This window comes from Pogoniulus pusillus, chromosome 19 (genome assembly GCF_015220805.1).
Source record: "Pogoniulus pusillus isolate bPogPus1 chromosome 19, bPogPus1.pri, whole genome shotgun sequence".
Classification (NCBI taxonomy): Eukaryota; Metazoa; Chordata; class Aves; order Piciformes; family Lybiidae; genus Pogoniulus; species Pogoniulus pusillus.
Window position 1 is genome coordinate 6,755,271 of NC_087282.1, and position 244,317 is coordinate 6,999,587.

General features: G+C 52.3%; 2 protein-coding genes across 13 annotated transcripts in view; both read right to left on the reverse strand.

Annotated features, from left to right (window-relative positions):
- Positions 1–17,022: 17,022 nt before the first annotated feature.
- MBNL3 (muscleblind like splicing regulator 3) lies at positions 17,023–149,985 on the reverse strand. 12 transcript variants are annotated; one of them, XM_064159098.1, is made up of 11 exons: positions 149,901–149,985; positions 99,214–100,486; positions 57,130–57,294; positions 43,884–44,084; positions 41,793–42,029; positions 38,725–38,778; positions 29,912–30,062; positions 26,281–26,316; positions 23,953–24,047; positions 22,063–22,136; positions 17,023–17,719 (listed from the first exon to the last, which is right to left on the reverse strand). In XM_064159098.1, the coding sequence occupies exons 2-10, from the start codon at positions 99,385–99,387 to the stop codon at positions 22,080–22,082; spliced, it is 1,170 nt and encodes a 389-aa protein (XP_064015168.1). In that variant the 5' UTR covers positions 99,388–100,486; positions 149,901–149,985; the 3' UTR covers positions 17,023–17,719; positions 22,063–22,079. The 12 variants fall into 12 exon arrangements, 9 of the variants coding, with proteins under 9 accessions (XP_064015168.1, XP_064015167.1, XP_064015169.1 ...); XM_064159097.1 differs by lacking the exon at positions 149,901–149,985 and adding an exon at positions 149,693–149,796; XM_064159099.1 differs by lacking the exon at positions 149,901–149,985 and adding an exon at positions 148,614–148,717.
- A 21,737-nt stretch (positions 149,986–171,722) lies between these two features.
- Positions 171,723–244,317, reverse strand: part of HS6ST2 (heparan sulfate 6-O-sulfotransferase 2) — a 148,325-nt gene continuing 75,730 nt past the window's right edge. The window contains exon 2 of the mRNA XM_064159096.1: positions 171,723–178,177. Coding sequence (XP_064015166.1) covers positions 177,475–178,177 — 703 coding nt within the window. The 3' untranslated portion in view covers positions 171,723–177,474. The remainder of the gene's footprint in view (positions 178,178–244,317) is intronic.

Sequence of the window (244,317 nt, forward strand, 5' to 3'; positions counted from 1 at the left end):
ACAGCTCAGGCAGGTGACTGTGCCATGGGAGGAGGCAGGAGCCATTTATAGATAAAAGCTGTCAGTGGCCCTGACACACAAACGGAGTCAATTAACCTGCAAGGAGAAGTCAGGGGAACAGGCTGAGGGAAAAGAAACAGTTACATAACTGGTCCTGGGCTTGCTTTGTCTTTTCTCAAAGTCAAAGGCTTGCCCTACTAAGCGTGACGGGGAGGAGGAGTGCCAGCACAGCCTTCTCCTGCAGCATCTCCTTGCTGCACCACTCCTGCCCCAGACAGCTCTCACAGACCTGCATCCCCTCAAACACCTGCTTTCAAACTCAGGACTTTCCCCCCCAGGCAGAGTTTTTCCCTCCTTTGGAAGAAAGCCCGAGGATTCCTCCCGTGCTGTCTGCTCCCCTGCCTTGCTTTGGCATCAGACTCCTCTTGCTGCACCATCTGGGCTCACCCATCCCCCTGGTGTCACAGTAGCGTGGGTGCTGAGGCTACCAGGATGTTGGTGGAGTTACACCTTCAGGGGCTTCCCGAGGTCATCTGCTGCTGCCCCTGAGAGGAGGGATGCTGCATGGCCACACTCCCCAGCTGGACCCAACACATGCTGAGAGTGGCCAGTGGAAAGCTAAAGCTTGCGAGGAGTGAGTGGCAGTGCACAGGGAAGAGCCCCCTCTCACACAGTGCTGCTGGCACATGGGTGGTGACCAGCGTGGCAACCCTGCTGAGCAGTTTCCTTACTTCTAAATCTATGCATCATTGCAGAAGGAAAAGCCAAATCCCTCAGGAGGAGATTGTCTCTTGCAGAAGCCAGGGCTGACGAGGAACAGCTGAATGAGCTGGAGTTGTGTAGGCTTCCGAAGAGGAGGCTGAGGGAAGACTTCATTACCCTCTGCAACCCCCTGACAGGAGACTGGAGTGTGATGAGTATTGGTGTATCAAGTGATAGAGCAAAAGAAAATAGCCTGAAGTGGTGCCAGGGGAGGTTTGGGTTTGATCCTAGGAAAAATGTCTTCCTCCAAAACCTTCTCAGCACTGGAACAGGCTGCCCCAGGGGGTGGTGGAGTCACCGTCCCTGGGGGTGCTTAAAGACTCAGGGGTGTGGTGCTGAGGGACGTGGCAGTGGCTTACCAGTAGCAAGCTCTAGGAGAGTGGTTGGCTCCACCTTTGAGATCAGATCTCAAAGTTGATCAGATCTCAAAGTTGATCAGATCTCAAATGTCATCAGATCTCGAAGGTCTCTTCCAGCTTCAGCAGTTCTCAGAGCAGCTCCAGCTCAGCTGTGGAGGCTTCATACACACACACAGAATCACAGTAACACTCAGCTTACAAAAGCCCCTCAGGAGCACCAAGTCCAACCATATCCCTACTCTGCATGGTGCACCCTAAACCACGTCCCCAGGCACCACAGCCAAATGATCCTTAAGCACATCCAAGGGTGGTGACTCCACCACCTCCCTGGGCAGCTCATCCCAGTCCCTGACCACTCTTTCCATGAAAAAATGTTTCCTAATGTCCAGTCTAAACCTCCCCAGTGGCAGCTCGGGGCCACTCCCTCTTGTTCTATCACTACCTGTGAGAAGAGACCAGCAGCAGCCTCTCCACAACCTCCTCTCGGGCAGCTGTAGACAGCTTCAGGCAACGTCGAGGCATTCCCAGGCAGCAACGGTGTGATGCTGGCAGCACAGTGTGGGATGAGCTGGGCATTTGGAGGAGAGGAGCTGGGGAACCCAGGCTGCTGCCAAAGGGAGCTTTACTGCTGTGCTACCGCAGGGGGACACTCAAAAGCAATGTGCCCTGCTGGCCAAGAAGGCCAATGGGATCCTGGGGTGCACTAAGCAGAGTGTGTGCAGCAGATCAAGGGAGGTTCTCCTGCCACTCTACTCTGCACTGGTGTGACCTCAGCTTGAGTATTGCCTTCAGTTTTGGGCTCCCCAGTTGAAGAGGGACAGGGATCTGCTGGAGAGGGTCCAGCTGAGGGCTATGAGGATGATGAGGGGGCTGGAGCACTGCCTGATGAGGAGAGGCTGAGGGACCTGGGGCTGCTTAGTCTGGAGATGAGAAGACTGAGAGGGGATTTGATCAATGTTTATAAAGATCTGAGGGCTGGGGGTCAGGAGGGTGGGGACAGGCTCTGCTCACTGCTCCCTGGCACAGGACAAGCAGCAATGGATGGAAGCTGCAGCACAGGAGGTTCCAGCTCAACACAAGGGGGAACTTCTTGACTGGAAGGGTCCCAGAGCCCTGGCACAGGCTGCCCAGAGGGGTTGTGGATGCTCCTTCCCTGGAGCCTTTCCAGGCCTGTCTGGATGTGTTCCTGTGTGCCCTGAGCTAGATTGTGTGGTGCTGCTCTGGCAGGGGGTTGGACTGGATGATCTCTTTGGCTCCCTTCCAACCTCTGACACCCTGTGCAAAGGGAATGTGCCACAAACACTGCAAGAGAAAAACGAATCCACACATCACTGTGCCACAAAAGCTGCAAGAGAAAAACGAATCCACACATCACTGTGCCACAAAAGCTGGAGGCCTCCGAGCTGAGAGCCCATTTATTCTCCACAGTTCTCTTCAAACGCACAGCTCTGATCTCCTCTCTAATCACATCACAGACAGGGTCAGGGAGGAGGCACGGAAAAATACAACCCGAGCAGAGGCAGAGCAGAGCAGAGCAGAGCAGAGCAGACTGTGTGCACCCCAGCAGCTGTAAGGCACGAGAGAAAGCAAAAGGCAGCATCTGGAAAGGTTTTTGCTCTCTTTATTTGGCTAAAATACAAATGTCTTTCTCGTGTCAGTCACTTCACCAGGAGAGGCCAAATGCATCTGATAAAAAGGAGGCACTGGCTACAGGAGTCACAATCCTGAAGCTGTTTGCTGAAGGGAAAATGAGTTCTGTTGCTCTGCACTCGAGAGAGAACATTGAGCCAGAGCGGTGAGCAAGCCAGCTGCTGGCTTGGGGCTCTTGGTTGTGCTCTTGGTTGGTGGTTTGGTTAAACATCAGAACGTCATAAGCTGGGAAAAGTCCTGTGAAAGGAAAAGAAACCAACCCCAAACAAGCCCAAAGCTCCTGCTCCTGTGGAGATATGGAGCCAGGAAAAGTGAAAGCAGGAAGGAAAATGGTAACTGAGATTGGATACATTTTATTAAAGGATAGGATAAAGAAAGTGAAATGATAACATAGAACAAACCAAAATGAAGTGAAAACCAAACCACAACAAAATAAAGCTAAAAATGGAGCAAAAGAAAGCATCAAAATTAAAAAGGAACAAACCAAAATAAAGCAAAAAACAAACCACAACAAAATAAAGCTAAAAACAGAGCAAAAGAAAGCATCAAAATTAAAAATGAACAAACCAAAATAAGGCAAAAAACAAACCACAACAAAATAAAGCTAAAAATAGAGCAAAAGAAAGCATCAAAATTAAAAATGAACAAACCAAAATAAGGCAAAAAACAAACCACAACAAAATTAAGCTAAAAATAGAGCAAAAGAAAGCATCAAAATTAAAAATGAACAAACCAAAATAAAGCAAAAAACAAACCACAACAAAATTAAGCTAAAAATAGAGCAAAAGAAAGCATCAAAATTAAAAATGAACAAACCAAAATAAGGCAAAAAACAAACCACAACAAAATTAAGCTAAAAATAGAGCAAAAGAAAGCATCAAAATTAAAAATGAACAAAGCAAAATAAAGCAAAAAACAAACCACAAAAAATAAGCAAACCACAATGAAATAAAGCTAAAAATAAATAGAGGGAAAAAAAACATCAAAACAAAAATAAAAATGAACAAACCAAAATAAAGCAAAAAAAAAAAAACCCACAAAAAATAAGCAAACCACAATGAAATAAAGCTAAAAATAAATGGAACAAAAGAAAACATCAAGACAAAAATAAAAATGAACAAACCAAAATAAAGCAAAAAAAAAACCCACAAAAAATAAGCAAACCACAATGAAATAAAGCTAAAAATAAATAGAGGGGAAAAAAAATCAGAACAAAAATAAAAATGAACAAACCAAAATAAAGCAAAAAAACCCCACAAAAAATAAGTAATCCACAACAAAATAAAGCTAAAAATAAATAGAGGAAAAAAAATCAGAACAAAAATAAAAATGAACAAACCAAAATAAAGCAAAAAGCAAACCACAAAGAATAAGCAACCCACAATGAAATAAAGCTAAAAATAAATAGAGGAAAAAAAACCATCAAAACAAAAATAAAAATGAACAAACCAAAATAAAGCAAAAAAAACCCACAAAAAATAAGTAATCCACAACAAAATAAAGCTAAAAATAAATAGAGGAAAAAAAATCAGAACAAAAATAAAAATGAACAAAGCAAAATAAAGCAAAAAAAAAACCCCCACAAAAAATAAGCAAACCACAATGAAATAAAGCTAAAAATAAATAGAGCAAAAGAAAACATCAAAACAAAAATAAAAATGAACAAACCAAAATAAAGCAAAAAACAAACCACAAAAAAATAAGCAAACCACAATGAAATAAAGCTAAAAATAAATGGAAAAAATCAAATCAAAATTAAAAATAAACAAAACAGAATAAAATAAGAAATAAATAAAATGAAAAGAAATTAAACTAAAACGAAATAAAAATTAAAAAGCAAAAAGTAAAACAAAACCAAAATAAAATTAGAAATAGAACAAAGCAAAATCAAACTAAAATAAAAGAGAATTGAAATAGAACAAAGGAAAATCAAATTAAAATAAAACAAAATTGAAGTAGAGCAAACCAAAATCAAATTAAAATAAAACAAAACAAAATGAAAATAATAAAAAGGCACAATCAAAATAAAACCAAAAGAAAAAAAAAGCAAAATTAAAACAAAACAAAACAAAGATAAAATAAAACAAAATCAAAACTAAATTAAACCAAAGCAAAATCAAAGCAAAACAAAATCAAAACAAAACAAAATTAAACCAAAGCAAAATCAAAGCAAAACAAAATCAAAACAAAACAAAATTAAACCAAAGCAAAATCAAAGCAAAACAAAATCAAAACAAAACAAAATTAAAACATAACAAAATCAAAACAAAACAAAATTAAAGCAAAACAAAACAAAATTAAAGCAAAACAAAATCAAATAAAAACAAAACAAATTTAAAACAAAACAAAATCAAAGCAAAACTAAATCAAAACAAAACAAAATTAAAATAAAAGAAAACAAAATAAAAACAAAACAAAATAAATTAAAATAAAATGAAAAATAAAATAAAAACTAAACAAAAAATTGAAATAAAAGAAGCAAAATTTAAAATCAAAACAAAATGAAAGTAATAAAAAAAATTAAAATAAAACAAAACAAAACAAAAATAAAATGAAATCAAACAAAAAAAAATAAACCAAGCAAATTAAAATAAAACAAAATGAAAGAAAAATAAAACAAAATTAAATAAAAGGAAAATTAAACCAAAAAAATCCCCAAAATTAAAACAAAATTATATAAAATTAAAATAAAAAATAAACTCAAACCAGAATTAAAACCAAACCAAACCAAAATACAAAGAAAACAAAAGAAATGGAATTTTTCAGCAGCGTTGGAACTCCACACCCCCCGGGCACAAGTCTGAGCAGCTACAATTCACTGTGCACTTCTTTACTATAAGGGTCCCAGAGCCCTGGAGCAGGCTGCTCAGAGAGGTTGTGATCTCCTTTCCAGGTCTGTCTGGATGTGTTCCTATGTGACCTGAGCTGGATTCTGTGGTCCTGCTCTGGTTGGGGCAGGGGTTTGAATGTGATGAGCTCTGGAGGTCCCTTCCAAACCTCTAACATCCTGTGAGCCTGTGCAAAGTATTTTTCTCTTACAGTCCCAGAAAAGAGCAGAGTTTGATGATGAGGCACTTAGTGCCATGGTCCACTTGATTGGCTAGGGCTGGGGGATAGGTTGGACTGGATGATCTTGGAGCTCTCTTCCAACCTGGTTGATTCTATGATTCTATAGCAACTGGCTAGGGCAAAGGGATGCTTTAGGGTGGATGGAATTAGCTGCTTGTTTGATGTTGAAATCCAGGTTATTTTAACACCCAGAAGAAAGGCAACATCTGGTTTTGTTGGGCTGCTGGGACCACATGATGCTATGGCTGCAGTTCAGCAAACCTGAAGACAGCACCTGAGGAGATGGAAACCTCTGAGACACTTCAGTGGTGGGCAAGGAGCAGGCTTTGCTTACGGCAGTGGCACCTCAGCCCCCACGCCTGGACCAGGCAGGAGAGGTAGACAGCAGCATCAGCTGTCACTGCCCCTTCCTGGGTGTTGGGCTCATGGCTGGAGATCAGCCTCCTGGCAAAGCCAGCAAACCTTCTGGAGCCAGACTAGGGCTTGAAAAAACACAACCAAGCCACAGCATCCCCAACTTGGTCCAGGCAAAATAAAACCAGCGCAGCACTGGCACCTGGGTTCTCCAACCCCCCCACCAGGGACTGCATAGCCTTGGCAGCACCAACACGGTGGGAAGGGACTCGAGAGGCTGCTCAGCAGCTGGAGGAGCAGGGCTGTGCTCTCCTCAGTGCAGCTTGGTAACCCCAGCCTGAGCTGCCCACGCTGCCATCAGCCTCCACCTCCCTGCCCAGCCTCTGAGCCCTGGCAGCAGTGCCATGTCACACTCTCAAGTGAACACCATCAGCCTCCATCTCCCTGCCCAGCCTCTCAGCCCTGGCAGCAGTGCCATGTGACACTCTCAAGTGAACACCATCAGCCTCCATCTCCCTGCCCAGCCTCTCAGCCCTGGCAGCAGTGCCATGTGACACTCTCAAGTGAACACCATCAGCCTCCATCTCCCTGCCCAGCCTCTGAGCCCTGGCAGCAGTGCCATGTGACACTCTCAAGTGAACACCATCAGCCTCCACCTCCCTGCCCAGCCTCTGAGCCCTGGCAGCAGTGCCATGTGACACTCTCAAGTGAACACCATCAGCCTCCACCTCCCTGCCCCAACATCTGAGCAGGCTGCAGCGCCAGGTGGCTCTCTCAGGTGTGCACCATGGCTGTCCTACAACAGAGGAAACTGGCAAAAGGAACTGCAAACCCACTCCTGTCCAGTCACTGCTCTTCAGTCACTTCCAGTTTGTTACCGTGCCCCAAGGGGTGCAAAAACATCAGCTCAAAAGCTCAGCAAGTTGTGGTGCTCTGAGTGCTCTGTGAGATGCAGAGCACTGGCTGCAGTGACAGTCACCTCTGGCAGATCAACACTTCCAGCCAGGAATAGGACGAGGTGCTAGGGAAGATGTCTGGGTGCTAGCACGGACCTGTCAGAGCCCACAGCGTGCACCTGCAGCCCCGAAGGCCTGGGCTGCACCAGAAGCAGCATGGGCAGCAGATCTAGAGGAGAAACTCAAGGTCAGGCTGGCCAAAGCTCTGAGCAACCTGATCTACAGGAGGCTGTCCCTGCTGCCCGCTGTGGGGTCGGGCTGGACCACCTTTGGCCTTCCAACCTATTCTATGGTAGGATTCACCAAGAAACACAACCTGGGCTGGGTTGGAAAGCTCAGGCTGATTAAAAAGGACCAAACCCTCCCCCCCTCCCCAAACCCCCATTCACTGCAATCTTTGCTAGTGCCCTTACTGCTGAATGCTGCAGGTTGGAGCTGCCCTGTTCCATCAGTCTGCCACCTAACCCGAGCTGGGGCAACACTACAACAGCAAAGCAACATCGATGTTGGCAGACAAAGAGTTTCACAGCAAAGAAAACAGAAAGAACTCCTCCTTTTCAAAGCCTTTAGTAATACCTAACTCTTTTACAAACTTTTTTTTTTTTTTTTTGGTAATTTTCCTGTATTATTACAGACTTTTTTTTTTTTTTTTTTTTGGTTGTTTTTGTTTTTCATATTCAAAATAAGTTCCAAGGAATTTTCTTCTGTGGATCTATGTACATAAGTGCAAAAAAAAAAGGTGTGTCTCACACATTCGTACACTAACTGGATCAGTTTCACTGCAGCATAGGGTTTGCATCTTCAACACTGCTACGAGGTCATTCCACAATATTTTTCCTTTCTTTTTTGGTCACTTTCTTCCCCCTCCCCTCCCCTCCTCTCTTCTGTACAGTTTGGTGATATAAATGAGTATTCAAACAGTTCTGCACCCAATTGTTGGGGTGTTGTTTTTTTTCCCCCCTCCTTCTTTCAGCCCTGATGGCAACGTTGTGTGAGTTGTTGGGTTCCTGGAGAGAGATCTGCCCCACCCCAAAACCAAACCAAAACCAAACCAAAACCAAACCAAAACCCAAAATGAAACAAAACCCAAACTGAAAGCAAAACCCAAAATGAAATGAAACAAAAAAAACCTAAACAAAACAAAACAGGGCAAAAGGTTAGGGTGGAGCTGCAGGGCTGAAACTGGAGCAACTCTTTTGAGTTGGAAAGGGATTTGGGGTAAAGCTACAGGGCTCAAACTGGAGCAACTCTTGAGCTGGAAAGTGATTTGGGGTAGAGCTACAGGGCTGAAACTGGAGCAACTCTTGAGCTGGAAAGTGATTTAGGGCAGAGCTACAGGGCTGAAACTGGAGCAGCTCTTGAGCTGGAAAGTGATTTAGGGGGGAGAGCTACAGGGCTGAAACTGGAGCAACTCTTGAGCTGGAAAGTGATTTAGGGGGGAGAGCTACAGGGCTGAAACTGGAGCAACTCTTGAGCTGGAAAGTGATTTAGGGGGGAGAGCTACAGGGCTGAAACTGGAGCAACTCTTGAGTTGGAAAGTGATTTAGGGTAGAGCTGCAGGGCTGAAACTGGAGCAACTCTTGAGTTGGAAAGTGATTTAGGGTAGAGCTGCAGGGCTGAAACTGGAGCAGCTCTTGAGCTGGAAAGTGATTTAGGGTAGAGCTGCAGGGCTGAAACTGGAGCAACTCTTGAGTTGGAAAGTGATTTAGGGGAGAGCTACAGGGCTAAAACTGGAGCAACTCTTGAGTTGGAAAGTGATTTAGGGTAGAGCTGCAGGGCTGAAACTGGAGCAACTCTTGAGCTGGAAAGTGATTTAGGGGAGAGCTACAGGGCTGAAACTGGAGCAGCTCTTGAGTTGGAAAGTGATTTAGGGGGGAGAGCTACAGGGCTGAAACTGGAGCAACTCTTGAGTTGGAAAGCAAAAGCAAGAACTGGGGTGCTAGGTTGTTGTTTTTCCCCACCCCTCCCACCCCCCCAAGTGAAAATACTGTGGAATAACCCTCGCCACACAACAATTCCCACAAGCTATAAAACCTGACTCTAAATCCACGTGTTGTAAACTTCAGGACTGAAGAAGTGACCTTTACAAAGCCCCAGCCCCAGTGTTTCACATGGGACTTTGGGATTTTAACAACAGTCGCTCATCTCTGGGTTTGTTTTTTGACCTGACAGCATTGAACTGTACCTTGAACAAGCTCATCCTGTTGCACATCTCTGTTTGTTTGTTCCTCTTTAATTTACATGTGAAGAAATCTCACAAATAAAGGTTATACAAAGGTAGCCATGTTGTAGTTTTTGTTGCCACAGCAACAACAACTTAATAGAATCAGTTAACAATGAATCTATCATTGCAGAAGTTACAGACAAAGTCGATTTTGCTCTTGGACTGTGAACTACACAAACCAGTTATGGACTGTAAGCCTCTACACCTTACCATGCTTCAGCCTTGGTTTGGGATGCAGCTAAACGGGTTTGAAGACATGGAGTTAAAGAAACAAAACCATAACCAACTTGACAGCTTTCTCTTAACTCTCCTTCCAAATCAAATTAGTTTTGCTGCTAAAGAGACTATGAAAAAAATTAAAATAAGCAATAAAAAAAGGAGTGGGGAAAAAGAATGAGAAAAAAAAAAGGGGGGGGGAAGAATAAGGGGGAAAAAAGGGAGGGTAAGTACAGAAAAAAGGAGGGGAAAGAAAGGGGGAAAATAATGGAAAATGGGGAAAAAAGAAAAAAATGAGGGGAAAAGGGGGAAAAGAAAGGGGAATAAAAAGAATTAAAAAAGGGGGGAAAGGAAAGGGGGAAAGAATGAAAAAAGGGGGGAAAAGAATGGGAAAAAAGAAAGGGGGGGAAAGAATGGGATGAAAAAGGAGGGGAAATGGGGGAAAAAGTGGAATAAAAAGAATTTTTAAAAGGGGGAAAATAATGGAAGGGGGAAAATAAAGGGGGAAAAGAAAGGGATGAAAAAGGGGGGGGGGAAATGGGGAAAAAAGTGGAATAAAAAGAATGAAAAAAGGGGGAAAAAGAAAGGGGGGAAATGGAGGGGAATAATGAAAAAAAAGGGGGGAAAAGAAAAAAGAGGATAAAAGAAGGGGAAAAAGGGGGAAAAGTGAGGGGAAAGGGGGAAAAAAAGAAAGAATAAAAGGGGGGGAAAGAGCAGAATAAAGAGAATAAAAAAGGGGAAAAAAGAAGGGGGGAAAGAAGATTGGTTAGGGCTGGGTGCTAGGTTGGACTGGATGATCTTGGAGGTCTCTTCCAACCTGGTTGATTCTATGATTCTAAGGAAAAAAAGTGGAAAAGAAGAAAGAAAAAAAAGGGGAAAGGGGGATAAAGGAAGAAAAAAGGGGGGGAAAGGGGGGAAAAAGAAATAAAAAAGAAAAAAGGGAAAAAATGAATTAAAAAAAGGAAGGGGGAAAAAGTGAAAAAAGGGGGGGGGAAAGAAAAAAAGGGTGAAGAAAGGAAAAAAAAAGAAAGAAAAAAAGGAAAAAAGAAAGAAAAAAAGGAAAAAAGAAAGAAAAAAGTAAAAAACAAATAAAAAATTAAAAAAGAAAGAAAAAAGGAAAAAAGAAAGAAAAAAGGAAAAAAGAAAGAAAAAAAGGAAAAAAAGAAAGAAAAAAGGAAAAAAGAAAAAAAGGAAAAAAGAAAGAAAAAAAGGAAAAAAAGAAAGAAAAAAAGGAAAAAAAGAAAGAAAAAAGGAAAAAAGAAAGAATAAAGGGCAAAAAGAATGAAAGAAAGGAAGAAAAGGAAAGGGAAGAAAAAAAGAAAGAAAAATAAAGAGGGAAAAAACCAGGAAGGAAAAAAGGGGAAACGACCAACAAAAAAAAAAGCTATAATGAAAACCTTAAAATCTAATGGTAGAGGACTGAAAGCCTGTGACAGGGAGTAAGGACATTGCTACGAGTTGTAGCCTGGGTACAACGTGCTGTAGCTCTAGTTACAGTTGGCTACCAACCGGTTGCTGTTTCAGCTCGCTGGACGCTGCGGCAGACTGCATATACTCTAAGGCCTCCGACGGGCACAGGGTAAACCCAGGTCACTCTCAAGCTAAACCCATCCAACAGGAATGGGAAACTAAGATTTATTTCCTCATAAATTTCATCTTCTTTTGGTTCTTTCCGCCCCCCCCCCCCCCCCCCCCCGGGTCGTTCGTTTGTCAGTTCTCAGGGGACTGGTGAAACGCACAAGGGATAACCCAAAGGGCGACTCCGGCTGCTCCACCAGCGTGCACCCAGCGCGTTCTGGAGCTACTCTCCCGTGCCAGCCAGCAGCCCGTCCGGGGGAGGAGACGTCTCGCCGGCTGCACACCCCTCCTCCTCCGGCCAGCTGCACCCACCAGACACATACCCATCTCCATAGCCGCCGCCCTGCCCATCCACCAGCAACCTGCCCGCCGGGAGCATCCCGCCGTGGGGCGCAGCCTGGCGGTGCCACAGCCGAGGAGCAGCGCGGGCGGCGAGGAGGAGGAGGAGGAGCAGCACACCGCAGGCGGGGAGGAGGCAGGGCGAGGAAGGGAACGACGGGCACAAACCCAGCTGCCAGAACGCGGAGGCGACGTGAAAAATCCAGAGTCAACCCAAAAAAAAAACCCCAACAACAACAACAACAACCCCCAGACCACCTCACGGGCTAGAAGCTGCCGCCTAACACCCCGCACCGCGGCTGGCTGCGAGCTCCTGCTGCGGATCGCTCTGCAGCCGCCGCAGCGAACGAAAAATAACCTTCATCGCTTTTTTTAGCAATCCGTTTTATTTTTAAATCCCTCTTTTATTGTCTGCTTATGTTACAGTTTAGTAGCAGTACTTCGCTTTTTTTTGTTTTTATTCTTTTTTTCCTGTTTTTTTCCCCATTTTTTCCTCTTTTCCCCATTTTTTCCTCTTTTCCCCCCTTTTTTTTCTCCTCTTTTTCCCCCCTTTTTTTCTTATTGAAACTACTAACAACCTCTTTTTTTTTTTTTTTGGTAATTTATTCTTTTTTTTCCTTTTTTTCTTTTTTTTTGGTCTTTTTTTCCTGGTGAAAATGCTCCATCTCAGCTTTTTGTTCCCCCCACCCCCACCCCCAACCCCCACCCCCTCCGCGTGACCCGTTTTATCCAAGTTTCAGCATTTCTTTGCATATTGTTTGCATAAGGCTGAGAGAAATGGACAAAAGGAAAAACAAAAAAAAAAAGAACTTTGGATAAATAAACCGAAAAAAAAAAACCAAGAAACAAACCACAACCAACTCAAAAAAAACAGAGGAGCGATGGAAGGGTGGGAAAAGCTTAGAAGAAGAAGAATTAAAACTAAACAAATCAACCCAAAACAAACCAAAATCAGACTTATATTGATTTTGAAACAAACTTACATACATCTCTCGTCAAACAAAGGATGAGATTCATGCGTTTAGGACAGCTCTTTAGAGTCACTTTCAAGCTGGGTGACTTTGTAATAGTCTATATTTAGGAAATTTAGAGTCTGGCGACTGCTTTGTCTTTTTCTTTTCTTTTCTTTCTTTTTTTTTTTGTCTTTTTTTTTTTTCTTTCTTTTGTTTTTTTTTTTCTCTTTCTTGAACAAAGAAAAAATGAGAGCAAAGTCATTGCACAACTCGTTTAAATAGTGCTACCTCAAAAATGGCATCCTTGCCGAGATTGTTTTTCAATTTGGTGAAGTTTTTAGTGCTTCAAGCTTTGTTTTTTTTTTCTTTTTTTTTTGTCTTTTTCTTTCTTCTTTTTAAATTTTTTTTGGCATTTAAATTTTTTTCAATTTCCTTTTTTTTTATTTTCTTTTTTTTCCATTTCCTTTTTTTTCTCCATTTTTTCCATTTTCTTTTTTTTCCATTTTATTTTTCCATTTCTTTTTTTTTTTTTTAAATTTCCTTTTTCAAATTGTTAAAATTTTCTTTTTAAAAAAATTAATTTTTCATTTCTTTAATTTCTTTTTAAATTTATTTTTTCATTTCTTTATTTTTTAATTTCTTTTCATCCATTTATTTTTTAATTTAATTTCTTTTTTCTTTTTTTTTCATTTATTTTTCATTAATTTCTTTTTTCATTTCTTTTTTTCAATTTCTTTTTTTTCATTTAATTTAATTTTTTTTCATTTCTTTTTTCATTTCAGTAATTTATTTTTTCATTTCTTTTTTCTCATTTCCTTTTCCATTTCTTTTTTCCTCATTTTAAAAATTTCTTTAATTTCTTTTTCATTTCATTAATTTATTTTTTCATTTCTTTTTTCTCACTTCTTTTCCCATTTCTTTTTCCCTCATTTTTTTTCATTTCTTTTTTTTTTCATTTCTTTTTCATTTCATTAATTTCTTTTTTTTCTCATTTCTTTTTTAATTTCTTTTTTTCATTTCATTAATTTCTTTTTTAATTTCTTTTTCTCTCATTTCTTTTTCTCTCATTTCTTTTTTTTTCATTTCTTTAAATTTTCTTTTTTAAAATTCTCTCTCTTTTTTTTTTGTCCTTTTTCTTTTCCCTCTCTCTTTTTTTTTTTTTCCTTTAAACACATTTACAAATCAACTCTAAATTTTGCCAGCAATATAAAAACTGTTGTGGCACCTAATATAACTACCCTGAACATCCCTCATTGGACCTCTTTAATAAAAAATAATCCTTAAATGCTTTTTTTTCTCTCTCTCTCTCTTTTCTTTCTCTTTTTTTTTCAGTGCTTTAAAGGTGACATGAAAACAGCTGTATTCTAAGTTTACATTCTATGCACATCTAGGCCAGATGTTTAAGTAGATAAATAAAAGAGGTTAACATCAAAGTGTCAAAGATATACAAAACTCCCATTTTAGCACTGAAAAAACACCCCCCCCACAGCCAACCCCCTCCAAACCCCCTCCAACTCATAAAGCCATACAAGCTTGAACGCATCCTTTCTGGCTTAAAAGAAGATCAGCTCTGTTCTTTTGTTGAGGCACTGGCACAGGTTGTGCAAAACCCATTTTTTTTTGATACACAAATCATTTCAAACAGGAAATACTCAAATCCACTTCTTCTTTTTTTTTTTTTTCCTTCCCTTCTTTTTTTTTTTTCCTTTTTTTTTTTTTTTTCCCACTAACAATGTTATGGTTTTTGGGAAACAGAAACTCAGAGGTGAAAAGAAGAGGGATGAAGTCGTTGGCCTCAGTGGGAGGCAACGCTGCTGCTTGTGAATGCAGGTGATGGGTGGGGGGGGACACGTATCTGTGGCCACCAAGGGCTGGTAAAACATTGCAAGGGGGGATGCAGAGAGGGTCTTGGGGAGTGGCTTTCTCTCAGGGTTTGATTCAAAGCCTGCTGAAATGAACACAGAGATTCCTTCTGTCTTGAGGCCTTTTGGAGCTTGGCTCCCTGCAAGATGGTCAAGAGACTGCTCTGGGCCCTAGATGCCACTTCCATCACTTGTGGTCCATGGAGGTACATGTCTAGCAAACTACCTGTGCTCACACTGGAGGAGAGGGGCGAAGGGAAGTCTCTAACCAAGGCCAAGGAACTTGGAAAAGCAAAGGATATATGGTTGTCAGAATTTGGCACCCTACAGGACCACTGTGGGCTGGCAGGGAGCTGGCACCCAGACTCTGGGAGCTGGCCTCTTGCTTGCTTCTGCTTGTCAGAATTTGGCACCCTACAGGACCACTGTGGGCTGGAGGGAGCTGGCACCCAGACTCTGGGAGCTGGCCTCTTGCTTGCTTCTGCTTGTCAGAATTTGGCACCCTACAGGACCACTGTGGGCTGGAGGGAGCTGGCACCCAGACTTTGGGAGCTGGCTTCTTGCTTGCTTTCAGCAACAGCCCTGAGGTTTCACTTAAACTTGAGGACAAACTTTGCTGTGAGGATGTTGGAGCCCTGGAGCAGGATGTCCAAAGAGGCTGTGGAGCCCCTTCTCTGGAGGCTTTTCCAAACCAACTTGGGACACATTCCTGTGCAATCTGCTCTGGGTGACCCTTTCCTGGCAGGGGAGTTGGACTGGATGATCACCAGAAGTCCTTTCCTGCCTCTAACACTCTGTGATTCTGTGTGATTCTACAGAGCTCGTGGAATTCCAGCAGCAAATCCATCTCTTCCATAACACCAGTGATACTGCAGAGCTATGACAGAGATTAACTTGGCTGTTTCCTTGAGCAAAATGCATCCTGCAGCCAGGTCCTTCAGCAGCACAGCAATAGGACAGGCTGGGCTGTCCAGGGGGCATGGGCTGGAGATCGTTTCCTTCGTGCATATGAAAAGGAGGTATTGAGAACTAGCCCTTGTGGTGTGGAAAACATTGCTCTCGTTCTAGTGGGAGGTGTCCCTGCCTATGGCAAGGGGGTTGGAACTGGATGATCTTTGAAGTCCCTTCCAACCTAAACCATTCTATGAGTCTACAATCAAGTAGAAGGTGCCAGAAGAAACCCACTGACCTACAAGAGCTCCGTGAAGATGGATGCTTGGCTACGGGAGAAAGCTTATGCTGAGCTTGTTCCCTGCCTTGTTACTGCTGGGTTTGCTTTAAAGGGCCAGAGGATCACAGAGCAAAAAGCAACCACCTGCTGATGGAAAATGGTGCTTAAAGAATTGGTGCCTGCTGATGAACATTCATCAAGAGCCACGGGAGAGTTCAGGTTGAAATGTTCCAGCCTGCTTAGTGCAGAAAAGCCCCTGGGCATGGCATTGCCCAGTCTGGGCTGAGCCGTGGCTACGGGCTCCAGCTAACAGTTGGCATTTGCTCCTCTCCAGCTCAACGAGTCTTTGCCCAGCTGGAGCTGCCTCACTTCACCACCTTCCAGTTGCTGCTTGCCTGCACCACGGGAACAGCAAGAGGGATTGTGCGCCGTTTGCAGCCGGCAATGCACTTCAACGGGCAACAGAGCTGCAGAAAGCCCCTGACGCTGGCCACTGCCTGAGCAAATCCTTCCTGGTCCCCTTCCTTCCTCCTGAGCCTGGCATTTTGTGGGTTTTGTTGTTTTGGTTGTTTTTGATTTTTTTTTCCCCATAAAAAGTTTCTAGAATCAACTCATTGCACTGACAGAAGCCTCCTAACCTGAGCTAACAGAAGAGCTGTCCTCTCAGGCTGACTCGTGCTAAAACCTGGGAGGCTCTACCCGGAGGCAAACTGCAACTGATCAAAACCCAAGAGGAGCATTTAACAGGAGCGACTCCAGCTGACATTCGCAGCACAATCCAGCAAAGAAAAAAAACCAAACCCAAGCAATCAAGGGGGCAGAACATTCCTGTAAAGGGGGCAGAACATTCCTGCGTCGTGGGTTTTGTTGGGGTTTTTTTTCCCCCTCGAGCACATAATTAATTCCTGTTTCCCACAATAACATTTTTAGTTTAAAAAAAAAAAAAAAGAAAGAAAAAGAAAAGAAGAAAAAGAAGAAAAAAAAAAAAAACAGAACCAAAAATAAACCAAAGAGAAACCCAAACCCCAACAAAACCAAACCCCTTCCTAAGACCTACAGTATATGAAAAAACTTAAGACATAACAATAATGCAACGACAACAACAACAACAACAACCAGGAAAAAAAAACAACCCCAAACCCAAACAATGAAAACAAAACCAAACAACCCAACCCCCTCCCCCCTCCAGAAAAACCAAACCAACCAAACCAAACCCCCTCCCACCCCCCAAAAAAATTGGTCTGGAGTATACTTGATAATGATGTACACTTGGAAAACAAACCTATGATGTAAACAAAGCAGTTAAAGATAACACTTGGAAACGAAAACAAAACCCAAACCAAGACGAAACATTTCTCCATCGATAGTGTACAGTAAACCAACAGTCCGTGGGTGCAGATGCACTTCTCAGGATGGTAGTTCAGGAAATGATTAAGTGAGTTAAAGTAATGTGTTATAAAAGTCTCAGTTATAACTTTCTACTTGTATATCTCAGAAAACAGCGAGCTGTTTGTTAATTGTTTCTATAGTGCTTTTTTTTTTTCCTCCTCCTTTTCTTTTCTCCTTTTTTTTTTCCTTCCTTTTTTTCTTTCCTTTCTTTCTTTCCTCCTTTTTTGTTCTCCTTTTTTTCTCCTCCTTTTTTTCTTTCCTTTCTTTCTTTCCTCCTTTTTTGTTCTCCTTTTTTTTCTCCTCCTTTTTTTCCTTCTCCTTTTTTTCCTCCTGTTTTTTCTCCTCCTTTTTTCCTCCTTCTTTTTCTCCTTTTTGTCCTCCTCCTTTATTTTCCTCTTTCATTTCCTTCTTTTTTTTCCTCCTCCTTTTTTTTTCTCCTCCTTTTTCCTCCTTTTTTATTTTGTCTCTTTCTTATTTTTTCTCTCTTTTATTTTGTCTCTTTTATTTCATCTCTTTATTTCGTCTCTTTATTTTGTCTCTTTATTTTGTCTCTTTATTTTGTCTCTCTTTTGTCTCTTTTTTATTTTGTCTCTTTTTTTTTTGTCTCTCTTTTTTTTTTTTTGTCTTTTTCTCTTTTGCTTTTGTTTTCTTTTTTGACATTCCCATTGATTCATTTTTTTGGTTAACATGTAGGGCTGCAACAGGCTTACTGTAGAGGTGGTAGAGAAACGAGAAGAGGGATGAGTGGGATTTATATACAGAAAGGCCATGCGCAGCTTCCCACCAAGAAGTCCTGGTGCTCTGGAATTTTACTGCTCAGGATTTCAACATGGTCTGCTGCAAGGGAAACAGACAAACAGGAAAGAAAGAGTAAAAAATTAGAGAGAGTCACATCTGTGCTTTGGAAAAGTCACAGAATCATCACACGGTTGGAAAGGGCCTCAAGGATCATACAGTTCCACCCCCACCCTGACATGGGCAGGGACACCTCACATTAGATCAGGTTGCTCAGAGCCACATCCAGACTGGCTTTAAAATGAAACTAATTTCATAACTTAGTGTTTCTTGTTCTACCTTAATTTTCAGTTTTGTAATTTCACCTCTTTGATTTCCTTTTAGCAAGACAGTGATAACACTAACGTGTCCCCACAGCCTCCTGGGTTGTTTGAGGTACAAGTTTGTGGCTTTGTTTTTCGTTCAAACATCCACAGATGAGGCTTCCACCACCTCCCTGGGCAACCTGTGCCAATGTCTCACCACCCTCATGAGGAAGAACTTCTTCCTAACATCCAGTCTAAATCTCTCCTCCTCTACCTTGGATCCATTCCCCCGAGTCCTGTCACCACTCAACACCCCAAAAAGTCCCTTCCCAGCTTTCTTGTAGCCCCTTTCACATACTGACAGGCCACAATAAGGTCTCCTCAGAGCCTTCTCCTCTCCAGGCTGAACAACCCCAATTCTCTCAGCCTGTCTTCACAGCAGAGCAGCTTCAGCCCTCTGATCATCCTCGTGGTCCTTCTCTTGACCTGCTCCAGCACCTCCAGATCCTTCCTGTAATAGTGGCTCCAGAACTGGACAGAGTCATTGCAAGAAGAGATGTTTGTGGCAGAGAACCACAGAAATACTTCAGCTAGAAAAGACTCTAAGGTCTAAAAGGCCTCTACTTGGCCCTAGTTAGATCACATCTGCACTACTGTGCCCAGCTCTGGGTTCCCCAGTCCATGAGGGACCAGGAGAAAGTCCAACAGATGCTATGAGGATGATGAAGGGTCTGCACCATCTGTCTGGTGAGAGAAGGCTTAGAGACCTGGGGCCATTTACTCTGGAGAAGAGAAGGCTGAGAGGGGCCCTTAGCAACACAAACATCTGCAGAGTGGCAGTGGGGAGGCTGGAGCCAGGCTCATTGCTGTGATACCCAGTGGCAGGACGAGAGGCCACAGGTGTAAACTCAATCACAGCAAATTCCAGCTCAGCACGAGGAAAAAGTTCCCTGTGAGGGTGCTGGAGCCCTGGAGCAGGCTGCTCAGAGAGGCTGTGGCGTCTCCATCTCTGGAGATCTTCACACCTGGATGTGTTCCTGTGACCTGTCCTAAGTGATCCTGCTTTGCAAGGGGATGGGCTCAACAACTCTGGAGGTCCCTTCCAACCCCCACCATTCTGTGATTCTGTGACCATCCAAGTCCAATCATCAACCCAACAGCACCATGGCCACTAAACTCTGTCCTCTAGCACCTGGCACCATGGCCACAGGTTTCCTGAGCACCTCCAGGGATGGGGACACAACCACCTCCCTGGGCAGCCTGTGCCAAATCCTGACCACTCTTGCAGCAGGGGCATTTTTCATCATCTCCAACCTAATCCTCCTCTGGCACAATTTCAGGCCATTCCCTCTCCTCCTATCACCTGATCCTAGGGAGAAAAGACCAACCTGGCTGTGGAGCCCATTGGTAAGGTGCAGAAAGAGAAACATTTGATCCCTTTAATTTTCTGCCACAGGCTGAGCTGGCTACCAGAATACCTGGCATCCTCTTTAATCTGCTCCCAGGGCTTTCCATTTCCAGTGTGCTTCACACACACTGACAAGACAATTAGTGTAAGAGGGAGGTGGCTGAATAATAGCCTCTTTTTTTGGGGACAGGATGGCAGGTAATGAGTGAGTAATGAGGGCCTAAGCAATCCCTGACTCCTGTCAGCTCCTGTTTCCTTCAGAGAGAGCCACAGATAAGTTGCATTAAAGTCTGATCCTAAGCAGCCATGAGCCAGAGGGGAATGAAGCTCAGAGACCAAACACAGCCACAGAAACCCTGTGTTCAGGAGATTCTCTTCTGGGAGTAAACTGCCACTCTTGGGCTGTACTTGTGAAAATGCTCCCCTGAAGGACTCAAGAGCTGGTCTCCTGCAGAGCTAGGTTAGCCAGCCTGCCTACCAGGACCTGACTGATTGACCACTGAGGGAAAGAAAAACATCTGCCAGAGCAGCAAGTGTTCCAGAGACCCAGATCCCACTCAAGGCAGCTTTGGGAACTGCCCCTCAGCGCTGCAGAGTCCCAGCCAAGGTCCTTGTCTTGCAGAACCCCTGAGCACAGGAACAACTCCAGGTGCTGGGGTAGAGCACAAAGCGCTGCGTCCTTGAGATATGCTTGTCTCTAGTTTACCCAGGAGGGCACAGTAGGCAGGAACTGCATCAAAACCGACAAGCTGCTGCTGCATGAAAATGGTCACTGATGGCTCTGTGAGCACTAGGGATGCTTGGATGCTTTCCTACCAGCCTCCCAAGGTGGTTTGTCCCCTGCATCTGCAAGGTGTTAAGGGGACAGCACTGCTGGCAGAGCTGTGACTCACACTGCCCTTGTGAACAGCCCTTGCCTGATCCGGTCTCAAACTTTCTCCAGCAGCCCTGATGGCCAACAAATCCTATCAAGCTCCATATGCTGACCCTGTTCCCTTCAAGCAAAGGTTTTCCCCAGTCTTTAGCACTGTAAACTGTGCCACGCTCCCTGCTTACTAAAGAAATACATCCCAGGGAAGCTCCTCTCCTGCTCTACAATCCCTGGCTCTTGGTAGTCTGAGTTTAAGCACACAGACACATGAAAGTGAAAAAACCTCAGAGGGAAAAGAGAAGTTGTTTGAAGTAAATGCTGAAGCAATCTCAAAGAGTTCAAGAGTGAAGCTTTCCCAAGGAAATGAATCTCCTCATCAGGTGGCCCAGGCTGTTCTGCATGTGTCAGCCTGTCAGGTCTCATGTCTGCCTGTCTGCTGGTTGGCACAGCAGCGCACTGTGCAGTGCAGAACGTTCTGGCCGACAGGCAGAGCCTGAGGTTCACTTCTACACGGAGTGGGGAGGAACCACACACACAGCACTTCACTAGTCATAGAACCACAGAATTATCAGGGCTGCAGGGACCTCAAAGGTCATCCAGCTCCAACCCCCCTGCCACGGGCAGGGGCACCTCACGCTAGATCAGGTTGCTCGGAGCCACATCCAGCCTGGCCTTAAGGACCTCCAGGGATGAGGTTTCCACCACCTCCTTGGGCTCTCTGTGCCAGGGTCTCACCACCTGCATGGTGAAGAACTTCTTCCTAACATCCAATCTGAATCTCCCCACTTCTAGTTTTGCTCCATTTCTCCCAGTCCTATCACTAAGGACAGCAGAGATCAGGGCCACCAGCAAGGTAAGTTGGCTGCTGTCGTTTGCTGGAGATACCATTAGAGAACTGCTTGCCAAGTTCATCTGCAGCATTTAAGCATTTGCCTGTATAATGCGACCTAAGGAAGGAACAGGTTGGAGATCTGACTGTCTAGACTTGTGTGTCTTAAGTAAGTGGCCTGCACTGAGGAAACCTGGTGAGCTCCTGTTGAATTGTCTGAACTGCTCTTCACCCTCTTGAGACTAAAAGAAACCCCATGCAGCGATGAAGTGGACCTCTCAGATGGCTTTGTCTCACGACACTCACAAAAAGAAAAGGCAATGGGAAAGTGACACTGCTGCTGTGGCTGTGTGAAATGAGACTCTGTAAGGCAAAGGAAAGGGAAAACTCCTCCATCATTCCCACTCAAGAGAAATGCAGCAGTCCAGGGAAGCACAGGATCTGCAGGCAGGGTGAAGGATAGGTTGCTTGTGCCATTCATCCTGGTCTTGCAAATACACAAGGACCTTGGAAGAGCCCTACCAGGAGGCAGAACCCCACTGCAGATACCAGCAGAGCTCTGCTCAGCCCAAGCCCACCTTGCAGAGGCTCAGCAGCTGCTTGCCCCTGCAAAGACAACGTGCCCTAACAGCAAAAGGGAAGTGACACCTCTTCAGCTGACTCATTACCAGAGCAGTCTTTGCCATCGGTAGTGCCACTCCCCGAGGCATCTGCAGGCAGCTGGGAGCTGTGCAGAGCAAGAGGAACCTGTCCACAGAGCTGCAGGACTCATGGGATGCAAGAAGGGAGCAGTGAGCACTGTAAGCAGGTACTTTAGCCACAAGGCAACGTCGCTTGTTAGAAACCACAGGGCCAGGCTGTGCCTGTGCTGCAGCTGCTGAGCTTCTGTTGAGTCGGCAGAGCACCAGGGCAGGGCAGGAAGCCACCAGGGGCCCAGGGGCTCTGCCCAAGCCAGCCTCCCTCTTGGGGGGGCGCAGTGCCCCTGTACAAAGCAGTCCCCCAGAAAGAGAAATGAAACAAAAGTGAACTTACTGTTCTATCGGGAACTTCTACATCTGTGAAACAAACATGCTGCTACTCAGTTCATCTACTGATAACTGGGATATCTACAGCAGAGAAAAGAGAGGAGACAACACATTAACGCGCTGGCTCGGCATCCAGCGGCTCGTTCTGTCTTCAGCATCAGGTTAGTAAGCACATCACTGCCTTACAAAAACAGCCTCCGTTCCCAAGAGGTCTCTCTCTATTGCCACACATCAAGCACAAGGTGGCTGCACCACTGCTGATGCCTGCTGGAGTACATGGTGACTGCACTGGGATTCTAACTCCACACACCACCATGACCTCCTCTAACTCCACAACCTCCCTGGCCAACCTGAGACTCTACAACAGGTTGCCCAGGGAGGTTGTGGATGCCCCCCCTCCCTGAAGGTGTTTGAGGCCAGGTTGGATGAGGCTTTTAAGCAACCTGGGCTAGTGGGAGGTGTCCCTGCCCATGGCAGAGGGGCTGAACTGGCTGATCTTTAAGGTCCCTTCCAACCCAACCCGTTCTTTGACTGCATGACTACCAGACCGAAATGCCCTGAACCTGGCTGGCTGAAACGGGACTCATACAGCCCCAAAGCAACACCGCACAGGAACTCCTGCTGCCTTCTCCTGACCGCTATGAGCCTGAGCAAGACCTTGCTCTACCTGCAAATAACACAAAGCACAGCAAACCCCCCCCCCAGGACTAAGAATCCTTCCTGCCAGCAGCAAAACACTGCCTAGGTCCTCTGACAGCCCCTTGACCTTGGACTAGCAAAAGACTAAAGGATGCCCCCTGAGATACTGCTGGCATGCAGCCTCCTAGAGAGCCAAGTGACCCCATTTTCTTTGCAGTGCCTCTAAACCTCAGAGTATGACAACTACAAAAATCAGGATTGGGAGCAAGGTGGGGGAGCAAGGGGGGGGGGGATGTGGGAAAAACCAAACCAAACCAAAAAAAAGCAAGTGTTTGAAATGTCTCTGGTCTAAGTGGGACAAAGTCGTGGCACACCAAAGTCTCAGGAAGCATCACTAGGACAGGTTGTGCATATACAGTTCAGGACTGGTGCGGAAGCAGCCATCACAACTCAGTATCCTCAGAGGGAAGTTTTGGAGAGAGTTATGGCTTGGCAGACATGCATGATGACATCCTGGACACTTATGGCAGTGCTACCACGGCACGTACTGCACATCCAGAGCCGTTTCGGTAGGGATGGGTGACGTCACTGCTGGCAATAAGCTTCAAGCCTTCGGAGCCTTGCCCCCTGAGTTTTGGGGTTTTTGGTTTTGGGGGGGGTGGGGTGTTTTTTGTTTTGTTGGTTGGTTTTGTTTTGGTTTTGCTTTCTTGTTATTTTTTGGCGGTGGGTTTGGTTTTCAAGAGTCCAATCTTGCGGCTGGGGAGGGAGGCCGCTTTGCGTTTTCACCGCTTCCCGCTTTCCAGCCAGGAAAAGGACATGCCAAAACACCATGGAGTGGGGGTGGTGGGGAAATATTTCTGCTGGAGACCCAAAGCAGGAGCGCTGCAGGTCTTGCAGGCGTGGTGGGCAATTTCACAACCCGTTCACCTCACGGCTTGGGAGGGTTGGGGCTGGGGGAGGAGGGGGAACGTGGCGGTTTTGTCGGCAGAGGCACCTGCACCCCTATCAATCGCCCATCCCTATGCTCCAGCCGGGCTTGCTGCCCCATCCCGCACGGGGCAGGGCCAGCTAGCGCCCCCTCACTGATCCCCAGCCGCCACCACACGCACGCACACCGCACGCACCCACGCACGCACTCGCGCTCTGCCTCCGAGCCTGCGCGGAGCGGAGCGGGGTCGGGAACGGCTCTCGGCCCCGACCCTCGCCCGAGTCCTCCAGAACCTGAACACGTCAAAGAAAGCCATTGAAAGGGCCAAACCTGATTGGCGGTAGCTGTTGCAGCGAAGGGGACGCTGGTGGCAGGAGTTGTTGCTGCAGACACAGTGGTGGGCGTAGCACCGTGCATCATGGGCACTTTCGGAAGGGAACCATGGAAGCGACATACGGGAGGGTGGAGCATATATATATATATATATATATATAGAGGTATAGAGAGAGATTTGTGGGTGGTTGGTTGGTTGGTTGGTTGGGTTTTTGTCGTCGTTGTCGTTTGGTGTGGGGGGTTTTTTTGGTGGCGTTTTTGGTTGTTGTTTGGTTGGTTTTAAATTATGACGATTGAATTGAATTTTGTTTTTAAGTAATAAAGTGTAACCATGGCAACATGTGGTGGGTTTGGGGGGGCGGGGGGGGGGGGGGCGTGGCAGGAATCACAGCAACAAGCCATGTGACATCGTCATGAAGGACACATCGGGGCGCGGCATGCAATCACAGTGCAAAGCAAGACAGCGTTGGGAGAAAAAATAAACAAGAGAGAAGGGGAAAAGCCAATTACAATTATAATTAAGGAAAAAACCAAAAACATTCTCAACACTTAGTACATTTATAAAGCAGAACAATGATGTATTAGACTCCGAGGTTTCCAAAGGGGGGGGAGAGGGTGGGTGTGCTAGCAAAAGCCCACGCCGGCTCTCGCACCCGTGGGGAGTTAGAGGCAGCCAAGTGCGCGTTCCTTTTGGGTGGGGACGTTTTGGCAAGCGCACCCTCCCGCCCGCCTGGGAAAGCTTCTCCCCTGCCCTCCCCGCCCAGTCCCCCGCCGGCACCCAGAGGTAGGTGATGCACTTCGCAGCGGCTGCCGCAGCCCTTCCACCAGGTTTTCTCGCCTTTCTCTAGCGAGGGAGGATGTTTCGGCACAGGACAGAGCTGGAGGCATGGCAAACGAGCGGCTGGCAGCTCTCCCCGCACAGACTCAGCATGCTTCCTTCAACCCTACTTCTGCGCTTGGCAAAACAACCCCCTTGCAGGGGTGGGGGTGTGTGTATGGGGGGTGGGGGTTGAAAAGGGGATGGAGAAGGGGCCAAGAAGGAAAAAAAACCCAGAGAGATGCACCTGAAGAGCTTCGAGATGCAGAAGGAGCATCCTAAAGGACGACAGGGAGGGGGAGTTTGGTGGCCTCCCAGCGCTGCACATCCCGTGGAGCACCATATGCTGGAGGGAATGCTCCGGGGTGTACCCAGGGTGGGGTCTGTGGGGCCAGGGAGGCCATGGGCAGGTCCAGCTGTCCCCAGACCTTCCACCCCGGTGGGCAGCATGTGTGCCTGCAGGCTGGGCATGCTCCAGCCACACGGCAGCAGCATGTGTGGGGTGGGGTCTCCTACAGCCACAGGTGTGTTTGGAGGGGTCAGCTCCCCCATCATGCAAGCAGTGTGTCCTCCCTGTGCTACAGGGGTCGGGCAGTCTGAGAGCAGAGTGCTTAGCCATTCCTGCCAAAGCTTTCAGCCCTGCTATCCAGAAGTCCCACAGCCTCCCCAGGGCTCCTGCCTCTCCCTCTGCCTGAAGCAGACACACACCTGGATGCCTACACTCTGCTATAACCTTGGACAGAGGATGAAAGCTCAGCTTTCACCCTCCCTGCTGCGCACAGCAGCTGCAGGCAGAGGGGAGGGCTCCTCGGAGGCCTGTACAGGTCCCCAGTAAGGCCCAGATGCTGAGCCTGACCGTACTGGATCCCTGCAGCAGCAGCATGAGCGTGTGCTCAGCCCCACTGCCTCGCTGCATCCCGTGGCCATCGGCAGTGGTACCAGCAAGTGGTACTTGCACAGCTGACACTTCACTGGAGAAGAATCTTCAGCCAGTCCACAGTCTAAGCCCTGCTTCTCTCTTGTCCTGCTCTGACAGAGGGGCTGATAACCCTCCTTAGCACCTTTACTAAACCAATCCCCTAAAAGACCCTCAGGAGGACAACCAAAAACCCCAGCTTTAATCCACCTGATGCCTGACACAAGAAAACAAACCAGCAGGACCCTCCCACCCACTGCTGATTTCCTTTTGTCAGACCACTCAAACGGGTTGCAAAGACATCCAAGGGTCACCTTTTTGGGTCCCTGCAGCAGAACTAAACAGGGGTAGGAAGACATCACCTCGGACTCCCTTATTAGTCACAAGAAAACACTGCACACTGCACGGAGATTAAAAGGGATACAACCACCGAAGCCTCCAAGAAGACAGCATCTAAGACAGCATCACACCACTCAGCCACCCAGCTCCTCACTGACGCACACTGAGCTCGCTGTCTCTTTCAGCAGCATCAGGCAAAAGGGTTGAGAAGTTTGTGTAGGGGGGGGAAAAAAAAAGACAAATGAAAACCTACCAACGCTTGCAGTGGGTGTCATGCACAGAACTGACCCTGCACACCATGCATTGAAGCGTGGAAAGATGAACAAAAGGGATATTTCATTAGTGAAGCTTCGGTGTTAGAAATCACTGTAACTAAAAAGCAGGGGGGGGGTGGGTTTCTCTCTCTCTCTTTTCCTTTCTCTCTTTCTCTCTCTCTTTGCAGCATTCAGAATTTAAGCACATGCAAAACAGATTCTGCTCCTTGGGAAATAACACCTCGGTAAAGGCAATCGTTTAAAGTCGGTTTTAGATCACAGCCAACCCAAATTAATTCTTGAATTCTTGGCTTGGGAGAGGGTAACTTTCTGCTCCCACCCCTGGTTTGAAATTGCAGGACCTAGGCTAGCAGAGGTGGGAGGGGGGGTTGCTTGGAGGGTTTGCTTGGTATCAGGTGTGTTGATTTCCTTCTGATCGTGTCAGCAGGAAACAAACTGCCCCTAGAGGAATGTCACACTCATGTTAAAATCAGCTTTCCAAAAGCAATTTGCTCCTGCAAGGAGGGATGCTGGGATTCAAAGTCTCTAGTTTCAAAGCTGAAAGAGGCAGGGGCTTGGAACAACTGCAGTGACAATGCCCTTTTCACTCTGATTTTCTCTCTCTACCTCAGCCATGGCAACTCATGGTGCTGATCCCTCAAGAACCAATCATAGAACCATAGAATCAGGCAGGGTTGGAAGGGACCACAAGGAGCAGCCAGTGCCAACCCCCCTGCCATGCCCAGGGACATCCTACCCTAGAGCAGGCTGCACACAGCCTCAGCCAGCCTGGCCTCAAACACCTCCAGCCATGGGGCCTCAACCATCTCCCTGGGCAACCCATTCCAGCCTCTCACCACTCTCATGCTCAGCAACTTCCTCCTCACCTCCAGCCTCACTCTCCCCACCTCCAGCTTTGCTCCATTCCCCCCACTCCTGGCACTCCCTCACAGCCTCAAAAGTCCCTCCCCAGCTTTTTTGTAGGCCCCCTTCAGATAGAAGGATCAGAAGAAGAAGGATCAGGCCAGGCTGGATGAGGCTGTGGCCAACCTACTCTAGGGTAGGGTGTCCCTGCCCATGGCAGGGGGTTTGGAAGTAGATGATCCTTGTGGTGCCTTCCAATCCTGACAGATTCTATGATCCTAAGACCTGAACCTGAACAGGTTGTCCAGGGAGGTTGTGGATGTCTCCTGCCTGGAGGAGTTTGAGGCCAGGTTGGGTGTGGGCTGGAGCAATCTGAGCTGGTGGGAGGCATCCCTGCCCATTGGTAAGGGGGTGGAACTGGCTGATTGGCTAGGGCTGGGTGCTAGGTTGGACTGGATGATCTTGGAGGTCTCTTCCAACCTGGCTGATTCTATGGCCTTTAAGCTCCATTCCAGCCCAAACCATTCCTTGATTCTACGAACAGAAGAAACCAAGAAGGGCAGCAGGTTGCTTCCCTTCCCTGCAGTGTGAGTCGCTACGTGCCACTTCTCTGCTTCCCTTTCCAGAGCACTGCAAAGGCTGAAGCCAGACCTGCAGACTGATTCACGAGGGCAAACGAGGATGTGTAACGTCAATTCATCTGAGAGCTGTCCTCTGACTGGAAATTTGCTGCTATGCCCAGCATTAATGCCCTCAGATGAGAGCAGGTGCCAGCAAGCAGACCTGTTACGCATCAGCCCTGTGTGTAATTTCATTGCCATGAGACAGGGCACGAGAGTGGAGCGAGAGCGCTGGGTGAAAGCTCCTGTGCATGGAGCTTGCAGCAGAATGCACCTCCTTGTGTCAACTTGGGCAGCTGCCACCACGAGGAAGGGCAGAGTGCAGCCAGCTGGGCATTCTCAAAGGTGTCAGTGCTTCCTGGAGCAGCGTCTCACTTGGCACCTCATGGAGCTGCAGTAAGGTCAGCTCAGCCAGTCCCTTCAGAGCACGAGGGGAAAACTTCTACTCCATTCTAGTGGCCTTCCAGCATCTGAAGTGGGCTACAGGAGGGCTGGGGAGGGACTACTGACAAGGTCTTGTAATGGCAGGACAAGGGGGAATGGGAGACACTGGCACAGGTTGAGGGTGGTGAGACACTGGCAGAGGTTGCCCAGGGAAGTCGTGGGGCACAGAAGCACCCAATGTGATCTTTGATCACATTGGGTGCTTCTGTGCTCCACGACCTCCCTGGAGGTGTCCAAGACCAGGCTGGATGAGACCTTGAGTGACCTGTTCTAGTGGGAAGTGTCCCTGCCTACGGTGGGAGGTTGGAGCTGGGTAATCCTTGAGGTCCCTTCCAAACTAAACCATTCTATGATTCTAGGAAGTTGTTCACCATGAGAGTGGTGAGAGGCTGGAATGGGTTGCCCAGGGAGGTGGTTGAGGCCCCATGGCTGGAGGTGTTTGAGGCCAGGCTGGCTGAGGCTGTGTGCAGCCTGCTCTAGGGTAGGGTGTCCCTGGGCATGGCAGGGGGGTTGGCACTGGCTGCTCCTTGTGGTCCCTTCCAACCCTGACTGATTCTATGATTCTCTGTACAAGATGCATCCTGGCAGCTGTTGAGTTCTGAGTGCCTCCAAGTGCTCTCACAGAAGCCACAGGAGCACAGGGTTTAGGTCCCAGCTTTCTGGAGCCTGCTCACACCTGAGACAGTTTGGTCTCAGCACAGGACTATCTCTAAAGCTTTTCCCCTGACCCCAAGGACTGGCAAGTCTAAGACCCAAGCCCAGTGTGTGCTCACCTCAAGGGGCCAGCCCAGAGAAAGGCTTAGTGTATTTTTGGCAGTAGCATCTGGCAGGTGACTGCAGCCTCAAACCCACTGTGCATTCCTTCTCTTCTGATGCTCCACTCTAAAAAAATGAGCTATCAGCTCTGGAATATTCCTAATCCAGCCACTTCCAGTGCCTACCACTCTAAGCAGGTTTTGTTTTACATTTGGCTGCAGTAAAGGGAGGTTAACTGCCAAGTCAGCAGACATCTGCCACGTCAATATTTCCAGTCCTATACCAATCACCCCAAGTGCATCTTTCAGTTTTACTCTGAGACCTTAAAGGTACACTAAAAGCTGGGAGTTAAATTGCTTTTAAAAAGCTTAGGCAATGGCTCTGGTCAAAAGACAAGCAAGAGGGAAACTTATGCCTTTAAAGAGGATTATGTAACTCGTGTTTGCTAAAGAGGAACTGCTCCCTCTCTGAACACCACAGCTGCTGCAATAGGTAGGTCACTGAGAGAGAAGCTCAGACAGCTACCTGCAGCTTCAAGGGAGCGGGCACAGAGGTCCCCAGGACATTTTAACATGAGTTTGGAAGAGTGCTGGGCAAGAGTCAAAGAATTAATTTGGTGTTAACCAGCTGAACCGTAAGGAGAGGAAACAGAAAGTATGAACTCAAGAAGCATGCAGACGTTTCTCTTCCATCAAAACCCCCAAACCAAGCAAAGGAAACAAAACAAAGAGCTAAGAAGGGATCTTTACAAGTGGAAAAAATAAAAGCCCTGGATTGTGGTAGGTGAAGGAGGGGAAATAAAAGTCAATCAACAAACATTAACTGTTCACCCATTTTCAACAGGCTGGTAACTCTTTGCCTAAGGACTCTGACAAGTCTGCTCAGTAGCTCAGTGCCTACTACAATGACAACTACAAAGCTGGGGAAAGCGAGGAGAGATGCTTACCTGTAGGGATGAATGTAGGCTGTTGCAACTGCATGTTGGCTAGAGCCTGTTGGTAGTGGAAAACGCTTGGGTTAAAGACTGTGGTGGCACCATTGTTTTTTTCAAGTGCTGGCCTCTTTGGTAAAGGTTGAAGTGCACCAGGCGGCAGGGCCTGTGGATAAGGGAGTCATTAAAGACAAGTGGAGTGAAGAAAAAAAAATAGGCCCAGATGTAGATCAAGCATGCAATAAATCATAGGGGAGAGGCGGGGGGGAAGGACACTTGGCTGAAAATCACCTGCAACTTTCTCAACTTAGAGAGACAAGAAAGAGGAGAGCAGCTAAGTCACAGTAGAAGTGCAGCTAAGTCACAGTAGAAGTAGTAGGTGAACACACTTCACGAGGTAAGCAGTTAGTAAATGTACCAGGAGAAGGGGCAAGGTCCAGAAGGAGGAGGGAGGCTAAGGGAGATTTTGAGCAGGACCGACTTGGGCACATGGGGGAGAAAAAAAGCGTGAGGAGAGGGAAGCAGAGAGGTGATCCCCTGGATAAGACACTACAAAGGGCAGTTGCAGGCAGCAAGCATTTAAAATAGAAGACACGGTAAGAGAGCTACAGCAGATGGCTGTTTCAAATCAAGATCAGCATAAGCAAGGAGTGCCGTGGAAGAACAAAACCAGGGGGATGCTTGCCTCTGCTTCACTGCCTGCCTGCGCGCAGGGCTGGGGATGCACACATGTGCATGCAGCCATCCCCCTGCCCAGGTGCTGAAGAGCTGGCTGGTGCCATCTACACACTCAAGGCTACACTCACAGCAAAGTCATTTCCACCCCTTAGTGGAGGGGGGGGTCAAGAACTGATCCTCCACTGCTCACCCCAGCAGCATAGCACAGCACCAGCAGCTTTGGGTCTGCTCCCAGCTTCTACAAGGTGGCTTCCAAGAGCCTAATCCTGCTCTCTCATCACTAACAGTGGCAAGGGCCGTCGCCAAGCCTGCAGTTCAAATAAGGTTTGGGTGGGCCTTGCTGTCAGGCAAATCCCCTCTCTTTTTGTCCTACCACAGCACCAAGCTGCTTGCAGCCCATCAAACCTGTTTCCTGCTCAGACTTGGTAAAAAAGCTGTAACCCAACTCAGGAACAACGTTTCTCAGCCAGTTACTCATCGTTCAGCCAAGCATGCCTCAACAGCAAAGCAGCCCGTCAGGTTCTTAGCAGACAGGAATGCTCCTAATGATTTGCAGCTTTTCACTGTACTCAAGCAGAAACTACCCTTTATTTTGTTTTAATTTCTTTGTCTCCCCCCCCCTCTCTCCACACTGTGATAGAAAAGGGTCCTGTTTAATTATGCCCTGCAGTCTCTTTGCACAGAACGCTCCCATTGACGTCAATGAGATTTACGCACGTGGAAGTCATGCAGAATCAGGTCATTTCTGCCTGGTTGTTGGTCTAGATCATGTAGCAAAGCCACGGCTGAAAACCAGGCTTAGCACACCTATTTGATGTGGGTTGGGCTTTTTTTGCTCCCTAGGTGACAGTGAAGGGTGTGCAATGGAGGGAAGTGAAGGGCTAAGGCTACGAACGCACAGAGGGACGGGAAAGAAAGAAGATTTTAAAGCCTGGTGAAGATCCACACACGACAGGAGAGAAGTGAAAGCTTGCAACAGTTTGTCACCATCTAGAAACAGGTTTCACTTGAAACTTCATTTGCTATGTAGGAGACTGCTCATCTGAGAAACGGTTAAGCAAGCTACTTCCAGGCGAAACGTGACTGCAGCCCGGCCCTGTTCACATGGTGGCTTTTGGGAGGGGAGAGGGGGAAATTAAATCAGTGAAAAAGAAGACAATCAGAAGAAGAAATTGCATTTGCAAAACTGCCCTCAGACATGCACACATCCTCTGCTAATGCTAGCAGGCACCCAGTGCCAGCCAACAGGACTTCAACCTCTCCTGACTCCTCCTGGCTGCTTAGCCAAAGGCAGCTGCCGAACCAGGGCCAATGTTCCCAGGCACAGACACCAGAAGCTTGTGTGTATGAGCTGTATTTTGGGATGAGGTCTTTTAGGTAGAGAAGCTCCCCTTGGTTAGCTAAGCCCCTTCTGCTATCTATGTTAAATCTGATTCTATCTACATCTCATCTGTTTAATGAAGGCTGCGTGAATGTTCCAGAGAGAGGGATTTGCATTGGAATGGGCTGCCCAGGGAGGTGGTGGAGTTGCCATCCCTGGAGGTGTTCAAGAAAAGACTGGGTGAGGCACTTGGTGCCATGGTCTGGTTGACTGGATAGGGCTGGGTGCTAGGTTGGACTGGATGAGCTTGGAAGTCTCTTCCAGCCTGGCTGATTCTGTGATTCTATGATTCCAGGCACAAGGTGGAACTGCAGCTTGCAGAGCCTGGAGTAGCTCTGCGTACACCGGAGGTGCTTCACAGCCTTTCGGCGCCAGAGGAACTCGCTGCTTACATCCTCGCTCCCTCCTCTGCCTGGCTGCTAAATGTCCTTTCTCAGACACTTGCAAAATCTGCCTTAGGTAAAAAAAAAACCAACACTAATTATAGCAGAGCAACTCTGCTAGGGACATCATGGACTTCTGACTCCTTGCTTCTTGGCCAAAGGCCATCAGCACCCCAAAACACCCACAGTGGCAGCACCGAAAGCAGAGCATCTGGAGGCTTTGAGAGCTCACCACGATGACCTGGTTCTTTAGAGGACAAGTCCTGGCCTTGGTGTTGCAGTCATTTCTCCAGTGCCACCCTGTCCCCTGCCATGCTACAACCCCTCAGGAACATGGGAGAGAAAAGAGCTCCACCAGCCCCAGCACTGCTCCTGAACAGCAGGTGGTGGAGAAGTCCTGATAAAGGCAACACTTGCAGAGCCTTCCACACAACCAAGCAGACTGGAGCAGCTGCTGGGCATCCCGGAGGCAAGCTCTGCCAAAGGGGCTGTGGGCACAGGAGCCAGAAGCCTGCCTTGATCTACTGCTGGTTTGCCACCGCCTTTTGGGTCACCTCTCCCCTCTCAGCAGCTTAGGGGAGCATCCCTACAGGAGCACACCCTCTTACCTCTATCTTGTTTTAGATACTAAGGTGCAGGAGAGCCCAGAAGGATCTGGCTTCACCCCTGCCCCAGCTCTTGTACTGACATCAGAGCCTCAAGTCAGGAGAATGTCACCGAAAGGTCTGTCTACAAACATCCAAGAGAGGTGCCTAAAGTTACACCTGATGAAGTTTGGGCAGTCCAGCTCCCGCACAGGGATCTGGCAGGGGCACCAGAGCAAGCAAGCGAGACTCATTTGAAATGGGTCAGAGTTTTTGCATCAGCCTCAGCACCTGAAGCAATTAGAACAGCCTGTGGGAATACATGTCCTGGTTTCAAAGAACTCCATCATCTCACAGGTCTTTTCCAACCAAAACAATTCTATGACAAGGGGCAATGGTTTGAAACTGGAGCAGGGGAGAGTTAGGAGGAAGTTCTGCACAATGAGAGCAGTGAAATCCTGGAACAGGTTGCCTAAGGATCATAATCATAGAATCAAGCAGGTTGGAAGAGACCTCCAAGCTCATCCAGTCCAACCTAGCACTCAGCCCTGTCCAATCAACCAGAGCATGGCACCAAGTGCCTCATCCAGTCTTTTCTTGAACACCTCCAGGGGTGGCAACTCCACCACCTCCCTGGGCAGCCCATTCCAATGGCAAATCACTCTCTCTGTGGAGATGTGGTGGAGGACCCATGAAGACATTCAGGGTCAAACTTGATGAGGCCCTGATCAACCTGATCTAGTCAGAGATGCCCTTACTCACTGCAGGGGGGTTAGACAATATGACCTTCAAGAGTCCCTTTCAACCTGATGCAATTTGTGCTCCTACGAAGCCCCCAGACATGTCCTGCAGCACTACAAAAGGCAACAACAGACTCCTCATCAACACTCCTTAGTGAATTCTACAGCAAGTGCCTCCCTGCTGCAGGACAGCAGCTACACTAAACCCCTGCAGCAAAGCACTTGGCGAGATTACTTCATCCTGCTGCTGGTGATTTCACTCTGGACAAGCTCTGTCCATCACAGCTGTCACTGCAGCCTTTGTCAATAACTTCTTCTGGCTTTATTTTTCCCTGTCTGTGCAAACATGGGTATGCAACCTGTGCAACGTGACTGGAGCATCTGCACTCCTGAAAGGGTTCATCCACTTCAGCATCCATGTTCCAGCCTGCTCTGATCCCAATGAACAATTCCCACTACTCATGAAAGAGTTCATCCAGTTCAGTATCCATGTTCCAGCCTGCACTGATCCCACAGAACAATTCCCAAGAGTGGTGGAAAGGCCAATCCAGTTCAGTATCCATGTTCCAGTCTGCACTGATCCCACAGAACAATTCCCAAGAGTGGTGGAAAGGCCAATCCAGTTCAGTATCCATGTTCCAGTCTGCACTGATCCCACAGAACAATTCCCAAGAGTGGTGGAAAGGCCAATCCAGTTCAGTATCCATGTTCCAGTCTGCACTGATCCCACAGAACAATTCCCAAGAGTGGTGGAAAGGCCAATCCAGTTCAGTATCCATGTTCCAGCCTGCACTGATCATAGAACACTTTGGGTTGGAAGGAACCATAAGCTCATGCAGTTCCAACCCCTGCCATGGGCAGGGTCACCTCCCACTAGCCCAGGTTGCTCAAGGCCTCACCCATCCTGGCCTGAAACACCTCCAGGGAGGGAGCAGCCACAGCCTCCCTGGACAACCTATGCCAGTGTCTCACCACCCTCATTGGAAGGAATTTCTTCACTCTCAGTCTCCTCTCCCAGTTCAAAGCCATTCCCCCTCATCCTGGCACTCCCAGACCTTGTCAAAAGTCCCTCCCCAGCTCTCCTGCAGCCCCTTTTAGGCACTGGGATGCTGCTGTAAGGTCTCCCTGGAGCCTCCTCTTCTCCAAGGTTAAGCATCCTCAACTCTCAGCCAATCCCACTGAACAATTCCCACTTTATCCAAGCCAGGCAGGTTGGTCTGGGAAGGCAGCATTCCTGTTGGATCAGGAGTAGCTAAGCCAAGAGGTTTGTACTTTGCTGGGCTGGGAAGAGATCTTGCAGGGTGTCTGAGATAAAAGCTGCCTGCCAAAGGCATGATTCCCCACGTGCTGCTTAGCAGCTCTCTCGTTTGGCTTCTCTTTTGCAGGAACTGGATTCAATCTTTGCAGCCATCAGTGTATTTGCACCCCCAAGTCCCCTCAAATGCCATCTCCTGGCAGCAGATCAGGCTTGATCAGGCTTTCATCCCTTTGCACCTAGCAAAATGGGGCTGGGGCTGCATCTGGCTTTCCTGCTTCAGTCCAAGGCATGACCAACACAAAATGACCTGAGAGAGGGTAGAGGCAGCATCCTGGTAAGCAGCAGAAGCAGTGTGAGCAGCTTGCTCTGCAGATCCTACCAGGGAGTTCTCCCCTGCTGCAGCCTTCCCAAAGGCTCAGAGGTGACACATTCCAACAGTGCAGCTGTGGATCCTTCAGATGGTTCAGAGCAGGAGGACTACTAAAAACAGCTTCTCTGACAGGGTTTTGTTCATTGGAGAAGTCAGGAAGGTAGGAGAATTGAAAGGCTTTCCCATTTTCTTCCAGACAGCATCTCCATGAAGACACAGCTCTCGGAGAGGGCATGGAGGCACCGTGCAGAGGTTGTTACATCATTTACAGTGCAATCACAGAACCACAGAAGGCACCTCTGGGGACCATTGAGTCCAACCTCTCTGCTAGAGCTGGGTCATGCAGAGCAGGCTGCAGAAGACAGCATCCAGGTGGGCTTTGAAAGTCTCCAAAGAGACTCCACCACCTCCCTGGGCAGTCTGGTCTAGTGCTCAGGCACCCTCACACTGAACAAGTTCTTCCTCATGCTCAGCTCGTGTTCTAGTCTGAGCCTGTTGTCCCTTGTCATGTCACTGGGCACCACTGATAGCTGGCCCCATCCCCTTGCTCCTCACACTTCAGATAGTCACAGAATCACAGAATCAAGCAGGTTGGAAGAGACCTCCAAGATCATCCAGTCCAACCTAGCACCCAGCCCCACCCAGTCAACCAGACCATGGCACTAAGTGCCCCATACAGTCTTTTCTTGAACACCTCCAGGGATGGTGACTCCACCACCTCCCTGGGCAGCCCATTCCAATGCCAATCACTCTCTCTGTGAAGAACTTCCCCCTAACATCCAGCCTATACCTACCCTGGCACAACTTGAGACTGTGTCCCCTTGTTCTATTGCTGGTTGCCTGGGAGAAGAGGCCACCCCCCACCTGGCTACAATGCCCCTTCAGGCAGTTGTAGACAGTAATAAGATCACCCCTGAGCCTCCTCTTCTCCAGAAGGATTGAGCAGATCCCCTCTCAGGCTGCTCTTCTCCAACCTAAACAGCCTCAGGTCTCAGTCTCTCCTCCTCGCAGAGATGCTCCAGTCCCCTCAGCACACTCATAGCCTCTGATGGACTCTCTCCAGCAGTTCCCTGTCTCTCTTGAACTGGGGAGCCCAGAAGAGGACACAGTGCTCCAGATGTGGCCTCACCAGAGCAGAGCAGTGGGGGAGAAGAACCTCTCTCAACCTCTTGGCCACACTGTTCTTCATGAACCCCAGAATACCACTGGCCTTCTTCGCTGGCTCATGGGGAACTTGCTGTCCAGCAGCACTCTTGGGTCCTTCTCCACACAGCTGCTTCCCAGCAGGTCACCCCTACCTGTGCTGCTGCAGGGGATTATTCCTCCTCAGGTGCACTTGGCTTTGTTGAACTTCAAAAGGTTCCTCCTGCCCAGCTCTGCAGCCTCTCCAGGTCTCACTGCATGGCAGCAGAACCTGATGAGCTGTCAACCACTCCTCCCAGTTTAGTACCACCACAAACTGGCTGAGAGTACTCTACTCCTTCATCCAGCTCACTGATGAAGATGCTGAGCAAGACTGGTCCCAGTACTGACCCCCAGGGAACACCACTAACTACAGGCCTCCAACTAGAGCGTGCTGCTGACCACAACCCTCCGAGCTTTGTCATTCAGCCACATCCCAATTCACCTCACTGTCCACTCATCTAACCCTCACTTCCTAAGCTCATCTAAGAGGATGCCATGTGTCAAAAGCCTTGCTGATGTTGAGGCAGACAACATCCACTGCTCTCTCCTCATCCACCCAGCTAGCCATGCCATCAGAGAAGCTACCACACATTGGTCCAGTAGGACTGCCACTTCCTCAATCCATGCTGACTGCTCCTGGGAGTCTCTTTTCCTCCACGTGCTCTGAGATGACATCCAGATGACTGCTAGTGGAAGCTGGTTCCTAGAAAGTTTTCCTTTCTGATAAGGAAGCTACTACTTAAAAAAAAAAAGCCAAACCAAGTCTTCAGAGAGGACATGGAACAGGTCAGCCTCTGCCTCAGCTCTGGCAATGAGAAGCAGCAAGAGCTTGGAGGTTTCTGTGCTCCTCTGTGGCCACTCCTTCCTTTCCCTCCTTATAGCTGAGTGGCAGCAGCTGTTTGCTTGACTGGAGCCCTCATTATCTGGGGTGAACAGGGAGGAGCTGCCTCCTGCAGAGCCAGGGCTGAGAGCAGCCTGGGAGGAAGGCTTTAGCAGGTGAAAACCTCAGGAAACAATCAGAGGTGGCTTGTAGAAAGACAACTTGCAGACAGAAGCCTGGGGAGCAATCCTGTGCCTGTGAGTGAAGCAAAAGGCACCCAGAGTGAGGTGTCTTTGCTGACCTTGTCCCATGGGGGCATAGAGGGAGGAACCAGAGACACAGCCAGCTGCAGCCATCTCCCCTGTTTAGCAAACACATGACCAAAGTCCTGCACTGCACCTGCCCTGCCAGCACAGACCTGTGAAGCTGCTGCTCAGCATTCTCCCTCCTAAATCCAAGCACTGCCCATAGCACAGAACACCTCTCTGCAGGGCAGTACCAGCCTGATGCTGCCAGGCAGGGCTCTGCTTTTGGGCACACCATGAAAAGCTGCTGGATCTGTCCTGCACCACCCAGCCCTTTGGCATGCTGTAGCCCCAACCAGTTAAATGCTCACCAAAACATTACAACACACAACACCCAAACCTGCTGCTGCTCAGAAAACCACTTCCAAACCCAGAGCTGTCTCCCCCTAGGATTATTCTCTGCCTCCCAAAACACATCCAAGCTTCAGGACGCAAAGCTCATCGAATCATACAATGGGCTGGGTTGGAAGGGATCCCCAAAGCTCATCCAGTCCAACCCCCTCTGCACTCAGCAGGGACATCCTTCACTAGACCAGGTTGCTCAGGGCCCTGTTGAGCCTCACTTTGAACATCTCCAGGGACGGGGCCTCAACCACCTCCCTAGGCAACCTGTTCCAGTGTTCCACCACTCTCACAGTAAAGACTCTGTCCCTAACATCCAATCTAAATCTGCAGTTCTCTAGTTTGAAGCCACTGCCCTCATCCTGTCCCTGCAGGCCTTTGCAAACAGTTTCTCTCCATCCTTCAGGTACTGGCAGGCTGCTATTAGCTCTCCCCAGAACCTCCTCTTCTCCAGGCTGAACACCCCCAGCTCCCTCAGCCTGTCCTTGTAGCAGAGCTGCTCCAAGCCCCTGCTCATTTTCATGGCCCTCCTCTGGACCTGCTCTATCAGGTCCACATCATTCCTACACCGCAGGCTCCGGAGCAGGACGCAGCAGGAGCCCAGGCGTGAGGTCTCGGACGGTTAATGGCGCAGGACTGGCATGTCTGAAGGCACAGTGCAACGTTTCTGGCTGGGATGGGCAGTCTCCCCCGGGCACTAACACCACAAGACCAAGTGCAGAAGGCTTTCATGCAGACTAAGATGGTTACGTGCAAAGCGAGAAGGTGAAAGGTCCAAGTACCAGGTCAGAGGTTGCCTCGAGCGGTCGCTTCAGTGATCTGACAGCTGGCTGAGTCTTAATTAGCAGGCAGCGAGCACATGATGGCAATGGGCCGGGGAGGGGGGAGTCAAGCACAGAAACAGAACAGCAAGCACAGGTGTGTCAAGACAGCAACGGTTTGGGGAGACCAAGAGAAGAGAAAGAAAAACAAAAGGGGAAAAAAAAAACACAAAAGAAAGGTGAATGCATTATCCAACAGAGTAAAGAGACGAGGCATGCACAACGTGGGGGGGCACAGCAGCTGCCTGCCTGCCTGCCTGCCCAGCTGGCTTGCATGGCTGAGTTTTAGAGCAGAGAGATGCCACCAAGGGACCCCCGCTCCAGAGCATCTCCACTGCGGCTGCAACAGCAGGCCAGGAGTGCTGCAGGACGATTAAGCAGCTGCCAAGTGGACTTGGGCTGGGTTTTGGCCCTCATTCTGCAGCTGTAGGTCATGTAGAAGTCAGCAAGAGCATTTGTGGCATGGGAAGGACCACTGGTGAAGGGCAGAGGTTGGTGCTAAGTGCCACCCTGAACTGGCTACTGAGCCTGAGCCAGTTCACCTGAGTGTGTGGCACTGGCGTCAGCCAGGCAGAGAATCACAGAATCAGGCAGGGTTGGAAGGGACCACAAGGAGCAGCCAGTCCCAACCCCCCTGCCATGCCCAGGGACACCCTACCCTAGAGCAGGCTGCACACAGCCTCAGCCAGCCTGGCCTCAAACACCTCCAGCCATGGGGCCTCAACCACCTCCCTGGGCAACCCATTCCAGCCTCTCACGCTCTCACGGAGCGAGTCGAGCTACTGCCATGCATGTCAAGTCACTGCAGGATTGGGCCTCCTCAGAAGTATCTGCTGAGTTTAGAGCTGAAGTCCTTCCAAATCTCTTTTAGAAGGTACACCCATTTGTCTGGCAGAGGGGAGGCTTTTTAATCCAACAACCCTGGGCACCATTCTCCACTTTATGAGAGTCTTATCCCTCAACAGGTAGAGCAAATGCATCAAAGCTTGCAAAGGCAATGAATAATGGAAGCTGTTTTGGTAGCCAGGGTGATGCAACAAGCCATCAATAAATATTTTAAAGGTTCTAGTTAACAGCATACAAATAAGGTTAATTACAGTTTTAAGAGGAGCCAGCAGCATGAATAAAACATGCACTGGCTTTGGTTAAGTAGCAGTGTCCTAAATAATGAGTGGAAAAGTAAAGGTTCTATGGTGCAAAACACAAAGGTTTCACTTCAGAAGGTTCTTTTTCAACAGACCAGGGAGGGTCTTGCTTCAGAAATAACAAAAAAGGGCAAGAAATATTAATGAGTGAACTCTGCAGGACAAATAAAGACTGCAGGATAAACTGGTTCCCCAGACTGCATTCCAGGTAACACTGATGCTAGAAAGAGGGCAGGGAGTTAAGTTCTAGAACCATCCTGGGTTTGTGCTAAATCATTCTGGGCTTGTGCTAAATCATCCTGGGTTTGTGCTAAATTACCCTGGTTCTGCGTTAAATCATCCTGGTTTTGTGTCAAATCATTTTAGTTTGTGCTAAATCATCCTGGGTTTGTGTTAATCATCCTGGTTTTGTGTCAAATCATTTTAGTTTGGGCTAAATTATCCTGGGTTTGTGCTAATCATCCTGGTTTTGTGTCAAATCATTTTAGTTTGTGCTAAATCATCCTGGTTTTGTGTTAAATCCTGGTTTGTGCTAAATCATTCTGGGTTTGTGCTAAGTTATTCTGGGTTTGTGCTAAATCATCCTGGGTTTGTGTGTCAAAACATCCTGGGTTTGTGTTGAATCATTCTGGTTTGTGCTAAATCATCCTGGGTTTGTGTCAAATCATTTTGGGTTTGCCCAAGATGATTTGCCAAGTTCTTGACAGAGAGAGTGACTGACATTGGAATGGGCTGCCCAGAAAGGAGGTGGAGTCACCGTCCCTGGAGGTGTTGAAGCCAAGCCTGGCTGGGGCACTTAGTGCCATGGCCTGGTTGATTGGGCAGGGCTGGGTGCTAGGTTGGGCTGGCTGAGCTTGGAGCTCTCTTCCAACCTGTCTGATTCTATGATTCTGCTCTAAGTCAGTGGCCAGGAGGACCACAGCCATTCTAGGGTGTACTAAAAAGGCTGTGGTTAGTAGGTCGAGAGGTTCTCCTGCCTCTCAACTCTGCCCCATTGAGACCACATCTGGAGTACTGTGTCCAGTTCTGGGCCTCCCAGTTCAAGAGGACATAGAAGTGCTTGAGAGAGTCCAGCACAGAGCCACAAAAATGATGAAGAGAATGAAACATCTCTGTTATGAGGAGAGTCTGAGGGACCTGGGGCTTGGAGCTTGGAGATGAGGAGGCTGAGAGGTGACCTCATTCATGGTGATAAAGATGTGCAGGTGAGTGCCAGGAGGCTGGAGCCAGGCTCTGCTGGGTGATGCCCAATGCCAGCACAAGGGGCACTGGTGGAAGCTGAGGCATAGGAAGTGGCATGGAAACATGAGGAGGAATTCTGTCACTGTGAGGGTGACAGAAGCCTGGCACAGGCTGCCCAGGGGGTTGTGGAGTCTCCCTCTCTGGAGATACTCAAGAGCTGCCTGGATATGTTCCTGTGTGATCTGCTCTAGGTGCCCCTGCTCTGGCAGGGGGTTTGGTCTGACTGAGCTTTGGAGGTCCCTTCCAGCCCCTGACATTCTCTGATTCTGTGATTCTAAGAAATTTTGCTCCTATCCTTGACAGGTCAATATCTCCCTGCAAAGGAAGAATTATGGGATGGGCAGCCTTCGCTACTGCTCTCTGCTGACACCTGTGACACAGCCAGGGAAGGCGCTGCTGAGCTTGGGTTTGTTTCACCTCCTGAAGCCCTGTCCCAAACCCTACCTGGCCAGATGCATTGTGCCCCTGAGGGCTTCCTGCTGCGGTGGGCACAGGGGAAGTCTGAGGAGATGGGATGCACATGGCACATGCTCTCTAGCCAGCCAGCTACCAAGCACTCTACTTTCCCACAAAGGCCAGATGGGCGGGCACAGGAGAAACCTCTCGGTGACGGAAAGCCAGCTTGAGAAGAGCTCTACTCACCATTGCAGCTGCAGCTGTCTGGTTCACCTGGTGTTGAGCTGCCTTGATTTTGGCTTGCAGGTGTGCAGGGGGATGAAAGTACTTGCATTTCTCCCTAGAGCAGCGACCTTTGATGTAATCCATGCAAACTGTGACAGTGTTTTCGTTTGTGTCTATCATTGCAATATCTATGGGGTGAGCGTAGCGGCAATCGTTCTCGCCACGTGTGCAATTTCCACGCTGAAACTCTCGACAAACCTTAAAAGAAAGTCACAGTGTTGAGCACAACAATCAGCTGACTCTGCACTCAGCATCTGCAACACGCAGCAGCAGTTCAGGCTGGCCACGTGTGTGGGGGAGGGTAGGGAAAGGGTTCTACATCCCTGCTCACCAGTTGCAGAGGCAACCCATGCTACTTGACAGCTGGTTCAGGAGGTAAAACCTCCCCACAGCCTTACCAAGGCTGAGAAATGCAGGCAAAGTGCAGAATTGAAAGTGACCCCAGGAAGTCTAAGGAATAGAATCATAGAATCAACCAAGGTCATCCAGTCCAACCTGGAATGCTGGTGAAAGGCCTGGAACACAAACCCTATGAGGAGAGGCTGAGGGAGCTGGGGTTGTTTAGCCTAGAGGAGGCTCAGGGGTGACCTCATTGCTGTCTACAACTACCTGAAGGGACACTGTAGCCAGGTGGGGTTGGCCTCTTCTGCCAGGCAAGCAGCAATAGAACAAGGGGACACAGTCTCAAGTTGTGCGAGGGCAAGTATAGGCTGGATGTTGGGAGGAAGTTGTTGGCAGAGAGAGTGATTGGCATTGGAATGGGCTGCCCAGGGAGGTGGTGGAGTCACCATCCCTGGAGGTGTTCAAGAAAAGCCTGGATGAGGCACTTAGTGCCATGGTCTGGTTGACTGGATAGGGCTGGGTGCTAGGTTGGACTGGATGATCTTGGAGGTCTCTTCCAACCTGGCTGATTCTGTGATTCTAAGTCTGTGGTGTTTTGGCCAAACCTTTGGAGCTGGAGATTCCTCCCTTGCCTCTAAAGCTTCAGCATTAAGGACTCTGCCATTCACCTGGATTAGGCATTTGTTACAGAGCACACCTCAGGTCGCAGGACTATGAATTCTAAGTGTTGCATGCTGCTGTGATTTACAACGAGAAGCTTTCCTTAAGGAGGAGCTTCCTTCCCATAAGCAATGATGCCACTGGCATCCACAGCAAACCCCCACACCCCAGCATGACACGACAGCGCATTTGATCACCCCTCAACACCTTCGGGAGGTGCTGCCACAACTGCAAGGCCTTGCAGATCCTTGCCAGTTATGAGCATTGAAGCATCAAAGGCAGAGGAAAGGTCTCACAAAGAGGATCTGCAAGGCTTCCCTGTCTGAGGAACTGAGAGAAACCTCTGATGACTCTAGCTGGTGGTGCAGGTCACGTACCGTGGACCGAGCACGGGGAAAGAGATGTCAGCAAGGCAGCAGCAAGCACATCAGACAAACCAGGGTGCTTCAAAATGACACCTTCCCCTCTGCCTTCCTGGCTTATAATTCACATCTGCAGGGGCCTCTGAATTTGGGTCCTCAGCCCTTATCTCCTGCAGAGCCTCTGCTTAAGGTCTGAAAGTCATTTACTACTCCTTCACCACTACGCCCCAGCTAACTGTGGGAGGGAGGAGACCTTGCCCAACGCCCCATACTCACCACTCTCAACAGTGCAACGCTTAGAGCTTCCTGTGGCAGCTCAAAAAGCCCACCTCTAGACAAGGGAAGTGCCTCTCACTTCCAAAGCACCTCCCACTCAGCTCAGTGAGCCACCTACTTGCATTTTTTCTTTACGTGGCAGTCCACACAGCAAACAGCAAACAGCAACCCCAGGCCTGCATTAACACCCACAGAAATCAAGTGAGCGCTCCCCAGTCTCCAGTGACTCGCAAGGATCTGGGATCAGGCCCCTCAGGAGAGCCTACTCAAGCAGAGAGCAGCAGCTCTGTGTTAGGAAAGCTGCAAGTTTAACTCTGCACTGTGCTGCACCAGGTCATTCTAGCAGAGAGCAACAGCTGGGAGGGTGTCTTGTTTATTCTCATCAGCAGTATGGTAGCAGATGTCCAAATACCTCCAGTTTGTCCGTACGCATCAGTTTCTGCCCAGCAGAGCCTCCTGGTACTGTGACAGTGGGGTTCCCAGAGACCAGGACAGGAGTATTTGGTAAAAGCTCTGCAGGAACCAAGCCCATCCCAGGAGAAACATGACTCAGGTAGGGACTAAAAGCCATCGTGGGGCTTGTTGCAAGCGATGGAGTCACAGGAAATGTTGTCTGCGGAGAGAGAAAGGAATAAAACCAAACTATTAGTTAAAAGCCTCTGTCTAGAAAAAGGGAGAAACCAAAATACCAGGTAAAAACTCTGTCTTGGATTACCCATCAAGGCCTTGCATCACTTCAATCCTTCACAGACAACTTGATTAGCAGCATCAAAACGCTGTGCTCTCCAATCCAGTCGTTTATCACCATTTACTTGCGATCCTTTCACTTCTGACTCACAGAGTTGTGACTCACCCCCAACACAAGGCAGCTTTGTTTGTCAGATCAAAGCATATTGATCATCTTTATAGTTTAATGACACAATTAAGGATTTCACGCCAGCAATTAGGGCAGATCCAAATTAAACCTGGCTTCTGGTTTCCAAACGAGTGCCTCAGCTTCTAAAATGTCTGCAGTGAAATGCTGTAGAGAGACCTCAAGGTAAACTGCAGCTTCAGGACCTGGACACAGGTAGCTCCACAGCTGCATGCTTGAATTGCCCCTCAGCTTGTGCTGAGCTCCATGGTTTCATGGCCAGTGTGGCTAAGGTACAGCCCATCAGTTAGATGATGGCTTGAGAGCAGCCCTGGGAGCACCCTTGGGGGTGCTGGTGGACCAGAAGCTTGCCATGAGCCACCAGTGTGCACCTGCAGCCCAACCAGAGGGCCAACCAGATCCTGGGCTGCATCAAGAGATTCCAACCTAGCTCTCCCCTGGCACAGTTTCGGGTCATTTCCTCCCCTTCTATCAGCTGATACAAGGGAGAAGAGCCCAACCTCCCCCTCACTGCAACCTCCTTTCAGGGAGCTGTAGAGAGGAAGTGAAGTGTGCTTACAATGAGGGTGCTGGAGCACTGGAGCAAGGTGTTCAAAGAGGTAGTTAACCCCCCCATCCCTGGAGACATTCAAGGTGAGGCACAACAAGACTGGGGGACCTGATCCAGCTGAGGATGTCCCTGCTGACTGCAGGGGGGTTGGACTAGATGACCTTTAGAGGTCCCTTTCAACCTCTATGATTCTATGACAACGGCCTAGGGCTGTTTTCTGGCCACAGAACTCATCTCTTCCTTGCTTGAACGTTGGTGGTTCTAGTCCTGTGGGCTTCTAGAAGGAGCAGCACATGGGCAGTGTGCTTCTCCAGAATGCCTTCATCTGCCAGCAAACACTTTGCCTGCTGCCAGCTGGAAGAAGCCAGCCCAGAGTGACACCAGCCAGGCTGTCCTAACCTATCTTTAGCTTCATGATGCTCCCTTCCTCGGGTCAGAGTGACAGCAAGCAGCTTCTGAGCTGATGGGAAAGGGGATGACAGGTCAGCGGCAGCACACATCTCACTTTCTCCTCCTCAAGGAGGAGACACAGCCTCCTGAATTAGCAGTGCTGGGTGCTCTAAGAGCAGCAGAACCAACTGATCCTTTCCTTTCCTTTGAGCCTGAGTCAAGTCCTGCTCGGGCTGATGGGAGCCTTTAGCCATTAAACCCAGACACCCCCCAGCCCAGGGCTCTTTATTCAATCACTTTCTTCTCTCTCTCAATCTGACTCCCAGGCATTGCACACACTTTGCTGCTGGGAAAGCTTTTCAAGGCTCTTCAAACGCTGTGGCTGCCTGAACACTTCAGTGAGAAGGCAGCAGCCATTAGACTGCTTGCTTTTGTGTGAGCACCACCAATTACAGTGGCATCTGCTGAACTTCTGCCACCATTCCCACTCTAAATGGGATTTTATGGAGCTTCTCCAGCTTGGCCAATCTGCACAGTCATGCTGGGGGGCCCAGCAGGCTGTCAGCACTTGCTGTGTGCACTCACAGCAGCCCAAACCTTGCAGCCAGTGAGACTTGCAGCAGCTCTGTGCAAACCTACTCTTTGTTTGGCCAGCACCCAATACAGCAGGAGCCCTGGGCACCCTGAGGGAGTAGGTGGGCACCCTGAGAGAGCGGGTGGGCATCCTGAGAGAGCGGGTGGGCATCCTGAGGGAGCGGGTGGGCATCCTGAGGGGACAGGTGTGGCACACACCTCAAAATGTCAGGAGCTCCTTCAAGGCAGGCTTCCCCTGCCTGGCCTTGAACATGACCACAAGCCTGAGGACCTAGCTGGCTTCTGAAACCAAGAGGAGAATGCTGCTGGACAACAGGATGAACATGAGCCAGCAATGTGCCCTTCTGGCCATGAAGGTCAATGGCATCCTGGGGTGCCACAAGAAGTGTGGCAAGCAGGACAAAGGAGGATCTCCTCCCCCGCTACTCTAGCCTGGCTGAGGCCATACCTGGAGTACAGTGTCCAGTTCTAGGCTCCCTGGTTCAAGGAGAACAGGGACTTGCTGAAGAGGGTATAGAAAAGGTCTGCAAAGATGCTGAGGCAGCTGGAACATCTCACTCACTGTGGCCTTGGGCAGCCTGATGTAGTTGGAGATGTCCCTGCTGCCTGCAGAGAGGTTGGACAAGATGACCTTTGAGGGTCCCTTCCAAGCCAGTGCAATCTGTGAGTCTGTGACAGGCTCAGAGAATTGGATCTTTTTAGCCTGGGAAAGAGCAGCTTGAGGAGGATCTCATCAGTGCTGATCAATACTTCAGGGGTGGGCATCAGGAGGACAGGACCAGGCTTTGTTCAGTGCTGCCCAGTGACAGGACAAGGGCACAAACTGGAATGTAAGAGGTTCCATCTAAACATGTGGACGGTGACAGAGCCCTGGAGCAGGCTGCCCAGAGAGGTGGTGGAGTCTCTGTCTCTGGTGACATTGAAAACCCACCTGGAGTGTCCCTGTGTGACCTTCTCTAGGTAAACCTGTCTGGGCAGAAAGCTTGGGTTGCTCTCTGGAGGTCCTTTCCAATCCCTGCCATACTGTGCTTCTGTGCTCCTCCCACTGCTCGAGTACAGGATGCCTGGGGCGCTGTGATGCCTCACACTGACTGAAGTCACCAGAAAGCACTGGGGAGGCATGAGAAATGCTCACAAGAGATGACACAGCAGCCTCTCCACCCAAGCCACCTGAAACTGAGAGGCAGTCTTACTCCCTGACACACAGCCCCCATCTAAGGAGGACAGTGAAGCGTTGGAGCAGGTCCAGAGGAGGCCATGAAGATGATCAGAGGGCTGAAGAACCTCCTCTGTGAGGACAGGCTGAGGGATTTGGGGTCTTCAGCCTGGAGAAGGCTTTGGGGAGACCTTACAGCAGCCTTCCAGTACTGGAAGGGGCTTTGGGAGAGCTGGAGAGGGACTTTTGACAAGGGCTGGGAGTACCAGGATGAGGGACAATGGCTTTGAGCTGGGAGAGGGGAGAGTGAGAGTGGAGATGAGGAAGAAATTGTTGAGAGTGGGGGTGGTGAGACACTGGCACAGGCTGCCCAGGGAGGCCATGGATGTCCCCTGCCTGGAGGTGCTGAAGGCCAGGTTGGATGAAGCCTTTAGCAATCTGGACTAGTGGGTTCCTGCCCATGGCAGTGCCGTTGGAAGTGGATGATCTTTAAGGTCCCTTTCAACTCAAAGCAGTCTATGATCTCCAAGGCCATTCCCCAAAAGCAGCCTCTCCCCTCAGAGGGGGCAACTGGCAAAGGCTAAGAGAGCTGCATCCAAGCTGAAGCAAGGGGAGGCAAGTTGCCTGTGAGGAACACCTGAGGAGTGTGCCCCACTTGTGATGCTGGAGGTGCTCGGAGGGCTGTGCTGGAGCAGGAGGGTCGCTGCTGCTGCCTGCTCACCCACTTCCACGCCTGGCATCTGCCGCCGCCCTCCCACGGTTTCACAACAGCTTCTTCTGCCCGTTTGAACCCTGTGCCCGCTGCTGCTGATTGAAAGTGACAGTTCTGCTCCACACCCTGCCCACGGGTGAGCCTGGCACTCAGCAGCCAGCAGGGGCACAGCCAGAGAACCAGCAGACCTCACTCAACACATTCAACCTCCAGGCGCTGGCGGTTTGAGCCTGAAGTGTGCTAAGCGCCCTGAGAACTGCTCCTTTGTGAGCTGGCATCAGGCAGCTCTGTATTTATTGTGGCTGATGAGGGGAAAAGATGAACTGTGCTCACTGCCAGCCCCGGCTGCCTGTCTTGGATGGGGAAACCCAGTCTGGCTCACGCATCAGTACCAGTAGCAAAGATGCTGCCAGCCAAATCTCTCCTCCCTTTACGTCTGTGCAGGTCCCCAGTGCCAGGCCTGTCCCGAGGGAATTGGAGCAAGTTTCCTTCCTGCAGCCAGAACCCAACTGCAATTTTCCCTCTGCTCAGCACGCCTCCCATTCACTCCCTGTGACTGCAACCAGTCAGGAGACCTGACAGATCAATGTTATGACTGCACACTAAGCAACTCCAGCCTCAACTTAGCTGCTGGGGCTGCTTTAGGGCAAAACAGAGGGACTGAAAGCACCACCACTTACCCCTGCTCTCCTCCTCTTGCAAACAGAGAGGCAGGTTTCCTCCACACAATCACAGACTGCTTCAGGTTAGAAGGGACCCTAAAGATCATCCAGTTCCAACCCCCCCTGCCATGGGCAAGGGACACCTCTCACTAGCACAGGTTGCTCAAGGCTTCATCCAACCTGGCCTTGAACACCTCCAGGGAGGTTGTGGAGCACAGAAGCACCCAATGTGATCTTTGATCACATTGGGTGCTTCTGTGCTCCACAACCTCCCTGGGCAACCTGTGTCTGTGTCTCACCAACCTCAACCTGTGCCAGTCTCCCACCAGCCTCAACCTGTGCTAGTCTCTCACCACCCTCAACCTGTATCAGTCTCTCACCACCCTCAACCTGAAGAATTTCTTCCTCATCTCTGCTCTCAATCTCCCCTCTCCCAGCTGGGGACATTTTACAAGAGCTTGTAGTGATAGAGCTGGAAGAGGGTTTCCCTGGAGCCTTCTCTTCTCCAGGTTGGAAAGACCCAATCTGCTCAGCCTGTCTTCTACAGAAGAGGTGCTCCAGCCCTCTGATCACCTTTGGACCCTGCCCAACAGATCCACAGCCTTCTTGTGTTGGGGGCTCCTGCAGACTCTGCAGGTGACCCCTGGTCAGACAGCTCACAGTGCAGCAGCAGAGAGGTTCAGGCTGGTAGCAGCTCTCAGAACTGATTTCCTGAGTATTAAAACGATTGCAAAGAATGAAAAACACCAACCTGAAGTGGTTGTGCTGAGAACACAAAGCCTGACAGACCCTCAGTATGGGAGACACTGGTTTGAATCATAGAATCAGACAGGTTGGAAGAGACCTCCAAGCTCACCCAGCCCAATCTAGCACTCAGCCCTGTCCAATCAACACAGAATCACAGAATCAAGCAGGCTAGAAGAGAGCTCCAAGCTCAGCCAGTCCAACCTAGCACCCAGCCCTGCCCAACCAACCAGACCATGGCACTAAGTGCCCCAGACAGGCTTGGCTTCAACACCTCCAGGCTCAGAGACTCCACCACCTCCCTGGGCAGCCCATTCCAATGCCAATCACTCTCTCTGACAACAACTTCCTAACAATATCCAGCCTAGACCTGCCCTGCCACAGCTTGAGGCTGTGTCTCCTTCTTCTGTTGCTGCTTGCCTGGCAGCAGAGCCCAACCCCACCTGGCTACAGCCTCCCTTCAGGGAGCTGCAGACAGCAATGAGCTCTGCCCTGAGCCTCCTCTTCTGCAGGCTAAAGAGAAAAGACTGCCCCAGGAAGGGACATTTGTTCCCACCAGCAGTGACAGCTCTGAAGCAGCTGATTTTGAGAACAAACTGGAAGCTGCACTGGTTTGGCAGGAATTGTGCTAGCTCCAGTGACAGGACAGGAGAGGCTGAGGGAGCTGGGGGTGTTCAGCCTGGAGAAGAGGAGGCTTAGAGGAGACCTTATCACTCCCTACAACTACCTGGAGGGAAGCTGTAGTCAGGTGGGGGCCAGGCTCTGCTCCCAGACAACTTGTGACAGGACAAGAGGGCATGGCCTGAAGCTGCACCAGGGGAGGTTTAGGTTGGATGTTAGGAAGCATTTCCTCATGGAAAAGTGTTTAGGCACTGGAATGGACTGCTCAGGCAGGTGGTGGAGTCACCACCTTTGGAGGTCTTTAAGAAAAGAGGTGGCACTTGGTGGCATGGTTCAGCTGATGTGGTGCTGTTAGGGTAGAGGCTGGACTTGATGATCTCAGAGGTCTGCTCCAGCCTCAGTGATCCTGTGGTTCTGTGAAATAGAGAGTGAGTGTGAAGAGGAAGGCAGAGGACAGCCTGGTGTTGTGTGGAAAGCAAGCACTGTCTCAGAGGGAAGTCCTGACCCTGAGTTAACTCAGAGCCTAATAATGAGAGACCTGCTATAAATACAGAGGTGTGGATGGCCTGGAGGAGGGGAGGCAGCTCACAGATAAGCAGCTACACAGAAGGCAGTGGCAGCTTTTGTTAGCCTGGTGACAGCGACACAGAAGATAAAGATCTTGTAGTGACAAGGCTGAAGACCCTGATATTGAAAACACAATTGCTGCTGTTCAGAGAGAGAAAAAAAACACCCTGTGTTCCCCTCCAGTGCATCTGCAAGGGGCTGGCTGGAAAAGCAACCCTGCAACACGAAGGCTGAGCACGCTGGAGTGAATCCCACTGGCCAAAGCAGGCAGCTGCCTACCACCACAGAGTCACAGAGTGGTAAGGCTTGGAAGGGACCTCAAGAGATCATCCAGTCCAACCCCCTCACAGAGCAGGATCACCCAGGACAAGTCAGACAGGAATGCATCCAGGTGGGTTTGGAAGCTCTCCAGAGAAGAAGGCTCTGCAGCCTCTCTGGGCAGCCTGCTCCAGGGCTCCAGCACCTTCACAGTGTAAAGGTTTTTCCTCATGCTGAGATGGAATTTCCTGTGATTGAGTTTACAGATGCCTGTTTCCTCCAGTCAGACCACAAAGACACACTCGTGGCTCAGAAGATATCTCATCTATGGGCTGCTGTAGGGTAGAAGTGAGTTGCTGATATCCCACAGCACTGTCTCTTAGCACACACCAGATCTGGCCAGGTAGGCCAAAGTGTGTTTGTTCACTCCCAGTGTGCCCTTGACCAGAGGCTGAGCTATCTAGGTCAGCTTTTTGCTACATGGAGCACACACATGCCCCAAACCCCTGCTGAAATCTGCTCCAGCACTTGTTCCAACCAGCACTGGCCAAGCAAGTTTGCTCACTATGTGCTTCATCCCCTCCACCAGCACCGAGGGGCAGCAGCAGGGTCTCACTGCCCAGGGTGGCACAGCAGGCTGGGTTAGAAGTCTGGGTTGTCTTCAGGGGCATGGGTGAATCAGAGCTGCACAGGCAGTTCTGGCTGCAAAGACCTTCACAGGAAGGAAAGATGAAGGGCTTGAAAAGAAGAGAGGAAACAAGTTCCCAGGGCAGCAGAAGAGGCAGCTACAGAGCAGGAGCAGAGGTTGCAGTGTCCAAGTTGCTGTGCAACTGCCTGCTCAGACACAGCTACCAGGGCAGCACCACGCAGGTCAGCTGGGAGCCTGTGCTGAGCCAGCTCCATCACCAGCTCCAAAGGTCTGCCCTTGCACTGCAGCAAAAAGATAAAGCAGGATGGAGAAGGTGGGGATCAAGCTCAAAGTGCAGCAGTTTTTGGGTGGGCCTGCTTTGGCACACACAGAGCAAGCTGGAGCAGAGGAGGTTCCACATAAACATATGGAAAAGCTTTTTCACTATGAGGATGACAGAGGCCTGGAGCAGGCTGCTCAGAGAAAATGTGGAGTCTCCTTTCCTGAAGACATTCAAAACCTGCCTGGATGTCTTCCCGTGTGACCTGTCCTGGGTGATTCTGCTCTGGCAGAGGGAAGGACTAGAAGATCTTCAAAGGTCTCTTCTGATGAGGACTGATGCAAATGACTCTCTGTATGGATGCCAAAGCTCAGCTCCATCCACCTTCAACCTGCCTTTTGTGCAGTGTAACGGAGACAGAGGCAAACCCAGCCCAGACAGCTTCCAGCACAGCTCAACCAAAGCCAGCAACCAAGGTCATTTTGGGCTCTCAAGCCACAGCTCCACTAGCACCCTTCTACTTGGCACCTTCCTGCTCACTCCTTAACAAACACCCCAGGCTCCTTGTCCATGCTTGACTTCTGCAGAGCTGGGAGAAGTGGCCTGCTTAAAACTGCAACAGGAGCACCAAACCCTGAGAGGATCCTCAGCTTTGCACCAGTGCTTAGCAGCAACACCAAGAGGCTTGAGAGGAAGAAACTTCTGCTAGCAAGCATTAAATCACAGCTAGCAGGCTCCTGTGAGCAGCCTGCAGCAGGCAGCCCACCTGGGATGGGTTCTTCACTGCACAGCCAGCAGCAGGAGCTTAGCTCAGGGTTTGAGGGGAAGAGCAGCTCTTGCTGGACTGCAGTGGTGGTGCAAGAAGATCTGGCAGTGAAGGCTGAGATGCCAGCTTGCAGACAGACACATTCAAGAGCGTTTTGTGCCAGAGGAAGTAGAGGCTGGATGTTTGGAGGGAGTTCTTCACAGAGGGAGTGATTTGCTATTGGAATGGGCTGCCCAGGGAGGTGGTGGAGTCACCGTCCCTGGAGGTGTTCAAGAAAAGCCTGGATGAGGCACTTAGTGCCATGGTCTAGTTGACTGGACAGGGCTGGGTGCTAGGTTGGACTGGATGAGCTTGGAGGTCTCTTCCAACCTGCTTGATTCTATGATTTTAAGGAGCAGGATGAAAAGCTGCTGTGCTTGGTGCTGTTAGGGGGTTGGGGGTTTTTTGTTGGTGGGTTTAAGTTCTCTGTGCCTTTTTTTTTCCCCCAGAGAATCACAGAGTTATTAAGGCTGGACAAGCTCACTGAGATTGGAGTCCAACCATCAACCCAACACCACCACGGCCATTAAACCAGAGCCCAAAGTGCCATGGCCACATGTGTCTTGAACATCTCCATGGCTGAAGACTCCACCACCTCCCTGGGCAGCCTGTGCCAATCCCTGACCACTCCTGCACCAAAGACATTTTGCCTCATCTCCAACCTAAACCTGCCCCGGCACAGTTCCAGGCCATTTCCTCTCATCCAATCACTTGGTACTTGGGAGAAGAGCCCAACCCCTACCTCACTGCAGCCTCCTGCAGACAGCAATGAGCTCTGCCCTCAGCCTCCTCTTCTCCACACTGCACACCCCCAGCTCCCTCAGCTGCTCCTCCCTAGCCCTGTTCTCCAGACCCTTCCCCAGCTTCCTTGACCTCCTGCTTATCACAGAATCAACCAGGTTGGAAGAGACCTCCAAGCTCATCCAGTCCAACCTAGCACCCAGCCCTGCCCTTCTGTTGTTTGGTGGCTTTTGGGGCTTGTTTGGATTGGTTGGTTTGGGGTTTTTCTGCTCCTTCATTTGCTTTTGCTTGGGTTTTTTGTTTGGTTTTTTTTTTGGGGGGGGTTGGGGTTGTCTTTGGTTTTGTTGGGGTTGGGTTTTTTTTTTGGTCGGTTTGGTTTTGGTTGCTGATTTTGGGTGGTTTTTGGTTGGTTGTTTTGTCGTTGGCTTTCTGATTTCTGGTTTGTTTTCTTTTTCCTGGTAGCTTTGGGGGTGAAAATGCACTGTCAAATGCCTAAGCACTCAGCTATTGTTTGGAGCTATTAAGCACAGCAGCTCCAAATCTCCTCCCTGGCAAGCATCCCAATTAAGCAGGCATCCCGTTGATCAGCTTTCTGATCACATGGGATTTGTTCTGCTGCTGCATCTGATATAATACTTTCTGCTTTGAAGAGTTTCAGCTGCAGCCAGAAGGAGGCCCCACCCTTACCATTTAGAGAGAGAAAAAATACATCTCAGAGCCTGCTTCCACTGGCAGCATCTTGGGGAAATCAAAGGCAGTTAAAAGAGCAATCTCTTGTTTGTCCTGAAATTGGTGTGGAGCAAGTCAGGCAGCAGGAATTAGACCAAGAGCTCATCTGCTCTGAGTGAAGTGTGGGAAAGCAGGAAGGGAGCAGTCATTGCAGAACACATTCTGATTTTCTTCTTCCTTGCCCATGTCTCCTTCCTGGCACAATTTAGAAACCAGGGACTTTTCTCATCAGATAAGGTTACCTCTGAAACCGAGTGCAAGAGCAAGTGCAAGGGCCTGCAGCTGGGTGGAGGCAATGCCAAGCACCAATGCAGGCTGGGCAGTGAGTGGCTGGAGAGCAGCCCTGAGGAGAGGGACTTGGGGGTGCTGCTGGAGGAGAAGCTCAACAGGAGCCAGCAGTGTGCACTTGCAGCCCAGAAAGCCAAGCAGAGCCTGGGCTGCAGCAGCAGCAGTGTGGCCAGCAGGGCCAGGGAGGTGATTCTCCCCCTCTGCTCTGCTGAGACCCCACCTGGAGTACTGCATCCAGCTCTGGAGCCCCTGGGACAAGAGGGCTGTGGAGATGCTGGAGAGTGTCCAGAGCAGGGCCAGGAGGATGCTCAGAGGGCTGCAGCAGCTGTGCTGTGAGCACAGACTGAAAGAGTTGGGGCTGTTGAGTCTGGAGCAGAGGAGGCTCCCAGGTGACCTTCTTGTGGCCTTCCAGGGTCTGAAGGGGGCTCCAAAAAGGTTGGGGAGGGACTTTTTAAGCTATCGAGGAGTGACAGGAGTGGGGGGAATGGAGCAAAGCTGGAGGTGGGGAGAGTCAGGCTGGAGGAGGAAGCTGTTGAGCAGAATAGTGGTGAGAAGCTGGCATGGATTGCCCAGGGAGGTGGTTGAGGCCCCATGGCTGGAGGTGTTTGAGGCCAGGCTGGCTGAGGCTGTGTGCAGCCTGCTCTAGGGTAGGGTGTCCCTGGGCATGGCAGGGGGGTTGGAACTGGCTGCTGCTTGTGGTTCCTTCCAGCCCTGCCTGATTCTGTAGCTCTATGAACCAAGAGCACTAACCAGCCAAACCCACACACTCACTCTCCCAGGTAATTAAAAAGGCAGGAGTGAAACTGCAGGAGTGAACTGGACCTGCAAGATCACAAAATGAGAAGATGAGAACTCTCCAAAGAGGAAATCCCAAAGATGTTTTGAATAGCCAAGCAAAGAAAGTCCACTGTGAACTCCCCACAGAGGAAAATCCCAAACATGAAAAGTTTGCTCTGGGTTCAGGGCTAGGAGAGCTGTGCTACCACCCTGTGGGAACTGAGGATCTCCTTCTGATGTGCACCACAAAAAGAGGTGCAAAGATTCCAGCAGATTCCAGCTAAGGCACACAACAGCTGAAGACTCTGTGGCTCATTTTCTCTTCTGCCTCACTTTCTCACCTCCCAAATGGGAAGAACAATCAGCATTCTCCCAGGTGCCATGGCTGAGTGGAGCTAAAGCTGTTGCACACACAGCAGAGGCTGAGGAGCTGCCCCAGAATGGCTGCAGAGCACCACCAGGAAGGGAGGGTGGCCACCTTTGATCATCCAATTCCAACCCCTCTGCCATGGGCAGGGACACCTCCCTCTAGTCCAGATTGTTCAAGGCCTCATCCAACCTGGCCCTCAACACCTCCAGGAAGGGGGCATCCACAGCCTCCCTGGGCAGCCTGTGCCAGTGTCTCACCACCATCACTCTCAACAATTTCTTCCTCATCTCCACTCTCAATCTCCCAGCTCAAAGCCATTGTCCCTCATCCTGCCACTGCCAGTCCTTGTCAAAAGTCCCTCCCTAGGTCTCTTGGAGCGCCTTCAGATACTGAAAGGCTGCTCTGAGGTCTCCCTGAAGCCTCCTCTTCTCCAGGCTGAGCAATCCCAACTCCCTCAGCCTGCTCCCATAGGGGAGGTTCTGTAGTCCTCTAATTGTTTTTGTGGCCTCCTTTGGCCCCTCTGCAGCAGCTCCAGGTCCTTCTTGTGCTGACTTCCCCAGCACTGGAGGCAGTGCTGCAGGTGAGGGCTGAGCAGGGCAGACTGGAGGGGCAGAATCCCCTCCCTGTGCTGCTGCTCTCCCTGCTCTGCCTGCAGCCAGCACACAGCTGGCTCTGGGCTGCCAGTGACCAGTGCTGGCTGCTGGGCACTTTGGCACCAACTGACACCCCCAAGGCCTTCTCCTCCAGACTGCTCTTGAGCCACTCCTTGCCAAGCCTCGATTTCTGCTTGGGACTGCCCTGGAGCAGGACCTTGCCCTTGTCCACCTTTCAGCTAGAAGAATTCACCCAAGGGACCCATCCAGACCTCCTTTGTGGTACAGCACAAGGACCCTCACTCAAGCACTGCTCACCAAGGGCACACTGCCTTCAGAAAGACACTCAGCTCCAGTTTTAAATGGAGAACTCCTAATTAAGCTCTTGGTTAAAAATGTGTAGCTTATTTCTGTCAGCACTGAAGAGCTGCTTGGAGACCACTGACACTTCTTAAAATACATACAGTGACAGACTCCAGCTCAGCTGACAGCCACCACTGCTTCCAGCCACACCACCCAGCGGATGCAGGCCATGCTCTCCCTGCTGTAACTGCCTGGCAGAAGACACCAACCCCACCTGGCCTGAGCAGAGGGACTTGCAGCCCAGAAAGCCAAGCAGAGCCTGGGCTGCAGCAGCAGCAGTGTGGCCAGCAGGGCCAGGGAGGGGATTCTCCCCCTCTGCTGTGCTCTGCTGAGACCCCCACCTGGAGTCCTGCATCCAGCTCTGGAGCCCCTGGGACAAGAGGGCTGTGGAGATGCTGGAGAGTGTCCAGAGCAGGGCCAGGAGGATGCTCAGAGGGCTGCAGCAGCTCTGCTGTGAGCACAGACTGAAAGAGTTGAGGCTGTGCAGGCTGGAGCAGAGGAGGCTCCCAGGTGACCTTCTTGTGGCCTTCCAGCATCTGAAGGGGGCTACAAAAAAGCTGGGGAGGGACTTTTGAGGCTGTGAGGGAGTGCCAGGAGTGGGGGGAATGGAGCAAAGCTGGAGGTGGGGAGAGTGAGGCTGGAGGTGAGGAGGAAGTTGTTGAGCAGGAGAGTGGTGAGAGGCTGGAATGGGTTGCCCAGGGAGGTGGTGGAGGCCCCATGGCTGGAGGTGTTTGAGGCCAGGCTGGCTGAGGCTGTGTGCAGCCTGCTCTAGGGTAGGGTGTCCCTGGGCATGGCAGGGGGGTTGGAACTGGCTGCTCCTTGTGGTCCCTTCCAACCCTGCCTGATTCTAGGATTCTATCCTTCCCCCACCAGCACCCTCAAGTCCTTTTCTCAGGGCTGCTCTCACCCAACCCTGCCCCAGCCCGGGCCGGTGCCCAGGTGCTGCTGACACTTACGATCGGTTGTAGCTGCGCGCCCGGGAGCATGAACTGCATCTGCTGCGCGAACATGGCTGCGGCTGTCTTCTGCTGGATCAGGTTGTTGCGGCCGTTGATTTCCAGCTGTGTTTTTAAATGTGGGGGAGGGTGGAGATATTTGCAGTTCTCTCGGGTACACCGGCCCTGAAACAAACAAAAGCCATGGTGAAAGGGGCACTGCAGCGAGTGTAAGGCTGAGGGGCAGGCAGGGGCATTGAATTGAGTTGTTGTTTGGGTTACTCTTAACAACACAACCAGCTCCACCCAGGTGCCTCCTGTGACACTGCTGTGCCTTGTCTATAGAGGGGCAATGCTCAGGGAGGTTGTGTGTGGATCCCTGTCTGGATGTGTTCCTTGTGCAACCTGCACTAGAGTCTCTGAAGGGGACCTACAAGAGGGTCTGTTTACAAGGTCTTGTAATGACAGGAGGAGGAGGAGTGGGTTTGAACTGGCAGAGGGGAGATGTATACTGGATGTTAGGAAAGAGTTCTTTACAGTGAGGGTGGTGAGACATTGGCACAGGTTGAGGGTGGCGAGACACTGGCAGAGGTTGCCCAGGGAGGTTGTGGAGCACAGAAGCACCCAATGTGATCTTTGATCACATTGGGTGCTTCTGTGCTCCACAACCTCCCTGGAGGTGTCCAAGACCAGGCTGGATGAGACCTTGAGCCACCTGTTCCAGTGGGAGGTGTCCCTGCCCATGGCAGGGGGCTTGGAACTGGCTGAGCTTTGAGGTCCCTTCCAACCTAAACCATTCTATGATTCTCCTGCACCAGCAGATGGAGAGAGGTGATTCTGCATCCAGATCTGGAGTCCTGAATACAGCAAGGACGTGGAGCTGATAGAACTGGTCCAGAGGAGGCCATGAAGATAATCAGAGGGCTGGAGAACCTCCTGCATGGGAACAGGCTGAGAGAGTTGGGGATGTTCAGCCTGACGAAGGCTCCAGGGAGACCTTAGAGCAGCCTTAAAGTATCTGAAGTGGGCTCCAGGAGAGCTGGGGAGGAACTTTTGACAAGGGCTTGTAGTGACATAGTCTCAAGTTGTGCTAGGGCAGGTCTAGGCTGGATGTTGTTAGGAAGTTGTTGGCAGAGAGAGTGATTGGCATTGGAATGGGCTGCCCAGGGAGGTGGTGGAGTGGCCGTGGCTGGAGGTGTTGAAGCCAAGCCTGGCTGGGGCACTTAGTGCCATGGTCTGGTTGACTGGCCAGGGCTGGGTGCTAGGTTGGGCTGGCTGAGCTTGGAGCTCTCTTCCAAGCTGGTTGATTCTGTGATTCTATGCCTCTAAGGCAGGAATCCTCATCACCAGGGGCTGGGGGAAATGGCAGCAGGCAGCAGCTGGTGCTCAGATGCCCTGGCACTACACAAGCATTCATCTGGAAGGAGGAGCACCAGCAGCACTAGCTAGGTTCAGGTGATCCTCCCTTGGGCTTCTTTTCCAGCTGCATGGCACCAGGTCCCTCTAGAAGCCTTCCCATCACCTGAGACCTACACAAAGCCCAGCATTCAAGCTCAGAGCACATCTGCAGCTCCTCAGCCTCTGTGGGGCTGCTCAGATTCCTGCAAGCCACAGAATCATGGAATGGTTTGGGTGGGAAAGGATCATGCAGATCATCCAGTTCCAACTCCCCTGCCATGGGCAGGGACACCTTCCACTAGAGCACGTTGCTTAAGGCCCCATCCAACCTGGCCTTGAACACCTCCAGGGAGGGGGCAGGGGTCACAGAATCAGAGATGTATTTTGGTTGGAGAAAACCTTTCAGATTCACTGAGTCCAGCCATTAGCTAAGTGCAGCCTCTGCAGAGCAGCTGTTGCTGGCCAGGCAGCTGGCTCAGTTCCCAGCTCCTGCCTTCGAGGGCTTGGACATCAGCGTTAGAAACTCCTCCTGGCTGAAACTTGGCCCAAGTGTTTTGGTTTGGGGAAAGCCTTCCCTGCTACCAAATCTGGAATAAAGCTGTGCAGATGTTTCAACACTGCAGGAAGGGAGAAGCTGAAAAAAAAGAGCTGCTGGGGTTTTGTAAACAACACTCACAAAAGCCTTCTCCAACCTGAAAAGGGCTTTGCTGTCCCAGCTGAAGTGTTCTGTGTCACCCCAGCTTGCTGGCAAGCTTTGTCCTACATTGTCTGAAACCAGAGTCTGTTTCACTCCAACAAAGGGTTGTACAAACAGCATGATTGTATTAGCAGCATGAAACCCACCCCTGCAGCACAAAGCCTCGGCCCCGGGGACAGAGCTGCGAGCAGCAAACGGTGCCCACGTGGAGTGCTCCTGCTTCCAAGCAGGACATGCATTTGCTGCAAAGGCAAGGCTGGGAAGTGCAGCAGGACTGGCAGTCAGAGCTCCTAGGGCTCCAGGAAGGCTGCATGAACCACCACTGCACTCTGACTCAACACCACACCTTCAGGCTGGCTCCTCCTCACCAGCGTTTTGATCCTCAGCATCACCAAGCTCTTTGCTTTGTCAGAACCAGATAGAAACATGGAATTGTTTTGGTTGGAAAAGCCCCCTAAGATCATCACCCAAGAGCTGCCAGAAGGGCAAAGGAGATGCCACTGTTCACTTCTCAGTGCCAGCTGCAACACAGCAGGGAAAACAGCAGGGAACTGGGAGCAAATCTGCTGCGTGGATACTGGGCTGGGGGCCAACAGGCCACCCACACCTGGAAACATCAGCAAACACAGCAGGAGTCAGGCCCCTTCTGCCCAGGGGAGCACTCTGATGCTGCAAGGTGCAGCTCTGCTGCAGTGATGAGCTGTGGCTCCAACACAGCAGCAGGAGTCAGGCCCCTTCTGCCCAGGGGAGCACTCTGATGCTGCAAGGTGCAGTTCTGCTGCAGTGATGAGCTGTGGCTCTAACACAGCAGCAGGAGTCAGGCCCCTTCTGCCCAGGGGAGCACTCTGATGCTGCAAGGTGCAGTTCTGCTGCAGTGATGAGCTGTGGCTCCAACACAGCAGCAGGAGTCAGGCCTCTTCTGCCCAGGGGAGCACTCTGATGCTGCAAGGTGCAGTTCTGCTGCAGTGATGAGCTGTGGCTCCAACACAGCAGCAGGAGTCAGGCCCCTTTTGCCCAGGGGAGCACTCTGATGCTGAAAGGTGCAGCTCTGCTGCAGTGATGAGCTGTGTTGGAGCCACAGCAAGTGCTCAGCAAAGGACAGAAGGCAGCTCCAGTGCCCTGCACAGAGACTTCCTCAGCCATTCTCCAAGCTGAGTGTTGCACCAAAAAGTCCCATCCCAGCAGCTGGAGTGGGTCACTGCATATGTTGGGATGGGGCACAGTGCTCAGAGACCGACCTGTAGAGTCATACAAAGGTCTGGGTGGGAAGGGATCTCCAAAGGTCATCCAGTCTAATCCCCTCTGCAGTCAGCAGCAGCAACCTCAACTAGAGCAGGTTGCCCAAAGCCCTGTCGAGCCTCACTTGAATATCTCCAGGGATATTCAAGTTCTTTACTTTAGGAACAAGTTCTTTACTATGAGGATGGTGGAGCACTGGAACAGGTTGCTCAGGGAGGTGATTGAGGCCCCTTCCCTGGACACATTTAAGGTGAGGCTTACTGGGGCCCTGGGCTGGTGGGGGTGTCCCTGCTGACTGCAGGGGGGCCTGACCAGATGACATTTTTTTTCTTTTTAGAACCAAGCAGGTTGGAAGAGACCTCCAAGCTCATGTAGCCTGAAATGGCTGTGGGAGAACACAAAGCCTCACAGACCCTCAGTATGGGAGACACTGGTTTGAATCATAGAATCACAGGATCAGGTAGGGTGGAAGAGAGCTCCAAGCTCAGCCAGCACAACCTAGCACCCAGCCCTGCCCAACCAACTAGACCATGGCATTAAGTGTCCCAGCCAGGCTTGGCTTCAACACCTCCAAGCTCAGAGAATCCACCACCTCCCTGGGCAGCCCATTCCAATGCCAATCACTCTCTCTGACAACAACTTCCTAACAACATCCAGCCTAGACCTGCCCTGGCACAGTTTGAGACACTGTCCCCTTCTGTTGCTGCTTGCCTGGCAGCAGAGCCCAACCCCACCTGGCTACAGCCTCCCTCCAGAGGTCCCTTCTGGCCTGGACCATTCCATGGGGCCTCAACCACCTTCCTGGGCCACCTGTGTTGGCCATCAGCGTGCTGAGCCCCCTGGCACCAGCACAGCCATCCTACTGTAAGTGCAGGAGTTTGCTGCTGGCAATTTAGCACAAGGAAGGCAGATTCCCACCCTGCCCCAGGTGGCATGCAAGCCTGCAGCCAGGGAATCACCACCCAGCAACAGGCTCTGCTGCTGGCCTTGGTAACGTGCTAAATATAGCTGCATTTGCTGGCTCCTCACAAAATGGAAGGAGTCTGGAGGACCAAATTTGTCACCTCCTTTGCCAACTGCAGCCAGCAGGGAAAAACATATGGACTGCACTTCCCAAAGCTTGAAAAAGAACTATTAAAAACCATTAAGAGATTTTTATAAGAGCAGCTTCTCCTCCTCCCTTCCCACACGCTCCCCCACCCTCACAGTAGGCTGCTGGCATGTGATTGACTGTGTTGCCAACCCAAGTCATGCTGTGATGGCACATACTGTAAGTGGCTGGCATCTGACACTTGCCAACGTGACAGCAGCTCACAGTGCAACAAAGGCAGATGCTTCAAGTGCAGCATGCTCAGATCCAGCAGGAAAACCTGCATGGCACCTGCCTCCTGGGAGTCTGCTGGGCTGCACCTCAGCACCTACCACTTAGGTCAGAGGGATGCAAGTAACAGCACCCTGGGTGTTGCACCAGGCTGGATGAAGCACAGGATGGTAGGGGTTGGAAGGGACCTCTGGAGATCTTTGAGTTCAACAACCCCCTCGCCAGACAGAGCAGGACCAGAGAATCTAGTTCAGGTCACACAGGAACACAGCCAGACAGGCCTTGAAAGGCTCCAGAGAAGGAGACTCCACAACCTCTCTGGGCAGCCTGTGCCAGGGCTCTGGGACCCTTACAGTAAAGAAGTTCTTGCTCATGTTGAGCTGGAACCTCCTGTGCTGCAGCTTCCATCCATTGCTCCTTGTCCTACCCCAGGGCACAACTGAGCAGAGCCTGTTCCTGTCCCTTCCTTCTTGACCCCCAGCCCTCAGACATTTATAGACACTGATCAGATCCCCTCTCAGCCTTCTCCTCTCCAGGCTAACCAGCCCCAGGGCTCTCAGCCTTTCTTTATGAGGCAATGCTGCAGTCCCTTCAGCATCCTTGTAGCCCTCCCTAGGACTCTCTCCAGCAGATACCTGTCCCTCTTAAACCGGGGAGCCCACAACTGGATGCAATATTCCACGTGGGACCTCAGTAGATCAGAGTAGAGGGAAAGGAGAACCTCCCTCCATCTGCTGGGCACACTCTTAACGCAGCCCAGGATGCCATGGGCCTCCTTGGCCACAAGGGCACATTGCTGTCCCACGGATAATCTGTTGTCCCATGGATAACGGTCCCAAGTTCTGCTCCGGCTGGCTGCTGCAGTGAGCTGAGCAGAGCTGTGCCGCAGGAGCCAGGCTGCCAGCACTGGCCTGCACCCTGCCCAGGCTGCCAGCACCGGCCCACACCCTGCCCAGGCTGCCAGCACCAGCACTGGCCCGCACCCTGCCCAGGATGCCAGCACCAGCCCTGCCCAGGCTGCCAGCACCAGCACCAGCCCTGCCCAGGCTGCCAGCACCAGCATTGGCCCGCACCCTGCCCAGGCTGCCAGCACCAGCACCAGCCCTGCCCAGGCTGGCAGCACCAGCACCGGCCCGCACCCTGCCCAGGCTGCCAGCACCAGCCCTGCCCAGGCTGGCAGCACCAGCACCGGCCCGCACCCTGCCCAGGCTGCCAGCACCAGCCCTGCCCAGGCTGCCAGCACCAGCACCGGCCCGCACCCTGCCCAGGCTGCCAGCACCAGCCCTGCCCAGGCTGCCAGCACCAGCACCGGCCCTGCCCAGGATGCCAGCACCAGCACCGGCCCTGCCCAGGCTGCCAGCACCAGCACCAGCCCTGCCCAGGCTGCCAGCACCAGCACCGGCCCTGCCCAGGCTGGCAGCAGCGGCGCAGCTTGCCAGGGTCTCTTCACTGGCGGGTGCCGGCGAGGGGCTCCGCAGCAGCCCCGTGTCTGTGCTTCCACTGAGTGCTCTCCAAGTGCTGCCAATCACCAGCAGCTCTCCAAAGCCTCCAAGCTTTTCACACGCTGCAGGCTCCTGCCCCGACTGTGCTGCCTCCTCCACAGCCGCTGCTGCTACGTGCAGTGACTGACAGCACGGAGCATGGAAAGGGACCACGGCAGCAAAGGATTGCCACGGCTTGTACAAGAGCAGGCACCACAGCACAGCTCAGCCCTGCCCTGCCTCAAGCACCACATCTCCATGCCCCCAGAACTAACTCTGTGGGGAGGCGACCTCAGCATGAGCTGGCAATGGGCACTGCCAGCCCAGAAGGCAACGAGTGCTGGCTGCATCCAGAGCAGGGAGAGAGGCAGCAGAGGGAGGGGATATTCATAGAATCAAGCAGGTTGGAAGACAGCTCCAAGCTCAGCCAGCCCAACCTAGCACCCAGCCCTGCCCAACCAACCAGACCATGGCACTAAGTGCCCCAGCCAGGCTTGGCTTCAACACCTCCAGCCACGGCCACTCCACCACCTCCCTGGGCAGCCCATTCCAATGTCAATCACTCTCTCTGACAACAACTTCCTCCTAACAGCCAGCCTAGACCTGCCCTGGCACAGCTTCAGACTCTGTCCCCTTCTTCTCTTGTTGGCTGCCTGGCAGCAGAGCCCAACCCCACCTGGCTACAGCCTCCCTGCAGGCAGCTGCAGGCAGCAATGAGCTCTGCCCTGAGCCTCCTCTGCTGCAGGCTGCACACTCCCAGCTCCCTCAGCCTCTCCTCACAGGGCTCTGCTCCAGGCCCCTCCCCAGCCTTGCTGCCCTTCTCTCAACACCTTCCAGTACCTCAACATCTCTCTGCAATGCAGGAGCCCAGAACTGGACACAGCACTCCAGGGGTGGCCTGAGCAGTGCTGAGCACAGGGGCACAAGAACCTCCCTTGTCCTGCTGCCCACACTGCTCCTCAGCCAGCCCAGGATGCCACTGGCTCTGCTGCCCACCTGGGCACACTGCTGCATCTTCAGCTCCTCTCTACCAGCACCCCCAGCTCCCTCTCTGCCTGGCTGCTCTCCAGCCACTCTGCCCCCAGCCTGTAGTGCTGCTTGGGCTTGTTGGGGCCAAAGTGTAGAACCCTGCTGTGAAGAGATCAGAGCTGAAAAGCAAAAGCCCCAAGTGCCCTCCAGCTAGCCTTACCAGATGGCAAGTAGCCTGGCAGGGAAGTGCTGGAGGCTTACTGTCATACCCAGCTTTCAGTTCCAGTGCATGTAGATAAAAATGCTGGAGCCAAGGCTGATCTGGTATCTTCCAGGGATGGAGGATACAGCCCCTGAGAAATGCATGGTCAAGCTAGGAACAAGTACAGCTCATGAGTACATAATCTGCTGCAAACAGGATTCAAACAGCCCATCAAAAGCACAACCAACAGCTTGGCAACGTCTCCAGGGACAGCTTTGCCTAACTTCTTTGAACTTCCCACTTCTGGGTTCAAAGAGCCACTTCCCTGAGCCTGTGCAGGCAGATGAGAAACAAACTGGCACAGGCTGCCCAGGGAGGTTGTGGATGCTCCCTCCCTGGAGGTGTTGAAGGCCAGGCTGGATAAGGCCCTGAGCAACCTGGGCTAGTGGGAGGTGTCCTTGCTCATGGCCAGGGGCTTGGACTGGATGATCTTGGAGGTTTCTTCCAACCTGGTTGATTCTATGATTCTATGATTCTATGATCTTCAAGGTCCCCTCCAACCCAAACCATTCTATCAATCTATGAAAACTGCTAAATACACCCCCAGGGTTATTTTAGTTCAGTTCAGCTCCCTTGCTGGAGAAACCTCTTCAGACTTTATGCTGCTCGAAACGGTGTTCTGAGCTGCAGCAGCAGTGTGGCAGCTCCAAACCCAGGGCAGCTCAGCTGGGCCAGGGAGGTGTCTTTTGTTGGGCTACAGAGGACAAGAGCCAGAGCTGCCTTTCCACAAGGCTTCAGGGTAAAACCTGACTATCTGTTGAAGCTCCCAGGGCTGCCAACACTCCCAGCAATCCCAAGGCAGCCCCAGCTTGTCAGACAAACAGAGGCTGAATTTTGTGGCTTCAATGAATGTCAGGTTAAGCCCTTTCTGAGCAAGCCTGGACACGATTTTGACTGAAATGAGTGAACCTTGATGTTCTGCATGATTTCAAATGAAAGCAGGGGACACTTGGCAGCTATGACAAGAGTTCTGGGTCCTTTTGAAGCAAGAGCTCAAAGCAAAGCTCAGTGGTGTCTGCAAGTGCAAAGCAGCTATGAAAAGCCCTCGGAGCAAGTCAGGCAGACCTGCAGTGGTCACCCTGCTGATAGACTCTGCACAGACCCAGTCTTTCCTTACAGCTGTGGGGCAGGGCCTGGGACTCTAACCAGTAGTAAACAAGTGACTGTAGGTATTTGGGCTTAAAAAAACCCAAGGGTTATATTGCTCTGCTTAAAAAAGAGCAGGTCAGAGAACCACAGCCACTTCAGTCCAGGTAGGGTCTAACTTACTTCACGTCCAATGAGTCAGAAAAATGCAGAGGGAATAGGAAGCAGAAATAAACCCCCTGTCTGTAGGAAATCAGTGCTGCTCTACAGCCTCCCTGTCTCATCCATGTGACTGCTCTGCTGGGATATTTTTGCTTTGTAGAGAGATAGAAGGAAGGACAGGAGGAAGAAAAACATCAGCATCAGTTTTGCAAACATACTCGAGGCCAAATGAAGCTGCCAGCAGCCAGCTGAAGGGACTGATGGACAGACACTGCTAGAAACTTCTCAACACCTCCATCTCCTTCTCATTCTGGCCTTTGCCTGTGAAAGCAAATCTCTATCACAGCCACAAAACAGAGGCTGTGCCCCTGTTATCACTGGCTCAGAGGAATATGCTGTGTTGAAGCCTTCTCCTTCACCCCAGGACCAGAAGCAAACTGCCCCTTGCCACCGGACACTCACCTGCAGTCACACACGGCCAGGCTGGTGGAGCTTTGGTCATCTATTGGACAGGATGAGAGAGCTGAGGCTGTTCAGCCTGGAGAAGACTCCAGGGAGAGCTTACAGCAGGATCCCAGTGCCTGAAAGGGGCTGCAGGAGAGCTGGGGATGGACTTTTGACAAGGGCTGGGAGGGACAGGGTGAGGGACAATGGCTTTGAGTTGGGAGAGGGGAGACTGAGAGTGGAGATGAAGAAATTCTCTACAGTGAGGGTGGTGAGACACTGGCACAGGTTGCTTGGGGAAGCTGTGGATGCCCCCTCCCTGGAGGTGTTCAAGGCCAGGTTGGATGAGGTCTTGAACAACCCTCTTCTTGGGTCCCTTCCAAGCCAAAGTACTCTATGACTCTACCTACTGCAGAAGTGGACAGGCCAGCATCAAAAGCCATTCTGTGAGGAATGCCCACCCCAGGCAGGTGAAATGCTTCCCACCACGTGGCAAAGTTTAGCAGCTGAACAAGTGTCACCAATATATTGTTCTGCACTGAGTGCAGAACACTGCTCCACTCACACCAGGGTGAGAGAGAGCCACAAGAAGCACATCCTGGGAACAAACAGCTGCAGAGCACAGCCAAATCCTACTGCAGGTGCAGGTCCTTCCAAACAGTGTGCATGGAGCAGCCAAAGCACTTGGACAGGAGGCTTCTCAAGATCATGGAATCATAGAATCAAAGAACGGTCTGGGTTGGAAGGAACGTCCAAAGCTCATCCAGTCCAACCCCCTCTGCAGTCAGCAGGGACATCCTCCACTACACCAGGTTGCCCAGAGCCCTGTTGAGCCTGACCTTGAATATCTCCAGGGGTGGGACCCCAACCACCTCCCTGGGCAACCTGTTCCAGTGTTCTGCCATCCTCATGGTGCAGAACCTGTTCCTAACATCCAATCTAATCTGCTCTGCTCTAGTTTGAAGCCATTGCCCTCATCCCGTCCCTGCAGGCCTTTGCAAACAGTCTCTCTCCATCCTTCTTGTAGCCACCTTCAGTTACTGGAAGGCTGCTATAAGGTCTCCCTGGAGCCTACTGCCTACCAGGCTGAACACCCTCAGCTTCCTCAGCCTGTGCTTGTAGAAGAGGTGCTCCAATCCCCTGACCATATTCATGGCCCTGCTCCGTTACACTCTGCTGGGATTAAAACACAGAACCATAGAATCATAGAATCAAGCAGGTTGGAAGAGAGCTCCAAGCTCAGCCAGCCCAACCTAGCACCCAGCCCTGCCCAACCAACCAGACCATGGCACTAAGTGCCCCAGCCAGGCTTGGCTTCAACACCTCCAGGCACGGCCACTCCACCACCTCCCTGGGCAGCCCATTCCAATGCCAATCACTCTCTCTGACAACAACTTCCTCCTAACATCCAGCCTGTACTCACCTCCAAAGTCTGCAGCCTGAAAACGTTTGTCAAGCCTGTTTTTGTTACACAGCTCAAAGCAGAGCAGGAGAGAGAAAAGCAAAGCAGAGGCAGCAGCGTTACTACATCATCCTCTCCCTTTTTGGTATCACCTTAAGCACTGACAGCTCCCCAAAGCTATTGCCAAGAACTTCAAACCACTGCACTCAGCAGGTAAATCCAGCTCCACATGGGGAAGGATGGTTTGTCAGCTCGGAGCTCAAGTGTTTAAACAAGTACCAGCACCCTCTGGTTTTTTTAAGCTTCTAATTAGAAGCAGGGTTGAAGAGGGCGGGGGAGAGGGGGGGGAGCAGCAGGCACATGAAGCTACTGCATTGCAACGGACTCTAAGCAGCCACAGGCACCAGCCTGCACTCCCCCAATCCTCATTTACCTGGCAATTAGGGGAGCTGAGAGCTGCTGTGAGTGAAGTTTTACTCATGCACACTGCTGAATGCAGCAATGTTCTGCTGAATTTCCCTAGGACAGCACAAAGAGGTCATGGTTGTCCTGCTCTCACGCAGCACTTTCCTTCCAAGCTGTTTGTTAGACTTGAAGGTTCTTACAAGCTGGGGAGCAGTTATTTTGTTGGGGGAAAGCCCTGTAGCTCCCTTCATTATATTTTTACATCTTGACAACTCTTTCCAGCTCTGTTCTCCTGCCAAGCTCTCTTCTTTCAGGTCAATGGTATGCTCAGTGAAAAACGTGTATTGGTTTTAACATCTTTTTGGGTTGTGAGACCTTTTTCCTTGCTCCAAGCAGTGGCCACTGTTTACTGAGTCCCAAAAAAACAAGATATGAAAAGAGTGTGGCACTGCCCAAGCAGATTTTTTTTCCTCTTTTATGAGCTGCAGAGCAGAAAAAAACCCATGTTGAGCTGAGAGATTACAACTTGCAGTGAACAGCAAAAAGAGAGGAATAAAGGCTTCAGCTGAGCTCTTTTCTTTTGGCATCCACACGTTGTTGAGGCTACTGTTTGGTGAGCCCTAGCAAGCTATTCACCAGCACCTGTCTGAAATGAGGCTAAAGCATAAGTGTCACAAATTCATAGGGTGGTTTGGGTTGGAAGGAACCTGCAAGATCACAGGATGTTAGGAGTTGGAAGGGACCTCCAAAGACCATCAAGTCCAACCTCCCTTCCAAAGCGGGATCATGCAGGGGATGGCACACAAGGACACATCCAGGAAGGTTTTGACAGGCTCCAGAGGTGATTCCACTTCTCTGGGCAGTCTACTCCAGGCCTTCAGCACCCTCACACAGACAAAGTTTCCCCTTCTGTTCCCCTGGCACTTCCTCTGCTCCAGCTTGGCCCCAGTGCCCCTTGTGCTGCCCTTGGCCAGCGCTGAGCAGAGCCTGGCTGTGTCCTCCCCACGCTGCCCTGCATGTCTTTAGTGCAGTGATGAAGGCAGCCCTCAGGCTCCTCTACTCCAAGCTCCCAGCCCCAGCTGCCTCAGCCTGGCCTCACAGGAGATGTTCCACTGCCTGCAGCAGCTCTGTGGCTCTCGGCTGGACTCGTCTCAAGCATTTCCTTGAGGTCCCTCCTGAACTGAAGGGCCCAGAACTGGACACAATATTCCAGCTCATCCAGTTCCAATCCCCCTGCCATGGGCAGGGACACCTCCCACTAGCCCAGGTTGTTCAAGACCTCATCCAACCTGACCCTGAACACCTCCAGGGAGGGGACAGCCACAACCTCCCTGGGCAACCTGTGCCAGTGTCTCACCACCCACACACTAAAGAATTTCTTTCTAATCTGCAGTCTCAATCTCCCCTTCTCAAGTTAAAGCTCTCAGTTGATCATTTTTAATCTCTTCCAAGTATTATTCCATTACTCTCTCAGGCTAGGGAATGCTAAAAGCACAATCAGATGTTTGGGGGTTTTAACACAGCATCAAATCTCTATCAAACACAGCCTCTGCCCAAGTGAAATAAGCCTGCAGAGCCCTCCCTGGGCACAGCCCTGCACAGGCAGCTGATCAACAACGATCAGGAGGGCAGGGACTTAGTGCCCTGGTAAAGAGATCCCCTTCAGGGGGACGTTTAGCCCTGGGATTGCTGCATGTGGGACATGAAGCAGGTGACATCCTGCAACGGTAATATTCTTGTGGGTGAATGTTTCAGGGTGGGACTATTTGTAAGGCAAGAAATCAATTCTGCCTGGAAGACAGGAACACTGACATGCCATTGATTTTCCTTCTGCCATAACTTAGGTACAAGCAGTCTGGGCTCTGGAACAGTACTGCACAAGCCCTGTACCAAGGAACAAAACAGCAGCACCAAACCCTACAGAGAAACAACCCAAATCAAGCCTCTAATACATCTTCCACCTTTCATCTCCTTCAGTGCTGCCCCTCCTCGCTGCTATGACATCAGGCTAGCTTCTGAAAACACCAAGTGTAGCTCTCCCCTTGCCCCTTAAAGCACTTTTTCATTGCAAATCCCATAATCCAATTCCACAACTTTCCCCTGCTGATTGAATCTGTCAAGGTCATATGGAAAGTTGATGCTCCTGACCTTCTACCTGCAGTGTCTGCTGAATACTGGGATTGCAGCAGGCAAAGCACATGTAGGCAGAAGCAAGCAAAGTACATTAAAGCCCAGGAGAACAAATGTTAAAGCAATGTCTTCATGAATACAAATAGTGGATGCGTGACCAGCTCCTGCAGCCTGGCTCCTGCAGTTTACACAGGGGAGAAGGCAAACAGGGAAGCACAGAGACTGATAACCAAATGTCTGACCCAAACTCTCCCCCCTGGCCTGAACAGGGCAAAGCCAGGCTCAGAAGAACCTCATTTCCCACTCAGAGAATGCTTTTTAGAGAGCAGAATCAGACTGCAAATAAAAGGTGATGTTTGGGGAGCTGGGGGATGGGTTTCTTTTTGTCCTGTTCTTAGGTTGATTTTGGAGGTTGGGGACATTTGGTGGCTTTCTTTGGGGGGTTTTATAGTTTGGGGTTTTTTTGTTTATATCTCCTTCTTGTTGTTTATTCTTTTTGGTCTTTTTTTTTTCTCTATCCTGAGTTGATTCACAAATTGCATCAAGCTGGAAGGGACCCTCACAAGTCATCTTGTCCAACACCTCTCGTGCAGTCAGCAGGGACAACTCCAGCTAGAGCAGGCTGCCCAGGCTCAGAAAAACTCACTTCCCACTTAGAGAATGCTTTTTAGAGAGGAAAATCAGACTGCAAATGAAAAGAGATATGTGGGCACTGGGGGATGGGTTTCTTTTTGTCCTGTTTTTAGGTTGATTTTGGAGGTTGGGGACATTTGGTGGCTTTGAGGGTTTTATAGTTTGGGGGTTTTTGTTTGTTTCTTTTTTGTTTATTCTTTTTGTTTGTTTTTTTAATCTATCCTGAGTTGATTCACAAATTGCATCAAGCTGGAAGGGACCCTCACAAGTCATCTTGTCCAACACCTCTCGTGCAGTCAGCAGGGAGTACTCCCACCTGGAGTCCTGCATCCAGCTCTGGAGCCCCTGGGACAAGAGGGCTGTGGAGATGCTGGAGTGTGTCCAGAGCAGGGCCAGGAGGATGCTCAGAGGGCTGCAGCAGCTCTGCTGTGAGCACAGACTGAAAGAGTTGGGGCTGTGCAGGCTGCAGAAGAGAAGGCTCCCAAGTGACCTCCTTGTGGCCTTCCAGCATCTGAAGGGGGCTACAAAAAAGCTGGGGAGGGATTTTGGAGGGTGTCAGGGAGTGCCAGGAGTGGGGGGAATGGAGCAAAGCTGGAGGTGGGGAGAGTGAGGCTGGAGGTGAGGAGGAAGTTGTTGAGCAGGAGAGTGGTGAGAGGCTGGCATGGGTTGCCCAGGGAGGTGGTTGAGGCCCCATGGCTGGAGGTGTTTGAGGCCAGGCTGGCTGAGGCTGTGTGCAGCCTGCTCTAGGGTAGGGTGTCCCTGGGCATGGCAGGAGTTTGGAACTGGCTGCTCCTTGTGGTCCCTTCCAACCCTAACTGATTCTGTGATTCTAAGGACAACTCCAGGCAGAGCAGGCTGCCCAGGCTCAGCAAACCTCATTTCCCACTTAGAGAATGCTTTTTAGAGAACAAAACCAAACTGCAAATGAAAGGAGTTATCTGGGCAGCTGGGGGATGGGTTTCTTTTTGTCCTATTTTCTGGTTGGTTGGGGTCTTGTTTTGGAGGTTGAGGGCATTTTGTGGCTTTGTTTGGTTTTTTTTTCAGTTTGTTTTTTGTTTGTTTGTTTATTTTTGTCTATTTCTGTCTATAGCTGTACACACTGTAAATATCTGCTTGTATATTCTGCTAGCTGTAAATATAAGCTTCATTCAATTCTCAGAGCCAGCTGAGTCTAGTCTGGGTGATTTCCAAAGTGTGGAGGGGCAGGGAACACCCAAACCATCACACCGCCAGATCATCAGATAGGGCTGGCTATGTGCCACCAGCTCCCCATGCTTCAACTAACATCCAAACAAGGACCCCCAACTTTCTGGTCTTGTGCCAGGCCTCAGATTTCCACTCCTGGTACAGTGAGCCCTCTGCTAGCCAGAGGATGAAAAAGACAGTAAAAGCACCTTCAGGAGAGCTCTTGCAGCTTGCTAAGCTCAGTAAGCCAGGCCCACACATCTCACACTGACTCTGGCTTCCAAAGAGGGCAGCTGAGCCAAGCAGCACTGAATCACAATCCTCCTGCATCTAGGAGGCAACAGGGCTTGAAAAGAAAGGAAGAAAAACAAAGGCAAAAAAAAAAGCCCAAACAGAAAGCAAAAAGAAAGCCTTGCCTTGCCCTAGGCAAATATTCCACCTCGGTTAGCTTCTGCTAAGTGATCTGTTTGAATGTGTTATTACAGCCAGGAACATATGCACAGGGAAGGCACAGAGGGGATTTTGCTTTTAAGAAAACACCTTCAGAAGTGCTCTTTAAGTGGTGCCTGGCACTAGAAAGCAGATGTGTGACCGAGCTTTGCTACAATCACAAGCAAAAAGGAGGTGAAAGCAGTGTGAACGTTCCTTCAGAGGAAGGATAACACTGTGGTGATAACACTGCAGGAGCAACAGGACAGGATTTTTCTCCCATGGAGGTGGACACAATGGGATCAAGGATGCCAACAAGTTGCCAGCTCCATGGGCAAAAGAAGAACCTGGCAATAGCAGAGTTCTGGGCTAAAATTGCAGACAGGGAGACACATTTAACTGCAGCTCACATGCACTAGGCACAAGTACCACGCAGGGAGCCAGCCTTAAGGGACAGGATGCTAAATGTTGTGCCAACATCTGATAAGCTGTTCTTTTATGATGGATTTATTAAAGTGGCCTCAGCCACAGCAAAACTTCTCCCCATCCTAACTACAGCACTCCTTACTGACCCCTGCTGTGACCCCTGCTGTAACTACAGCACTCCTTACAGACCTCTGCTGTAACTACAGCACTCCTTACAGACCCCCCTGTCTGTTACTCAGGCTGTACAGACTCACTCCTTAGCTTGCTTAGCCAAAGCAGATCCCTGCTCTTGTCCCAGACTGAGCTTGGACAAGTAAGGAATTCTTTCCAGGACACAAAGAGTCAACATGGTTGACAGCAAGGCAGGTAGCTCAAGGAAGCTTTCTGCTCACCCTCCACTTCACACTGACCTACAGACCCAGTCACTAGGGTGATGCACAACCCAAAAGACCTCAGCAGCAGTGGTTTGTTTCCTCTATGCAATGCCAGGAAGGAGGATTCAAACATTTTTCATGAATTCATAGAATAGTTTGGGTTGGAAGGACCTTAAAGATTATTCAACTCCTCTGCCACAGCCTTAAAGGTGATAAAACTCCTCTGCCATGGGCAGGGACACCTTCCACTTGACACCTCCAGGGTGGGGGCATCCACAACCTCCCTCGGGCAACCTGTGCCAGTGTCTCACTACCCTCACTGTAAAGAATTTCTTCCTCACCTCCAGTCTCAATCTTCTCTCTCCCAGCTCAAAGCCACTGAGAGAAGGAAATGGTCTTCTGGCCCCTTCTTCCAAAGGGGGAGCACCACTTGGGGTCTCTCTGAGTTCCTCTGCAGCCAGTCTGGGAGAATTTCTTTGCACATAGAATCATAGAATGGTTTGGGTTGGAAGGGACCTTAAAGATCATCCAGCTCAAACTCCCTTGCCATGGGCATGGACATCTCCCACTAGACCAGGTTGTTCAAGACCCCATCCACAACCTCCCTGGGCAATCTGTTCTGTTCCCACAGAATCACAGAATCAAGCAGGTTGGAAGAGAGCTCCAAGCTCAGCCAGCACAACCTAGCACCCAGCCCTGCCCAACCAACCAGACCATGGCACTAAGTGCCCCAGCCAGGCTTGGCTTCAACACCTCCAGCCACGGCCACTCCACCACCTCCCTGGGCAGCCCATTCCAATGCCAATCACTCTCTCTCACAACAACTTCCTAACAACATCCAGCCTACACCTCCCCTGGCACAACTGCAGACTGTGTCCCCTTCTTCTGCTCCTGCTTGCCTGGCAGAAGAAACTGACTCCCCCCTCACTCCCAAGAATTTCTACCACATCTCCAGTCTCACTCTCCCCTCTCCTCTCCCAGCTCAAAGCCATCGTCCCTCATCCTAGCACTACAAGCCCTTGCCAAAGATCCCTTCCCATCCTTCTTGTAGGTCCCTTTCAGATACTTTTTGGAGAAGCCATGATTTCAGACACTGAAAGGTTAAGCTCACAGAGCCACTGATTAGATCTGTTCCCTTTGCTGTAAGAAAAGCTGTAGAACAGGACACTGAAGAGGTTGTACAGCTTTACTGCCTGGATGTATCCACTTTCTCCTGCGGGATGCAACTTTTGCCCTGCCAGAAATCATGACCTAAATTCTTCTCAGAGTGCCACTGCTCTAAGTGCCAGAAGAGCTGAGGAAGGAATGTGTTGTGTGTATGCATGCATGTCTGTCTGCCCATCCGTGCAACCCAGCAGGCCACTGGAATGGAACTGGCAGTGCTTTCCTTTTCCTTGCTTGGGGTTTTGGTCTTCTTAATTAACTGCCAGGTTCTCTCGTTTAGCTTTACAAGCAGAGGAGAAAAGCTGGGAGAGGCACAAGCAATGCCCACGGGGATGTGCTTGTTTATTCACAGAATCACAGAACTGTTTGGGTTGGAAAAGCCCTCCAAGGTCATCAAGCCAACACCACTATGCCCACTAAACCCTGTCCAAAGTGCCATGGCCACAGGTTTCTTGAACAGCTTCAGGAACGCTGATTCCATCACTTCCCTGGGCAGGCTGCTCCAATTTAGGCTTCAGTCACAAGAAGTAAGCTGATTAAATCACTGTGGGCTTTTTCTGCCCTCTCTCTATTTACTGCTCTGCATCCCAAACCCCTGCCCTCAACTTCTGCTCTGAGCTGCTTATCCTTGTCCCGGTCACCGGCGCAGCACAGCCTGCCTGATGTTCAGCCTTTTGTGGCTGAGGAGGAATGCAAGGATTAGCTTTGAAAGGCTGTTTTCTATTAGAAAGCCATCTCCACGACAAGACTTCCTTAGGCAGGAGGGCAGACACCTGACCTCATCTATTCTGCTTCTGCCACTGACACGAGATACATTCAGAGACAGCACAATCCCTTCCGAAAAGGGCAGCGAGTAAGAACAGACCTGACGGGGGCCAGTCAGGATGAGTCAGCTGCAGTGCAAACAGTTTAGGTGAGAAAGGTCCCTACCAGACTGGAGCAGGGGACCTTTTTTCATCTCCTGCGAGGAGGAGTGACCTTTCCTGAGGACATCTGCAGCCTCCTGGGCCACGTGAGAGGAGTAACAGTATAGAAGCTCCAGTGTCATCAGCGGGGCCGGAATGCAGCAGGACTGGTGCCGACCTCAGCGCAGACTCCAACACTCAGCTGGAAAAAATGCTCTGCCTCCCTCCAGCAGAGACAGATGGGCTGCTGATAGGGCTCTGCTGGCAATTCCTGAGCACACCTCTGTGCAGCTACCCCCGGTATAAGGAAGAAATGCTAAGGAAGGCGCTCAGCACTTTCCCTCTGGTTGGACTAAGCGCTGAAAAGATGCTTGCAATCACGCCCTGAGATGAGCACAATCAAAACAACCAGGACAACTGGGTGGTGTTTGTGTCCTAGCTGGTGGGAGCTGTCTTCTGAGAGAAGAGTTTCTAAAGATTTTACCTTCCCCTGGACTCTTCACAAACCCAAGCAGAGAAGCACAAAACAACACCAATGAAAATCCTCTTCATTCAATCTGTGCTTTATCACACAGGGCCACAGCTGAGGATTTGGAGCCGTGGGAATACAAAACCTCCTCAATGCTACACCTCAGCGTCCTGCTCCCCTTACTACCCAAACACAGAATCAGACAGCCTGAGGAGTTTTCAGTCTAAACACATGGGCCGGGCTGGAACAGACCCGGGTGGCCAGGGAAAGCCTCAGCACCAGCAAGACCTCACAACAGCCACTCGCTGCCAGACTGCTGCAGCTGCAGAGGTGCGGTGCCCTCGCTGCCTCCTGAGCTGCCGGCAGCTCGCAGCCTGCCCTTCCCTGATCCGCATCACCGCCCAGACCCCGTCCTGCCCCTCTGCCTCTCAGCCCCCAGGGGACCTTTCTTCCTCCTCAGCTCTCCTGCTTGGCAGAAGTGTGACGTGGAGCAGGCTGTGCTGGTGCCACAGGGCAATCCATGCCCCACTGTGCCAGCCGGCAGATGCTGGTAAAGCTGACAGTGATGGGTGGCAGGGGTCACGGCCACATCCTTGAGCTGCCCTGATGCACAGGACAGTTCTCTGGGGAGCCACTCTGCTCCTCCTGTCACCCTCCAGCTCCTTCCCTCGTGGTCCATCTCTCACAGCTCAGTGAAGGTTTCAGACACCCCCATCCTATTTCTATCAACCTTGATGTCTCTCCTGCTCCCAGCCCCTTCGAGGCCTGCTTGCCTTGCTTCAGCTCCCACCTTGCACCACAGAGGCTTTACAGGCAACACGACGGACCCAGCGGGGAGCCAAAGGCTGTGGGGAGGTCACTGTGAGGATGACTCCATCTGCTAGGGCACCGGGTGCACAGAGAAACAAGAACGACTGGTGAAGCAACAGGAGAAGTGGAGGGCAAGAGACTTCCCAGGTTGTCTTGTTCAGTCCCTGCAGACACCACACCTAACGACAGGGACAGAGAGGACAGGTGAGCTGATGGAGGCGTCAGGGACAACAAGCCTGGAGGGGAGGAGGAAACAGAGCAGAAAGGAGAAAAGGGGAATAGGCTGCAAGTCTGGTACCATGGGAGCAAGATGTGCAAGGGCTTCTGCAGAAAGCACCCAGGTGCATCTTCAGTGTCTTCCCCTGTAGCATTTGGGAAGGAGCAACACCCCCAGCTCTGTTTGAGGCCCCATCCCTGGAGGCATTCATTCAAGGGCAGCCTGATCTAGCTGGAGGTGTCCTTGCTGACTGCAGGGGGGTTAGCTAAGATGACCTTTGAGGTCCTCTCCAACCTGAGGTTGGACCAGATGGTCCTTGGGCTCCCTTCCAACCTGGCATTCTGTGATTCTGCTTCGTTCAGTGATTCTGTGTGAACTCTATTTCAGGAAACAAGATTCCTTCACGGACGAAAGCATTTTGCTTCCTACAGCTGACCTCAAACACCATCACCTCTCCTGTACCTGGGTGACCTTTCAAGCCCTCCTTGAAGGCTCATCTACACATCTGCCTTTCAACTCCCCCACTGCCCTGGCTGCTCGAGTAGGAGTAAATGCCCAACTTCGGGAGCCTCTCACTTCCTCCTACCAAACTCATCCAGGGCTTGGTATCTGCAGCAGCATGTGGAAGGGACCCCAGAGGAGCTGAGCCCAAGCACTGCCCATAGCTGCACAAGGCTGCACAAACCAAGCAAGCAGGGCTGGAGCACGGCTGGATGGCAAGGAAGCAAACCTTACTCACAGTCTGATCCTTTGGGAGCTGACAGCAAGAGGAAGCAGCCGCGGTCGGCGGGCTGGGCCGGCGCACTTGGGATTACACGCGCAGCTTTTGTTTCCAAACTTTGCTGGCTTGTGGCAGGGCTCTTTAAGGACCTAATCTCCGTGTGACTGTTCCCAGCACCAGCCGTGCCCCTGCGGATAATAAGGGCTTAGGGAAGCACCGTGGAATGACGGCAGCGCTCTCAGGCAAGCCGGCTGCAGCTCCGCCGCCGCTCTGCTGCCCCATGCCATCTCCTCCACCCCAGCTAGGTCCCTCCACACCTTCCCCACCGCCCCTGTTTGAGAGCTGTTCGCTCTCCACAAGCACCCCGAGCTGCTCAAAGCACCCCAGAGCTGCTCACTTGCAGCAGAAGGCAGGAGATAAATCGAGTGAAAGCAGCACGGTTTGGGTTAATGGCTTAAACCTTGACCAGAAGCTTAAACCCTGCAGAGATAAGGGTATCACAAACACAACTTAGCAGATTCCAACACTCCTCCTGCTGTCTGCAGTGGTTGTTTGGGGGCTATTTTTTTTTAATTTTGTGGAGGAGAGAGCAGCTGAAGCTGAAATAGGTTGACTAGAGAGGTGGGGGAGTCACCACCTCTGGAGTGCTCATGGAACATGAGAACACGGCCCCTTGGATGTGGTTTAAGGGCCTCAGTGGTGTTGGGTTGCCAGCTGATCTCCATGATCTTAAGAGAGTTTTTCCAGCTAAAACAATTCCATGATCTTTATGAGAAGTGCTGTGCTAATGCAGAGTATGTTCAGAGGCATGATAAAAATCAGTGCACTCCACTCAGCAGCCATCTGCCTGGGCAATGCTATGTGACACCACACCTGTTCTGCAGCATCACCTAAACTGCTCCTGGGTCCTGTTCTAGGCACTCTTAATGAAGGCAGATTTTTGTCTCCAATTTCCAGTGGGGCTCTGCACACCTATCTCAGCAAAGAGCTGGGGACCAGCAGTGGCAGCAAGTCCAACTGCAAGGTCCAGCTGGGTGGAGGCAATGCACCAATCCAGGCTGGGCAGTGAGTGGCTGGAGAGGAGCCCTGAGGAGGGACTTGGGGGTGCTGCTGGAGGAGAAGCTCAGCAGGAGCCAGCAGTGTGCACTTGCAGCCCAGAAAGCCAAGCAGAGCCTGGGCTGAAGCAGCAGAAGTGCGGCCAGCAGGGCCAGGGAGGTGATTCTCCCCCTCTGCTGTGCTCTGCTGAGACCCCACCTGGAATACTGCATCCAGTTCTGGAGCCCCTGGGACAAGAGGGCTGTGGAGATGCTGGAGTGTGTCCAGAGCAGGGCCAGGAGGATGCTGAGAGGGCTGCAGCAGCTCTGCTGTGAGCACAGCCTGAAAGAGTTGGGGCTGTGCAGGCTGCAGAAGAGAAGGCTCCCAAGTGACCTCCTTGTGGCCTTCCAGCATCTGAAGGGAGCTACAAAAAAGCTGGGGAGGGATTTTGGAGGGTGTCAGGGAGTGCCAGGACTGGGGGGAATGGAGCAAAGCTGGAGGTGGAGAGAGTGAGGCTGGAGGTGAGGAGGAAGTTGTTGAGCAGGAGAGTGGTGAGAGGCTGGAATGGGTTGCCCAGGGAGGTGGTTGAGGCCCCATGGCTGGAGGTGTTTGAGGCCAGGCTGGCTGAGGCTGTGTGCAGCCTGCTCTAGGGTAGGGTGTCCCTGGGCATGGCAGGGGGGATGGAACTGGCTGCTCCTTGTGGTCCCTTCCAACCCTGCCTGATTCTATGAGTCCCCAGCAGGCAGGCTGGGCTGGCTGGTGAGTCTTTCTCTCTGCTGTGCAGCCAGAGCAACACAAAGAGTAACTTGGTTTAAACCTTCACATTCCACTGCTGCAAGAGAGGAAAAAAAAAGCCTTTTCCCCACAGAGCTTGGGCTGCCACCTTTCAAACAAGGTCAGACAAAAGCCTCCTCCCCCACTGCCAATGACCTTATTAGCACTGATCATGGCTCTAATAATATCCTCATTGTAAGCAGGCCATCTGCTCTAACATTGCACTACAAACTCGATGCCTTGCTGGTCTGAGTATGCTCACAGAGCAGCAAGTCTGCTGTCCTCTCTCAGGAATATGCACCTTCCTCACAGCTTTAAGCTAATTGCTGCAGAAAGACACCTCCAGCTCCCAGCTCAGACACATAAAGAGCACAGAGCCATGCCCAGGTGCTGGCTTCAGGCAGAAAAATGCAAAGTTAGAGGGCAAAAATGCATCACTTCAGCATCAAGTCCCCAGACTCCTCTGGCAGTGGGGACACCGAGTAACTGTGTCACTGAAACCCAACCCCAAGGCTTAAGATTAACCATATGCTCAGGGAGTCAGAAACCACAGAGCCTTGGAATGGTTTTGGTTGGAAGGGACCTTCAAGATCATCCAGTTCCAATCCCCTGCCATGGACAGGGATACATCCCACTAGCACAGCTTGCTCAAGGCCTCATCCAACCTGGCTTGGAACACCTCCAGGGAGGTCGTGGAGCACAGAATCAGATCAAACATCACATTCTGTGATTCTGTGCTCCACAACCTCCCTGGGCAACCTGCGCCAGTGTCTCACTACCCTCACTGCAAACAACTTTGTCCTAACACCCAGTTTAAATCTCCCATCCAACCTGGCCTTGAACACCTCCAGGGAGGGAGCAGCCACAATCTTCCTGGGCAACCTGTGTCAGTGTCTCACCACCAATCCCACTGAACAATTCCCACTTCATAAATGCCAGGCAGCTTCCTGTTTTCTGGAGTGGGAAGGCCACATTCCTGCTGGGACAGGAGCAGCTGAACCAAGAAGTTTGGGCTGTGCTGGGAAGGGATCTTGCAGTGCAACTGACAGATAACACCACACTGCCCCCACAGCCTCCCTGGGCAACCTGTGCCAGGGTCTCACCAGCCTCACTCTAAAGAATTTCTTCCTAATCTGCAGTCTAAACCTCCCCTCTTTTGGCTCCAAACCATTGGCTCTCATCCTACAGCTACAAGCCTTGGTAACAAGTCCCTCCCCAGCTCCTGTTTGCTCCTAAGAGCCAAAGCTCCTGAGCAGAGCACTGCATCTGCACCATGTACTTTCTACTGTGTGGACAGCAGAAAGATTTGGCTATCCTAACACATTAGCCATGTTTAACTGACTGTTTCCACTGCTGTTACAGCAGAGGAGGCTCTTTCAGATCAGACAGGTAAGCTTGCAGAAGACCTAACCACGTTTGATAGGCATTCATTTGGAAGCAGCCAGCGTTTGAAACGCTTATTCAGTGAGGACATCTGTCCAAAACACCCAGTCTTGTTGCTACAGTAGCTCAGCTCCACTCAGTCTTCAAAGGCATTTTCTTTGTGCAAGCTGCTGTCAGGTGAGAAAGTGCAATTAGGCACAGAGACTGACATTGTAAGACTTTAAAGCAGCCTGCATCATCACAAGGCTTTGAAACCAGGGTTTTTTCAACTCTTTGGCCATTCCTCTAATCAAAAGGCCAGCACTGGCCACAGCATGAGAGGCTACACGGGGCAAGGAAGGAGGTCACTGCCTGGGTCTCTGCTGGTCTAGGAACAGCAATGAAAGAAGATTAATGAGCCATAGGTAGAACTACACCCGTATGGGGAAACATGGAATCACAGAATCACAGAATCAAGCAGGCTGGAAGAGAGCTCCAAGCTCAGCCAGCCCAACCTAGCACCCAGCCCTGCCCAACCAACCAGACCATGGCAATAAGTGCCCCAGCCAGGCTTAGCTTCAACACCTCCAGCCACGGCCACTCCACCACCTCCCTGGGCAGCCCATTCCAATGCCAATCACTCTCTCTAGCAGGAACTTCCTAACAACATCCAGCCTAGACCTGCCCTGGCACAGCTTCAGACTCTGTCCCCTTCTGTTGCTGCTTGCTCGGCAGCAGAGCCCAACCCCCACCTGGCTACAGCCTCCCTGCAGGGAGCTGCAGACAGCAATGAGCTCTGCCCTGAGCCTCCTCTGCTGCAGGCTCTGCACACCCCCAGCTCCCTCAGCCTCTCCTCACAGGGCTGTGCTCCAGGCCCCTCCCCAGCCTTGCTGCCCTTCTCCAAACAACTTCCAGCACCTCAACATCTCTCTGCAATGAAGGAGCCCAGAACTGGACACAGCACTCCAGGGGTGGCCTGAGCAGTGCTGAGCACAGGGGCACAAGAACCTCCCTTGTCCTGCTGCCCACACTGCTCCTCAGCCAGCCCAGGATGCCATTGGCTCTGCTGCCCACCTGGGCACACTGCTGCCTCCTCTGCAGCTCCTCTCTCTCAGCACCCCCAGCTCCCTCTCTGCCTGGCTGCTCTCAGCCACTCTGGCCCCAGCCTGTAGCGCTGCTTGGGGTTGCTGTGGCCCAAGTGCAGAACCTGCTGTAGTGTGGTCAGGCACTGGCACAGGCTGCCCTGGGAGGTGGTGGAGTCACCAGACCTGGATAAAAAAATAAAATTTAAAAAAGAGAGAGAGGGAAAGCAAAAAGGCAAAAGTGAGGGGGGAAAGAAAGGGAAGGAAAGGAGGAGGAGGAGGGGGAAATAAAAGGTTGCCAGTGAGAGGAGGTGTCCCTGGAGGTGTCCAAGGAATATGTAGACACAGCAGTTTGGGACATGGTGGTGTTAGGTTGATGGTTGGAGTTGATGGACTGGAGTTGGTCTTTTCCAACCCCAGACCTTCTGTGATTTGAATGAATCCCAGAGATAGCTTACTGCTGCAGATCAGGGCTAGAAAGATGTAAAACTTGAACTTTCTTTCCCAGGTGAACCTGGATGGCAACACAGCACATGCTGAGGCATCCAAACACCTCCCCTCCCCACTCCTGCAGCCAGCTTCTGACTCACAGCCACGCAAGGGAGAACACAAACCCTGCTGCTGCCTGGTGGCTTCAGCACCACATCTCCCTCCTCTCAGGGCTTTGCATTTCAGATGGGTCACAGGAACAGAGCTTTTGCCTGCAGACCCAAGCCCAACTGGTGGAACTGAAGCTTCAGGTGAAGGTTTCAGAGAGCAACCTTCCAGTACTTGAAGGGCTACAGGACAGCTGGGGAGGGACTTCTGACAAGGTCTGGGAGTGCCAGAATGAAGGAGAAGGGCTTTGAGCTGGGAGAGAGGAGATGAAGAAGAAATTCTTTAGGGTGAGGGTGGTGAGACACTGAAAGAGGCTGCCCAGGGAGGCTGTGGACAGGTTTTGAGCAACCTGGTCTGGTGGGAGGTGTCCCACCTAGTTTGAACTAGATTATCTTCAAGGTTTCTTCCCACCCAAGCCACTCTACGATTCTGTGTGCAAAGAAACTCTCCCAAAGTGGCAGCAGAAGAACCCAGGCAGTCCTCCCCCTCTGGAGAAGGGCCCAGAAGACCATTTCCCTCTCTCAAAACCTGCCACTAACAGCTCGCTTCAGCACAAGGAGTTCTTCGCTGCCCACAGGAATTCTGCAGCACTTCAAAGCAGCCTTAAGTATTTTGCAGAACTGGAAGCTCAGTCTGGAGGGCTTTGCCCTTAAAGAAAGGCAAGTAAGCCTCAAGAGCAGGAGGTGGCATGCCAGGGCCCGTGCAGCACTGCAATATGCCCATAAAAGGGCTCCGAACACATCTGCTTAAGCACACACAGCAGCTCGGAAGGCTTTGGAGTCACAGCCCCAAAGAATTTCTCTCCTGCTTTTTTAGGCAAGTGTGAGCAGCAGTCAGCACTTTACCACCATCTTCCCAAGCAGCAAGCCAGGGCTGCTCTTGGCTGATGCTCACAGTGTGCTGCTGCCTGTGCGCTCTGCTTTGCCCGCACCAAGGGAGGAGACCTGGGCATGAGCTACAGACAGCAGCAGAGGCCCTGCAGCTCCAGGGCTGGGGGGAGAGGGAGAGAGGGGGAGAGGGAGAGAGGGGGAGACAGGGGAAGAGGGGGAAAGGGGGAGGAGGAAGGGGAGAGAGGAAGAAGGAGAAGGGGAGAGAAGAAAGACGGGGGAAGGAAGAGGGAGAGAGGAAGAGAGGTGGGGAGAGAGAGAGGGAAGGGGACAGAGGAGGAGAGGGAGAAGGGGACAGAGGAGGAGAGGGAGAAGGGGACAGAGGAGGAGAGGGAGAAGGGGACAGAGGAGGAGAGGGAGAAGGGGACAGAGGAGGAGAGGGAGAAGGGGACAGAGGAGGAGAGGGAGAAGGGGACAGAGGAGGAGAGGGAGAAGGGGACAGAGGAGGAGAGGGAGAAGGGGACAGAGGAGGAGAGGGAGAAGGGGACAGAGGAGGAGAGGGAGAAGGGGACAGAGGAGGAGAGGGAGAAGGGGACAGAGGAGGAGAGGGAGAAGGGGACAGAGGAGGAGAGGGAGAAGGGGACAGAGGAGGAGAGGGAGAAGGGGACAGAGGAGGGGGGAAGGGAGAAGGAGAGAGAGGGAGAGAGGAGGAAGAGGAGGGGAGGAGGGGGGAGGGGAGAAAGAGGGAGAGCGAGGGAGGAAGGGTGGGGGAGGAAGAAGGAGAGAGGAGGCTGGTAGGAACACTTTCCTGTCCTCCCCAGAAAGGCCAGCCTCCAAAATGAGCTGTGGGCACAGCTCTGCTTTCCAGCCAGTCCAAGGGAAAAGAGACCTGAGTCTGAGGCCAAAGCAAGGGCTGCAATGAAGTCACTGTCTGCAGGAAGAAGGGAAAGAAGGGCAGCAGTGCTGTGCTCACCCCTGGCACTGGCAGGGCCTCCCAACGTGCCAACCTGCACCCACGCCTCTGGCGGGCTCTTAAACCTGACCCACAGACAGCACACACGAGACTGGCAGCCCCAGACGTGGGGCAGCAGCAAAGGCCTCTGCCTGGGTGCACTCCGTGGGGTCTGGAGGTGTGGGGCACAGCAGTGCTGCCTGTGCTCAGGACCGAAAGGCTCTGGAGGACAGCTGCACAAAGGCAAGGCCAGGTGACACCCTGTGACTGTGCACCACAGACAGCAGATCCCTTCAGTGTCCCCCTCATGAGCCAAACCCCAGCCCAGCAGGGCTTGCCCATCCCTCAGGCACGCCAAGAGGGCTGCCCAGACAGCTCTGCCTGCAGGTATCTATGGCAGGGTGGAAGAGTCTCAATGACTCCACCCTGCAGCACAAGATGGGTGCCAAAGGCCACCAGGGTTGCTCCTCACACTTTTGTAGAATAGAGCAGGTTGGAAGAGAGCTCCAAGCTCAGCCAGCCCAACCTAGCACCCAGCCCTGCCCAACCAACCAGACCATGGCACTAAGTGCCCCAGCCAGCCTTGGCTTCAACACCTCCAGCCACGGCCACTCCACCACCTCCCTGGGCAGCCCATTCCAATGCCAATCACTCTCTCTAACAACAACTTCCTAACAACATCCAGCCTAGACCTGCCCTGGCACAGCTTCAGGCTGTGTCCCCTTGTTCTATTGCTGGTTTGCATAGGAGAAGAGCCCAACCCCACCTGGCTACAGCCTCCCTTCAGGCAGTTGTAGACAGCAATGAGCTCTGCCCTGAGGCTCCTCTTCTGCAGGCTGCACACCCCCAGCTCCCTCAGCCTCTCCTCATAGGGTCTGTGTTCCAGGCCTTTCACCAGCTTTGTCACCCTTCTCTGGACACCTTCCAGCACCTCAAAGTCTCTCTTGAACTGAAGGGCCCAGAACTGGCCACACAGCCTCTCTACACAGAGCCAGGATGAAGGTGCTGGCCTTAGCATTTATCACCTGGGGTGCTCTGTCCTCCTGCTAACCCTGCTGCAGAGGCACTAAGCTGCAACAGGGAAGCAAGGGGACAACTTGGGGCAGCAACCTGATAGAACAAGAGCAAGATTCACTGGAGCTCATCTGTCAGGGTTCAGCTGTCAGAGTGTCACAGACAAATGAAGTGAGACTGCTGGGACAGCAGAGGAGCTCAGTAAATCAAGTAGGCTCCATGCAGACCCCTGTCCTACAGAAAGAGCTGTCAGGCAGATTAAAGCACCAAGGTCTCTCTTTCCCTGCAAGGCTGAACACGCCTCAGGAGGTCACAGCCCATCAAAACAACCAACTTGACCCCACCAGAGAGCATCTGCAGCCCAGACACCAGGGCAGGCCTGGGAGCTGCTCAGCCCCCCAGGCACTGCCAGGTGATCTCCATCAGTTGTCTCCATCCCACAGCTGTGCCAAAAGCCTCTGGTGACACTGCAGAGTATTCACAGCACACGTGCCAATTAAACTAAGCTGGGGAAACACAGAGCTGGCTGTTACCCAGGGACAGGAAGGGATCAGGCCTACATACAAGTTCTTTTTGTCATGACCTCTCTTATTCTCATTGAAGTAGATCTCTTACTCTCCAGCAGGTAGAGGCAGGTTCTCCTCCCCCTTTACTCTGCCACACCTGGAGTGTTGTGCCCAGTTCTGGGCTTCCCACTTCAAGAGAAACAGAGAACTACTCAGATGCTGAGGGGGCTGGAGCATCTCTGAGGAGGAAAGGCTAAGGGTTGTGAGGCTGGAGAAGAGAAGGCTGAGAGGGGATCTCCTCAATGCTGATCACATCTACAGGGCAAGTGGCAGGAGGATGGAGGCAGAGGCTCCTCAGTGGTGTCAGTGACAGGACAAGGGCAGTGAACAAGGTTCCACACAAACAGAAGGAAGAAAATGATTCCTTTTGAGAGTAGCAGAGTCCTGCAGCAGACTGTCCAGAGAGGTTGCAGAGTCTGCATTTCTGGAGGCATTCCAAACCTGCCTGGACATGTTCCTGTGTGACTGTCCCTTTCCTGGAGATGTTCAAAACCAGGCTGGACAAAGCCTCAGGCTATCTGGTGTAGTAAATGGTGTCCATGCCCATAGCAGGGACACTGGAACAACTTTAAGGTCCCTTCCAACCCTCCTGCTAGTATCGTGTGTCTCTAGGTACCACAGTCTCACAGTATCACCAAGGTTGGAAGAGACCTCACAGGTCATCAAGTCCAACCCTTTACCACAGAGCTCAAGGCCAGACCATGGCACCAAGTGCCACGTCCAGTCCTGCCTTGAACAGCTCCAGGGACGGCGACTCCACCACCTCCCCGGGCAGCCCATTCCAGTGTCCAATGACTCTCTCAGGGAAGAACTTTCTCCTCACCTCCAGCCTAAATCTCCCCTGGCACAGCCTGAGGCTGTGTCCTCTCGTTCTGGTGCTGGCCACCTGAGAGAAGAGAGCAACCTCCTCCTGGCGACAACCACCCCTCAGGTAGTTGTAGACAGCAATAAGGTCACCCCTGAGCCTCCTCTTCTCCAGGCTAAACAATCCCAGCTCCCTCAGCCTCTCCTCGTAGGGCTGTGCTCAAGGCCTCTCCCCAGCCTCGTCGCCCTTCTCTGGACACACTCAAGCATCTCAGTGTCCCTCCTAAACTGGGGGGCCCAGAACTGAACACAGTACTCAAGGTGAGGTCTAACCAGTGCAGAGTACAGGGGCAGAATGACCTCCCTGCTCCTGCTGACCACACCATTCCTGATGCAGGCCAGTGACCCTGCTCTAGCAGGGGGGTTGAACTAGATGACCTCCACAAGCTCCTTCCAACCCCTACCACTTAGGGATACCACAAAGTGCCAGTCTACTTCAAAGGAAATACAACAGCAGCAGTCCTTAGGGACCAAACTGAGTTTAAATCCATTTTCCCCACTCTCAGCTGTTTGATGCAACAGCTACCCAAAGCACTGATGATATGCAGCGAGGCAGACAAGCACCCAGACAAGCCAGAGCGCTGCTCCAAATCTACTTCTCATCACCAAAGGCTGTCTCCACTCAGGTTAAGTGCCTTAATGACCCAGCCAGAAGTGAAGGTTTCTCACGAGGGTGATGTTAGCTCAGCACTGCTTGATTTGCATTTCCATTACATCCAGTTGAGACACGCAGGCAGAGCTGCCCCAAAAATATCTCTATGGCTTTGTTTGCTTTCTTCTTCCTCTGGAAAAGCAGAACCATATGCTAAGTTTAGTAGGTGCTTTTAGCTGTTTCCAAGTTTGGAGGTCATTTAAATTAAAAAGGAAGAGAAGGAGGAGAGAAGGAGGAGAGAAGGAGAAGAGAAGGAGAAGAGAAGGAGAAGAGAAGGAGAAGAGAAGGAGAAGAGAAGGAGAAGAGAAGGAGAAGAGAAGGAGAAGAGAAGGAGAAGAGAAGGAGAAGAGAAGGAGAAGAGAAGGAGAAGAGAAGGAGAAGAGAAGGAGAAGAGAAGGAGAAGAGAAGGAGAAGAGAAGGAGAAGAGAAGGAGAAGAGAAGGAGAAGAGAAGGAGAAGAGAAGGAGAAGAGAAGGAGAAGAGAAGGAGAAGAGAAGGAGAAGAGAAGGAGAAGAGAAGGAGAAGAGAAGGAGAAGAGAAGGAGAAGAGAAGGAGAAGAGAAGGAGAAGAGAAGGAGAAGAGAAGGAGAAGAGAAGGAGAAGAGAAGGAGAAGAGAAGGAGAAGAGAAGGAGAAGAGAAGGAGAAGAGAAGGAGAAGAGAAGGAGAAGAGAAGGAGAAGAGAAGGAGAAGAGAAGGAGAAGAGAAGGAGAAGAGAAGGAGAAGAGAAGGAGAAGAGAAGGAGAAGAGAAGGAGAAGAGAAGGAGAAGAGAAGGAGAAGAGAAGGAGAAGAGAAGGAGAAGAGAAGGAGAAGAGAAGGAGAAGAGAAGGAGAAGAGAAGGAGAAGAGAAGGAGAAGAGAAGGAGAAGAGAAGGAGAAGAGAAGGAGAAGAGAAGGAGAAGAGAAGGAGAAGAGAAGGAGAAGAGAAGGAGAAGAGAAGGAGAAGAGAAGGAGAAGAGAAGGAGAAGAGAAGGAGAAGAGAAGGAGAAGAGAAGGAGAAGAGAAGGAGAAGAGAAGGAGAAGAGAAGGAGAAGAGAAGGAGAAGAGAAGGAGAAGAGAAGGAGAAGAGAAGGAGAAGAGAAGGAGAAGAGAAGGAGAAGAGAAGGAGAAGAGAAGGAGAAGAGAAGGAGAAGAGAAGGAGAAGAGAAGGAGAAGAGAAGGAGAAGAGAAGGAGAAGAGAAGGAGAAGAGAAGGAGAAGAGAAGGAGAAGAGAAGGAGAAGAGAAGGAGAAGAGAAGGAGAAGAGAAGGAGAAGAGAAGGAGAAGAGAAGGAGAAGAGAAGGAGAAGAGAAGGAGAAGAGAAGGAGAAGAGAAGGAGAAGAGAAGGAGAAGAGAAGGAGAAGAGAAGGAGAAGAGAAGGAGAAGAGAAGGAGAAGAGAAGGAGAAGAGAAGGAGAAGAGAAGGAGAAGAGAAGGAGAAGAGAAGGAGAAGAGAAGGAGAAGAGAAGGAGAAGAGAAGGAGAAGAGAAGGAGAAGAGAAGGAGAAGAGAAGGAGAAGAGAAGGAGAAGAGAAGGAGAAGAGAAGGAGAAGAGAAGGAGAAGAGAAGGAGAAGAGAAGGAGAAGAGAAGGAGAAGAGAAGGAGAAGAGAAGGAGAAGAGAAGGAGAAGAGAAGGAGAAGAGAAGGAGAAGAGAAGGAGAAGAGAAGGAGAAGAGAAGGAGAAGAGAAGGAGAAGAGAAGGAGAAGAGAAGGAGAAGAGAAGGAGAAGAGAAGGAGAAGAGAAGGAGAAGAGAAGGAGAAGAGAAGGAGAAGAGAAGGAGAAGAGAAGGAGAAGAGAAGGAGAAGAGAAGGAGAAGAGAAGGAGAAGAGAAGGAGAAGAGAAGGAGAAGAGAAGGAGAAGAGAAGGAGAAGAGAAGGAGAAGAGAAGGAGAAGAGAAGGAGAAGAGAAGGAGAAGAGAAGGAGAAGAGAAGGAGAAGAGAAGGAGAAGAGAAGGAGAAGAGAAGGAGAAGAGAAGGAGAAGAGAAGGAGAAGAGAAGGAGAAGAGAAGGAGAAGAGAAGGAGAAGAGAAGGAGAAGAGAAGGAGAAGAGAAGGAGAAGAGAAGGAGAAGAGAAGGAGAAGAGAAGGAGAAGAGAAGGAGAAGAGAAGGAGAAGAGAAGGAGAAGAGAAGGAGAAGAGAAGGAGAAGAGAAGGAGAAGAGAAGGAGAAGAGAAGGAGAAGAGAAGGAGAAGAGAAGGAGAAGAGAAGGAGAAGAGAAGGAGAAGAGAAGGAGAAGAGAAGGAGAAGAGAAGGAGAAGAGAAGGAGAAGAGAAGGAGAAGAGAAGGAGAAGAGAAGGAGAAGAGAAGGAGAAGAGAAGGAGAAGAGAAGGAGAAGAGAAGGAGAAGAGAAGGAGAAGAGAAGGAGAAGAGAAGGAGAAGAGAAGGAGAAGAGAAGGAGAAGAGAAGGAGAAGAGAAGGAGAAGAGAAGGAGAAGAGAAGGAGAAGAGAAGGAGAAGAGAAGGAGAAGAGAAGGAGAAGAGAAGGAGAAGAGAAGGAGAAGAGAAGGAGAAGAGAAGGAGAAGAGAAGGAGAAGAGAAGGAGAAGAGAAGGAGAAGAGAAGGAGAAGAGAAGGAGAAGAGAAGGAGAAGAGAAGGAGAAGAGAAGGAGAAGAGAAGGAGAAGAGAAGGAGAAGAGAAGGAGAAGAGAAGGAGAAGAGAAGGAGAAGAGAAGGAGAAGAGAAGGAGAAGAGAAGGAGAAGAGAAGGAGAAGAGAAGGAGAAGAGAAGGAGAAGAGAAGGAGAAGAGAAGGAGAAGAGAAGGAGAAGAGAAGGAGAAGAGAAGGAGAAGAGAAGGAGAAGAGAAGGAGAAGAGAAGGAGAAGAGAAGGAGAAGAGAAGGAGAAGAGAAGGAGAAGAGAAGGAGAAGGAGAAGAGAAGAGGGAAAGGGGAAAGGGGAAGGGGATTGCAAACCTGTACCAGTCAGAAATAATAACTGCAGTGAAGTCAGCAAAAAGCAGCTACAAATTAACCTGAAAACAACTAAGAACAGCCTGAGGTGCACCACTTGCAAGCTCCTAAGGAGAGTTTATTGCCCAAGCACAGCAAACTTTGCAGGTGACTGTGGGACCTGAACTACTATTAGGAAGTAATAACACTTCTTTTAGAAAACTATTGGGTCAAAAGTCTACTTTTAACTCTTTGTTTCATGCCTGTCTACAGACAACTTGCCTGGTCATTTTTTTTCCTAAGCTAGAACTGTTTTGAAACATGCAGAGGCTTAATGATGGGATTTAAATTCACACCCCTGGAATTCCCACCATGCCAGTTTCTGGCTCTCAAAATCTCTGCTATGAGAACAAGCTGAGGGACCTAAGGTTGTTCAGCCTGGAGCAGAGAAGGCTCCAGGGAGCAGCCCTCCAGTACCTGAAGGGGGTTACAAGAAGGCTGCAAAGGGACTGTTCCCAAAGGCCTGCAGTGATAGGTTGGGAGGCAATGGTTTGAAGTTTAACAAGAGCAGGTTTAGATTGGATGTTAAGAACAAATTCTGCACCATGAAGGTGATGGAACATGCAACAGGTTGTCCAGGAAAGCCCCATCCCTGGAGATATTCAAGGTCAGGCTCAACAAGGCTCTGAGGGCTGCCAGGAGTGGGGGGACAGGCTCTGCTCACTGCTCCCTGGGATAGGACAAGGAGCAATGGATGGAAGCTGCAGCACAGGAGGTTCCAGCTCAACACAAGGGGGAACTTCTTGCCTGGAAGGGTCCCAGAGCCCTGGCACAGGCTGCCCAGAGAGGCTGTGGAGTCTCCTTCCCTGGAGCCTTTCCAGGCCTGTCTGGATGTGCTTCTGTGTGACCTGTGTCAGATAGGATTGTCCTGCTGTGGCAGGGGGCTTGGACTCAGTGATCTCCTTGGGTCCCTTCCAACCCCTAACATCCTGTGAGCCTGAGGATGATGTCCCTGCTCACTGGAGGGAGGTTAACACTAAATGACCTTTGCAGGTCCTTGCCAACCCAAACCACTGTATGGCTCTATGAAAATGTCCTTCACTTGATTTCCATGGGGACTCATCCATATTTCCATATAGAACCCAGATTTTCATAGAGAAGCAGCCACATTCATAAAGCAAATTTCAAAGCAAACAAAAAAAAACCCAAACCAAGCCAAGCAAATATAAAAAAACCTCCAAACAAAACAAAACCAAACCCAAACACCACAAAACAGCCAAACCCCACCACACCTCCTAAAGCTGGGGCCTGAATTGCTTTTAGAAGCCCTGAATCCACAGTGCAGATACTCAAGGCCTGGAGCACAGCCCTGTGAGGAGAGGCTGAGGGAGCTGGGGGTGTGCAGCCTGCAGCAGAGGAGGCTCAGGGCAGAGCTCATTGCTGGCTACAACCACCTGAAGGGAGGCTGTAGCCAGGTGGGGTTGGGCTCTGCTGCCAGGCAAGCAGCAACAGAAGAAGGGGGCACAGCCTCAAGCTGTGCCAGGGCAGGTCTAGGCTGGATGTTGTTAGGAAACTTTTGTCAGAGAGAGTGATTGGCATTGGAATGGGCTGCCCAGGGAGGTGGTGGAGTTGCCACCACCAGTCATCTGGAGGTGTTGAAGCCAAGCCTGGCTGGGGCACTTAGTGCCATGGTCTGGTTGGTTGGGCAGGGCTGGGTGCTAGGTTGGGCTGGCTGAGCTTGGAGCTCTCTTCCAGCCTGCTTCATTCTATCATTCTACGATTCAAACTGTGAGCAATACAGCACAAAGCCTCTGCAAATCACAAAGCCTCTGGTACATGAAGGGGTCTACAGGAGAGCTGGGGAGAGATTCTGACAAGGGCTTGTAGTGCTAGGATGAGGAGCCACGGCTTTGAGCTGGAAGAAGGGAGATTGAGAGTGGAGATTAGGAAGGAATTCTTTAGAGTGGGGGTGGTGAGACACTGGCATAGGTTGCCCAGGAAGGATGATGCTCCCCTCCTGGAGGCGTGTAAGGCCAGGATGGATGAGGCCTTGAGCAACCTGGGCTGGTGGGAGGTGTCCCTGCCCATGGCATGAGGGGTGGAAGCAGATGACCCTTAGGGTGCCTTTCAACCCAAACCATTCTGCTAATCCATGAATATTTGCTGTGCATCACCTAAGCACTTCCATAATGTACGTCTCTAGCTCCTAGTGCCCATCTCTCAGCCTACTGCTGCAGCAGTGTTCCTAGTGACCTGAGAAGATGCTCTCCTTTCCTGACATCTCCAGAAACTGAAGACCACAGCAGACAATCTGCTGGCCAGGGAATAAAGCAGCAGACAGGCTCATGCCACAACCGCCGGATGCAGACTGAATGGGAAGGTTAATGGCCTGAGTGGCGCTGGCAGGCAGCCCACCACAGTGCCACCAAAAGCATGTGCACACAGTGCCACCAGGCAGCAAACCCTGCCCTGACCCTTGCAAAAAGCACCAGCTGTGGTGGGATGGTGGACACCACAGCTGGGAGAGAAGCTGAGGAAAGGTCATCTGGGTTTACAGTGATAAAGGACACTTCTTGCAATTATCTGAGGGGTGGGTGTCAGGAAAATGGGGCCAGTGGTCCCCAGCAACAGGACAAGGGGAAATGAGCATAAACCTGAATACAGATCATAAGGGAGAACTTCTCTGAGGGTGGGAGAGCACTGGAACAGGCAGCCCAGAGAGGTGGTGGAGTCTCTCTGGAGAACTTGAAGGACCACCTGGATGTGTTCCTGTGTGACCTGCCCTAGGTGAATCATAGAATGAAGCAGGTTGGAAGAGAGCTCCAGGCTCAGGCAGCCCAACCTAGCACCCAGCCCTGCCCAACCAACCAGACCATGGCAATAAGTGCCCCAGCCAGCCTTGGCTTCAACACCTCCAGCCACAGCCACTCCACCACCTCCCTGGGCAGACTATTCCAATGCCAATCACTCTCTCTGACAACAACTTCCTCCTAACATCCAGCCTAGACCTGCCCTGGCACAGCTTCAGACTCTGTCCCCTTCTTCTCTTGCTGGCTGCCTGGCAGCAGAGCCCAACCCCACCTGGCTACAGCCTCCCTGCAGGCAGCAATGAGCTCTGCCCTGAGCCTCCTCTGCTGCAGGCTGCACACCCCCAGTTCCCTCAGCCTCTCCTCACAGGGCTGTGCTCCAGGCCCCTCCCCAGCCTTGCTGCCCTTCTCTCAACACCTTCCAGACCCTCAACATCTCTCTGCAATGAAGGAGCCCACAGCTGGACACAGCACCCAAGGTGATCCTGCTCTGGCAGGGAGGTTGGACTTGACCTTCAGAGGTCAACTCCTACCATCCTGTGATTCTCTCTTTCATTCCAAATGTCTCAGAGGTGCCACTGGGACCTGCCCAGGAGGTACCACAAAGCATCAGCCAACTGCCCAGCAGCCCCAGCAGTCAATTCTGGAAGGGGGAAGCCCCAGCATGGCTGGGCTCTTGTGCCTCTGGGCTGCCCTGCCCCAAGCAGAGCTGCCTGCCCTTTCACTCACACAAATTAATTCAGAAATCTCTGCTCATCCAGAATAACCAAGGGGGAAGGGTGAGGAGAGCCAGAGCTCTCTTGGCACTTGATTCAGATCTGTGAACAGCTTCTCACAAGGCACTATTTTTAAGTTTCTCATCAATGTGCTTGAGAAAGTTTCCTTCTGCTGCCTACAAATGTGCAAACTCCCCCTTTGATGAACCACAGCTCAGGATAGTAAGATTCAGCCCTGTGTGCTTCCAATCGAACCAAGGGCCAGTAGTTCATGATCAAAGCTTTGCACAACCACACAACCTCCTGTAGAGCCCCAGCCAAGCACCAAACAACCCCCACCAACACCTTTAGGAGTCCTGTCTGCTCTTCACGAGTGTACAGGTAGCACAGAGTCACCCATCAAACAGCCCACACTGAGGCAGCCTGCCTGCCGCTGGAGCTGCTCCTGCTTTTCCCACTGGCACAGAAGCAGAGCTGCCATAGCAGAGAGAGGCAAAAGCCAAAAGATACAACAGAAAAGCATCGAGCTGCAGTAAAGCCTTCAGCCAGCAGGACAAGGGAGGTTCTTCTGCCCCTGTGCTCAGCACTGCTCAGGCCACCCCTGGAGTGCTGTGTCCAGTTCTGGGCTCCTGCATTGCAGGGAGATGTTGAGGTGCTGGAAGGTGTTTGGAGAAGGGCAGCAAGGCTGGGGAGGGGCCTGGAGCACAGCCCTGTGAGGAGAGGCTGAGGGAGCTGGGGGTGTGCAGCCTGCAGCAGAGGAGGCTCAGGGCAGAGCTCATTGCTGGCTACAACCACCTGAAGGGAGGCTGTAGCCAGGTGGGGTTGAGCTCTGCTGCCAGGCAACCAGCAACAGAACAAGGGGACACAGCCTCAAGCTGTGCCAGGGAAGGTCCAGGCTGGGTGTGAGGAGGAAGTTGTTGTCAGAGAGAGTGATTGGCATTGGAATGGGCTCCCCAGGGAGGTGGTGGAGTCTCTGTGCCTGGAGGTGTTGAAGCCAAGCCTGGCTGGGGCACTTAGTGCCATAGTCTGGTTGGTTGGGCAGGGCTGGGTGCTAGGTTGGGCTGGCTGAGCTTGGAGCTCTCTTCCAACCTGCTTGATTCTATAGTTCTATGAAACACAGAGATACAATGTGTGACCTGCCCAGCGAGGTGAAGCCTCTGTAGGCTGGGTTATCACAGGTCCCTGTATGAAGGCATTGTTCAGCCTTAAAAAGGTCTGTGAGGAAAGCAAAACAAAAAAACCCCGAGCACCAGCTCTACACAATGGATGCAGATAAGCAACCTCTGAACAAAGCCCTGGGTGACTGCAAGACAAGAGGAAAACTTATTAGCTGCAATCATCCTATATCCTGTCTGCAACAAAGCAACACAGATGTTCTGCCAAGGCAGGGCGTGAAAAGATGAAAAGAGCACTAAGCAGCTATGAGAGAGGGTCAGGTTCAGCAGCTGGCAGAGGCAAACAGCAACTAATCCCACCCAGACAGCCACAGCACGGGCACGAAATACTCTTCTGCACTGGCTGAGAACATCATCATCATCATCATCTCCTCCTTTGCAGCCCAGCAGGCAGCTGTGTGCTGGCTGCATCCAGAGCAGAGAGAGCTGCAACACAGGAAGGGGATTCTGCCCCTCTGCTCTGCTGAGACCCCACCTGCAGCTCTGCAACCTGTTCTGCTGTCTCCATCACAAGAAGGACCTGAACTGTTGGAGAGGGTCCAGAGGAGGCCATGAAGATGACCACAGGGCTGGAGAACCTCCCATGTGGGGACAGGCTGAGGAAGTTTGGGCTGTTCAGCCTGGAGAAGAGAAGGCTCCAGAGAGACCTTAGAGCAGCTTTTCAGTACTTGAAGGGGGCTACAGGAGAGCTGGGGAGGGACTTGTGACAAGGGCTGGGAGTGCCAGGATAAGAGACAATGACTTTGAGCTGGGAGAGGGTAGATTGAGAGTGGAGATGAGGAAGAAATGCTTGAGAATGAGGGTGGTGAGACACTGGCACAGGTTGCTCAGGGAGGTTGTGGATGCTCCCTTCCTGGAGGTGTTCAAGGCCAGGTTGGATGAAGCCTTGAGCAATCTGCTCTAGTGGAACAAGTCCCTGCCCATGTCAGTAGGGTTGGAACTGGATGATCTTTGAGGTCTCTTCCAACCTAAACCATTCTATGAGTCTCTCAGTAAAGGAGGACATTGTTCTACCCAGGAGCCCCTCAACACCACTGCCAGCCCAGCTCCAGCCCAAGGACAGAAGGACCACTGTGTGAAAGTTTAGTCACCGGGGTGGGAAGCACATGGTGTACACACACACAGACACCTCTCCACGACACAGCAGACCTATGGGATCCATGCACCTGGAGGAGTGAAGCACCCCAAGACTTGTGTTCTGAGAAGTGGGGTACAGAAGCAGCTGCACCACCAACCCTTAGCCAACGACTCTGCGCAGTCCGACCTCTCCCGCAGGGTACCTCCCAAAGGCAGAGCTGTCAGCCCCACCACAGGCCTTTGCCAAGGCTGGAAAATCTGGAATGAGCTGTTCCCTGGAAAATTCAGGCCACTTAAGTAGCACACACTGGGAACCTGCTACTGTGTCAAGTGCAAACTGCGACAAGGACATCCTTTAACAAGCAGCCCCATGGGAAAACAGGCTGAGCTCCAGAAGCTCCACACCCCACTGCTTTGCTTACCTCTTCTGCTTTCCCAGCATGGTGTTCCCCATCCCACTGCCCACTGCTGAAGCACAACTGTGGGTGGGATTTGAACCCCAGCTGCACAGAGCCCAGCAGAAGATCATACCCTACTCCTCTGCTGTTTATTTGGTTTTCTCAATGTGCTGCTCCCCAGTCTGCTGCCCACTGCTGAAGCAGGAGAATCATAGAATGGTTTAGGTGGGAATAGACCTCAAAGTTCAGCCAGTTCCAAGCCCCTGCCATAGGCAGGGACTCCTCCCACTAGAACAGGTCACTCAAGGCCTCATCCAAGCTAGCCTTGAACACCTCCAGGGAGGTTGTGGAGCACAGAAGCACAGAATTTGATCTTTGATCACATTGGGTGCTTCTGTGCTCCACAACCTCCCTGGGCAACCTGTGCCAGTGTCTCACCACCCTCACTGCAAAGAACTTCTTCCTAACACCCAGTTTCAATCTCCCCTCTGCCACTTCAAACCCATTCCTCCTCATCCTGTCATTACCAGACCTTGTCAATAGTCCCTCCCCAGCCTTCCTGTAGCCCCCTTCAGATCCTGGAAGGCCACTCTAAGGTCTCCTCCAAGCCTTCTCTTCTCCAGGCTGCAGAGCCCCAACTCTCTCAGCCTGTCCTCAGAGCAGAGCTGCTGCAGCCCTGTCAGCATCTTGGTGGCCTCAAAGATTACATTCTGTGCTTCTGTGCACCACAACCTCCTTGGAGGTGTTCAAAGTCAGGCTGGATGAGGCCTTGAGCGACCTGTTCTAGTTGCAGGTGTCCCTGCCTATGGCAGGAGGGGTTGGAACTGGATGATCCTTGAGATCCCTTCCAACCTAAACCATTCTATGATTCAAAGTATCTGCACTGCCACTGGTTACAACTCAAAAGTTTCAAGGGCATAAAAAATATTACTTCTTTTCTTGGCTTTCTTTTTTCCTTCCCATGGTAAAAACATTTTTGTCTCTCACTGTCAGCAAGGCAGCAATGTAAATGAACATCTGAAAGTCACTGTAGAACTAAGAGTGGCTGCATCTAATCAGATTAAAGAGAACAAACCCAAATGCAAACAGGAAGCTTGAGCTTCTTGGTAAAAAGGGAAGAGAAGTGAAAATGAAGCAGCAGCCCCAAACTGTAATAAATTGGGTAAAGCCACATTAGGCCAGAGCCAGCCCCGCTCTGAACCTCTGCATACATCAATTCCATCAGCTCTGCTACTCATCATGTTCACAAAAATCAGAGCAAACCTTTCCAAGCAACAGTTGGAAGTTCAAGGGAAAATTTCTGAGCTTGTAAAACTTAACAGATTCCTTCTAACTCAAACAGGTTCATTCCTCTGATCAAAACACCAAGGTCAGGAGTTCTCAACAGCAAGCAGTTATCCATGTTGTCTCAGGGTTCACACAATCCTATTTCAAACACCTTGGAGGAGCCACACTTCAGGGAGAGAGAGGAAAAGAAATGGATATTCCTTTCCTGAGAACCATGGTGAGGCAATCTCAGAATCATAGAATCAACCAGGTTGGAAGAGACCTCCAGAGATGCCCACCTCTCCCCATCCTCTGAACCCCCCGTCCCCACTACCGCAACTCGGAGCCCAAGTGTTTGGTAAACTTGGAAAGTCAACCCTGGGGCCCCAAAAATGACTTTGGCCCAGGCAAAGAGCCATTTACTGTCTGCAAAATCAGCTCTGCAGGGAGCTCAGAGCAGAAAGGCTCAGCTCTAACTCAGCCCTAGCACAGCCATGGTGTTTGCAGAGAGCTCAGAGCAGAAAGGCTCAGCTCTAACTCAGCCCTAGCACAGCCATGGTGTTTGCAGAGAGCTCAGAGCAGAAAGGCTCAGCTCTAACTCAGCCCTAGCAGGGCCATGGTGTTTGCAGAGAGCTCAGAGCAGAAAGGCTCAGCTCTAACTCAGCCCTAGCACAGCCATGGTGTTTGCAGAGAGCTCAGAGCAGAAAGGCTCAGCTCTAACTCAGCCCTAGCACAGCCATGGTGTTTGCAGAGAGCTCAGAGCAGAAAGGCTCAGCTCTAACTCAGCCCTAGCAGGGCCATGGTGTTTGCAGAGAGCTCAGAGCAGAAAGGCTCAGCTCTAACTCAGCCCTAGCAGGGCCATGGTGTTTGCAGAGAGCTCAGAGCAGAAAGGCTCAGCTCTAACTCAGCCCTAGCAGGGCCATGGTGTTTGCAGGGAGCTCAGAGCAGAAAGGCTCAGCTCTAACTCAGCCCTAGCACAGTCATGGTGTTTGCAGAGAGCTCAGAGCAGAAAGGCTCAGCTCTAACTCAGTCCTAGCACAGTCATGGTGTTTGCAGAGAGCTCAGAGCAGAAACGCTCAGCTCTGACTCAGCTCTAGCAGGACCATGGTGTTTGCAGGGAGCTCAGAGCAGAAACGCTCAGCTCTAACTCAGCCCTAGCAGGGCCATGGTGTTTGCAGGGAGCTCAGAGCAGAAGGGCTCAGCTCTAACTCAGCCCTAGCAGGGCCATGGTGTTTGCAGGGAGCTCAGAGCAGAAACACTCAGCTCTAACTCAGACAGGGATGCTCCTTGCAGGATGCATGGCCCCGGTGCCCGTCTTCCCGGCAGTGCTGTCCTCGCAGCATCTGGGCTGCTCCTCATCTACAGGCGAGCATTAGAGTGCATCTGCAACTCCGGCTCCAGGAAACACATGTGAAGTTGATTCATTATCTGGAAGCGCTGCTTTCATTTCTGCTCCTTGGAAGCACGTTTCAGCCCCCAGCATCTGCCACGCTCCGGACACAAACGAAAGGTTTCTCTGCTTTTCCCATCTGAGTTTCATCTGCTGCCCACGAGGCGCATCCTCCATTTCAAGTACACCTGAGCCACCGCGGGATAACACCCTGGACCAAACACTCTCTCCCTGCCACGCCTGATGTCAGGCTCAGCCTGGCTCCCAGGCACCCTTCGCAGAACCCAGAGCGCTACTCTCTGCGGGAGGGAAGGGGGGGGGGGGGGGAAAGCAAAGCGAGCCGAGGGGAGGCAGGCATCAGCTCTCACCTTGAGCGAGTCAAAGCAGGCAATCACTCGTCCGTTCTCCACATGGCAGCTGCGCGACGGGTGGGCGAACTTGCACTCGGCGTCGGAGCGAGAACAAGTCCCTCTCTGGAACTCTCGGCACACTTCTAACGTCAGCCATTTTGTATCACGAACCAGGGAAACGTTTACAGCCATATTAAAAACCCCCACGGAGGAACTCCAGCCGCCAGCAAATCGCCACCCTGCTTCGGGGGGGGGCGGGCAACGTTTGCACTGCCGACCTGAAGGGCTGGGTTGGTTTCTTCTATTAAAAAAGGTGGGGAGGGGGGAGGGGAGAAAGAAGGGGGGGTTTTGGGGGGGTTAAAAAAGTGAATTCAAGTGAAAACTCGACGAAAGAACTAACTTGTTGCTTTGGTAGAACTCCTATTCATCAGCACTTAGGTTTTTATTCGCTTGAAGTCAAAAGCCGTGTCGGTTTAAAACGAGAATTAAAACATAAAGCCAATCGTAAAATAGAAATCTTATTATCCCAACAAGCGAGAGGGAAACAAAAAACCCCAAAATCAATCATCAAATTAGAGGCCAGCTCCTAAAAGTGCAATCGTAGAAGTTAAAACATGAAGTGTTTTGTTTTGTTGTTGTGCCGCTGCCCAAAGTTTACCGGCGGAATAACTGGGGGCAGACGTTCAAAAAGCCTTCTCTGTGCTCTCCAGTTAATGGTTTCGATTACTCCCCTGCGGAGGGGGTTTGGGGGGTGGGGGGGGTGGGAAAAAGAAAAGCTTATGCTGCTGGCAGCGCTTCGGTCCTTGGTGAAGGGGAGAAAACTTTAGGGATTGTATTTATTATCTGTTTGGTTTCGTTGGGTTGGGTTTTTTTTTTCCTTGCTTAATAAAAACCTGCGCTTCCCGAGCATCAAAACGAGCCCCAAGGACGTCTGAATTGGTTTGGGTGGTGGTTGTTGTTGAGTTGGTTTTTTTTTTCTCCCCTCTTTCGATATTTGCTACATACTCGAGGAAAGGAGGATAAAACAACAAAAAAAAATCGAATAAAATGGCTGAGCGAACTGAGTGTGAATGGGGAGCAAAGAAAAAAAAAAAGAAAAAAAGGGAAAAAAGGGAAAAAAAAAATCCAAACGACAAAACTAAAGGGCAAGGCTGGAGGAGTTTGCCGTCAGCGCACGAACCGCAAGCAACGCCGGATTAAAACGAGAACGGGGGCGAAGGGGGGCAGGCAGAGGCAGCCCTAGACAGAAATCCAAGCAGCGGTGGCTTCAGGAAAGGCACTTTTCAGCAACCTGCAGGGAAAACAACAGAAAAAGAGAAACGGAATCAGCCCCGAGCCGGCGCTGGCAGCGCTGAAACGGGCGCGGCGCTGCGCCGGCAGCCATTGTGGGTACCGGCGGCATTTCCCGCACCGAGCTGCGCATGGGAGGAGCGGGCGGCCAATGGCGTTTAGCGTTGCAGCAGCGAGAGCGGGCAGGCGACCAATAACGGAGGTCGTTTCATAGCGGCGCAGCCTGGCAGAGCCCGGGGTTCGTGCCCGCCGCAGGGGAAAGCGCCTCACGCCTCGTCCCCACTCACCTCCCCGCTGCCCCGGCCCGCGGAGCGCAGGGACTGCGCGGGAGCCCGGGAGCTGCGCGGAGCCCGGCAGCGCCCAGGCGGGAACGGGTCGAGCGCCGCCTCCGCAGAGCCTCGGCAGGGCGACTTCCCGGCAAGGGCCAGCAGCGTGGCGTGGGCACGATCGAGCGAGCAGCGCTCCCAGGCCAAGCAAGGAGGTTGCACTCGGCAGGCTTTTCCCATTGATTTACTCCTCAAACTTGGTTTTGGTTTGCTTTCGTTTATAATTTTCCATTACTTTTTCTATCATTTTCCCCTCCATTATTTTCTAGTTTGTAATTTTATTCGTTTTTAAAATCCCTTTCTTCAAATTGTTGCAATCTTTTTTGCTTCCAATCCCTTTTTTTTTTTTGCTTCCAATTATTTTTCCTTCCAATTATTTTTGCTTCCAATTCTTTTTTTTTTTCTTCCAATTATTTTTTTTCTTCCAATTAATTTTTTTTCTTCCAATTATTTTTATTTCTTTCTTTTGTGTTTTTTTTTCTTCCAATTCTTTTTTTTGTTTGTTTGGGTTTTTTTGCTTCCAATTTTTTTTTCTTCCAATTTTTTTTTCTTCCAATTCTTTTTTTGCTTCCAGTTCTTTTTCTTTTGCTTCCAATTCTTTTTTTTTGCTTCCAATTCTTTTTTTTTGCTTCCAATTCTTTTTTTTTGCTTCCAATTATTTTTCTTTTTTTTTTTTTGCTTCTAATTATTTTTTTTTCTTCCAAATTTTTTTGCTTCCAATTCTTTTTTTTGTTTTTTTTCCTTCCAATTTTTTTTGCTTCCAATTCTTTTTTTTTCTTCCAAATTTTTTTGCTTCCAATTCTTTTTTTTTTGCTTCCAATTATTTTTGCTTCCAATTAATTTTTTTCTCCCAATTAATTTTTTATCTTCCAATTTTTTTTGTTTTATTTTGCTTCCGATTCTTTGTTTGTTTTGCTTCAAAATTTTTTTCTTCCAATTTTTTTTTGTTTTTTTTCCTTCCAAATTTTTTTGCTTCCAATTCTTTTTTTTTGCTTCCAATTCTTCTTTATTTTTTGCTTCCAACTCTTTTTTTTTTACTTCCACTTCTTTTTTTTTGCTTCAAATTATTTTTTTCTTCCCATGATTTTTTTCCCTTTTCCATTTATTTTTCCCAATTTTTTAATTATTTTTTTCCCCAAAAAAATTTTAAGCTTGCTTTCAATTTCTTTTATTATTTTTTTTTCATTAGCTGCCTCCTCTTCCCTTTTCTGATGAAAACTTTCTGGCAGGAAGAGCAGCCGGCAGCTTTCTTGTATACAAAGCAGAAGGAGCTGCTCCTGCTCAGCAGCCCCCAAACCACTTCACGTTTTTAAGGTATTTAACCCATCACTAACTGCGGATCTGTACCAGCAGCAGCAAACCTGGGATGGCACAAAACAACAAATGACTGCTTTCAAAGTTGCTGCTCTATGGATTCAGAACCTACAAAACTAAAAGCAAACTCCACAGGGAAAAAAAAAACAAAACAAACCCAAAGAAATCTATGCCACACACACGGAAAAAATTAACTCATTGCTCACAGCTGTAGTTTTCCACCAGACTAAAGGCAACTCGAATTACTCCTACTTGTGTTATACAACAAGCTGCTTTCAATGCATTCCTATTCATGCTTGGCATGCACTAAAATGTTAAGCTGTCCCTAGAGTTTCCCATTCTAATATTAGCCGTTCCAGTGCTGCTGGATAGGGTTGGGCTCTTTCCAAGTTCCCAAAATCCAGCCCTTTATCTTCCCGAAGTACACCCGCCTAGCTTTGCAAACACTTGACAGGCGCGGGATGTTGCTCGTGTGACTGCTATTGAGGCTTCAAGCTTGCCCAGGAGAAGAGCCTTCAACTACAAGAAAAGGAAGCTTAAATTCCTCTTTTATTACTGCAATTACACTGATCAGTAACCGAAACCTAAAGGAGCTGGAACAGCCAAACGGCGCTACCAAGGAAGTGTGGGAAGAGGCTGTCAGCAGCAGTGGGGAGGGAGCACAGAGATTCACAGATCAAATTGGTTTGCATGTATAACCCCCCCCCTACGTTTTGTTAAACCCACACTGCGAGTATTTTCTAGGCTGATTGCAGCCAAGTTGGTAACAAAACCTGCCCAGACCCTTTGCAGTCCAGCCTGCAGCATCAGCACTGACCCAGGCTTCTGGAAAGACCTTTGCATTTTTGTACATCGGGTGGGAAACAGAGATGGCAAACATCAGGTTTGCTCAGCGTGTTCTGAACATCAAAGGGGGGGGGGGGGAAGCATGTCTAGCCATGCTCGTGTCTCCTGGGTTTCATAAAAGGACAGAGATGCTCTAAACCCATTCCCAGTTTTGCAAATGAAGCAAAACTCACCCAGGAATTCTGTTCACTGATAGGTGGGCTCCCTGTCCAAATAAGCTCAGCAAGGAGGAAAAAACCTGTGGAAGCCTTCTGCAGAGAGCTAGGGACTGGCTGGGTGCAGCTCTTAAAAAACAAGATAGAACAGGTCAGATATGGGTGGGGATTAGAAAGAATGCTCCATCAGAAGCTGCCTGGAGTAGACTGAAATACAACCATCTTGTGGGCTAAGTGCCTCTTCTACAGCTTCAGGCTCCCAGGGGAGCAAAGCTCTGCTAATGCTGGGGTCTGAATGCAGTAGGTCTGAATTGAACACACAGTTCCACCAAGATGCAGGAACGGTGCAGTAACCTCTGCCACTCCTCAGACCTTCTACTCTGAAAGGTAACAAATAAAGCATTCATCTCCCTCTCCCATGCAGCCTTAAAGCACAGAATCACAAAACCTTCTCTTAGAGGAAGAGACTTCCAGGGATCAGCGAGTTCAACCCCCCTGCCAAGGCAGGATCACCCAGGGTAGTCTGCACAGGAATGCATCCAAGCAGGTTTTGAGTCTTCAGAGAAGGAGACTCCACAACCTCCTCTGGGCAGCCTGCTCCAGGGCTCCAGCACCCTCACTGTAAAGAAGCTTCTCCTCCTGCTGAGGTGAAACCTTCTCGGTTCCAGTTTGTAAGCCAAAGCACCCATGTGCAATGCAGGCACACAGGTATGTGCCTGCATGCTCCTCAAGGCAGAATCACAGCATGGTTTTGGCTGGAAAAGACCTTTAAGGTCATCAAGTCCAATCATTCTATAACTCTACCAAGCCTGGTGTAAGCCATGTCCCTCAGCACCACATCTCTGCCTCTTTGAAACACCTCCAGGGGGTGGGAAAGACAGGTCAAATAAATCCTACAAACCAGTAAAGACTCCGATATATGTAACATAGTTGCTACTTTCGTTTTACAGCTCTTAGGGGACAGTAACCAAACAGGAAAGTCTGAAGAAATACTGCTGATGGGAACAGAGGCTCCCTGCCCCACACTGCAGGGCAACACACACCTCCCCTGTGGGAGAGGCTGAAGGAGTTTGGGTTGTTCATCCTGGAGAAGGCTCTGGAGACCTTAGAGCAGCTTTCCAGCTCCTGAAGGGGGCTGCAGGAGAGCTGGAGAGGGACTTTTGACAAGGACAAGGGTCAACGGCTTTGAGCTGTAACAGGGGAGATTGAGAGTGGAGATGAGGAAGGAATTCTTGAGGGTGAGGGTGCAGAGAAACTGGCATAGGCTGCCCAGGGAGGCTGTGGATGCTCCCTCCCTAGAGGTGTTCAAGACCAGCTCAGATGGGGCCTTGAACAACCTGGGCCAGTGGGAGGTGCCCCTACCATGTCGGGGGGGCTTGATCTAGATGATCTTTAAGCTCCCTTCCAACCCAAACCACACTATACCCTTCAACAAACGTGCAGAGTGAGACACAAGGAATATTCTGTGCTATGGAAGCAACCTGCCTTGCTGAGGAAGGACAAACAATCATCCCAGACCCACAGTCTAGGGCTCCTGTTCCAGGGAAAGCTAAATGAATGACCAAACTTTCCACACCGGGGGGGGGGGGAGGGTCTCAAGCCTGCAGGCTGCCTGCCAGCCCGCAGCACACAGCAGCAGCACACGCTGCCCCCCACCACTTGTTTGCTCTTGCAGTCAGGAGAGCACTGAGGCACATGCTTAAATCTGAGCGTTGCTGACAGTTCTTCCCGGAAAGAAGCAAACCTGAAGCATGTACTTAAGTGCTTTGCTGAATCAGGGCCTAAATAAACCAATCTGATTCACAGGTTTCTCAGGGCTGGGAGGCCAGCAAGCACAGGCAGCAGTCGCCGTGTTTCGGCAGCTTACCTGATCGCAGAAGAGAGGAGCACGAGTTAGGCTTTTCTGCAAGGCAACAGACACACTTCTGCCAGTTTGGGCTGCTGCAAATTCCCTCTCCATGTGGCAAGCCAAAAACGTGTGCATGCAGAGCTGACACCACCCCCAGCACTGTTTCCTGCTGCAGCAGGGCTCCTGTGCTTACCACCTAAGGATGAAACGCATTGGGCAGGAACCCACTGCTGACACTATAAAGCTTTCAGTCTCCTACATTCCAGCTCTGGGCAGCAAGCAACTGCAATCATTCTTGACATCAAGCACAGGCTGCCCAGGGAGGTTGTGGAGGCCTCCTCCCTGGAGGTGTTTAAGTTGAATTTGGATGAGGTCTTGAGCAACCTGGGCCAGTGGGAAGTGTGCTTGCTCACGGCAGAGGAGTCAGAACTAGGTGATCTTTAAGGTCCCTTCCAGCTCAAACTGTTCCATGATTCTTAGCATGATGCATCCTTACAATTCCCCAGTTTTCTTCCATTGCTACTTTCTTTTGGTGGGGTGAGGGAGGGAGGCAGACAGGGAGCTGGCATTTTACTTTGTTCTCCCGCTTATTTCAAATGGGAGGAATGAAAGCAGCAGGCTAGAATCAACACACAACAAGGCTAAAAAGTAGCTCCAGAAACAACAAGCTTCATTAGTGTGCAGGAAATACAACACACAGAGTAGCTGCTGCCTTTTACACCCTTCCCAGCAAGCCAGATCTGTCTAACAGAGCTCATCTCCTCTGCTACCAGATGAGACAATCTCATGTCGGCAGCAGCAAAGCAGGAGAAAGCAGCAGAGCCGAGAGGAAAGCCTGTGGAAGCTGTAACATCCCTGCAGCCCTTGCCTCAGGGCCACTTACTGTCCGAGCTGCAGGAGGACAGGGCTTGCTCCGGCTGCCAGCCTTGCAGCTACTGAAGTCACAGGCAAGCAGGGCAGGCTGAGGAGCAAAGGTCAGGCCAGGGCTCGTCTCTGGCGGGGCCGAGATGCCCTCAGCACTGGAGGTAATGCCAGGACAAGCACATTCACTTGGCACTTGAATTCCTCCTGCTTTCCACAAAACCCATCCCCTTCTTCTGACACCTTCCATGGATGTCAACTGGTGAGGACACATCCTGACAGCCGAGTTCAGAGATGGTAATTTATGTGACAGGGTGGATGCAGGCATCTCCCAAGTGTAAATGATGCTATTTGAGAGAGATGTTTGGTTATTTATTTCTGTATTATCCTCTCTGAAAACATAAGTGACTCAGTGGAAGTGGCAAGGTAGGTCCCTCAGTCATTGTTCCTCAAGGAACAATGTGTCCAGTTCTGGGCCCCTCAACTGAAGAGAGATGTTGAGGTGCTGGAAGGTGTGGAGAGAAGGGCAGCAAGGCTGGGGAGGGGCCTGGAACACAAACCCTATGAGAAGCTGAGGGAGCTGGGGGTGTGCAGCCTGCAGAAGAGGAGGCTCAGAGGTGCCCTCATTGCTGTCTACAACTACCTGCAGGGAGGCTGTAGCCAGGTGGGGTTGGGCTCTGCTGCCAGGCAAGCAGCAACAGAACAAGAGGACAGAGTCTCAAGCTGTGCCAGGGCAGGTCTAGGCTGGATGTTAGTAGGAAGTTCCTGCTAGAGAGAGTGATTGGCATTGGAATGGGCTGCCCAGGGAGGTGGTGGAGTGCCCGTGGCTGGAGGTGTTGAAGCCAAGCCTGGCTGGGGCACTTAGTGCCATGGTCTGGTTGGTTGGGCAGGGCTGGGTGCTAGGTTGGACTGACTGAGCTTGGAGCTCTCTTCCAACCTGCCTGATTCTATGATTCCAAGGATTTCTGGGTCATGACTGCTTGGATGAGAAGTAAAAGGATTGTTGTCCAAACTGGTAGTGCTGGGGGTGTGAATGGCAGCTATTCCCATTCACCTGCAGTGGAACAGAGACAGTGAGGCCTGTAAGGAGACACTTGAGCCTTCCCAAACCTAAGTGCCAGCTTAGCACATGATGCTCTCCATGCACCTCTCCTCAAGACAAGCCACCAGCTTGTGACAGGAACCAAAGGACTTGCTCTCCTGAGTGAGCTCAGCCCTGTACTGCCAGGCTGCAGCATACTCCACCCAGTTTTGCAGGCTATGAAAGTTCAGGCCCAGCCAGTCTGGGTGGATGGACACCCCTGAGGCTCAGCAACAGCAATGCTGTGCTCTCAAGCTTGCAAAATTCAGACCTCAATTCTTTCACCAACTCCACTATGACTTTCCTGCCACTTCTGAACTTTCAATGTTCTCTGAGTGTCTAGATATTGTCAGTACCAAAAAGGACTTTGTTAATAGCCTTTCCTCAAAGCACTAAATTCAGCTGGCAGCACAAATGACACTCTCACTCATCAGCCCTTGTGCCTTTGAGATGATGCTGTGACCTCAGCTCTTTGATTGCACTTTAATGGGTATGGAAGAGCTCGGTGTACCTGCCACTCCCTCCTCAATCAGCCAGAATGGGGAACTCCTCCCTCAAACTGCAGTGAGATACTTCCACCATCGATCACTGCTCCAGATAAATTCTGTGCTCCTGGAAACGCTGCGTGGCAAAGAGAAAGGGGAACAATGACAACGGCACACTGGACTGCTGTGTTCTGAAAGAGAAACAAACCTCTGTAGCAGAGCATCAGCATCCAGCCCACAGCATTTTCACGCTCCCACAGCAAACCAAGTCTGAGCATCTTCCCCAGGCCTTTCTTTCTCCTCCATTTTCACAGCAGTAATAAAGAGAAACACATGCAGCTACAGCCTTGCTCTGCAAAGGGACCAAAAAGGTAAAATTGAGAGCAAGATTTCACTGGGGAGTCCTTACACTGGTATGTCTACTGGCAATGATGCAGGAGATAACCTATATTTGAAGGGAGCTTTCAGAGTCAGTCAGATGAGGGCCAGGAAAATGATCAGGGGGGCTGGAGCACCTCTGCTGTTAGGACAGGCTGAAGGAGCTGGGGGTGTTCAGCCTGGAGAAGAGAAGGCTCTGGGAAGACCTAATAGCAGCCCTCCAGTACCTGAAGTAGGCTGCAAGAAGGCTGCAGAGGGACTGTTCGCAAAGGCCTGGACCGATAGGATGGGAGGCAATGGTTTGAAATTGGAGAAGAGCAGATTTAGATTGTGTGTTAGGAACAAGTTCTGCACCAGTAGGGTGGTGGAACGCTGGAACAGGTTGCCCAGGAAAGTAACTGAGGCCCCATCCCTGGAGATATTCAAGGTGAGGCTCGACAAGGCCCTGAGCAACCTGCTCTAGTGGAGGATGTCCCTGTTCACTGCAGGAGGGGTTGGACTAGATGACCTGTGAAGATCCCTTCCAACCCAAAGCATTCTGTGATTCTATGATTTTGAACTTCAGAAAAGCCCATGGCAAGCTAAATGTTGTCATGACTGAACCACAGGGCAGCTCTGCTTTGCTTGGGACTGGTCCAAAAGTGCTGTACAACAGCAAAAAAGCCCCACAAAACCAATACCCTTACGGTTGAGGTGTGGATTCTTCATTGCTGAAGTCCCCCTCAGCAAGGTTCTTCCCCTCCATCAGATAAAACCCAGCAGTGCTCAGACTCCAATTCCTCTGCTGTTCCAATGCCAGCAGCTTGTACACTGCAGAGCTGCCTCCAGCGTGGGCTGGCTCCGACCCCCTGCGCTCACACGGGCTGTGCACTTGGGACAGCAGCCATCCCTGCAAGAGGCAGCTTCTCATCACCTGTGCTTAATGGGCTGCAGCATCAAGCCTGAAGAAGGTCAATTTATTCTCTGTGACCTGCAAGAGGGTTGGTTTGGTGTTTTTTTTCCCCTCTTTGTTGCTTTCAAATTAGAAAATAATGGTCCATTTTTTTTGACTCTGACCCTCCACAGTTTAAAACAAACACTGGGGACGTGGCAGACACTTTGACTATTTCCTTTCTGAACATTCTGTACCTGGACACTTTCTCCCTCAGGGAACAGTTTACTTAATTTAAGGTAGACTTTCAGAGCTAGAAGAAAATAAACCTCCTTTTGTTCTTCCCACTCTGCAAAGGAGCAGGTTTCCTCCACCGTGGCCACGCGTGAAAGGTTTCTGTTCGAGATCTAATCGCAGATGTTTGGGGCTGGCTCAGCCTTGAGTGCTGCCTGCTCAGAAGAGGAGGACAGAACCCAGATGCCACATGTGCATATGAAAAAGCCTCAATGCTGCTGCAACGGAGAATCAGCGCTGGCAGGGCAGGAGCCCACTGCAGAAGTGGCTGCATGCACAAGGCAGATGTTTGGGCATACAGGTGCCACCCATCGCCATACTGGGGGAGCAGTGAGAGTGGTCAGAGGACTGGAAGCCCTGCCATGGGAGGAAAGGCTGAGTTGGGTCAGCCTGGAGAAGAGAAGGCTCAGGGGAGACCTTATCACCATGGACCAGGTCAGAGTGGCTGCCTCCTGGTAGACTCCCTTCATACAAGGAGTGCCATGAGGCAGACAAGGAGTGCAAGTTACTGCTGGGGACATTCCCATTGGGCTCCAAAAGGAAATGTTTGCCATGAGAACAGTCAGAGCCTGGAATCAGCTCCCAAGGGAAGCAGTGGAGTGCCCTGCACTGGGCAGTTGGAAGCTCAGCTTGCCAGGGTGCTGGGGCAGCTCACTGAATCTCCACTGTCACCCAGAAAGGTTGGAGCAGATGACCCTTGGGGTCCCTTCCGAGCTGGCAGTCTGGGATTCTGTCCTTCTTTTCCCACACTCTTGCTGCTGGCTTAAAGTGGCTTTGTGGAGTGGGGGTTCCTGGGCATGACCTCTGTGGGAAGAGAAGGACAAGGAAAGTCCTCCTGCTTCTCAGGAGCACAAACTGCATCCCACCTTTCAGGCAGCTTGGCAGCCTTGGCTCCTGGCTGTACAGCCTCCAGAAGATGGCTGTGGTGCTCTGCAGGGACAGCAGTGCTGCTGTCCTAGGGAAGATGGATCTTCCCTCACAGAAATCACAGAAACATTCCAGCTGGAAAAGGCCCTCAGGAGGACCAAGTCCAACCCAGATCTCTACTCTACGAGGCTCATTCTAAACCATAGCCCCAAGCACCGCATCCAAACCACTGTTAAACACATTTGGTGACTCCACCACCTCCCTGGGCAGTATATTCCTCTTGCTAGGAATTTTTTTTTCCTAATGTCCAGTCTAAACCTCCCCACTGGCAGCTTGAGGCCACTGCCTCTTGTTCTATCACTAATGACCTGTGAGCAGAGACCAGCACCAACCTCTCCACAACCTCCTTTCAGGTAGCTGAAGGCAGACCCAGGCACCTCTGTTACCTGGAGAAGTGGCAGCTGAGAAACCAAGGAGGGGAAGGACAAAAAGAAGCAATAAAAAGATAAAGCAAAGGAAGCCTTCAGCTGTGTAAAAATACTCAAACAAGTACAAATAAACTTGGAGAACTTTATGCTCCCTTGTGCACATGAAATTCTGCACATTCACACCATGCAGCAAACAATCACAGGAAAAATGAATGCCAAGCTTAAGAAAATATTGGGAAAAAAACCACATTTGTTTCTGAAATCTACCATTCTTTGCTGTGGGACACAGGGATCCTACACATCCTCAGCCACCTGGAACATTCACAGCCTCTTTCCCTTCGTACTCAACCTCCACCACCTCTTGTCCACCACACTTCTAAAATCCTGTCACAGAATCAAGCAGGTTGGAAGAGAACTCCAAGCTCAGCCAGTCCAACCTAGCACCCAGCCCTACCCAATCAACCAGACCATGGCACTAAGTGCCCCAGCCAGCCTTGGCTTCAACACCTCCAGGCATGGCTACTCCACCACCTCCCTGGGCAGCCCATTCCAGTGCCAATCACTCTCTCTCACAACAACTTCCTAACAACATCCAGCCTAGACCTGCCCTGGCACAGCTTCAGACTCTGTCCCCTTCTTCTGTCCCTGGGTGCCTGGCAGCAGAGCCCAACCCCACCTGGCTACAGCCTCCCTTCAGCAATGAGCTGAAGACAGCAATGAGCTCTGCCCTGAGCCTCCTCTGCTGCAGGCTGCACACCCCCAGCTCCCTCAGCCTCTCCTCACAGGGCTGTGCCCCAGGCCCCTCCCAGCCTTGCTGCCCTTCTCCAAACACCTTCCAGCACCTCAACATTTCTCTGCAATGGAGGAGCCCAGAACTGGACACAGCACTCCAGGGGTGGCCTGAGCAGTGCTGAGCACAGGGGCACAAGAACCTCCCTTGTCCTGCTGCCCACAGAGCTCCTTAGCCAGCCCAGGATGCCACTGGCTCTGTTGCCCACCTGGGCACACTGCTGTGCCAGGTATTAATAGAAGGGAACATCTTTTCTCCATGTGCCTGGAGAGCCTGGCTGACGCAGAATTCCCACTTGGTTGCTCGTTGAGCAGAGCATCCCCCGGGAAGGCTCATACCCCACGGGTATGGGATCGCAGTGTGTCACCACTGCTCCCAGAGAGCTGGAGCAGGAAAGGGATCTCATCCTTTAACTGGTTCCAAATCAGCTGACAGTAGAAAATCAAAAGCCCCAAAGAACAAAAACGTGCATGTGTGGCTATCCTAACAACAAACCTATTCAGAGAAAGGGGGGGGGGAGTCCCTTTGAAGCACTGCACTGCTTGCAGCCCTGGAACACCCCGTGGAAAGGTGTTTGTTCTGCTGAGGCACATGTGTGGGTCCAGCACAGCAGCTGCTCTCATTTTGTTCAAGGAGACCAAAAAATAAAGGAAGAAGGAAAAAACAAAGCAAAACTCCAAAACTCCTCAAGTTGCAATGGTTTTAGAGTGCCTTTTTGGCTTAGAAATGTCCAGCAGAAGGTGGCAAATAGCTCCCAGCCACTTGTCTGTGGAGGTGTTTTGGAGAAGAGCTAACCCTCCCAGAGTGAAGGGGGCAGTGTGCCCAGGTGGCATCCTGGCCTGGATCAGGAAGAGTGCGGCCAGTGGGACAAGGGAGGTCTAGGCTGGATGTTGTTAGGAAGTTGTTGGCAGAGAGAGTGATTGGCATTGGAATGGGCTGCCCAGGGAGGTGGTGGAGTGGCTGTGCCTGGAGGTGTTGAAGCCAAGCCTGGCTGGGGCACTTAGTGCCATGGTCTGGTTGCTTGGGCAGGGCTGGGTGCTAGGTTGGGCTGGATGAGCTTGGAGCTTTCTGCCAACCTGCTTGATCCTATGATTCTAAGGCAAATAGTATCTTGGCTTGTATTGGGAATAGCATGGCCAGCAGGACCAGGGGTGTAATCCTGGCAGTGTACTCAGCACTCCTGAGGCCTCACCTCAAGCACTGTGCAGCTCTGGGCCCTTCACTGCAAGAGATATTGAGGTGCTGGAGAGCAATGAGTCTGTGGAAAGGACTGGAGGGGAAAGGTGATGAGGAGAGGCTGAGGGAGCTGGGGGTATTCAGCCTGGAGAAGAGGAGCCTTTGGGGGACCTTATCACACTCTACAACTACCTGAAGGGAAGCTGTCATAAGGTGAGGGTCAGGCTCTGCTCCCAGGCAACTTGCAACAAGAGGAGAGGGCATGGCCTGAAGCTGAGCCAGGAGAGGATTAGTTTGGATATTAGAAGGCACCTCCTCATGGACAGGGTGATTAAGCACTGGAATGGGCTGCCCAGGGAGGTGGCAGAAGCCACCATCCCTGGAGGCGTTTAAGGACAGCTTGGATGTGGCACTTAGTGCCATGGTCTGGTTGATATGCAGGCTGGAATCGATGATCTCAAAGGCCTATTCCAGCCTCAATAACTGTGATTCTGTGGCACATGCCTTCTGGGCTCCTAAAGGAGAGCAGATTCCCAGGGACAAAGGCCAGGGAGCCACATCAGAGCAGGGTGGCTGTCCCACAAGAAGCATGTCCTCTGCCGTGCAGAAGCAGCCACCGCACTGCTGCGAGGCAGTGCTAAAATGCCCTGCAGTGCCAACACCACTTGGGAGGGCTCAGCACCACAATTACTGCAGCTGCAAACACCAAAGGGAGAAGGGGGAAAAAACCCAAAGCCAAAAAATATACACACCCAACCAAAACTGGCAGGGAGCTCTGGAGGTCAGCTAATCCAACCCCCCCTCTCAAAGCACAGCCAGCTTCAGAGGTGGATGCTTCCATCTCCAAGCACAAAGAGAGCTGCATCCCACAGAGAGAGCTCCAGTGAGTCAAACCAATGTACAAGGGAGACAGGAAAGGCCAAGCCTCAGTAAGGCTTGTGCCCCACTATGTAATGGTAAGAAATAGGATCAAGCAGATGCATCCCACAAGCTACCTGATTATCCTACTCGGTGTTCAAGAAACCCCTCGATCCTTGTCAACCAGGGCAGGCTGCTGGGGACTGCTTAGGGGAGGGAAAGCCTTCATACAACTGCCCTGCCTGGCATCCTTGCTGGCAGGAACGACCTACGGGCCTCTGCTGAGCTCCAGGCACAGCCCTAGCCCTCCAGCCAGGCAATGGACTCCAACAGACTAAACATCAGCAAGAAATTCTTTACAGCGAGGGTGGTGAGACACTGGAACAGGCTGCCAAGGGAGGCTGTGGTTGCCCCCTCCCTGGAGATGTTCATGGCCAGGCTGGATGAGGCCTTGAGCAACCTGGGCTAGTGGGATGTGTCCTGGCCCATGGCAGGGGGGTGGAACTGGATGAGCTTCAAGGTCCCTTCCAACTCAAACCATTCTGTGAATCTATGAGGTAGGTGAAGCACTGAAATGGGAGCCAGGCTCAGGCATCCAGCACACCGCAGAGGAGGCCTGGGACTGCAAGGAGGTATCAGCCTTACTGCACAGGCAGTGCAGACCAGCCAGGCTGGATGAGGCTCTGGCCAGCCTGATCTAGTGTGAGGTGTCCCTGTCCACGGCAGGAGGGTTGGAACTGGATGATCCTTGTGGTCCCTTCCAACCCTGATTCCATGATTCAAGTCGAGCCAGGCTCCAACCCTGACTGATTCTATGATTCAAGTCAAGCCAGGCTGGATGAGGCTCTGGCCAGCCTGATCTAGTGTGAGTTGTCCCTATCCATGGCAGGAGGGTTGGAACAGGATGATCCTTGTGGTCCCTTCCAACCCTGACTGATTCCATGATTCAAGTCCTGCGCGTCAGTGGTGCCTCTGCCTGCGCGCACATACTTGTGCCTGGGAAACTCCCACTCAGAATGCTCCATCACACAGCCTCACGCTCAAAGAAGCAGATTTTCTCCCACAAGAAAGGCTTTTCCACGTGAGCCTCACACTGCATCCCCTCAAAGCACATCTGTGATCCTACACAGGTAGTACAGTTGCAGGTGCTCACACAGTAGCTGCCCCACAGAGAGAGGAGACAGCACTGGGAGGGTGGTTTGAATTCTTTCTCAGCCAGAGGAATCCACAGCAAACAAAACCAGGTTGTTGGGTTGGTTTTTTTTTTTCTCTTTTAACATTCTTTGCACCGAGTGCTTGGATAAGCCATAAGCAAGCTGGCAGCAAACCAGTTTGGTGCAAACACAGAAGAGCAGCACACAATGCAGTCAGCACAAAGGCAGCGCTCCGGGCCAGACAGTAATTTTCCCCTTCATACAGGGCAGGCCTCCAAAGTCTTTATGCTACTTAGATTCAAGTCCATCTGAATTACACAACCTGTTAAAAATGAGGACTCGTGCACAGCAACAAAAACACCTAGCAGTGATGGGCCACACAGAATGCCACAGCCTGCACACAGCGACCCAAGGAGCACTAGGGAAATAATCTGGGGCTCAGGAAAAGGGAAGCCCTATCACAGCATCACAGAGGGGCAGGGGTTGGAGGGGACCTCCAAAGTTCAGCCAGTCCACCTCCCCTGCCAGAGCAGGGGCACCTAGAGCAGGTCACACAGGAGCATAGCCAGGCAGGTCTTGAATATCTCCAGAGAGGGAGACTCCACAACCTGCCCCGGGCAGCCTGTTCCAGGCTTCTGCCACTCTCACAGGGAAACAATCCCCCCTCGTGTTTCCATGGCACTTCCTATGCCTCAGCTCCCATCACTGCCTCTTGTCCTGTCATTGGGTATCACCCATCCGACCCTGCCCTCCTAGCAATCAGCCTGCACATCTTTATCAACATTCACAAGGCCACCTCTCAGTCTCCTCTTTCCCAAGCTCCCAGCCCCAGGTCCCTCAGGCTCTCCTCCTAACAGAGCTGTTCCATCTCCTTCACCTCTGTGGCTCTGTGCTGGACTCTCTCAAGCAGTTCTATGTCCCTCTTAACTGGAGGCCCCAGAACTGGGCACAGTACTCCAGATGTGGCTTCACCAGGACACAGTCCTCAGCTGAAACCTCCAGCAGCATCCTCAGGTTGCAGACGAAACATGGGATGACAGAACGAGACCTACAGTGCAGTAACAAAAGCATCCACTGTATATAGGATACCTTCTTTCAGGAAGAGAAAGAAGTTGGAACATGCAGCACATCAGGAAAAGCAAACAGTGACAACTGGGGGCGTATTTTCCACTTCCACATGCCACTGAAAACCCAGAGCAGCCTAGTCCCAAAGCCCAAAGGTGTTACTGTCAGGTAGGTTAATCACTGCACGTTACCACTTAGACAGAAAAGATGCTCTAGTCTAGAAGAAGTGCCAGCCTGAGACCCTGGAACTAGGCTCAAACCCTGCATGGGTGGCACAAGTGAGCAGTCAATTAAATTCCTCTGCAGACAGGAGCCATTAGGCCCCTATCTCTCAGTGCTGCTTGGCACACAAACCCCAGGATGAGCAAATGGCCATTAAGAAACCACTAGGGTAGAGAATGTATGAGCACTAAATGAGATCTGCCTCAGACCCCACAGCACGAAACAGGATACAGGAGAGCAGCAGAAAGCATGCACACACAGAGATCTGTCCCATGAAGTCAGCAGGCTGCAACAAGATGAAAGGCATGTCCAACAACTCCAGTCTTGCTTTCAGCAGCAAGCACCCTCCCAGCATGGAAGGGAGGCTCTGCAGGGGAACAGCCAAGTCAAGAGGCAGCTGGAAGTTGTACTGGCCAGTTTTGGCAGTGTGCTGTGGCACCAAGTGGCACTCACTCAGCTACTGGCCAGAAGCTGCCTGCCTGGTACCCTTGTGGGACAGAGAGGGGTTGGGGATGCACATGGAAAGCAGACCATAGAGCTAAGCCCTGGCTGGAGAGAACCCAGGAAGAAAGGGAGCTGAGGGTACTGGCAGAGAGGAGCTGCAGAGTAGGCAGCAGTGTGCCCAGGTGGGCAGCAGAGCCAATGGCATCCTGGGCTGGCTCAGGAGCAGTGTGGGCAGCAGGACAAGGGAGGGTCTTGTGCCCCTGTGCTCAGCACTGCTCAGGCCACCCCTGGAGTGCTGTGTCCAGTTCTGGGCTCCTCCATTGCAGAGAGATGTTGAGGTACTGGAAGGTGTTGAGAGAAGGGCAGTAAGGCTGGGGAGGGGCCTGGAGCACAGCCCTGTGAGGAGAGGCTGAGGGAGCTGGGGGTGTGCAGCCTGCAGCAGAGGAGGCTCAGGGCAGAGCTCACTGCTGTCTGCAGCTCCTTGCTGCAGGGAGGCTGTAGCCAGGTGGGGTTGGGCTCTGCTGTCAGGCAAGCAGCAACAGAAGAAGGGGACACAGCCTCAAGCTGTGCCAGGGCAGGTCTAGGCTGGATGTTGTTAGGAAGTTGTTGTGAGAGAGAGTGATTGGCATTGGAATGGGCTGCCCAGGGAGGTGGTGGAGTGGCTGTGCCTGGAGGTGTTGAAGCCAAGCCTGGCTGGGGCACTTAGTGCCATGGTCTGGTTGGTTGGGCAGGGCTGGGTGCTAGGCTGGGCTGGCTGAGCTTGGAGCTCTCTTCCTACCTGCCTGATGCCATGATTCTCTGCAGTTGCCCCTGAGTCACCTCCCAAGCTGTTCAGAGTTGATGTGTTGGCCTCTCCTGCCTTACACACACCCAAACATCTGCTATTCATTGATCTGCACCTCACTGCCAGGTGGATGAATCAACTTTTCAGGGATTGAACATCCTCTGTTCTCTGCGAGATACCAGAGTCATGGATGCCAACTGAAGCCCTAAGCTCTTCAATTCTCTCCATCTCCTTCCCACATCTGTAGTGCAGCAGCCTCCAATTTCTCTGCCCTGTGGAAGTCTTAGTGACCTGAATTTTTACCAGTGCCTCACTAAAGCCTCCAGAAAGCATCCAACCCAGCATCAAAGCACCAAACCAAAACTGGGAGCCTCAAAAGATGGATTCCACCTAACCAGGGAAGATGTACAGACAAACAGAGCCTTCCATCTGCCCTTTCTCACAGCCAACCACATGCAAACACACAGGCACCCATCCCTGCCTAGTTGGGTGCCTCTTCAAGCTAACTTTTAAAGCAGGAGACAGAAAAATCATCCCCAACAGGGGAAATCTTCCTGCAGCCCTTGTGCATGCACTCTGAACGCCATCCATCAATGCACTTATTCTCCCCCACCCAAAGGGAGGAGCTTGGGTGACTGCAGAAGGGATAGATGGCAAGTGGAGACTTTGTTTTAATTGCCTGCTGTTGAGAACAGTAGAAGGATGTTTGAAGGAGAACGATTAGAGGCAGAGTGCAGAGGAGGTAATCAGAGGTGTCCGATGAACTCAATTTATGATTTGGCTTCGCACTCCATCACCTGTCTCTTGTTCCTACACACACACAAGCCTCAAAATAGACTTAGCTCAGGGGGTCCAGAAAGAAATCCACAGCTATTCTTGCAAGCCCAGCCAACAGAACTTTGCTCCTTGTAACACTGCAGAAGACAAGGTGCCTTTGTGGCCAAGGAGGCCAATAGGATCCTGGGGTGCATTAAGAAGAGTGTGGCCAGCAGACAGAGGGAGGTTCTCCTCTCCCTCTACTCTGCCCTAGTGAGACCTCACCTGGAATACTGCATCCAGTTCTGGGCTCCCCAGTTCAAAAGGGAGAGAGATCTGCTGGAGAGAGTCCAAGGGAGGGCTACAAGGATGCTGCAGCACTGACTGGTGAGGAAAGGCTGAAAGCCCTGGGCCTGGTTAGCCTGGAGAGGAGAAGGCTGAGAAGGGATCTAATCAGTGTCTATAAATGTCTGAGGGCTGGGGATCAGGAAGGAAGGGATAGGGACAGGCTCTGCTCACTTGTGCCCTGGCATGGCACAAGGGGCAATGAATGGAAACTACAGCACAGGAGGTTCCACCTAACGTGAGGAAGAACTTCTTTACTGTAAGGGTCACAGAGCCCTTGCACAGGCTGCCCAGAGAGGTTGTGGAGTCTCCTTCTCTGGAGCCTTTCCAGCCCTGCCTGGATGTGTTCCTGCGCAACCTGTGCTACATTCTGTGCTCCTGCTCTGGCAGGGGGGTTGGACTGGAAGATCTCCAGAGGTCCCTTCCAACCCCTGACGTCCTGTGAGCTTATTTCAAACCGGTGTGGGACATCAGCTCAGATATACTGGGTACACTGACTGGAATCCTTCTAAGTGTGAAGGGGACTTTGTTTACTAAGTGCACGAGGCAGCAGCCGCACTTAGCACAAGCCCAGCGGTGGAAATTTGGCTCCCTGCAATTCCCTGTGACAGAGATGCATTTTTTCCAGAGGAAGTCCAACAGGCTTGTTTGTTTTCACCACTAACAGAGGAGTTCAATGAAATTTTCTACTGGGGAAGTCTAATGAGGTCAGAAGAATGGAACAGAGTAACTAGGAAAGAATGTCCTTGCGTTTTATTTTTAGAACAAGGATAAAGGTGGGGCCCTGCAAGAGGCAGAGGATGAGCCTGTTCTGGCACACATGGCCAGGCTGCAGTGCCTGGGCCTGGGAGCTTGAGGGGGGGTTTAGCTTTTTGGATCTTTTTGCAACAACAAATCTCCTCCTGAAAGCAGCAACCAGAGAGAGGAAGGGTTTAGCTTGGGAGGAGGGCAAAGCAGTGCCATGGGGTGCATGGGTAAAAAGGGGCAAGCAGCCCTGGGGTCCAACTGCAGGTGGATAGGTTTTATCCACATTCCCCTCTTCAACCTGTTCCCCTTTCCTTCCTGGGAATTTGAGTGTCTTCAGCAGCTCTGCTGCCAACTGGAGATCTCTCTACTTCTGCACATCGAAGGGAATCCAAGATGGATCACAGGCTCACAGGATGTTAGGGGTTGGAAGGGATCCAAGGAGATCAAGTCCAACCCCCCTGCCAGAGCAGGACAACACAGATCACAAAGGAACACATCCAGACAGGCCTGGAAAGGCTCCAGAGAAGGAGACTCCACAACCTCTCTGGGCAGCCTGTGCCAGTGCTCTGGGACCCTTCCAGCCAAGAAGTTCCCCCTTGTGTTGAGCTGGAACCTCCTGTGCTGCAGCTTCCATCCACTGCTGCTTGTCCTATCCCAGGGAGCAGTGAGCAGAGCCTGTCCCCACCCTCTTGGCAGCCCTCAGATCTTTATCAACATTGATCAAATCCCCTCTCAGTCTTCTCTTCTCCAGACTGAACAGTCCCAGGTGCCTCAGCCTCTCCTCATCAGCCATGGCCTCCAGTCCCCTCATCATCCTCATAGCCCTCTGCTGGACCCTCTCCAGCAGATCCCTGTCCCTCTTCAACTGGGGAGCCCATAACTGAACACAGTATTCAAGTAACAACAGAGTAAGCCTTAGGGAGGGGCACCAAGAGCCAGAAGAGCCTGATGCAGCAGCGCAGGGGTGCTCAGGTTGCTGCAAAGGCAGCAGGCAGCAGCAGCAGAGGGAAGGAGATTGGCTCTGCTGTTAAGGCCAAATGTCAAAACCTAGCGAGAATCTGGGGGAGAGAAGAGGTTGGACAGAGCAAGGCTGTGAAAATAAAAAGGAACAAAGCTAAATAAAAGAGCAGAAGGCAGAGCAGGAAGGGGCTTGACTGGGATAAGCAGGTAAGGAGGAAAAAGGCTGCATTCAGGAGCAAGCAGGCCATGGTCTGTTTCCTGGCACCAGCTAATCTGATTGGCACCGAGATACAAGAAACAGAGGCTTAAATAGCTCATAGGAGCAGATCTTCAGCTGGGCAGAGCCATCATTACTCAGCAATCAACTGCCTCACAGGCTCTGGGTTGGGGGTTGGACTTTTAAAGGTCCCTTCCAACCTCAACCATCCTATGATTCTTTGATCCTCTGCCTCTAAACCCAAAGCATGGGGCTGAGGCTGCTGAGCGCTGCCAAGGCAGAACAGAGGAGGGCAAGGCGAGATGGCTCTGTAAGGGTTAACAGGCAGCAGGGCACAAGCTGTTCCCCGCAGTCGGGTCAGGAAAAGCAGGGCTGGGACTTGACCCAGGCACTGCGCACACACTCCTCTGCCACCATCACTACAGCTCAGGCAGGAAAGCAGACAACTCTGCCCGCTATGAACAAGGCTGCGAGGAGCTTCCCCTTCAAATCTGCAAGAACAGAGTTAACCCAGGGGAGTACCTGGGGGAGGTGTAGTTTAGGGAGCATCAAGGCACCCCAGACTAGAGACTGGCATCTCTGCTCACTTAGTGCCATGGTCTAGGTGACTGGATAGGGCTGGGTGCTAGGTTGGACTGGATGAGCCTGGAGGTCTCCTGCTTGATTCTATGATTCTCTGCTCCTTAGTACTGTCTCTAGGGAAGGACTAAGAGAAGGCTAAGCAGCATCAGGTGTACAGCACTCTTTCACACCTCCTGTGCTGCACAGAACTGCTCAAGATGCAGGTGGAAACAACCTATCAGACTGGAAAGAGAATCACAGGAATGGTTCACAGAGGGCAAGAAAATGCCCCTTGACAGTTAGTCATGGGAACCTGGATTTGCCCTCCAGCATGCAAATCCTCAGTGCAACGCTTCATAATGGTGTTCAGCGAGTCCTTTCTCTGCTCCCACCTACAGGCAGGTGCAGGCAGAGGGGCCAAGCCTTCTCCCACCCTGGGCTGGGCGTCAGGAGAGGGGGGACAGGCTCTGCTCACTGCTCCCTGGGATAGGACAAGCAGCAATGGATGGAAGCTGCAGCACAGGAGGTTCCAGCTCAACACAAGGGGAACTTCTTGGCTGGAAGGGTCCCAGAGCACTGGCACAGGCTGCCCAGAGAGGTTGTGGAGTCTCCTTCCCTGGAGCCTTTCAAGGCCTGTCTGGATGTGTTCCTCTGTGATCTGAACTAGATTGTGTGGTCCTGCTCTGACAGGGGGGTTGGACTCAATAATCTATGGAGGTCCCTTCCAACCTCCGACATCCTGTGAGGAGCAGCATCAGAGTAGAGGAATGACTCTTCCAGCTGGAGCTGAGGAGCCAGCAGCACCCACAGATGGCCAAGAGTAACAGCAAAGCAGACATGCACAGGACAAGGGGTAATGAGTTTAAACTGGCAGAGGAGAGAGTCAAAGTAGACGTTTCTTTGCAGTGAGGGGGGTGAGACACTGGCACAGGTTGAGGATGCTGAGACACTGGCACAGGCTGAGGGTGGTGAGACACTGGCACAGGTTGCCCAGGGAGGTTGTGGAGCACAGAAGCACCCAACGTGATCAAAGATCACGTTGGGTGCTTCTGTGCTCCACAACCTCCCTGGAGGTGTTCAAGGCCAGGATGGATGAGGCTTTGAGCAACCTGTTCTAGTGGGAGGTGTCCCTGCCTATGGCAGGGGGTTGGAATTGGATGATCCTTGAGGCCCCTTCCATCCTAAGCCACCCCAATGCTCTCCAGCCTTCTAACTCTGAAGACCTCCTGAGCCTGCACTGGTTTGCCTGCTCACTACTCCCCAAGCAGCTCCTTGCTCAGCACTTGTGCCCACACCTTTGGGCAAGAAGCTCCACCAACACCTCCTTTTGGAGTCCTTGGCCACAACCACAGCCTTATCTCCCTGCCTTCCCTCTGGTTGGTCCTCTGCCCCACTGCAGGCTGAGCATCAGCCTTCCCAAAGCCACCCTCCTTTCAGGGACCTTTTTATCAGCGATGAAGTCAGGCTCTGGGGACAGCAGTTTACAAAACCTATTTTCCTCTTCGATAAAGGGGAGGGTCAGGGTGACACAAGAGAAATCTAAGGATGAAATGCCACCACTTCCAGCCCTTTATGAGAGCTCATCTCGTTTGCAGCCCCAGACTTGGGGGAAGAATTTGCAATTAAGAAAACAAAAACTGAAGAGCGACCTTGAATAAAAGAGACACAACTAACCCAGGGTCAGGCTCTGATAGCAAAGCAGCTCTTCTGCAGGCTACAGCACAAAGGCACTTCTCCAAAGATCAGGTTACCTCTGCCCAGCTACATCACAGTGGAAGTTTGAGAGACCTTGAAATAACAGCTCCGAAGAGAGAGCTCCTTTGTGGACACCTCCCTGCCTGCTCCTTATCATCCTGCGAGGAGCTAGGGGAGCTCCAGCCTGGTTCAATCCATGGGTGAAGCACAGGGCTGGCAATTAAGCGGTAATGATGATGATCACAAGGCATTTGCAAGGCACTGATGACCAGCTGGGTGGGGTTACATTACAATCCATTAACCTAATCAGCTTTTCAACCTCAGCAACTAACTACCCCGAGGAGGCTGCCACCAGGATTACAAACCAAAATGAGCACACAGACTTCAAACGTGCCTCTTTCCGAGGCTCTGCAGAGCCTTACAGCTACATCTTCACAGAGAATCACGTCGCAGGCACAGGGCAAGGTTAGCAACTAAGTGCCCAGAGCTAACGAGCCACTTTAGCAGAGAAGTGGTGTTTTTTACCTTCCATCCCAGGCTAACGTTACCTCCACAGGTGCAGAGCCCGCAGTAAATACTGTGCCTGTCCCATATTCTGAGTTACCCCCTCAAGGATGGGAGCAAGGAAGCACATTTGGGGATTGGATGCTTCCTAGGACCTCCTGCACAGCTCACAGCACTGAGCAGACTGGAAGAGCAGAGCCCGAGGCCATCCCTGCAGCAGAACTTGTTTTGGTATCCTAACTCACGGGCCAGTCAAACTAGGGATTTGCTGCTACTCCAGAGCCTTCCCTGCTTATTTTTCTATGGATTACAGGGCCAGGGGAAAACAGAGACTTCAAAGCAATGGCCTGGAAATGCCACATGTCCTAGGAGCACCCATAAATCCCACTGGCAGTAGCACTCAGCCTAACTTTACCCCTCCTCTTAGCTGCTATTCTGCCTCTTAACACGCCATCAGGCACTTGCTTTTGCTCTTCCTAACTGGGATGTCACTGAACCGCGGCAGCAGTTGGTAATTAGCATTTTAACTCCTGGAAGTCCTCTGGAGGGCAGCAGTTGCTGCTGGGGTCACTTTTCACCTGCTATCCTCACTCCTCTGGAAGGCTGCGACTCGCAGAAAGAGGAGCTCTGGTGCCTGTGCAGGTGGAGGGTCCAAGGTCTTGGAACTGCTGCCAGAATGAAGAGAGCTATCAGGTCCAAATGGTCTTCTCTCCTTCCAAGCAGATCTCAACACTGCAGTGTGGATTTCCCCTCCAGCTTTCCCTTCCTTCTCCTCCTTTTGTGGTTTTAGTGAGTCCCACAAACTCCAACACCATTCCTGCCCAGTCAGGGGCTCTGCCTGCAGCCAGGAGAGCTCTTTTTGTCTGGATCTTTGGTTCTTTCAACATCATCTAATACCACTCCTTTAACACCCAATTTAATATTTCAACCCCTTTAATTACACCCAGTGGAGATTTTATCAGAAATCTGATTATTGTTTGAAAGTCTGAGCAGTTCATCCCAGCCTCCTAATTGATCCATCGACTGCTTTTAAAGCTCTCGTTTAAATTCAACTTTTAACCTTTCCTACTCGCATTGATTACATCTCCCATGATCAATAGCAGCAAACCCTCCAGTCTGTGGCTCTCTCACGACAGAGACCCTGCTCTGGCCAAACCTCTCAAGAGAGCTTTGCTCTTAAACTCAGTTTAAGGGCCGATTTCTCCAGCCAGAGAAGGAAGAGGGAAGAAAAACCCACGAGAAACAGCAATGCCACCAGCAGGGATGCGCAGGTGCAGAGCTGGCCTCAGTGGGGGACCAAGGACTGGCCTGGCCCCAGGACGTGGGGAGCAGAGGCTGCAGCCAGCTCTCCATCCATCTGTCTCTGCTGCAGGGAGCCTCCATCCTAACTCCTGCCCACTTTGAGCAGTGGGTGAGCTGGGCTTGGCCTTTCCAAGAGCTGCAGGCAAGCTCTGGGGCACAGCAAATGCTGCTGGGCTCAGCAGGGGAAGCCAAGCTTTACCACCTCAGCATCCCCCAGCATTTAACCAACCTCGGTCTCTCTGCTTGTCTCGCTGCACCACAACACAGATTAAGACACTTCTCTGACCACTGAGCCTAGCAGATCTCCTAGGAGGAGACACAAACTGCACAGGAAGACACCCAACACACTGCCTTTACATCCAGCCACTGCAAGCTCTCCAAGGTGGCTGCTGGAAGGCACTGGAAGGGGCCAGCTTCACAGAATGGTTTAGGTTGGAAGGGACCTCAAGGCTCATCCAGTCCTCCATCTCCAGAGAATTTCCAAACCCACCTGGATGTGTTCCTGTGTGACCTGTCCTAGGGTGATCCTGCTCTGGCAGGGGAGTTGGACTTATGATCTCCCTTCCAAGTCCTATGATTTTGTGATACTCCCAGATATAGAATCAGAGAATGGTTTAGGTTGGAAGAGACCTCAAAGCTCAGCCAGTTCCAGTCCCCTTCCATAGGCAGGGACACCTCCCACTAAAACAGGTCACTCAGGGCCTCATCTAACCTGGCCTTGAATACCACCAGGGAGGTTGTGGAGCACAGAAGCACCCAACGTGATCTTTGATCACGTTGGGTGCTTCTGTGCTCCACAACCTCCCTGGGCAACCTGTGCCAGTGTCTCACCACCCTCAACCTCTGCCAGTGTCTCATCATCCTCAACCTCTGCCAGTGTCTCATCGCTCTCACTGCAAACAACTTCTTTCTCACATCATTTCAATCTGCCCTCTGCCAGTTCAAACCCATTCCTCCTCGTCCTGTCATCACAAGACCTTGTGAACAGTCCCTCCCCAGCCCTCCTGTAGCCCCCTTCAGATACTGGAAGGCCACTCCAAGGTCTCCTCCAAGCCTTCTCTTCTCCAGGCTGCAGAGCCCCAACTCTCATAGCCTGTCAGCAGGGGGACAACCCCAGATTTCCTTTCCATTTCTGTGACCATATCAAACAGAAGTTCCAGAGCAAGGTCAGGTGCTCCTCTTAACCTTGCCTGCAACGCATTCGCGTTGCTGTGTTGCAAGTGAAGATGGAAGAAGATAATGTCCCCAGCACTGCAGAAAACAGGAATATTTGTCCCTGAATAATTTCTCCAGCATATTAAGCACGAGTCATTCTTATGCAAAGGCTGCCCTGTACAGCTGCCAAGGTCAGTCAGACCTTGCTTTATTTGCTGCATGAGGGCTGGCTGCGCAAGTTTTACCCTGTGCATATTCTTTCCAGGCCTCCTCTTGTCTTAGATTTCCAGTCTGCTGCTAGTGCCTCTGCTTCTTGCTGTCTGCTCAGTAGGTCAGGATACTTTCTCAGGCTTGTTGATAATGACTCTGCAACATTCAACCAGCAGGTTGAGGGAGGGGATTCTCCCCCTCTGCTGTGCTCTGCTGAGACCCCACCTGGAGTACTGCATCCAGTTCTGGAGCCAATATGACAAGAGGGCTGTGGAGATGCTGGAGAGTGTCCAGAGCAGGGCCAGGAGGATGCTCAGAGGGCTGCAGCAGCTCTGCTGTGAGCACAGACTGAAAGAGTTTGGGCTGTGCAGGCTGGAGCAGAGGAGGCTCCCAGGTGACCTTCTTGTGGCCTTCCAGCATCTGAAGGGGCCTATAAAAAAGCTGGGGAGGGACTTCTGAGGCTGTCAGGGAGTGGCAGGAGTGGGGGGAATGGAGCAAAGCTGGAGGTGGGGAGAGTGAGGCTGGAGGTGAGGAGGAAGTTGTTGAGCAGGAGAGTGGTGAGAGGCTGGCATGGGTTGCCCAGGGAGGTGGTCGAGGCCCCATGGCTGGAGGTGTTTGAGGCCAGGCTGGCTGAGGCTGTGCGCAGCCTGCTCTAGGGTAGGGTGTCCCTGGGCATGGCAGGGGGGTTGGAACTGGCTGCTCCTTGTGGTCCCTTCCAGCCCTGATTCTATGATAACCTTCCACAACAGCCCAAAATCCCAGCAAACTGTCTCTTCCCCTGTGCTTAACTCAAAAGGCACCAAGGACAGCACTGAGGAACAACGTTCAGGGAAAACATGCTCCACAGCTTCTGCAAACAGCATCAATATGCTTCCATTTTCAGGGGGTCCTGACCTGCTATCCACTCACACAGCTATCACTGTTCACACCCTGCTATCTCCATACAGATGATGCTTTGTGCAGGGGTTGCATTCAGCTGAGTGGCACTGCCTGCACACACGAGCTCTGGATTACAGGTTTCAGGGAGCAGCCAAGAACTGAGCTGTCTGGATCTAAACAGATGAGAGAGTCTGAAAAGTAAGGCCCCTGTGCTTTTCAAACTGCAGACCCATTCCTGCAGGCTACAGCCAATGGTTGTAGCTAGTCTGAAGATCATTCCCCTTCCCCACTTCACTAAACCCTGTGACACAGCAGGGGAAACACTCACATTTAGGTGAGCTCAAGGGAAAGCAGCGGCTTGGAGACTGTACAGCATCACAACACTGTAAAGGACTCAAATGCAGAGAAACTTGAACCCAAGCAAAAGAACAGACTCCAGTGATCTATCTGAGAGGTCAGTAGCCAGGTAGGAAAAGTTCACAACAGCCTGCCCTGCTAAGGAATCATGCAGCTACTTTGTCCTAGCCTCGAAACTCAAGCCAGTAGGAGTAGAGAAGACAAGCAAAAAGCAAGTCCAATACCTGCTCTGATCTGCCAGGAGCAGTGCAGCAAAGTTCCCCCCTGACAGCAGTTCTTTCTTGCCATAATAATACAAGCTGCACCACACCTGACACCTCCTCCCCCCCCCCACCAGCAGTAATTGGTGCTGAGTTCTTGCTTATCAGGATCTGTGGTGTGCCCCAAGGATCAGTGCTGGGCACAGGCCTGTTCAATAGCTTTGATGATGATCTGGAGCAGGGGATTGAGTCCTGCATCAGGAAGTTTGCAGATGACACCAAGCTAGGAGCAGCTGTGGAGCTCTTGGAGGGTAGGAGAGCCCTGCAGAGGGACCTGGCCAGGCTGGATGGGTGGGCAGAGGCCAAGGGGATGAGTCTCCTTCTCCAGAGACTTTCCATCCCCATCTGGATGTGTTCCTGTGTGACCTGCCCTGGCTGATCCAGCTTTGGCAGGCAGGTTAACTTGATGATCTCTGAGGGTCCCCTCCGCCCCCTACCATTCCATGACCATCCTGAATATCTGCCTTGAGGGCTATAAGCTCCTTAGCATAGAAACCCTCTCACCCTTTATTCTGCAGGAGGCTTTGCCCTCGGTAGGACCCCACAGCCATAACACAAAACCATCATTCAGCCTCACACATAACGGTGCCAGCAGCCTCTCAACTGGCAGAAGGCAGCAGTACAGCAGGGCTGTGCAGAAGGGTTAAGAAGCACTACTGAAAAGGGATGTAAAGGAGGAGGGCAGGCTCTGAGCAGGCACACTCCAGCATACACACAGCTCAGAAGGTCAGAGGCTCTTGTGAGCAACAACTGCCTGGCTGGAGGCACTGCCTTTGTTAACCCAGAGCAGCTACGTGATGGAGTGGGGCTAATTAACTGCATTTTACATTGGGGGACCCAGGCTTAAATCTTGGCTCTTGTCACAGCTGAAAATGAATTTAGGGACTACAATGAGGCCAAGATAATTTGTTTTCTACAAAACCATCAAATTGCCACTCTCCTAACAGAGAGGCCCTAATCTCTGCACAAGGGCAGGAATGCTTCTGCTGTTTCCCTGAGTACAGCAGTTAGCAAGGGACTGATGTGAGCAGCCAGCACAGCCCTCAGGGCTGCTGAGCTGGACCCAGCACACGAGTGTGAAAAGCTTCACCGTGCAACATGAGTGTGGGTTTCATGATGCAGTGCAGCCCAGCCTGCAGCTCCTGCAGGCACTGAAGCCATGCCTGCCCAGCCTGCAGCTCCTGCAGGCACTGAAGCCATGCCTGCCCAGCCTGCAGGCACTGAAGCCATGCCTGCCCAGCCTGCAGCTCCTGCAGGCACTGAAGCCATGCCTGCCCAGCCTGCAGGCACTGAAGCCATGCCTGCCCAGCCTGCAGCTCCTGCAGGCACTGAAGCCTTGCCTGCCCAGCCTGCAGCTCCTGCAGGCACTGAAGCCATGCCTGCCCAGCCTGCAGGCACTGAAGCCATGCCTGCCCAGCCTGCAGCTCCTGCAGGCACTGAAGCCATGCCTGCCCAGCCTGCAGGCACTGAAGCCATGCCTGCCCAGCCTGCAGCTCCTGCAGGCACTGAAGCCATGCCTGCCCAGCCTGCAGGCACTGAAGCCATGCCTGCCCAGCCTGCAGCTCCTGCAGGCACTGAAGCCATGCCTGCCCAGCCTGCAGGCACTGAAGCCATGCCTGCCCAGCCTGCAGCTCCTGCAGGCACTGAAGCCATGCCTGCCCAGCCTGCAGGCACTGAAGCCATGCCTTGCAATATGTAAAGCTAAGTTTTCATACAGATTCTCACCTCCCTTAGAGGGCCAAAGCGCTGCCCTGGTGTAACTCTAGTTGCATCACTGGAAAACCACCAGAGCATGTTGTGGCACAAGGCAGCCGAAGATAACTTCCCTGCTTCCTGAAGGCTGAAGGCCACCCAGAAGAGCAGGCAGGGAACTGAGTACTTCTCTATTTTTATCTTAGCAGGAAAGTTGTTCATTTAGAAACCAAAACCTGCAGCTGCAGGGAGAAGCCAAGTACCCTTTCCCTTTCAGATTTGCACCAGAGAAGGTTTCACAGGATCACAGGATGTTAAGGTTTAGAAGGGACCTCTGGAGATCTTTGAGTCCAACTCCCCTGCCAGAGCAGGAGCACAGAATCTAGCATAGGTCACACAGGAGCACATCCAGGCAGGGCTGGAAAGGCTCCAGAGAAGGAGACTCCACAACATCTCTGGGCAGCCTGAGCCAGGGCCCTGTCACCTTTACAGTAAAGAAGTTCTTCCTCATGTTAGGTGGAACCTCCTGTGCTGCAGTTTCCATTCATTGCTCCTTGTGCTATCCCAGGGCACAAGTGTGCTGAGCCTGTCCCTATCCCTTCCTTCCTGATCCCCAGCCCTCAGACATTTATAGACACTGATTAGATCCCTTCTCAGCCTTCTCCTCTCCAGGCTAACCAGGCCCAGGGCTCTCAGCCTTTCCTCACCAGTCAGTGCTGCAATCCCTTCAGCATCATTTTAGCCCTCCAATGAAGTCCCTCAAGCTGTCTCTCTTGAACCAGGAAGCCCAGAACTGGATGCAATATACCAGGTGGGAACTCACTAGGGCAGAGTAGAGGGGGAGGAGAACCTCCCTCCATCTGCTGGCCACACTCCTCTTAATGCACCCCAGGATCCTATTGGCCTTCTGGGCCACAAGGGCACATTGCTGTCCCAAGCAGAACTTGCTGCCCACCAGGACAACACCTGATCAGACTCCTTCACTGAAAGGAACCATCATGGAGAACTGAGAACAGCAGACCAGCCTCTGAAGTTCCCCAAGCAAAAGCACAGGTAAGTAGCATTGCTCAGGCCACACCTTGAGTGCTGTGTCCAGTTCTGGGCTCCTCCACTGCAGAGAGATGTTGCGGTGCTGGAAGGTGTTGAGAGAAGGGCAGTAAGGCTGGGGAGGGGCCTGGAGCACAGCCCTGTGAGGAGAGGCTGAGGGAGCTGGGGGTGTGCAGCCTGCAGCAGAGGAGGCTCAGGACAGAGCTCATTGCTGTCTGCAGCTCATTGCTGCAGGGAGGCTGTAGCCAGGTGGGGTTGGGCTCTGCTGTCAGGCAAGGAGCAACAGAAGAAGGGGACACAGCCTCAAGTTGTGCCAGGGCAGGTCTAGGCTGGATGTTGTTAGGAAATTGTTGTGAGAGAGAGTGATTGGCATTGGAATGGGCTGCCCAGGGAGGTGGTGGAGTGGCTGCACCTGGGGGTGTTTTAGCCAAGCCTGGCTGGGGCACTTAGTGCCATGGTCTGGTTAGTTGGGCAGGGCTGGGTGCTAGGTTGGACTGGCTGAGCTTGGAGCTCTCTTCCAACCTGCTTGATTCTATGATTCCTGGCTTGGACAGCAGCATGCTCCTCACTATTGTTAGCAGTGTCACCTCACTCCTCTGTGCCTGAGGTCACTCACCCCAAACAGTGGCAAAGCACTCCTGAGTCTCATGCTTAGCTTACATGCTCAACATGGAAGTGACACAGCAGGTGGTGGTCGTGAACCACAGCCCTGGACACGATATGCTGCTCTACTAAAGCACATGGGTCAGTGCTTTTCAGGTGTAATTACTTTCCTCTTTCCTTCCTTCTCAGCAAAAAGAGTCTTCAGCATCCTCAGCTGCCAGCACAACTGAAGGTGGGCAGGAAGATGCAAGAGAGGTCAAAAGGAGTGCAGGAACATTTGCTGAAGCAGCCTCCAGCACATAACACTCAGCAACACAGCACCTCTCATCTGCACCAAGTGAGAGACAGACACTTAACCCTGCCAGGGTCCTGTCCTCATGGTAGGGTTTTACAGCACATCAAAGCTCATGTGGAAAGCTTCCTTTGAACAGCAGAAGAGGAAAGCTTATGTCAGACTTCCACCTAAAAAGTGGGGAAGAAGGGACCAGCAGCCTCAGTGCTCTGGGGGCTGATGCCCTGCTCCCAGGCAGGGTGAGATTCCCCAGGCCAAACCAAACTCTGCAAGTAAGGGCCAGGCATCTCCTTCCACTGCTGTCTTTAAATCCTCTTTTCTCCACCCTCCTTGCCTTTTAATCAGGCCTGACCTACAGATGTCAGCCTCATTTTGGCTAAGTTAACACAAGTGCCATATCTAGGATGCTGCCAGAGGGAGAACCTTGCTTACACTCCTGGCCAGACTCCAGACTCTACTTCTTGGTCTAGACCTGACCTCGTTCCTCTTCTGCAAGCTTAACCCCTCACCTTAAGGGACTCCAGTGTAGGTCTCTGCTCAGTTCTTTCAGCCAGCAGAGCCAGGAGGCTCTTTTGATCACACTGCACAAACACTAGTGTGCAAACACTAATTGCTGAGGCAGGCTCTCTCAGAGCTGCACGTTCCTCAAACACACACCTGCAAGAGACAAAAAGCACACCACGTTTCACAGAATGACAGAATGGTTTGAGTTGGACAGGACCTCCAGGGTCTCTGAAGCTAGCAGGGACACTCTCCAGTAGGTGGGCCACTCCTGCAGAAGAGGGCACAGGTTTCCAGTCTATGCTTCCAGCCAAGGTGAGACTGACACAGCAGTGCACATTTCTTCAGCAAGTGGTTCTGTTCACATTGTGCCAAGCCTACCACTGGGCCTGCTACTGCAGCAGCTCAAGTCCAGAGCTCACAAGTGCCAGATGTACCAAAAGATGCACCTGCTGCCTCACTGGAGTGCTAACAGGATACCAGGTTCAACCAAAAGCCTGACTCCAAGCCTGACTACCTGTCATGTTCTGCAAGGTAAACCCCTAACTGAAAAGCTCAACCAACACAACAAGAACCTTCACCCAACCACAGAATCACAGAATGAAGTAGGTTGGAAGAAAGCTCCAAGCTCAGCCAGCACAACCTAGCACCCAGCCCTGCCCAACCAACCAGACCATGGCACTAAGTGCCCCAGCCAGGCTTGGCTTCAGCACCTCCAGCCACGGCCACTCCACCACCTCCCTGGGCAGCCCATTCCAATGCCAATCACTCTCTCTCACAACAACTTCCTAACAACATCCAGCCTAGACCTGCCCTGGCACAGCTTCAGACTGTCCCCTTCTTCTCTTGCTGGCTGCCTGGCAGCAGAGCCCAACCCCACCTGGCTACAGCCTCCCTGCAGCAATGAGCTGAAGACAGCAATGAGCTCTGCCCTGAGCCTCCTCTTCTGCAGGCTGCACACCCCCAGCTCCCTCAGCCTCTCCTCACAGGGCTCTGCTCCAGGCTCCTCCCCAGCCTTGCTGCCCTTCTCTGTCCATCCATCAAGTCCAGCTTCTGGCTCCCAGTGAACATGTCCTGGAGATGGGGAGCTCAGGTAGCACACATCTGCTTTCACCAAGGTGCCTACTATGTGCCTGCTGCAGGGAATCACTGAATGTTAAGGGTTGGAAGGGACCTCGGAGAGATGATCGAATCCAACCCTCTGCCAGAGCAGGACTGCCCAGGGCAGGTCACACAGGAACACATCCAGGGGGGTCTGGAAAGTCTCCAGAGAAGGAGACTCCACAAAACCTCTCTGGGCAGCCTGCTCCAGGCCTCCAGCACCCTCACAGGGACAAAGTTTTTCCTTCTGTTCCCCTGGCACCTCCTCTGCTCCAGCTGGCACCCAATGTCCTTGGTCATCCCCGAGCAGAGCCTGGCTGCATCCTCCTGACACTGCCCTGCACATCTTTAGCACAGCACTAACGGCAGCCCTCAGGCTCCTCTGCTCCAAGTCCCAGCTCCCTCAGCCTGGCCTCAGCAGGGAGACAGTCCACTCCCCTAAGGCTTTTCTTGCACGGAGATGCCCTCTACTCAACCCAGCCTAAGACCTTCACTTACACGAGGCTGCGATTAGGGGATTCAGGTCATGAGCAAGCACATCTCGCGCTTTAATTCTCTCTCTCTCGTTCCAGTTGCCTGCTTCTCCAGGATGAGCAACAGCACATCCTTGCAAGGACCTGAGCTACCCTGCAGGATCCTTGCAAGCACCTGAGCTACCCTGCAGGATCCTTGCAAGCACCTGAGCTACCTTACAGGCAGCAGCTCTCACTCGGAGCAGGGAGGTGCCTGCAGCCAGCCGTGCTAACCTCTCACCCGGAGCTGTCGGATGCTGCCGCCGCACACACGAGCACCAAAGGCTCAAAGCGCCAAGCCCAAAGCCACTCTCACCTCCGAGTCTCCACAGCCCAGCTCACAGCACTGCAGCAAGTACGTTAATACTGTTGCATTTGCATCTCGCCTCCACTACAGCCCCCAGAAAAGCCTACAACCAAAAATACAGCAGCGTGCACCCTCCCCCCACCTCCTTCTCCCAGGTACCCACTGAAGATTCCCCTGCTGAGAGCCACTCTGGCTAAGCACAGGTTTAAAACCATCCCAAAACCACCCATACCCCTGGCCACGAGATTGCAGACCTAGTTCCATCCCCTCTGTAAAAACAGCACTCTGGATTAGACCCTTGCTAAGTGATCTGGGAGTGCAGTAACATACTCCCAGCACTGCTGTTTATTGGTGGCAGCTTTCAATACCTGCAGATGCTGCCCAAAAATAGAGAGGGAAAATTTGTACTCTTAGGAGCCAATGGTCTAAAGGCAGGGGTCAGGAGAAATACTCACTTCTTACTAATGGAGAGAAGGGGGAGAAAAAATTAAGCCTCTATGCTTCTCAGAAGCAGATTATGGCTAATAACAAGAAGATTACTGAGAGTGAATGAATTTAAACTAATTCTTTTATTATTCAGAGTATTTTTAACCTTCCTCCCCAGTACCATTCCCATTTAGAATCACAGAATCATAGAATCAGGCAGGGTTGGAAGGCACCACAAGGAGCAGCCAGTTCCAAACCCCCTGCCATGCCCAGGGACACCCTACCCTAGAGCAGGCTGCACACAGCCTCAGCCAGCCTGGCCTCAAACACCTCCAGCCATGGGGCCTCAACCACCTCCCTGGGCAACCCATTCCAGCCTCTAACCACTCTCCTGCTCCACAACTTCCTCCTCACCTCCAGCCTGACTCTCCCCACCTCCAGCTTTGCTTCATTCCCCCCACTCCTGCCACTCCTTGATATCCAAAGAAGTCCCAGTTTCACTTTCTGCCTATCACGAAAAGTTGTATTTGGGTTGTAATCCCCTGAATGGACTTCTCCCCACAACAGTTGTGTTGTGCTAGGAGACTTTAAGATTAAATGAATAAATAAAAAGGCCTTTGCAGTGATACTTTAAGCAGCATCCTGCCTTCCTTGGGGTTTGGGGGTTTTGCAGGGTAACTGTGACAAACACGTTCTGCAGATCCAATGGCTTCACTATCAGAGATTCACAGAATTGTTTAGCTTAGAAAAGGCCTTTCAGATCACCCAGTCCAACCATCCTCTAACTCTGCCAAGGTTGGGGCTAAACCATGGCCCTCAGCACCACAGCTCTGCCTCTTTCAAACACCTCCAGGGATGGGCATTCAGCTTTGGCTGAATTCAGGCTATAAGAAGTGAAGAAGCTTCTTCTAATGCTGGAGAGCAGGCAGGAAGAAAGGGAGCTGGGGGTGCTGGGAGAGAGGAGCTGCAGAGGAGGCAGCAGTGTGCCCAGGTGGGCAGCAGAGCCAATGGCATCCTGGGCTGGCTGAGGAGCAGTGTGGGCAGCAGGACAAGGGAGGTTCTTGTGCCCCTGTGCTCAGCACTGCTCAGGCCACCCCTGGAGTGCTCTGTCCAGTTCTGGGCTCCTCCATTGCAGAGAGCTGTTGAGGTGCTGGAAGGTGTTGAGAGAAGGGCAGCAAGGCTGGGGAGGGGCCTGGAGCACAGCCCTGTGAGGAGAGGCTGAGGGAGCTGGGGGTGTGCAGCCTGCAGCAGAGGAGGCTCAGGACAGAGCTCATTGCTGTCTGCAGCTGCCTGCAGGGAGACTGTAGCCAGGTGGGGTTGGGCTCTGCTGCCAGGCAAGGAGCAACAGAAGAAGGGGACACAGCCTCAAGTTGTGCCAGGGCAGGTCTAGGCTGGATGTTGTTAGGAAGTTGTTGTGAGAGAGAGTGATTGGCATTGGAATGGGCTGCCCAGGGAGGTGGTGGAGTGGCCATGGCTGGAGGTGTTGAAGCCAAGCCTGGCTGGGGCACTTAGTGCCATGGTCTGGTTGGTTGGGCAGGGCTGGGTGCTAGGTTGGCATGGATGAGCTTGGAGCTCTCTTCCAACCTGCTTCATTCTACGGTTCTGTGTCCAACCTAAACCTCCCCTGGTGCAACCTGAGATTGTTTCCTAGTGTCCTATGACTTGTTCCTTGGGAAAAGAGCCCAACCCCCATCTGGCTGCAGCCTCCTCTCAGAGAGCTGTAGAGAACAATGAGGTCTTCCCTTAGCCTCCTCTTCTCCACATTAACCCCCCTCCAGCTCCCTTAGCTGCTCCTCTCCAGCCCCTCGATGTCCTCCTTGGGGTGAGGCCACAAGAAAGTCACTGACATTTTTGGCTATGAACAGGCCAGGGGAAAGTCTCCCCAGGCCAGCAGCAGTATTACTCCTGCAGAAGGAGCCAGTGCTGGCCAGCCCAGGGCTCTGCTGGGAAGAGAGCCAACAGTGCTTCACCAGCCTGGCAGTGCCACAGCACCAATGCATATGGCAGGCAAAGGAGACCAGGGAAAATTGTCAGCCACTCAGCAGTGACTAAAACACGATTTCAGATTTAGGTTGCTCCTCAGGAACATTCAGACTCAAACTGCACACACTCCTCTGTGCTACCCCTCTAGGAATTCAATGTGTTCACAGCCAGTATCAGCAACCTGGAGATGGAGCACAGGAACAGGAGCAGAATCACAAGATTTAGCCTCAAGAATTAAAAAGATCTCCTTTAGAAACTTAAAATCCTGAGTTCAGCTGTAGGATCCCTGCTCCCAAACACTCTAGTGAAAAACAAGCAGCCATGGCTGCTCAAAGCAAGCACTCAGCCCAGCAAACCACCAGTCAGCTGTTTGCTGCTGAGCATCACGAATGTTCCCACCAAAGCTTCTCTCACAGGCTGCCATCTGCACTGCACTCAAACAAAAGCAGCTCCACGGCAAACAACCTGTCAGTTCCTGCCTGGCAGCCCCAAAGCTGGAGTGCTTGGCTGGGCTCTGGCTGCAGCCCCAAGCTCCAGCTTGCCCTGTCTACTCTCCTGGTGCCCACATTGGCATGACAAAGACAGCATCCTGGCCTGGATCACCAATGGTGTGAGTGGCTGAACTTGAGCCAGCAGTGTGCCCAGGGGGCCAAGAAGGCCAACAGCATCCTGGCCTGGATCAGCAGTGGTGTGACCAGAAGGAGCAGGGAGGTGCTCATGCTTCTGTACTCAGCACTCCTGAGACCACACCTCGGGTACTGTGTCCAGCTTGGGTTAGCACAGCACAGGAAGGACACTGAGGTGCTGGGGCAGGGGCAGAGAAGGACAATGAGGCTGGGGGGAGGTCTGGAGAACATGACCTGTGAGGAGCAGCTGAGGGAGCTGGGGGTGTTTAGTGTGGAGAAGAGGAGGCTGAGAGGAGATCTTATTGCCCTCTGCAGTTACCTAAAAGGAGGTTGTGGTGAGGCTGGAGCTGGTCTCTTCTCCCCAGTTACTAATGCTAGGACAAGAGGAAATTGCCTCAAGTTGGGTCAGGGGAGGTTTAGGTTGGCTGTTGGGAGGAAGTTCTTCCTGAGCAGGTGCTCAGGCACTGGCACAGGCTGCCCAGGGAGGTGCTGGAGTCACCATCCCTGGAGGTGATTAAAAGGAGAGTGGCTGTGGTGTTTGAGGCTATGGTCTGGTGATGAAGGCTGCTGGGATGAAGGTTGGACTGGATGATGCTGGTGGTCCTTTCCAACCACAGTGATTCACAGTGATGAGATGTGGTGCTGAGGGGTTTGGGTTGGTCAAGGACTTGTCAGTGTGAAACTAATGACTGGAGGATCCTGAAGGTCTTTTCCAGTCTAAGAAAGTCTGTGATTCTGTGACCTTTCAGCTAACACAGGACACAGGATGCATCTGTCTTGCAGCAGCAGCATCCTCATTCCAACACTGGTCGCTGAGATCAGCTACTTGAATGTGTCATATAACAACAGAGTCACCAGAGCTGGAAAGTCCCCAACCCAGCAGGTCTCTCCCTGCAGCAAGGCTGGCATAACCTCGCCCACAATCCACCTGGCATGCCTGCTCATCTCTTCAGCATCAGGAAAATGTGATCACAAGCCAGTCAACCAGATGCTTTGGAGCCCCTGAAAACTGCAGCACAGGAGATCAGCCCCAGGTGAGAGCTCTGGGCAGAAGGGCTCAAAGCAGCACACAGAGAGGGCAGGGCAGGAGTGGGGACAACCTGCCTGCACTTCTGAGCAAGGTGGAGGAGGCTGGATGCATGCAGAAGCAGCAGGGATGGTGCCACCTCACTGCAAATACACAGAAGGGAAGGGGTTTGCCACTCCTGCAAGAGAGGTCACTCTGCTCAGCCTGCAGCACAGCTTCCCCAGGCACCAAGTGAGAGGTGCTTCAGACCACCTGTGGGCATTCAGGGCTCATTACCAAGGTTATGTCCAAGGAAGGGCACCATGGATATCACAGTGAGCATCTCATTGAGGTCACATCCACAGAGGGTGGACTTGGTCTGAGGAAGAAGGTGAGGCCCTGAGATAGTGGTGTCTGGTTGTGGATCCAAGAGCGAAGTGCAGAGGCTTGACTCTGCCAGTACCAAAGCCTGGACAGTCTATTCAAGGCACTCCACAAGATACTTTTGAGCTCTGGCTTCCTTGGTCAGACACAATGTCAGCATCTGGAGGCTCCAGAGGAAGGACAGACCACCTGTGACCCTACCCATGGCTCCAGATACTGTTTCTTTTCTGTTCCTCGGGAAAGAATTTCCTCGAACCTAGGTGAAGATGCCACACAAGCCCCAGGACCAGCACTGCTCACTGCCACTTAACCTAGGTGAAGATGCCACACAAGCCCCAGGACCAGCACTGCTCACTGCCACTTAATCTCAAGCCATTCATGCTGTTCAAAAGGATCCCACTGATACCTGCCACAGAGAGCCCTCCCCATCCTGATCCACTGGCTGTAGGCAGGGTAGGAGATCCTACAGCTGAGCAGCTTGATCAGGAAGAGCAGAACAGCACTGACAGAGAGTTTAGACCAGACTCCGGGGAGAAAACCCAACAGTTCAGTGCTGCCCAGCCCATCCAGGGAAGAGCCCAAAGCTCTCCTTCTGTTCTGCACCTCAAGGCCTGTGCTAACACTGCATGCTCTGGATGCAGGCAGCACTCTGGAGGACAGCTGCCAGCCACAGCTCAGAGCAGGCAATGCTCTTCTGCAGGAGCTGCCTGTCCTTTAGGGGGCAAGCTGCCCCAGTGCCGAGACAGGGATGTTGGATAGCTCACCATTCCAGCCTTTAGGACTGCTGGCATGGTCCATCAACCTACAGACATTCCTCTCAGCATTAAAACTCAGCACAACCAGCCCCATCTCATAGTCCCAGAAGTGTTCATCTTAAGATGATCGAATCAGAGAATCGTTTTGCTTGGGAAAGACTTCCAACTGCCAACCTAACACCACCACAGCCATTAAACCATGGCAACAGGTGCCGTGGCCACAGCTTTCCTGAACACCTCCAGGGATGGCTGGGGGCTTTCCACCACCTTCCTGGGCAGCCTGTTTCAATCCTTGATTGCTCTTGCACCAAACGCATTTTTCCTACCTCCAGCCTAAACCCTGCTGGTGCAACTTGAGGCCATTTACTCTTCTTTCATGCCCTGACACTAGGGAGAAGAGCCCAACCCCCACCTCACTGCAATCTCCTTCCAAGGAGCTCTAGAGAGCAATGAGGTCTCACCTCAGCCTTCTCCACACTGCACACCCTCAGCTCCCTCATCTGCTCCTCCCCAGCCCTATTCTCCAGACCCTTCACCAGCTTGTTCACCCTTCTCTGGACACACTCCAGCACCTCAGGGTCCTTGGATGAGTGCCCCAAAATTGTGCCCAGTACCCAAGCTGTGCCCTCACACCAGTGCTGAGCACAGGGGCACTAAGTGCTTCACAAAAATTAATGAACAAAGTCCCAGCATCCAAATTAACTCTGGCAAGATGATCTCCTTGTGCCCCAGGATGAGAAAAGCAAGGTGAGATGTCTCCACCTCCATGTGAGCCTGCTGAGGAGCCAGACCTGCCAGCTCTTTTAAAGGAGCTTTCCAAAACAAAAAAGACAAACAGGAATCAAAATCCTCAAAGAGCAGATCTATTCACCACCCACAACAACAAAAAAGGCACAGGTAAAGGCTTCCACCATCCAAATTAAAAGCCAAAGGCAGCAAGAGAGCCTCTGAAACACAAGAAATACATTGTGCACAGTGTGAAATTTATTGCTGCCTGGCAGAGGAGGAAGCCAAATAACTTAATATGGAAAAACACAGCTACTTCTGACCCAAACAGCTTGGGAACAGGAAGTACAAACAGATCACCCAGCTGCAGCCTCCCCACCTCAGCCTCAGCAGCCTTTCCTGCTTGCGCTCACCCTGCCCGGGGCTACACGCAGCGTGCCCCAGGGACCGCTCCCCATCAAACCAGACAGGCTTAGTTAGGAAAGCTCAGGAAGGCAGGATCCAGCCCTTACCAAAGAGAAATTAGGTAAGGAAAAGCCAAGGAAATGGAGACTGCAGGAATACTGGATACAGGCCAGGAGAGCCAATGGCATCCTGGGCTGGCTGAGGAGCAGTGTGGGCAGCAGGACAAGGGAGGTTCTTGTGCCCCTATGCTCAGCACTGCTCAGGACACCCCTGGAGTGCTGTGTCCAGTTCTGGGCTCCTCCATTGCAGAGAGCTGTTGAGGTGCTGGAAGGTGTTGAGAGAAGGGCAGCAAGGCTGGGGAGGGGCCTGGAGCACAGCCCTGTGAGGAGAGGCTGAGGGAGCTGGGGGTGTGCAGCCTGCAGCAGAGGAGGCTCAGGGCAGAGCTCATGGCTGTCTGCAGCTCATTGCTGCAGGGAGGCTGTAGCCAGGTGGGGTTGGGCTCTGCTGCCAGGCAAGGAGCAACAGAAGGGGACAGAGTCTCAAGCTGTGCCAGGGCAGGTCTAGGCTGGATGTTGTTAGGAAGTTGTTGTGAGAGAGAGTGATTGACATTGGAATGGGCTGCCCAGGGAGGTGGTGGAGTGGCTGTGGCTGGAGGTGTTGAAGCCAAGCCTGGCTGGGGCACTTAGTGCCATGGTCTGGTTGTTGGCCAGGGCTGGGTGACAGGTTGGACTGGATGAACTTGGAGGTCTCTTCTAACCTGGTTGATTCTATTCTATTCTAATCACCCTCAACACCACACCCATCTGCTAACCAGCAGGCTCCCTCTCTCCCAGGGCATTCTCCCTTCTTTTGGGCGTCTCTCTCTCGATTTTTCACCAACTGAATTCCTGACTCACTCAGGACAGGTAATATTTCACAAGTTAATTCTGGAGTTTACTGCATCAACCCTGAGAAATTAAGCCTCAACTGGCTCAAAACATAATTGCATTTCTTTTAAATAACAGCTTTGTATTACTTTGTTGGTTTGGGTCATTCTTTTGTTGTTGTTTAGGTGTTTGGGGTCGGTTTTGGTTGGTTGTTTTATTGGTTGGGGTTTTTTTTTAGCTTGTGCATATTACCTCCTAATTATGCTCCCAACCTTTTCATTTGCAGCTACAAGAATAACCCAGAAACACACAGAGATGAGCTAATTTTCAAATCATCCCTTGAGCAAGGAGCTGGAGCTTTAAAGAGGTGACAGAGATAGACCAAGGGTAGGGAGGGGGAGGAAAGGAATATGCCAATTTCACAGCCCAGCATTGTTCAAATTGGTAACTCAGCACCAAAGAGAAGAACTTTAAGATCCTAGCAGAGCCAACACTGACTACCATGCATGTAAAAGTGCCCTCTGTGTATGTGTTAGACAATAAACAGCAGCCCAGAACCTGGTAATTGGATTAGAATCATAGAACCAAGCAGGTTGGAAGAGAGCTCCAAGCTCAGCCAGCCCAACCTAGCACCCAGCCCTGCCCAACCAACCAGACCATGGCACTAAGTGCCCCAGCCAGGCTTGGCTTCAACACCTCCAGCCACGACAACTCTGCTTGCCTGGCAGCAGAGCCCAACCCCACCTGGCTACAGCCTCTCTGCAGCAATGAGCTGCAGACAGCAATGAGCTCTGTCCTGAGCCTCCTCTGCTGCAGGCTGCACACCCCCAGCTCCCTCAGCCTCTCCTCACAGGGCTCTGCTCCAGGCCCCTCCCCAGCCTTGCTGCCCTTCTCTCAACACCTTCCAGCACTTCAACATCTCTCTGCAATGGAAGAGCCCAGAACTGAGCACAGGGGCAGAAGAACCACTTTATTTTCAACAAAACTGAAGTATCTGAAGGAGGCCTACAGGAAGGCTGGGGAGGGACTACTGACAAGGTCTTGTAATGACAGCATGAGGAGGAATGAGTCTGAATTGGCAGAGGGGAGATTGAAACTTAGATGTTAGGAAAGGGTTCTTTGCAGTGAGGGTGGTGAGTCACTGGCACAGATTGAGGGTGCTGAGACACTGGCACAGGTTGCCCAGGGAGGTTGTGGAGCACAGAAGCACCCAATGTGATCTCTGATCACATTGAGTGCTGCTGTGCTCCACAACCTCCCTGATGGTGTTCAAGGCCAGGTTGGATGATGCCTTGAGCAACCTGTTCTAGTGAGAGAGGTCCCTGCCTATGGCACAGGGTTGGAACTGGCTGAGCTTTGAGGTCCCTTCCAACCTAAACCATTCTACCATTCTATTTGATAAGACTACTACGTGCCAGGTGTAGAACATTTCCTAAAGCAGAGGTAGATTTTTAACTATGTATGATTTTTTTTTCCCCTCTAGTTATTCCCTTCTTAGAAAACAACAGCAACCAGCAGCACATTACAGCCATTAGTGCAAGGCTGCCTTGGCAGACGATTCATGCTAAGCGATACCCAAAGCAGAATTTCAACCAACACTTGTGGGTAATACAAACATCTGCAGAACTGCAAGTGGGGGGGGAGCAGCACATAAAGGAGACATTGCACAACACAGAACGACATATTTTTGTGTGTTAGCACAGGAGGGTTTTCACCAGGATGGGTATTTTGGTGCGAGAAATGGCCCTGCCTCTGCGCACGCAGCGACCTCTGCTCCTACCTGGTGTTATTTTAAATCCTTTGTGTTCCTAAAGGATGCTTTGGTGGAATCACAGAATCAGGCAGAGTTGGAAGGGACCGCAAGGAGCAGCCAGTTCCAACCCCCCTGCCATAGGCAGGGACATCTCACATTAGATCAGGCTGCCCAGAGCCTCATCCAGCCTGGACTTAAGCACCTCCAGAGATGGGGCTCCATCCACCTCCCTGGGTAACCCATTCCAGGCTCTCAGCACCCTCATGGTAAAGAATTTCTTCCTAATATCCAGTCTGAATCTACCCATTTCTAGCTTTGTTCCATTACCCTTAGGTCTATCACTACCTGACAGCCTAAAAAGTCCCTCTCCAGCTTTCTTGTAGGCCCCCTTAAGATACTGAAAGGCCACAATAAGGTCATATCACAGAATCAGCCAGGTTGGAAGAGACCTCCAAACTCAGCCAGCCCAACCTAGCACCCAGCCCTGCCCAACCAACCAGACCATGGCACTAAGTGCCCCAGCTAGGCTTGGCTTCAACACCTCCAGGCACAGCCACTCCACCACCTCCCTGGGCAGCCCATTCCAATGCCAATCACTCTCTCTGACAACAACTTCCTCCTAACATCCAGCCTAGACCTGCCCTGGCACAGCTTCCAACTGTGTCCCCTTGTTCTGCTTGCTGGCTCATCTTCAGCTACTATCTACCAGTACCTAGCACCCAGCCCTTGCCAACCAACCAGACTATGGCACTAAGTGCTCCCATCCAGTCTTTGCTTCAACGCCTCCAGGGACAGCGACTCCACCACCTCCACCTCCCTAGGCAGCCCATTCCCATGCTAATCACTCTCTCTGGCAAGAGCTTCCTCCTAATACCAAACCTGGCCCTCCTCTGGCACACCTCAGAGCCTTCTCTCCAGCCCCAACAGCCCCAACTCCCTCAGTCTCTCCTCACAGCAGAGCAGCTCTAGCCCTCTGCTCATCCTCCTGGACCTTGTGATTTCCCATTGGAATGGGCTGCCCAGGGAGGTGGTGGAGGCACTGTCCCTGGAGATCTTCAAGAAAAGACTGGATGAGGCACTTGGTGCCATGGTCTGGTTGACTGGATAGGGCTGGGGGATAGGTTGGACTGGATGATCTTGGAGGTCTCTTCCAACCTGCTTGATTCTATGACTCTCTGGACACCTTGCAGCACATCCACAAAGGAGATTTCCCCCACCACAACCCCCCTTGTGCTGCTGCAGCAAATCTTTTCTATGCCCCAGCAACTTCCCAGGGGAAAAAAAAAAAGAATATATATATATATTAAAAAAAAAAACCAAACCAATCTATATTTATCACTCCAAGGAAAAGAAGAGCAAGCCCAACAAAAAGCAAACAAGCAGAAAAGGCAGTCAGAAGTGCCGCCAAAACCCGGGAGCCTCCTCGCAGAGCAGCCCTCCCCGGGGCAGGCTGCCAGTCAAAGCCGATCACGAGGCTGCGCTGCGAGGGTGAATAGAGTTCCTATTGACACAGCTTATGTCTGCAGCGTGCAGCCCTCCGCAAGGCTTTCAAGAGCAGATCGGATTACACAGATACATTCTCTCTGATTTTATGCATTCAGAAGTCCTCAGACATGAAAACACCCAGCTCTGAAGGCCACCGGTTTGCTGGTGTGGGGTTGGGTGGGTTTAGTTTCTTACCCCGGCTCTCTGCCTGCCTTTATTTTTTTTACACGATGACAACGAAATCAACAAAACAAACAACTAAAAATGCAGGGAAAGAGATCCTGGCACCTTTACTTGAGCTCCGGAGAACCTCACCCTTGCTGAGCAGGGCTGTGTAATTTGGAAGCCAAGGCACAGATTTGCTCCGTGTGAGTAATACAAGGAGACTCGTTCCCCTGGTGGGGATTTAGCGTTGGGATGGGAGAAGGGGAAGGAGGAGAAAAAGTATCTGCTGACGCCGTTCAAAATGGGGGAAGATAACATCACTCTGGGTAGACAAATCCTTCCTGGAAGACGGCATGGAAAAAGGGGAGGATACACACCTCTTAAAAGAACACCGCTGCAGCCTCGCAGGCAAGAGGTGCCCGAGAGCAAAAGGGCTCCAACGCAAACGCAGGTAAACCACTCGCCCAGGAGCAGCACCACGCACAGGAACTGGCAGAGAACAAGCTGAAAGGATCCATTTATAACGTTTCTATATTTAAAGAGCACAAGGAGGAACTCCCTTCCAGAAGCAGAGACGTGTACAAAAGCCTGGGGTATGTGCGATGCTGCTTTAAAGGTGAGCAGAGCATTACCATTAAAAAAAGGCATTGCTGCTCTAACTGCTCCAGCTTAGAGACTCAGCTTCGGTAAGAGAAACAAGCCCATGCTTGAACCAGATGGTGAATTAGGGCCTAAATTTGCTCCAGAAAAAGGATGCATACGTTGCCCAGGGGTCTGGAATACACTGATTAAAAACAAACTCATGCAACAGTCTCACAAACCAACCAGTGTGTTAGGCTGGTTCCCCACCTCCTAAAAGGGAGCAAAACTCCTGCACCAACTCATCCACACTGGATTGAAACCTCCCACTGAAATATTAATCACGGCAAGCACTGCAAACCAAGCAAGCTTGAGCTTCAGAGTTCTGAAGGGATTTTAAGAGCAAACACAGGCTGCTCAGCAAAGACATCCTCTGCCCCCTCGCTTTCAGGCTGCCATTGCTCCCCAGCTAAGTGTTTCCATCACCTTGCAAACAATTTTTCCCCACGTTTTCCCTGCTGAGTGCTGAAAGGCTGTACCTGGGTAACCCAAATGCAGGGTGCCCGTGTCTGTCTGCAGTGGCATTTCTTCTTTGGCTGGACATTTACACCCTGTTTTCAGAGCACAGCAAGAGAGCCACGGCTCCTATGACTGCCTATGGAAATCAAGACCTAAGCAAACTCCGCTTTTCAATGCCCAGCTTCCCTCTCAATGGGCAGCCTCACGTTGCTAGCTCTCATTTGAGTTCCCACGTGTGACTTCTAGTACATTCATGGTCAGAAAAGCCCACTCCTATGAAGGCTGCCTACTCTTTCCCAACACCTCTGAGTCACACGATGCTTTGCTCCACTGACAAAGCCAAGCTCTCACCACCGGCACAGCAGGGCTGTCCTGCTGCAGGCATCAGTCACTGCGGATTCATCATCATCACCTGCATTAGCCACAAAGAAATTCTTCACTTGCTTTCAGGCTCCTGACTAAGCTGCAGGCACTGGTGACTAGGAAAGCCATGGTTTGCCTTGTTTGTGGTGAAAAGAGAGCCATTTGGAAGTCACTAGCAACACAGCTTTGCCGTCCATTTCGCTCAGCACTGCTGACAAAAGCAGTGGTCCAGCCTCATCCCGTCCCGCCTCTGCACCTCAGGTTCATGCACCAACCACATGGACAAGTGAGCCAAAGCAGCAGCCACGGCCAAAATGGCATGGGTTTCTTGTCATTCTTAATCCACACGGATGGTGAAGAGATCGGAGGAACAAGCTGGATGCAGCACCACTTTACCTGCTATGTCACCAGCTTCAACACAGGTTTGCATGCTCGTGCTGCAAAAGGTAAGAAAGCCAAACCCAACACTATCACCACCTTTGCAGCCAGCAAGTCCCACCTGGAGATTCTGGTAAACACACAGAACAGCCTCTCAGAACCTCATTTCTGGTGGCAGCACAAGTGCAAAACTCTTAAGGTCCAGATGTTCAAAGGCTTCCAGGATGTCAGGGGTTGGAAGAGACCCTGAGAGATCATCCAATCCAACCCTCCTGCCAGAGCAGCACCACACAATCTAGCTAAGGGCACACAGGAACACATCCAGACAGGCCTTGAAAGGCTCCAGGGAAGGAGACTCCACAACCTCTCTGGGCAGCCTGTGCCAGGGCTCTGGGACCCTTCCAGGAAAGAAGTTCCCCCTTGTGTTGAGCTGGAACCTCCTGTGCTGCAGCTTCCATCCATTGCTCCTTGTCCTACCCCCAGGGAGCAGTGAGCAGAGCCTGTCCCCCCCATCCTGACCCCCAGCCCTCAGATAGTTATAAACATTGATTCAATCCCCTCTCAGTCTTCTCTTCTCCAGACTAAGCAGCCCCAGGTCCCTCAGCCTCTCCTCATCAGGCAGTGCTGCAGTCCCCTCATCATCCTCATAGCCCTCAGCTGGACCCTCTCCAGCAGATCCCTGTCCCTCTTCAACTGGGGAGCCCAGAACTGTTCATCCTGCTATGACAGGGTAAGCCTGAGAGAAGACTTCCACAGGACTTAAGATCATCGAGTCCAACCACCTCTAACTCTACAAACTTCATGCCAGGCATTCCATAACAGAGGATGAGAAGGCAGAGCAAGCCTCCACTGCTCACCAAGTAGAACTCAGCACAAAAATTACTAGAAAGCCCTCTGTGGGGATGCAATACCACACCACCTCAGAGGGACAACTGCCCAGCACTCCCATTTGCTGGTACCCTTCCCATGGCATGTGGGCCAGCCCTGGGAGACAGAAGTGGCAGCCACAGATCCACTCCCTCTTTCTCTATGGGGATCCCTCACTTCCCCCACAGCAGTAGAAGGCTGTGGCATGCTGACTTCCGACGTTGCAGAGGGCTGAGGAGCAGAGATTAAGAGCACTGAGGGAATAACCTCCCTGCTGACCACCAGGTCTGGTTTGCACTCCCACCAGCACATCCCAAATGACCTGGAAGGCAGCACCAGAGCCACTGCAAACATCCTGCTGTACACAGGCTGTACCATGTGCACTCATAAACACTCAGCCATTTCTGGGCAGGCTGACTGCCACCTTCTCCTGCTGTAAGCACATCCCATAATACCTAGAAGCTTCTGCACAGTCCATTGTCTCAAACACTGAAATAGCTCTCAAACTTTTCTGGGCCATCACTACTCAAAAATGACTTCATTTCAATATGTACCATGTCTATATATATACACACAGAGGCACACAGTGAGGGAAATTAGCAGCAGCAAGCAGTGCTGGTGCCCACACATCCTCACTCTGCACAGCCTCCCAGGTCTGCAGCACTGGACCCCCACGCTAATACGACCCTGCAGCAAACCACAGCCACTCCACATCCCCACGAGGAGCCTGCCCCACTGGCAGCAGCACTGGGAAGAGCATAGTCTGTGGGCTTTCCACCAGACGGCTTGCTAATAAGAAAGCCAAGGAGGGACCTTTTAGAAGGGGTCGCAATGCTAGGATGAGGGGCGGTGGCTTTGAGCTGGAAGAGGGGAAACTGAGACTGGAGACCATCCAACAAGGATGGTGAGACACTGGCACGGGTTGCCTGGGGAGGCTGCGGATGGCCCCTCCCTGGAGGTGTTGAAGGTCAGGCTGGAAGAGGCCTTGATCAGCCTGGGCTAGTGGGAGGTGTCCCTGCCCATGGCAGAGGAGTTAGAACTGGATGATCTTTAAGGCCCCTTCCAACCTAAACTAATCTATGAATGATATCTTGCATCCATGGCAGCCTCAAGTACAGGATTGTGGCCTTCATCAACCTGGTCAGTGGGAGGTGCCCCTGCCCATGGCAGGACGATTGGAACTAGATGAGCTTTAAGGTCCCCTCCAACCTAAACCATTCTATGAGGCTTCTTCTTTTTGGTGTATAGGGAATGGTGGCGGACAGGGAAGCAGTAAAGTCAAATCAGTCTTTTAAACCCTTCAATTGTTCACAAACCCGAATGCTTAAGTCCTTCCTTCAGGCGTTTTTAATCCCACCCCAGGGCTGAGGTGCGTTATTTTGGTCCTTCATAGTAAGCAAAGCTCCAAGGAGCAGGACTGTACCTGGAAAGCAGCACCTTTGCAGCCTCCACGTACTACCTTCAAAGCAAAACACCCGCAAGAGGACTCACAGGGGGGAAAAACAGCTCTGCAGTCTCGTGGAAGCTGCTGGATGGAAACTTCAGCTGCATTACTTCTGCCTAATCCCAGAAGAACTAGTTTAATTCAGGCTGCTCCAACTCAGACACTTGATAGTTTCAACATGGCACAGACTATTACCTCGCTCTAATTACAGGATCACGTTACATGTCCAACAACCACCGCAACTCAGCCTTGCCTGATACACCTCAGCTCAGAACTGCTCATCCCACCTCTCACCCCTATACTTTTTAGCAGGGACACCTAGCAACACTTCAGCATCTCACATATGCTCTCCCAGGCATACCCAGAAGGTAAAGTCATTATTTCCTTGTGGTACTGAAGGCAATGACTCTGACCAGCAGAGCACAAACCAGTTTTAGCAAACGTGAACATGAAACACGAACTAATTTTAGCAAACATGGACAAGAAACTGCTGCTCAAACGTCTGACACGACTGTGGGTATCCCATCCCTGGAAGTGTTTCAGTCAAGTTTCAGCCAGGAGGAATTTCTAAGACTAATATGCAGGCTCTCAAAGGCTGGAGCTTAGAACTGAGCAGCTGCCTGGCTGTCGACAACCTGCTGCTCTGCAGTTAGGTAATGGTGGGACTCAACGATCTTAAAGGTCTTCTCCAACAGAAACAGTTCTACGATTCTACGATCCCTGCCCCCTCCCTGGAGGTGCTCAAGGCCGGGCTGGATGGCCTGATCTAAGTGGGAGGTGTCCCTGCCCATGGCATGGGGGTTGGAACTACATAATCTTTCAAGTGCTTTCCAACCCAAACCACTCTATACATCTACGACTACTGCTACCAAGCACCGCTGCACAGCACCACGCATTCACTCACCGCTCCCTGAGCCCGGCGTTGATCCTGCACGCAGCCCACCCGGGCTAGAAGGGAGTTTTCAGACAAGCAAAAGCTGCAGGATCAGGCCCTCAAGAGTTTCACTACTTCAAAGACCTGGGACGTTCCTTTACAGCAACCGAGCTCAAAACCGCACCGGCGGCTCCCGCCGCCGCGAGAGGCGAAGCTCTGCCGCCGCCGCCGCCGCTCGCCCGCGCCTGAGCCGCATGCTAACAGGTCTCTTACTCTGCGTCTCGCCTCGCCACCGCCTCATGCTCGGCAGGGGAATATGGTGTTCCCCGAGCAGCCGAGCCGTCCGGCCATCGCTCCACGATGATTCAGCAAGGGGGTGGCTCCCCGTCGGAAGGCACACCTACTGCGAGCTGTCATAGCACGGGGCTGGCCGCCACGGCGAGAAGTTGCTTCCAGCTATCATGGCTGCACTTTCCAAAACGCCTGAACCTGGGCTGGTCGGGTCGGGGGCGGGGAGGAGCAAAGGTGGTTTGGAGGGGGGGGGGACGATTTCCAGCGGCAGGCGCATGGAAACAGTTCAAGGGAACATCTTCAAGGCTTTTAACTGCGGTACAAGTCAATGAGTGGGGAGGCGGGGGGGAGGAATAAAAGAAAAAGGGCAAAGCAGGCAGAGACTTTGGGACCCAGCACCAACTTCGCCAGGCTGCGTTCTTTGTTTCTAGGCAGACTCCAGTGCGGTGGCAGGAGCGAACAAATGCGCATGTCTTCCGAACGGGCCGGAAAAAAAAACCAGGGGGAAAAAAAAAGGAGAGGAAAAATCCTCTTCCCCCCCACCCCCGGTTCCCCCCAGGCCCCTCTCTGCCGGCTGCAGCGCTGGCGGGGGAGGGGATACTCCGGATAACTTTGCGCTGATTTTCCAGGAGTCCGCTTCCCCCCCGCCCCGCTCCCTGCTCCGAGCCCGCACCTCGCTGCGCCGCGGGCGGCCATGGCTCGGGCAGCGCCTGCCACACTTGGGGCTGATAAACTGACTCCGGATGCGGCTTTTGCAGCTCGGTATTTGCCTAAGAACCGAACGCCATCCCGGCACCGCACCAGCCCCGCTCCGCCAGCCCGCCGTCTCCACACAAAGGAGCGATACGCCGGTACTCCCGAGCCGGCAGCCCTCCGCCGCCGCTCCCGGGACAACCGCTCTCCCGCCCGCAGCCACCGAGCCCCGGCTGCAGAACGAGTCCCTACCGCTACCACCGTCATGCCTCTCTCCCGCCTCCACGCAGCGGCCCGGAGCCATCTGCGGGCTCTCGGCGGACTCGCGGTGGGGCAGCCGGTCCCCCTCGGCCCGAGCGCGGCCTTACCTCAGCGGCGGCGGCGGCGCTAGCAGGCAGCGGGCGGCCGCACCGTGCCGCACGGGGCGAGCCACGGGGGCCGGTTTAGCGCGGGGGCCGGCTGCGCGCCGCCATTTTAACACCTCCCGCCCGCCCTCCGCCTCCCCCCCGCGGCGGGCGGCCACGGAAATGCCTCCCGACGGCGCAGCGCCACCCGCCCCGCCGCCGCTGCCCTTACATTGACACCGCGGCTCCCGGTCGCCGGGCCCGCCGTGGCGGAGCTAATAGCACACCAGCCGCCACCGCCGTCGTCGTCGTGGCCCCTCCGCCGCCTCCCGCCGCCGGGCGCACATGGTACGCTCCGGGGCCGCGCCGCGCCCCGCCGGCCGTGCGCGCCACCGCGCCGCCTGGCTGCTGCCATGGCAACCGCCCGGCCGCGCCGCGCAGCGCAGGCCCGGCCCGACCCGGCCCCCGTTCGCCCCGCCGAGCCCCCCCCACTCCCCGCGTCGCACCCCCGCGCCGGTGCGGAGAAAAGCGGCGGCACGCCCGTGTCAGCGGTGCTACCCCCGGGCCCAGCGGGAGGCTCTCCTGATCGTTATTGCCCCTCCGGGCTCCCGGTGCGTCTGCTCCCGCAGCCGCTGCCCTGACACGGCGACCGGCCGGCGCGTCGGGGGGACCCCGGCACAGACACCCGCACCGCACCGCGTCCCGGCCGCGTGACCCGGCGCCACCGCCGCACGCCCCCCCACACCCAACGAGTCCACTCTGTCGCCAAAGTCACCACCAAATCCACCTGCTGAGGGGCTGCAGCCTCAGCGCCACGGAGCCACCGTCACACCGCCTGGCTGTGTCCCCTCTGTCCCCAGAGTCACCATCACTTCCATCTGTTGAGCTGCATCCCACTGTCCCCCAGGGACACCAGCACACCTCCCTGGGGTGTCCTCTGTCTCTAAAGTCACCATCGCACCCTAACTCCCCTGTCCCTGCTGTCCCTGATACCACCATCACAAACACCTGTTGAGGGACTGCATCCTCACTGCCCCCAAAGCCACCACCACACCTTCCTGCTGTGCCCTCTGCCCCAAATCACCACCACACCTTCTTGCTGTGCCCACTATGCCCCCAAATCACCATCACACCTTCCTGCTGTGCCCACTCTGCCCCAAATCACCATCACACCTTCCTGCTGTGCCCACTCTGCCCCAAATCACCATCACACCTTGCTGCTGTGCCCACTCTGCCCCCAAATCACCACCACACCTTCCTGCTGTGCCCACTCTGCCCCAAATCACCACCACACCTTCCTGCTGTGCCCACTCTGCCCCAAATCACCATCACACCTTCTTGCTGTGCCCACTATGCCCCCAAATCACCATCACACCTTGATGCTGTGTTCACTCTGCCCCAAATCACCATCACACCTTCCTGCTGTGTCCACTCTGCCCCCAAATCACCATCACACCTTCCTGCTGTGCCCACTGCCCCCAAATCACCATCACGCCTTCCTGCTGTGCCCACTCTACCCCCAAAACACCATCACACCTTGCTGCTGTGCCCTCTGCCCCCAAATCACCACCACAATTTCCTGCTGTGCCCTCTGCCCCCAAATCACCATCACACCTTCCTGCTGTGCCCTGCCCCCAAATCACCATCACACCTTCCTGCTGTGCCCACTCTGCCCCCAAATCACCATCACACCTTCCTGCTGTGCCCACTCTGTTTCTAAAGTCACCATCACACCTTAATTTTTCTGTCCCTGCTGTCCCTGATACCACCACTACCACATCCACCTGTTGAGGGGCTGCATCCTCATTGCCCCCAAAGCCACCATCACACCTTCCTGCTGTGCCCTCTCTGCCCCGAAATCACCATCACACCTTCCTGCTGTGCCCTCTCTGCCCCGAAATCACCATCACACCTTCCTGCTGTGCCCTCTGCCCCCAAAGCCACCACCACACCTTCCTGCTGTGCCCACTCTACCCCCAAATCACCATCACACCTTGATGCTGTGCTCACTCTGCCCCAAATCACCATCATGCCTTCTTGCTGTGCCCACTCTGCCCCCAAATCACCATCACACCTTGCTGCTGTGCTCACTCTGCCCCAAATCACCATCACGCCTTCCTGCTGTGCCCACTCTGCCCCAAATCACCATCATGCCTTCCTGCTGTGCCCACTCTGTTTCTAAAGTCACCATCACACCTTAACTTCTGTCCCTGCTGTCCCTGATACCACCACCACATCCACCTGTTGCGGGGCTGTATCCTCACTGTCCCCAAATCACCATCACACCTTCCTGCTGTGCCCTCTCTGCTCCCGGAGTCACCACCACACCTTCAGCTCTGTCCCTGCTGCTCCCAGAGCCACCATCGCATCCTTCCACTGTTTCCACCCTGTCTCCAATGCTACCCTCACATCTCCTGACTGCGCCCACCCTTATTCCCAAATTCTCCCCTTCATCCACGAGTTGTAGCCTCTTTGTCCCCCAGGCAACCATCGCATCCCTCCAGCTGCATCTCATCTGTCCTCAGAGCCACCCTCACATCCCCCTTCCCACAGCTACCGTCCCTCGCCCCCCAGCCCGCAGCGGGGCCGTGTCCCTGCCGGGCTTGGGCAGCCTCACCTGGGCAGCGGCGCAGCTCTCCCCCAGCGCAGTGCTCATTGTCACTCCTGCTCGGCACAGACAATCGCCTCCGCCAGGACAGCGGCGAGGGAGAAGAGGCGCAAGGCGCAGCAGCCGGCAGAGGAAATCATGAAGCCGTCGTACACGTTCTGCATGCTGCAAATGAGGAGCTGACTTCCTGCCAGCCGTCTTCAGGGTGCTTCGAGTCACTCCTCTCCGGCGCGGCCCTTAGAACCCTCACCAGCAGCCCCGCTCATTCCTGACCTTAGCATCCTGCTCCCACAGTAGAGACGTTTTGCTGGGGGGAGGAGGAGTGGGGAGAGCTGAAAACAGCCAGCAACTGCTGGACCGCGGAGGGAAACAGAGTCAATCACATCAGCTTTTTGAGGGAGTTTGCTGTGTTTTGTGGAGGGTGAGCTCGGGCAGAAGCAAAAAGAAGCAGCCAAGGGGTTGTTTATTGCACACAGAGTGGCCCTCCCCGCGAGTGGTGCCGGTGGAAACGGTGGCAGTAACAGGGCTGCGTCCCTGGGCTGAGCGGCAAAGCAGGAACCCTGGGTTCTGCCCCCTGGTTGACAACCGCTTCCCCAGCCACCAGCGGCGGATCGCTTCTCCTCCCTTCCTAGTTACCGCCGCCGATTCGTGGTTGAGAACGATTGGTTAATGTTTGCAAAGTCAGTTGAAGATGAAACAGCATCAGACACTGCTAATAAAACCATAATGATCCCAGTGTTAAACATTAAACACGCAGGGATGCGTGTGGAAAATTCCTCCTGCTGCCAGGACAAAGGATTAGCTCCTCAGAACAAAAAAAGGGAAAGGAAGGATGAGCTCAAGTCGACATGGACAGGACTGTGTCCCAGGAGCCTGGCTTCTGGCCAGCTCTTTGCTACCCGTCACCTGTGGGGCCATGGGCACATCGTTTGGGCCAGCAGCTGCTGAGAGTGGCCTGTGGGCTGACCTGCCTGAAAGGGGCAGGTTAACTCAGGGCTAGCCAAAAATCATGGAATCATTAATCATAGAATCATGGAATGGTTTAGGCTGGAAGGGACCTCAAAGCTCAGCCAGTTCCAACTCCTTGCCATAGGCAGGGACACCTCCCCCTAGAACAGGTTGCTCAAGGCATCATCCAACCTAGCCTTGAACATCTTTGATCACATTCGGTGCTTTTGTGCTCCACAATCTCCCTGGGCAACCTGTGCCAGTCTCTCACCACCCTCACTCCAAAGAACCCTTTCCCTAACATCCAGTTTCAATCTCCCCTCTGCCACTTCAAACCCATTCCTCCTCATCTTCTCATTCCCACACCTTGTCAATAGTCCCTCCCCAGCCCTCCTGTAGCCCCCTTCAGATCCTGGAAGTCCACTCCAAGGTCTCCTCAAAGCCTTCTCTTCTCCAGGCTGCAGAGCCCCAACTCTCTCAGCCTGTGCTCAGAGCAGAGCTGCTGCAGCCCTCTGAGCATCTTGGTGGCCTCCTCTGGACTGGCTCCAACTCTTCCACGCCCTTCTTGTGTTGTTTTTCCCTACCTTGTGTTGTGCTAAGGTTGGGGAAAAAACCTCTAACATCATCAAGTCCAACCATCAAGCCAACACCACTGTGTCCCCTAAGCCATGCCCCAAAGTGACATGTTTACACAGTTGTTGACTTTGATGCCATGGTCCTTGTTTGATGTTTTTCCATATGGAAGTCACTTTTTATCTGAAAGAAGACTTGAGTGAGAGAAGCAAACCCCTGCCACGGCTAAGAGCCACAGCAGCATTGTAAATAAAGTACAATCACAGAATTGCTTTGGTTAGAAAAGACCTCTGAGAGCATTCAGTCCAAACATCAACCCAACACCACCATGGCCACTAAACCATGGCCCCAAGTGCCATGGCTACAGGTTTCCTCAACACCTCCAGGGATGAGGACTCCACCACCTCCCTGGGCAGCCTGTGTCAATCCCTGACCACTCTTGCACCAAACACATTTTCCCTTATATCCAACCTAACCCTTCCCTGGTGCAACTTGAAGCAGCTTCCTCTCATCCTAGAATCATCAGAAATGTTTGGAAGATGCTGGTCCTGCCCATTTTGTGCCTTCCCTTCCCCACCTGCTAAACATGATTTTTGCAGGACAGAGGTAGCACAGCAGAGAGCAGACCTTGGCAACGTGGTCCTTGAAAGCCAGGAGAGCTGTGCCGCCCTCAAGACACTCACACCACACCACAGTGCAAGGAATCATAGAGTCACAGAATGTCAGGGGCTGGAAAGCACCTCCTAAGCTCATCCAGCCCAACCCGCTTGCCAGAGCAGGGTCACCTAGACCAGATCACACAGGAGCACATCCAGGCAGGTCTGGAGTATCTCCAGAGAGGGAGACTTCAGAACTCCCCTGGGCAGCCTGTGCCAGTGCTCTGGAAGAAAAAGGGGCAGGTGGGGCCTTCTAGGAGGTTTTGGAAGCCATTAGGAAGGAAGAAAAGGGAGCACATGAGGCCTGCCAGGAGATACTTGTGAGCAATGAGTCCTGCTTTAGACGTAAAGCCAGTAGCTGTGCCACTGCTAGGGCTTCGGCTCGCTCTATGTAGAGCAATGCATGTCTGATACTCTGACCTGCAGGCAAGGAGGAGGAGATGAACCAGGAAAACCACACTTGCCTGCGCCTTTGGGCTTGCACAGGGCCACATTCATGGTGATGAGGCACCAGTGTTTCTGGCAGAGCAGAAGCCAGGGGCTGGGAATTTGCACAAGAGTTGCCCCAGGCAGCTTAGGGTTTGGCACAGCCACCTCAGAGAGAAAGCCCTCTCCAAAAAGAGCGTCCCTTTGAGAAAGGCGACGCTGCCGTTTGCAAGGAGCATCCCTGTGCTGCAAACAGCCTACTGCATCTTCCTCCTGAAATCTGACACTGCCCTGCCTCGGTGGAGATCAGATGTTGACTGCGGGAAAGCTGAATCATGAAACAGAGGTTACAAACAAGGTTATTTTTAACAAAGGAAGCGACTCCCACATCGTACACAAGCCAGAGCGAGGGACTGCCAGCAAGGGCTCGCAGGGCTCACTCCTGCCCTGGTGTCCTGGAGCAAATCGCCATCCCTCTGACCTTTCCTTTACCTGCTTGTAGCATGCACACAGCAGCAGGCTCCAGTCGTGCCTTCTTTGTAGAGCAAAGCTGCTGGTGCGAGAGCGGAGCGCTGCTGGCAGCTGCACAGTACCAGGGGATGGCTTCTGCTGTCGCCCAGTACCTTTGCAGAGCTGTTTTCAGCCAGGCAAAATGCTCACATGCAGCATCTCAACGATCTTCATTAGATGCTCTGCATGCAGAGGGAGACTTCCCAGTCTGACTCCCCTTGCCCACACGGCACAGTCTTTAACGGTTTGGTTCCCACAGGCTGGGATGCCCACATGCCCAGTAACTTCTGCTTCGTTTTGCTCACTCAGTGCTCAAAACAGACAAGTTTTGTAGCCCAGAGCCTCCTGCCAGCTCCTTCAGGCACTGGTGAGCTGCTGGGTGTGTGTGTTGTATATACTCAGCCCAGGGGGAGGGAAGGTGAGTCTCATACACCTACAGCTAACCCAGAGCTTTCCTGATTGTGCCAGTCCTGTTCAACATCTTTATTGATGATCTGGAGCAGGGGATTGAGTCCTGCATCAGGAAGTTTGCAGATGGCACATAGCTAGGAGCAGCTGTGGAGCTGTTGGAGGGTAGGAGAGCCCTGCAGAGGGACCTGGCCAGGCTGGATGGGTGGGCAGAGGCCAATGGGATGAGATTGGACAAGGCCAAGTGCAGGGTTCTGCACTTTGGCCACAACAAGCCCAAGCAGCACTACAGGTGGTGGAGTCGCTGTCCCTGGAGCCGTTCAAGGCAGGACTGGATGTGGCACTTGGTGCCATGGTCTAGCCTTGAGCTCTGTGGTAAAGGGTTGGACTTGATGATCTATGAGGTCTCTTCCAACCTTGATGATACTGTGATACTGTAATGGTGATTTCCTCATAGAAAAGATCAACTAAAGACCAAGGCATCAGTGGATTGAATCCAGAGCTGGATCTCTTCCTGCTGTCCGTTCACTGGTACATTCCTGCTGGCACAAAGCCCTGTCCCATCTTCACCTGCCTACTGTAGAAGCAGACACCCAGGACACACACACCAGCACCTTGGCACGGGTGCCTGAGCACCTCCAGCAGGGCCATGAGAAGCAGAACAGGACCAACCTTGCAAGCCAGTTCTCTCCTGCCGCTGCCTGCCAGGAGCCATGGCTGTGTGCCAGCAGCTGGAATAACCATTGCCCTGCACAAGCTGTGGGGCAGGGATGCTGCAGGGCTGCCTTCATGAGGGCTTGGGACGCCTCTGTGATCTGCAGATGAAAGCTGTTTTACTGCTGCAAATTACTGCTCTTCTTCAGCTGGAGTCTATTATTTTCTGGTGTCCCTTGGTTTGACTCACACCACGTCCCCACCTCGGCACAGAGCAGGTTAAGAAGCAGGCTTCTCTCTCTGGGTGGACCTGGAGGTGCTTTACGTCTCCAGCCACATGTCAGCTGCTCACAGCACCCTTTGGAGGCAGCCTGGCTTGGGTAACTTGGGCTGGGATTAGCACCAGAACTGCAGCACTTCAGCAAGTTGCTTGGCTGGTGGTTGTGGAGGGTCTGCATCCGAGGCTGGATGTTCAGGAGGGTTGTGCATGCAGTGCTGTGAGCTTTAAATCAGAGAATCACAGAATCAGGCAGGGCTGGAAGGGACCACAAGGAGCAGCCAGTTCCAACCTCCCTGCCATGCCCAGGGACACCCTACCCTAGAGCAGGCTGCACACAGCCTCAGCCAGCCTGGCCTCAAACACCTCCAGCCATGGGGCCTCCACCACCTCCCTGGGCAACCCATGCCAGCCTCTCACCACTCTCCTGCTCAACAACTTCCTCCTCACCTCCAGCCTCACTCTCCCCACCTCCACCTTTGCTCCATTCCCCTCAGTCCTGGCACTCCCTGACAGCCTCAAAAGTCCCTCCCCAGCTTTTCTGTAGCCCCCTTCAGATGCTGGAAGGCCACAAGAAGGTCACCTGGGAGCCTTCTTTTCTGCAGCCTGCACAGCCCCAACTCTTTCAGTCTGTGCTCACAGCAGAGCTGCTGCAGCCCTCTGAGCATCCTCCTGGCCCTGCTCTGGACACTCTCCAGCATCTCCACAGCCCTCTTGTCCCAGGGGCTCCAGAACTGGATGCAGGACTCCAGGTGGGGTCTCAGCAGAGCACAGCAGAGGGGGAGAATCCCCTCCCTGGCCCTGTTGGCCACACTTCTGCTGCTGCAGCCCAGGCTCTGCTTGGCTTTCTGGGCTGCAAGTGCACACTGCTGGCTCCTGTTGAGCTTCTCCTGCAGCAGCACCCCCAAGTCTCTCTCCTCAGGGCTGCTCTCCAGCCACTCACTGCCCAGGGAGGAGCCACAGAGAGGAGGAACTGGAAGATGCTGGACCTCCATTCTCAGGTGGGTTGCCCCAAGGAAAGGGAGGAAGCCAGAGAGGACCAGTTTGGAGCTCTTCAGCTTCTCATCTCTGTTCCAAAATCTCCTGGGTAGGAATTACAGAGGAGAGATTCCTGTCTTCATCAGGAATTTGGAGGGAAGGCATTTGCCCCTTTGCACCCCTACTCTGCTCTGGTGAGACCTCACCTGGAGTACTGTGTCCAGCTCTGGGACCCTCCAAACCAGAAGGACATGAATCTGCTGAAGCAGGTCCAGAGGATGCCACAAAGATGATCAGAGTTCTGGAACACTTCCTCTTTGGGGACAGGCCAAGAGAAGAGAAGGCTCCAGGGAGACCTTAGAGCTGCATTACAATATCTGAAGGGGACCTACAGGAAAGCTGGGGCAGGACTGTTTAGAAGGGCCTGTGGTGACTGGATGAGGGGCACTGGTTTGAAACTGGAGCCAGAGAGATTTAGGTTGGACATCAGGAGGAAGTTCTGCACAGTGAGGACATTCAGTGTTAAGCCTGCTGGGAACCTGAGCAAGAGCAACCTGATCTAGGTGAAGGTGTCCCTGCTGCCCACAGGGTGGGTAGAAAAGATGACCTTCAAGGGTTCCCTCTAACCTGATGCACTCTGTTCTCTCCAGCTGGAGAGCTGTAACCAGTGGAGCCCCCAAGGGATCAGTGCTGGGGCCAGTCCTGTTCTACATCTTCATCAATGACATTGATCAGGGCACAGACAGACTGAGTCTGCTCAGCAAGTTTGCTGCTGACACCAATCTGGGAGGCTTGGCTGAGACAGCTGCAGGAAGCTATCCAGAGAGACCTGGGCAGACAGAGCTGGGCACAGAGGAGAGAGATGAGGTTCAACAAGGACAAGTGCAGAGTCCTGCACCAGGGGAGGGATAATAAACTGCACCAGCACAGGCTGGGAGGTGACTGCTGGAGAGCAGCTCTGTGGGGTGACCCTGGAATCATCTCCCAAGGGAAGCAGTGGAGTGCCCTGCACTGGGCAGCTGAAGGCTCAGCTTGCCAGGGTGCTGGGACAGCTGATTGCAACTGTGCTGTCACCTGGAAAGGTTGGGCCAGATGATCCTTGGGGTCCCTTCCTACCCATCCTTCTGTGATCCCATGGCATGCCACGATCAGTTGAACACCTTCAGCAAGGTAAATCCTGGTAGAGCATTAGAGATCTTCTACTTTCAGCAGCTGGAACTCAGCACATCTCGACTGTCCACAACCACAACCACCAAACTGCCACTCCCTGATGTGTCACCCTCTGCTCCTGGCAGCTGGGGAGGCTTTGCTCAGCTTCCCTTCTCTTTTGGAACAAACTGCTGCAGCAGAGAGATCCTCAGAGGTGGAAAAGGGAATAAAAGAGAAAGACAAGCCCTGGGTGGTGGTGACAGTGACAGATGTGATGGTGCAGGCTGTAGATTGTGATTTTTTATTAATAACTCTGCACTGCAGAGCTCAGTTAGGAGGAGAAGGAGTGCCTGGGTGCGTGAGGAGGACAGCTTTGTTCTTTGGGCTTGCAAGAGATGCAGCCCAACATCCCAGGCAGAAAACACCAAAAGGGAACAAGGACTCACAAAGGCAGTGGGTGGTTGTCAGCATCACCAGGTCCATGCAGGGAAGAAGGCCTCCAAGTCTGGGTAGTCAGGCTTTGAGTTGAGGTGACTCAGAGCAGCAAAGGAAAGGAAGGGGAAAAATGCTCTCAGTTACTTTGTAGGAGCAGATAAGGGAGACTCAGATGTGTTAAACTGAAGGCTTGAGGAGATTTTCTTTGCAGTGGAATACCCATTGCTTGGTTCCTTCCTCCCTTCCCTCCACGCTGGGGGACTCAGAATGCTTGGAGAAGGTCCAGCAGAGGGCTACGAGGATGATGAGGGGACTGGAGCACTGCCTGATGAGGAAAGGCTGAGGGACCTGGGGCTTATTAGCCTGGAGAAGAGAAGACTGAGAGGGGATTTAGCCAATGTTTATAACTATCTGAGAGCTGGGGGTCAGGAGGGGAGACACAGGCTCTGCTCACTGCTCCCTGGGATAGGACAAGGAGCAATGGATGGAAGCTGCAGCACAGGAGGTTCCAGCTCAGCACAAGGGGAACTTCTTGCCTGTAAGTGTCTCAGAGCACTGGCACAGGCTGCCCAGAGAGGTTGTGGAGAAACCTCTCTGGGGTGAAGGAAAGTCTCTTTCTCTGGAGCCTCTCAAGGCCTGTCTGGATGTGCTCCTGTGTGACCTGAACTAGGCTGTGTGGTCCTGCTCTGGCAGGGGGGTTGGACTGGATGATCATTTAGGGTCCCTTCCAACCCCTGACATCCTGTGATGTCTTTGGGTCCCTTCCAACCCCTGTGATCCTGTGGTCCCTTTCTCCAACAAAAGTGTTCCTGTCCCCCACCCTGCCGACATCAACCACTCAGAGATGTGCAGAGCCAGGCAAGGTGCTTTGGGAAGTGGCTCAATGGCCGTGGTGGTGTTAGGTTGCCAGGTGGATCTCTGAGCTCTTTTCCAGCCCAAACGATGCTCTGTCTCCCTGGGGGGAGGGCTCCCTCTCTGCAGCTGCAGACACAGACGCCTCCGCTGGGCAGCCCCGGAGGAGCTGCACTGCAGGGAGGACCCCGGTGGCTGCAGGGGCAGGCAGGCAGGGCCCGGCAGAGAGCCAGAGTGCCAGCGTGGGGTGAACACACTGTCCCCTGCACCTCACTGCCCTGCTGAGGGGAAGGAAGCCAAGCTTCGGAGGGAGGGGAGCAGGAGGGGCTCAGGCTGCCGGGGGCTGCTGCTCCCCAGCCTTGGTCACCGTGCGCAGGCAGAGGAAAGCTTCTGCCCCTGGGGTGGCCACTGAGCCACTTGGGCTCTGCTTCCCCAGGGCCTCTTCTGCTCGGGCTTGGCTCGCAGTGGCTGCGGAGCCCATCCTGGCCGCCCAGCAGGGAGCTGCGGGGCTGCAGCCTGCAGCGAGGCAGTGATGTGTGCTTCTCTGCAAGCCAAGGGGCGCTCGGAGGAACCCCACCCAAGCCCTGCGCCGGCTCACTGCCTGCCGGCGCTGCCCCTGCCCTCCGCGGCCGCAGCCTGCTCCCGGCCCGGGCACATGCGGGGCACCGGTGGTGAATGGAGCCCAGTCAGCCCCGCAGCCAGCCCCCGCACTGCCCGTACCTGGCACCGCACTGCTGCTCCTGGGAGAGGTTCAGCCCCGACACTGCCCTTACTGGGCACCGAACTGCTGCTCCTGGGAGAGGTTCAGCCCCGACACTGCCCTTACTGGGCACCGAACTGCTGCTCCTGGGAGAGGTTCAGCCCCGACACTGACCATACCTGGCACCGAACTGCTGCTCCTGGGAGAGGTTCAGCCCCGACACTGACCATACCTGGCACCGAACTGCTGCTCCTGGGAGAGGTTCAGCCCTGACACTGACCATACCTGGCACTGAACTGCTGCTCCTGGGAGAGGTTCAGCCCCGACACTGCCCTTACCTGGCACTGAACTGCTGCTCCTGGGAGAGGTTCAGCCCCGACACTGACCATACCTGGCACCCAACTGCTGCTCCTGGGAGAGGTTCAGCCCCGACACTGCCCTTACTGGGCACCGAACTGCTGCTCCTGGGAGAGGTTCAGCCCCGACACTGACCATACCTGGCACCCAACTGCTGCTCCTGCGAGAGGTTCAGCCCCGACACTGCCCTTACCTGGCACCGAACTGCTGCACCTGGGAGAGGTTCAGCCCCGACACTGCCCTTACCTGGCACCCAACTGCTGCTCCTGGGAGAGATTCAGCCCCGACACTGCCCTTACCGGGCACTGAACTGCTGCACCTGGGAGAGGTTCAGCCCCGACACTGCCCTTACCTGGCACCCAACTGCTGCTCCTGGGAGAGATTCAGCCCCGACACTGACCATACCTGGCACCGAACTGCTGCTCCTGGGAGAGGTTCAGCCCCGACACTGACCATACCTGGCACCCAACTGCTGCTCCTGGGAGAGGTTCAGCCCCGACACTGACCATACCTGGCACCCAACTGCTGCTCCTGGGAGAGGTTCAGCCCCGACACTGCCCTTACCTGGCACTGAACTGCTGCTCCTGGGAGAGGTTCAGCCCCGACACTGCCCTTACCTGGCACCGAACTGCTGCTCCTGGGAGAGGTTCAGCCCCGACACTGCCCTTACCTGGCACCCAACTGCTGCTCCTGGGAGAGGTTCAGCCCCGACACTGACCATACCTGGCACCGAACTGCTGCTCCTGGGAGAGGTTCAGCCCCGACACTGACCATACCTGGCACCCAACTGCTGCTCCTGGGAGAGGTTCAGCCCCGACACTGACCATACCTGGCACCCAACTGCTGCTCCTGGGAGAGGTTCAGCCCCGACACTGCCCTTACCTGGCACCCAACTGCTGCTCCTGCGAGAGGTTCAGCCCTGACACTGCCCTTACCTGGCACTGAACTGCTGCTCCTGGGAGAGGTTCAGCCCCGACACTGCCCTTACCTGGCACCGAACTGCTGCACCTGGGAGAGGTTCAGCCCCGACACTGCCCTTACCGGGCACTGAACTGCTGCTCCTGGGAGAGGTTCAGCCCCGACACTGACCATACCTGGCACCGAACTGCTGCTCCTGGGAGAGGTTCAGCCCCGACACTGCCCTTACCTGGCACTGAACTGCTGCTCCTGGGAGAGGTTCAGCCCCGACACTGCCCTTACCTGGCACCGAACTGCTGCTCCTGGGAGAGGTTCAGCCCCGACACTGCCCTTACCGGGCACTGAACTGCTGCTCCTGGGAGAGGTTCAGCCCCGACACTGCCCTTACCTGGCACCGAACTGCTGCTCCTGGGAGAGGTTCAGCCCCGACACTGCCCTTACCTGGCACCGAACTGCTGCACCTGGGAGAGGTTCAGCCCTGACACTGCCCTTACCTGGCACCGAACTGCTGCTCATGGGAGAGGTTCAGCCCCGACACTGCCCTTACCGGGCACTGAACTGCTGCTCCTGGGAGAGGTCAGGGTGGGAAAAGCAGCAGCACTGTGAGGCTGAGGCAAGCTGTGATCGCTGGAGTGATGGGCTGAAGGAGCCAGCATGTGGGCATGTGGGCACAGGCTCTGCCTCCAGCAGGGCCTCCCATTCACAAGTGTTTGGCTGACTGGAAGACAGCTCTGGGCGAGTTGAGGAGAGCCCTGCAGAGAAGCCTGCCTGGCAAGCCCTGGCAGAAAGCCACAGCTTTATGGTGGTACAGCATGAGAGCATCCAGGAGGGGAGAGGGGTTTGAGGAAGACACTGGTGCAGGTTGCCCAAGGAGACGGTGGAAGTCTCATTCCTGGAGGTGTTTAAGGCCAGGCTGGATGTAGCTCTGAGCAACCTGATCTAGCGTGAGGTGTCCTCGCCCATGGCAGAGGGGTTGGAAATGGATGATCCTTGAGGTCTCTTCCAGCCCTGACACTTCTATGATTCTATGGTCCCAAACCTCCAGAGCTTTCTGCAGAAGGCTCAGTCATGGAAGCAATCACCCCCTGAGCACCTGAGGCAGAGGAGCCCAAGTTAGAGGAATCTGTTCACTGTCTGCAGTTCAACCCCACCTTTGCTAGAGCAGGGTCACTTAGGGCAGGCCACACAGGGACATGTCCAGGCAGAATGCTGGAAAGTGAACCAGCCAGGCTGCTCTTTCACCACTTTCCCCTCCCCTCCCCTCTTCTCTAGCTGCCCATCCAATATCTGCTGCAATAAAAAAGGCAAATTAGGAAACAATGTGGTCTGTCTGTGTGTTGTAAACTGGGAGAGCAGCTGCTGCTCCTGGGCTAAACAGGAAGCCTTGCTATGAGAGCCATAAAAAGCACTTTCCACTTTCAGTTGCTGCATCATATTGCAAAGGATGGCCTCATGCCAGCCCTGCTGCTTTGCTTTATTACCTCAACTGAGTACAGTAGTGTGGAACAACACAGAGGACACAGCTCTGTCCCTCTTAGAATCATAGAATCAGGCAGGGCTGGAAGGGACCACAAGGAGCAGCCAGTTCCAACCCCCCTGCCATGCCCAGGGACACCCTGCCCTAGAGCAGGCTGCACACAGCCTCAGCCAGCCTGGCCTTAAACACCTCCAGCCATGGGGCCTCAACCACCTCCCTGGGCAACCCATTCCAGCCTCTCACCACTCTCCTGCTCAACAACTTCCTCCTCACAGAGAGTCTGACTCTCCCCACCTCCAGCTTTGCTCCGTTCCCCCCAGTCCTGGCACTCCCTCACAGCCTCAGAAGTCCCTCCCTTGTGCCATGAGGTGACTTGAGATGCATCCTGGAAGGAGAAAAAGATTTTCCCAGCCTTACACAGCACGTAACATATAATCTTCCTGCTGTCTTCCTCCAAATCATGGCATCACAGAATATCAGGGGCTGGAAGGACCTCCAAAGCTCATCCAGTCAACCCCCCTGCCAGAGCTGGGTCACCTATACCAGATCACACTGCAATGCACCCAGGCAGAGTTTGAGTATCTCCAGAGGAGAACACAACCAGTTCCAACCCTCCCACCACACCCAGAGACCTTTCCCCACAGATCACACCAACAACAGACAGTGTCTGGTGTGTATCTCAGACCATGCTGCAGTAATCTCTCCACCTCCAACTTAAATAACCCTCCCTGGGTCATGGATGGCTTCAGGACAGGACTGATGCTCAGTAGGTATCAACCTTTCCCTGATGGGTGCCATTTCTTCCTCCAGTGTCACTGCTCCAGGCAGAAGCACACATCAGGCTTCATTAGAAGCTTAAAGCTGCTCTAAAACTGATCCCAGAATGATAGAATTGTTTGGGTTGGAGAAGACCTCTAAGCTCACCCAGTCCAACCAGTCTCTAACTCTGCCAAGGCTGGGGCTAAACCATGGCCCTCAGCAGCACCACAGCTCTGCCTCTTCCAAACACCTCCAGGGATGGGGATTCAGCCACCTCCCTGGGCAGCTTGTGACAGCCTTTGAGAACCCTTTCAGTTGAGAAGTGTCTTCTAATGTCCAAGCTAAGCCTCTCCTGGTGCAACCTGGGGCCATTTCCTCTCACTTGTCACCAGGGAGAAGAGGCTTGACCCCCACCTGGCTCCAACCTCCTTCCAGAGAGCTGTAGAGAGCCCATCCAAGGGAGATCCAAGACGATCCAAGAGACATGATCCAAGAGAGATCTAGGGTGCCCTGAGAGAGAAATGTGTGCCAAAGATCCTGAGTGCAGCTGGGTCAGAAGCAGCCCAGCCTGCACCTTCCCCACTGCACCAGAGCAGAAGCTTTGTTTCAGCATTACTCAGCTGGTAGTTTTTCCTCCCCACGCCAACCACCGTGGGAGAGGCCAGCAGGGATTGCCACTCCTTACACCACCACAGCTCAGACCTGTGCTCCTCGAAGTGAGAGGGTGATGTGGATCCCCACCTGCCAAGCTGAGCACCTGCTGCTGTGCCATGGCTCAGCTGGAATCTTGGGAAGCCTTGGCAAGGGGATTGCTGGTGCCTGCTCCACGCTCCCAGACTCTTCCTGCAGGTCTCTGTGCCCTGTGGTAGGTCTTTTACACAGAACAACAGAATGGTGGAGTTTGGAATGGACCTCTGGAGGTCATCTACTCCAATCCCCCCACTAAAGCAGGGTCAACCACAGCAGGTTGCCAGGATCACAATGTCCAGGTGGGTTTTAAAAGTCTCCAGAGAAGACTCCACAACCTCTCTGGGCAGCCTGCTCCAGGGCTCTGTCACCCTCACTGTAAAGAAGCTCCTCCTCCTGTGGAGCTGAAACCTTCTCTGTTCCACTTTGTAGCTGTTGCTCCTTGGCTTATTCATAGAATCAAGTAGGCTGGAAGAGAGCTCCAAGCTCAGCCAGCCCAACCTAGCACCCAGCCCTGCCCAACCAACCAGACCATGGCACTAAGTGCCCCAGCCAGGCTTGGCTTCAACACCTCCAGGCACGGCCACTCCACCACCTCCCTGGGCAGCCCATTCCAATGCCAATCACTCTCTCTGACAACAACTTCCTAACAACATCCAGCCTAGACCTGCCCTGGCACAGCTTGAGACTGTGTCCCCTTCTTCTGTTGCTGCTTGCCTGGCAGCAGAGCCCAACCCCACCTGGCTACAGCCTCCCTGCAGGCAGCTGCAGACAGCAATGAGCTCTGCCCTGAGCCTCCTCTTCTGCAGGCTGCACACCCCCAGCTCCCTCAGCCTCTCCTCACAGGGCTGTGCTCCAGGCCCCTCCCCAGCCTTGCTGCCCTTCTCCAAACACCTTCCAGCATCTCAACATCTCTCTGCAATGGAGGAGCCCAGAACTGGACACAGCACTCCAGGGGTGGCCTGAGCAGTGCTGAGCATAGGGGCAGTAGAACCACTTTATTTTCAACAAAACTGCCCCTCCAACATCCCCTCCTCCCACCCCCAAGACAGCTGTTTGCAGGATTTACTCCTCAAAGACACCTATTTTCCCAGGGGAGAGAGCAGGGGCCAGGGCTCGGAGAAGAGCAGGAGCCTGGCAGCATCCTGGGGATTGGCTTTTGCTCAGCTCCCTCTAGTGCACACAACCCAAAAAGCCATTTCAGGCCGGCGCTGGAGCTTCTGCACCAAGAGATTGAACAGCACAGGCACTGAAAATGTCTTTCCAGGGGGAACTCTTTGCTCTGGCAGCAATCTACCGTTTTGCACAGGAAAGAAAAACCAAACCCAACAAACCTCCTCCTATAGATGGTAGGTAGTAGCTGATCATGAGCCAGGCTGCATGGGTGGATCTTCGATCACATTCTGTGCTCCACAACCTCCCTGGAGGTGCTCAAGGCCAGGCTGGATGAGGCTTTGAGTGACCTGCTCTAGTGGGAGGTGTCCCTGCCTATGGCAGGGGGTTGGAACTGGATGACCCTCGAGGTCCTTTCCAGCCTAAACCATGCTGTGATTCTATGATTTGGGTAAGGGCTGCCAGGGACTGCAGACCCCAGGCCCTCTTTATCACAGCTCCTGCTCTGCACCTGACAGACCTATCACAGACAGTGATGCTTCAGCTGCTGCCCTGGTGGCCTGGGATGGAAAATCTCTGCCCTCAGAGTGAATCCAGTGAGCCCCATCCTGCTGAGCACTGATGGGGGAGAAACTGAGAGTCAGGTGTTGCAGTTCTGATCTCAAAAATCATTGAATTGTTTGGGCTGGGAAAGTCCCCTAAGCTCATCCAGCCCAACAGCACCACCATGGCCACCAAACCCTGTCCCCATGTGCAGTGGCCACAGGTTTCCTGAACACCTTCAGGCATGGGGACTCCACCACCTCCCTGGGCAGCCTCTGCCAATCCCTGACCACTCTTGCACCAAAGACATTTTTCTTCATCTCTAACCTAACCCTCCTCTGGCACAATTCCAGACCATTCCCCCTCATCCCATCACCTGATACTGAGGAGAAGAGACCAACCCCACCTCACTCCAACATCCTCTCAGGGAGCTGTAGAGAGCAATGAGGTCTTCCTGCAGCCTTTTCTTCTCCACACTAACTCCCCCCCAGCCCACTTTGGGACATGGCTCAGTGGTCTCAGCTCATCTCAGTGACCTCAGCTCATCTCAGCTCATCTCAGAGCTCATTCCCAGCTGAAACAGTTCTTTGACTCTGTGACGTTCAGAAAGCTGAGACCACTGAGAGGAGGCAGTCTTAGTGCCCTGAAAAGCAAACATTCAGCCCTCACTAGAAACATTTTGCTTAGCTTCACATTTTTCCCCTTCCAACATTGCACAGCCCCCAAAACAAAAGGCAGCACAACCTCACCTGCCTGGCCTGGTGCATCCTCACAGGGCTGAAGTGCATGACAGAGCTGCTGGGCAGAGAGCTGGGCTAATTTGGCTGATAGATTCCTCTGGAAGCTTAGAGGCAAATTCAATTTCAGGTCTAAACTTGTCACTGTGTCTCTAGAGAAGGCAGAGCAGCAATATTAGCATGAGGGCAGTGCAGTTGACTCCCAACTGAAGAAATGGATTAAATGAAATTACACTCCTCCCTGATGAGGCTGCTGCAACAGGGAGATGGCTTCAGGAGAGGCAGAATTGGATTTTCATCCTTGTGATCTTTGGTTCAGGAAGGTTTTGTGCAGGCTGCTCACTGAGTCACAGGCTCACAGGTTCACAGGATGTTAGGGGTTAGAAGGCACCCAAAGAGATCATCCAGTCTAACTCTCAACACAGGTTTGCATGCTCGTGCTGCAAAAGGTAAGAAAGCCAAACCCAACACTATCACCACCTTTGCAGCCAGCAAGTACCACCTGGAGATTCCTGTAAACACACAGAACAGCCTCTCAGAACCTCATTTCTGGTGGCAGCACAAGTGCAAAACTCTTAAAGTCCAGGTGTTCAAAGGCTCACAGGATGTCAGGGGTTTGAAGGCACCAAAGGAGATCATCCAGTCCAAGCCCCTGCCAGAGCAGGACCATCCAATCGAGCTCAGGGCACACAGGAACACATCCAGACAGGCCTGGAAAGGCTCCAGAGAAGGAGACTCCACAACCTCTCTGGGCAGCCTGTGCCAGGGCTCTGGGACCCTTCCAGGAAAGAAGTTCCCCCTTGTGTTGAGCTGGAACCTCCTGTGCTGCAGCTTCCATCCATTGCTCCTTGTCCTATCCCAGGGAGCAGTGAGCAGAGCCTGTCCCCCCACTCCTGGCAGCCCTCAGATACTTACAAACATTGATCAAATCCCCTCTCAGTCTTCTCCAGACTAAGCAGCCCCAGGGCCCTCAGCCTCTCCTCATCAGCCATGCCCTCCAGTCCCCTCATCATCCTCATAGCTCTCCACTATACCCTCTAAGCAGATCCCTGTCCCTATCAAACTGGGAAGCCCAAACCTGAACACAGTATTCAAGATGAGGTCTCAGCAGGGCAGAGGTGGAGGAGAACCTCTCTTGATCTGCTGGACACACTCTGCTTAATGCACCTCAGGACCCCATAGGCTCCCCTGGCCACCAGGGCACACTGCTGCCACCAGCATGGTTGGACTGGACGATCTGCAAGGAATTTTCCAACCCAAATGGTTCAGTAATTCCATGATGAGTTTGCCAGGTTGCCTCAACTGTGTGCTAGTTTGGGCTGAAATTTAAAGAGAGGAGCTGGATCAGTTTTCCTTCTCTCTCCCCCTCAGTGATTTCATGAGCTGAAATTCTACCTGCACTCAGATCTGTCAGCTCTTGTCCCTGGCTCTGATAATGCTGGATAATGTGGAAATTACAACACCCCCCCCCCTAAAAAATACCACCAACTAAACAAAAACCAACCCCAAAAGTCCCCACAAAAATTGCACTAACTGGCAGCAGCCCTGAATTACAGCCCACTAAATCACATCCAGTGAGAGCCAAGGGCATCCTAGGGGGTACCAGGGAAAGTGTGGCCAGCAGGGCTGGGGAGGTTCTTCTCCCCCTCTGCTCTGCCCTGAGACCACACCTGCAATGCTGTGTCCAGTTCTGGGCTAGCCAGCTCAGGAGAGACAGAGACCTGCTGGAGAGAGGCCAGGGGAGAGCCATGAGGATGAGTGGGGGACTTGAGCATCTCCCCTGTGGAGAGAGACTGAGAGCCCTGGGGCTGGTTAGTGTGGAGAGGAGGAGGCTGAGAGCAGATCTGATCCATGTGTACAAACACCTGAGGGGTGGGGGTCAAGTGGAGGGGGCCAAGCTCTTTTTGGTGGTCAGCAGCAGTAAGCCAAGGAGCAACAGCTACAAACTGGACCAGAGAAGGTTTCAGCTCAACAGAAGGAGAAACTTCTTTGGTGTGAGGGTGACAGAGCCCTGGAGCAGGCTGCCAAGAGGGATCGTGGAGTTTCCTTCTCTGGAGACTTTCAAGACCCCCCTGGGTGCATTCCTGTGTGAACTACCCTTAGGTGATCCTGCCTTGGCATGGAGATTGGACTGGATGATGTCCAGAGGTCCCTCCCAACCTCTAAACCTCTGTGATTCTGTGCTAGAGAAAACAGGTTGCAAAATCCCCTGACAAGATTCAGCTGAGCTGATGCCAACAAGCCCTAGGTACCAGCTGCCTTTTAGGAACATTTTACTCCCAAACCATCAGCCCCAGAGGTGGTATCTTTCAAGGCCACATAGGTCTCACAGCTATCAGCCTTTTGGAGGGCAAAATGAACCAACACAGTCCCTTTATCATCTGATCTTTGGAGGTGCCTTCCAGCCCCTACCATTCTATGATTCCATATTGTGGTCTGAACCTTGGCTGGGGAGGTTCAGGCTGGAGATGAGGAAAAACATCTTTGGTGCAAGAGTGGTCAGGGATTGGCACCCAGGGGGGTGATGGAGTCACCATGCCTGGAGGTGTTCATGACACCTGTGGCCATGGCACTTGGGGACATGGATGGATGGCCATGGTGGTGGCTGGGTTGATGTTTGGACTGGATGATAGAATCATAGAATCAACCAGGTTGGAAGAGACCTCCAAGCTCATCCAGTCCAACCTAGCACCCAGCCCTAACCAGTCAACCAGACCATGGCACTAAGTGCCTCATCCAGTCTTCTCTTGAAGACCCCCAGGGACGGTGCCTCCACCACCTCCCTGGGCAGCTTAGAGGTCTTCTCCTACTGAAACCCTTCTATGATATTAGTGCTGCACATCCCCATCTTCAAAGCAGCCCTGGGCTCCACACCAGCTGCTCCAGCACTGCTGCTGCCAACATCTCTACCTGGCAGGCACTTTAGAGACATCTGGGTGCTCAGAAGTGTTTCCTTTACATGTGCCCAAGCCTTCCAACACTCAGTGGAGGCTCTGAGTGCTGTTTGATTCACTGCTGCAGCTCCTCAGCTTCGGCTGTTTGTCTGTCCAAACACAGCCCCCGCCCCTTCCCCCCTGCAGTCGATGTTTTCTCAGCTGTCACAGTGCTCCTCTCTACAGGCAGCTCCAATTGCTTCCACACAAGCCTTCAGAGGAGCATCTTGCCTGACCTCCATGCCATTAGCAGCTTCCTCAGTGAGCTAATAGACTCCTGCATCAAGCCGTGTCAGTCATCTGCAGCTTCTCCAGCAGATCCCTCCACTCCCTGCTCCCCAGGACTCAAGAAGCCTTGCAGAGGTAAGATGCCCTTGCAGGCATTCACAGGAGGAAGGGCACCTTGTCCTCACAGGGGAATTTGATTAGGTCAAGGCAAGGCCTCCTATGGGCACCTTCAGGTCCTACCAGCACAATGTGAGTCCTGCAAGTGTACAGATCTTGTGCAGCCACCAGGAAGAAACCAAACACCCCACAGCCTGACCCCAACCGTGAGAAAGCATCCCTTCTAGTCCAGCTGGGGCAGCATCCTCAATTCGTTCTTACCTGCTATGGCATCCACAGCTGCTGGAGCTCCTTCGTGTTTTGGGGGTGAGCCCAGCAGGGGAGAGTGGAAGGCAGTGGAAGGCAGCAGCGAGGCAACCTCCTCCAGAGCCAGCTGGAGCAAAAGAGGAGGGCAGCCTCTAAAGGAAGAAGAGAAACCATACACATACACACCCAGAGGAACTAGCCCTTCATGATGCTGCAGGCCAGGGACACTCGTGTTTAAACCCAGCAGAAACCAGGCCCCTCCCCAGCCTTGCTGCCCTTCTCTCAACACCTTCCAGCACCTCAACAGCTCTCTGCAATGGAGGAGCCCAGAACTGGACACAGCACTCCAGGGGTGGCCTGAGCAGTGCTGAGCACAGGGGCACAAGAACCTCTCTTGTCCTGCTGCCCACACTGCTCCTGAGCCAGCCCAGGATGCCATTGGCTCTGCTGCTCACCTGGGCACACTGCTGCCTCCTCTTCAGCTCCTCTCTGCCTGGCTGCTCTCAGTCACTCTGGCCCCAGCCTGTAGTGTTGCTTGGGGTTGCTGTGATCAAAGTGCAATACTTTGCACTTGGGACTTGTTAAACACCTGACAGCCTGCCCAGGTCTCTCTGCAGAGCTCTCCTACCCTTTAACAGCTCCACAGCTGCTCCCAACTTGGTGTCATCTGCAAACTCACTGCTGCTGAACTCAATCCCCTCATCCAGACCATCACTAAAGCCCCATGCAATCCCCAAGGTGCCATCAAAGCAAGAAGAGAGCAGGTTGAGAAAACCAGCAGGCTGTAGTTCCATTTTATTGATCAGCTCTATGGGTAAGTTACACAATCAGAGTCAGTGGATCAGCCTGGAGATCTACACAGTTAAGACAGCAGCTACAGTGGGAATCAGTCCAGCCTGACATGGTCATGACAGGAGAAAGAAAAAGGGGTCCCTTCACATTTGTACATCCCCCTATGTACAATAAACAGGATACACAAAGGTAAAAAAAAAAGGGGGAAATGAAAGAAAACCCCAAACCAACTGAAAGCCTCTTGTAAACCATGCACACCACAGCCTGGAAACCAAATGCCCCTCCTGCAACAGGCCCTCCAGCCCCACTCCACCCCCCACCCTCCCCCCACCCAAACCCAAAGTCCTGGTTGCAGCAATGCCTGTGAGTTTGAAGAGCCAAAGGTTTTCCCCTGGAAAAAGAAAGAAACAAACATAAAAAAAACCCCAAGTACAATCAAGACATCATATTGGCAGCTGCAGCCTGCATTGGAGTAACAAAAATAACTCTGCTGTACAGGAAGGGATGCTCTACCCCAGAGCTGCTTAGTGCAGGGGACTGGGCTGCTGCTGCTGCTGTGCTGCTCGTACCCTGCCCCTTGCAGGCTTGATGCCCCCCACCCTGCGGGCTGCAAAGCAACCTCAGCTGTAACCCAACCTTCAGAGAGCTTGGGCACGGTGCAGTGAGATGTCTGTAAAGCTCACAGGATGTCAGGGGTTGGAAGGGACTCAAGGACATCGAGTCCAACCCTCCCCTACACCTGTCAGAGCTGGACCATACAATCTAGCTCAGGTCACACAGGGCTATGCCCAGACAGGACTGGAAAGTCTCCAGAGAAGGAGACTCCACAATCTCTCTGGGCAGCCTGTGCCAGTGCTCTGGGACCCTTCCAGGAAAGGAGCTGATGCTGTGCCTGCCCTGGCCTCGTGGTGTACAGAACGTTACAGGTGGAAGGCGATAGTGCAAGTGAGCCTTGTAAGCATCACGTCCATTGGGGCAGAGAGTGCACCTTTTGGGGTGCCACCAGCACCCACACCAAGATGGCCTGGCTGGTGCCAAGCTCAGGAGCATTGCAGATTGCATGCAGAGTGTCTGAGCTGGCAGAATGCACAGGCCAAGCCTTGCAGAGGTGGCTTCAGTGGACGTTAGTTTTGCATAGAGATTTATAGGAGCCCCTGGCACCTCCTGCCCCATCTCCTCTCCCTGCCGGTCCAGGGGAGGCTGAAGGGCTGGAGGGGTGAGCCCAGCCCAACCACACAGCCTACACCCCAGCAAAGCCTGCTCAGGAGAGGGCTGCTGCAGCCCTGTGCACCCTGTAACCTCCTCATCCTGTACAACTATGGCTATGGTTAAAATTGGTTCCCCTTGTCTGGAGTCATCGTTCAGCTGCCAGCGCTAAGAAGGGCTCAAGAGCATAGAGAGAAAGAGAGAGAAAAAAACCCCACAGCCCTGTTCTTACCTGCTGTGGCAAAGATTCACTGTGAGTAAATCCCACCACTAAGTGAAAAATCAGAATCAGGCAGGTTGGAAGAGAGCTCCAAGCTCAGCCAGCCCAACCTAGCACCCAGCCCTGCCCAACCAACCAGACCATGGCACTAAGTGCCCCAGCCAGGCTTGGCTTCAACACCTCCAGGCACAGCCACTCCACCACCTCCCTGGGCAGCCCATTCCAATGCCAATCACTCTCTCTGCCAACAACTTCCTAACAACATCCAGCCTAGACCTGCCCTGGCACAGCTTGAGGCTGTGTCCCCTTCTGTTGCTGCTTGCCTGGCAGCAGAGCCCAACCCCACCTGGCTACATAAGGCTGCTGCCCTGGCTGACAAACCAGGACTGAACTGGGGACCTCTGAGAGTGGCAACAACAGATTTGCTCTTTGTGTTAGAGCAGGAAATCAGAGCTGATGAGAACTTTTCATCTGATCTGGCTTGCAAGGAACCTCAACAAATGCTCCTTAGGGCAGCTACACGGAATCAGGCTGACTCACCACCTCCTGCAGTACCAGCTCCAGAGCTGAGCTGCAGAGCTCTCCAACAAAACACAGCCTTAGGATAAATGGCTTTGCTGCAAGAGTGCTCAGGGATTGGAATTGGGAAAAGAAACTGACCCCCACCTGGCTACAATCTCCCTTCAGGTAGCTGTAGACAGCAATGAGGTCTGCCCTGAGCCTCCTCTTCTCCAGCCTGCACATCCCCAGCTCCCTCAGCTGTGAGTCCTCCTCACAGGACTTGTGGAGCTCTTCTTCCATCAATCAATTCCCTTAGGAATCTTGCCAGGATTAAAAGAGCTTCATGACTTGTTTTAAGAGACACTACACAAAACATCTCTCTTTATACCACCAATTAGTGAGAAGGAAGGAAGAAGTTGAAGCATCCTGGAGCCCTCATGGGTAAGAATGGCTTAACATTCAGACACTGCCACAGGAGCTCAGTTTGCAAAACCCTTTGTGGGCCATGAGGATGTGCTGTTAAGTCTTCCAAGAAGGGTTAAAAACTCAGTGCCCTGGGAAAAAACAAAGATGCTGGCAGCAGCATCTTTAACCTTGGCATTGAGGTCAGAAAATTATGCAGGACTCTTTTATTTATTTATCATTTTATTATTTCATTTAATTATTATTGTTGTTGTTGTTGTTGTTTTTAACCTTAATATGAGACAGACCAAGCTTAAAATTCTAAACAGCAGTTAGGTAGAAAAAAAAAAGTTTAAAACTGGAAGTATTTATAGAACTAGAGGAATTATTTCTGTTCCTTGTTGTTGTTCTGTTGTGGTTTGCCTTGGTTTCAAAGCCAATACCACCCAGAAAACTAATCAATGTGGTGGTTGTTGGTTCTCTTCTAGACCTTTTCTGTTCCTTTTGCCACCCATTCACAGGCTCACAGGATGTCAGGGGTTGGAAGGGAGCCAAGGAGATCATCCAGTCCAGCCTCCCTGCCAGAGCAGCACCACACAATCTAGCTCAGGGCACACAGGAACACATCCAGACAGGCCTGGAAAGGCTCCAGAGAAGGAGACTCCACAGCCTCCCTGGGCAGCCTGTGCTAGTGCTCTGGGACCCTTCCAGGAAAGAAGTTCCCCCTTGTGTTGAGCTGGAACCTCCTGTGCTGCAGCTTCCATCCATTGCTCCTTGTCCTGTCCCAGGGAGCAGTGAGCAGAGCCTGTCCCCACCTCCTGACCCCCAGCCCTCAGATACTTACAAACATTGATCAAATCCCCTCTCAGTCTTCTCTTCTCCAGACTAAGCAGCCCCAGGTCCCTCAGCCTCTCCTCATCAGCCATGCCCTCCAGTCCCCTCATCATCCTCATAGCTCTCCACTGGACCCTCTCCAGCAGATCCTTGTCCCTCTTCAACTGGGGAGCCCAGAACCTGAAGGCAGTATTCAAGACCACCAGGTCAAGAAAGATGATCAGCAGTTGGTGCCCTTGAAAAGCCTTTATGGAAAGAAAACTGAGAGCAAACCAAAGGGGAAAATAACAGCAAAACAAAGAGGTTTGTTGGGTTTTTTTTGCTCATCTACTGTACTGTGAGAGGCTGCTAAATGCTCAGTAGTAGGAAAGGAGTTTGCTTCCCAGAGAGATTTCAGCCGAGCATCATAGACATTTTCTAGCATCATAACTAATTTATTATGGATTTATTTTTATCCCCCCCATCCCCTTTTCTTTTTCTTCTTGTTTAAACAAACACCCAAGCAACCACTTCCAATTCCCCCCTTTTCCCTTTTTTTCCCCCTTAAATAAACACCCAAGAAACCAGTTACAATTTCTCCCTCTTTTTTTTTGTTGTTTAAATGCCCAAACAACCATTTCCAACCCCCACCTCCTTTTTTTTGCTTAAACCTCCAAGCAACCACTTCCAATTCCCCCCCTCCCTTTTTTCTCCTTAAATAAACCTCCAAGCAACCACTTCCAATTCCCCCCCTCCCTTTTTTTCTCCTTAAATAAACCTCCAAGCAACCACTTCCAATTCCCCTCCTCCTTTTTTTCCCTTTAAATAAGCACCCAAGCAACCACTTCCAATCCCCCTCCCATTTTCTTGTTTAAATAGATCTCCAAGCAACCATTTCCAATCCACTCCCATTATTTTTTGCTTAAACACTCCCATTTTTCTCCCCTTTCCTTTTTTCCCCCTTAAATAAATACCCAAGCAACCATTCTCAATTTCCCCCCCTTTCCTTTTTTCCCTTAAACATCCAAGCAACCACTTCCAATTTCCCCTTTCCCTCTTTACCCCTGCTCAACTAAACACCCAAGCAACCACTTCCAATTTCCCCTTTCCTTCTTTTCCCCTGCTCAACTAAACACCCAAGCAACCACTTCCAATTTCCCCTTTCCTTCTTTACCCCTGCTCAACTAAACACCCAAGCAACCACTTCCAATTTCCCCTTTCCTTCTTCTCCCCTGCTCAACTAAACACCCAAGCAACCACTTCCAATTTCCCCTTTCCTTCTTCTCCCCTGCTCAACTAAACACCCAAGCAACCACTTCCAATTTCCCCTTTCCTTCTTTTCCCCTGCTCAACTAAACACCCAAGCAACCACTTCCAATTTCCCCTTTCCTTCTTCTCCCTTGCTTAACTAAACACCCAAGGAACCACTTCCAATTTCCCCTTTCCTTCTTTTCCCCTGCTCAACTAAACACCCAAGCAACCACTTCCAATTTCCCCTTTCCTTCTTCTCCCCTGCTCAACTAAACACCCAAGCAACCACTTCCAATTTCCCCTTTCCTTCTTTTCCCCTGCTCAACTAAACACCCAAGCAACCACTTCCAATTTCCCCTTTCCCTCTTTACCCCTGCTCAACTAAACACCCAAGCAACCACTTCCAATTTCCCCTTTCCCTCTTTACCCCTGCTCAACTAAACACCCAAGCAACCACTTCCAATTTCCCCATTCCCTCTTTACCCCTGCTCAACTAAACACCCAAGCAACCACTTCCAATTTCCCCTTTCCCTCTTTACCCCTGCTCAACTAAACACCCAAGCAACCACTTCCAATTTCCCCTTTCCCTCTTTTCCCCTGCTTAACTAAACACCCAAGCAACCACTTCCAATTTCCCCTTTCCCTCTTTTCCCCTGCTTAACTAAACACCCAAGCAACCACTTCCAATTTCCCCTTTCCTTTTTCTCCCCTGATTAATTAAACACCCAAGCAACCACTTCCAATTTCCCCTTTCCTTTTTCTCTCCTGATTAATTAAACACCCAAGCAACCACTTCCAATTTCCCCTTTCCTTTTTCTCCCCTGATTAATTAAACACCCAAGCAACCACTTCCAATTTCCCCTTACCTTTTTCTCCCCTGATTAATTAAACACCCAAGCAACCACTTCCAATTTCCCCTTTCCTTTTTCTCTCCTGATTAATTAAACACCCAAGGACCACTTCCAATTTTTTTCCTCCCTCTTTCCTTGTTTTTTTTTTCCCCTTAAGTTCAAATATACCTCCCAGCACCCAATTCCAACCACCATTAACCTCCCAGCACCCATTTCCAATCACCCTACCCGTCCGCCGGATGCCGTAAGTAACCCAACCCCCGCCCACCTCCCAGGGACGACTCCGTCGCGCGCTAAGGTGAAGTGTTCCACGTACAGTACAACATTGACTGCGAAGGCAACTGCAAAGGCAACATTTTAAACCTCTTCTTGCTCCCAACCCCTCTGCCTGCACCTCCTCCCTCCCCTCCCACCTTCCAGGTTGGCGGCTTGGGTGCTGCTGCGCTTCCAGAGTCCCCCAGAGCCTCCCTTTTCCCCGCCACTACCGCCGCCAGCGCTCCACGTTCCCTATGTAGTCGGCGCTGGAGCCGTTCTCCGCCCGCTCCCGCAGCCGCGCCTGCTTGGCCCGCAGGATCTTGCGCTGCTCCTGGCGTTTCCGCCGCGCCTCCTGGTGCTCCTTCTGCCTCATGTACTGGTAGCGCTGCAGGAACAGGTCTTTTGCATAATCGTACAGCTCCACGTCTAAAAAATTGAGGGCCTGGATGCGCCGCTGAGTCTGCTCGTCCATCTCCACGCTGGAGGCCCTCGTGCTGTTGTACTGCGTGAAGGGCGAGATGAAGTTCATGTTGAAAGTCTTCTCAAAGAGGTACTGAGTCTTGCGCTGGAACTCGGTGAGGCCGAAGAAAGCCATCCTCTTCAGGTTCTCCTTGGCGCTGTCCAGCAGGACCTTGTTTCTCTGCTCCTCCGGCATGACCGACAGGTTGTAGCAACCCACCAGGCTGAGGTCGGAGAGCATGCGGACCTGGCGGTTGTTGGCCAGGTTGTAGGGGCAGTCCATGAACTCCTGCAGGGAGCAGCCCGACCAGTCGTCCCCCGCGTAGCAGCTGGGCAGCTCCTCGGTGGTGGGGGAGCGCCCGTCGCAGACGTGCAGCGACGCCTTCCAGGTGGCTCCCCGCTGGACGTGGCGCCATTCGCTCAGGTAGCGGGAGACAGGGTCACGCAGGATGGTGATGTAGTAGAAGTTCCTGCCCGGGAGGAGAGGAAGGCAGAGGCTTTAGAATCACAGAATCAACCAGCTTGGAAGAGACCTCCAAGCTCAGCCAGCCCAACCTAGCACCCAGCCCTGCCCAACCAACCAGACCATGGCACTAAGTGCCCCAGCCAGGCTTGGCTTCAACACCTCCAGCCATGGCCACTCCACCACCTCCCTGGGCAGCCCATTCCAATGCCAATCACTCTCTCTGACAACAACTTCCTAACAACATCCAGCCTAGACCTGCCCTGGCACAGCTTGAGACTCTGTCCCCTTGTTCTGTTGCTGCTTGCCTGGCAGCAGAGCCCAACCCCACCTGGCTACAGCCTCCCTGCAGGCAGCTGCAGACAGCAATGAGCTCTGCCCTGAGGCTCCTCTGCTGCAGGCTGCACCCCCCCAGCTCCCTCAGCCTCTCCTCACAGGGTTTGTGTTCCAGGCCCCTCCCCAGCCTTGCTGCCCTTCTCCAAACACCTTCCAGCACCTCAACATCTCTCTGCAATGGAGGAGCCCAGAACTGGACACAGCACTGCAGGTGTGGCCTGAGCAGTGCTGAGCACAGGAGCACAAGAACCTCCCTTGTCCTGCTGCCCACACTGCTCCTCAGCCAGCCCAGGATGCCATTGGCTCTGCTGCCCACCTGGGCACACTGCTGCCTCCTCTGCAGTTCCTCTCTCCCAGCACCCCCAGCTCCCTCTCTGCCTGGCTGCTCTCACCCACTCTGTCCCCAGCCTGTAGTGCTGCTTGGGGTTGTTGTGGCCAAAGTGCAGAACCCTGCACCTGGCCTTGTCCAATCTCATCCTATTGGCCTCTGCCCACCCAACTGTACTAACCCTGGCCCTGCACTGAGTATGTGTGATTCTGCAGCATAAACATGTCACCTGAACATGGTGGAGGTGTGCAAGGGCTTTGGAGGAGGACCTGCCCTTGTCACCCATTGCTGATTAAGCATGCCTTACCTGATAACACTCTGCTTGTTGTGAGGTTTCCTTTCCACGAGTCAGGCCCACCCTCCTGCCACCCACCCTCTATGTATTGATCAGCAGCATTCAATGTCCTAGTCTGAAGCTAGCTGGACTATTTTGGTGAGAGGAATTAGCCTCTAGGCTGTGATAAGGAAGCAATGGTGATGTAGAACCATAGAATCAGTCAGGGTTGGAAGGGACCACAAGGATCACCTAGTTCCAACCTCTCTGCCCACCAGCACCCCCAAGTCCCTCTCCTCAGGGCTGCTCTCCAGCCACTCACTGCCCAGGCCCGATTGGTGCTTGGCATTGCCTCCACCCAGCTGCAGGACCTTGCCCTTGGTCTTGTTGAAGCTCCTGAGCTTGGTTTGTGCCCACCTCTGCAGCCTGTGCAGGTCCCTCTGGGTGGATCCCTGCCCTCCAGCCTGGCTGCTGCACCACACAGCTTGGTGTGGTCAGCAAACTTGCTGAGGCTGCACTCAGTGCCTCTGTCCGTGGCACCATGTCTACTGCACTCATAGGCTTGCTGAGATGGATGCAACAAGAACATGAATACAGATAACAGAGTTGTTCTCTCTGGCTGCCTCCCTTCTGTCCCTAACCTGCTGTCTGTGTAATCCCTCTGCTTCCTTACCCTTGGCCAAACTCACCTTGAACGTAAGGCAAAGCAGAGGGGTGGAAAGGAGGTGGCAGGGTGGTTGGGAGCCCCTCCTGGGGGCTCTGGTTTCTGGCAGGGCTGCTGTGCTCCTGTATTACCTTTTAACTTGTCTATTGCTGTCTAGAGCTGTAGCTACTGTAAATGCCTGCTTATATCTTGTGCTAAGCTGTAAATACAAAGCTCCATTCTAATTCCCAGCTCGGCTGAGTCTAGCCTGGGTGATTTTCTCAAGTGTGGGAGGGGCAGGGAACACCCAACCCATCACACTGAGCTTCCCCTGGCTTTCCCCAGCGGTCCCATCAGGCCAGCCTGCAGCCAGCCCTCTGCTGCCTGCCGCTTCCTTCAGCAGCAAAGCCACTAGATGTCAATGTTCCACAGAAAACCGGCTCCGAGGGGACCAGAAAGGGAATCGCAGGCGCCAAAAGCAGCCAGCTTTTGGTGCTGGATGAGAGGCCATTCCCCTTCCCACTTAGAGCATCCCAGCTGATAACTAACTAACCGAGGGGAAAGCAGAATGAACCTGCAAACCAGACGCAGCCCAGAAGCCAGTGCAGCTTGGACACAACAACATCTCCTGCTGGGAAAGCAGGGATATCCCAAGCAGCTCCCAAGCTCACCTGGGTGCTACTGCCCCCCTGCCTCTGAGGGGTTTGGCCACAGGTTCACACAGGCAAAGGGAAGCAAAGCTCCTGCTCAAGTGTCATTGAGCTGCCTCGCAGTGAGAGCTGGAGTGAACTGGGAGCAAGGAGCAAGCTCACTGCCATGTTTGCACACCCAGTGCAGCAGCTTCGGATTGTCCCTTGCAAGGATGGGAAGCGTTTTGCTCTGTCTCATCTCAGTGCATCTCTGGCAGCACTGGAGAAGCCAACCTGGCAAAGGGAAAGGGGGTTCCACCAGCACCATCACTCACTGCAGTGAGCAGCACTTGGCTCCAGCCAGACCTCTTTTGATGCAACAACAACACCACCACAGTCTGGTGAGGGTCCTTGACATGGGCAAACAGAGCATCTCTGGGGCAAACTGAAGCCCTTCCTTTAACTCCTGTCAGGATTCCTCATTCTTGGATCTAGTTGAGAATCACAGAGCCATTAAGACTGAAAAAAAACAACCCTGAGATCATCAAGTCCACCCACCAACTCAACACCACCATGGCCACCAAACCCTGTCCCCAAGTGCCACAGCCACAGGTTTCCTGAACACCTCCAGGGATAGGGACTCCACCACCTCCCTGGGCAGCCTCTGCCAATCCCTGACCACTCTTGCACCAAAGACATCTTTCCTCAGCTCCAACCTAAACGTTTTCTGGTGCAACTTGAGGCCATTTCTTCTCATCACTTGTTACTAGGCAGAAGAGTCCAACCCCCCCCCTTACTGCAGCCTCCTCTCAGGGAGCTGTAGAGAGCAATGAGTTCTGCCCTCAGCCTCCTCTTCTCCACACTAAATCCCCCCAGCTCCCTCAGCTGCTCCTCCCCTGCCCTGCTCTCCAGACCCTTCCTCAGCTTTGTTGCCCTTCCCTGGACACACTCCAGCCCCTCAACGTCCTTCTTGTACTGAGGGCCCCAACACTGAACCCAGTCCTGGAGGTGTGGGGGTGCTGCTGGCTGAGGGGAAGGCCAGGCCAGCCAAGCCTTGTGTCCTTAGGTCAGCACAGCAATCGATGGGCAGTTAATGCAAGAAGGGAAACAAACCCTCAGCCAAGATTGATCGAGTGAGCATTTCATCGTTGCTCAAACCCTTCAGCCACTCTTCCTTTGTGCTCTTGGTTCACAGGCAGTGGTGACAAAGCACCTCCCTTGGCTGCTGTTGTAAAAACAAAAGGATGAATAAGAACTTGCAGGCTGGCAGGAGAGACCTTGCAGGCTGTAACAGATCACCACCACCGCAGGTGGCTGGCAGCCTCATCCCGGCAGATATCTCCATCAGCCTCCGTCAGGGGGAAATGGGAGGGACAGGAGGCTGAGTGAAGATATTCACAAGACTCTGCAGCAAGCATGGAGTGGTCTGGGCTCCCACTAGCACCACTCACGCAGGAAGCCAATCCACCAGCAGGAATGCTGGAGAGATGCTCCAGGTGGAGCCCACATCTCCCAAGCAGCACTACAGGCTGGGGCCAGAGTGGCTGAGAGCAGGCAGGCAGAGAGGGAGCTGGGGGTGCTGGCAGAGAGGAGCTGCAGAGGAGGCAGCAGTGTGCCCAGGTGGGCAGCAGAGCCAATGGCATCCTGGGCTGGCTGAGGAGCAGTGTGGGCAGCAGGACAAGGGAGGTTCTTCTACCCCTGTGCTCAGCACTGCTCAGGCCACCCCTGGAGTGCTGTGTCCAGTTCTGGGCTCCTGCATTGCAGAGAGATGTTGAGGTGCTGGAAGGTGTTGAGAGAAGGGCAGCAAGGCTGGGGAGGAGCCTGGCCCTGCTCAGGCCAGGCAGGATCATAAAATCATAGAATCAAGCAGGTTGGAAGAGAGCTCCAAGCTCAGCCAGCCCAACCTAGCACTCAGCCCTGGCCAACCAACCAGACCATGGTACTAAGTGCCCCAGCCAGGCTTAGGGATGGCGACTCCACCACCTGGAGCTGCAGACAGCAATGAGCTGTGCCCTGAGCCTCCTCTGCTGCAGGCTGCACACCCCCAGCTCCCTCAGCCTCTCCTCACAGGGCTGTGCTCCAGGCCCCTCCCCAGCCTTGCTGCCCTTCTCCAGACACCTTCCAGCACCTCAACATCTCTCTTGAATCAGGGAGCCCAGAACTGGACTTTCTTGGGTTTCTCTGATGAAATTCTCCTGGCAGAGTGGTGCCACTTTGGGAATGCCAGCTTTTGGGTTTGCCCCAAGCCCTTCTTCTCATCCAAGTTAGAAACCATGGCAGGTCCAGGAAAGCAGCTTTGCTGCTCTGAACTGAGCTTCAAAAGAGTCACAAAAGCTTTAATGCATCATCAAGTCAGAGCTGTGCCAGAGATGGCTTTGGCCACCAGTAATCAGAGCATCCTTCTGCTGGAGCTGGGAGGAAGGCTGAGAGCACTGCCATTATTTTTAGCTCTGTACGTAACAGCTTGTTCTTTCTGCTGTCTAAACAGAGGGGAGTTGAGCTCCTGCCTGCTCCTTGAAGCTTGTGCTTCAGAGCCTGAGACAACATGTTTGAGGGTAGAGCTCAGGCTCTCCTGTGAATCATCCCTCCAGCTTCAAGAGCTGCTCTCCTCAAACGTGGGCTTTCTACTGAAGCTGAGCTGGATGCCTGCGAAGCTGCGAACACAGGGAGCCGGCAGGCAGCTGGGAAAGCAGGCTGACCCTGCAGCCAGCAGCAAGCTGAGATGCTCTGACAGTTCCTTGCCCCTGGAATCTCCCTGCTCACAGCTGTAGCCTGGAGGAAGGTGAGGACCCAGCAGCCCCACAACGCTGAGTTTTCTCTCCACGCTGCACCGCTTGCTCTGTGCTGAGCCCTCAGCCCCTCGCGTTGCTTTCGGGAGCAGGGAATTATGTGCACAGGATCCATTACAGCAGAAGAGCTCAGGAAAGGTCAGAAGCTCCCCTCAGATAAACTCCTGCTGACAGCTCCCATCGTCTGCTGGGGGGTGAAGGCTGGGCTCTCCTGGTCCCACAGGTGGGACAAGGGAAGTGGGGAAAGGAGCAGAGACAGGCAGGGCGATGTGCTGGAAGCCAGCGGTGGGGACACAGCTCAGCCTCCCCACAGCTGCAGCAGTGCCAGCCCCCACTCTCCATCCTCCTGTCACACAGGCTGCCACGCCAGCCTGGCTTCACTGCAGCTCCAGGAGGGCCCCAGTTCACCCACGGGACAGGACTTCAGCTCTCTCTGACCGACCCAGCATGGGCACTGTCCCTAGGACAGTGGCACTGTCATGTGAATCCCCCATGGCCACCCCCAGGGCACTTTAAGAACCTGCATGATCATGAACATGCTGTACCCTTTATCTGCTTCACAGGAAGAGCTGCTACCTCACAGAATCAATCATAGAATCATAGAATCAGCTGGGCTGGAAGAGAGCTCCAAGCTCAGCCAGCCCAACCTAGCACCCAGCCCTGCCCAACCAACCAGACCATGGCACAGGCTTGGCATCAACACCTCCAGGCACAGCCACTCCACCACCTCCCTGGGCAGCCCATTCCAATGCCAATCACTCTCTCTGACAACAACTTCCTAACAACATCCAGCTTAGACCTCCCCTGGCACAGCTTGAGGCTCTGTCCCCTTCTTCTGCTGCTGCTTGCCTGGCAGCAGAGCCCAACCCCACCTGGCTACAGCCTCCCTTCAGCAATGAGCTGCAGGCAGCAATGAGCTCTGCCCTGAGCCTCCTCTGCTGCAGGCTGCACACCCCCAGCTCCCTCAGCCTCTCCTCACAGGGCTGTGCTCCAGGCCCCTCCCCAGCCTTGCTGCCCTTCTCTAGACACCTTCCAGTACCTCAACATCTCTCTTGAACTGAGGAGTCCAGAACTGGACACAGAACTCAAGTTAGTGTCACAGAGATCCCAGCTGGGAGTGGCATGTGATGGGCTGGGGGAACAGTGCAACCCTCTGCCTGCTGCTTCTACTGTGACAAGGTAGGCTGCCCAGGGAGGTGAGTGAGTCACTGTCCCTGAAGGAGTCCAAGGAATGGGCTGCCCAGGGAGGTGGTGGAAGCACCAGCCATGGAGGTGTTCAAGAAAAGCCTGGCTGGGACACTTAGTGCCATGATCTGGTTGACTGGATAGGGCTGGGGGATAGGTTGGGCTGGCTGAGCTTGGAGGTCTCATCCAACCTGCCTGATTCTATGATTCTGTGATTCTTTCTTAGAGGTCTCTTCCAACCAAAACAGTCCTATGATTCTGTAAGATAGTTTTGTTTATTTCAAACAGACCAAGAAAGGAGTTGGCAGTGCATGGACCTGCTGGTTCCTCAGCCCACAGCAGTTCTCTCTTCCTTCCTTCACAGCCCTCAGAGAAAACACAAAGCAAACCTCTAAGACCTCCCAGAAGTTTTCTGAGGGGTTTACTGAGCCTGAGCCACCTGCCCACTTGGGAGGGTAATTCTGTGGTCAAGTAGTGCCTCCACACCAGCCCTATCCTCATCTCTGCCCAGCACAGGGGCTGAATCTGAGTCTTTTTTTGCCAGTCTAATGATTTTTGTTCTAAAAGCATCCTTGTAGAAAGCTTCTAAAAGCAACATTACAGAAAAAGACACTGAGTGGAAGTCCAAGTGAGGAGGTGTGAAACCCCAGGGCACAACAGCACTCACAGAATCACAGAAAAGAATCACAGAATCAGGCAGGGTTGGAAGGGACCACAAGGAGCAGCCAGTTCCAACCCCCCTGCCATGCCCAGGGACACCCTACCCTAGAGCAGGCTGCACACAGCCTCAGCCAGCCTGGCCTCAAACACCTCCAGCCATGGGGCCTCAACCACCTCCCTGGGCAACCCATTCCAGCCTCTCACCACTCTCCTGCTCAACAACTTCCTCCTCACCTCCAGCCTCACTCTCCCCACCTCCAGCTTTGCTCCATTCCCCCAGTCCTGGCACTCCCTGACAGCCTCAAAAGTCCCTCCTCAGCTTTTCTGTAGCCCCCTTCAGATGCTGGAAGGCCACAAGAAGGTCACCTGGGAGCCTTCTTTTCTGCAGCCTGCACAGCCCCAACTCTTTCAGTCTGTGCTCACAGCAGAGCTGCTGCAGCCCTCTGAGCATCCTCCTGGCCCTGCTCTGGACACTCTCCAGCATCGCCACAGCCCTCTTGTAAGAGAGGCTCCAGAGCTGAGGAAAGCCACAAGCTTCAGAGGCCAGAGAAGCTGCCAGGGAAGGGCCATGCAGCTCCTCTGTGCCTGCAGCATCCAGTAGGCTCACCACAAGGAGAGCTACTCTGCTGAGATGGAGGGGGAGGAAGGGATGACTTTGCTTAAGCATCAAACAAGGCAGAGTCTCCTGAAATAAAAGCACATCCCCTCCCAGCCCAGCTGCCCCTGCTGTGTGAAGCAGGACTGCAAAGCAGCGATGACCCAGGCAGTGCCTGCTCAGACCTGTGGATGCAGCATGAGGAGGAGGCTTGCAGCTCCCTTGGCTCCTCCTCTGCTCTGCCACAAGCCACACAGCAGAATGGAAATATGGAATTGTTAAGGTTGGAGAAGACCTCCAAAATAATCCAGTCCAACCATCAACTCAACACCACCATCACCATTAAGCCATGTCCCAGAGTGCCATGGCTGCACATCTTCCCAGCGCCTCCAGGCATGGGGACTCCACCACCTCCCTGGGCAGCCTGTGCCAATCCCTGACCACTCTTGCACCAAAGACATTTTCCCTGATCTCCAACCTAAACCTCCCCGGTGCAGCTTAAGGCCATTTTCTCTCCTCCTGTCGCTTGCTACTTGAGAGAAGAGCCCAACCCCCACCTCACTGCAAGCTCCTCTCAGGGAGCTACAGAGAGCAATGAGGTCTACACTAAACACCCCCAGGTCCCTCAGCTGCTCATTCCCAGCCCTGCTCTCCATGCCCTTCCCCAGCTTTACTGCCCTTCTCTGGGCATGCTCCATCAGCAGCTGGGCATCCACACTGAGTGCCCGAGGGCAGGTGACCTGCTGGTAGCAAAGGGCATGCCAGGAAACTCTGCTCCCTCAGCCTCAACTCTAGTACATGCTCCACTGGCATGTGGCTCCAAGCCACTGCTGTGCCATTTCCACAAGGACCATGACCAGGGCTGGCTGCAGCTTGGCATGTCTGAGCCCCTTTGGGTCAGAACTGCCAAGGCTGAGCAGTATTGATCCCTGCCAGAGGATGGAGCCTGCCACGCTGCTTAATTGCCTGTGGAGTCAGAAGAAGGCTGCAGGTCAGCTGCTGGCAGCTGCCATGCTTTCAGCCTGGAAACCTGAGCCTGGCTTGATGGAGCTAAGAGGTAAGGAGCTGGAGAGAGCAGCTGGAAATGAAACATCCACTCACCAATGGAGCCATTAGCAAATGGATCCACAGTGACCTTCTCCTGTTCCTGCTGGGAAATGAGGCTGTAGCAAGCAGCGCTCTGGAGGCTACTGCGGCTGTGAAGCTCAGAACCTCTGCCCAGGGCACACTGCAGCCCTGGGAACAAAGCCCCCATCACCTCCAGACTCTGCCTCGCCAGCAAACTCACTCAGGCAAATGCAGCTCCAGCACTGGGCTGGGGAAACAGAGCTGTGATTTCCACTGGGGCAGTCCTACTCACCCAGCAGAACTGAGGTTACCCTCCAAGCTGGCTCCAGCACATCAGTCTGCATCTAGGTCAAGCTCATCCAGATGGTGAGCCTGGCTGGGATGGTCTGGAGCTGCAGACAGGCTCGTGCAATGAATGGGAGGCAGTTTTACACAAGTGTCTCCATTCCTCTGGGTGGAGATGGAGGAGGAAGGGAAATCTGGGACTGTTTCCCATTCTGGAGGAACTTTTTTCCTCTCCCAGCACATGAAGTGTGTGGTACATTGTGAACCAAAGCCATGCTCCAGGTGAGAGTGGAGAGTTTGAAAGGCACCCTCCCTCTGGAGGGGCAGGGGCAGAGGGACAGGCAGCAGGAAAGTCAATAAAATTACCCCTGCAGCAGAGATTCTGCTTACAGTGCAAAGGATTAAGGGCTGAGCTACTGAAAAGAGAAAAAATAATCACAGGGTTGTGCCTCAGCAGCAGAAATAATGCAGAAGAGAGCAGCATAAGCATCCTTCCCAGCCCCCCCAGAAACCCCTCTTGCCTCTGGATAAAGCCCAATGGAGCTCCTTTAGACAGGAGCAGTCACAGCAGTGTTAGCTTCAAAGCTGAGCAATCTGGGTTTGATTTTGACTTCTCTCACACAGCTCATCTGCAGCAGGTCCAGAGGAGCCCACAATGATGATGAGAGGGCTGCAGAATCTGCCCTGTGGGGACAGGCTGGGAAAATTGGGGCTGTTCAGCCTGGAGAAGAGAAGGGCCCAGGGAGACCTTAGAGCAGCCTTCCAGTACCTGAAGGGAGCTGCAGAGGAGCTGGGGAGGGACTTTTGATATGGGCTGGAGAGGAGGAGGGAGAGTGGAGATGAGGAAGAAATGCTTGAGAGTGAAGGTGGTGAGACATTGGAACAGGTTGCTAAGGGGGGCTGTGGATATCCCCCTCTGGAAATGTCCAAGGCCAGGCTGGATAAGGCCTTGAGCAACCTGGGCTGGTGGGAGGTGTTCCTGCCAAGGCAGGGGGGGGGTGTCTCAGGAACTGTGTGGCCAGCAGGATAAGGGAGGATATTTTTCCCTTGTACTCAACGTTGCTCAGGCCACACCTTGAGTGCTGTGTCCAGTTCTGGGCTGCTGAATTGCAGAGAGCTGTTGAGGTGCTGGAAGGTGTTTGGAGAAGGGCAGCAAGGCTGGAGAGGGGCCTGGAGCACAGCCCTAGGAGGAGAGGCTGAGGGAGCTGGGGGGGTGCAGCCTGCAGCAGAGGAGGCTCAGGGCAGAGCTCATTGCTGTCTGCAGCTCCCTGCAGGAAGGCTGTAGCCAGGTGGGGTTGGGCTCTGCTGCCAGGCAAGCAGCAACAGAAGAAGGGGACACAGTCTCAAGCTGTGCCAGGGCAGGTCTAGGCTGGATGTTGTTAGGAAGTTCCTGCTAGAGAGAGTGATTGGCATTGGAATGGGCTGCCCAGGGAGGTGGTGGAGTGGCCGTGGCTGGAGGTGTTGAAGCCAAGGCTGGCTGGGGCACTTAGTGCCATGGTCTGGTTGACTGGCCAGGGCTGGGTACTAGGTTGGGCTGGCTGAGCTTGGAGCTCTCTTCCAAGCTGCTTGATTCTCTGATTCTATTCCTTCCCAACCCTAACCATTCCATGACTCTCTGGACACCAGTGGTGTGAGTCTTGCCTTTCTTGCTCTGGATCTGGGAACCTGCCCTGTGTGGCTGTGAAGCTGCTGCTAGATCTTAAGCTCTGGCAGAGTCTGCCCCACAGTTGTGCCCACCATGTCTCTGGGAGAAGTCAAACTCAATGACTTGGTGCTTCACTGCTACTAGGTGAGGTTAATTCCCTTCAAGAGTGGGCCCACTGAGAATTTGATTTGCTGATAGCACAAACTATGCCCCTGCTGCCTGACTGGTTAGAGGCAGGCATCTGCTCAGAGAAGTCTCAGAGAGGCACAGTGTTCATTTAAGGCTGTGACTCACTCTGATTCTTAATGAACTTTGTCACCTAGAGACACAATTAAAAGGACAGGGGTGAGCAGCATCCTGGTGACAAGTCTCAACCATGCATACTTGGAACCATCTCTCTCCTGGCCCCCAAAATGGGAATACCTCTTCCCTGCAAAGAGGTGCTCCAGGAGCAGCACAGCTCACAGAGATGAGCCCAAACTGTTTGGCAAGCTCACCGAAGCAGCACTGGGAATCAGGTGTTTGCATTGACTCCAGATTGGTCCCAGATGTTCCACATCAGTGATGTGGATGGCAACAGCAGCAGACCAGAAACATCAGCCATGGGCTCCCTGCAGTGACTCCCTCTGCTACCAGCCCTCCAAGCTCTGCAGAATCATAGAATCAAGCAGGTTGAAAGAGAGCTCCAAGCTCATCCAGCCCAACCTAGCAACCAGCCCTGCCCAACCAACCAGACCATGGCACTAAGTGCCCCAGCCAGGCTTGGCTTCAACACCTCCAGCCCTCACTGCAAACAACTTCTTCCTAACATCCAGTTTAAATGATGCCCACAGAGTACCAGGAGTACCTTCCTAGTGCTGGCACAAGGAACCATCCATGTCCCTTGGAGTGCACATCTGGACCCACAGCACGCAGCGCATGCTACAGCAGCTCCCCATCCCCAGGGAGGATGCTCCAGGGAGGGAGCAGCCACAACCTCCCTGGGCAACCTGTGCCAGTGTCTCACCACTCTCACTCTAAAGAACTCTTCCTAACACCTAGTTTCAACCTCCCCTCTTCCAGTTTAAACCCATTACCCTTTGTCCTGTCATTACAAAGCCAAGTACAGTTTCAGGCCAGCACAGAGGAGCACAGGAGGAGCTTGCATTAGTTCTGTGAAGGCCTGGGAGGAAAGGAGCTGAGTGTTTCAGAACAGTGAATTAAAGCTGTTAGCAAATGTAAATTTACATTTCCTCTCAGCAATCACTGTGTTTTCACTCCTATCAGCACCCAATGAATCACAGCCATGTTTTGTCTAGAAACACTAATGGTGGGGGTGGGAAGCCAGCATCCAACCCACAGTAACAGCAGCAGGAACAGGGAAGTGCCAGAGGGAGCCATAAAAAGGAGCTGGGTGTTGCAGGAATGGCAGCTACATCAGCCCAGCATTGCTCACCTAAGGGCCAAAAGGGAAAGCCACTGCACAGGGGAGGTCACACCTTGAGAATGGGCTCAGTTTTGGGCTACTTACTCCAAGAAGGTCCAACAAGGACATTGAGATGCTGAAGAATGTTCAGAGAAGGGCAACAAAGGTGGGGAAGGGTCTGGAGAACAGGGCTGGGGAGAAGCAGCTGAGGGAGCTGGGGGTGTTTAGTGTGGAGAAGAGGAGGCTGAGGGCAGAGCTCATTGCTCTCTACAGCTCCCCGAGAGGAGGCTGCAGTGAGGTGAGGGTTGGGCTCTGCTCCCTAGTGACAAGTGATAAGATGAGAGGAAATGGCCTCAAGCTGCACTAAAAGAAGTTTAGGCTACACTAGAAGAAACTTCAAGTTGGAAGAAGAACCTACAAGGTGTTGTCATGACAGGAGGAGGAGGAATGGGTTTGAACTGCCAGAGGGGAGATCGAAAGTGGATGTTAGGAAGAAGTTCTCTGCAGTGAGGGTTGGGCTCTTCTGCCTAGGAAGAGGTGATAGGATGAGAGGAGATGGCCTCAAGTTGCATGAGGGGAGGGTTAGGTTGGATGTCAGGAAAAATGTCTTTGGTGCAAGAGTGGTCAGGGGTTGGCAGAGGCTGCCCAGGGAGGTGATGGAGTCCCCATCCTTGGAGGTGTTCAAGAAACCTGTGTCCATGGCACTTGGGGACAGGGTTTGGTGGCCACGGTGGGGTTGGGTAGAAGGTTAGAGTGGATGGAAACAATTCTGTGATTCTAAAAGCACAGGAGCATTTGAAGCAGAGAGGAAGGCAGCTGAGATGCTGCAGCTGAAGGTGTGTGCAGGCATGGCACATGCAGACAAAGAAGGCTTTAGGTACTTAACCAAAATGCAGGCTCAGAGCCGCACCTGCTCCTGGCCACCCTCACCCACAAGCGGATGGTGCCCAGTGCTGCCAGCCGAGGGCAGAGCTGCCCTGTGGCTCGGCCAGAGTGGGATTCAGTTCATAAGTGCCTGGATTATTAAGGCCTCTGCAGGACAGCCTCTGCCAACCAGCTCAGCAGCAAGAGCGGCCTCGGCGCTTGCCTTCGTCTGAGAAAGAAGAGCAGAGAGAGGTTTATGGGCTGTAGAGGCAGCGAAGGCAGGAGTGGCTCAGCTGCTGCAGCAGCCCTGGCTCCACCAGGCAGGCTCCCTGGGAAAGAGGGGAAACGCTGAGCAAAGGGGCTCAGACTTGCCCCAGCCTCCTGACCTGCTGTCAAAAGGACCAAGCTGCCTTTTGCAAACACCAAGCTTCTACCACGACCTCCCCAAAGTGACAGCTTCCCACCTCGCTACCTGCTCTCTTCTCCTAGTGCTAGGATGAGAGGAGATGGCCTCAAGCTGCACCAGGGGAGGTTTAGGTTGAGTGTTAGAAGAAAACTTCACTGAATGGGTTGGCAGAGACTGGAACAGCCTGCCCAGGGAGGTGGTGGACAGCCCATCCCTGGAGGTACTCATGTAGACATGGGGCTTGGGGACATGGTTAAATGGCAGTGGTGGTATGGTTAGGTCAGTGGTGGAATTTGATGCTCTCTCTTGAAGAGCTTTTCCAACCAAAACAATTCTATGAATCACAGAAGTATGGGAAAATCTGCACAAAGAATGCAGCCAGCCCATGGGGCAGCCCAACAGAGAATCATAGGATCAAGCAGGTTGGAAGAGAGCTCCAAGCTCAGCCAGCCCAACCTAGCACCCAGCCCTGCCCAACCAACCAGACCATGGCACTAAGTGCCCCAGCCAGCCTTGGCTTCAACACCTCCAGCCACGGCCACTCCACCACCTCCCTGGGCAGCCCATTCCAATGCCAATCACTCTCTCTGACAACAACTTCCTAACAACACCCAGCCTAGATCTGCCCGGGCACAGCTTGAGACTGTGTCCTCTTCTTCTGGTGCTGCTTGCCTGGCAGCAGAGCCCAACCCCACCTGGCTACAGCCTCCCTTCAGGCAGCTGCAGACAGCAATGAGCTCTGCCCTGAGCCTCCTCTGCTGCAGGCTGCACACCCCCAGCTCCCTCAGCCTCTCCTCACAGGGCTGTGCTCCAGGCCCCTCCCCAGCCTTGCTGCCCTTCTCTCAACACCTTCCAGCACCTCAACAGCTCTCTGCAATGGAGGAGCCCAGAACTGGACACAGCACTGCAGGGGTGGCCTGAGCAGTGCTGAGCACAGGGGCACAAGAACCTCCCTTGTCCTGCTGCCCACACTGCTCCTCAGCCAGCCCAGGATGCCATTGGCTCTGCTGCCCACCTGGGCACACTGCTGCCTCCTCTGCAGTTCCTCTCTCCCAGCACCCCCAGCTCCCTCTCTGCCTGGCTGCTCTCAGCCACTCTGGCCCCAGCCTGCAGTGCTGCTTGGGGTTGTTGTGGCCAAAGTGCAGAACTCTGCACTTGGCCTTGCTCAGTCTCATTCCATTGGCCTCCTGGCCAGGTCCCTCTGCAGGGCTCTCCTACCCTCCAACAGCTCCATACCTGCTCCCAAATTGGTGTCACCTGCAAACTCACTGCTGCTGGACTCAATCCCCTGGTCCAAATCATCACTAAAGCTACTGAAGAGGCCTGTGCCCAGCACTGATCCTTGGGGCACACCACTAGTGCCAGCTGCCAGCTGAATGTGGCACCATTTGGGGACAAATCTTTTCTTCTCTAGTACTAAAATTCTGCTTTTAACCAACAACCCCTTGGATTTTATTACTTAATTGGGGGGTGGGGGTTGAGTTTTGGGGGGTTTATTTGTTTGGGGTTCTTTTTTTCCTCTTAGAATCTAATAAATGTTTTAGCATCTCTATTCTGGCTAAGTGCAGGGGAAATGTTAGCCTTAGCCTATCAGTGGTGCTTTTTACAGATGGCTGTCATTTCCTGACTGTCAAAACTCCAGTTTTTTTTTCTCCTAAGCCAACTTTTTCAGTGGCAAAATAGGATCTCCTCCATCATATATCACTGTGTGCAGGGAGGGAGGTGGAAGAGGGTGGGGGGTTGGGGGTGGGGGGGGAGAAAAATGCAATCTTTATGTACTGCATTATGAATCAATGAGGCATTAAGATTCTTGGAAGGCTGAGTGGACTCTGGAAAACGAAAAGCTGCCACTGTTCCCCTCTCTGGAAACCACTGCTTAGAGAGTGGAGGCTTTGCAGAGCTCCGTCTGCCACGCCGCAGAAAGAGCAGTGCCAGGCTGAAAGCAGTCCCTGTGCTGGTGTTTGGAGAGGGCAACTGCTGCTGTAAAAAGCTGAGTGGTGCCACTGTCCCCTGCTCATTCATCAGCTCCTCTGCAGTGGCCTCCTTTGCACTCTGGGAGGTCTACCCTGATTCTAAAGAAGTCCCTAACAGAGCGGTGGGGATGGGGAGCTGCTGTAGTGCTGCGGCTCCAGACGTGCATGCCAAGGGGCAGGGATGGTTCCTTGTGCCAGCACTGGGAAGGTGCTCCTGGTACTCTTTCAGTTCAAGCAAGCAAGGCTGGGGAGGGGCCTGGAGCACAGCCCTGGGAGAAGAGGCTGAGGGAGCTGGGGGTGTGTGGTGAGACACTGGCACAGGTTGCCCAGGGAGGCTGTGGATGTGTTTAAGTTTGGCAGCATTCAAGGCCAGGTTGGGTGAGACCTGGAGCAACCTGCTCTAGTGAGAGGTGTCCCTGCCCATGGCAGGGGCATTGGACCTAGAATGTCCCTTCCAAGCCAAACCTTTCTACGTTTCTAGAAGCAGGAGGGTGCAGAGGGCTCCCATCTCAGCCTGACACAGCCTTTTTCTGTGTTTAGGAGTTGTGCTTTCCCCTCTTTCCTCAGCACTTGCTGCAGTCTCCTCCTGGCTGCCTGAGCTGCAGGAATGTGCCTCCCAATTCCTTTGCATGTGCAAGCACCTCCAGTTGAACACCCTCACCTCGACACTGAAGAAATGATGTAGCTCTCAAGGAAAAGATCACACAACCAGCTCCAAGAGCTCTGCATATCCCACAGTGGGGAATTAACTCCAGAGAGCTATTTATAAATCCATTTCTTACTATATCAGAGCTCAATCAATCCCCTTCAATGAGACACAAAAAGAGGAGGCTTGGCTTGTGAGAAAATGTAAGGCTGATGTCAATTCCTTCAGAAGCCACCTGCAGATTTATCTTCCCCCTGCCAGTTAACACATCCCAGGATAGGTTACAGCAAAGTGCTTTAAAAAAGCTAAAGTGAGGATCTGCAGCAGATAAAGGAAGAGCACATTCATGCAAGTTATTTTGCTTATCATAAGCACTGGGCCTACAGAAATCCAAGGTAAAACCCTCTTCCCTTCTAACATCTGGTCAAAGGCAGGCACCTGCTGAAAAGGCTTCTGCAATGCAGTCAATGAACTGACACACTGAGGGGCTGGAGAGTGCCCAGAGCAGGGCATCAAAGCTGGGGAAGGCTCTGTGCCAAGAGCTGAGATCCACCTTTGCTTTCTGGTTTTACCTACTCCTGCACTCCAGAAGACAGCCTTGGAAGAGGGACTCTGAGGCTGCACCTCCAATACTCTCTTCAACTTGGGAGTCCTTGGAAGAGGACTCTGAGGCTGCACCTCGAATACTCTCTTCAATTTGGGAGTTCTCAAACAGACATTGAGGGGCTGGAGCAGGCTCAGAGAAGGGCAATGAAGGTGGTGAGGGGTCTAGAGAACAGGGTTGGGGAGGAGCAGCTGAGGGAGCTGGGGGATGCTTAGCATGGAGAAGAGGAGGCTGAGGGCAGACCCCATTGCTCTCTACAGCTCCCTGAGAGGAGATGCAATGAGGTGGGGGTTGGGCTCTTCTCCCTAGTAGCAAGTGATGAGAGGAAAAGGCCTCAAGTTGCACCAGGGGAGATTTAGTACCTGCAGTACTGCATCCTGTTCTGGAGCCACTGGTACAAGAGGGCTACAGATGTGCTGAAAGGTGTCCAGAGAAGGGCCACGAGGATGAGCAGAGGGCTGGAGCTGCTCTGCTATGAGGAGAGACTGAGGGAGTTTGGGCTGTTCAGTCTGGAGAGGAGAAGGCTCCCAGGTGACCTTCTTGTGACCTTTTAAGGGGGCTACAAGAAAGCTGGGGAGGGACTTTCAGTGATAGGACTGGGGGGAATGGAACAAAGCCTGAAATGGGTAGATTCAGACTGGATGCTAGGAAGAAGTTCTTCATCATGAGAGTGGTGAGAGCCTGGAATGGGTTGCCCAGGGAGGTGGCAGAAGTCTCATCTCTGGAGGTGTTTAAGGCCAGGCTGGATGAGGCTCTAGAGAGCCTGATCTAATGTGAGGTGTTAGGTGAGAGGGGTTGGAACTAGATGATCCTTGTGGTCCCTTCCAACCCTAACTGCTTGTGTGATTGTATGATTCTATGGTCAGGGACTAGCAGAGGCTGCCCAGGGAGGTGATGGAGTCCTCATCCCTGTAGGCATTCAGAAGATCTGTGCCCATGGCACCTGGGGACACGGATTGATGGCCACAGTGGGGCCGGGCTGATGCTTGGACTCGATGATCTTAAGAGGCCTTTTCCACCTCAAGCAATTATGTGATTTTATACCCTCCTCCTGCTGCTAAACAAAAGGCCAGAGCAAGGGACAACCTTCACAGCTCCAACTCAGTGCAGCTTCATTTCCAGCCTGCATCGATTCCATTTAGCAGGGTAAGCCCTTAGAACAGAGAAACCTGCATCCATTGGGAAGCCCAAGTGTGCTCCTGCCCCACTAGGGCACTCCAGTAATATCCTGTAATGGAAGGGGATTCTCATTTAATTGAATTGGAAATGAAACACATATTAGCTAAGAAAACTTAATCAGTGCAATGATATTGAAATGGGCCACTCAGACAAACTCCACTGATTAAGTCACTCGCAAACACTTCGGTAATCATCGCTGAGCCTCCTGGCCTTAATGACTCCAACTCACTTTTCTACTCCAGGGAACAAAACTGCAATTTCAGAGCAGACAGTTAGGATATTTTAATGCCTCTCTCTCTCTCTCACACGTTACAATGCAGGCTTCCTGGTAGAGTAACAGGACCTGATCCTACGTAACCTGCCCTGGCGAGGATGCAGCTAGAGTGTGGTGTCCAGTTCTGGGCTCCCCAGGTCAACAGGGACATGGAACTGCTTGGGAGAGTCCAGCACAGAGTCACAAAGATGATGATGGCTCTTATGAGGAGAGCCTGAGGGAGTTGGGGCTTGGAGAGGAGAAGCCTGAGAGGTGACCTCATTCATGGTGATAAAGATGTGCAGGGTGAGTGCCAGGAGGCTGGAGCCAGGCTCTGCTGGGTGATGTCCAATGGCAGGACAAGAGGCACTGGTGGAAGCTGAGGCAGAGGAAGTGCCATGAAAATGTGAGGAGGAATTTTTCCATTGTGAGCGTGACAGAAGCCTGGAACAGGCTGCTCAGGGGGGTTGTGATGTCTCACCCTCTGGAGACACTCAAGAGCTGCCTGGATGTGTTCCTGTGTGACTCAGTATGGGTGACCCTGCTCTGGCAGGGGGTTGGACTGGATGAGCTTTGGAGGTCCCTTCCAGCCCCTGACATTCTGTGATTCTGTGATGCTGTGACACAGTGATTGTAGAATGCTGTGATGCTGTGACACAGTGATGCTGTGATGCTGTGACACAGTGATTCTGTGATGCTGTGACACAGTGATGTTGTGATGCTGTGACACAGTGATGCTGTGATACAAGGACAGGTTTTCGGCTTTGACGTACAAGAAGGTCTGAATGGATGCTGAGATCACAGGAGCACAGAATGCATCAGGTTGGAAGCACATTCTGTGCTTCTGTGCTCCACAACCTCCCTGGGCAACCTGTGCCAGTGTCTCACCACTCTCAGTGCAAAGAGCTTCTTCCTAACATCCAGTTTCAATCCCCCCTCTACCAGTTCAAACCCATTCCTTCTCCTCCTCCTCCTCTCATTACCAGACCTTGTCAATAGTCCCTCCCCAGCCTTCTTGTAGTCCCCTTCAGATACTGGAAGGCCCCTCCAAGGTCTCCCCAAAGCCTTCTCCAGGCTCAGAGCCTCAACAAACAACAAAACAAACAAAACCAGGGGAAAACCTCAAACACCAAACCCACCCCAAACTCCTCTCTGAGCAGTGAGAGATATTTCTAACCAGCACCACTCTTAGGTGAGTAGGATAAGGGAGGTAATTCTGCCCCTGTGCTCAACACTGGTCAGGCCACACCTGGAGTGCTGCGTCCAGTTCTGGGCTCCTGAATTGAAGAGAGATGTTGAGGTGCTGGAAGGTGTTGAGGGAAGGGCAGCAAGGCTGGGGAGGGGCCTGGAGCACAGCCCTGTGAGGAGAGGCTGAGGCAGCTGGGGGTGTGCAGCCTGCAGCAGAGGAGGCTCAGGGCAGAGCTCATTGCTGTCTGCAGCTCCCTGCAGGGAGGCTGTAGCCAGGTGGGGTTGGGCTCTGCTGCCAGGTAAGCAGCAAGAAAAGAAGGGGACAGTCTCAAGCTGTGCCAGGGCAGGTCTAGGCTGGATGTTATTAGGAAGTTTTTGTCAGAGAGAGTGATTGGCATTGGAATGGGCTGCCCAGGGAGGTGGTGGAGTGGCTGTGCCTGGAGGTGTTGAAGCCAAGCCTGGCTGGGGCACTTAGTGCCATGGTCTGGTTGGTTGGGCAGGGCTGGGTGCTAGGTTGGGCTGGCTGAGCTTGGAGCTCTCTCCCACCCTGCTTGAGTCTATGATTCTGTTCTTGAATGATGTTTAGAAGACAGAGCTGTACTCCTCCATGGATTATCCTTGGCTATGATGTGTGTGACATTCTAATTATCAAGTACAAATGTTACTGTGAGCAAGCAAGGAAACAGATGGTGTCCTGAATTTCACAGTGCAGCCACATTTTCCAGCTCAAACTTACAGTTCACCAATTAGCAAGCTCCAAGTCCTGCCCTTCCTGCATTTCCCCTGCTCATCTGAACTGCTGTAACCCTTCTGATGCTGGCAGGGCAGCTTTGGAAAGAGAAGATCAAGGTAAGGTGCCCTGCTTCAAGCAAATGCATAGTCTGTCTCCAACAGGGATCCAAAAGAGAGCACAACTCTGTGCTCTGTGTGAAGCAGGAGAGAGCATCTGTCTTGAAAATCAAAGATCACAGAATGTTAGAGGCTGGAAGGGATCTCAAAAACTCATTCAGCCCAACCCCCCTGCCAGAGCAGGGTCACCCATACTGGATCACACAGGAACACATGCAAGCAGATCTGGAATATTCCAGAGAGGGAGACTCCACAACCCCCCTGGGCAGCCTGTTCCAGGCTTCTGTCACCCTCATAAGGAAAAAAATTCCTCCTTGCATTTCCATGGCACTTCCTATGCCTCAACCCCCACCATTGCTGGCATTGGCATCACTGAGCAGAGCCTGGCTCCAGCCCCCTGGCACTCACCCTGCACATCTTTATCACCATGAATGAGGTCACCTCTCAGACTTCTCCTCTCCAAGTTCCAAGCCCCAGCTCCCCCAGGCTCACCTCATAAGAGCTTTCATCATCTTTGTGGCTCTGTGCTGGACTCTTTCAAGAGTTGCCTGAGGTCCTTCTTGAACCGAGGGGCTCAGGACTGGACAGAATATTCCAGATGTGGCCTCACTGAGGAGGGAAGAGGGGCAGGAGAACCTCTCTGATCTACTAACCACAGCCCTTCTACCCCACCCCAGGAGGACATTGGCCTTCCTGGCCACCAGAGCACATGGAGGGATGAAAGGTGGCTGAAGAGCAACTGCCCTACTTAAGGGAGGAAAGAGGTCCTTGCTACCTCCATCTCAGTGAGTCTGCAAGTTTGCAGATGACACCAAGCTGAGTGGTGCTGGTGCCAAGACTGAGGGATGGATGCCATCCAGAGGGACCTGGAGAAGTGGGCTCAGGTGAATACTGTGAGGTACAATAAGGCAAAGAGCAAGGTCCTGCAGCAGGGTCGGGGAATCCTAGACATCCATCCAGGCTGGGGGGTGATGAGACTGAGAGCAGCCCTGCAGACAAGGGCTTGGGGGTGCTGGTTGGGGAGAAGCTGGACAGAGCCAGCAATGGGCACTGGCAGCACAGAAGGCCAAGGGCAGCCTGGGCTGCATCCAAAGCAGCGTGGGCAGAGGAGGAGAGAGGGGATCCTGCCTCTCTGCTCCGCTCTGGGGAGACTTCACTTGGTGTACTGTGTCCACCTATGGGACCCACAACATCACAAGGATATGAACCTGCTGGAGTAGGTCCATAGGAGGCCACAAAGATGATCAGAGGCCTGGAGCACCTCTGCTGTGGTGACAGGCTGAGAGAGTTGGGGCTGTTCAGCCTGGAGAAAGCTCTGGGGAGACCTTAGAGCTGCATCTCAGTATCTGCAGGGGACCTACAGGAAGGCTGGGGAGGGACTGTTCAGAAGAGCCTGTGGTGAAAGGACAAGGGCAATGGTTTGAAACTGGAGCAGGGGAGCTTTAGGTTGGACATCAGGAGGAAGTTGTGCACAGTGAGGGTGGTGAAACACTGGAACAGCTTGCCCAGGGATGTGGTTGAAGCTGCTCCCTGGAGACATTCAAGGTCAAACTTGATGTGGCCCTGGATAGCCTGATCTAGCTGGGGCTGTGTCTGCTGCCTGCAGGGGTGCTGGGCAAGATAACCTTTCAGGGTCCTTTCAACCCAATGAATTCTGTGATTCAGTGGAACTGGCTGCACTGTATTGACTTTGAATGCCTGGAGGTCCTTTGAGCCCATCTGGGGAACTTCATTCTAAAGCTTGCAGAGCTGAAGAGAGCCCCAAGAGCAGAGCTTACCTTCACCAACACTTTCCAGCCAGCCCCTGAACACCCAGGGAAACCCATCTGGGTAGCTGGCTCTCAGAAAGAGAAGACAAAGCACCATCTGATGCCTCCAGTTATGGGTTTGCAGCAGGTGGATGCTGTCTCCTCTGAGCTCAGCCAAAGGTGCTCCAGAGCACAATGGAAGTGCAGGGCAGAGGCACAGGTTCTGCTCTCAGACCTGGCTGGCAGCTGGATTGCTGCCATAAATAAAGCTGAAAATCACCTGGGTGACAACAGCTTCTGCCTGGCTGTCCAGCCCTGGAGGGGCTTCATCTGAAACAATCCAATTCCTTCCCAAAGTGCCCCAAATCCAATGAACTCCAGGCACCAGAGGCTTTGCCCGTTCAGCAGATGACGAAATTGTGCTCCAGAGAATTTATCTGAACAATTCATTCCAGCAAATTGCAGCAGGCTCTGAAGCTCAGCCTGAGAGACTCCTCAGAGGAGCAGGCTCTGAACCTAAGGCTGAGAGACTCCTCAGAGGAGCAGGCTCTGAAGCTCAGCCTGAGAGACTCCTCAGAGGAGCAGGCTCTGAAGCTCAGCCTGAGAGACTCCTCAGAGGAGCAGGCTCTGAAGCTCAGCCTGAGAGACTCCTCAGAGGAGCAGGCTCTGAAGCTCAGCCTGAGAGACTCCTCAGAGTCAGAACCTCAGAGACTCCTCAGAGGAGCAGGCTGAGCCAGCCACCCACAGGCAAGGATCAGGCACAGCCGAGTGCCACCTGAGCAGGGTTTCCTGGCAATGCATTCCAGCAGGGACGTGGACAAAAGCAGTGGCTGCAACACAGAACCAGAGAAACATTCCATTTGGAAAAGCCCCTCAGGAGCACCAAGGCCAACCCTCATCCTTACTCTGCAAGGTGCACCCTAAACCATGTCCCTGAGCACCACAACCAAACCACTTTTAAACAGATCCAGGGTTGGTGACTCCACCACCTCCCTGGGCAGCACATTCCAGTCCCTGACCACTCTTGCTGGGAATCTTTTTTTTCCTATGTCCAGTCTAAAGCTGCCCAGTGGCAGCTTGAGGCCATTGCCTCTTGTTCTATCACTAATGACCTGTGAGCAGAGACCAGCACCAACCTCTCCACAACTCCTTTCAGGTAGCTGTAGACAGCCATGAGCTCTGCCCTCAGCCTCCTGTTTCACACTAACCATCCTCAGCTCCTTCAGTCACTCACAGCAGTGACCTGGGACAGGACTCAGACATGGTGGCAAGTTCTGGGGTCCTGTGTCCAGTTCTGGGCTCCACAGTTCAAGGGGGGCAGGGAACTACCATTGAGAATCCAACAGAGGTGGTAAGGGTGATGATGAGGAAAGGTTGAGAGCCTTGGGGCTGTTCAGCCTGGAGAAGAGAAGGCTGAGAGGAGATCTGGACAATACCATAGAATACCATAGAATCAGAGGGGTGGAAGAGAGCTCCAAGCTCATCCAGTCCAACCCAGCACCCAGCCCTGCCCAACCAACCAGACCATGGCACTAAGTGCCTCATCCAGGCTTTGCTTCAACACCTCCAGGGATGGTGCCTCCCTGGGCAGCCCATTCCAATGCCAATCACTCTCTCTGACAACAACTTCCTCCTAACATCCAGCCTATACTTCCCCCAGCACAACTTGAGGCTGTGTCCCCTTGTTCTGTTGCTGGTTGCCTGGGAGAAGAGCCCAACCCCACCTGGCTACAACCTCCCTTCAGGTAGTTGTTGACAGCAATGAGGTCCCCCCTGAGCCTCCTCTTCTCCAGGCTAAACAACCCCAGCAGGGTGGATGTCAAGAAGCAGGGGCCAAGCTCTTCAGTGGTGTCCTGTGACAGCACAAGAGGCAAAGGATACAAGCTGGAGCACATCAAGTTCCACCTCAAAGTGAAGAATTTGGTGTGAGTGTGCTGGAGGCCTGGAGCAGGCTGCCCAGAGAGGTTGTGGAGTCTGTTTCTCTGGACACTTTCAAGCCCCACCTGGATGCATTCCTATGTGACCTGCCCTGGGTGATCCTGCTCTGGGCAGGCAGCTGGACTGGGTGACCTCTGAAGGTGTCCCTTCCAAGCCCTACCATTCAGTGATTCTATCCAATCATTAAGGCAGCAGCCCTCTCCTAACTCAGTTCACCACACAGACACTGGGCTTCTCTTCACATGATTTGAAACCAAATGACACTCTCTAGACACTTAAATGCATCCTGGTGCCATCACCTGAAGGCAGGCAGCATATTTATCCTGTTTATGTGAAAGGTGATATTGGATGCATCACACATGGAAATCGTTTGCAGGCTTCCTCTCTCAACATAAATAAGAGGGAAAGAAAGGCAGAGAGAGAGAGATTTTGGAGACCTATACATATTCATGGCCATTTGCTAACTCAGAACATTATTCAATCCTTTCCTATATTCATGGGAGATCTGTAAGAGATTGGGAAGGCAGAGATGCTGTCATTTGTTCTTTCCCAGAGCAGGGATTAGGGAGCTCTTCACAGAGTCACAGAAGGGTAGACCTCGAAAGATCCAGTCCAACCCCACTGCCAGAGCAGGATCACCCAGGGCAGGGCACACAGGAACACAGCCAGGCAGATTTTGAATGTCTCCAGAGAAGGAGACTCCACAATCTCTCTGGGCAGCCTGCTCCAGGCCTCCAGCACCCTCACAGGGACAAAGTTCTACCTTCTGTCCCTCCGGCACCACCTCTGCTCCAGCTTGCCCCCAGTGCTCCTTGTGCTGCCCTTGGCCACCCCTGAGCAGAGCCTGGCTGCATCCTCCTGACACTGCCCTGAGCATCTTTAGCACAGCACTGAGGGCAGCACTCAGGCTGCTCTGCTGCCAGCTGCCAGCCCCAGCTCCCTCAGCCTGGCCTCACAGGAGATGTTCATAGGATCATAGGATGTTAGGGGTTGGAAGGGACCCAAGGAGATCATCCAGTCCAAGCCCCCTGCCAGAGCAGGACAATGCTATCTAACACAGATCACACAAGAACACATCCAGACAGGCCTGGAAAGGCTCCAGAGGAGGAGACTCCACAACCTCTCTGGGCAGCCTGTGCCAGTGCTCTGGGACAGCAAAGAAGTTCTTTCTCATGTTGAGGAATAGGTTGGACTGGATGATCCACATAGAATCCATGTAGAATCCACATAGAATCAACCAGCAGAGGAGGCTCAGAGCAGAGCTCATTGCTGTCTGCAGCTCCCTGAAGGGAGGCTGTGGCCAGGTGGGGTTGGGCTCTGCTGCCAGGCAAGCAGGAAGAAAAGAAGGGGACACAGTCTCAAGCTGTGCCAGGGCAGGTCTAGGCTGGATATTGTTAGGAAGTTGTTGTGAGAGAGAGTGATTGGCATTGGAATGGGCTGCCCAGGGAGGTGGTGGAGTGGCCGTGGCTGGAGGTGTTGAAGCCAAGCCTGGCTGGGGCACTTAGTGCCATGGTCTGGTTGGTTGGGCAGGGCTGAGTGCTAGGTTGGGCTGGCTGAGCTTGGAGGTCTCTTCCAGCCTGCTTGATTCAATGAGTCTGTGTTTTGGTTTTGCTAAGCTGTTTACTGTCCTTTTCCAGTAAATGACTTTCCTTTTTTTATAGAGAGTGTTGCTCAAGCTCTGCAGATTGTTGTCAGGCTGCAACTGAAATGCCAGGACAGCATCCAGCTCTTCACAGAGATAGTGATTGGCATTGGAATGGGCTGCCCAGGGAGGTGGTGGAGTCCCCATCCCTGGAGGTGTTTAAAAGGAGACTGGCTGAGGCATTTGGTGCCATGGTTTAGTTGATTAGAAGGTGTTAGGTGATAGGTTGGACTCGATGTTCTCTAAGTTCTTCTCCAATCTGGTTAGTTGTGTGATTCTGTGCCTGCAGAAGCTCTAAGCCTGCACCCAGATAACACAACTCTTTCCCAGACATGCTTTTGCCAGCTCCACGGCTGTCAGTGTCTACCCCAAGCTCAGCCCTGCAGAATTTGCCCGGTGGAATTTCTTTATTTGGTGGAGTTGTTACCATGCTCCTGAAAGATTAATAATTGAAAGCAAGTTGTAAGCGTGCAAAGCTTTAGCCTTACGTTTTGATCACTCTTTTATGTTCTCATAAATATCCAACATTCCCAAGCAGACAGGAATCTGAGATGGTTATTAAAGGGGAAGGAGAAAGAACTGCAACCAATCTATCTTGCATTTACAGGATTGAATGTAAGATCATCTTCCAAGGGCTGTGTTTACTGTCTGGTTTGGAACCCATCAAACACGCTGCCATTAATGCATTCCCCCTTCCACCACACAGCTTTGTTCTTGCAGGGACATAACTTACAGCCAGATTAGAGCCCAAAGTCCTGGGCAGACCCTTCCATCCCCTCCCTTCCTTAGGAGGGGCAGAGCCAGGTCGTGCTCTCTATCACACTTGCGCTCAGCAGTGCTGCAACACGTCCCGTTAGAGTTATGTCTGCTGAGATGCTGAGCACAGACTTGGCTGCAGGCAGCTCCTAATGGAATTACATAATTGGAGGCATGTCATCTAAATCTGAACAAATTGGATTCCCTTGCCATGCCCTGCTGAATCCGAGCGGGATGCGGCGCTGCGTGCTGGTGGCCGCGGCGCGGCGGCGGGGGTGAAGCTGGCCCCGCGGATGGCTGAGAGAGCGGTGGGTGTTAAACAGGGGGAGGAGAGGCAGAGGAGGAGAAAAGAGGAAAGCAAAGAAAAAGGGGAAAGGGAGGAAACGAAATAAAACAGGGAAAGGGAGAAACAAAAGTGGAAAGGGAGCAAAGAGAAAGCAAAAGGGGGAAAGGAAGAAAAGAAAAAGGAAAAAAGGGGGAAAAAGAAAGCAAAAGGGGGAAAGGAAGAAAAGAAAAAGGGGAAAAGGGTGGAAAAGAAAAAGGAAAAAAGGGGGAAAAAGAAAGCAAAAGGGGGAAAGGAAGAAAAGAAAAAGGGAAAAAAGGGGAAAAAAGAGAAAGTAAAAGGGGGAAAGGAAGAAAAGAAAAAGGAAAAAAGGGGAAAAAAGAGAAAGCAAAAGTGGGAAAGGAAGAAAAGAAAAAGGGAAAAAAGGGGAAAAAAGAGAAAGCAAAAGGGGGAAAGGAAGAAAAGAAAAAGGGAAAAAGGGGGAAAAAGAGAAAGCAAAAGGGGGAAAGGAAGAAAAGAAAAAGGGAAAAAAGGGGGGAAAATGAGAAAGCAAAAGGGGGAAAGGAAGAAAAGAAAAAGGAAAAAAGGGGAAAAAAGAGAAAGCAAAAGGGGGAAAGGAAGAAAAGAAAAAGGAAAAATAGAGAAAAAGGGGAAAAAAGGGGGAAAGGAGAAAACAAAAGGGGAAAAAGAAGAAAAGGAAGAATGGAAAACAATGAAAAAAGGGGACAAAGGACCAAAAAAGAAAGGAAAAAAGAAAAAAAAGGGAAAAAGGAATTAAAAAGGAAAAAAGAAAATAAAGAAAAAATATGAAAAAGGAACTAAAGAAAAAAAGAAAAAATAGAAGAGAAAAAAAGAAAAAGGAAAAAAAGGTAAAAAGGAAAAAAGGAAGTAAAGAAAAATGAAAATAAAGAAAAAAGAAAAAAGGGGAAAAGGAGGAAAAAATGGGGAAAAGAAGGAAAAAATGAAAATGGGAGAAAAGGACAAAAAAAAGAAAAAAAGAAAAAAGGGGGAAAAAGGAACTAAAGAAAAAATAGAAGAGAAAAAGGAAATAAGGTAAAAAGAAAAAAGTAAAGAAAAAAGTAAAGAAAAAAGAAAAAAGGGAAAAAGGGGGAAAAGGAGAAAAAAGGGGGAAAAGAAGGAAAAAAGGAAAAAATGAAAATGGGAGAAAAGGACAAAAAGTGGGAAAAGAAAAAAGGGAAAAAAGGAACTAAAGAAAAAAGGAAAAAATAAAATAAGGAAAAGAGAAAAAAGAAATAAGGAAAAAAAGGCACTGAGGAAAAAAAGAAAAAAGTAAGGAAAAGAGAAAAAATGAAAAAAAGGAACTAAAGAAAAATGAAAAAATACAGAAAAGAGAAAAAAAGGAAAAAAAAGAAAAAGGAAAAAATGGAAAAAAGAAAAAAAGGACAAAAGGTAAAAAGAAACAAAGGAAAAAGGAAAAAAGGGGGAAAAAAGGGAAAAAATCCAAAAGGTAAAAGGGGAAAAGGAAAAGAAGGAAAAAAGGTAAAAAGAAAAAAAAAAGGAGAAAAAGGGAAAAAGGAGGAAAAAAGGAAAAAAGCAAAAAACAAAGGAAAACGAGAGAAATCAAGGGAAATAGAGAAAAAAAGGGAAAAAAGAAAAATAAAGAAAATAAAGGAAAAAAGAAAAGAGGAGAAAAGAGGGAAAAGGAGGAGAAAAGATGAGAAACAAGGAGAGAAAAAAAGGGGAAAATGAAAACAAGAGGGAAAAACAGGAAAGAAGGAAGCAAAGGGAAAAGTTTCATGCAAGGTGTGCCAAAATCCTGTTGGATGCAGAAATGAGCTGCTCGGACCCTGGGTTGTGAGCAGGAGCTCTGTTCCTGACTGAGGCCACAAGGATGCTCACAGGGATGCAGCAGCTCTGCTCTGAGGACAGGCTACAAGAGTTGGGGCTCTGCAGCCTGGAGAAGAGAAGGCTTGGGGGAGACCTTGGAGTGGCCTTCCAGGATCTGAAGGGGGCTACAGGAAGGCTGGGGAGGGACTGTTGACAAGGTCTGGTAATGAGAGGATGAGGAGGAATGGGTTTGAAGTGGCAGAGGGGGGATTGAAAGTGGATGTTAGGAAGTTGTTTGCAGAGAGGGTGGTGAGACACTGGCACAGGTTTGGGGTGGTGAGACACTGGCACAGGTTGCCCAGGGAGGTGTTCAAGGCCAAGCTGGATGAAACCTTGAGCGACCAGTTCTAGTGGGAAGTGTCCCTGCCTATGGCAGGGAATTGGAACTAGATGAGCTTTGAGGTTTCCTCCAACCTAAACCATTGTATGATTCTAGGTGGTTGTCTGCAGCAGCCTGAGGGTGATGCTGAGAGGCCTTGGGCCAGGCCCTTCCACCAGGCTCTGCCTCTGCCAGAGCTGACACCCACCAAGGAGTTCTCTCTGCTGCCAGTCCCTCCCCCTGCCCATTCCTGGCTGCGTTACCCTTCACCTCTTGCAAGCAGGTTCTGCAGGCTTTGCAATCCATCAGCCTGCCCTGCTTGCTGTTTGCAGGTGTGTCAGCTTTAATTGGGAATTAGTGGAGGGATCAGAGCTGGGGAGCAGGAGCTGGGAGCACGCTGAGCCGTGCAGGCAGGGCACATTCTCAGCTCGACCTCCAGCTCTGCGTGTCTGCAGGAAGAGAAGCATTAATGACATTACCAGAATCACTAATCAGCCCCTTGCATCTCTGCATTTCATCAGCTAACTGCTGCTGTGAAAGGAGAGGACTTTTTTCCCTTCCATTCAGCCCTTCAAGCCCCATCAGAGCAGTTCCATGTGCACCTGGGAAGCATCCCCTAACAAAAACAACGAGAAAAAGGAACTGAGGGATGCAGCCAAAGATGTGCTGCTGGCAGAGCCAAAGAGGGGATTCTGACATGTTACTGTGCTCTGCAGAGACCTCACTTGGGATACTGCATCCAGCTCTGGAGCCAGCAATGCAGGAAGGACATGGACCTGATGGTGCAGGTCCAGAGGAGGCCATGGAAATGATCAGGGGGTTGGAGCAGCTCTGCTATGGGGATAGGGTGAAGGAGCTGGGGCTGTTCAGCCTGGAGAAGAGGAGGCTCTAGGGAGACCTCAGAGCAGCCTTCCAGGGGTTACAAGAAGGATGGAGACTGTTTCCAAAGGCCTGCATTGATAGGGTGAGGGACAATGGCTTCAAAGTAGAGCAGATTTAGATTGGAGGTTAGGGACAAGTTGTTCACTATGAGGGTGGTGGAGCATTGAGGCTCCTTCCTTGGAGATATTCAAGGTGAGGCTTGACAGGACTCTGGGCAGCCTGATCTAGTTGAGGATGCTCCTGCTGACTGGGTGGGGGGTTTGGACTGGATGACCTTTGGTGGTCCCTTCCAGCCTGGCCCATTCTGTGATTCTATGAAAAGAGAGAAATCCTATGCCTGTGAGAATTCAGAAGTGAGCAGGGACAGCTCCAGCTAGAGCAGGCTGCCCAGGGCCACAGCAAGTCTGACTCTGAATGTTTCCAGGTATGGGCCTTCAACCAGCATCCCTGGGCAGCCTGTGCCAGTGTCTCCCCACCCTCACTGTGCACAACTTCCTCCTGATGCCCAACCTAACTCTGCCCTGCTCCAGTTTCAAACCATGGCCCTTGTCCTGTCCCCACAGGCCCTTTTGAACAGTCTCTCCCCAGCCTGCCTGTAGGAGCCCTTCAGATATTGAAACGCAGCTCTAAGGTCTCCCTGGAGCCTTCTTTTCTCCAGGCTGAACAGCCTCAACTCTCCCAGCCTGTCCTCATATGGGAGGTTCTCCAGCCCTCTGATCATCTTAGTGGGATCCTCTGCACCCACTCCATAAGGTTCAAACCCTTCTGGTGTTGGGGGTCCCAGAGCTGGACCCAGCAGTGCAGGAGAGGTCTCCCCAGAGCAGAGCAGAGGAGCAGGATCCCCTCTCTCTATCTCTGCCCACACTGCTTTGGATGCAGCCCAGGCTTTCTGGGCTGCCAGTGCCCAATGCCAGCTCTCCCCCAGCTTCTGCCTCACCAGCATCCCCAAAGCCTTCTCTGCAGGGCTGCTCTCAATCTCATCATCCTCCAGACGCTGTTGATAACAAGAAATGCCCCAACTCAGCTGCTGGACCCTGTACTCGGCCTTATTGAACCTTCAGGGGTTCACAGCCTTACTGAACCTCAGGCATTGCCACGATGCTGTGCTGGGAAAGGAAACCCTGGGAGAAGTCCCCCAGAGTCCTCTCCCTGTCCACGGGGCCAGGGAGAACTTCACTGTCCCACTTCAGTGCCAGGGCAGCCTCGTGCCTGGCTCAGAGGCTAACCTGGGGATGGTGGCCACCCAGCAGCAGTGATGCCATGGCTGGAGGCACACCCAGAACCCAGAGCTGAGACAAGCTGAGGGAGGTGGTGGGGGGTGGTGGTTTACACAGTGCTAACAGCTGGTCAGAGTAATGAATTAGCACCTAATTAACAGGAGCGCTGGCTGCAAAACACTGAGTTAATGGAATAGAAAAAGAGAAGGCAAGGAGCTGCTGCTGTAAAAGAGGGAGGTTGCTGTGTCAAGGACACAGCTTGGATGCTGAGGCTTTAAAAGCTGAAGGATGCAAAGTGCTCTTGTTGGGGCGGGGAACTTTGCCCAGTCCTTGCTCAAGGTCAGGATTTGTCTCCCCGGCACAGGCATTAGCCTGCGAAGGGATTAAACCCAAACTCTCCCTATCGGGCAGGAGAAGGAGCTGTAAGGGTCTTGAAGTTTGCATGCAAAAGGACAAGGTAAGCATTTGGGAGGTAAGATAATAGAGGCAGGACAAGTATTTATTGGGTCAGTAGTTGTCGGTGAGAAAGCAGCTATAAAGTGGAGATAACAAGGAACAATGCTGCCACAATGGGAAGCTGCACTAATGACTTAACAGCTCTTTGCACCTCTCCATAAAAACCTCCTCGGGGAAATCTCTTCTTCAGTGCTGAGGGAACAGTGGTGTAAATCTGCTCCCTGCTCCATCTGACCTCCTCCTTGTGCTGGCAGCAGCTACCAGCCCAGCTCCCTCTTGGCTCGCTGCTCTTCTCCCCTGCCCTTGCCTCTCCTCCACAGCAAGCCAGAGAATGAGTTGGGGTTGGAAGGGAACACAAGGGTCACAGGCTCACAGGATGTCAGGGGTTGGAAGGGACCCAAGGAGATCATCGAATCCAACCCCCCTGGCCACAGCAGGACCACACAACCTAGCTCAGGTCACAGAGGAATGCCACTTTAAATTCTTTTCCCCCAGCTTCAAGCCAGGTCCCAAGAGTCCTGCAGGAGAGACCCCCACCTCTACCCTGGTGTGATGGTTTGGGTGTTCCCCCACCCAGACTAGACTCAGTGGCTCGGGAGAATTGAATGAAGCTCTGTATTTACAGCTTAGCACAAGGTACAAGCAGGCATTTACAACAGACACAGAAAGAACCAGGTTAAAAGGCAACACAGAAACACAGCAGCCCTCCCAGAACCCAGAGTCCCCAGGAGGGGTTCCCAACCACCCTTCCACCTTCTCCCCACTCCTCTACATTCTCCAGACTTTGCCTTACCTTCAAGGTACTTTGGAGGGTCAGCCAGGGGGGTTAGGAAGCAGAAGGATTAGTCACACAGACGGCAGGTTAGGTTAGAGAGCTCATGCAGCCCCAAGAGACAGAAAGTGACTCCCTTATCTGTATTTATGCTCTTGTTCTTATGCAGCTCAGCAAGCCTATGAGTGCAGCAGACATCACCATGTTTCCATCTGACAGCCTAGGATCTAATTCTTCTCACCCAAATATCCCAGCTAGGCTCAAACTAGCACACCTGGGAGCTCAGAGACCATCCCCAAGGCAGCATGGGTGACCTGCACCCTCCCACCCTAGTAACACCTCCCCCCAGGCCCAGCCAGCCCTGGCTGTGGGATCATGCATGAGGCCAATGCAGAACGAACATCTCTGCTTAGGTAGGGGACCCTAAAGACACTTCTTCTTTTAACCCCCCAAAAAGCCCTTGACCTGCCTTTGAATTAATATTCTAAACTACATGTGAGCCTTGAGCACACAGCAGGATGGTGGTCAAAGATTTCTGAGGTTGGTTCAACAGCACAGGAGGTTCCAGCTCAACACAAGGGGGAACTTCTTGACTGGAAGGGTCCCAGAGCCCTGGCACAGGCTGCCCAGAGAGGCTGTGGAGTCTCCTTCCCTGGAGCCTTTCCAGCCCTGTCTGGATGTGTTCTGTGTGATCTGTGTTAGACTGTGTGGTGCTGCTCTAGCAGGGAGGTTGGACTGGATGATCTCCTTGGGTCCCTTCCAACCCCTAACATCCTGTGAGAGCAGCAGGCTGGCCTGGATCTGTGGGCAACGTTTCCTTTTCCAGTCAGTGTTCAATGCAAGAGAAAAACCTTTCCAGAACCTTGCCAGTTGTCCTCTCCACTCTTGACCTTTGACTTCCTTCTAGCCCTGACTTGATCTATGTTTCTATGATTCTGTCTCTTTGGGTCCCTTCCAACCCCTAACATCCTGTGACCCTGTGATGCTGTGATCCTTCTGGTCCCTTCCAACCCTGACTTAATCTATGATTCTATCTCTTTGGGTCCCTTCCAACCCCTAACATCCTGTGATCCTGTGATGCTGTGGTCCTTGTGGTCCCTTCCAACCCTGACTTAATCTATGATTCTATCTCTTTGGGTCCCTTCCAACCCCTAACAGCCTGTGACCCTGTGATGCTGTGGTCCTTGTGGTCCCTTCCAACCCTGACTTAATCTATGATTCTATCTCTTTGGGCCCCTTCCAACCCCTAACATCCTGTGACCCTGTGATGCTGTGATCCTTCTGGTCCCTTCCAACCCTGACTTAATCTATGATTCTATCTCTTTGGGTCCCTTCCAACCCCTAACAACCTGTGATTCCTGAGTGCTGCCTTGGGTCATCTGCATCACCTTACAGAGCCTATGCACCAGCAGAGAACCAGAGCGAGAGGGGAAGGGGAGCATCTGCAGGCAGATGATGTGACCTACTTTTAGAGACATCTGAATGCATATCAAGGGAGAAAAAAAAAAACCACCAAAACAACCCAAACCCAACCCAACCAACAACCCACCCTCTAAAAACTTAAGGGAGAATTATAAATCAAGGCATGAGAGTAAACAAGTGATTTGTGAAGTCGTTCTGTCTGCTCAGGACAAAGAAGAGATTCATCAAACAATAAAAGAGTACTTTAGAAGAAAACAAGCACAATGATTTGATAATTATGGCTGCTTTGGTCTACCGAGGGCAGGAAACCTTCCTACCTCCACAGAATCATAATCAAGGCTCATCAAAGTCCTGTAAAAGCAAATCAATACCTGCGCTTGGCAGGACGAGTTAATTAATACCAGAGTGCTTTCCTGCATGCCTTGCTGGCTGTCAGGCTGGAAGGCAACAACTACAGCTCTTCCCAGAGGAGAAGGGCACCTAGCACCTCTGCAGCTGGGGGTGACAAAGGACATCATGCCCCTGAGTGTCTGCTTGTGTGAGTACCACAGGCACAGGTGTTCAAAGTCAGTAAGAGAGTGATTTGGCATTGGAATGGGCTGCCCAGGGAGGTGGTGGAGTCACCATCTCGGGAGGTGTTCAAGAAAAGCCTGGATGAGGCACTTAGTGCCATGGTCTGGTTGACTGGATAGGGCTGGGTGCTAGGTTGGACTGGATGAGTTTGGAGCTCTCTTCCAACCTGCTTGATTCTATGGCTGCACAGAACCACAGACTGCATAGAATCAGGCAGGTTGGAAGAGAGCTCCAAGCTCAGCCAGTCCAACCTAGCACCCAGCCCTGCCCAACCAACCAGACCATGGCACTAAGTGCCCCAGACAGCCTTGGCTTCAACACCTCCAGCCACAGCCACTCCACCACCTCCCTGGGCAGCCCATTCCAATGCCAATCACTCTCTCTGACAACAACTTCCTAACAACATCCAGCCTAGACCTCCCCTGGCACAGCTTGAGGCTGTGTCCCCTTCTTCTGGTGCTGCTTGCCTGGCAGCAGAGCCCAACCCCACCTGGCTACAGCCTCCTTGCAGGCAGCTGCAGACAGCAATGAGCTCTGCCCTGAGCTTCCTCTGCTGCAGGCTGCACACCCCCAGCTCCCTCAGCCTCTCCTCACAGGGCTGTGCTCCAGGCCCCTCCCCAGCCTTGCTGCCCTTCTCCAGACACCTTCCAGCACCTCAACAGCTCTCTGCAATGGAGGAGCCCAGAACTGGACACAGCACTCCGGGGGTGGCCTGAGCAGTGCTGAGCACAGGGGCACAAGAACCTCCCTTGTCCTGCTGCCCACACTGCTCCTGAGCCAGCCCAGGATGCCATTGGCTCTCCTGCCCACCTGGGCACACAGACTGCATTGGGTTGGAAGGGACCCTCAAAGGTCATCTTGTCCAGCACCCCTTCAGTCAGCAGGGACACCTCCAACTACAGCAGGCTGCACAGTGTCCCAACAAGTGTGACCTTAAATGTCCTCTGGAATGGGGCCTGAAACATATCCCTGGACAACCTGTTCCAATATTCCACCCCTCTCATTGTGCAGAACTTCCTCCTGATGCCCAACCTAACTCTGCCCTGCTCCAGTTTCAAACCATTGTCCCTTGTCCTATCCCCACAGGCCCTTCTGAACATTCCCTTGCCAGCCTGCCTGTAGGTCCCCTTCAGATATTGAAATGCAGCTCTAAGGTCTCCCTGGAGCCTTCTTGAGGCTGAACAGCCCCAAGTCTCCCAGCCTGTCCTCATGGGAGGTTCTCCAGCCCTCAGATCATCTTTGTGGCTTCCTCTGCACCCACTCCATCAGGTTCATACCCTTCTGGTGTTAGGGGTCCCACGGCTGGACCCAGCAGTGCAGGTGAGGACTCCCCAGAGCAGGGCAGAGGAGCAGGATCCCCTCTCTGCCCAAGCTGCTTTGGATGCAGCCCAGGCTGCCCTTGGCCTTCTGGGCTGCCAGTGCCCATTGCTGGCTCCTGTCCAGCTTCTCCCTCACCAGCACCTCCAAGTCCTTTCCTCAGGGCTTTCTCTATGTTTCTCCAGATCCTTCTCTCCACCAAAGAAGAGGCTCAAGTAGCACCACACATGCAGAAAACTAAGTCCCTGGAGCTGCCGGTCGCTGGTTATGTGTTGTCATCACAGGTGCTGCAGCACCAGACACGGTGTGGGAGAGCTGCTTGTTGCCAGACAACTGCCTGGTACCATCCCTGGTGGGAGGTTAATGCTCTGCCAGAGGCTTTGGAGCTGCCACTTCAAATCGTGGCAGTCAGAGCTCAAGCTTTCATCTTGCCACAGCAGCTCCGTGCGGTTTACTGCATGCATCTCCCTTCTTCTCCTGTTTATTTTTATTCCTTCCTCTTATGAGACCTTCAGAAGGAAGGTGTTGTCTGCCCTCTGTGATTAGCAGAGATCTCACAGCCTTCCTCAAAGAGCAGGGAAAATTAGAGCCAAGAAGATGACAGCAGCGAGACAGGCAAGGCAGGCAGGAGCCAGACGCTCTGCACCGAGCGCTTTGAAGCAGAGGCTCAGCCAAACATTAGCAAACTTATTTTTAGCCTCATTTCCTAAAGAAATCAGCCTCTCATCCACACACTGTCCACCTCCCTCCCCTCTCACCAGCCTCCTCCTCGGGTTTTTAATTCCTTCTCCTACGTGGAGGCTCTGCTGTCAAATCAAGGTGCAGGATAACTATCGCAGAGCGATGGAGTTGCAGACACAGTGGTGTGCCCCAGGGATCAGTGCTGGGCACAGGCCTCTTTAGTATACTTAGTGATGGTCTGGGCCAGGGGCTTGAGTGCAGCATCAGGAAGTTTGCAGATGACACCAAGCTAGGAGCAGCTGTGGAGCTGTTGGAGGGGAGGAGAGCCCTGCAGAGGGACCTGGCCAGGCTGGATGGGTGGGCAGAGGCCAAGGGGATGAGACTGAACAAGGCCAAGTGCAGGGTTCTACACTTTGGCCACAACAACCCCAAGCAGTGCTACAGGCTGGGGCCAGAGTGGCTGAGAGCAGCCAGGCAGAAAGGGAGCTGGGGGTGCTGGCAGAGAGGATGTTCAGGCTGGATGTTAGGAGGGAGTTGTTGTCAGAGAGAATGATTGGCATTGGAATGGGCTGCCCAGGGAGGTGGTGGAGTCGCTGTGCCTGGAGGTGTTGCAGCCAAGGCTGGCTGGGGCACTTAGTGCAATGGTCTGGTTGGTTGGGCAGGGCTGGGTGCTAGGTTGGGCTGGCTGAGCTTGGAGCTCTCTTCCAACCTGCTTCGTTCTGTGATTCTATGATGATCTTGGAGGTCTCTTCCAGCCTGCCTGATTCTATGATTCAGAGAAGGATGATGAGGCTGGGGGGAGGTCTGGCAAACATGACCTATGAGGAGTGGCTGAGGGAGCTGGGGTTGATCAGTCTGGAGAGAAGATCTTATTGCCCACTGCAGCTACCTAAAAGGAGGTTGTGGTGAGGCTGGAGCTGGTCTCTTCTCCCCAGTTACTAATGATAGAACAAGAGGAAATGGCCTCAATCTGCATCAGGGGAGGTTTGGGTTGGCTGTTGGGAGGAAGTTCTTTCCTGAGCAGGTGCTCAGGCACTGGCACAGGCTGCCCAGGGAGCTGGTGCAGTCACCATCCCTGGAGGTGTTTAAGAGGAGAGTGGATGTGGTGTTTGAGGCTATGGTCTGGTGATGAAGGCTGCTGGGATGAAGGTTGGACTGGCTGATCCTGGTGGTCCTTTCCAACCACAGTGATTCATAGTGATGAGATGTGGTGCTGAGGGGTTTGGGTTGGTCAAGGACTTGTCTGTGTGAAACCGATGATTGGACTTGAGGAGCTTGAAGGGCTTTGCCAATCTAAGCAATTCTGTGCTTCTTTGGAATCTTTTGCTTGAAGCAGCTGAAATACAGCACCTGGGCTTTGTGTGCACTGAGGCAGTTCAGTATGGCAAGGGCCAAGAACTTGCAGCTCAGAAAAGGTCAGATGTATCCTCCTGGGGGGAAACTTTGCCTGCTCATGGCTGGGATGGGTGGGCACTTCAGTGTGGCATAAATATGGGTGGGTGACCCAGCGATCACCCAGTCCAACCTCCCTGCCAAGGCAGCATCCCCTAGGGCAGTTCACACAGGAATGCATCCAGATGGGGTTGGAAAGTCTCCAGAGAAGGAGACTCCACAGCCTCTCTGGGCAGCCTGCTCCAGGCCTCCAGCACCCTCACTGAGCAGATGTTTCAGCTCACAGCTTTGGCAGGGGATTGGCCTGGCTGATCTCTGGAGGTGCCTTCCAAGCTCTAACATTCTGTGATCCCTTCTGATGCGGTTTGTGGCTGTCCCTGGGCTTTGGGCATGCTCTCTTCAGCACCTTGCTGAGGCAGCAGCAGGACAGCTGCTGTCTTCCTTTCTTTCACATTATTTTAGTTAGTTTTTCTTGCCCCTCCACTTTTCTTATTTGGAAGAAGAAGCCTTGGGGGTCTTGGTTGCTGAGCAGCTCCCCAGGAGCCAGCAGTGCAGCCCAGCAGGCAGCAGGGTTGGACTCGATGATCTCTCAGGTCCATTCCAACCGCCACCATTCTAAGATTTTACAGTTCTCTGCTTCCCAGGAAGCCTTTCCCTGCCTGTCCTCTTTGCCCAGGCAGCTGCTGGGCCAGAGGCCTGGCAGCGTGGCTGAGCAGCCTGCTGCAGAGCTGCTGTGCAGGCTGTAGGCAAAGGGCACCACTGTGACCCCACTCCCTGGCACCGCAGCGCTGCCTAATGGGGCCAGCGGCGTCAGGCTGGGCAGTGTCTTTACCCAGCCCCTGATCCCAGCTCCAGCAGTGGATTTTGATACCCACTTAGCCCTGTGGAAACCTGATAGCCTCCCATCTCCCCCCATCCTCTCAGTAAAACACTGACACAGGTGAAGCCTGTGCTAACCAAGCAAAGAGAAACTGCTGCTGGCAGCTAAATGCTGACGTCTGGCCGATGGTCCTTGCGCCGCAGGCACCTTCCCAGCAGCTTCTGCAGCCCTCTTACCCTGCTGCTGCTGCGGCTTCCTCAGCCCAGGAGGTTCAACAAGACCAAGTGCAAGGTCCTGCAGGAAGGGTGGTGGTCTGTGAGATGTGGGCAGGGTCCTGGGAAGCTCCTGCCCCTACCAAGGACAAGGAAACCAGGCTGCACAGCACCCGCAGCCTTGCAGCACCCTTGACATAGCCTCCTCAAACTGTGGCAGACACAGAGCAGGAAGGTGTAGAATCACAGAACCACAGAACTCTTGAGGCTGGAAGAGACCTTTGGGCTCAGACCAAAACCACCTGGGGCTGGAATCATAGCTGCACAGAGCTGGTGAGGTGGGGGGAGACATTGAAGTCAAGTCGAACCACTCACCCAGAGCTCACAATCCCACCACTGCCACTAAAACATATCCCTCAGCTCCACACCTATGAGGCTTTTAAACCCCTCCAGGGATAGGGACTCCAGGACCTCGCTGGGCAGCCTGTAGTAGTGCCTGAGAACCCTTGCTGGGAAGACCTCTCTCCTAATGCAAGTGCAAGGTCCTGCAGCTGAGTCGAGGCAATGCCAAGCACCAATGCAGGCTGGGCAGTGAGTGGCTGGAGAGCAGCCCTGGAGAGAGGGACCTGGGGGTGCTGGTGGAGGAGAAGCTCAAGAGGAGCCAGCAGTGTGCACTTGCAGCCCAGAAAGCCAAGCAGAGCCTGGGCTGAATCATAGAATCAAGCAGGTTGGAAGAGAGCTCCAAGCTCAGCCAGCCCAACCTAGCACCCAGCCCTGCCCAACCAACCAGACCATGGCACTAAGTGCCCCAGCCAGGCTTGGCTTCAACACCTCCAGCCATGGCCACTCCACCACCTCCCTGGGCAGCCCATTCCAATGCCAATCACTCTCTCTAGCAGGAACTTCCTAACAACATCCAGCCTAGACCTGCCCTGGCACAGCTTGAGGCTGTGTCCCCTTGTTCTGGTGCTGCTTGCCTGGCAGCAGAGCCCAACCCCACCTGGCTACAGCCTCCCTTCAGGTGGTTGTACACAGCACCTGCACCTGCTCCTGCTCCATTACCTCAATGTCCCTCAATTTCTCTTCCCTACAGCCAAAATGTTTCTCCAAGCACCTTGCATCCTGCAGCCAGTGCTCCCAACACTCTGCTGAAGGAAGCTGTGGGACTGGGCAATGCCACAGACCTCCCTCTTGTGCAAGTCTCATCTTTCCTGTGCATTTGGCAATCACTGCAAGCAAACGTGGGAAGAGTTCAACAGGAGGCAAGTGAGAAATTGGATCTGACAGCTCTTAATTGAGCCTTAAGTTCCATTTACTGAAAATGACCTGGCACAATTCACACTTCACAACCAGAGAGCAGTTGTGAACACTCTGCAGTCTGGGGTCCCTGCATCAGGCCAGCAAACGCACACTGGCCAGGCTCTGGACCTGCAGACAAACCAGCTCCAGCCACACAGATGGAGGCACTTCATAGAATCACAGAATCACGCAGGTTGGAAGAGAGCTCCAGGCTCATCCAGTCCAACCTAGCACCCAGCCCTGCCCAACCAACCAGACCATGGCACTCAGTGCCCCAGCCAGGCTTGGCTTCAACACCTCCAGCCACGGCCACTCCACCCCCTCCCTGGGCAGCCCATTCCAATGCCAATCACTCTCTCTGACAACAACTTCCTAACAACATCCAGCCTAGACCTGCCCTGGCACAGCTTGAGGCTGTGTCCCCATGCTGCTTGCCTGGATGAGGCCCTTGAGCAACCAAATCTAGCTGCAGGATGTCCCAGCCCATGGCAGGGAGGCTGCAGCAGACGATCTCTGAAGTCCCTTCCAACCTAAGGCATCCTATGAATATCTCAGTATAAAGCAGAGGGCTGAACTTTATTTTACCACCACTAATGGGAGCAGCTCTGCACACAGAAGCTCTCCAGCACTTCTGCCCTGCGCTGTGCCTGCTGATACCAGCAGCACTCCCAGTGCCCCAGCACAGACACAGCTTCCCAATTGCTTTCTCCTTATTACCATCATTAGGATTTAATTCCAGCACATCATCTGCAAGTTTCACTCAGCCTGAGATGACTTAAGTGAATGAGACTGGAAACAGCTTCATTTCTGCTTTAAACAAACCATCAAGGCATCACCAGGACCTCTGAATAAACCCAACCCAGGCTGGGGCCAGAGTGGCTGAGAGCACCAGGCAGAGAGGGAGCTGGGGGTGCTGGGAGAGAGGAGCTGCAGAGGAGGCAGCAGTGTGCCCAGGTGGGCAGCAGAGCCAATGGCATCCTGGGCTGGCTGAGGAGCAGTGTGGGCAGCAGGACAAGGGAGGTTCTTCTGCCCCTGTGCTCAGCACTGCTCAGGCCACCCCTGCAGTGCTGTGTCCAGTTCTGGGCTCCTCCACTGCAGAGAGCTGTTGAGGTGCTGGAAGGTGTTGAGAGAAGGGCAGCAAGGCTGGGGAGGGGCCTGGAGCACAGTCCTGTGAGGAGAGGCTGAGGGAGCTGGGGGTGTGCAGCCTGCAGCAGAGGAGGCTCAGGGCAGAGCTCATTGCTGTCTGCAGCTCATTGCTGCAGGGAGGCTGTAGCCAGGTGGGGTTGGGCTCTGCTGCCAGGCAAGCAGCAACAGAACAAAGGGACACAACCTCAAGTTGTGCCAGGGCAGGTCTAGGCTGGATGTTGTTAGGAAGTTGTTGTCAGTGAGAGTGATTGGCATTGGAATGGGCTGCCCAGGGAGGTGGTGGAGTGGCCGTGGCTGGAGGTGTTGAAGCCAAGCCTGGCTGGGGCACTTAGTGCCATGGTCTGGTTGGTTGGGCAGGGCTGGGTGCTAGGTTGGGCTGGATGAGCTTGAAGGTCTCTTCCAAGCTGGATAATTCTATGATTCTGTGATTCTGCAGGGCAACTGCACCTCCCTGAGCCCTGTGGTGACACTAGGTAGAGTATCTTGCAGCTCAGAAAGCCAAGCAGAGCCTGGGCTGCAGCAGCAGCAGTGTGGCCAGCAGGGCCAGGGAGGTGATTCTCCCCCTCTGCTGTGCTCTGCTGAGACCTCACCTGGAGTACTGCATCCAGCTCTGGAGCCCTGGGACAAGAGGGCTGTGGAGATGCTGGAGAGTGTCCAGAGCAGGGCCAGGAGGATGCTCAGAGGCTGCAGCAGCTCTGCTGTGAGCACAGACTGAGGGAGTTGGGGCTGTGCAGGCTGGAGCAGAGGAGGCTCCCAGGGGACCTTCTTGTGGCCTTCCAGCATCTGAAGGGGCCTATAAAAAAGCTGGGGAGGGACTTTTGAGGCTGTGAGGGGACCGGGGGGAATGGAGCAAAGGTGGAGGTGGGGAGAGTCAGGCTGGAGGTGAGGAGGAAGTTCTTTCTTCTCCGTGAGGCACAGGTTGCCCAGGGAGACTGTGGATGCCTCCTCCCTGGATGTGTTGTTCAAGGCCATGCTGGATGAGGCCTTGAGCAAGCTGGGCTGGTGGGACATGACCCTGCCCATGGCAGGGGGGTAGGACCTAGATGCTCTTTAAAGTCTCTTCCAAACCAAACCATTCCATGGTTAAAAAAAAGAGGTGTTCCAAAGCTGCAAAACAAAAGAGAACTAAAAGCTCCTCTTGACCCAGGTTACTACTGCCCTCCCCCAAGCTTCCTCGCTGTCCTTTAAAGGTGCCAGCAGATGTTGAAGGCAAAATATTCCCCTGGGATGAGACACAGCCTGTCCTCATAAATTGCTGGCAATGATACTTCTAAGTCTGCCAGAGAAGCATCTTGTCTCAAACAAATCCATATTTATAGGTTCCAGATATATCTATTTTTTTTTTCAGCCTGGCTTTATTTATTGCAACCAAGGACAATAAAGCAAGAAAATGAAGTTCTATGCCCACACTGGAGGCAAGGAAGGGAGGGGAATTTGCATAACTTTGAAGCAAGATCTTGCACAGCAACCACTAATCTGCCAGTGATTATCTTTCTGTTTGCTCATCTCTGTCTGTATTGATAAGGAGATGAAACAGGGTTTCATCTGCTGCTTTAGCAGAGGGGAAGCCAGGCTGGGGTTCAGACCACTTGGGAGCTAAGGCAGGTGTCCATCTGCTTGTTTTCAAGTTAGAATAACTTCTGTCTTGTAACTTCTGGAGTGGAGATTAGGAAGAAATTCTTTACACTGGCACAGGTTGTGGTTGCCTCCTCCCTGGAGGTGTTCAATGCCAGGCTGGATGAGGCATGGGCTGCTGAGAGGTGTCCCTGCCCATGGCAGGGGGTCAGAATAGAGAGCATCATGAAACAGCTTGAGTTAGAAGGGCTCTTGTAGATCACCTTCTCCTACCTCACAGCCATGGCTAGGGATGCCTCTCAACTAGATCAGGTTGCTAAAGGCTTCATTCAGCCTGGCCTTTAACACCTCCAGGGATGAGGCTTCCACCACCTCCCTGGGCAATCTGTGCCAGCTTCTCAGCACCCTCATGGTGAGGAACTTGCTAACATCAAAGCTGATGTCAGCACAGGGACTGTGTGATGAACACAGTCCCAGTGAGCATCAGAATGACAGAATTGTTTTGGTTGGAAAAGACCTCTAAGAGCACTGAGTGCAACCTTCAACTCAACCCCACCATGGCCACTAAACCCTGTCCCCAGGTGCCATGGCCACAGGTTTCTGGAACACCTCCAGGCATGGTGACTCCATCACCTCTCTGGGCAGCCTGAGCACCCTGACCACTCTTGCACTAAAGACATTTTCCCTCATATCCAACCCTCCTCTGGAACAATTTCACACCATTTCATCTCATTCCATCACCTGATAGTAGAGAGAAGAGCCCAACCCCAACTTCTCTGCAGCCTCCTTTCAAGGGAGCCTTAGAGAGCAAGGAGGTCTCAGCCTTTTTCTCCAGACCAAAATCAGTGAGGAGAAAACTGTGACAAGAAGCAGGCTGACCATTTTGACATCCCAAGCTGCATTTTCCCTGACAGTCCAGTGGGCAAAGGACAGTCAAAGGATTGTGTTGTCTAATGAATCAATACTTTTTGGAGAGGATTTCATTAGCTCTGACACCTCTCCCCGACGCAGGGGTAACTGGAAGTCATTCAAGTCACCAGACCCTGCGATAGCATCTGCATACTGATGGAGTGCTAATTGTACTGGAGACATCAAAAGGTCATCAATCAAAGGGGCATCTCCCCGGGGAACACAATAACTGGATCCTTCCACCAAGGGCTTTGAAATTTAAACTGGGGAAGCTACCTTTATTAACACTTCTGCTGCTGTGTTTCAATCCCTCAGTCAAGTGGCCTTAAAGCTCCAGTTAATCGATATGGAACGTGTTATTAAGCAGCATGTGGCCAGCAAGCTGCCTGCTGTCTCCTGCCAGCCCATTCTTCTTCCCAAGACCAAACGACAGGAGCAGTTCAGGAGTGCAGGAGAGAGAGGGACCTGCTGGAGACAGTCCTGGAGCACAGCCCTGTGAGGAGAGGCTGAGGGAGCTGGGGGTGTGCAGCCTGCGGAAGAGGAGGCTCAGGGCAGAGCTCATTGCTGTCTGCAGCTGCCTGCAGAGAGGCTGTAGCCAGGTGGGGTTGGGCTCTGCTGCCAGGCAAGCAGCAAGAAAAGGGGACACAGCCTCAAGCTGTGCCAGGGCAAGTCTAGGCTGGATGCTGTTATGAAGTTCCTGGCAGAGAGAGTGATTGGCATTGGAATGGGCTGCCCAGGGAGGTGGTGGAGTGGCCGTGGCTGGAGGTGTTGAAGCCAAGCCTGGCTGGGGCACTTAGTGCCATGGTCTGGTTGGTTGGGCAGGGCTGGGTGCTAGGTTGTGCTGGCTGAGCTTGGAGCTCTCTTCCAGCCTGCTTGATTCTATGACTGAGAAGCCAGTGTCAGGAGTGAGCTCAGAGGAGCACCACCTCTCTCTCTTGCTCCTGCAGGGATGCCTTTGCTCATACACCACTGAATGATGCCCATGGGCAGGCGTACCCCTAACCACCTGATGGGTTGCCCATGAAGGAGGAAGAACTTCAACCCTTCCAACTTTTTACATCTCTTAGCATATCAAGGATGGTTAAAGTGCAGGAGAGCCTGCCTTGGAAAAGGTACTTGAGGTTGTTGGTGAGGGAGAAGCTGGACAGAGCCAGCAATGGGCACTGGTAGCCCAGAAGGCCAAGGGCAGCCTGGGCTGCATCCAAAGCAGCGTGGGCAGAGATGGAGAGAGGGGATCCTGCCTCTCTGCTCCGCTCTGGGGAGACTTCACTTGGTGTACTGTGTCCACCTATGGGACCCACAACATCACAAGGATATGAACCTGCTGGAGTAGGTCCATAGGAGGCCACAAAGATGATCAGAGGTCTGGAGCACCTCTGCTGTGGTGACAGGCTGAGAGAGTTGGGGCTGTTCAGCCTGGAGAAAGCTCTGGGGAGACCTTAGAGCTGCATTTCAGTATCTGCAGGGGACCTACAGGAAGGCTGGGGAGGGACTGTTCAGAAGAGCCTGTGGTGAAAGGACAAGGGCAATGGTTTGAAACTGGAGCAGGGGAGCTTTAGGTTGGACATCAGGAGGAAGTTGTGCACAGTGAGGGTGGTGAAACACTGGAACAGCTTGCCCAGGGACGTGGTTGAAGCTGCTCCCTGGAGACATTCCAGGTCAAACTTGATGTGGCCCTGGATAGCCTGATCTAGGTGGGGCTGTGTCTGCTGCCTGCAGGGGTGCTGGGCAAGATAACCTTAGAGGGTCCTTTCAACCCAATGAATTCTGTGATTCCTGATTCTGGAAGCAGCCAGGAAGCAGCCGGGGCAGATGCAGCTTCCAACTGAAGCAAAAGCTGGGGCTCAGAGCAGCTCCTGCAGCTTGCAGATCTCTGGCCTTGCAAAGACCCTCCTGCTGGAAACATGTCCCCATCATTGCCTTCTGCACAGCAGCAGCTCTGCAGCTGCCTCCTGCCTCTGTGCACAGCTCCCAGGAGGACCCGTGGCTGTGGCCAGAGCAGCAGCTGCGTGCCCACTGTGCCCAGCACGCTCGGCTGCCCAGCGCAGCCTGCATCAGCTGTCCCACGCTGTCCCTGCCACAGGTGAGTGCCTTCCCTCCTCTCTTACAGCTAACTCTTTTTCACTATGCCAAGCAGCACGTAAAAGCCTCCTGATCCTCGTCCTTGGCTCACAAATCCCAAGGAAAGTTCCTACACTCTGGTGACAGCTCCTGCAATTCACCCTCCCACGGTTCGCTGAGCTCGGGGTGCAACTTGCCTCTTCCAAGGGTCACACAGACACAGGGCTTGGCAACACAGCATGGCAAAGGCAGCTCTGCAGGTGACCATGTGGAGTAGGTGCTTTCAGGAGCCTTAGACCAGAGGGCAGTATCCCTTAGCCTGCCCTAGCACATCGCTGTTAGCAGCAATACTGTTACCAGGTTGGATGAGCAACCTGCTCTAGTGGGAGGTGTCCCTGCCTAGGGCAGGGGGTTGGAGCTGGATGATCCTTGAGGTCCCTTCCAACCTAAAACATTCTATGATTCCAATACTGCAGGGCAGTCTTCTGGGGCTCCTCATGAAAGAGAAGGAGAAAGGAATTAGCCTGTACAGGCTCACAGGACGTTAGGGGTTGGAAGGGACCCAAGGAGATCATCCAGTCCAACTCCTCCTGCCAGAGCAGGACCACACAATCTAGCTCAGAGCACACAGGAACACATCCAGACAGGCCTGGAAAGGCTCCAGGGAAGGAGACTCCACAACCTCTCTGGGCAGCCTGTGCCAGTGCTCTGGGACCCTTCTAGGCAAGAAGTTGTCCCTTGTGTTGAGATGGAACCTCCTGTGCTGCAGCTTCCATCCATTGCTGCTTGTCCTATCCCAGGGAGCAGTAAGCTGAGCCTGTCCCCCTCCCCTCCTGGCAGCCTTCAGATACCTAGAAACATTGATCAAATCCCCTCTCAGTCTTCTCTTCTCCAGACTAAGCAGCCCCAGGTGCCTCAGCCTCTCCTCATCAGCCATGCCCTCCAGTCCCCTCAGCATCCTCCTAGCCCTCTACTGGACCCTCTGCAGCAGATCCCTGTCCCTCTGCAGCTGGGGAGCTCACACTCACTATCCTCCTCCCTTCTATAAGGAAACCTTGCTCACTTGGCTTTACATTCCAAGTAATCTCTACATCACTGAAGGACAGAGGAGATGAAGTCCTTCTGCTGACCCAAGACTGACTCAGAAGCAATCCTGCTAAACAGAAGTGCTGCAGAAGTGATCTTGCAGAGAGGGTGTGACACCTGCAAAGACCAGCAGAGCATAGGAGTTGTCTGCCTTCGACCCATGCATTGCCAGACTCCTAGCAGAAATACTCTTTTGGGCACTCCCAGGCTATCCCTCCCTGTTTGTAACAGCCAGGGTAGGCAGTGAGGCATGAAATTATGATCTGAATGGGTTCTAAATGTGCAGGTGTTACCTTGAGAAGGATGAGCTGATAGAAGGTGGAGAAGCTGCAGGTGCATGTATTTAAATGGCTCATTTCCAACTCCTCCTCCTGTTTTGGGAGCTGCATCCTCCTTAAAGGCTTTGGGGATAGGCTCAGAGCTGGAGCCACATCCAGCCTGCCCCAGGTTTAACAAGGCCACATGCTAAGTCATCCATCTAGAAGAAGGCAGTCCCAAGCACAGATCCAGACTGGGCAAGGAGTGGCTCAAGAGCAGCCTGGAGGAGAAGGCCCTGGGGGTGTCAGTTGGTGCCAAAGTGCCCAGCAGCCAGCACTGGTCACTGGCAGCCCAGAGCCAGCTGTGTGCTGGCTGCAGCCAGAGCAGGGAGAGCAGCAGCACAGGGAGGGGATTCTGCCCCTCCAGTCTGCCCTGCTCAGCCCTCACCTGCAGCACTGCCTCCAGTGCTGGGGAACTCAGCACAAGAAGGACCTGGAGCTGCTGCAGAGGGGCCAGAGGAAGCCATGAAGATGGTCGGAGGGCTGCAGAAGGTCCCCTGTGTGGATAGGCTGAGAGACTCTGGGTTGTTCAGCCTGGAGAAAAGAAGGCTCCAGAGATAATTTAGAGCAGCCTTCCAGTACCTGAAGTGGTCTCCTGGAGAGCTGTGGAGGGAGTTTTGGTAAGGGCTGGGAGCTGTAAGACTTGGTGCCATGGTTTAGCCTTGAGCTCTGTGGTAAAGGGTTGGGCTTGATGATCTGTGAGGTCTCTCCCAAGCCTGATGATACTGTGATACTGTGTGTGTGTGATACAAGGGCCAGTGGCTTTGAGCTGGGAGAGTGAAAGCTGAGACCGAAGATGGGAAGAAATTCTCAAGAGGGAGGATGGGGAGAGACTGGCACAGGTTGCCCAGGGAGGCTCTGGATGCCTCCTCCCTGGAGGTGTTGAAGGCCAGGTTGGATGAGGCCTTGGCTAGTGGGAGGTGTCCCTGCCCATGGCAGGGGGGTTAGAACTGGAAGAGCTTTGAGGTACTTTCCAACCCAATGCATGCTATGGCTCTGTGATGGGTTTGTACGACAGATGCTGCACAGAAGCAAAAGGCAGGCTGGGCTTCCCCTGCTGGCATGTGCAGGAGCCCCAGCACAGGCAGCCATGGCTCTCAGTGTGGTCACTCAGAAGCTGTGCCTTGCATCTCCTACATGAAGACCTGCCTGCTTTTATCCCTTCTGCTACCCCCCCAGGCAAGATCAAAGCATCATCTCCCATCAATGAGCTGCAGGATTCTAAGCTCACAGGCTGCCTTCGGCGTCTGCAGCCTGGCTAAGGGTGGAAGAACAAATGGCTGGGGGTGGGTTTTTGGGCAATCCATGGAGAGCTCTGCTGAGATGAGACTCTGGCTTACAAGGCTCATTATGATCACACTGCAGCAGTGACCTTCAGCATGCAGCAAAGGGAAGCAGGATTTAGTGGTCATGTCAACAGCATAATGAAACAACTCAGGGGAAGGCCAAACTCAGCCACAACTTTCATCCTGCTAAAGAACTTGCAAATGTGCTGCAGGAGGCAGAAATGAAAGGAAGCCTTCAGCCTTTATATGACAGGCTCCTGTGGTACAAAGAGGAGTTGTAAAGACAACAAAACATTTCCACAGATCCATAGAATGCTTTGGGTTGGAAGGGATCTTAAAGAACATCCAGTTCCAGCCATGGGCAGGGACACCTCCCACCTGCTCGGGTTGCTCAGGGCCTCATCCAACCTGGCCTTTAACACCTCCAGGGAGGGAGCAGCCACAACCTCTCTGGGCAACCTGTGCCAGTGATTCCCCAGCCTCACTCTCAATAATTTCTTTCTCATCTCCTGTCTCAGTTTCCCCTCTCCCAGCTCAAAGCCACTGCCACAGACTCACAGAATCACAGAATCAAGCATGTTGGAAGAGAGCTCCAAACTCATCCAGCCCAACCTAGCACCCAGCCCTGCCCAACCAACCAGACCATGGCACTAAGTGCCCCAGCCAGGCTTGGCTTCAACACCTCCAGCCACAGCCACTCCACCACCTCCCTGGGCAGCCCATTCCAATGCCAATCACTCTCTCTGACAACAACTTCCTAACAACATCCAGCCTAGACCTGCCCTGGCACAACTTGAGACTGTGTCCCCCTGTTCTATTGGGGACAGCTGACTGAACATGAGCCAGAGTGTGCCCAGGTGGGCAAGAAGGGCACCACCATCCTGGCCTGCATCAGCAATGGTGTGGCCAGCAAGAGCAGGGCAGGGATTGTCCTCCTGAACACAGCATTATGGAGGCCACAGCTTGAGTCCTGAGTCTAGTTTTGGGGCCTTCACCTCACATTGACACGGTGGAGCAGGTCCACAGAAGGGTGAGGAAGCTGGGGAAGGGTCTGGAGAACAGGGCTGGGGAGGAGCAGCTGAGGGAGCTGGAGGTGCTTAGAGTGGAGAAGATGAGGCTGAGGGCAGAGCTCAGTGCTCTCTACAGCTCCCCGAGAGGAGGCTGCAGTGAAGTGGGGGTTGGGTTCTGCTCCCTAACAAGTAACAGTGATAGGATGGGGGTCAGTCTCTTTTCACATCCAGCAAGTGATAGTGTGAGAGGAAATGGCCTCAAGGTGCACCAGGGGAGGGTAAGTTTGGAGATGAGGAAAAAAATCTTTGGTGCAAAAGTGGTCAGGGATTGGCAGAGGCTGCCCAGGAAGGTGATGGAGTCTTCATCCCTGGAGGTGTTCAAGAAACCTGTGGCCATGGCACTTGGGGACAGGGTTTAGTGGGCAAGGTGGGTTGATAGTTGGACTGGATGATCTTAGAGGTCTTTTCCAGCCAAATCAATTCCATGCTTCCATGATCCCTGTAAGACTTGCAGTGGTTCCAGCCCTGTCTCAGTATGAAAGCCTGTCCTGGGAATCAAGAGGCTGGAGAGCAGACACTGCAAAGGAGAACTGCCATCAGGTGGGTCAGCATCAGCAAGCCAAAGCCACACAGAAGCATTAGATAAGGTGTATTTGAAAGCCAGCACAAAGTCTTCCCAGGATGAAGTCCTTCCACTGTTCCTCCTTTCAAAACAAGTCAAAACAAGGCAAGATGAATTCCTTCTCAAGCCTCTGAAGCACAGACTCCAGCCCAGAAATAAACACAAATTGAATTTGCTCTGGTGGCCTCAGATAGGTCACAGCAAGCCAGAACTAATGCAGTATTGACCTGCTCTTACTCTGGACTCTATCAAAGCAGCAAACAACACTGCAGGCATTGCCACTGTGATCCATTTAATCCAGCCTGGGTGGTGAAGCTAGCCTGGGATGCAGCCTGCATTCAGTGGGCATCTGTCTGGAAGGCATCTATGGGTAGGTTGGGTATCTGTGAGCAGGAAGCAGGATGAATCCTAAAAGCCAAATGCTTTAGTGCCATCTAAGACAGATGAATCACAGAATCACAGCATGTTAGAGGCTGGAAGGGATCTCCAAAGCTCATCCAGTCTAACTCCCCTGCCAGAGCAGCATCACCTAGAGCACATCACACAGGAACACATCCAGATGGTTCTTGAATACCTCCAGAGAGGGAGACTCCACAACTCCCCTGGGCAGCCTGTTCCAGGCTTCTGTCACCCTCACAGGGAACAAATTCTTCCTCAGGTTCACATGGAACTTCTATTCCTCAGTTTCCACCCATTGCCTCTTGTGCTGGCATTGGGCATCACCCAGCAGAGCCTGGCTCCAGCCTCCTGGCACTCCCCTGCACATCTTTATCACCAAGAATAAGGTCACCTCTCAGGCTTCTCCTCTCCAAGCTCCCAGCTCCAGCTCCCTCAGGCTCTCCTCGCAAGGAAGATGCTCCACTGCCTTCAGCATCTTTGTGGCTCTGCGCTGGACTCTTCCAAAGCATGCTCACCTAGTTGACCCAGCTGCTTGCAGGAGTCTGCAGGCAGCCTGCCACCCAGCAGAGCAGTCACACCATTGCTCTTACTGGTGAATCCCCCAGGACATGACTGGATAGCCAAAGTGGAGGGCCCCCTCCCCTTTTAGAAAGCCCATGCTGCAGGCACACAGAGCACCCTGGTGAAGCCACACAAAGCTGCCAAGCATGGTCAAGAGCACAGAATCATAGAGTTGTTTCAGCTGGAAAAGACCTTCAAGAGCTTTCAGTCCAACCATCACCACCATGGCCACTAAATCATGTCCCAGAGTGCCATGGCCACAGGTTTCCTGAACACCTCCAGGCAGGGGGACTCCACCACCTCCCTGGGCAGCCTCTGCCAATCCCTGACCACTCTTGCACCAAAGATGTTTATCCTCATATCCAAACTAACCCTTCCCTGGTGCAACTCATCCTACTGCCTGGTACTAGGGAGCAGAGTCCAGCCCCCACCTCGCTGCAACCTTCTCTCGGGGAGCTGTAGAGAGCAGTGAGCTCTGCCCTCAGCCTCCTCTTCTCCACACTAACCCCCCCCAGCTCCCTCAGCTGCTCCTCCCCTGTCTTGCACTCCAGACCCTCCCCCAGCTTTGTTGCCCTTCTCTGGACCTGCTCCAGCCCTTCAATGTCCTTCCTGGAGTGAGGACCCAAACCAGGGCACAACCTCTGAGCTATGAACACCACATTCAGTTCCAACAGATGCAGTCCCCTTCTGAGGACATGCTGGGAGGAATGTTCCAGAAGAGCATCCTTGGAGCCAAGCAGAAGCCTGCCTGCTGACTGACCTGACTGCCTTGCTGAGCTGGCTGCTGATCAGCATTGCAAAGCAGCAGTGCCTTGCAGAGCTTGGATTCCAGGAGGGGCTGAAGGACCCTCTCACACAGCTTTCCACTCTGTGCCTCCAAGCCAGCATTATTTACAGCCCCACACTCAACCTGCAGTAAATGCAAAGCAGATTAAAAACCCCTTAATGGTTCATATTTATTAGCAGGGCAGGAAAGATACTCATAAAAAGAAGTAAATTATGCTGGTGTAAGTCTGCACATTCACTTCATTAAATGAGATTTTGGGTTCATTGCATATTAAATCATTGGGCTCCTGGACTGCACAATTCTCTTTGCCCAAGAAAGTTCTCTAATGCCACTGCTCTGCCACTTTAGCCAGCACAGAGTCACAGAATCACAGAATCAACAGGTTGGAAGAGAGCTCCAAGCTCAGCCAGTCCAACCTAGCACTCAGCCCTGCCCAACCAACCAGACCATGGCACTAAGTGCCCCAGCCAGGCTTGGCTTCAACACCTCCAGGCACGGCCACTCCACCACCTCCCTGGGCAGCCCATTCCAATGCCAATCACTCTCTCTGACAACAACTTCCTAACAACATCCAGCCTAGACCTGCCCTGGCACAACTTGAGACTGTGTCCCCTTCTTCTGTCCCTGCTTGCCTGGCAGCAGAACCCAACCCCACCTGGCTACAGCCTCCCTTCATGGGCAGACCCTGAGCCTCCTCTGCTGCAGGCTGCACACCCTCAGCTCCCTCAGTCTCTCCTCACAGGGCTGTGCTCCAGGCCCCTCCCCAGCCTTGCTGCCCTTCTCTCAACACCTTCCAGCATCTCAACATCTCTCTTGAACTGAGGAGCCCAGAACTGGGCACAGCACTCAAGGGGTGGCCTAAGAGTACTTCTGACTCCATATGCAGGACCTAGGCTGCAGTGAGGTGAGGGTTGGGCTCTGCTCCCTAGTAATAAGTGACAGGATAAGAGCAAATGGCCTCAAGTTGCATCAGGGGAGGTTTAGGTTGAGCATCAGAAACAACTTCTTTCCTGAAAAGACTGGCAGAGGCTGCCCAGGCAGGTGGTTGAATCCTCATCCCTGGAAGTGTTTGAAAGATGCAGGTGTCCTGAGGAGCATGGTTTAGCCCCAGGGAGAGTCAGAGACTGCTTGGACTGGATGGTCCAGTCAAAACAATTCTATGGTTTTACCCACTGACCACTGTGCCATTGCAGGCTCAGGAAAAAACAGAGTTGGTGTTTTTGCCAGGATTCAGGAGCTTCCTGAGAAAGAGCCACTAGGGAGCAGAGCCCAGTGCCCAGCTCACTGCAGCCTGCTCTCAGGGAGCTGCAGAGAGCAATGAGCTCTGCCCTCAGCCTCCTCTTCTCCACCCTAACCCCCCCCAGCTTGCTCAGCTGCTCCTCCCCAGGCTCCTCACCAGCTCCACTGCCCTTCTCTGGACCTGCTCCAGCACCTCAATGTCTCTCTGAGAGCCCCCAGACTGAAGAGGGAACTCGAGGTGCAGCCTTCCAAGGCTATCTTCTGGAGTGCAGGAGCAGGTAAATCCAGAAAGCAAAGGCGGATCTCAGCTCTTGGCACATGCTAGACAGGAGCACTTCAGCAGCTACCTGAGGCACTGCTGGTCCCTCAGCTCAGCCCTCCCTTCACAGGACAAGAGCAGATACAAGGAGGCATTGTCTGGAGACTGAGAGGCAGCCTCAAACCCATTCCCACACATCCCATCCTAAGCCAGAAGCTGGGCAGCAGACAAGCCTAGGGGCGACCTCGACGCCACGAACACAACAACCATCATCTGCTTACAACCCACTGCAGAGCTCTGATACTGCTGGCTGAGGGGGGGGAAACAGAGAGAGAGGCACTCAGAGAACCCCTGTTCTTGCAGTCTATAGAGAGACAAATGAGTTTCTGCTGCTGAGCAATTAGCACTGCTGTTAATGATGCGTGTGGGTTAGGAACACCGCCGAGCAGGTTGGGACTGCTGCTGCTGCCATTGTGTTCTCCTCCTGCACTGGGTAACAAAAACACAGCCAGCCAGCCACAGAAACCCTTCCCAGCACTGCTGGGACTCCCTGCTCACAGCCAGCAGCTATGCAAATGGCTAATTAGGAGGCAGAGATAATCATAAGCCAGCACATCGCTGCGTGCACATCTACAGCAGGGAGAGCGCAACGCGCTGCTCGCCTTAGTGTCTGCAGCCCTGCCAGCAGGGCCAGTGTGCTGCCTGCCACTGCACCCTGGCACTGCTGCCTGCCACTGCAGCCTGCCACTGTGGCTGCTGTAGCCCAGAAGCAGGCCACCCCGGAGTGCTGTGCCCAGTTCTGGGCTCCTCCATTGCAGAGAGATGTTGAGGTGCTGGAAGGTGTTGAGAGAAGGGCAGCAAGGCTGGGGAGGGGCCTGGAGCACAGCCCTGTGAGGAGAGGCTGAGGGAGCTGGGGGTGTGCAGCCTGCAGCAGAGGAGGCTCAGGGCAGAGCTCACTGCTGTCTGCAGCTCCCTGCAGGGAGGCTGTAGCCAGGTGGGGTTGGGCTCTGCTGCCAGGCAAGCAGCACCAGAAGAAGGGGACATAGTGTGAAGCTGTGCCAGGGCAGGTCTAGGCTGGATGTTGTTAGGAAGTTGTTGTCAGAGAGAGTGATTGGCATTGGAATGGGCTGCCCAGGGAGGTGGTGGAGTGGCCATGGCTGGAGGTGTTGAAGCCAAGCCTGGCTGGGGCACTTAGTTCCATGGTCTGGTTGTTGGCCAGGGTTGGGTGCTAGGTTGGCCTGGATGCTGTAGACACCAAAGAGTCACCAAAACACCCCAGTGGGAGAGAAGGAAGGCTGCAACACAAATCCAACCCTTTCCAACCTACAGCAGCTCCTGCTCATTTGCCCTTAGCCAGCATGCATCTGCCTCACTATTTCTGTCCCATTCCCCAGGCCACTTATTCCAGCTCAGCAAAACCAGCACTGTTAGCATTGTCACTTCAGGCTCCACATGCAGAGGGTGCTACCACTCATTAAAACAAAGAAAAGGAGAGAGAAATAAAAAGAGGGAGGGGGAAAAGAGAGAGAGGAAAAAAAGAGGAATAGAAAAGGATTAATAAAAGAGGGGAAAGGAGGGAGAGAAAGGAAGAGAGGGAGAGAAAGGAAGAGAGGGAGAGAAAGTAAAGGAGAGGGAGAAAGGAAATGAGGGAAAGGAAGAAGGGAAAGGAGTGAGAGAAAGGAAAGGAAGGAGAGAAAGGAAAGGAGGGGGAGAATGGAAGGGAGGGAGAGAAAGGAAAGGAGGGAGAGAATGAAAAAGAGGGAGGGAATGGAAAGGAGGGAGGGAATGGAAAGGAGGGAGGGAATGGAAAGGAGGGAGGGAATGGAAAGGAGGGAGGGAATGGAAAGGAGAGAGGGAATGGAAAGGAGGGAGTGGAAGAAGGGAGAGAAAGCATAGGAGGGAGAGAAAGGAAAGATGGGAGAGAAAGGAAAGGAGGGAGAGAATGAAGGGAGGGAGAGAATGAAGGGAGGCAGAGAATGAAGGGAGGGAGAGAATGAAGGGAGGGAGAGAATGAAGGGAGGGAGAGAATGAAGGGAGGGAGAGAATGAAGGGAGGGAGAGAATGAAGGGAGGATGAGAATGGAGGGGAGGGAGAGAATGGAAAGAAAGGAGAGGAAGAAGGGAGAGAAAATAAAGGAGGGAGAGAATGGAAGGGAAGGAGAGAAAGGAAAGGAGGGGGAGAAAGGAAAGGAGGGAGAGAAAGGAGAGAAAGGAAAGGAGAGAGAGAAAAAGAGGAGGGGAAAAAAAGATAAAAAAAGGGATAAAAGGGGGAAAGGGAGAGGGGAAAGGGAGAAAAAAATAAGAGAGAGAAAAAAAAGAGTAGGAAAAAAAGGCAAGAGCAGAAAGTGCTGCAGCGCTGGGCGAAGCGCGCGGCGACATCCAGAAGCAGCCTGCAAGCGAAGAGCCTGGCCAGGGCTTGCTTCCAGCCTCATTAGCTATCACTTTGGCAACCACCAGGGAAATGCAGCAAAGGCAGCCCTGTGACTTCAGGTACCCAACACACAGAGAGAAGCTCTGGATGGGCTCTGAACTGGAAATGATGGATGTGGCTCGCTCTGGCTGTAATTAAATCTCCTTCCACAAAACCAGAGCAGCAATCTGTGTCCTGCCCAAGAAAAGCTGCTGTATCATGGGAAGGGAAAAGAGCAGTTGGGCCAGCCTGGGAGGAATTGCCCAGGAGGGGTGGGTTGTTTTTTGGGCCTGTCAATGAAATATTAACTCAGAGAAAGAAAAGAAACAGCTTGCTCAGACCTTGCTGCTTCTGCAGGGCCAGGGAATAGGGCAGGGCAGCAGGAGAAGGAGGGCTCCTGCCCTGGGATGTAGCTAGAGAGCCACTCAAGACAGCAGCCAGGACACTTGGGTACTGCTCAGCATGGGCCTCTGCTTGGAAGGAGCTGGAGATATTCAAAGTGAGGCCCCACAGGGCTCTGGGCAACCTGATCTAGTCGGGGATGTCCCTGCTGACAACCCGCAGGGGGGTTGGAATGGATGACCTTGGGGGGTCCCTTCCAACCCAGACCATTCTATGGTTCTATGGTCAGGTTAAGGCAGTAGATTTGGGTTCCTGTTCATACCATGCCTGCCAGACTGGCATGCATCAGACCCAGTATACCAGAGCTGATCCTGGCACCTTGCCTCCTGGCACCCCTCTGAGGTCATCCCAGTGCTTAAGGCACTGTCTCGTTCCCTTGCAGAGTGTACAGCAACAGTAGGGAAGAGCCCAGCACAGATGTTGGACACCCAACAACAACTTAGCAGAAATGAATGCTGCACAAGAGAGCAGCTCAAGAACACCAACCAGAGAGAATCCAGGATCAAGCCCTTAAAACCTGAGAAAAGCCCCAGAAATCCTCAAGCCATGAAGCAATCATCCATGCTTGGTTACTTGCATCTGACTGCTGCTCTCAGAGAATTCAGGTTCTTCTCTTCAGGCTGTCCTAAGGAACCACAGAAGCAACCAGGCTGGAAGAGTGCTCCAAGCTCAGCCAGTCCAACCTAGCACCTAACACCTTCTAATTAACTAACCCACAGCACCAAGTGCCCCAGCCAGGCTTGGCTTCAACACCTCCAGCCACAGCCACTCCACCACCTCCCTGGGCAGCCCATTCCAATGCCAATCACTCTCTCTGACAACAATTTCCTAACAACATCCAGCCTAGACCTGCCCTGGCACAGCTTGAGGCTGTGTCCCCTTCTTCTGGTGCTGCTTGCCTGGCAGCAGAGCCCAACCCCACCTGGCTACAGCCTCCCTGTAGGGAGCTGCAGACAGCAATGAGCTCTGCCCTGAGCCTCCTCTGCTGCAGGCTGCACACCCCCAGCTCCCTCAGCCTCTCCTCACAGGGCTGTGCTCCAGGCCCCTCCCCAGCCGTACCTGAACCAAAAGAGTAGCAGGAGGACCTTCCTAGCATCCTTTGGATGCAGAGGGTACAGCCCCAGGCAGAGACTCAGCACCATTCCAGGCTTGGCATCAAAGCTGTGTGGTGCAGCAGACAGGCTGGAGGGCAGGGATCCATCCAGAGGGACCTGCACAGGCTGCAGAGGTGGGCACAAGCCAACCTCAGGAGGTTCAACAAGACCAAGGGCAAGGTCCTGCATCTGGGTGGAGGCAATGCCAAGCACCAATGCAGGCTGGACAGTGAGTGGCTGGAGAGCAGCCCTGAGGAGAGGGACTTGGGGGTGCTGCTGGGCAGGGGGTTGGAATGGCAGGTTAGGTTAGAAGTTCAGGCAGCCCCAGAGAGAGACTCTATTATCTATGTTTGTGTTCTTGTTCCTATACCTCTCAGCAAGCCTATGAGTGCAGCAGACATCACCACCATTTCCTTTTCACAGCCTAGAATCTAATTCTTCTCACCAAACACTCTAGCTAGGCTCAGACTAGCACCCCTGGCTGGTAAGCAGCTTGGAGGCCTGATGCCTTAGCACCATCAGCTCCGACTGCTGCCCCCACAGGACCCAGGTTAGCTCAAATATGCAGCCCTGGGGACTTGCAATAAAAATGGCCTTACCTTTGAGGAGGAATTTCCAGCAGAGTGGTGATGACAAATGGAAAACACCCAAGATCCAGCCACGCCATGTGGGTGCCACCATTGGAGGTGAAGGGCATGAGGAGAGAAAACAAAAGGGCACTGATTAGCAGAGATCCACTGCTGGCAGCACAGATTCTTAAGTGCACTCATGAACAGCACCAAGGGCCAAGAGGTCTCACTGCAATCTCCCTTCAAAGGGTTGGCTTGTATTTGAAAAATGGACTTAGCCAACCTCTTCAGAGCTGGGCTCCATCTCACCACCTGCCCTTCCTTGTCCTGAAAGGAGCCAACAAGAAAGCTGGGGAGGGACTTCCTGCAAGGGCTTGTAGTGCTAGGATGAGGGGGAGTGGATTTGAGCTGGAAGAGGGGAGATGGAGACCAGAGGTTAGGAAGAAATTCTTTAGAGTCAGGGTGGTGAGACACTGGCACAGGTTGCCCAGGGAGGCGGTGACTGCTCCCTGCCTGGAAGTGTTCAAGGTCAGGTTGGATGAGGCTTTGAGCAACCTGGGCTGGTAGGAGGTGTCCCTGCCCATGGCAGGGGGTTGGAACTGGGTCATCTTTAAGGTGTCTTTCAACCCAAACCATACAATGATTCTATGATCTTACAGTCCTCTCTCAGGCAAAACTCCTGCACCACCCAAGGAGCTGAGGGCAAGGCAAGGAGATGAAGGCAGGGCAAGGAACTAAGGGCAAGGCAAGGAGCTCAAGACAAGGCAGGAGCTGAAGGCAAGGCAAGGAGCTGAAGGCAAGGCAAGTAGCTCATGACAAGGCAAGGAGCTGAGGACAAGGCAAGGAGCTGAGGACAAGGCAAGAAGCTGAGGACAAGGCAAGGAGCTGAAAGCAAGGCAAGAAGCTGAAGGCAAGGCAAGGAGGTGAAGGCAAGGCAAGGAGGTGAAGGCAAGGCAAGGAGGTGAGGGCAAGGCAAGGGGGTGAGAGCAAGGCAAGGAGGTGAAGGCAAGGCAAGGCAAGGAGGTGAGGGCAAGGCAAGGAGGTGAAGGCAAGGCAAGGAGGTGAGGGCAAGGCAAGGAGGTGAGGGCATGGCAAGGGGAGGTGAGGGCAAGGCAAGGAGGTGAGGGCATGGCAAGGGGCTGAAGGCAAGGCAAGGAGATTAAGGCAGGGCAAGGGGATGAAGGCAAGGCAAGGAACTCAGGAGCAGGCTAGGAAAGCTTCACAATGCTTGGCCTGAAGGGGTAAGTCTGCCAAGTCCCCCCCAAAAAAACCCAAAGAGAACAAAGCCTCCTTCAACTCCCCCCAGAAAGACACAGCCAAGGGCCAGCTGTAATTTCTGCTCAGTGGCACACTGCAGTTCAGGCTTTGCTCTACTTTGAGTGAGCCTCCTCTCTGCAGCTGGGAAAGTGCCTTTCCAGGGCATTCTCTTTGCTGCTGGAAAGGCACACAGAGCCCTCAGGGCTTCATTTCAGCGCCCAGGATCTGTTTGCTGCTCGTGGAACTTGATGTGCTGGAGCCTCACACAGCAGCAATAAAAGCACTCTGTGCAAACACACTGCTGCCAGCACACACTGCACCAGCTGAGGAGCTCCTGCAACCTGATGGTGCCTACTATTGGCCAGCTCCTGCAAACCTCAGATGGCTTTCACACCTCCTAAGGCGGCTTGTACCTGGGGGGGGCTAGAAGAGAAGCTGGCAGGGCACTTAGCTACAACTGACCTGTCTTACACAGGAGGAACACTGCTCATCCCAGCATCTATCTTTGTTTGTGTCCAGTTCTGGGCTCCTCCATTGCAGAGAGATGTTGAGGTGCTGGAAGGTGTTGAGAGAAGGGCAGCAAGGCTGGGGAGGGGCCTGGAGCAGAGCCCTGTGAGGAGAGGCTGAGGGAGCTGGGGGTGTGCAGCCTGCAGCAGAGGAGGCTCAGGGCAGACCTCATTGCTGTCTGCAGCTGCCTGCAGGGAGGCTGTAGCCAGGTGGGGTTGGGCTCTGCTGCCAGGCAAGCAGCAACAGAAGAAGGGGACACAGGCTCAAGCTGTGCCAGGGCAGGTCTAGGCTGGATGTTGTTAGGAAGTTCCTGGCAGAGAGAGTGATTGGCATTGGAATGGGCTGCCCAAGGAGGTGGTGGAGTGGCTGTGGCTGGAGGTTTTGAAGCCAAGCCTGTCTGGGGCACTTAGTACCATGGTCTGGTTGGTTGGGCAGGGCTGGGTGCTAGGTTGGGCTGGCTGAGCTTGAAGGTCTCTTCCAGCCTGCTTGAGTCTATGATGTGTCAAAGGCAAACTCAGAAATGCAGGACAAGCTGCTCACAGGATTGCTCCCCCTTTACACCTGATCACAGATCAGAGAGGCTTAGCTGCTGGAATCAGGTGAAATCAGGATCTGAACTGCTGTAAAAACACAGGAGTGACTCTCTGATTGCTAGGGAAAGGTTGAAAATGTGACGCCCTGCAGGCTTGGGATAAACAAATAAAGAACCCCCAAGCTTGGCTCTGATCCTGCAAAGCACTTAAGCACATGCTTAGCTTTGCCAAATCAATGGGCTTTGTGAGCTTCCAGAGAACTCCAAGCACAGGAAGAGATTTGTGGGATCAGCTCTGGGGGGGGGGGTGGGGAGAAAGAAATCCTAAGGTCTTAAGCCTTACCCTAATGATATTTCAGCTGCTCTAAAGCCTGGCTCATGAGTTTGCATTTAAATGCTGAAGGCTGAGCTGAGCAGGCTCGAACAAAAGCATTTGCTCAGCAGGCTTTGGACAGGTGGAAGGTCTTTGCAGACCTTCAGCAGGTGAGGGGATCTAACAGGGCAGCTCTCCAGCACCACCACTCCAGTGATCCCGAGGCTGGCAGGGCAGTAGACCCAAAACAATTAAAGGCCAGGGTGGATGAGGCCTTGAGCAACCTGGGTTAGTGGGAGGTGTCCCTGTCTGTGGCAGGAAACTGGATGAACTTTAATGTCCCTTCCAAACCAAACCATTTTTGACAAGGGACTTGAGACAAGACAAGGACTCAAAGGACTCAAGACGTAGGACTCCAGGCAAGGGACTCAAGACAAGACAAGGGACTCAAGACATGGGACTCAAGGCAAGACAAGGGACTCAAGACATGGGACTCTAGGCAAGACATGGGACTAAAGACAAGAGACTCAAGGCAAGGGGCTCAAGACAAGGGACTCAAGACAAAGGACTCAAGACAAAGGACTCAAGACAAAGGACTCAAGACAAAGGACTAAAGGAAGACAAAGGACTCAAGACAAGGGACTCAAGGCAAGGGACTAAAGGAAGACAAAGGACTCAAGACATGGGACTCAAGGCAAGGCAAGGGACTCAAGGCAAGGGACTCAAGGCAAGGCAAGGGACTCAAGACAAGGGACTCTAGGCAAGACATGGGACTAAAGACAAGGGACTCAAGGCAAGACAAGGGACTCAAGACAAAGGACTCAAGACAAGGGACTAAAGGAAGACAAGGGACTCAAGGCAAGGGACTCAAGGCAAGGCAAGGGACTCAAGGCAAGGGACTAAAGGAAGAAAAGGGACTCAAAGCAAGGGACTCAAGACAAGGAACTCAAGGCAAGACAAGGGACTCAAGAGTAGTCAGGCACTGGATTGTGCTGCCCAGGGTGGTGGTGGAGTCACCGACCCCAGATGTGATTAAGTCATTTGGATGTGGTGCTGGGGGATATGGTTTAGGGTGCACTTGCAGGGTAAGGATATGATTGGACTTGGTGCTTCTGAGGGGCTTTGCCTACCTGAATGCTTCTGTGGTTCTGTGATTGCATTTCTGTGAAACCTGCTGTGGAAAGCCCTGCTCTAGCAAGGGGCTTGGACTAGATGATTTTTGGAGGTCCTTTCCAACCTCCACCAAGCTGTGATTTTGCCACCTCCACAGCCTCTGGAAGACCACATTCCCCAAACCAGATCCTGAGCTGACACAGCTCTGGCCTCCTGCTGTCCCACTTGCTTTGGGCACCAGACAAAGCTTGCACCCATTTCCCCCCTTTAAAATCAGCTTCTCCTGAAGCATTAAAGCTTCAATGCCACAAGACAGCAAAAAAGATACTAAAAAGAACTCAAAATGTTTTGAATTGAATGAAATTATTCCTGGAATGCCAAGGTCTAAACTCAGTTTTCATAGCCTGAATCCTGTTCAGGTTGACTGTTTTTATCCCACCCACAAGCCTGCACTTGCAGTGATCTGGAGGAAAGGGAGGAATTGCACATGCAATACAACAGAGCAAGTCAAGGAGAAAGACCACAGGCTCACAGGATGCCAGGGGTTGGAAGGGACCCAAAGAGATCATCCAGTCCAACCTCCCTGCCAGAGCAGGACCACACAATCCAGCTCAGGTCAATACCAAACCTTTGCGTTTCGCAAGGGTCCTGGAAACGCGTTTTGTCTTTCATTAGTCAAACTGATTAATGCTCTTTTAATGTGCAATATGTTGTGTTTAATAGCCCTGCCCTTGCCTCTGAAAGGAGGGAAGGGTTTTACACTCCAGTGTTTTACAGGCAGTTTCCCAAAGGGCCACCACGAGATTGCAGCCATAACTTTCAACGCTGCCAGCGCCAACAGCAGACGGCAAAGTGCCAAGCTGGAGGCTAACTCCTTGCTTGGAACAGCAGTGATGGGTTGGGGCAGAAGGGGATAAAGTGTGGCTGCAAAAGGCAGGAATGGAAAAAAAAAACAACAAAAACAAAAGAAAAAAGGAAAAAGATAAAAGAGACAAATGAAAAAGGGCAATGGAAAAAGGAAAAGGAAATTAAATGGGAAATGGAAAGGAAAAGGAAAAGGGAAAGGGAAAGGGAAAAAGAAAAGGGAAAGGGAAAGGGAAAGGGAAAGGGAAAGGGAAAGGGAAAGGGAAAGGGAAAGGGAAAGGAAAGGAAAGGAAAGGAAAGGAAAGGAAAGGAAAGGAAAGGAAAGGAAAGGAAAGGAAAGGAAAGGAAAGGAAAGGAAAGGAGAGAGAAGAAGAGAAGAGAAGAGAAGAGAAGAGAAGAGAAGAGAAGAGAAGAGAAGAGAAGAGAAGAGAAGAGAAGAGAAGAGAAGAGAAGAGAAGAGAAGAGAAGAGAAGAGAAGAGAAGAGAAGAGAAGAGAAGAGGGGAAAGGGAAGCTCTCCAGCCTGTCCAGGATGCTCTGGATGGTACCTCCTGGCCTTCAGTCTTATCAACCACACCACTCAACTCGGCATCCACACAAGGCAGGCAGCTGACTTCTGCTGCACTTCTACACCACCTCCTGCAGACAGCCAAGTCCAGACCTAAAGACCAGTCTAAAACACCATCAAGAAACCTGCTAAACCATGGCTTTACTTAACACATCTTGGCTCTTCCAAGGAGCAAGGAGTTAGGGTTTTGCTAGGCTGAATTCCAACCACAGAAAGGGCTTAACTTTTAATCACACCACTTGAAGGTTATAAATTGTTTCCTGGCCCCTACACACAATTAAAAATAGATGTTCTCTGAGTTGAAATTCCAGGCCAGAGCAAGTAATTTGTTTGCATGTTCAATGAACAAACCATTTCTTGCAGCTTTCAAAGAACTGTGCTCTTGCATCATGTATAAAGGTTGCCTTTCTCCAAGCTAAAAGGTCAGACAAAGCAGACCTGAAATTACACTTGGTTCCCTAAGGAGGAAGTGAGGGAGGGCCTCTAGTAACCAGAAATCAACCTTCTCATCGTCAGCTCTTGAAAACATACTAGTTCCCCATTTCCAAGGCCAGCTCATGGAATCATAGAATCAAGCAAGTTGGAAGAGAGCTCCAAGCTCAGCCAGCACAACCTAGCACCCAGCCCTGCCCAACCAACCAGACCATGGCACTAAGTGCCCCAGCCAGGCTTGGCTTCAACACCTCCAGGCACAGCCACCCCACCACCTCCTTGGGCAGCCCATTCCAATGCCAATCACTCTCTCTAGCAGGAACTTCCTAACAACATCCAGCCTAGACCTGCCCTGCCACAGCTTGAGGCTGGGTCCTCTTCTTCTGTTGCTGCTTGCCTGGCAGCAGAGCCCAACCCCACCTGGCTACAGCCTCCCTGCAGGGAGCTGCAGACAGCAATGAGCTCTGCCCTGAGCCTCCTCTGCTGCAGGCTGCACACCCCCAGCTCCCTCAGCCTCTCCTCACAGGGCTGTGCTCCAGGCCCCTCTCCAGCCTTGCTGCCCTTCTCTCAACACCTTCCAGCACCTCAACAGCTCTCTGCAATGGAGGAGCCCAGAACTGGACACAGCACTCCAGGGGTGGCCTGAGCAGTGCTGAGCACAGGGGCACAATAACCTCCCTTGTCCTGCTGCCCACACTGCTCCTGAGCCAGCCCAGGATGCCATTGGCTCTGCTGCCCACCTGGGCACACTGCTGCCTCCTCTGCAGCTCCTCTCTGCCAGCACCTCCAGCTCCCTCTCTGCCTGGCTGCTCTCAGCCACTCTGGCCCCAGCCTCTAGTGCTGCTTGGGGTTGCTGTGGCCAAAGTGCAGAACCCTGGTCTGGTTGATTGGCCAGGGTTGAGTGATAGGTTGGGCTGGATGAGCTTGGAGATCTTTTCCAACCTGCTTGATTCTATGATTCTATGGGCAGCTTTTCCTTCCTGTCCCTGCCAGTATCTTCCATGGCTCCTGGAGTGTGGCTGGAGGTCTTTGCAGTGAAGGCTGAGATAAAGAAGTCATTGAGAACCTAAGCCTTTGCCATATGACATGGAAGAATATACTACTACTATAAAGAATCAAACCTCCTGATCGGTCTCCTCGTCAAGCTGTTTACTCTGTTTTTTTGGTGGTTAACAAACTTCCTGATTGGCTGCACACAAATTATCTGCCATGCCATTAATTATGCCTTATTGACTTAAGAGATGGCAATTTCTGTTGAGGATGGCAATATTTCTTTGTGCTGAAGGTGCTGGATGCTGACTGGGCCCCAAGAGAGATGCTGCTGCTTAGGCTGAATAAAAAAGCCTCATACCTGTTTGCCAGGTGGCAAAGAAAGCTTAAGGCATCCTGGCTGGGATCAGAAATGCTGTGTCCAGCAGGAGCAGGGAAGTGTTTGTCCCCTTGAATCACAGAGTCACAGAATCAAGCAGGTTGACAGGGGATGGAAGGGACCTCTGGACATCATCCAGCCCAATCCCTTGCTAAAAGCAGGCTCACCCACAGCAGGTTGCACAGGAACACCCCCAGGTGGGTTTTGTAAGTCTCCAGAGAAGGAGACTCCACAATCTCTCCAGGCAGCCTGCTCCAGGGCTCCTGCACCTTCACAGCCAAGAAAAGTGAATGAAACCTCCTGGGTTGCAGTTTGTGCCCATTTTTCCTTGTCCTATCACTGGGCATCACTGACAAGAGTCCAGCCTCATCCTCTTGACCCTCATCCTTCAGGTAAGAACCAGCTTTGAGAAGAGCCCCTCTCAGGCTGTTCTTTCTCCAAGCGAACCAGCTTCAGGTGTCACAACCCAGAGATGCTTCAACCCCCTCAGCACCTTTGTGGCCCTCCCTTGGACTCTCTCCAGTAGCTGCCAGTCCCTCTTGAACTGGAGAGCCCAGAACTGGATGCAATACTCCAGATGTGCCCTCCCCAGAGCTAACAGGGGGAGATGAACCTCCCTTGTTCTGCTGGCCGCGCTGCTTTTAATGCACCCCATAACACTGCTGGCTTTCTTGGCCACCAGGGCACATTGCTGGCTCATGATGAACTTGTTATCCACCCACTCCCAAGCCTTTCTCCACAGAGATCCTTCCCTGAGGACAAGCAGAGCTTAAGAACAATAAACAAACAATTACTGTGAACCACACTGGAAAGGCTTCGGATGGCCAAGCAAGAAATCTAGCCTGAAGTATTATTGACCCTCTCTGAAAGCTGTTTCACTTGGGGAAAACACAATCCTGGAGGATTACAGAGCCTGAGGAGAAATGCTGCCTCCCAAATTATCCAGGCCCTGAAAACAAAGCAATAATAGGGGGGGAGGGGAAATAGGGTTGATGAAGTTTGCTTGTGTGCTAGTTTGAAGCAAGCTGGAATGTTTTGGTAAAAGAAGTAGATAACAGGCAGTGAAATGAAAAACAATTGTGTCTACTTCTCTCACAGTCACGCTGAGAACTCTGGGAAGAAGAAGAAAACATTCTCCATTTTGTCTCTCACTCTTGCTTTTGCCTTAGACCTGGTCACATCTCATTAACCCTGCTCCTACTAACCCTGCTCCCTAACCTCTTGGCTGCACCTCTTTTCTTCCTGAGAACTGGGGTAAGGTTGAGAGGGACGGGGGGAGGTGTTGGGGTGGTTTGAGAGCCCCTCCTGGGGACTCAGGTTTCTGGGAGGGGAGTTGTGCTTTTGTATTGTTTATCCTTTGTATATAACTGTATATAACTGTATATATTGTAAATAGCTGCTTGTAAATTCTGCTAGCTGTAAATAAATTGCTTCATCTATATTCCCAGAGGCCGTCTGAGTTAGCTGGGGCAAATACAAAAGTGTGGGAGGGGCGGGGTAACCCCCAAACCATCACATTTTTAATTGGCGCCCAACGTGGGGCACGATATTTCAGTGAGTGGAAATTAGCTCTGGGAATTAAGATGAAGCTAATCAAGCAGCTATTGTACTTGGTGGGGATTGCTGTGTGGCCTGTTTTCTGGTTTTTTGTGTACAATTGGATCAAAGATCAAATTGGTTATTTCTTGCTTCATGTAGTTTTTAAGAAGGCTAAAGCTAAGGTTTCAAACATGTTCTGGAGCTGGGGTGATTTCATTCTTGGTTATGCTGGTTTTAGTGTCACTGAGAATATTACTAGTGATATTACAAGAGTTTTTGTCAATAATGTGACGATCAGTCAAAATGCTGCTTTATCTACTGCTCTCATGAGGGTCATCCAGCCCCAAACTGAAATGCCAAGTCCATGCAAGGATTTTTACAGAAAAGAGATTGTCACGGGTTTGGTCTGCAGTAATCTGGCTCTTATGATTTTAATATTCATATTAATTTTGGCATTATTGGTAAAAAATTCAAAACCAGTTTCTGTAAGGGCTAGGAAAAATTCTGTGTCTCAGAAGCAGTCTCTTTCACTGCAAAACAAGG

What these genes read in the sequence shown, in the direction of transcription:
- MBNL3 (XM_064159098.1), bottom strand. Translation starts at nt 99,387, where the DNA reads ATGGCTGTAAACGTTTCCCTGGTTCGTGATACAAAATGGCTGACGTTA. An exon ending in TCGAGGCAACCTCTGACCTG is followed by an intron (nt 30,063 to 38,724) that starts GTACTTGGACCT and finishes CCTTATCCACAG; the next exon opens with GCCCTGCCGCCTGGTGCACT. An exon ending in GCCTACATTCATCCCTACAG is followed by an intron (nt 26,317 to 29,911) that starts GTAAGCATCTCT and finishes CATGGTGTGCAG; the next exon opens with GGTCAGTTCTGTGCATGACA.